We start from the raw sequence: 252,122 nt of genomic DNA, 5'->3' as shown, positions 1-252,122 counted from the left end.
TACTTTACTAGAAAGTGAACTCATTCCAGCAGGCTCTTCATGCGAAAAGCATCATGTAACCACAACTAAATTATTTCCGTGGTCGTCATTACGGCTTTATAGGAAATCATTCATTCCCCTTCTAGTTTTGCACGTTATTCCATCTAGTGCCCATGTGCGGATTCACACCATGAATATCCCACGTGTATTGTGTAATAGGTAGACGTGTATGCTAGGCGAACTGCTTCAGTTTTGTATTCCATAGGTATACCGTGTAAAAGGGGTTTTAAATACGAATGACATATGTGAAATCATGCAGCGTGCTCGGCTGGTATTGTCAATCTAACTGGACGGGTATGCTATTCCAGGAATAACTAACCAGAGAATAGAATTGTCCCTATTTATACAGTGGTTAGCCTATCCCTGGAATTATCACAAGATTGTATGACTGGCCCTAAAGAGGCTAAAATAAAACTTGCGTGTTTGATATTAATATCAAACACACATATATACAAAGTCACAAACATTGTCATGATTTTGTATGTAAGAACGTTACATCAGTGTTAAAATATATTTATTTATATTTTAGGCAGTAAAGAGCAAATGATGAGCGCACCAAGAAAGAAGCTTTCTGGGGCTCAAAACAGAAAAAGAGCTAAGGATAAAATTGAAGAAATAAATAAATCGGCTTCCAGGATGAGAAGATGGCTTCATGAAGCAGATGCATCATTAAGCTCCACTGATACTTCTGATACTCTGATTCAGGTATTTCGAACAATTCTTGTAATTTGAACACTCAAGATAATTCGATTGAACAGTTTCAGATGATTGTTAACAGCCTTCGTCAATGCTGTTACTTCAGCAGGAAGATGACGTTGAGACAGCAGTTACTGACTTATTGCAGACAGGTAGCAAACACAAAATTATAGATCTAATTGACCCAGGTCTATGACCAGACCACAAAAAAAAAATCACAGATCAACAAAGGTCTCAGCCTGCTAGGTCTGGGCATTCACAGAGGGTGGTAGTTGGGGGCTCCAACGTTAAGCGCATAATGGGCCCCTTAGGAACATGGTTGCCAAGGAGGGGAAGGAAGCCAAGTGTGCATACCGGGAGGAGTCATTCCGGCTGTGGAAAGGGTGCTTCTGGATGCCATGAAGAGTACAGGGTGCAGCCAACTGTTGGTGGTGGCCCATGTCTGTACCAATGACGTGTGTCGCTTTGGATTGGAGGAGATTCTGTCTGGTTTCGGGTGGCTAGCAGAAATGGTAATGACTGCCAGTCTCGTTTCCAAGATCAAGGCGGAGCTCACCATCTGCAGCACCATCGACAGAACCGACTATGATCCTTTGGTGCAGAGCCGAGTGGAGGGTCTAAATCTGAGGCTCAGGCAGTTCTGTGACCGTGTAGGCTGCAGATTCTTTGACTTGCGCCATCGGCTGGTGGGTTTCTGGGTTCCGCTTAATAGGTCAGGAGTCCACTACATACAGGAAGCGGCTACACGGGTAGTAGGGGCTGTGTGGAAGGGATTGGGCGGTTTTGTTTAGGTTAGAGTGTCTCAGGAAACTACAGAAAGGGCGTCCGTCTGAAAGGGGGTAGGTAAAACACAGTAAGGTAGCTGTAGAAACAATTGCTATTGTAATTGTAAATCGTTGTAGCTGTGTTGGGAATGAACCAGGTTATACTTGACAATCGGACTAAACTATTAATTGGATCGTTTTACCAACCCCCCGACTCAGAAGATATAATTGCTGAACAGTTCAAAGAAAATTTGAGTCTCATTTCAAATAGGTACCCCAGTCATACAATTATAGTCGGTGGCGACTTCAATCTACACTCGATAATCTGGAAAAATTGTACGTTTAAAGCCGGCGGCAGGCATAAAACGTCATCCGAAATTGTACTGAATGCTTTCTCAGAAAATTATTTAGAACAATTAGTTCATGAGCCTACTCGATGCGTAAATGGTTGCGAAAGCATACTTGACCTCTTAGCAACAAATAATCCTGGACAAATAGGGAGTATCGTGACGAATACAGGCATTAGCGACTACAAGGCAGTAGCAGCTAGGCTGAATACCGTAACTCCTACAACCATCAAAAAGAAACGCAAAGGATATATATTTAAAAAAAGCTGATAAAAATGCTCTTAACGACTTTTTAAGAGACAGTCTTCACTCCTTCCGATCTGGTCACGTAAGTGTAGGAAAGATATGGAATGACTTCAAAGAGATAGTATCGACGGCAATTGAGAGATATATACCACATAAATTAATAAGTGATGGTAGTGATCCCTCACAGTCCACAAAACGGGTCTGATCGCTGTTGCAGAAGCAACGAAAAAAAGCATGCAAAATTTAAAACAACGCATAATCCCGAAGATTGGCAAAGCTTTACAGAAGTTCGAAATATAGCGCGTGCTTCAATGCGAGATGTTTTTAATAATTTGCACAACGAAACTGTCTCGGAATCTTGCAGAAAACCCAAAGAGATTCTGGTCATATATAAAGCATACCGTCACTGCGCGATAACAACGGTGAAGTCACTGATGACAGTGCCACCAAAGCAGAGTTATTAAAACAGGCGTCTAAAGCTAGCGAAATGAGGGATGCTCAACTACCGGACCTACCGATAGATGGCTCTAGCGCGTGCCGGTCAAGAGATCATAAATCATATCATTGAGTGTCCGCCATATCTGAATTTGACAAAAAGCGAAGTGTCAAAACAGGGATGAAAATGTGAATGTATGCTTTCCCGGCGTATACAGCTGGCGAAGAGTTCTCGGGCTTCCAGCCGGGTGGCGGTGTCTTCAAACTGCGACGTTTCGACGAGTGACATACTCATCATCTTCTGGCGAAGTGCCGAGACTTTCTCGCACTCGCACCAAAAACTCTGGCTACCTATGCCAGGTGTAGCGGATGCCGGTCCCTTTATACCTGCGGTGTGCCCCCCACCACCTGGCCGCGGGAGGCTGGGTCCAGGGGAGCCGGCGGGCGAAGTGGAGGGGGAAGCGGGTGCGCCGTTCGTGTCTCCGTCAGAGCATTGTGATCGCGTCTCGTGAGCTGGACGGTTCTTGTTGCGTTCCTGGCGTATTGCGGCTAATGCTGGATTCCAGGCCGCGCTCAGTTGATAGCCTTCGTCCCTGTTCACAAGATTCTCGTGGACCCGTATTTCTATTGATTCTTTAATGACGCTATCCCAATAGCTCCCGGCTCGGCACAGCACCCTGGTGTTTTCGAAGTCAAAGGTGTGGTTTTCTTTGATGCTATGTTCCGCTATAGCAGATTTCTCTATCTGTCCAAGTCGAACATGCCTGATGTGTTCTTCGCACCTTTTAGAGATGCAGCGCTGCGTTTGACCAATGTACTGCACACCACATTCGCAGGCAATGTTGTATATACCAGGTGTGTTTAGTTTGAGTGGGTCTTTAGCTGAGCCCAGCAGTTCTTTCGTCTTCGGCGGTGGTCGGAAGACGGTATTTATGTTAGATTTTCTTAATAGCCTCCCGATTTTGGCTGATATGGGCCCCAAATATGGGAGAGAGGCGAGTCTCTTGTTCACTTCCTCTTCCTCAGATTTGTCAGCCTGTCTCCTCTTGAAGGCCCTGTCAATCTGTGTTTCACTGTACCCGTTTTACCGAAATACCTCTCTTAGGTGGTGTAATTCGTCTGAGAGGCTTTCTTTGTCACAAATGACGTGCGCCCTATGTACCAAGGTGGTCAGTACTGACTGGCGTTGCGCCGGATGGTGGCAGCTGGTTGCATGGAGGTACAGGTCTGTGTGCGTCTTTTTTCTATATACTGAATGGCCCAGCCTGCCATCCGCTTTCTTCCTGATCAGTATGTCCAGGAATGGAATACAGCCATTCTCTTCTACTTCCATCGTGAAGTTGATATTTTCATGTATGCCGTTTAGGTGGTCCATAAACTCCTCCAGTGCCTGCCTGCCATGCTGCCAGATCACGAAAGTGTCGTCCACATAGCGGAAGAAGTGCCTGGGTTTACGGTGAGCAGTTCGTAGTGCCACCTCCTCAAAGTGTTCCATATAAAGATTCGCGATCCCTGGAGCAAGGGGAGATCCCATGGCCACTCCATCCACTTGTTCATAATGTTCTCCATTGCACTTGAAGTAGGTGGTCGTCAGTGCATATTCAAAGAGCTTCACTGTTTCAGGCTCGAAGTGTTGATTAAGGAGCGCCAAGGCCTCTTGTAGCGGTACTCTTGTGAACAAGGAGGTGACGTCGAAGCTCACGAGTAGGTCATCACTCTGTATTCGGATGTCCTTCAGTATTCTAACGAAATCCGCGGAGTTTTTCACGTGATGACTGCAGTGTCCCACCAGTGGTTTCAATAGTGTCGCCAGGTATTTGGCCAGTCCATAACTGTGCGAGTTGATAGTGTCCAGAATCGGCCGTAGAGGCACCCCATCTTTGTGGATCTTGGGCAATCCATACAGGCGCGGTGTCGTTGGCGCTCTGGGATACAGCCGTTGGACTCGCTGAGTAGCAGTCGAGGGTTGAGCATCGCTCCTCTCACTGGCGTACTGTCAGCCATAGGCCCCCGCTTGCACGGGAGTAAAAACAGGAGTGATCACCGGCTCTGTTTTTATCAAAACATTGACGGGCACTTGCGCCTAGGTCTCAGCACGGACGGCACTTGGAGAAAATTTTGCATGGCGTCGCCTGGCAGAATTGTCGTGTCTTCTCGTCGTTGTGGAATGTCGAGCTTGGGCGACGCCTTGGGGTCGCGGCGGTCTCTTTCCGCCGACGACACGAGGCGCGCTTTCTTGTTGCCGCGGGCCGCGCGGCCGGCCGTCTCGAGCACCTCAGCTGCCGCAGAGTCAGTCTCTGCCCCCCCCAAGAATAGGGAAAAAGTAGGCCAGGACCTGGAAGCGGGCCGCGGAACCACAGAGAGGTTTTCCGCCGCCCCCGTCCAGAATTCCGCGTCTGCCATCGTGTTACTAGGGTCAGCACTGCAACCGGAAAACCCAACGGTGCCAACAAAAGTTGCAACTGACAATAACCTGGCAGCAAGCCCCCTTTCCGCGACCGACATGGCAAAACCACATAATACGCAAACAAACAAATACATCGTCAGTATTTGCGATCCCGCCCCTCCCTCCCCTCTCCTCAGCCCTCTCCTGCTTGCCAACAGCTGTGGCCTCCTTGCTGACCATATCTGCAACCTAAATGGCAAGCAGAAGCCCAGTCAACCGACAAAAATCCTTCCCAAACCCGCAACTGCCACCCAACCCCCTACCCGATCCCAGTTCCTTAAATCCCCCCCACTCAAGTCCACCACATCCAAGCAGCGGGGTGTGAGGAAGGACAAGAAGGAGAAGCACTCCAGGGGGAAAAAGCACTCCACCACCACCACCCCAGCCACTTCCACACCCTCTGAGGAGCCTGCGCCCCCGACAGCACCTGTCGTCGTCCTAGGAGGGGACCAGGAAACACTGGCACTGGAAGGGAACCGCGTAACCGGGCAGGATTCGGATGGTTTCGTGCTGGCGAGGAAAACCTTTCGCCAGCCGAGGCCCCCGCCAGCCCAGGGAGTGGAACCCACCCCGAACAGGTTCCAGGCGGTGGCCGATGAGCCAGAGACACCACATGACACAACAACACAAACACAAAATCAGGTCACCCACCACCTCCCTCCGATCGTCGCGGAGTTCACTCGGAACTACGAGGAACTCTTCGAAATGTTAAAAACAGCAATCGGGGGAGGCAATTTCAAAGCAAAACCTGCTGGTGGTGACAAAATAAAAATAACATTATTGACACTCGAGCACTACACCACAATAAAAACACTTCTCAACAGCAAAAACATACCACATTACACTTTCCCCACAACAAAAACAAGCAATAGAAACATTGTCATCAGAGACCTACCGAGACGAGTGGCTCCCCAGGCGATCAAAACAGACCTGACTGCCCAGGGGTACATCGTCAAGGCGGTCCAACAGATGGGAAACATAGGCAGCAAATGGCCCCTGTATCAGTTCACACTGCCAGACGTCCCACAGAACAAAAGGGACATTAAGACGATCCTGGCGGTCCCTGTGACCACTGAACCACTGCGCCGCAAAAACAAGACGGTGCAGTGCTTCAGATGTCAGGGCCTCAACCACATTGCGGCACACTGCTCAATGGCAGTGAGGTGCAGAAAATGCGCCGAGGCCCATGACACACGAACGTGCAACATAAAACACACGGACCCGCAAATAAGGTGCGCGCTGTGTGGCAAAAACCACACAGCGGGTTACCAAGGTTGCGAGGTCCATAAAAGACACACACTGCAGGCAAAGGGCGCAAAGGCCGCCCCCCACACACGAAAAGAAAACACCACAAACCCATCCAGACACACAAGAAACCAAAACATGACAACACACACAGACAAGGCCTGGGTAAAACCAAGGCCAGACACACCAAGGGCAACATATGCGGAAGTGGTTTCTCCCCCGAGGAACCACGAAAGCATTGCCCAACCACCACAACATCAGACACCAACACAAAAACAACACCGGGAAATACACAGCAACAACGACCAGGTCCACCTTGACGGAGAGGGCCCTAGGAAACCCCAGACGCACTTCCCCCCCATGGATCAGTTGTTAGGTGTAATGGTGCAGACCATGAACCTCGTCATGGAAATGATGAAGGAATTCAGGGAAGCCCAAAAGCAAAACACACAGATCCTCGCTGCCCTTCAGGCAACAGTCCAGCAGTCGCTCCCCTCTGCGACTTCCTCAGTAGTATCAAAACCCCATCATGGATAGACGACCAAACATCCAAGGCCTGACAATGTGCGTCTTTAACGCAGACGGCATTGTTAATCAAGAGGTCGAGTTCAGAGAACTCATGAAGGAGTTCTCCATCGACATATGCATGATGGGGGAAACCCACCTAAAACCGGGAATAAAAGCGACAGTCCCCAACTATGTTAGCTATCGCAAAGACAGGCCAACCCAAGGCGGAGGGGTGGCCATATACATAAAAAGAGGGATCCCCCACCACCAGGTATTCTTACCAGCTACCAACAAAATTGAAGCAGTGGCGGTGGAAGTAACCACTGCCACTGGACCCCTAACAATTGTTGCAGTCTACCGACCCCCACATGACCAGATAGATGAGGGAGACATAGCTGCTCTAGGGCAAATTGAAGGCAAACTCGTAATAGGGGGAGACTTCAATGCCAAACACCCTGACTGGAATTCTAGAGTAACATCCAGAGCAGGCGCCAAACTGCAACAACTAGCGCGCACCCACCACTTCGAAACATGGGGTCCAGTCAAGCCCACACATTTTCCGAAAAACGGAAGCAGGCCCGATGTGTTAGACATAGCTCTCACTAGGAGGATCGCAGGGTTTGTGACCGCAAGGACAATCAACAGAATCTCCTCCGACCACAACCCAGTGATTCTGGAGGTCGATGTGGGAGAATGGGTAGCACTCCCACGGTACCAGACGTCGTACAAACGTACAGACTGGGAGCGATACCAAGAAACTGTCGCCTCTGATATCGCTCGCGCTCCGCCACTTACTGCCGAAACAGTAGAACAAGCGCTACAAGACCTAACAGGCAGCATCTTACAGGCAGCGGAAGAAGCCACCCCTCCACAAAGGGATGGCCCACCACCGCAAATACAGCTCCCGGAACACTTGCTAGCTCAAATTCGACATAAGAACAGAGTAGCAAAAGAGTGGAAGATCACCAGAAATCAGGCCACCAGGAGGCTGCTCAATCGTCTACAGAGAGAACTGAAGGTAGCGCTCAATGAGCACAGAAACCAGCAATGGCAAAACTGCCTCACAACTCTCAAAGTAGACGACCACACACTATGGCAAGCGACAAAACAGTTTACAAAACGACGCGCTAGGATGCCGCCACTGCATGGCGAGCGGGGACTGGTCTACAGCCATGCTGGAAAGGCCAACGCCCTCGCCGACTCCTTCGAGAAGCAGTTCCAAGCGGCAGAACCCCAGGACGACGAGCATGAAAGAGTGGTCCGTCGTCAACTGGCTGTCTTCCTCAATGCCGAGGAGGACCCAGAGGACGAACCCATACTTTTTGCCCCCGAGGACGTGGCAAGAGTAATCAGGTCTCTCCCTACAAAAAAGGCGCCAGGGCACAACAGTGTCACAAATCAGTTAGTCAAAAAACTCCCACCCACAGCGATCACACACCTCGCGAACATCCTCAACGAGATTACTCGATCCCGTGTTTTCCCAGCTTGCTGGAAACATGCGGAGGTGGTCGCGATACACAAACCAGGGAAAGACCCTCTATTCCCACAGCACTACAGGCCGATTAGCCTCTTGCCAACTCTCAGCAAGATCTATGAGCGCCTCCTGCTAAGACCCATACAAGAACATATTACCAGAGAGCAAATTCTGCCGGATTTCCAATTTGGCTTCCGACAGAACCACTCTGCCCCACAACAGGTCATGAGAATGGTTGAAGCAGCAACAGAGGGCTTCAACCACAGAGGCTACTGCGGGATAGTGCTACTGGACGTAGCCAAAGCCTTTGATTCAGTGTGGCATAGAGGGCTACTCTACAAGTTGTACACACAAGGGTTTCCCGGGAGCATAGTTCAGCTGATCAAGAGCTACCTCACGAGTAGGACTTTCTCCGTCAAAGTGGAAACTGCCACCTCCACCAGAAGGCGTATTCGTGCTGGGGTGCCACAGGGATCGGTCCTGGGGCCCGTATTGTACAGTTTGTACACTGCGGACACACCAACGGCCCCCCTGGTGCACACCGCACAGTACGCTGACGATACAGCCTTCTACACGAGAAACGCGAACAAGGACCTGGTCATCCGTAGGTTACAAAGGGTTTTAGATAACACAGAAACTTGGGCCCGTCGCTGGCGCATCACCATTAACTCTGAGAAGACGCAGGCAATGCTGATTACCCGCAGGCTCGGAAGGCGCGATCCTCCTCAACGTCCCCCCCTACACCTTCACCTTAATGGAACCCAACTCCCCTGGCGCAGAACCGCCAAGTACCTTGGCGTAACCTTGGACTCTCGTCTTACGTGGAAACCCCACATAGACGAAGTCCATAGGAAGGTCTGCGCCAGAATGTCCATCCTATATCCTATCCTGAACTCAACAAGCTCCCTTCCCTGCCCACTAGCATTAAATGTGTATCAGGCCCTGATCCGGCCAGTGATGGAGTATGCGTGCCCTGTCTGGGGATACGCGGCGAAGCAGCACCTGGACAAACTCCAGAGGCTGCAGAACCGCGCCCTCAGAAGGGCACTGCGCTTACCTCTTGGATTCCCTACAGACGACTTGCACGCCGCAGCCGAAATCCCACTCCTGAGAGAGCGTTTCCAGGATCTGGCAAGGGCCTTCTATGAGGGTTCTTCCAGATCCAGAAACGCACTCATCCACTCCCTAGGTCGGTATGACATGTCCCGCGATAAGCACAAGCGCCCTATGACGATCTTCGACGACTAAGTCGAAGAGAAAATCCCTACACCAAATCCATCATCCTGTTCCTCCCCATATAACAACAAACTTCTCGCCCACCTCAGGCAAGTACCAGACACACTCACAACAATCATCACAAATCACAGACATCAAAAACTACAGAAAAATCACACACACACTTTCACAGGGGAGTAAAAGCCTAAAGGCTACAGACTCCCCCTCACACTTCCCCAAAGAGGGGAAAGCAAAAGATGAGAGAGAGAGAGAGAGAGAGGAAAGTCTCGGCACTTCGCCAGAAGATGATGAGTATGTCACTCGTCGAAACGTCGCAGTTTGAAGACACCGCCACCCGGCTGGAAGCCCGAGAACTCTTCGCCAGGGATGAAAATGTTTTTCGTTCTGCGCTCTCATAAGTATTTTATGTTGGATGTTCTAGATATCTACACATCAACATAATGAAGTGTTTCTAATCTAGCGAGAAAAAACAGTGACAGTTCTGCTATGAAATTCCTAAATTAGAGTTGTTTTGAAAGTTTGACAAGCTGACCTATAAATTGTTTACTATTAATTTTACGAGTGCTTTATTTATTTGCCCGTTTTAAAACACTATTTAAGATTCAATGGAGGTCAACAAATTACCTTACTTGCCAAAGCTTTTAACTACAGGTATAATTCAGAAAGTCAAATGTGGAAAATAGTGAAGACGTCTCTTGAAAAAAAGTTGACATCGTTTGCTTAGGGGTATCTTTACTGACAACAGAAATTACAACTGAACTATTAAAGTATTACTTACGTATAAACGGAAAAAAATCATATTTTTTTTCTTTAGCTGAAGTGATGCATTACCGATCTGCATATATGCTGACACTGTAATTGCAACACGCACTTACGAATTTGGCTCTCACTTTGATCAGAAATTTAAGTGCCATGATTTTATTAACGCCTGTACATGACACAGTGTATTTTAACTGAGTGATAAGGTAGAAGCACCAGTTTTTAACAGTGCTTCAGTCTTTGATACGAGACAAGAAATACATTTAAATGAGACAAACACATAGGCCAACGTTAAGGCTCCTCTTAAATGCATGACTTGTATCATTTGGAAGTTAAGTCTAGTAATAATATTATATTGGACTGATCCATGATGATGTAGGAAGTGAAGGAACTTGTTGAAAATAACCTCGATCACAGCTGTTAATTTTAAGGCTGGGGTGTCTTAAAATTGTAATTTTCCAGTCTGACACCCAAACAATGACTGGTACCATGGTTTTATTTTAAAATTGAATTCAAAACATGTCAGTGAGCAAAATTAATTACACTTTGAATTACAACCATGGAATTTTATTTCTGTGAATGTTGGTTCCAGTCTTTGACATGGTGTCAATCACTGGAATGACTGGTTGTCAGTATACGGCCCAAGCAAAAAACCAACCTGGAAGTGAAAGCTGCAGAAGCTGGCCAGACAGGCACCCCAATGGCTGCTACAATCTGTGTGAGACACGGGTGACATTATATTGCAAATTTAGTGTAAAAAGTTCCATATTGTCTGAATTTGTCCTATACAGACAGGACATTCTAGTCCAGTCGATTTTCTTATCTGCAAAAGTACACTAGCCAATACCAGTGGCACAAAGGTAGTGCCACATTACAAACTATCCGGTAACAACAGAATTATTGGTGAACAATGTACAGTAAATAATATGTAATAACCTGAGAAATTCAAAATTGGTTTGAAGAAATAGAACAGTATTTGGAAAGAGAGTAACATTTTGAAAATAACAAATGACACAAGTAGAGTTTTCAGTTTTTGTGAAAGCTCACTTAATTTTTTTTCTCCCCCTCTCTCTCCTCCATTATCAAGGGAAAAATGTGATAACATAAAAGTGCAAGAAAGTTGTGTACAATGTTGGAAATGATGAAAAAGAAAATCTCACTATGCTTCCTCCTCCATGTGAAGAGTATTCTTGTAATAATAGCTAATAGCATACCAAGAATGTGAGGGTGTCACAGTGGAGATTTGTTTTCTGGTACAGACATCTGATACAACTATTCCACAGCAAAATATACTTTCAATAGGTGTGGTACCAGTGCACTCCTGTAGGATAACAGCATATTATGTCCTCCAGGAATCACATTGGGTACACCACATACAGCATAAACTGTACAGCAACTACAATGCTTTGTGAGCAAGTAATAACAGTCAGTATCTTTAATTTTAACGTAACTCTTAACTCCCATAATTACCTGCTTATAGGTGTGCTTGTACTACAGGTTATTGGTAAAGCAAATACTAATTGAATAGGTCTTCACACTTTTAATACTTAGCAGAAATTCTGAAAAAAGTAAATTGTTTTATTACTTTATCACCTCTATGGCGAATGAAGAGGTACTGACTGGTTTCTTTGAACATTTAATAGAAGCCTTCTTTTTACCTGCAATTGATAAAGAGCCATTCCAAGTTCTGTACAGAACAATCTCTCACATTTTTCATGAGGTTTGTTATTCTGTACACTAATATTTCTTCTTCTAAATGGCAAATAATGCATTCAGACAGTGTTGGTATTAAAGGTAATTCATGAAATAAATTATATTTAAACCAGAAAATTAAAGGTTCCACATGGCACATGAAAAGTACCATGCTACACACATGTATGTACAGATTCCAAAATGTCTGTGAATTTGAGTTACAAACTTTTTTAAAATAGAAATATGAAGATCACAATACTTTGGGTCTGCAATAACACAAATGTAAAATACTTTAGTTCCCTATGGGAAGCTTTGTTCTTTACGTGACCCGTGGAACTGCTCTCACTCTTAATGGAAAACTAAATGGTTTATGTTAAAGTTAACTAGCAAAAAGTGTAACCATTTTTGCACAATTTCTGTGAAGTAAGATTCCTTAATGTTATTTCCTTCCGTTGTCATCATAACTTGATAATTTCAGTTCCGTATGGGACATATGAACTAATAAAATGAAATGCTTTTATTACTATGACCAAACAAAATCTTTTTAACATGTAGTACACAGTTCAAATCAGCAAAAAGTGTAACTGTATAATTAAGGTAAATGTTGTTGAAAATTAGGCATGTAACATGAATACTGAAATTTCCAAGTGTACCTGTAATCACTGTATTCTGTACTTTGTAGTGCTAGAAAGATATTTGCATTCTCCCCCCCCCCCCTTTCCTCAACACAGCAAAATATAATAGAAAGACATCCTAGCAGAATAAAGACAAAATTCAGAAAATTAGGTTCTAAAGTAATAAGAATGCTTACGATCAATTGGAACATTGTGTTCGTTCTAGGAAGTATTAAAACAAGAATTAACAGAGTAACAATTTTATTGCTCTTATGTTGCAGAGTATCCACAAACATTACTGTTTGAAACACTGGGCCACTGCATACTCCACTAGATTACACCCATCCTGTGATTAAACTGTTCTTAAAGTGAAAAATTCAAGTCGACATAGCTATTGAGGGAAACATTTTGTCACACTTAAAGCCATCTGTCAAATAAGTCTCAGAACATTTTTTTTCATTAATTTCACACAAATCACCTGTTTTTAATGCAAGTGCATATTTTGTAACACCAAACATCTTAATGTAAGCTTGTATAATAAACAATTATAATTTTGTTACAATATCTACACAGGACGTAAAGAGTTAATTTTACTTCAATGTGATTCATCTTTTGAAGTTCATCATTACACAACAACAAATCTATGGACAAAATAGTTCTAAAAAATCTGTCAAAATGTCACACCCATCTGCATGGAATGTTCCATTACATAATATTTTCCAATTTTAGCACTATACATGATTAAACAATATTCTGCCTTATACTTGATTTGTTGTTTAAAATTTTCTCAGCTGCTTTTTTTTCATATGTTTTTAAGCGTATGCGGGAGTATAGGGATGCAATCTTACAAACAAGTTGAGCCTGATGTAAGTCCTCAATCCTAATTTCATAATGGTAATCATGACGAAGAGCAGGAAATGGGTAATCTACAAATTTATTTTTAACACAATGCAAAATCTTGGCCTGTACATATTTCTGTCGCATATCCCCAGCAATCACTTGTTTTAACAAGTTTTCCCCAGTTAACAAAATTTACAAATGCATTTTTATTGGCCATATTGGGAAAAGCATAGAGAGAATCACATTCTAATGCAGATTTAACTACTGGTGGCTTCAGTATGTGAAGACAGTCTTTGCATGTGATCTCCCTTGAAAGGCGCAGTGACACATACCCTGCAATATAATACAGTATGTTTTGCTTGTAAAATGAGAACTTAATCATCAGCTTATCATCAAGAAGTGCACACCACTTCTCTACTTCATTTTCTGCAGCACTTTCATCACTTTCTACTACATGCTTTCTTGCATGAAAATCATAAACAGGTGGCAAACAACACACATTAAAATTTGAGCAATTCCCATTCATTGCAGTGACACTGTTACCCAAGAGCAACTTTCTCATGGCACATTTGAACTGGTATGCATTTGTATTGTTCCAAACACCTCTGGCAGGAAAAAAAAAGCTCTATGTGGTCTTGTGACAGTTTATATGTTAGAAAATACTTCAGAGGAGATTCAACACAAAGCATACTTGCCAGAGCTATGTGCCTGACTGATTGCATATTGAAAATTATCCCAAAAGCAAAAGTATTTCTTGCATGGGGCAGCAACGGAACACCAATGATTTTGATATAATTTTCAGTGTGTGTGAAAATAGCAAGCCAATAAGATTTGTTGTCATCCCTCAGGAGGCCCTTATACCCTTTACCTAATGGATTTCTGGATTTCAGAATATCAAAAATCCTATCAATATTATACAAGAATTCTACTGTTGCTTCACTTCCTTTAAAATTCGGATCACCAACCCTCCTCAAAAACTTTATACTATCTGCCACACTAGAACTCAAAGTCTGTGGAGCTAATGAAACAGTCATTTTTCTATTTACATAACTTATATGTTGTCCTGATAGTTTGTTGGCAAATGTCATACCTTCTTCTTGTTGTACCTTGTTCAATTGCTGAATGAAATGCCATCTAATAATGCCAGTTGGAGAGTCAATAGCAGATACTTCTGCTAGAACATTTCTGGCAAACTTAATCATATGACACATGTCCAAGATACAATACACATTGTATTTTTCCACAGGATGAGGAAAGTAGCTTTTAAAATCACCCTTGGAAAAATTTAAAGTACAGCCAAGTGAACGTAAAGTGCTTATATTTACCTTGCAGCCATCACATGTAACACACCAAACCCTAATGCCAGGACTATGCAGCTTCTCTAAAGCAGATTTTATCGATGTGGCCTGATTATTTGCCTGTACACCGTTGATAAAGAAATATGCAATAGGGCATTTAAATTTGCCTTTAATAGAGACAAGCATGAAAACCAGAGCCTAAGATGCCTCTATTACTTCTTTTGACTGAGGCACTTCCATACCAAAGTCTAAAAAACCTGTGTATTGCTTAGTTCCTTGGTCCCAAAGTACTTGCTTCCTAATTGCCATACTGTCTACAATTAGACATGAATCGCTGAACTGCTCCCTTACAATTGGGTTCAAATCAATGTACTTAAAAACATCTTTTAAGAAGCCAGGTTCACAGTCTACATTGCCACCCATTTGGAAATTAATGATTTATGGGGCAGAGGCATTAATTTTTGCAGGTATTCATATGGTTCTGGTGAATAAAAGGACACAGTCATCGCAAACCTTTTGACATTTGTTGTGTATCTATTACCCTTTGACGAGAGAGAGTTGTTCACTAAATTGCACACTAATTCCACTTGTGTTCCTTTCTGATGATTGAGGAAGTTATGTAACTTCTCAGGAAGATGCCCCTTCTCCTTCAATGAACTTATGATGTCATCCTTCTCTCTTCTTCGAAGTTTTTCACGGGCGCACTTCAGTTTACGTTTTAATTCGTGCACAATGTCTGAGAAAAAATTGCAAGTTTCGGTCGCCTTGTCTTCCATTTCTACTTTCGACTGTATACCACAATCAATTACTTAAGAACCAACTGCACTCTGAAATAAACAAATAATTTCGTTATATATGATTGAAATAACTCAAGGCTTGATGAAAAAATATTATAAGAAAACTTTGGGGATGTGAAAACATCCTTATACTAACGTTTTCGACACAATTCGCAGCTTCTGCATTGGATGTGTTTTCCAAAGAAACTGACCAGATTCAAGTCTACTGGATACATAAAGTCAAGTTCTTGGATGACTCTTGGAATTAAGAAATCATGTGAAAACATGAAAAAACTGAATTCAGAGTTGAGGGAGTGTACAAATATTGATTTTATAGAATATGTAAAGAGGTATAGGAAAATATACCGCAGAGTAATTGCAAATGCAAAGTTATTATGTAATAATATGGAAATAAAACAGTCCAGAAATAAAACTAAAATAGCATGGGAAATTGTGAGAAAAGAAACCGGGGTACCTACCAAAGACAAGGCAATTATTCTAAAAGATGAGGAGAATAAAATGGTATATAAATATGCCATGCCTAATTATATAAATAATTACTTTTTAAATGTACCCCAGACATTAAGCAGGAATCTTGGGGAGCAGATTAAGATGGAAGCACCCAAGGCAACCAGCAGTATGATGGCAGTTCCAACAAACGAAAAAGAAGTTTTAAAAGTGATTAAAAGTCTGAAGTCCAAGATGTCAGCTGGAGTAGATGAGGTGCCAATAATATTAGTAAAGAAAACAGCTAATCAGATAGCGAAACCATTGACACACATAGCAAACTTATCAATGGCTGAGGGCGTGTTTCCACAAAAACTGAAAATTTCTAAAGTCATTCCCCTGTTGAAAAAGGGTGATAAACTTAAAATAGAAAACTACAGACCTGTCTCACTCCTCCCAAATTTCTCTAAAGTTTTAGAGATACTAATGAAATATAGAGTCACACATTATCTTAATATGCACAATCTGACAAACAGCAATCAGCATGGATTTGAAGCTGGGTGAAGTACCGAAACAGCTGTACTAGAATACACAAAAGAAATAATCACTAAATTGGAAGAGGGAAATAGTGTAATTGGGATAAATCTAGATTTGTCAAAAGCCTTTGACACTGTTGACCACAGCATACTTTTGAAAAAGCTTGAAGCTATAGGTATCAGAGGACCGGTAAAAAAGTGGTTTGAGTCTTATCTGGAAAAGAGGATGCAGGTGGTTGAAATTACAGCACCAAATATTAATCAAAAAATTAAACTAAGATCAGATCCAAGGGAGGTCACAGTAGGAGTACCTCAAGGAAGTGTATTAGGCCCCTTGCTGTTCCTCATTTACATTAATAATATTCAGGTGTCAGAGAGAAAAGCTAGAATCATGTTATTTGCTGATGATACTAGTTTAATAGTTAGTGATATGAAGCAGTAATTGCACAGTACTGTGGACCATGTCCTACAAGATATACAAAAATGGTTTAGTGCTAACAAGCTAATACTCAATGCAAAAAAAACTAATTATGTGCAATATGGAAAAATAAGTGAACAGGACGACCTAAATCCCACCATGGAGGGCAAACAACTTGAAAGAGTACAGTGTGCAAAATTCCTGGGTATGCACATTGATGAGAAGATTAATTGGAAGGACCATGTGGTGAACTTAGCACTAAAACTAAATTCAGCATGTTTTGTGCTTACAATAATTTCAAGAGTTTGTAGTAATGACTGTACCAGATTAGTATATTTTGGCTATTTTCAGTCCATTGCATCCTATGGGATAGTATTCTGGGGAAAAAACAAATTGTCGTCTAAATGAGATTTTCAAATTGCAAAAACGTGCTATTCGGATAATGACCCACAGCCCACCTCAAACACATTGTAGGCCCCTTTTTAAAGCATTGAAAATTTTAACAATTCCATCATTATACATTCTGAAATGTCTGCTGGTGATCAAAAGAAATCAGGACAAAATGAAAACCAATACAGACTTCCATAATTACAATACACGGCAATGTAAAGATCTCCACATACAAGCTGTAACAAGGACCTGAAACCAGAAACATGTATGTAATCAAGGCATCACACTTTTTAATACACTACCAAAACATATCAAAGAGGAAAGGAAAATGAGGATAAATTTAAAACTGTTCTAAAGAACCACATGCTTGACAAATGCTATTACAGCATAAGTGAATACCTCTGCGCAACTGTATAAAATATATGTTTAAGTTAATGTGACAAATGAAATTACATCAGTGCATAATAAATTATGTTATAAAAACACTTATTAGTTGTATATTGTATTAAACATAAGATAGATTAGTATGAATTCAGGGAAATACGGAAGCGTCCGATCCAACCCGTCGGCTTTGACCCATGACGTCACAAATATAGCGGAAATGACAATTCCAATATGGCGGATATAAAAACGTTGCATACGTATCACAAAGACGAAAACACATAGAAAAACAACACACACAAAGGTTTCACAAGAACAATCTGCTAACATTGATAGCAAACAAAGATAATAATAAACAAGTGGTACTCAAGGCCAGGCAGGGGGGGGGGGGCTGCGCCCCCCCTGACGCCCCCCCCTCCCCCCGCCAAAAAAAAACTCCCAACCTAACCTCGTATTCAGGGCTACGCTACAGATCAATGTGTAGGTCAATCAAAAGATAAAAAAAAGAAACAAATAAAAAAAAAGAAAAAAACAATATTGATTCATTAGACATAACGAGTAGCGACAAAACATATAGACCATAAAGATTGAACAATCTAATGGCAAACTGATAAAAGCCTCATAGACGACGTTAAAACAAAAAGTACAGTAAAAAGGTAAACTATATATTACAGGCCCTAAAACTCCTACTAAGGTAACGTCAACGAGGCAACAACTACAAACATGCCACACTCACAAACCAAACTCCGCGCCGTAATGACGTCACACACCACTACACCCTTACGTCACGGGTCAAAGCCGACGCGTGAGATCGGATGTTTCTGTTGACCCGAATTCAGCACAGATACAAATTTTGTAAAGATATTATATAGTTGTTAAAATGTACCCTGACAAATCGTATATCACAAATGTGATCATTGGGATGATAATAAATAAATAAGTAAATAAATAGATAAATGGGACATGCTTTCCACAGAAGAATTCTCATTGACAACATTCTCCACGCAATCAGTAGCTTCTGCAGTGGGCAAATCGAGCACGGATTCCAGGACAGAACGCTAAAAACAAAAATATGGACCTGTATTACAACACTGCTTAGACCTATGTAGCCCATTTGTGTCCGTACTAAATAAATTCACAAAAGTCAAAAAGCACACACATAGCAAGGAAATTCATTAGCTACCTCAAATGGAGAAGCATCGTTGTCACTCAAAATCCTAACAACATGTCGTCGTGGCTGTTTATTTGGTGGCATCAAATGTGCCGGAAAGTCAAAAACTGATGGCACTGCTTCGGGTCTGAAACGTTTCTTCCATGTTCCAGGACTCACTACGTAATCATCTTGCCGGAAAAGGTTTCCGCAAAGAAAACTGCAAGACATAGGATTAAAATCTTTCCACTTCACTGAAGTAATCCACTTCTTTAGCGGCTCTGGGTGCTTCAGAGGAAACCTGTTCAAAAACATCGAATTAGCAAACGCACTAAGTCTGTATTATTATCGTATTGTATCGGTAGTCCTATTACCTGTGAAATGGTAAGTCACTTTCCTTATTCCATCGCTTCGTACAATTGAAAGCGGAACAAGAAATCACCATTTCGATAATCCTTAATTCCTTATACACCGTACAGACCGAGAGAAACTTCTTGGCAAATTCGAATATGGCGGGCAATACAGACGACAGTAATCAGCTGGTAGAGCCATCTATCGGTAGGTCCGGTAGTTGAGCATCCCTCATTTCGCTAGTTTTAGACGCCTGTGTTATTAAACTCCAAAGAAGATGAATTAAATATTTCCGAATTCCAATCAAGAACAACTGCGAAGATGATAAACATAGAAGTAAATATCCTTGGCGTAGCAAAGCAGCTTAAATCACTTAATAAAGACAAGGCTTCCAGTCCAGATGGTACACCAGTCAGGTTCCTTTCAGAGTATGCAGATGCAATAGCTCCATATTTAGCAATTATATACAACCGCTCGCTCACAGAAAGTTCCGTACCTAAAGACTGGAAATTTGCTCAAGTCACATCAATACCCAAAAAGGGAAATAGGAGTAATCCACTGAATTACAGGCCCATATCACTAATGTCGATTTGCAGTAGGGTTTCAGAACATATACTGTATTCCAAAATTATGAAGTACCTCGAAGAAACGATTTACTGACACATAGCACGGATTCAGAAAATATCGTTCTTGCGGAATACAACTAGCTCTTTATACTCATGAAGTAATGAGTGCTATCGACAGGGGATCACAGTTCCTCACAAGCGTCGTCTAACAAAACTGTGTGCCTATGGAATATTGCCTCAATTTATTTTTATTTATTTACATGTCAAGTTTCGTAGGACCAAATTGAGGAGCAAATCTCCAAGGCCATGGAACGTGTCAGTACATGAACTTACAACATAAAAGTAATAACAGATAAAAATAAATGTTCATGAACCAGAAAGAAAATCGGTCCATAAGTTTAAGCAAACGCTATCAGCAATACAATGAGAGTCAGCTTAATTTTTCAAGGAACTCCTCGACAGACTTGATTCGTGATTTCCTGTCAGAAAGGTCACAGTTCGTTGTAATAGAAAGTCATCGAGTAAAATGGAAGTAATATCTGGCGTTCCCCAAGGAAGTGTTATAGGCCCTCTGTTATTTCTGATATGTGTTAACGACGTAGGAGACAATCTGAGTAGCCCTCGTAGATTATTTGCAGACGATACTGTCATTTACCGTCTTGTAAAGTCATCAGATGACTAAAACGAATTGCAAAATGATGTAGATAATATATGTGTGGGGCAAAAACTGCTAATTCACCCTGAATAAAGAAAAGTGTGAATTCCGCTAAATTTCGATTACGCGATAAGTCATACAAATCTGAAGGCTGTAAATTCCGCTAAATACTTAGGGATTACAATTACAAATAACCTAAATTGGAACCATCACATAGTTAATGTTGTGGGTAGAGCAAACCAATGACTGCGATTAATTGGCAGAACACTTAGAAGGTGCAACAGATCTACTAAAGAGACTGCTTGCACTATACTTGTCCGCCCTATTCTGGAGTATTGCTTTGCCGTGTGGGATCCGTATCAGGTAGGACTGACGGATGATATTGAAAAAGTTCAAAGAAGGGCGGCTCGTTTTGTATTATTGCGAAATAGGGGAGATAGTGCCACAGACACGATACGTGAATTTGAGTGGCAATCATTAAAACAAAGGCGTTTTTCGTTGCGATGGGATCTTCTCATGAAATTTGAATCACCAGTTTTCTCCTCCGATTGCGAAAACATTCTGTTGGCACCCACCTACGTAGGGAGAAATGATCATCACGCTAAAATAAGAGAAATCAGGGCGTGCACAGAAGAATTTAAGTGATCGTTTTTCCCACGCGCCATTCGAGAGTGGAACGGTAGAGACACGCTTGAACATTGAGGTAAAAATAAGCGCTTGAAGGCGATTTATTGAACACTCTGCCAGGCACTTAATTGTGAATAGCAGAGTAATCACGTAGATGTAGATGTCAGTCTTCAGCAAACAAGCTATATTCCTGAATCATAAACATCGATATAATAATTCACTCTGAGAAAGAAAAACGGAGACATACTCTGCATGTAGTAATGGACGTTGTTGTTTATCTTACTACAAACTGCCTTGCTTGTAGAGGTTCTAAAGAAACACCGAGTAATGTTACTGAAAATTTCCCTCAATGTTTTCAAGAAAATTTTCTTAATTTGATAACTCTGCGTGGTAAATACAATCCTACTCTCGCTTCTGCATGTGAGGATGAGCATACACATCATATAATTAATAATATTTCAAAGTATTAAGACTAAACAATATTATTTCCTCATACATTGTCTGGTGTGCGGACAATAGAATTGGTGACTGAGGTTGTGCATTCGCTAAGTATTTTTGCATTACCGTGTGCCTTGCAAGTTACCAAAACAAAATATTTGACTTCTTGCAATAAAATTGCCATGAAGATTGACTTATGGTTTTTTATGTTAGGACTTTATAATATTCCATCAGAATGCACACAAACCTCTGCCAAGTCGCAGCCACTTAGGCTACATCAATTTTACAACTACTAAAATGAGAAAAAAGACATAGATTAATATATTCAAGAAATCACAAATGCACATAAATTATGAACACACACTTACATATAAATAATAATTATTGCTTGGCAGTATATTAATATAAATGAGTACATCGATGCGCCTCTTCAAATCTGTCTATGTCCAGTATGTAACAAAATGTATAGAGTTACAGAGCAATGACAAAATGTGTCCGTACAGAAGCAGATTATCTCACCATTCTGAGTAGCGCGAAAGGAGTCAGGGCTGAAATACAGTGTTACAACATTTGCAAGTACGTATTCTTTGTCGATAGCGCTTCATGTCATGTCTCTGACAGCGCGAAAAAATTATATTATCACTTTTGCGTGCAGATGAGTCCTTAAAAGTACCACGTAGATCACGTAAAAAGGGATATGTATCCTATTTGTCGAAGATAATACAGAATGAAAACATCGATGTAATGGCAAACAAAGTTCGAAATACCATTGTCAATGAGATCAAGGAGACCAACTATTTCGCAGTCATGTTTGACTGCACTCCAGATGTATCTCACACAGAACAAATGAGCAAGTGATTCGTCATAAAAATAACAGACAGTGGGTATGAAATAAAGGAAAGCTTTGCTTTTTATAGAAGTTGACGGAAAGACGAGAATATATCACACCCAGCTAGCACTCAAGCTTATTTCAAGGTGGATATTGAGTTTACGTTCAGTTGAAAATTCAAGATTGAAAAATCAACCTGTTAAACAGCTTGTTTCAACGTGGGTATTGAGTTTAGGTACAGTTGAAAATTCAAGATTGAAAAATCAACCTGTTACACAGTTTACATCAAGCTGTAAAAATTTAGCTTGAATTAAAATAATTTTCCCAAGCTTGAAATGAACTGTAATTTCCCTGGAAGGCTGTACAGCAGATGCGCGCGCAGCATAGCTTCCATAGACGTCCACGGGAAGCGCCACAAGCGTTTATAAGCCGTGACGTAAGGGTGTTGTGTCTGACGTCATGACGGCGCGGAGTTTGGTTTGAGTGTGGCTGTCTCCAGTTCTGTTTTATCTTATTTTATTTACTTTTCTGAGCCTTGCTATGTTTACGGCCATTTTACCTTTGTGACGCGCGTTAATGGTTGTGGTTTGTTGACAAGTTTGTTTTATACTAGAAAACAGTTCGGTACGTTAATGTTACAAATGTTAAATATTACGTAACGTAAAGTTACGTTTACGGCCATTTTACCTTTGTGATGCGCGTTAATGGTTGTGGTTCGTTGACAAGTTTGTTTTATACTAGAAAACAGTTCGGTACGTTAATGTTACAAATGTTAAATATTACGTAACGTAATTAATTAGGTTCAATAAATTCAGATTAATATTTATATAGCTTAAAACAAGCTGTAAATACCAGGCTGTATTCCACGTGTGTAGATACAGCTGGAGCCAAGCTTGATAAGTCAAGCTTGAAATATAGCTTGAACTCTGCCAACTTTGATGTTTATTTCAAGCTAGAATCCAGCTAACAGGCTTGAATATTCCAGCTTTGATCAAGCTTATATACTTGAACTTTACAGCTGGAAACAAGTTTGAAACCGGCTTACTGTGCTATCTGGGCAGAGCGAATACTAGAGAAACTGGTATGACAAGCAACTACTTCAGTTGTACATTGATTTTAAGCAAGCGTACGACAGCCTACACAGGAAGAAAATTATACAGATCATGAAAGAATTTAGAATTCTGGTCAATTTAACGGAAGTGACAATGAAAGCAACAGTGTGTAAAGTAAGAATAGAGCAAGAACTGTATGGAGAATTCCAAGTACAGAGGGGGCAACGACAGGGATATGTGATCTCTACAATGCTATTTAATTTAGTTTTAGGAAAGGTGATGCAGCAAATGCCGATTAACCCAGAAGGAACAATACTTAATCGACAAGTTCAAGTGGTAGCATATGCGGATGACGTAGCATTAATGGCAAGGAATGTAAGGGCACTAAAGGGGAACTACGACACATTAGAGGAAGCATCAAGAGAAGTAGGTTTAGAAGTACAGTAAACACAAGCAAAACAAATATATAGGTTCTGTAATACTGGAGGACAATATAGTGGCAGTAGAAATTAAAGAAAGGATAGTGAGTGGAAATTGTTGCTATTTTGCCTTGCAGAATGTATTTAATTCCAGGAATGTTAGTAGGAATACAAAAATCAAAATATACATGACCATATTAAGGCCTATAGTAATATATGGATCAGAAGGCTGGGTATTGACATTAAAGGAGGAGAACTGGTTATTGAGATGGGAAAGAAAGATATTGAGAAGGATTTTTGGAGCAGTGAGAGAGGAAGATGGCTGGAGAGTAAGGACAAATGTAGAACTACAAACACTTTTTGGACAGATGGATATTGTTGTTAAAATTAAGCAGGGAAGAATAAGATGGGCAGGACATGTACAGAGGAAGCCAGGTACTCGGAGTGTCAAGAAAGTTTTCATGGGAAAACCTGACAGGAGATGGAGAAGAGGAAGACCCAGGAAAAGGTGGCTGGGCGATATGGAAGAAGATCTAAAGATGATGAGAATAAGAAATTGGAGAAGGAAGGCAATGGACAGAGAAGAATGGAGGCAGGTGACACAGGAGGCCAAGGTTCTTCAAGGATTGTGGAGCCAACCAAGAAGAAGAAGAAGAAGAAAAACTAGAAGCTGATGGTTTAGATGTGCGGAAATGTCATAGACAATCTTACAATAACGAATCTAATATGGTGGATATATATAAAGGAGTCTAACCCAGAATTATGGAAATGAACAAGCTAGCAGAGTTTGTACTGTGTCTAGCACACTCCTTAAATCTTGTGGGCATGCATTCTGCGTCATCAAGCCCAGAAGCAGTTAGTCTATTTGGAGTTGTACAGAAACTTTATTGCTTTTTTGTTGGCTCCACCATGCAGTGGAAAATAATGCAACTCAAAAGTAAGCAGTCAAACAAGATGGTCGGCTAAACATCAAACTGTTACAACTCAATTAAATAATGTATTACTTTATTATTATTACTATATATTACTAAATCTTCGTTGTTTACCAGCCATAGCTGGACAGACTGCGTCACAAATACAATGTTTATCAACTAACATTTATACAACACCATATACAAAATTTATATTACAAATAAAAGAAAATATTTATGCAGTGCACAAAAACACATAGAACACAGAGAAAATGAAATATAACTAAACAGGAAAGTAGAATTCCAGAGCAGCAAATGAAAATACCATAATGCAAAATGTTTACAAAACCATGTAGATCACACACATAAAGTTTTGTTTTGGCAAAATATGTACTTTAAGTAAAGCACAAAATTAAATGTGCAGTTAACTGAGAACATAAAAAGAAGATTAAATTTAGGCAAAATTATATATAAAACATAACAATATTTATTATTTTGCCCGTTCACTAGAACCACTGTTGAAAAACTCTTCCAAGGAATATAGTGGATGTTGTTTCAAGTCCTGAGCAATTTTTTTCCGAAATAATTTAGGTGGCAGGGATTTCACTTCTGGAGGCAGTTGACTGTACATTTTTAGGGCGACTGTTGGAAAGCTGTCTTGTGTGCTTGATAGGTGACACCTTGGCACTTCAATGTTCCTCTTACAGCGAGTGTCATGATTATGTAGTTCTTGTCTTATGCTAAAATTCCTTTGATTTTCTTTTATATAAATGAGGCGGAAAAACACATACTGGCTAAAAACAGTCATTATGCGTAGCCTGGTGAAAATAGGCTTACAGTGGTCCAGTCTTTTGCTAGAGGATATGATCCTGATGGCTTTTTTTTTTGTAATAGGAACACATCTTTGCAGCCTGAGGAGTGTACCCACAACAACAGTCCATAGCTAATGTGGCTGTGGAAGAGTGCATGGTAGACTATTGTGAGAAACTGATCAGTTATTACCCTCTTCATCTTCCTCAGGAGGTATATCACAGGAGAAAGTTTGGTGAATACATAAGCAGTGTGATCATTCATGGAGAGTTTGCTGTCAATCTTGAAACCCAGTAGTCTGACAGTCTCCATGTTTTCTTGCTCTTCAATGTTGGTTAGATTGCATATCAAACTTTGGTTTTTTTCTTCATTGATCTTCATTTTATTTATGATGAACCATTCTTTTATTTCTTCAAACATCAAATTTGATGCACCAAGAGCTTCTGCGGCTGTATGTCGTTTGGCAATAAGGGTAGTGTAATCTGCAAACTGCAACATTTGTCTATTACAGCTCATATCATTGATATATATGAGGAATAGGAGAGGTCCTAAGACTGATTCTTGGGGCACTCCATGTTCCAGTTTTTGTTCAAGAGAAGTTGCTCCGTGCACTGATACTACTGCTTTCGGTTTTCCAAATAAGATTGGAGTGTTGATAGAACAACACCTCCAACACCATAGCATCTTAACTTGGCTATTAGTGTTGCGAGTGAGATGCAGTCAAAGACTTTGCTGAGGTCACAGACTGTCAGTGTCACAATCTCTCTCTCTTCAAAACTCTGTCGAATCGTTTTGAATAAGTCCAGTGTGGCTGCCACTGTTGGTCTCCCTTTGTGGAATCCGTGCTGTGTGTTTTGGAATAAGTTGTTTTCCTCAAAGTAATTCAGTACCTGGCAGTGCATCACAGACTCAGTAACTTTGGCTAGTACTGGTATCGGAAGTTGTCAAAGCTCAACTTAACATTTTGGGCTGGTATTCTTCGAGAGATCAATAGAGAGAATGTCAAAATACAGAAAGAAGACCCCATTTTGCGCTCTGTGGTGCTAACGCAAGGCCTTGTTAATATCTTGCAAGAAATGAGAGAGAAACCAATAGAGCAGTGGATCGAAGTCGCTAGATCTGCTTCAGTGGCCTTCCTCACTGGCCTGGAATTTTTAAATATGTTGACTGAGGATCTACAGAAAAATGGTGCCACTCTAGCACTAAAATATTCGAAAGACTTGAATGCAGATGATTTTTGCAAGGAACTCGCCATATTCAACAAGTTAGTAATCGAAATTAATGAAAAATCAAATGTGTTCATCCTCCTACAACATCTGTGCAAGCATGAATTGCAAGAAGCTTTCCTATTATTAGTACAACTTCAAGGATGTACTGCACATTACTGATGACATCTGCAAGCTATGAGCGAAGTTTCAGCAAACTGAAAATAATAAAAGTTATCTGCATTCAAGAATGAGTCAGGAATCTCTTCCCCCTTTGGGTCTGGGGATTAGAATAGGCCCGAGGTATTGCTGCCTGTTGTAAGAGGTGACGAAATGGAGTATCATGTGTTCCGGCCTTTATGTGATGGTTCCCTGTAGGGTTTGTCCATCAGTTTTCAAAATTTTCCCGAAAAGCAAGCCAACTCGGGAGGGGCACCTTACATGGTGCTTGTGTCCATCAAATGCTGAGACCTATCGCATCCTTTGCCGATATGGATCTACACTCCTGCTCATTCTCCAACTGTCGGGCGAGCTCACCCTCCTGACTGCATATTTTTCCACCAACTGTGCTGTATCGTTTTCTACACTGACGATGATAATGGACTTCTTCGCTTGGTTGCGCCTGATATCCAGCATGGTAGCCAGTCCGTTGTGGTGGGACTGCCATGTACCGTGTTGGTTGTAGCCCCCTGACCACACAGGGATTGCTCTGCTGATGCCTGCGCCATTAACTCCACACGTATCTCGAGGAGTAGGTGCCCATCACCCTGGGGCATCGGGACTCCCAGCAATGGCCATCCTGCCAGGTGGCCTTTGCTGCAGCTGGGTGGCGCCCATGGGGAGGGCCCCTGGTCGGAGTGGGTGGCACCATGCCGGATGAAATGCGATGAAGCGTTGTACATCATTTCTTGCTGGTGGTCAAGCAACAGCAGTCTCTAAGCATTCACGGGCTCAATTCAATGTGCAGAAGTATGACCCCACATCATTCTCCTCCCTGGCTACACTATGGGAGGAACTTCAGGCTAAGGATGGCAGTAGCTCTTATTCACCCCAGTGTCTTATATGTTCGAGAGCTGATGGGGAATCTTTCAAGATGATGAAGCCTCGGTTTTTTGTTGGGCATTTAGAGGACACGTTTGAGGAGGTGGAGGGATTGACCAAAATGATATCTGGGTCCGTCTTGATCAAAAAAGCATCCTCTGCCCAGTCACGGGAATTACTCACTTGTGACAAGCTGGGGAATGTTTCTGTAACCATTATGCCCCATGGTCCAGGGTATCATATTTCGCATGGACCTTCTTTTGCAGTCTGACAATGAGCTGCGAGCCAATTTAGAGCAGCGATGTGTGCATTTCATTTGGTGTGTCCACTGGAGTCCGAGGGATAATCAGGTTGCCACCAGTGCTTCCATCTTGGCCTTCGAAGGTGATACATTACCCAAGGAGGTCAAGGTGATAGTCTACCGATGTGATGTAAAGCCCTATATCCCTCCCCCAATGCGGTGCTTTAACTGCTGGAAGTTCAGCATGAGTTTTCCCACTGTACTTCCAGTGTCACCTGTCGAGATTGTGGATGTCCATTACATCCCAGTACTCCATGTGCCCCGCCTCACATCTGTGTCAACTGTGGAGATCACCGTTCCCCTTGCTTACCAGACTGCAGGATTCTCAGGATTCTCCAGAAGGAATGGAAAATCGTGGAATACAAGACTCTGGACCTACTGACCTACACTGAGGCTAAGAGGAAATCTGACTGCCTACATCCTGTACCTCTGACATCTTATGCCACTGCTATAAGAACAGTTCTAGCCCCATCTGTTCAGTCAATTCTAGTCGGCTGTCAGAGCCGTAAAACTACACCTGCCCCATCGATAGTGGGGGGGGGCCTTCTCTCCCTGTTTCTCCTGCACCACCTACCTTGAAAGCACTGGCCCCCAACCATCTGGGACATCAGTCCCCACTTCTCAGCTGGAGAAGCATAAGTCTTCTTCGGCTCCTCTCGCTAGGATGGGGTTCCTTGGGTCCCTCCCTTCCCAGGTTTCTACTAGTGGGTAAGATGACACCCACCAGTGGCTGAAGTGCCCAAAAGCAGCTGGTTGTAGGGCTTCACGATCCTCCTCAGTCCCGGAGACTGAATCAAAGAAGCCCTCCCAGCCAGAGAATCCTAAGAGCAGCAAGAGAAATTCAAAATGAAGACCCAGAAGAACAAGGAAATTGTGTTGGCACCCACACCACCGCTACCTACAAGCTCTACGTCTGAGGATGGGGTGGAGATTCTGGCGTCCACTGAGGACTTAGATCTTGCCAGACTCTGAGACATAATGTATATAGACTCTCAGGAACTAAGTCAGTGGCAGTAGGTGACCCTGAGGTGTAAACTGCCTCATTGAATGTTCCATGCCTTCCCAGTCTTACCATGACATCATTCTCCAGTGAAATTGTGGTGGTTTTTTCCACCGCCTGGCTGAGCTACGGTAACTATTAAGCTTTACACCTGCTTTCTGCATTGCCCTCCAGGTAACCTGATTCCCGGCAATGCGGACCCCTGCCCTCTGTGGCTATAAGGGATACTACAGAAATTGTAGTGCCTATAATCAAGTGTCAGGTGGAGTTTGCGTTTATGTTCTAAATTTATTCTGTAGTGAAACTGTGTCCCTTCAAACCCCTCTTGTAAATGTGGCTCTAAGAATAAGCACAATGCAGGAAATAACTGTCTGGAATGTATATCTTCCTCCAGATGGTGCAGTACACCTTAATGTATTAGTTGCACTTATTGATCAACTCCCTAAGCCTTACCTACTTTTGGGAGATTTTGACACCCATAACCCCTTGTGGGGTGGCACCATGCTTACTGGCCGAGGCAGAGATGTCAAAATTTTACCGTCTTAGTTTGACCTCTGCCTCTTAAATACTGGGGCTGACACACATTTCAGTGTGGCTCATGGTAGTTACATGGCCATTGATTAATCAATTTGCAGCCCAGGACTTCTCCCATCCATCCACTGGAGAGCACATGATGACCTGTGTGGCAGTGACCTCTTTCCCATCTTCCTGTCATTGCCCCAGCGTCAGGCCCACGGACGCCTGCCCAGATGGCAAGCAGACTGGAAAACTTTCACCTCTGCTGTCATCATTGAATCTCCCCCACATGGTGACATCGATGTGATAGTTGAGCAGCTGACGACAACAATCATTTCTGCAGCAGAAAACACGATCCCTTGCTCTTTAGGGTACCCCCGGCAAAAGGCAGTCCCTTTGTGATCGCCGGGAGTCGCTGAAGCAATTAAGGAGTGTCGCCAAGCTCTACAGCGGCATAAGTGGCACCCTTCCCTGGAGCACCCCGTAGCCTTTAAACGGCTCCATGCCCTCGTTCGCAAACTTATCAAACGATGGAAGCAGGAGTGTTGGCAGACATATGTCTCGAACATTGGGTGCCATACATCACCTTCCAAAGTCTGGGCAGGGATCAAACATGTTTTTGGGTACCAGACCCCAACAGGTGATCCCGGTGTTAACATAAATGGCGTGTTATCTACCAATGCAAACGCGACTGCTTTGCTGAGCACAATGCTTGAGGCTCTGTGTCAAAGAATTACCTTCCAGCCTCTCGCATTCTCAAACAGCGGCTGGAAGTGAAAGTACTTTCATTCACTACACGGCACAGTGAATCGTATAATGATCCATCTACAGAGTGGGAGCTCCTCAGTGCCCTTGCACATTGCCCCAACACTGCTCCTGGGCCAGATCGGATCCACAGTCAGATGGTTAAACATCTCTCATCTGACTACAAGTGACACCTCCTCGTCATCTTCAACCGGATATGGTGTGATGGCGTCTTTCCGTCACAATGGCGGGAGAGCACCATCATTCCGGTGTGCAAACCCAGTAAAATCCTGCTTGATGTGGATAGCTATCAGTCCATCAGCCTCACCAACGTTCTTTGTAAGCTCCTGGAAGGTATGGTGTGTCAGTGGTTGGGTTGGGTCCTGGAGTCACGTGGCCTACTGGCTACATGTCAGGGCGGCTTCCGCCAGGGTTACTCTACCACTGATAATCTTGTGTTCCTCCAGTCTGCCATCCGAACAGCCTTTTCCAGGTGCCAACGCGTGGTTGCCGTCTTTTTTATTTTACGAATAGCGTATAACACGACCTGGCGACATCATACCCTTGCCACATTATACGAGTGGGGTCTCCAAGCAAGGCCCACTCCCCCATTTTTATCCAAAATTTCCTGTCACTTAGTACTTTCCGTGTCCAAGTTGGTGCGTCCCATAGTTCTCCCCATATCCAGGAGAACAGGTTCCCACAGGGCTCTGTATTGAGTGTATCTCTATTTTTAGTGGCCATTAATGGTCTAGCAGCAGCTGTAGGGCCGCCTGTCTCACCTTCTCTGTATGCAGATGACTTCTGCATTTCGTACTGCTCTGCCAGTACTGGTGTTGTTGAGCAGCACCTACAGGGAGCCATCCACAAGGCTCTATCCCACAGTTTCCAGTTTTCAGCCACAAAGTCATGTGTTATGCACTTCTGTCAGCATCGTACCATTCATCCGGAACCAGAACTCTACCTTAATGACGATCCACTCATGACAATGGAGACATATCGATTCTTAGGACTGGTTTTTGACGTCCGATTGACGTGGCTTCCTCACCTTTTTCAGCTTAAGTGGAAGTGCTGGCAGCATCTCAATGCCCTCCGCTGCCTGAGGAACACCAGCTGGGGTGCAAATCGCTCTACGCTGCTGCAGCTCTACAGAGCCCTTGATCAATCCCGCCTTGACTATGATAGTCTGGTTTATGGTTCAGCAGCGCCCTCAGTGTTGCGTTTATTCGACCCAGTACACCACTGTGGCATTCACCTAGCAACGGGAGCTTTTAGGACGAGTCCGGTGACCAGCGTCTTGGTGGAGGTCGGAGTCACTCCATTGGAGGTTAGGTATGCACAAATGCTGGCCAGTTACGTTTTACACATCCTGTGCATCCAAATTACCATCTCCTTTTCCCACCCATAGTGGTTCATCTCCTGCATCAGCAGCCCAGATCAGGGCTTCCACTTGCAGTGTCCGGTCCCTTCTCCCCGAACTGGAGTCCTTGCCTTTACCACCTATACTTGAGGTCCATTCACATACACCTGCAGGGTCATAGTGTACACCTAGGCCACGGCTTCGCCTGGACCTTTCAAATGGCCCTAAGGGCTCAGTTAACCCTGCGGCTCTCCGCTGCCACTTCCTCTTGATTCTTGACATGTACTGAGGCCATGAAATGGTTTACAGCAATGGCTCAATGGCTGATGATGACGTCGGCTTCATGTATCTCCATGGATGACATATTGAACAGCATTCTTTGCCCGATGGCTGCAGTGTTTTCACTGCAGAGCTGGTGGCTATATCTCATGCTCTTGAGCACATCCATTCATGCCCTGGGGAATCGTTTCTTCTGTGTACTGACTCCTTGAGCAGCCTATATGCTACTGAGCAATGCTATCCTTGTCATCCTTTGGTAGCGACCATCCAGGAGTCCATCTATGCCCTGGAAGGATCTAGTCGTTCAGTGGTGTTTGCCTGGACCACAGGCAATGAACTTGCCGACAGGCTGGCCAAACAGGCTATGCAGAAACCGCTTATGGAGATAGACTTCTCTGCAACTAACCTGTGTTCAGTACCGAGCCGCAATGTTTTGCAGCTTTGGGAGACGGAATGGCATAGCCACAGTACGCACAACAAACTGCGTGCCACTAAGGAGGCTGAATGTGTGGAAGACCTCCACGCGATCCTCTCGCAGGGACTCTGTGGTTCTCTGTCAGCTCCGCATTGACCATGCTTGGGTGATGCACAGCTATCTCCTGCGCCATGATGACCCACCTCAGTGTCAGTGTGGTACCCGGCTGACAGTGGCCCATGTATTGGTGAGCTGTCCTTCTTTGCCTGTGATGGACTCTTCAGTTATCGGACTTGTTGCCATTAATTTTAGCTTTTTAGCTGACAACGCCTTATTGGCTAATTTAGTTTTATGTTTTCTATGTGTTGATGGGTTTTATCATTCCATATAAGTTTTAGCGCATGTCCTTTGTCCCTTTGTGTTCTCCACTCTAATGCTTTTAGGCTGGATGTTTTAATGTGTCACAGAGTGGCTGGCTTTTCCTATTTATTCTTGTGGTCAGCCAGCCATGGTCATCTGCTCTCTTGTTTTTATCCCTTCTACCTGTTTGTTGCTTCTCTCTGAGGTTTTCTTTTCCTGTTTTATCCATAGCAGTGTTAGTTGTCCTGTCGTTCTGGTTCTTCCTTTCTCCTGTTATTGTGCTGTACATCTCATTTCTTTTGTTCTTTCCTTTGTTTAATTATTTTACCAGGAACAAGGGACCGATGACCTCGCAGTTTGGTCCTTGTACCCCTCTTTTAAACCAACCAGCCAATCTCAGGGACATCTAATTATCTGGCTCCGCAATCCTAGCCACTGAAAATAAAATTGCCTATGAGACAAACTTCTTTCGCAGAAAAGAAAGCATGCTGTGTAAGGCTGTAGTAAGATTAGAGAGAAAACAATGCTGGAACCTAAGGATTGAAGAAATATGTATGGCTTGCTTGTCTCTTGTCTTTGATGGTTTTATGTTTCCTATATTTAATATTATGTCATGCAGAAGAGAAAGTTATTAGGTAACAGGCAATAAAGAACACAAATTTTCTGAAGAGTTCTCATTCTCCAGGTCACAAATAATCCCACCCAGTGTTAATTTGGTTTTTTTAGAGGTGGGTAGGATATCAAACTGGCTGACTGGGAGCAGGATAGGCACCTCAGGACATTTTAATTTCCACTGTTCTGAATATAGATTTGGTGGCTTCTGTTACAAAATATACATGTTTGGATTCCACAGAGCGGAATACAGTTATGTGCGATAGAAGAATGCTGTGTAAAGAAGCATGGCACTGCATTTCAGCACACTTAAGACCAAATAATATATCTTACATTTCCTTGAACATATTATATGTTTTATGTATCAAACTCTTCAAAAAGACGTGCGCTACAGAATGAACATATTTTATAAAAATAGATTTTTGTAAAAAAAGTTTGACAATCTGTCTCAAATGCTTGAGGGGAGGGGGGTGGGGGTGGCGCCACTATCAAGTTTTTGCCCTGGTTCAGGAATTTCGTAGATCCAGGACCAGGATATACAAAATTTCATGTCATGATTGCAGGGCCTCTTACATTGCCAAGTGTGATGTAGAATATATATGGGCAAATGAGATATTTCTAATGACAAATGGTACAAGGAATGATGATGAAAATTTTTTTTATTGACAATCAGTAATGAACATCGCATGAAAATTTACAGGGAAGTAAAGATGTAATATTGCTGAAGAGGTCAAGGGAACTGTAATGAAAATGAAGTTTCGATCTTCATTTATCTTCTGATAACAAAAGATGTTTACACATGAAATGCCATCACAAACACCAAGAAACGCTACTTCATCACAGCCAAACGACATGAATGAGATGATACAACTTTTTAAAAATATATTTACAAATATGTCGAATGTTTTGATCAGAAACTTGATCAAAAATTTACAAATGTGTTGAACTATTTAAATCAGAAATTTTCACAGTTACTCGAAGAACAAAAGCAAACTATGAGTAGGTTAGATGAGCTGACCAAAAAGGAAACCAATTTGCAAACTGCACATGAGAAGTTAGCTAAGATGGTACAATGATCACACTTTTTCAGAACTATACGCAATGTTTAGTGAACTCCCTGTCGAGGTGAAAAAACAGTCAGAAGAGATTGGGTTTTTGAAACTGGAACAAAACCATGATGAAACTGACTTAAAGAAAGCTGAACAACCACACGGACATGGGGCACTCAACAGTGAGGCCACTCTCGTGAAAAAAAAAAAAAATTGTGTTGCAGCACCTAACTTCTGTAGCCGAAGTAGAAAAATTGAAGTCCGAAAAGAAAAACAAAATTGTTACTAAAGTGGATGCGGACATAAAAACTGCTTTATGAAGAATTCGTTCTGAACTGGCGACTGGCAGAGTTAATTCAAACTAAATACAACTGTTAACACAGGAAACTTGCCAGAGAACTTAGCAAACAAAAGAGAAACTACCTTTTCTCCTCCACAGAGTTCCAATGCCACTGAAAGAGATTTCTTCAATTGCCAAAGGCAATAACGAATCAAATGAGTTACCCCCACCAATTGCCCTACATGTCAATACCAGAATCATTGGGAACAGGACACTGTATTTCATCAATATTGGTAGATCGCCTGTTTCAGGTGTTTTCTACAAAGTCAAAAAAGGTTCTCCCAGTAATTTTTATAAGAGATTTCTGTAACATAAAGGTGCAGTTTACAAAAAATACCCTATGTATAAGATTCACCCAAGAAGATGCATTGCGCCGGACAGCTGATGTGGTAGAACATTGTCAAACATATGATTAGTTCAAACAATCCTTTCTAGATACATTTTGGTCTACTGGTGTTCAGAAAAAATTACAATGAGAAATGTTTGACCTGCAACGGTAAACAAGGGGGCTTTGCGAAGATATTTTAAGCAATATATAAATAAAATGAGATACTGCAGCAAATCTCTGTCTCATATAGATGTGTTCAAAATTTTGAAAGATAGGTTGCCGCCGAACATTGGTGAAAAATTAGTAACAGTAACAAAAATAGATTCTGAATATTTCTTCTCTGTTGGACTCCATAGACCTAATTTATGAAGAAGGACAAGATCAAGAAGGCAACATGGACCACACAATCAGATTTCCAGGGCAATGGGACCATGCAAACCAGTAATGTCAACAACAACATCCATGGTTGGCACCCTTACACACCACCACAAGGCAATCTAGTAAATTACTATTATCAAAATAAAAGAGATCTTAGGTACAAACTCAGATACCAGAACCCACCGAATCATGGCAACAGGATAGTTACAACAACTGGGTAGGTGCTCTGTACAATAGGCAAGTAAACGAAGAGACATGTAATGGGTGTAGGACAATGAATGCTGGTCAAATTCAAAACAGAGGTGTCAGAAAAGGGGATCAAGATTTCCACAGTAATCAGGATACTAATTGGCGCAGTAGACAACATGTGGTGCACATAGTTGAAGGGGGGGACAGTAATGGTGCGACTTTACCACTGACGGGAAACACTGATGTTCACGCTAAACCTTCCGACAACAACAGATGGGAATAGTGAGGGCAAACAAAGTGAACATGTAGACAATGATAAAACTGTAAAAATGTAAATATTAATTTAAGTTTAGATTTAAGAAAATGAATTGAGAAGAGAAATGTGAACTATTAGGTACAAAAATCTGAACTGCACTATACTATGAACTAATTAAACCCATACTATTTACAAATATCTATACAGAGTAACTCCAATAACTCAAAACACTATAGCTAAATGCAAAGATTGGTGTGGGGTGGAATCAGTAACAATTTTGAGATATAACTGCACATGTCCTATTATGAAGTACTTACAGTATAATTCAGTGAGCAAAATTCTCGATAGGTAAGTTTTACTGGTGACAAATGCAATGAGTTGTGTAAGCTATCTTAACAACATGAGAGTTAATACTCAGTAGTATGATCTTCATCAGGGTAAGTTTAATTTTAGTACTTGTGATAATTTAAGTACTTGTGGACTGTGTAAGACAGAAGAATAACATTTCACCCAAGTGGGAAATAATGCATTCTAAACTACTCTACAAATATCATGCTTAGGCATGAATGGTATGCTGGCTAACATACAGGTAGTCAAACATTTAATTATTCTGTGTGGTGCTGAATTGCACACCCCAATTAGTAGAGGAGTATATGTATAAAGGGTTGTTGGGTTGTTTTTGGGGGAGGAGACCAGACAGCGAGGTCATTGATCTCATCGGATTAGGGAAGAACGGGAAAGGAAATCGGCCTTGCCCTTTCAAAGGAACCATCCCGGCATTTGCCTGGAGCGATTTAGGGAAATCACAGAAAACCTAAATCAGGATGGCCAAACGCAGGATTGAACCGTTGTTCTCCCGAATGCTGTATGTATAAAGGTATGTTCAAAGACAATGTTGGGAATTGTAAGGATCCCGCCAATATGAAGTGTAATTATGTTTGAGTGTGTGTGAAGACGAACATTATGTAGAATAGCAAGGCACGTATCAATACTCATTAATGTAAATGTAAAAGTGATGATAATTGTAACATAAGAGCTGAAAATGTATGCTGTGTGTTCTGATATGTACCATGTTTCACGACTAAAGAATGTCTGAAGAATCAAGCCTAACAGCCCCTCTCCCCCCGCCCCGTGCTCCTCTTGGGTGTAACGGTTTTCATTTTACATGAATTTAATACAGAACCAGCAATAGATGGTAAAATAGTCGTATAAAATAAATTTTTTTTCGGACTATTCATAACACCTATACAAAGTAGAATATTCCATGTTGTCTGTCAATAAAGACAATACATTTATTTCTATATACAAATGTGGAAGACATATAGGTTACTATGACTTGCCACACAGGAGAACCAGATTAATTATGTAAATCTGCAGGAAGTTTCATATCAGTGCACACTCTGCAGCAGAGTGAAAATCTCATTCTATAAGTTGATCATTACAAATCTCATTTTACCTTTTTCGTAGTGATTCATGTATGTATCTACCTTTGATCATTTTTCATGAGTAATTCTTATAACCTTCACAGAAGAGCTTCTGTGAGGTTTGAAAGATAGGAGACAAGGTACTGGCAGAATTAAAGCTGTAAGGGCAGGGTAAGAGTCATGCTTGGTTATCTCAGACGGTAATGCGCTTGCCTGCAAAAGGCAAAGGTCTCGTGTTCGAGTCTCAGTCCGGCACACAGTTTTAATCTGCCAGGAAGTTTCAGATCAACTTATATTTGCAGATGTATAAAAGGTATTGAATATGGAGAGGTACAAACAGAATCACCAATGTGAGTTTAAAATAATGTTTTGACACTACATAGTTTGGTTACAGTGCCATCTTGAGTCATGTATATGAACATGTACATATTACATGTAGTGAGGAAGTAAATATTAGGTTACACTACACTTCCCATTTCAGTGTCTTTCAATGACACATTTCAATTGTATTTGTAGAATCTACATATTATTTTGAGTCTTTTGATTTCTGCGACTGATTGACGGCTTCTATGTGATTACAGTTGTAAACTTTTCCTTAGATGCTGTTGCATCTAGTTACAGGTCTGTGAAATATAGATTTTTTGTTAAGATTTTCCAATAGCCGATGTGGAGTTGATAACACACACTGTATTCTTTTGTCTATAAAATGAGAAACCATGAATTAGCCTACTGTTCTTTGAGAAAATTACTTCATATGAGACACTATGATTTAATAGGTCACATAGAAAGCACCAAAACACGTCTGTTCAAAAAATTCCAGAACTTTGTCCACAAAATTTTTCTACACTTATCTTTTACTTATTGTGCATGGGCTCCTTTAAAATACTCTCCTACAGATACACTGCTCCCAACACAGTTTCCACTCCCAGAAGCAGTCTTGGTACACCTTTTTCTGGATTGTGCGAAGTGCTGTCTGTGAATTTTCCTTTATCTCCGAATTTTCCTTTATCTCACTTGTCGTTGCAAATATTCATCCTTTCAATGGTGTTCTCAACTTTGATAATAAGAAAAAAAGTGTGCGGGGGCCAAGTCTGGAGAGTACGGAGGATGAGGCAGGACACTGATTTCATTTTTTGTGCAATACCCACACACGGCTGTGTGGAATGGCCACGTGGGTAGAGGCGCCATGTCATAGATTGCACGTCCACTCGTGCCAGAGGTTCGAATCCTCTCTCGGGCATTGGTGTGTGTTTTGTTCTTAGCATAAGTTAGTTTAAGTAGTGTGTAAGTCTCAGGACTGATGACTTCAGCAGTTTGGTCCCTTAGGAATTCACACACATTTGAACATTTTTACTCAAACACCAACAAGGATGAACGTGCGGGTGCGTTATTGTACCTCATGAGCCATGAAGTGTCTCACCACATTTTAGGTCATTTAGTTCCCACATTTTCTTGTGGGAGTTGTAACACATCCCTATAGTACCACAAATGAACAATTTGTCCCTGTGCCATGAATTCATGTGGAACCAATTCTTCAAAGTCAAAGAAAACCATCAGCATGGCTTTCACATTTGACCTGGCCTGATGAGCTTTTTTTGTCTGGGAGAACCTTTCCCAACCAATTGTAAAGATTGAACCTTGGTCTCAGCATCATAACCGTAGACCCACATCTCGTCACCAGTTATGATTCTCTTAAGGAACATTTAATTCCCATTTGCGCAAACCAAAGCTCTTCACAAATTGTGAGGTGAAAGTCTTTCTGGTCTTGTCTTATGAGCCATGAGAAGAACTTGGCAGCAACACGATCCGTTCCAACACGCTGCATCAGGATTTCATGAAATGATCCATCTGAAATGTTACATTCTTCTGACTGTCCAAGAGGACAGTCAGTCTTTGATTGGCATGCACAATTTTGTTGATGTCCCTGACATAAGCATCATCGGTAGAGCCTGAAGGGCATCCTGAATTGGGTCATCTTTAACTTCCATCTGGCCATTTTTAAACCATGTGAACCATTCATAACCATGAGTATGGCTTAGGCACTCATCACCGTGGACTTCCTGCATCATTTGGTCTGTCTCTGTAAAGGTTTTCTTTAGTTTCATGTAAAATTTAACACAGACATGTTGCTCCTCTAACTCTGCCCTCTCAAAATTCGCAAACTGTGTGACACAATATTCTACTCAATACAGCACTGAACAATAACTAACAGACTTACAACAATGAAACTTCTGGCAATGACACAGTTGTGTGCAGGGATGTCAGCTGCATTTCGCTCCCACACATCATTGGTGTGAAATTACGAATGTTCCGGAATTTTTTAAACTGACCTCATAGAATACAAAAGAGAACTATATGATGTAATTTCTATGCAGCAAAATCTTCATTGTAACTCAAATGTAAGAAACTGAACTCTAATGTACCATAATATGTAAAGAGCAGTGTAGAAGTATATATGGGAGGCAAACTTAATGATGACCATTATCACAGTATTTAAGGAGAGATAAATGAGACTTACATAAAGTGAAGACTGTAAAAAGGAAAAAGTGGTATAATTATGAATATTTGTAAATTAATTTCAATTAAGGCAATACAGTGATTTGTGCAGTGAAATGCAGGCTTTGAAGCAGAATTTCAAATATGAGTGAAGCTAAGTGTGTGCCGTGCACTGAGGGAGCAGCAACTGGCACCAAAAGATGGACTATATCAAAGTAAATTACATTTACATGGCAAACTTACCAAACTGATGCCCTGGCTGTATATACCACATCTTCACACCATCTTTGGTTTCCACCAAGCTACACAAACTGAAGTACTGAGAACACTATGCATTCTAATGATCTGTCCAAAAGAATGCAGCTTGTAGGAGAATGGTATTAGAGACAATACACCTGCAGTGCTGAATGTACAATGTTGATTGACATGAATTAATGAAAATTTATGAAGTCGCTCCCTAAGAAATACCAAAAGCGATTTTTAAATAGGAAATTCTCTCCTATGAAGTGTAAAGAAAAAAACTATTCAAAAACAATAATCTTTGTGTAGTCTTAAGTATTTGATAGCTGTTGTTTGTAAATTTAATGTTTCTGTACAATTTGGGTTTCAGACAAGCGACAATAATAAAGAAAAGGTATGAAGCATTTCCTTTCACCCCCATACCTATCTTTGGTCCAGTAATAAAGCAGTTATATCCCCAGATCATGATCATGATACAGTGGTATTCAAGGACAAAAGAAGGTAAGAATTGTGCCTTACAAATGTAAAAACTTAGCTTGAAACCTCTGTCATTGTTTTATGGCTTTGTGATTGTTCATGCAAATATTTATAATTTCATGTGTTCAATGAGATATTCAACTGCTGTCAGCTGCCATCAACAAGTACTGAGGTTTTTGCTTCCAGCAGAGAGTGGGAGCATATTCGATGTAACATATGTAGGACTACAGGAAAATTAGATGATAATTTTTAATGACAAATACATATCTGCTGAATCTCTTGATTGAGGTGGGAGACTCCTGATTTTCCACTCCTTCTCCTGCTTCCTGATTTTTCCATTATGTCTCCCAATTTTTACTAATTATCATGTAAACTAAGATTTTGTTTGAAAATTGACCATTTTAGTCTTTTTTGCCAACCATCGCAATTTGTTTGTTCACTACACAATTTTAATCAATATACATTTCGAAGGTTATAGAAACCAGAAAGTCCCACACAACCTGTATGTTGATAAGTATTTGTTCTCTTTCAGTGTTTCCATTTGTGTTTTTATAGCAATTACATAGCTTTGTGACATCTAAGGGAAAGACTCAAATCAATTGTCTTGGGTTTATACAAAAGTGAGCCACAGATTTTTGATCATTCATATCTCCTGATTTTTAAAACTGAGTCTCTTGAGTTTTGGTTTTTTGAAGGTTGGCAGGTATGCAGATGGTACGAACTGATGAAAACAAATTTTCATTCAGACTCTGTAATTACACCACATAAAAGTGTGCAGGAAAGTTAAGATATAATATTGCTGAAGAGGTCAAGGAAATCTTAATTAAAATGAACATTTTTGATCATTTATTTTGTTATATCTGATTTGTGTTCTCACATAAACTGCATGTTAAGTAGTGCTTGTCTGAATAATTCATGACAAAACTGGTAAATTTTATTGAAATATACATCAAGAAAGTTTTGAAATATTGTATCTCTGAGTTATTTAAAAACCACTATGCAAATATTAATCAGTGATGGAAGAGAAGAAAGCACATATAAAAAGTCTGATTGCCTTCAATTAGAGTTGCACAGTGCAGAAAATTAGAAGAATAACAAAATCTGTTACCCTCAGGGAAAAGGAAAAAGTAGAAAAAGGTAATCTTTATTGGATGCTAGTTACAATTCCAACTGCACAACGGGAGAAAATGCAGAAAGGAGTGTCAAATCTAACTTAAAAGACCATTTTAAAAATAGTTTATTTTATTTTTGTATAATATTAATCTTCTCTGTGAGGAAAGCCATTTCTTTCTCTCTGCACATAACAGTATAAATATTTCAACAGACTGGATGAGAGTGGAGGGCCACTTTGGTGAGCATGTGGCCATTGACATGATATGATCCACCTTTGCCGCTCATCTCACTGAGAGTGGACTTCGTGTGCCAACCACTGATTCGCACATGAAGTTGCTGCACCATGTTCAGAAGGACAGGTTCTTATTCCTTCTTGAGGAGATGAAGATTTTTCTGACGTTCTAAAGAGTCCGGCATTCACCTGCTGAATGAGCACATGTCGGACAGGCATACCCATTTTTGGGAGTTGTTTGAAGTGGATTGTTTGAGGATGGGGATGTGTGTGGCAGTCCATAAGATGTAGATTCTGAATATCATATCCTGTTATTAATGTAATGTAACTGAATAGATAAAAAAAATCTATTCACAAAGTGGTGGCAGGAGAATGCACATATAAAGATATTGAAATCTACAAGCTTTTGGAGCTAGTGGCTCCTTCTTCTGGCAAAAAGGTTGAATGGGAAGAGAGAGGGATGAAGGAAAATGACTGGTGAGGTGTAGGAAAAGTTGCCCAGAACTGCGGATCAGGGGAGACTTAGTGAACAGATTGAGAAGGGAAAACTGCTTGTTGGGAATTGCACCAGGTGAGGTTTGTAAACCTGAGATGGAAGGTAAGGTAATACACAGGACATAGGTTACTGACAAAAGATCATGCATAAATTAATAAAAATGGAAGCTAAGAGTATTGCATGTGGTATAGGTGGAGGGGGGGGGGGGGGAGTAGACATATCAGAAAATGAAAGATATAGAAAAATAAAGGGAGTGAAGAAAGGAATAGTTACTGAGAAATATGGTGAGACCAAAGGAAATAACATAAATTAAGACTAGGCAAGTGGCAAGAACCAAGGACATGTTATAACACCAGTTCCCATCTGCAGAGTCCTGAGAAACTGATGTTTTGAGGAAGAATACAGATGGCATCTCAGAAATCTGCAGGTGGAAACTGCCGTTACAACACGTCCTTGGTTCTCACCTCCCACCTGGCCGTAATTTATGTTAATTTCTTCAGTGTCAGTGTTTCTTCTCAGTAACTACTCCATTCTTCATTCCTTTTTACTTTTCTATGTCTTTTATTTTCTGACCTATCTGTTTTTCTCTGCTCACCATGTACCACATACAATGCACTTGACTTACTACTCTTATTACCTTGTACAAAATGGTCGGACAGTAATCTCTGTCTTGCGCATTATCGTATCCTCCACCTATAAGCTCTCAGATCTTCAAATCATGTCTGGTGCAGTACCCAACGATCAGTCTTTCCTTCTCATCCCACTTGATAAGTTTCTCCTGACCTAGCATTTCGGGTGACTTTTCTGAACTCTTCTGTCTTCAAGCCACAGTTCTGTCAACCCCCATTATCCTGAAGAGGATGTGGCTCTGATGCAGTGACCTATCTTCAGACTTGTCATTTACTTCTATTTCATTTCACTGATGGCTTCACTGAAATAAGTTTCTGGACTGAGACTATGATATATTCCTTTGGGACTCTGATATAGGCACACAGGGTGCAGGACTTAGTGGTGAACTCTCTGATTTATTGTGACTTTGTCAGCCTTCTGCCACAGTAACTGTACAGTGTTTAGTTTCATGAAGATTTATTTTGGTTAAGGCCTGGTTACAAACCAACTATCAGAGAATAATGTGTTAACTTTGAACCAATAAACTGTGCATTCATTGTGTACCTTGGCCTTATTTTTTGGGTGGCTTTGGCAGACTCATTATTTGGTGACAAGGTGCCCTCCCTCCCCACCCCATTCTATGCTTCTTTCTCCTGGACAACACTGCCGAAAAAGCAGTGACCAACCTGCTGCTGAATGCCAGACTTGTCACATGACATACTGCTGAAGATCCAGTGCTCAGCAACATTCTCTATCTGGTGCAGTATGGGTTGCTGCATGACCATTGGCATTTATGACACTCATAGGTCCAATTGTACTGGCATTGCTGCCATGATCTCCTCCACATTCAATAGGGTGTTCTTGATTCAGGGGGAAGACAACTGCACCAAAGTCATCACTCAGCTGATGTACAGCAGCATACCTCATCTCTAGTGCACACTGGACACTGGGTTGTGGGACACACCATACACCTGGGGTGCCTGCATGTATCTTGGAGGGGTGTGAACATAGCAATCACCTGCATGATCAAGGCCTGCTGTAACTGGCAGGGCAAGCAGTTTTTTCCCATGTCTGGATGCTTTGGCCCCTTGGTCTTATCTCTATGTGCACATTCCAGGACCTTTCCTGGGGCACTTGTGGCTCATCCCCATTGGAATTTTTGCCATTGAGGGGCTCCCTGAAACTATTATTACTGGCAATGGCTCCCAATTTTCTTTGGTAGAGTTTACCACCTGCTGTGAAACCAGTGGCATCACACCTTGCCTCCAATGGCTTAGCAGACCATTTTGTTCATATGTTTGAAGCACAGCTCTGCATACTGCACTGGCATTAGCACTTAGACAAAGCCCTTACCCTCTCCCTCTATCATAGAGAGTCATCTGGGGTCAAGTCTGGCAGAGAAACTCCATGGCTAACAGCCCTCTATTCTTCACCCTAACAGGGCCCTTGTCCTATGGCCAGTTTGGTCCCTTGTTTCCAAAAAAGGCCAGCAACATTGGCTCCCAGCAGTCATTTCCCAACTTCTGGGGTGAGCCATGGGTGAGGTGAAGCTTTCTGATGGCATACCCTGCTGTAAACACATTAACCAAATGCAGCCTCACTGTGGTCCTCATTGAAGACCATAAATTTACCTCCCTCATTTGTTTCAGAGGTGGAGGTTGTCAACTCACTCCCTGTCTTGGATGCCACTGGTACTGACTAGTCCCAACTGGCAATAATTTATGCGAAGGGGTCTGCCAAGGAACCACCAGCTCTAACACCGTTGGAGGTGGGTTTCACCTGCCTGGCTGCCTCTGCCACCAATGAGCACCTGACAGCACCAGAGGGGGTGTCAAGCAAGACCACCATATGTTCTTCCAGGTAGGGGTGGGCAGAGGGGGGAAGGTGGTATGCTGTTACATGGGCCTGCACCTACTCTGCCAACACACATTACAGCCAGGCAACACAGGCGGCTATCTTCCTTAAAAGTCACACATACATTAGCCACATCCCTTGTGGCCACCAGATAGCAACCCAAGTGCTGTCAGATGTCATTGGCTTCACGGTCCTTTCCCATATGTGAGCCACATGGCCGCAAATAGGACCAACTGTATACAAGCACCTGGGTTGTATTTAGGCCAGCACGTGGGCCTTGGAAAGCCAGTTCACTTCAAGTGGGCTCCTGGACCAGGTACAGAACGCATTTGTATTTCACCAATCTCGAGCCCACTGGGTAAACATCTTCAGACTTGTAACTCCTTTCTATTTCATTTTGTTGACAGGTTCATTGAACATAGCTTAGAGACTGAGACAGTGATATGCCCCTTCAGGACTCTGATAGTGGCACAATGGGTGCCAAGACTCTTAGTAGTGAACTCTTCAGTTTATTGTGACTTTATCTACCTTCTACCACAACTGTACAGTGTTCATTCTCGATAAGATGTGTTTTGGTTACTGACTGGTCACGAACTGCCCTCAACAGCTCAGTATTTGTTTGCTGGATATGGGTTTGGTGGCTCTGGAGTTTCTGAGCTGAGGACGGGTAAGTACCACCAATCCTCTGTCGCTGTAAGCTCTGGGCATACTTCAGTGACCACCAAGCGGTGCAGCATGAGAACATAGTGTGTCACAGGGACCAGGGATCTTAGCTTAACTTCTTGGATCACAAGGATGGTAAAAACCTCTATAAAAAGCCCTCAATCTCAAGGTGTACTGTTGAGATGCATGGCTGTTGATGAGGAACGGTCACTAGTGGGCAGCCTGCTGCATCCGTGCAAACAGGGCTCTGTCTGGGTGGACTTCCTTCCCTAACTGCATGGGAATTCCATGATGCCTAGAACTAATGCTTCTACTCCAGTGCTTTAGGTGGTTCATTGGGCAGTATTAACACCTAAACTCCCAAGAGACCTCATGTGGCTACTCTACCTGGGTCGTCACTGAATATCAGGGACAGCATCAACAGTAACAGACCACATCCTTTTGTAGATAATGTCTTTGTTGTGATGAAATTTGTAAATGGTTCTTTTGAACAATTGTTGCCCTTCTATATCCATAAGGCTCTGGAGGGACTTGCTGAGCAATTCAATCCTATCAAGAGGCTGCAAAAAGCTACTCTCCTGCTCGACATCATGAAGGCTCGCAAGTAAACAAGCTGTTGAATGCCAAGCTATCTGGAGAATATCCTGTCAACTGTGAGCAACACACCTGGTTAAATGGCCTTAAAGGAGTGGTAACATGCTGGAAAATTATGGATAAGGCTACAACTGAACTGCAACAGGGATGGGAAAGTGCATAGGCGACTTAAGTCCAGAATGTTATGAAAGGGGTTGGTGGTCAGCTTCAGAAGTTAGTATCCTTTATCCTGACATCCAGTCTGCCAACATTGCCTGAGTATATTGCATCAAGCTTTCTCTGCCTTAGGGTTAGACCTTTTGTCCAAAATCCAGTGTGCTGCTTGTCAACATTTTGGTCACACCACTATGGGTTGTAACAGTCAAGATGCATGTGAAGGATGTGGTGCTGCAGCCCACAAATTGGATTTTCAATGTGCTGCCCTACCCATGTGTGTTAACTGTTCCCAGGCTCATCCACTTTGGTGCTGGAACTGTCCTGTCTTCACTGAACAAAAGAAGATTCAGGACATAAAAGTCATCCAACATGTCTCATACTCCAATGCGAAGCAGGAATTTAAGTAGAGCCATTCAGCCACCAGAGTTTTGTGAAGTGTTGGCATTGAAGCATCCCATCCAGGAGATCAGTGTTAGCACTCAGGCTATGATGGTTGAGCAGGACACATCTACCTGCACCTGTAAATCCAGCTGCCTGTCTGCACTGGTCCCGCAGCTCAACCTTCCTGTCACTGAAACATTAATAGTTTGTGAACATAATGTCAGCCAATATAGCAAACCCTCACAGCAGACATTGGAAGAGATCCAGCAGAATATTTCTATTACATTGACCTTTCCACAGCACCCAAAACCCAAGCTGTGGATGAAGACCTACAAGCCACAGTGATCCACTATGAAGCTACTGGACCATGTGACCCTGGTCCTGTCCAATGGATCTGACAGTGGCCATACCATTGTTGGTATAAACATTGACATTTGCTTGATGGAATCAGTGAGCCCTCAAGTGAACCTGCACCCTACCCCTCAACTGCAGACTCCCCACCATTGTGGAATAACAGGGGAAAACCTCACCATTTAGATGGCTTCCATACTTCAGTGGAGATTGCAGGGTTTAGGGTGCATGTGGAGTATGTACATCTGCTGACTCACTATGTAGATGTCTTTAGGGGACTCATTCTGACACCTCTTCGCCATGTGGCTATGTGCTCCACAAAAAGGAAACCTTGGTAGAGAAAGAGCTAAAGAAGGAATGGCTATTTTCGTCAACACCACCTACCACTACTTGCCTCTCTCCCTCACAACCAGTCTACAAGCAGTTGCAGTGTCTGTGCATGTGCTCTACCTGCCTCCACATGTTGTCCACAATGACGTGGCTCTCCTTGACCTTTAAACGTGGTTCCCCCACCCCTTCATCCACTGTGGTGATTTTAATGTTTAAAATATGCTTTGGGGCTGTGCAGCTACCTGCCTTAGAGTAGAGCAGTTGAGAGGCTTCTCTTGTCTTCATGTGGATAGCTGATAAATATGGGGCTGGGCATGTACTTCTGCATTGCAACAAGGTCATTCTGTGTGATCAATCTTTTGCTCTGCTCTGCAGCCCTTGCCCACACTGCTTGCTGAGAAAAGGTCAATGACTTGGACAGCAGTGATGGCTTCCTGATCTGGATTTACCTACCAGATGAAGTGGTGCCCAACAGACAACCATTGGGGTGGATACTCAATTGAGCGCAGTGGACACTTTACAGCCACCTTGCAGAATTTGAACACCATGACAGCATCCAGGAATGGATGGATCATACTACATAAATGACACACCTTGATGCTGAAGCATTCATTCTGCAGTTTTCAGGACAACTAAAAAAGCCACCTGTCCTTGGTGGAGGTAGGACTATTGTTCTGCAATCAGGAGCAAGTGGGCAGCTCTGCATAGGTTCAAGTGCTGGCCATCTGCTGAGAACCTTGATGCCTTTTAGGTGGCAAGGGCTAAAAGTCACCAGATTATTCAAGAGAGCAAGAAAAAATTGTGGCAATAGTTTCCAAACACAGTTAACCGTTCCATGAAGTGTGCCATTGTATGGATTTCTGGGAGAAGAGGGAGGTGTCAAGTGGCTGATGTAAAGGGAATGGCCCCCTCCAAGCCAGCCCTCTAGACATTGCTCACATTACAGTGGCATATTTTTCCACTATTACTGCCACTGCCAGTTAGGCTCCAGCTTTCTGGCATGACAAAGTGGCTGCTGAGAGAGGCAGTTGAGATTTCCAGTCCACCACTGATGAAAAGTACAACTGTCCGTTTTTGATGTGGAAGCTGGATTCTGTGTTGTCTGTGGCTTGTGTGTGACATGTCCCCTGGTTACAGTATGCTACAGCACATCACAGGGAAAAACAAATAAATGCTCCTCATCCTTTTTAATGTTGTTTGGATGTCAAATCAATTTCCTAACATGTGGTGAGAGGCAATTTTAATTCATATTTTAAAAGCCAGGAAAGATCACACATGCCTGAGTAGTTATCATAGTGTTGTCCTTACAACTGTGTGGGGAAGACCTTGCAGTGGGGAAGACCTTGAAGTGGATGGTCAACTGCTGCCTTGTCTGGACCTTAGAATCCAGACAGCTCCTTAGTTGCTTTCAGTGTGGGTTCAGGAGATATCATTCTGCCTTTGATAGCCTGGCCTTTCTGGAGATGGCTATACAACAAGCTTTACTGCAACAGCATCACCTTCTGGCTGTATTTTTTTTACACTGAGAAGACCCCCCAATACTATCTGAAGGCATCTTGTTCTCGGGCAGCTCCAAGAATGGGGATTTTGTGGATGTCTTCCCATTTCTATTCAGCTCTTCCTCTTGCCACACTATTTTCAGTACTGAATGAGTGATGCTCTCTCTGACTGCTTTGAGCAGGAGAATGATGTTCCTCAGGTAATGTTTTAACCCTTTGTTGCCTGACAGTACTTAAAAGTACCAGTAAATTTGACTCTCATTATTTTCTCATGGCACAGTTTTGTGATCTGAGAGCCTGTCGGTACGTAACAGTAACTCTGCTCTACTGTTTCATAGATGTTATTGTGCAATACATAGACCTCTCTGGCGGTCAGAGCTTGAAATTGTTTTTCGCGCGCTGCTGTGGAAACAGAAGATTGTATGTGCTTGTTTCCACGGTGTTGCCTGAATTTGTTTGCAATTTATTGAAACTTCTGTTGAGTTTTCCATTGTGCGTACTTACCTTCTTTGTTTTTTTATAATAGTTTGAAGCATTATGTTACAACTGAATGAGATAAAGTGGAAAATATAAGGCAGACTTATTAGTACCGTCAGGTTGTGCGAACACTTTATTGTAGCAACAATGCGTTACCTCTCACTAGTTGTTCTGTCCACTTTTTCTCACACAGAAATCTGTAAATACATTTGCCTGTGGAACAATTAGAACAAACAGGAAAGGTTTGTCAGGGAATTTACCTAAAGAAAAATGTCTAAACCATGGGGAATCAAATCACAGAGAGTCATCTTTAGACATAACAGTATTCCAATGGAGGGAAAATAAAGTAGTGTATTTTGTGTCAAACTTCCATGGCACTGAACAGAGCGTAGTGACAAGAAACCAGAAAGATGGAACTAGTATGACTATACAATAAACACATGGGTGGTGTGGATCATGCAGACAGATTACGTTCAGCTTATGGTCTTGAAAGGCGATCAAAGAAATGATGGCACCGTCTCTTCTGGGGAGCAATAGAAATTGCTTTTGTCAATGCTTACGTCATTTTCAGTGATCTACATGGGGCACTGCCACTGCTGGAATTCAGGAGTGCTGTGGCACTAGGGCTAATGAATGAACAGCAAGTGCCAAATCTCAAAAAGAGAAACTCTGGTAAAGATGAAATAACTCCCCCAAAGAGAAGGAAGGATAACTTTTCTGTTCCAAAGAATGTACATCTTGGCAACCGAGAAAACCATTTTGTAGTGTTCAGTTGTAAAAGAGGACGATGCGAAATGTGGGTGAAAAATAAAACTCAGTCGAGACCACATTCACAATGTAGTACATGTAAAGTGTATTTGTGCTACAATGAGAAAAAGAACTGTTTCCTACAATTTCATGAGGTATCACTAACACTAAATATGTGATATGTGTATACTGTCAAAAATGTATAGCTAAGTTACTATGTATTGTGAAGTTGTTCTAGAATAAATTTATGCGAAATTTGAAAAAAATTCAGAAATATCAAATTTCTGTTAATTAATTTTCTGATGTAAAAATATTTAATATTTATGTGGAATAAAGTACAAGTTATAAAAATTGGCGCATTTTTCTGTGCATATTGTGATTCTGTCCATGGAGTCTGACGGTACTTCTGAGTACCAGGAGAGAAAAAAGTTGTGAAAAATAAAATAAAATTTTACAATAAATCCTACTGTCATTTGAGGCCACAATAGCATAAATTCAGCAAAGAAAATGTTAAAAAGTAAATTTTTTCTTATGTCAGGAAACAAAGGGTTTGTGTGACTGTCTTTACCATAGCTATTAATAGTATTATGTCAGTAGTTAAATGTTCTGTCCATGGTTCCTTGTTTGTAGATGACTACTTTATCCTTTTTTTCTCTTCATACTTCGCAACAACAACAACAAGAAGTCAGGTGCAACAAACTCTTCTGTAATTAGATGACTGGGTGGAGAAGAAGAAGAGGTTTCAAGTTTTCTACTGATAAGTCTGTGTGCATTATTTTTGACCATTCCCATTATATTTTAAACTTTCCTGAGTTGAGGGTGAGGGACACTGTTCTTAATTTTAAAAAAGATAGTAAGATTTCTAGGTATCTCATTTGACTCAAAACTTACATGGTTGCACACCTTAAGGACCTGAAAAGATGGTTCCTCAAAGCACTGAGTATTTGAAAATGTCTTAGCCACAATCCATGATTCATGGGTGGGGGGGGGGGGGGGGGGGGGGGCGGGAGGAGACAGACAGGACTTGCTGCTCCACTTTTACACAGCCTTCATGCAATTTCATCTTGATTATGGGTGCACAGTGTATGAGTCTCCAAGATGCTCCTTCTGATTTAAAGATGTTGGTTATGGTGCACCACGAAGGGATTTGTTGGCCACTGAGGCATTCCAATCAAGCAACATACCACACCTCTGTGCTGAGGCACCTGAGCCATCACTTCAAATCAGATGACTGCTGCTCATGGTGTACCAAGTGAATAAACTGCAACCCATGCCCTACATGCCTGCATACCGTATCATTGCTTGGTCTCCAATGGAAAGGCTTTTTTGTACTTAGCAACTAGTGATAAGGCCTTATGAGATTCGCATGAAGGATTGCCTTTTAGAGATGGGTGTAGCTGGTTTTAACGCTTTACATTGGGGATGGAGCAGATTTCCACCTTGGCTCCTCCAGAGGATGAGACTTCTTTTATACCTGAGGAATTTTAAGAAAGATTGCACCCCATATCTTACATTTCAGTCTATGTTTTTTTTTTACCATTTTAAATTGACATTTCAGTTTTATTGTGGTGTCCACTGATGGCTCCAGACAAGCGGACTTTCTTGACTGTTTCATAGTGTTCCTCAACCATGTCTTCCCCATGGCTATACCATTATTTCAGCAAAGCTCCACTGATCTGAAAGGCCTGGAGCAGATGTGGTGTGTTCAGAGCATACAGTGTCTCATCTGCTCCAATTCCCTTACTGCACTACAGTTGTTGCAGAGCTTGTACCCAGCTGAGAAGTTAGTGCAGCTGATATATGACCAACTGTACTTCCTCCAATGTTGGGGAAAGCGGGTATCACTCCGCTGGGTGCCAGGGCATGTGGGGATCCAGGAAAATGAACAAGCCAATTGGGCTGCTAAGGAGGCTTTCAGTGGCCATGATGTGACACTTTGCACTATCCCCCTGCAGGCTGTCATTTCTGTGTTACATCAGAGGTCCACACAGTTGTGGAAGGAGTGGTTAGCAGTGATGAACAATACAGTCACCTGTAGTGTGTCTCCTGCCAGTCACTCACACTATGTTGTTTTAACTCCATTTATCACTCTCTCCTGTTTTAGGCTAAGATTTAATCTTGACATGAGACCTTCTTTTTGTGCTTCAATGTGGGTGTGCATAAGGTTTATTGGAATTTTGTTACTTTTCATTTCCTTTGCTGTTTAGTGTATTTTGCTGCCACTTCATCTCTTACTGTTTCTCACTTGGGTGCTCAAGACTTGTTATTATGTGCCCAAAACACCTTATCCATCCATCCATCATCATTCAAACTAACTACCTAGACTATTGTGTTGATTTTGAATCAATAAACTTTAAATTCATTGTGTACCTGGGCCTTATTCTTTTGGCTGCCTTCAGCAGACACATTAAAGACATTCAGAGGACTTAAAAGAAGAAAGTTGGGGGAGGGGGAACTGAAGTTCTGTGCCCATCTGGATGTCAGTTTCCTAAGGACACAATCCTCAAAAAAACTTCGTAAAGCAGATTTAAAGATTGGAGCATTTCCAAGCTCTGTAAGTACTAAACAGTTCAACTGGTTAACATAATTGGCAGTAATTGAGTGTGTAGTGTGGAACTTTTGTAACCATAAAGTTGCTGGTTGGAATCTCACAAGTAGTCTTACTTTTATAAAATTCCATTTATATTAATAAATGCAAATGTTAATTAACATATATTGAATTAAAGTTTTTCTTAAAAATACTTCTATTTATTTTTCATTTATTGTTGTATGAAAAAAATTCAAATTCAAGGCAGGTATAAGTATATATAACAAGGAACTGTAAATGAGAAAAAATAAACAGGTCCTTAGAAGTACTGGTCACCAGTAAACTAGTTCCCAAAGATGAACAAGTTTGCCCACCTCTAATGACCATGAACCAACTGTCAACCCCACTGACTGGACACAACCAAACTGTGGCCAAAAGAAACCTAGTAGTGGAATACACTGCTAGGCTTGATTTAAATGGTTGCTTCAAAACACACACACCATCTGGATCCTTCTCCCATCACCAGCTTTTCTGAATAATGTAGATGAGGATTCTCCTTGCAACACATCCTTAGACCCCACAATCCCTGTGGCCTCAATCTCCGCTAATACCTGCTAAATATCCACCTCTCCCTCTGCCCCATGACCTTACGTGCACTCCCCCCCCCCCCCCCCCCCCCCCCCCCAGCACTCTCAGCTTCCTCTCTGCAGTATCTTCTCTTCCTCTGTTCTATTCCTCCCCCCTTCCACTCTGTTTCTTATCATTGCGTGCTGCCTATAAGTGCGGGTATAATGAGCTTACCACCACCCCATTCCTATAGTGTGTGCCTGGCACCTCTCCCTCTCAGTTGTCAGCAATCTCCCCAACCACTCCCCACTCCTTTTTCCCATCATTCATGCCCCCTTTCTCCTCCCTTCTCTCTCTCTCTCTCTCTCTGTGTGTGTGTGTGTGTGTGTGTGTGTGTGTGTGTGTGTGTGTGTGTGCGTGGGAGGGGAGGGAAGGGGGGGGGGGGGGGGCAGACATGCCTGTGCATGCACAGGCGTACACTAAATGTATGGAGGAATAAAACTATAATTTTTATTTACAAACAATAAAGTTTATTTTATTTTTTACTTTGCGTATTTCAGAGCTACTTTCTGATACATATAGAATGAAATATGCTGTCAAATTCCATAAGAAATATTAATTCATCATTTGCAGTACATTGGTGCTGTTTGCAGCTGCATTCATGAGTTATGGCAAGCAGATCAATTACACCATAGGTAAGTATATTGTTTGAGTGATTAGTACAATATATTTCATAGTGTAGGTAGAGACCAGCACCAACAATGAAGGTGACATAATTATAGAAACACAATTTTACAGAAACATTGGTTTACAGCTTCTGCTTATGAATGAATTACCACAGCTGTAAAAACATCTACTGTGGTTCTTTTTCTTTTGGATTAAAGTGTTTTTTAAGTGTCTGCCAGCACTTATAATATGAAGCATCTAATTTTTGACATGTCTCTTCTCCCCATTTTGTTACTGCCAGACTAAGTGAGCTCTCAAACATGAAGGCCTGCAAAAGATTTGAAGAAATATTTATTAATAAGCATAAATGAAAGTTTTGCATCAAAGGACACATAAAACAGGAACAATCCCGGATGAACAAGGGCAGTGCTCATTCATTAAAGATAATGTATGATTTCATTCATTTCATTTGTGCACTTTTAAAAATGTTAAGTTATATTAGGACTGACTGCTATAGAAACAGTGGAAGAATCAAATGCAACTGATAGACAAAATATAAAAAATCCAAACAAGCACTTCTTACTGATTATGTGTGGGTTTTAAGTATGTTGTGGAACTGGGAACAGCATAGTGAATTCACAAAATTGTAACAAACTGTATCAATTAAGGAAATGAAAAGGTTGTATTGTATACTTGAAGATATTGGTCTGTCTTATTTTTGCCACAGATATGATGAAAATGTACACATTTAAATCCTCTGTGTCATTGGTTACCATTACATAAGCCAAGATCTTCATGTAATACACAAGGAAGAGTCAAGTGATAAGAGGTACACCAGTCTTACATGTTGCGATGGTGGTCTGCATCTCATAATAAAATTTGCAACATTTTCTTGACAAACATCATGCATATCAAGCTCCTGATTATTTGGCTTAATGTGGGTCTGATATTGTATGAACAACCAAAAAATATGGATAATCCAATATATGTATGTTTTTACCAGAAACTGCCATTTACAAAACAGGTTACTTGTCAAATTTGAAAGCCCAGTTCCTTATGATTTACTCATTGGAAATAATGGGTCGGAAATAATCAGCCTTTAGCATCTAGGGAGAGGGCTAAGCAAACATAAAAACAGGAAATTGGTTGCAGACATATTGCAAGAGTAGAGTCTTTGCATTTACTTGATGAAATGGGTAAAATGAAGAAGTAAAGTCTGACTGTGTATAATCTGAAGCAGTACCATACATCATCAGCTTAATTGTATTCAATCAGCACTATCTCATGATAGCAGACACTGCAGTCACTGAAGATGAAAACAGCAAAGACTTTATCATGTAACACATGCTGCACTTTTACCAAATGTTTCAGTGGCTGTACAATTGTTTATTATTCTCACCTATCACATGACAATTATAATGGAAGTATTTGTTTTTGCTGAATGCTGTGGGTCATATGTGATGATCTGGGTTGATTATAGTTTTTTTGTTTGCATTCTTGTACCATCAGGTGAGCCCCACCCAAAGTGTTTATTGCATGGTTTTGATCATGCCTTACAGATGAGACTTTATTGTCAAGCATAGCAAACTTAAACTGTCTGCATTACATTCTGCTAATGTCTCTTGACTACACTTTGCAAATCTATCATTGGAGGTCACATTCAACTTAATTGGTTAATCATTAAAATTGCTTATTTTACTATGCTTTAATACTATTTCCACTTAGGATATTCTTTGTCTTGTGTAATCAGTCTCTGAATTAACTGTCTGAGCAAATATTTATCTGAGTAAATTTTGAAAGTCTAGACTTAAAACTTTGATCACTGTTCTAAGAACTTATTCTATTTTAATTTGATGTGAATTATGTTTGCACACTCTCTTGTCAAATAAAGGCACTTTGATTCAGACTATTTTAAAAATCTACTGGATGTACCAAAGAGGTACATTACAAATTGTTTCATTCAGTGGGTGAGTACCATTTGAGCATATTTTTCTAATAAATGTGTGTTCAAAAATGCTTTGTTTGTGTGCTGGTATCTCTGAAATGTGGAGGATGTAGTCAGTTTGGACCACACAAGGTAGACAGGGAGTAAAGGAGACAACATACAGTACTTTTAACTAAATATCACTTTCATTCACTTACAGGAGATGCTCAAATGACCATCACCATCTCTGGTACTTTTATGTATTGGCTGGTGTGCTCTTGCTTAATCCTGGTAAAGATTCCCGTCATATCACAGATGACTCCAGCTGCTCCCTGTATTTATGCCTCAAGATCTCGTGATGACTCCAAGGGTGTCCCATACACCATGGTTTTCATGTGCCTCCAGAAATGAAAATCCAATGGTTTCAGGTCCAATGAGCAAGGGGCCAAGTATTCAGTAAGACATCATAAAGTGAGATACAAAAATGTATTAAAATTAGTGGTGGTCATGTTGAGCACCCTCTGTAAGTGAAGTAAACTGGTATTAATTGACAGTAATATACAATTTATCTTTTACTCCTTGCCCAGCTTGTGTGGTCCATACTGCCTACATCCTCCTCCACATTTCAAAGATGCTAGCACACAAACAAAGTATTTTCAAACATCAGTTTACTAGCACAATATGCTCGCATGGTACCTGTCTACCAACAACTGTGTCTTGTAACATAGGGTTTTATCCATCCTGTATAAGTTGTCATTGTGATTGTGTAGATTCACTTTCTCAATAAACAGATTATTTATGTTTTATTTGGACTTAGTCTTTGCATTAACAAAACAATTCTATTTTAAAGCAAGATAATTAATGCACATAAATTTCCCAAAGAAAATTTACAATTTAAGATGTGTTAAAATACATTAAAACATTTTGGAATACTGGAATAGGACATACATAGTATTCAGGAAATAGTCTGGCAGTAACAACGACTAACCACCAAGATTGAAATTCTAAAATATTACTAATAATGAGCTGTTGATGCATATTAATTAAAGTAGAGCAACTGAACTTCAGCTAAATAACAAAAGGCAAATTGAAGTGAAAGATCTACATCTACATCTACATATATACTCCACTAGCCACCAAGTGGTGAGTGGCGGAGGGCACTATTTGCGCCAAAGTCATATTATATAAGGGTAAGAAAGAGATTCAGGAACCAGGTTTTAAATTGTAAGACATTTACAGGGGCAAATGTGGATTCTGACCACAATTTATTGGTTGTGAACTGTAAATTAAAACTCAAGAAACTTCAGAAATGTAGGAATTTAAGGAGATGGAACCTGGATAAACTGAAAGAACCAGAGGTTGCTGGGAGTTTCAGAGAGAGCATTAGGGAATGATAGACAAGAAAGGGAAAGAAATACAGTAGAAGAAGAATGGGTAGCTTTGAGAGATGAAATAGTGGAGGCAGCTGAGGATCAAGAGGTAAAAAGACGAGGGCTAGTAGAAATCCTTGGGTAACACAAGCGATATTGAATTTAACTGATGAAAGAAGAAAATATAAAAATGCAATAAATGGAGCTGGTAGAAAGGAATACAAATGTCTCAAAAATGAGATTGACAGGAACTGCAAAATAGCTAAGCAGGGATGGCTAGAGGACAAATGTAAGGATGTATAGGCATATATTGTTAGGGAATAGATAGATATTGCCTACAGGAAAATTAAAGAGAACTGCCTGTATGAATATCAAGAGCTCAGATGGAAAACCAGCCTAAGCAAAGAAGGGAAAGCAGAAAGGTGGAAGGAGTATATAGAGGGTCTATACAAGGGCCATGTACTTGAGGGCAGTATTATGGTAATGGAAGAGGATGTAGATGAAGATGAAATGGGAGATACGATACTGTGAGAAGAATTTGACAGAGCTCTAAAAGGCATAAGTTGCAAAAAGGCCCTCGGAGTAGAGGGTATTCCATTAAAACTTGAAATAAAACAACCCCTTGTTTTACATTCCTTTTTTGATACCCTAATGAAATGCTCTTCGAAGAGGCAATTCATTGAAAGTTTTGTAATTCCAATTGTATCTAATAAGTGGTTTATATAATATGTTAAATTTCACAAAATTTACTATTTCATTTGTTTACTTGTGGGTCATGTTTGTCCAATATATGCCAGCATTATTTTTCATTCACTATTGAATTCATAATTAAGAAAAATTAGGTTAACATTGTTGTTTTTCGCTATCTTTGTATAATGTGATGTTTATCTTATGTAAAAATTTTTTATATTGTCTATGCCAGTTTGGGCATACAGTACGAATAATTTGCGTATAGTTAATCCCAACAACTTTGAACTTTTAATTGTTAATTTTATAGATTTGCGCTATAGTTTTGTTAACTTCATCATTAAGAACATATAAATAGGGGGAGCAGAAGGCTCAGAAAAGCTCAGTTGGAGACAGTTCACAGATGCGACCACTGTGTTGCATGTCAGGGTAATAATCTAAGTGTTGTAACACGGTTTCGTGACTATGTAGCCAGTTATATGGAGTTGGCTTCCACCAAGAAGAAGTTATGCAGCATGCCATTCATAAACCATTATAAAATGACTTGGTACCTGGATTATTTCATGGAATTCATGTAACTAGATCCAGTTTGCAGATGAAATGGACCAGGACAACGACTTCAGCAGCAGCGGCAGAAGCAGATTACTCAGAGTTACACCAAACTAAGATATGCATAAGCAATGAACTAAACTTTAAATATCACTGCAGCATTAATGACTGAAGTGTAATGTCTGAATATGTTTCGAGGGGTGGGTGGTTCTCCAATACACAGTCTATATGTCAGTAAACAAAAAATCAGCAATGATAATTTGAGGACTTTTGATTAACAAGTTACCATCCAATCATATGCTAGAAATGTTTAATGGGTGTTGTGAGAGGCAGATGTATAGGTCAGGGAAGTACACTGTGGATTAAGTTGTGAGGTCTGTTCTAGCTATGCAGACCAGGTTGCTGTCATGCCTTAGTCACACAGATGTGGTCCACCACAAGCTCATGACTTTGTATGACCCCCTTCTGTCTGCAGGTTCCATCCACTCATTTCTGTTGTAGCAACATGCCCTGTATAAGCCTGTTGCCCTGTTATGAGGCATCACACAACATATCAGTGCACACTTATTGTTTGGACACTGTTCTACATATTCCCAAATCTTTGATTCTTTCTAGATTCTGCAGTTTTCAAAAACATTGGTGTATCATTGCATAAAAGTGATCTATTTAAACAAAAGTACCTGTGTTCCGTCTGCCACTCTACAAGGGACAAGTTTTGCATTTGATGCTGCCTCAAAACACTGTGTATCAGGTCCATGGGGTGTCATCATTGAGTGAAGAGAAGCCCCACCAGGCAGGAAGCCTTCTTCCTTTGCTTCATAGTTGCCTATGATAAGGCCCATAAATTCACTCATACAGTTTCCTGTAGGGAGAGAAAGAAATGTATCAATGTATTCATTGGTGTTTGTGGACAATATTAGTGCATAAATTACTTTAAACATGATTTTAACCCAGTTAAAAATAGAAACAGAACAAATAAAGTAAGCAGATAATTTGCAACATCAAAGAGGAAATCATAATAAGTGCTGAAATAACTAACATCTTCATTATAACTGGAATGCATCTTTTAATATACTCCTTAAAATTTTTAAAAACATAGGTCAGTAATAAAGAGAAGGAATTATCTCATTTTCTCTTCTACTTCTTCTTCCTTGTTGGTAAGGCATTAGCTTTTGCTTTGACCTACACTTTTCTTCTTGGTTGAACATCTTTTAACATTGAGCGCAGTCCTATCATTCTTCATAAAGTCATCTGGTATTCTGTAAACAGCTCAGGACATTATTAAAAATGCACTGTTGTATCTCCCCTCAAGTGTATTTTTGGCTCAACAACCACAGCACACCTAATATCAGTACGACAAAGCTCTAGAATCAATACTAAATAGGCCTATTGATGTTATTTGTACTTGGATTCCCAGGTTTTAGTTCCTGGACAGTACAAATAGAACAAGTGTTTGCAATAGAATAATGGACTTATCAGTCCATAATTGGCAAAAGGATGTTAAAATGATTATCCATAGTTTCTATGTATGGAATAGGATAATAGTGACAGAAACTCCATGCCAATAACAATCTATTCTGTAACAACAAAATTTATATCATCTGATAATGAAACTCAGCTAGATCCAAAAACTTCAAGTATTTTATATTTATTATTTTGCAGTCCCAACTGATGCTGTGATTTTGATCCCATGTCATTAATTCATAGAGGCCTCTAGTGATAATACAAGATGAAGTGAACTTGTAAGTTATTTCAACTTTCTTCTTCTTAAGATAGTTCAATTTCTGCTATTCCAAACCAAACCTCTGGGCCAATCCCACTCTTAGGGTAAATATGGTCAAGTTATTATTGTGTTCAGACATACAAATATGAAGTGTTCAGTGTCACACAAAAAGCAGGTAATGGGTGGGTTTTACATCTCACATTATCTGAAGGTTATCATTGATTGGATCCACAAAATAAATGAATGAATGGATGAATATTGGAATAGTTATAGAAATGATTAGATTTTAGATTAGATTTACTTTCATTCCAATTGATCCGTAGTGAGGAGGTCCTCCAGGATGTGGAACATGTCAGAGATAATGAGATAATTCAAGTCTGATATATTGGAATAAAATGAGTAAGACAAATTTGGAGGGAGATTAATTTTCAAGACATAGGCACAATGACACAGACCTTATACAAGAACCGCTGCACACAGCTCGTCAAACATCAAATTATTTGCATGCCATATCACTCCTTCTTTAGTGTCAATGTACTTCAAGTTTTTATGCACTCATTTTAATACACACACGATGACTTGGTTGTGATCCGACTATTTTGATGGGTTATTAACCACAGCTACTGGTTGTACTGTTTCTCGCATGCCACATGCTGTGCTGAGCATCTTGAAGGTCAGAGGGCAAAGTACAAATAGAACAAATGTTTGCAATAGAATAATGGACTTATCAGTCCATAATTGGCAAAAGGATGTAAAAATGATTATCCATAGTTTCTATGTACAGAATAGGATAATAGTGACAGAAACTCCATGCCAATAACAATCTATTCTGTTTGGGTTTGCAATAAAACCCATACACTTTAACTGTAGTATTGAGTCATGCATGTCAACATTAAACATTTTTTTATGTTTGCAAATAGACTCACCAACTGCAAATCATAGGAAATGAATGGTCTGCAGGACAGCATTCCTTTTCTGAAACAACCAGTCATAACTGGTAATCTGTGTCCATATGTCCATCAGTGGTGAGGTTTGTAGTGTCAACAAAAAATTTGCTGGATAATCATAGTGCTTGTCCAAACACTACATCAGCTGTTACAGGATTATTATAATTATTGATAGATATTCAATCCAAAACTTGGTAGAACTTGTTTGAATACAGCTCATTCCCAACAATGTTGTTAATGTGTTTAAACGATGAGATTAAAACTGCCTATCTTGGTTGTTTCTAATGTGAAATGGTACAGTGATTAGTTCCATCCATCCCTGAAGGAATTTCTTGGCAACAGTGAAAAACTTCTGGCCAGTGAGAAAAGTGGTCTGCAGTAGCCACCAGAAAGATCGCGGGAGGCGCACATCGGCACGGCGCGTCACGGACGGTAGTTGCCGCAAATAGAGTCCCATCCACCAGAGGGCATGCGAGAATTCGGCCGCGACTTCTGCCAGTGGAACAACAACAACAACTCAGGCAGCACAGGCCGTGCCCAGTGAGTTCACATCGGGCATGCCTATGAGACAGTTCCTGGTCTACTCTGAAGTGCGACGGAAAACGTGAACTGCGTTACTACATGGTCAGTTGCAATTGGATTAACTATATGTACCAGGTAATGCTGTAATATGCTCTATGATTTCATTACATTGGGAAATGCTTCATTTGCCAGGCAGACATCTTACAATCCTTGCTGATAACTGGCCAGCCAAATGCTGCCTTTACTGAAAGTATTGTACTCTTCATTCTTGGATGTGAAAGATTGCAGAGTTGGCATCCTTCCAGCAAGTGCAGAAACTTTTTCACTGCAGTATGGTAAGCAGCATATAAGGGGCAGTCAAATGAAAACCAAACATCAACCACTACAAGATCACAGAATGGTTCTGTTCAGAAGTAATCACTGAGATATTTATTCTGTTGGGAGATGAGATGATCAGTTCCTGTTTTGAAGAACGCATTCAGATGCTGAAGGTTCCACAACCACACCCACACTTGCACTTCTTCATCTGACTGAACCAACATCCATGCATGTCTTTCTTCAGGTTGCCAAAGATGTGAAAATCATAGGGTTAAAGATCTGGGCTGTATGAAGATTGTTGCAGTGTTTTCCACAAAACTGCTGAAGTGTAGCATAGCTTTGTCCATAAAGGAGTGTGAGGGTGAGCATTATCATGCAACAGGATGATTTTGTCCACACTGTGATTTTGTCGAACTGCATTCCTGGGCATTTTGACTTTATGGTGCATCATAGTTTCTGCAAAGTGTCTTCATAGTTCTGTAAATTAATTGTCATTTCATACTCAAGGAACTTGATGAGCGAGTGCCACTGGAATCAAAGAAGGTTATCCAAGAAACTTGATGAGCAAGTGCCACTGCAGTCAAAGAAGGTCATCATGACCTTACTGGAACTTGTGTGAACAGCTTTGGATTTCTTTTCGGGAGAGATGTGGGATGTTTTCGCTGTTGACTTTGCTGTTTGTCCTTGGGCTGTCGGAATGCTGTTGGGCGGAATCATGCTGTTGGTGGATAACATCCGCCCTCCCTCCCCCCTTCCCCACACTGCCTCACTGCCTATTTCACAAAGGCTACATGCTACACGTCAGCAAGTTGGTTGGGAAACACTGCAACATCCTCCATACAACCCAGTGCTTTCATCTTGTAATTTTCACATCTTTGATGACCTGAAGAAAGATATGTGTGGATATGGGTTTCAGTTGGATGAGGAAGTGCAAGAGTGGGTGTGGTGGTGGATCTGACAGTGGCCAACCACATTCTACAAAACAGGAATTGATTTCCCACCTCCCAGTGGGATAAATGTCTTAAAGCATTTGGTGATTATTTTTGAATGGAACCATTGCATGCCATGGTCTTGATGTGGTGGGTATTCAGTTTTCATTAGACTGCCCCTCATACATCTTCTGGGTGTAAGTGGATCATTTAATTTTTCATTGTGACAACATTTGGCTAAAAATACTGAGAGTCGTAGTTACTGTTGCTTCTTTAGTCTGGACTGTTTTAGTAAATTACTTCCATGGTAATGTACTCTTTTAGTAACCATTGAAGAACTCAATTTCTGTTTACTTCTTTAGTTGCAACTGAAGTAGTAGCACCTTTTTACTATAGAAGTAAGCTGCTTCTGCATACTGCTGTCATTTGCATTTCATTTCCTCTCGAAAACTATTGATTGTCAGCAGACATTATTGCATCACATTTTGAAAATAATATCATGTTGGTGTAATTTATGCAAGAAAGAAGTATTAAAGTCAAAGAAGCTAAATCCTATTGTATTAATGATGAGATCAGTGTATTATGAAAGAGAAACAGGATATTAATGGATGAATCTATAATTCAATCCTTAACCACATCTTCTACAGCTACCAGCATCTGTTATTAATGGATGATGCATTTTAATTTACTTGCCACCATATACATTTCCATATACAATTTTTTTGCAGCTTAAGATTGAGTTAACAGCACTGTGGTGGCAGCCAAGGACAATGTAAGTGTTAAGAAATGTTCAAAAAACATACCAGAAAGTGAAAAAGACTGGTTTGCTGAAATAATGAAAAAGTACATTACTGCTGCTGAATCTAAAATGCACAATGCCAACATGCTAAAGATGAAAACAGATGCTTTGGAAAAAATAGGGGAAAGTGGGGCATGTTGAGACACGGGGCACCTTGAGACAACATCATTTTGAACAAAATTTAATGTTTTAGGTTGGCTATTCCTACAAAGCTGTATACCTTTGCCATGGAGAATGCGAAAGAACTTCATTTGCTTTGGCACAGTTATATAGCCTCTGAGAAATACTGGAAGGACTGAATTCTCACTAGTGACGTAAATTTTTCAACACTCGGGTAATTTGATATATTTAATTTGTTATGGAATTAGTTTTTGTGTAATTTACATAAGGTTATTGCATTTGCATTTGTGCTTAACTAAAATTGTTCAAATTAGTGAGAAATTGTTTATGGAGTTTAAGACTATGATTTTACTGTGGGAGGTTATGATGGGGCACGTTGAGACAAAGCACAGAGAGGTAGGTTGGGACATCATTTACTGAGTAAATACTCACTTTAAGTGGGAAAGAAATGGATATAGTTATTTAAATAAATGCTTTTTGCTTTCAGATTGTTTGTTGAAGGTTCAAAATGGTGCAAGAATGAAAAAAAAGCATAAGGTTAACGGTAGCTTTGATGCAGATACAATGTAGGAAGGTGCTAAACTTGTTCTACAGGCAGATTCTATCAGGAGTGCTGCTAAAAAGATGAACCTTAAGTTTCAGACTCTTGCTAGATACATACAAAAATTAAGAACTAATCCTGGCAATGCTATAGAAATGAAAGCTCGCTGTGATGTTCGCAGTGTTTTGTCAGATGACAACAAGAGGACTTTGTTAAATTTTTAATAGCTAATGCAAAAAGATGTTCTATGGTCTCACAACTTTAGAAACACTTAAGTTAGCATATGAGACAGCAAAAATCAATACAATAGAATGTCCTGAAACATGAAACAAACATTGTATTGCTGGCAAAGACTAGCTTTATGGTTTTCTCAAGCACCATCCTCAACTGTCCCTTCAAACTGGTGAAAGGTGCAGTCTAGCAAGAGCCAGTTCCTTCAGTCACTTCAATGTGGATATGTGTTTTGATAATTGAGAGACATTACTTAAGAAACATACAGAACTCTATGACCCATCTTGCATCTAAAACCTGAGTGAGACAAAAACCGAAACCACCCAGCAGCCTTCAAAGGTAATGGCACAGAAAGGAATCAAACAAGTGTCCAAAGTTATCAGCGGAGGAAAGGGAACTTTAGTAACAACACTGCTTGTGAGCAATGCTGTGGGCAACACCATGCCACTCGTAATGGTTTTCCCACAAGTTCATTTTAAAGAGTTCATGCTTTATGGTGTACCTACAGGAACACTTGGACTGGCTCATTCCTCAGGCTGGATGACTTTAGTTAACTTTGTACGCTTCATGCAGCATTTTATTAAATATTCTGGGAGTTCTATGACTCAACAAACACTGCTAATTTATGATAACCATGAAACTCACATGTCCATTGAAGCCATTAATATGGCAAAAGCTAACGGAGTGCACATCTTAACTGTTCCTCCACATTCAACCCATAGAATTCAGCCACTGAATGTTGGAATTATGAAGCCATTTCAGGCTCATTATAATGCTGCTGTAGGCACATGAATGAATGAACATCCAGGCAGTCATTCGTCTTCTATAATGTTGCAGCTTTTGTAGGTATAGCCCATGTACGTGCAATGACTCCAGAAAATATAACCAATTCATTCAAGAAAACTGGCATTTTTCCTGTTGATAGGCATGTTTACACAGATGATATGTTTCTGCCAAATATGGTCACTGACAAACACCATCCCACAGACGAACAGAGAGAAACAAAGCAGGATCCTACAACTGAAGGACAGAACAGTGAACAGACAGCACTTGAATGTGATCTACCACAACAAAGTGGTGATCCTACAAGAAAGGCTGATTTTTCACCACAACCGGAAAATTCACAAAGTTCAAATTACACAGACATCCATTCTCCTCCATTTTCAAGTTACATCAGCCCTGAACAGTTCTGTGGCTATCCAAAAGCTGAAAGAAACAATAGGACTAGGAAACCTAGAGAAAAGGGGAGAAGATATGCCAGAAAAGCTAATTCTGGAAGAAAAACAGAAAGTAAAATTCTTGAAGTCCACAAAAGTAGGCCTACTGGTTACAAGTGTAAAGACAAGTCTCTTCAAGAAACAGAAAGCTAGCTCTGAGAATGAAGACGAAATGCACCACATTGATGGAACATCAGACTGGAAGATGATATTGCTCAATTAAGTGAAGGTCAAGTTACAGTTCCACAGAACCATGTCATTGGACATTATGTTCTCATTAAGTTTATAAGCAAGAAAAGTGTAGAAGACTGAAAATAATTTCTTCTACCCTGTAGTTGAAGATATTGCTAATGTCCAGATGTGTACTATAGCTATGGTGTTACCTCAACCTCAAGAACGTGGAAGAAAAAAACCCCAGAAATTGCTGCATTCTTTCCCTGTTTTGTTTTTGCAGTATAACATTCATTAAAATAGGTTTTTTTTATAGAGGTAGTTCATAACATTTTCTTTCTAATTCTATTACTATTTTGTTTCATGTTTTATCTCCAGTAAAAAGTTTCATCATTGCAACTGTTTTCTGCCTTTTTCAACCAACAATGTGTTTTTTTCTTCAGAGATATTTTATCTTATGACTTAATTTAAAATACTATCCCCAAATAATTAAAAAAATAGGAACAAAATCAATGTTTCTAATCTAATTGTAAAGTGTCTTATTCTTTCCCATATTGTCTCAACATTCCACATACAGTATCTCAATGGACCCCACCAGGCAGGCAGCATGAGACATTGTAAATCTTTCATATTTTGAAAGAATTATCGAAAACAAGGCAAAATTTACATCTGTTTCCATAAATAATTGTATTTACAATAATTATACTCCAAAAAAAATAATGAAATCGAAACTGTACAGGGCTACTTACAAATGTATGGCCGTTTTAATTTTTTGTGTCTCAACATGCCCCACTTTACCCTACATGTTGAATACAATGCAGACTCTCTTACACAAAAATGACAAGAGCAGCTAAAGTAACATGGAAGGGCATGAAAGTGAAAGCAAAGAAGATGAAAGCTAAATGTAATTGAGAACAATTTTAAGGTGGTGATGGAATAGCTGATATGAAGATAGATGATATAAGCTAAATATTTCCTACTACAATCCCACAAGTTTTTGAGGGGCTAACTGTAGTTAATGACAATAATACAATGGAAGATAATGTGGCGCTTTCAGGTAACATCGATGACACTAACTATTTTGAAGACAGCAGTGAAAGTGCTGAAGATGAAACTTCATCCTGCAGTCATTATCCTTGGCTTGCATTGCCTGGTGGAAGCTTATCAGAAGATGTGCCCAAGGAAAAAGGCAGAGAACATGCAATTGTAGTGAAAAATAGGGAGTTGTTTGAAAAATCAGACAAGCTTCATTCATTAAAAATGTGTTTAATACAAGAGGAATATAATGAAAACAACTTTGTTAACTGAAAGACAAAGAGAGATCATAGAAGAAGAGCATAACCTTAAAAAATGGAAGTTATGAATAAGTTCAAGAATGAAATGAAGCAAACTTCAGGTTCCAGCTTTTCAGGCAATGTGCTCAAGAAATTTAGGTTTTTGTAAATGAATATGAATATGTTTTGTATGCATAAAACATATTTTTGTCTGATATTTGTTTCAATTGCTAACATGGTCTTATTTTTCACATGACATAATATGTTTGTTATTTCGGCATCAGTACATTTAATTTTTCTATTTACCACATTCTAGTATTTATTTGTATTACCAAAATTGTAAGAGAAAGCATATTTTTTTTAGAAATAATCAAAACATCTTTACTGAAAAAAATTTAGACCTTCTAACAGCTTGGCCCACAGCATCAAGGTGAAACAAATCTCCAGCTTCCCTTCCACATCTGTGCAGAACTGCAGCAGCCACAATACCATTCCTACACTTGTTTTGTTTATATCACATTGATTTAGTGAGAATTTGGGAACTTCTTTTCCAAACAGCAATTGTACACCCTACTACACATCTGGTAGCAATATGAGCTCTATTATAGTGTCCTTTGGCTCCTGTGTAGCCTCAAACCAGCAATTACACTGTTGTCCCAAATGTGTGGAACCCGACCAATTGCTTACCACATTCAAAATGTTCATATTGACATTACAGATGATTTGAATATTGATAGAAAAGGAATTCTTACAAATTCTGTATAGTTCTGTTTGTGCTCCAAAAGGGCAAAGTTTGGATACTTGTACACAATCTATGGCCCCCATGACCAGTTCTATAGAATTCCCTTTTGGTCCTCAATATCTTTTCTTGGTTGTGTGGCATGAACACTTACAGTTACTTTATGGCAATTAAACTGTGTATCACACTGTTAAGAGCTCTTCCAGCTGTAGTATGATAGATGTTAATGAGATCCCCTACTACAGTTTGGTAAGTACCGGTGCAAAAGATTCACAGTCCACAAAGAAGTTGGAGTCTAAATGACAAAGCTTGGATCCCAAAAGTATTATGCTTGTGGCATTAATGGAATAGGGGGTATCACAAAATGTAACTGTGTCATTCGAAATAGCATCTCCTCGAACATCGACTGAGCTAGAACTGACCATGTTCTATAACTCAGCCTGACAGTACCCCAGTCTGTCTCCCCTAAATTTACTGCACCCAGAAATTTTAAGTTAACTGAAACCAGGAATACTGTACTCTACTTTTCTTCAATTTGGTTGAACATTACATTCACACAGGAAAGTAATTACTCAAAACTATAACAATACAAATGATCACCCATTTGTCAAAATCAAACAGATTTTAATGGTAAACTATTCTCCTAAACAAAGCAAATGATGTGTCTCTACCTAAAAATGCAATGGTGGACAACACATAGTGTGCAAAACCTGTTGGCAGAGCACAACAATTTGAATGAAATCAAATGCAAAACAATAAAACATGCAGATGCAGATAAACAATTACAAAATATGTAAACAAAGAAGCATTGGCAATTAAATGAATCTGTTCAACTTCTACCTCTTTGGTACTAACTGCAATTGTTCGCAATAATATGTTGTAAGTCAATGCGTTTGCAAATTTTTTATAATTGTGGAAAAAATAAGTAAATGTATGAAACTAGATTTTAACTATTATTCTGAAGGTTATTATTGGAAAGAAATCCAAACAGCATTGCAATATGACAATTTCCGATTATGTAATATTAATCAACATGAAAAGTTACTCTTGCTTATCACTGATTAGAACAATATAATTCATCCTTGAATGTAATCCAATAGTTGGTATTGTCTTGCTAAGCTCCTTGATTGGGAGAGCCTGCTACAGATTTAACAAGAATTTTAGATGTTTGCAGAATTAATTCCAGTTTGCGTTTCTGCATGCAACAATGAACATAAGACATGCTTCTTTACATTAGCTTATGTCTTAACCTGATGCCATAATGTTTGTTACACACATCAGCCATAGTTTTCAGATTTATGGTTACAATCGTGGCATGGCACTTTTTACAGTATATCTGTCCACACTATGAAAGTAAATCAAGTCAATTGTACTGTAAATCTGTAAATCATTAGTCCATTGTTTAAACAGAACAGTAAGTACCATGCACAATTGTCTATGCAATCACTTCAATTATGTGGCAATCAGCACATAATACATTCTCAGTTAAAAGTTCTTTGTATCAGTACATGACACAAAAATGTGTAACCATATTTTATGTTTCTTTCCATAGTCCATGGTATGCTCTAAACAGTTTTTACTGTCTACAATTAAAAACAGTATTTTTACAGCATGGAAATAGCTTAACAGGGATATAGAGGGATGTTTGATATGGGTCATCGGCTTTGAGCAGTGACACAGGAAGCATGCGACAAATGCTATAAAAAAATATGGTGACTATAACGTGATGTTATTGGCAATTTTTTCAAATAACCACAACCTGTTTTTTTAGTGAACATTGTTTGGCCTTGCCAACTCACAACTAAACTGTCCTGTTTCAACCTAGCCTAGACCTCAGGCAAAGCTACAGATCTGTCTGTCACCATTACCGTTTCCTTTTTTCCCTTTCTTTCACTATCACATTTGTTGGCTTTGCCAGCTCACAACCAAACTGGTATCTTCCAACCTAACCTGTACCTCAGGCTAAGTTACACATGTGTGTGTCAGCACAAATAATTTAATTTTTTTGCTTTCATATTTGATGGCTTTGCCAACCAACAACAGAACTGTGAATATATGCATCCATTAATATTATGTCACTGGCCAAAACTGACGACTCAAATCAAACATTCCTCTTGACCCACTTAATGGTCTACACATCAAAGTTTTATGTTTAAAGAGTCAAAACACAGTTCAGGCAAATGGGCAACACAACACGTGAAGTCACTAAGTCTTTAATTGCGATAGACACCAAAATACACTCCTGGAAATGGAAAAAAGAACACATTGACACCGGTGTGTCAGACCCACCATACTTGCTCCGGACACTGCGAGAGGGCTGTACAAGCAATGATCACACGCACGGCACAGCGGACACACCAGGAACCGCGGTGTTGGCCGTCGAATGGCGCTAGCTGCGCAGCATTTGTGCATCGCCGCCGTCAGTGTCAGCCAGTTTGCCGTGGCATACGGAGCTCCATCGCAGTCTTTAACACTGGTAGCATGCCGCGACAGCGTGGACGTGAACTGTATGTGCAGTTGACGGACTTTGAGCGAGAGCGTATAGTGGGCATGCGGGAGGCCGGGTGGACGTACCGCCGAATTGCTCAACACGTGGGGCGTGAGGTCTCCACAGTACATCGATGTTGTCGCCAGTGGTCGGCGGAAGGTGCACGTGCCCGTCGACCTGGGACCGGACAGCAGCAACGCATGGATGCACATCAAGACCGTAGGATCCTACGCAGTGCCGTAGGGGACCGCACCGCCACTTCCCAGCAAATTAGGGACACTGTTGCTCCTGGGGTATCGGCGAGGACCATTCGCAACCGTCTCCATGAAGCTGGGCTACGGTCCCGCACACCGTTAGGCCGTCTTCCGCTCATGCCCCAACATCGTGCAGCCCGCCTCCAGTGGTGTCGCGACAGGCGTGAATGGAGGGACGAATGGAGACGTGTCGTCTTCAGCGATGAGAGTCACTTCTGCCTTGGTGCCAATGATGGTCGTATGCGTGTTTGGCGCCGTGCAGGCGAGCGCCACAATCAGGACTGCATATGACCGAGGCACACAGGGCAAACACCCGGCATCATGGTGTGGGGAGCGATCTCCTACACTGGCCGTACACCACTGGTGATCGTCGAGGGGACACTGAATAGTGCACGGTACATCCGAACCGTCATCGAACCCATCGTTCTACCATTCCTAGACCGGCAAGGGAACTTGCTGTTCCAACAGGACAACGCACGTCCGCATGTATCCCGTGCCACCCAACGTGCTCTAGAAGCTGTAAGTCAACTACCCTGGCCAGCAAGATCTCCGGATCTGTCCCCCATTGAGCATGTTTGGGACTGGATGAAGCGTCGTCTCACGCGGTCTGCACGCCAGCACGAGCGCTGGTCCAACTGAGGCGCCAGGTGGAAATGGCATGGCAAGCCGTTCCACAGGACTACATCCAGCATCTCTACGATCGTCTCCATGGGAGAATAGCAGCCTGCATTGCTGCGAAAGGTGGATATACACTGTACTAGAGCCGACATTGTGCATGCTCTGTTGCCTGTGTCTATGTGCCTGTGGTTCTGTCAGTGTGATCATGTGATGTATCTGACCCCAGGAATGTGTCAATAAAGTTTCCCCTTCCTGGGACAATGAATTCACGGTATTCTTATTTCAATTTCCAGGAGTGTAATAAAGCACTTTCCAAACACTGACATTTCAGCCACAAACACCATGTGTAGAGCAGTATATACATCTGGCATAACAATGACCTCCACTCTCTCTTTATCACTCCCGACTCTCTGTTGATGCCTTCTCCTTCAACCTAATGGTATAATTCTACATTGCTCATACACCTTGCTTCACATAATACTTTGAAGATTCTGATTACATTGGTTTACAGTTTTATAGACAGTCACAATTTCATGTTACTCTGTCCGTAACAAATGACTTCAAATGTAATTTTAACAAATAAGAAAGTATCCAACATCAGAATAATTTAAAATAGCAATCACATTTGTAACAACTAAGTTATGTAAACAGAAAAATTATTATACCAAGAATTAAATTTGCAAAACTCTTTCTAAAATAACCTTTTCAATGCATGATGAAAATAAAGCAGCAAAGTAGTAAAAGAAAATTTAGTGAAAGGGAAAAAAATGTATATCAGCCAGTAGTGTTATGTACACATGCTGCAGTAATGGCTCCAGAATACCAAGCAATGACTCAAGAGATTCTCTACAAAATGTAAACCACTCTTTGAAATCATTATCGACATGCATCACAAAAGGGTCTCGTCTCTCCATTAAAACCATTATTCTTGGGCTGTCTACCTCTTCTTCCATCCCCAGGTAATCCGTAGAATTCAATACTTAACACACAAAAACCAAAGAACACACCTCACCTCTAACTTTACTCTTATCAGTGCTCTGGAGTAAATTTTGGCCTTATTTCCTCCTTAAGTTACTAATGTAGCAGTGTACTCCATTGAGCAAATTTGCTTGGGGAGTACATGAAAAATTTACTCCTTTAGTTCAGTACTCTCACCTGGAAGTTGTCAATTTCCTTCTCTCTCAGTAACTTTCTACTTCAGTTTCACTTACTGTTGGTTGGTGCTCACCACTCTAAGGGTTGTCAGTGCTGACTGAGCCAGTGTTGTAGCATAGCTCCCATGGTGATAGCAGATGTTTCTACCATTAGTTTTATAGGTGCATACAGTAACAGATGTGACAGGGGCACAGTCTCTGTTATGGCTGATTCCACTTAAATAAATACAGTCTTTACCTATTCTTCCTGTTGCAGCTTGTCCTCTGATTGAGTGTGCCTTGAAGAAATGTGAGAAGTGGTGCCACCAAAAGTGCATTAGTGTGGATGAATTGGCGTTAAGAAGTTGTCAGGTTTCAAAATTCATCACAATTTTATGTATCATGTGAGGCTGTGGGAGATGGCTGTGTTATTCTGTGGTGGTCAAATCCCTTTTGGAATGATATCATATTCCAGGAACCTTTCTCCACCACTTCAAAAGGACACTTTGATGGTTTTACTAGCAAACCAAACTCTTACAATCTAGTAAATATTTGTTGTAAATGGGAGCAATATTCCACCTGAGTGGTTGCCTTCATGAGAATGTCATCAATGTAGATGTAGTAGTATTCCAAATCTCACATTATCTTACTGATAAAGCTTTGGAAAGCTTGCGCAGCATTGCACAAGCCAAAGAAACCACATGGGCTGTATTGCAGTTTTGTGGATGTCTTCCAGTGTGAGTGGAATTTGGTAATAAGTTCCATCTAGTTGAACCTCAGAAAAATGTTTGCCTTGCAGAATCATGGGGAAAACAGTCAATAAGGAATAGACACACTGATACAGACACCACTGCAGACTTGTCAAATGTCAATTTACTTGCATAATTGATTATCTTAATCTATGAGGCAGATAAATTGTCAAAAAATAGGAAACATACAGCAATCCACAAATTTATCCCCACAGATTCTTCAGTAGCTTTTGTGAAGGTACAAAATTGTTTGCCATTTATTGTTATGAAAAGTGTAACTTTGAAACAAATCTGTGTAAAGTGAAAACAAATCAAGAAACAGTATGGGAAGATAAAAAGAAAAAAAAATCAGATTTAATTAAAACATATTTATAAGTATCTCTAAATATGTGTAGCTAATTTTTTCCTCTGGATTATTAAATCTTATGTTTCTTTGCCAGTTGCCTCTTGCATGTGACACACTCATGTATGACAAATCATTTGAAAAGAATTGAATAAAAAATCTTAATTAGATATACATAAGATTTTCGTCTTATGTAGGATCTGTCACACTCCGTCTAGTCAAGCCCACAAAGCGTATGTGGTGTACTTCCTTTCAGCCCCATCGACGGGACGAGGTTCTCCTCACGCAGCTTCGAATAGGCCACAGCCCTATGATGCATGGCTTCCTGCTCCAGCGGGAGGACCCTCCAATGTGTGGTGCTTGTGGCGTTCAGGTCACTGTGCGCCACGTTTTATTGGATTGTGTTTTATTTTCTGACCAGCGCGCCGCGGCTGACTTGCCAGCGGACCTGCCATCTCTTTTAGGCAACACTCAGATGAATGTGGTTAAAGTTTTAAAGTTCTGTGCCATGTCAAATGTTTTTACAAAGATTTTAGGGAGAGGATTTTAATTTGCTCACTGTGTGACAAGCTCGCCCATATTTTATGTAAGTGGCCAGCCAATGACAATTTTGTGTGGCATTCTTGTTGCTATGTTTTCCCTTTCCTTCGGTTTTACTTTCTTATGTAGTATTTTCCTTCTTTTCCTGCTTTCTTTGAGTGTAATTTTCAGTTTTATTAGGTCTCTCCACATTCGTTCCTTTTAATGTGTGTCAGGGCGCTGATGACCTCGATGTTGAGCACCCATAAGCCCCAACACACACACACACACACACACACACACACACACACACACTCACACACAAATGTACAAAGTAAACTTGTGCATATAAAAATATCTGCTTAAAATACAAATAATATTACTTCTCAGGTTGTTAACATGGAGTGTAAATGAGTGGTCTTATCAAATTTCAAGTTATTTCATGTCAGCTAGAGACAATATTCATTAGGCAGAAAGTGCATTTACAGTGGCAGAGACTGGAGCAAAATAAGTCTAATCAACAAAAACATGAAACAATGGAAGATGAGCTGTGTTCTTAATGAATGAGAAGTTTCCCCTGTCTGCAAAAATACAAAAGATGCAAACTAAGTAACAGGTAAGTGTTCAGCAGGGCCATGATACAAGAGAAAAAATAATCAGTTGTAATATATTTAATCTACCATACTGTACTGTCTCAATCATCACTTTCTTTTATTTTGAGGCAAAAGACTATCTAGTTACTATGCACACAATGTAACTTGGCCTTTTTTCAAGGGATGCAGGGAACATACGCATGTGGGGAGGGGAGGTACAGCGGAAACAAGCCCCACCTCTTTCTCACAAGACAGGTAGGACACTAGAATCAACATTGCATTCACAGTGCCTGCTACAAAGCTAGTGTATGGTTTATTGTATAATAGCTTATGTTATAATGTTGGAAATGGGTGGAAACTGCATAGCTAAATGACAATAAAATTTCATTCATTCATTCATTCAATTTCATTCACTCATTCATTCGTTCATACCAGCCCGAAGTCATGCAGGTTCTTCTGATTCCTTTGCTCCCAGGAAAGGGCCAAGTTCTATTGAACACATAGTAACTGTTCCGTTGTTTTATCCATCACTGCTACAACTTGAACAACTGAGAAATGTTTTCCCAGTGTAGTATCAACTTGTAAACAAAAGAAAACCTTTGAAAAAAAAGGTGTGGGTGTTTTAAAATGTTATCATTGATGACATATGGATGTTTGTGTGTATTACTCCTTGCCTTAACACATAGTATGTGTGGAAGTGCTGAGGAGGAAACCAAATTTGAAATACTCCTTCAAAACATGATAGATTCCCAAAGAATAATGTACAGGCATTAATACAATTGATTAAAGAGTCATTTCAGACACACTTGATGAGCTTACTTCATTTTAAAACTACAATACAATTACAGCATCTAGCCTAAAGTAACTTAGCTGTTATTTCCAGTAACAACAGTAAGAGTAATTATGTGGTTGTTGGTAAAATGAGTTGCTGTGTACATGAAAGCAGAATATCATTGATACCAAACAGAAGCAGTTATAAGTATATTAATATGAGTACTCTTTCCAATTGTTGTGCTGATCTCATTGTCACATAAGTATGACAGAAAGTAAATAGGTATTTGAATATTATGGAATTCAGATTTTTGCAGCAGTGGTACAAAGAATAGTTTAATTGAGATAGCAATAATATTCTGAAGCTGATACTGTTTACATTAATATATTTGTTGTACAGTCACAAAATTTTGAAGATGTATTTTTATCATCAAATATTCATATATGCACAAAATATGATGGAATGCAATCCAATGTACCAAAATGGTTATTCAGCACCTAAATTGTGTTTTTTTTCCAACTGCTCAATTGATTATGGTTGTACTATTTCCTTGTCACCACGTGTGTCAGATACACATTCTTGTACTTTAAGAAGTTGATCAAGATGTAAGGTGATTCATGCAACTGCATATAATGAATTCGTCATTGATATAGGTGCTTTGACAGTTGATAATCTATGCCACACCAGGATTAGGACCTGGAGCAGCCTCCTTGTCATAAACAATTGCTTTAACCAACGAAGCCATAAAGTGCAGCTCCATTAACGACTAAAACTTTCAGTGTAACCTATGTTCCCCTTCTAGTACTTCTAAAATGTACAATCAAGGGCTCTACCATGAGGTACATGGGATTAGTACTACTAAAGGAACATATTTGGTGAAGAGATTCATCAAAGCAATGCACTCAAAAAACTCAATAAAATCAGTTCAATATAAAATCTTATTTAAGTGTGTGCGTGGGGGGGGGGGGGGGGGGGGGGGGGGAAGAAGCAGATAGAAGAAAGAAGTTTGGTTGAGAAACAGGATGAGAATATGGTCTTCACTCATTCTGTCAACAGCTATTCTTTACAAATAATCATGAGACCCAGTTATCAAGAGCCCACAACTGAAAAATGTGGTTATAACAATTACAGATAATTGCCCACCTTGTAGGAAAAGCACAAAACTAATCAAAAGAAACTGGACTGAGTTAATTATTTCACTTTTCTATAAACCAAAACAAATATGGAAAGGTATCCATTTATGTGGAGCTGCTTCATTTATGGCACATATTGCTAACTTTTGAGCTACCACTATTTTTGTAGTCTAAGTGAACACTTTCACACACAGAGACACTCACATGCACCCACCAACTGCAGAAAGGGTGGCCCTTTGTTAACCCTTCACTCATGAGGTGACTTTTCTGCAAAATATACTATGAGGTGGGATCTCTGAAACCCTTATGTTTAAGGCACAAATCATATAAAATTTACAATTTAATTTATGTAACATTAATTTTCAGAATTAGTGAAGTGTTGTTTAAACACTCCTTGTTTATTTTATTGCAATAAATAAAGCCTGCAATATTTTACTTTTTATCACACAAAATCTCGTATCTTTGAGGACTTTTTAAGCAGAAATGAATTTTATAGAAATGAATTTTAAGTTTGGCAAAATTATATTATCTCTGTAGCAAATAAATTATTAATAATTTAAAACAAAATTTATTTAATAATATTTGAATATGGTTCATACATACTGTGATAATAAGGAGGACGAAATGTATGCTCTTGCACCGACCATCTAGGTGGGAAGATGACAAAATCAGCAATAGCTGTTCCTGGTTTGTTTGAAGGGCAAGTAAGTACAGTGAAGATTGATGGATCCTGCAATTAGAAGAAACAGTGAAGTTTACTTAACAGAGTGAAATTATATTCATGTGTTTTTGTTGCATATGATGTTTGTTAGATGTTTTAATTTACATGAATGCCTGTAGTCAGAAATAACACTTTTCTGTTTCAGAAAGAACTCTACTTATAATAAACCTATTTAACAGCACTGTTGAAGACAAGTTAGTTTGTTATTTTATTTCAGCATTAATGCAAATACTAAGAATGTTTTAAGTAATTGTGTTAACCTCATTTCAAACGGTTAATGCACATGATAACAAATACAGACTAGCTTTTAGATACATTTATGTAGAAAACTTTCATGGAGGCTTAATATGAAGATTTTTATAAAGTGTTTATTCAAGATACTAGCATGTCACTGAATTATAGGAATTAAATGGCCTAATACAAACATGTAAGTACATTCTACAGGCTAAATATTGTATATAATAATTAAACTAACTGAAAAATCAAGTGAAAACCTATTGATCTAACCATTATAAACAGTCTGCAGGTAATGACATACAGAAAGCTGTAAATAACTTTAACAATTAGGAAATATGATCATTTTCTCCACAACAAGACTGCATGAAGCAGATTCCTTTTCATTAGTGAACAATTGCTTAACCATATGTAATGTATCATCAATATTATATAGGAGAGAGGGAAGATTCATTCAATAATTTAAAAAATTCAACAGTTAGTTTCAGACTTCTCTGCACAAACCATGGAACATGCTGCAGTGGCTTATGTGGAAGTGAGCAGTATAATAAGAAACTGCATACATTCTGTAAATATGGCTCAGTGTTTTCAGGTGTACATAAATATTTTCTTTACAAAATATCACTGTAATCTAGTAAATATCTAATCTACAGTCCCTGCCAACAGCCTATTCAGTAGTTGCAGGGGCAATAGTCAGGATGACTGATTGATCTGGCCTTGAAACATTAGCCACCATGGCCTTCTTGTGTTGGAATGATGAACAACTAAAAGAAAGGGGAAACTACCACTGTTATTATTTACCATGGATGTGTACTTCTTCTGCACAGTTTAGTGATGATAGCATCTGTTTGAAAAAATGGTACAGAGGTAAAGTAGTTTTGTCAGAGGCGTTCCCTATCCTACTGAAAGCAGTTCCTCCTGGGAAAGCAGCCACGTGGTCTATGAACCTAACTGCAACCACTGTTTGGCATTCTACTTGGGCATGACCACTAACAAACTAACTGTTTGCATGAATGGCCACTGCTAAAATATGTCCAGGAGACAGCTAGAGGAGAACACTCCCTGGACCTTATCCTTAATTCCTGTAGCCCCCTGGTCTCAACCTTGATTAGTGTTTGTCCTCCACCTGCCTTTATCCCCTTCCATGCTCCTATTCCAGTCCCACACATGCCTTCAGCACAATTGCTTTGTTTAGTATCCTTTGACTGCCATATTTATGACTCATTACTAAAATGAGTCGTATCTAACAAATATTTGGAAGTAACTTCTAGAAAAGTTCGGAGATGGTACAGAATTCTAGATCTGCTTAAACATATTCATTTTGACTGTGTCAACAGAGAAATTCACATGAAAAACTGTTTAATTACAAATTCCAAAGCTCACATTCCAGTGCTGCTGATAAGCACATCTAAAAGTAGAAAAACATTGAATTATTTTTTTTTTGTTTTTTTGTTAAGGAGGAAGGGGAGCATTGATGAGTGATGGCTGGAAAGGAGGGGAAAGTTACTAAGAATAGAGATTCAGAGGATCCCACCTGCTGTGAGGGCAAGGAGAGATATGAGCAAGGAGGAGCCAGATAGAGTGAGGTCAAACAAAGTACACTGGTAAGTACTGTCTCAGCTTCAGTCCAGATATGATAGGAGGAAGGAGAAGTAGTATGATGTAGAGAGATGAACTGAGTAGTGCAGTAAAAACTATGATGAAGGTGGAAAAGGTGATGGTACAAAACCAAAACCAGCATGACTCTGTCCTCTGCCAATCTTTTCATGGGCCACCAGGAAGATGCATTCTTCAATACCCAGAAACTGAATCCCCTGGCTTCATACAGATTTGCCGGCCGGTGTGGCCGTGCGGTTCTAGGCGCTTCAGTCTGGAACCGCGTGACCGCTACGGTCGCAGGTTCGAATCCTGCCTCGGGCATGGATGTGTGTGATGTACTTAGGTTAGTTAGGTTTAAGTAGTTCTAAGTTCTAGGGGACTGATGACCACAGCTGTTAAGTCCCATAGTGCTCAGAGCCATTTGAACCATTTTTTTTCATACAGATTTTACAATGAAGGCTTTCACAACCAGATGTCTGAACTGCTCATAAATCTTCTGGGTTGTATGGTCATGGTCTATGAAACCTTTTCATTCCTGATGTTTTACATATAGCTGTGCTGGACTTATTTATAGGTACTCCTGGTTCCATTGAATATTTCTGTGAGGTGGTAGCAAGAGTTGGAAGCATGTCCCATTGTGCCCACTGGAGAAACCTGGGGCACAGAGTACAGTAATGTCTCCCTCTCATTTTGGAACCTTCAGTCAGAGCAGTTGGCCCATGCCTCTGGCCCTGTTCTCTCCTGTTTCATATTCCTAGGCTGGCAGTCACTCTTTATCTCTGGCCCCAGGATGAGCCCTTTCATTATTCTGTAGTTTTAATAATTTATTGTTTCACTGCCTGCCTTCCAACATTTACCCATCATGCCCTCAATATCCTATACATCCCTATAACATAGGCAACTGTGGCAAATGTACCTGCTCCACCACGAAACTCATGAATGTTGACACCAAAAATCTTTCCTAGTCTTTATTCTTCCATAACTACCCCAAATTCTATGCAAAAACATCAGTTGGATAGTCTCCCTCTCTCACCCTTTGACTAATACAGCCCCCACTTCCAAAACCTCTTAAGCATCCCCCTTGTCACAAAGCACCAGTAGCGCCGTGGTCTCGTGGTTAGCGTGAGCAGCTTCGGAGCGAGAGGTCCTTAGTTCAAGACTTCCCTCGAGTGTCACAAAGCACCACCCAGGCTTTGACTACCTCAATACATTAGACTGTACCATCTTAAATCAAACCCTGAAATGAGATATTCACTCCCTGATGTCCTCCACACACCACCTACTGTCACCTTCCCTCACACTCTTAACCTTCATAACATCCCAGACATACCATATGTCATTCCCAAACCATTATCACCTACTCCAAGATTTCTACCCTGAACCTGTACCCATTCAATAGCAAGTAATTCAGCCCTACCACTGGTAAATCATACAGTATCAAAGGCAGAGCAATTTATGCAACCACATATGCTGTTTATCAACTAAGACAGCACTGCACAGCATTTTACACATGGAAATGAGCATCACAACACTAGCTGAAAGCATATGTGGCCACTATTGACCAACTTGCGTGCAATATCTTTGTTTGGCAAGTTCTTTGCGAGCAGTGCACTGAGAATCAAGAATGTATATAACTGTATATGTGTGCTTCTGAGTAATAAAATAGTGCTTATTACATATATTATAGTGTACATCATTGGATCTGGCAATCCTACAACACTAAACCCATACTGGTGACCCCAAATTTTGTTCGCGAGTGCTATGACGAACTCTTGTACCATGAACGGTACACAATGGATTGCTTGCCACCCGCTACACCGCACACGTGTCAACTAGGTTTTCCAACAGACACTTTGGCATTGTTTTCCAATCATCCACCTTGTGTTCGCAATAGTTCGATGCAGTTTGTGAACACACCGACTAGCTGTACTCAACAGGACAGTGCTTCTACATTCCCACAGCCATGTGTGCCAGCATCAGATATGAACAACAACTTTTCGTTACCATACATGAGTCAGCAGTCATGTAGCAGTGTTCTGTACCAACAGAATGTTTTTTGCACACAAAACTTTGAATGGGAACATTTTACATTGAATATGAACTTTCCACATGTTCTGAGTGCTCAACAACGGCTGACACAATGTGCTCAAACGCCATTGACTATGTTTATGGGTTTCCCAACGGCCAGTGTGAACTGTACAACCGAATCAGTGGTGGTACAAATTGAGCTGGATGCTCAAGACAGGAAATTTCATGTTTTTCCCAGAACTCCGGATTTTGCATCACTGCCACTGCTACTGACCTGTTGGCCTGAGACACACAAGTGTGAGCATTACAGGTTTGCCATACTGCATCGGTTGTGGGTCCATCATCCCCATCAGTGTTCATGATTAACAACGGTACTGTCCATAGAATCAATACCACAGAAGGTCCACTGGTACGTGCAAAGGCTAGGCATTTAAACCTGGAAAAACTTAAACACACCAAAGCTATTATTCAGGAACTTTTAGACAGTAAGACTGTTCTCCCTTCCTTTAGTAGTTGGTCGTCACCCATTCATTTGGTGCCCAAGACAGATGACACTTTCTGCCTCTTCGGTGACTATCAGGCGCTTAACACCAGAACAATTCTAGATAATTATCCCATCCCAAATATTCAAGACTTTGCTGCCCAACTGCATGGGGCACAAATTTTCAGTGTAATCAACTGTCACAAGACATACCACCAACTGCCAATGCCACCGAAGGACATTGAAAAAACCGCTATCATCACCACATTTGGGTTGTTTGAGTGTTTAAAAATGCTGAACAGACGTGGCAACAGTTCATCAACTCATTGGTTGGAAAACTGGACTTTGCATGTGTGTACCTGGATGACTTGTTAATTTTTTCTTCCTCCCTCTAGGAACATGAACTTCATTTAAATACAGTATTACAACTATTACAAGCAAACGGTGTCACAGTGAACAATGATAAGTAACAACTTTGCCGCACTAGTGTCACTTTTCTGAGCCATGGGATTTCTGTTGACAGCATCCACCCCCTACCAGAATGGGTCAAGGCCATTAGTATGGTGCCTTTGCCCGAAGATTTTCAGGGTCTCTGCCACTACCTAGGAACGGTAAATTACTACCGCAGACACATCCCCCACGCCACCAACATACAAGCCCCACTAACGGATGCTCTCACTTCAGGGTCTCAGGCGGTCACGTGGACTCCAGATATGTGTCACCCATTTGATAACCTAAAGTTGGCCCTACAGACAGCCATTACGCTCACTCACCCCATTGTTGATGCTCCCATCTCACTTACTACAGACGTGAGTGATACAACAGTGGGGGCGGTACTTCAGCAATCCGTGGGTTCTGTTGTACAGCCGCTCAAATTTTTCTCCCACAAACTGTCTGCTTCCCAACATAAATGGTCGACCTTTGACTGGGAACTATTTGCTATTTATGCCGCTACCATATATTTACAAGATGATATATAAAGTCGCCATCTCGTGGTATTCAATGACCACGAACCACTGGTTATACTTTCTGTAAGCGAGGGAAGGACTCATCTCCAAGACGTTTTCAGCATATGGACCTCATATGTCAGTTGATGGATGAAATGCGTTACGTCAGAGGGGCAGACAACGTCGCTGCCGATTTTCTATCTCATGTGTTGGTTTTATCTTCACAACTGGACCTCAGTGAACTCCATACATTGCAAACAGAGGATACTGAACTTGCCGCATTGCACTCCGATGTTAAAACAGGATTCAAACTAGAGTTATGGACACTTCCTGGGCTTTCATCACCCATCTGGTGCGACATTTCAACAGGACACATACATCTGGCAATTCCTTCACCTCTCCAACGGGACACTTTTAATAGTATCCATGATTTGGCACATCCTGTTATAGGCACCACCACACGTCTGGTATCTGAACGTTTCATTTGGCCTGGGGTAGTAAAACAATGTCGCATTTGGGCGTGAAGGTATGTGGCTTGTCAGCATGCAAAAGTAGCATGTCATGCACAGCCCCCCATGGGTACATTCAATGTGGAAAAAAGAAGATTCCAGCATATACACATCGATATCGTTGGGCCCTTACCCCCTCAGGCCCCTTCCATTACATACTGTCTACCACTGACAAGTTTACCTGCTGGGTAGAGGTAATTCCTCTCACTACTCAGTGGCCCGAGCCCTTTTATTAATGTAGATCTTGCACTTATGCTGCAGTTTCTATCACCACTGACCAGGGCCGCCAGTTCGAGTCTGCCCTCTTCCAACAGCTTTGTGAACTGTGTGGTGAAATAATTTAGGACTACAGCATACCATCCCCAGAGCAATGGGCTTATCGAATGCTGGCACTGAAAACTTAAAGCTTCCCTGATGTGCCACCGAGGTGAGTGGGCCGACGCCTTACCATGGGTAATGTTAGACATTCGGCCTGCGTACAAAGAGGACCTTGGCACATCCCTGGCAGAAGTACTGTACAGAGAACCCATCACACTCCCAGCAGAGCTGGTCGAGCCTTCACTTCCTCCAGATCAAATCTGCCACATTTGTTGGGCATGTTAAGGAGCTAATAACTAACATTCGTGTACCCCCTCCTCGACCGCACTCATTCCCTCCCATATTTCTGCATAAGGACTTGGCATTGTGCACTCACATCATGGTGCGTGGTGACACCGTCCAACTGGCACTCCGAATTCTATACTCGAGCCCACACAGAGTCATATCACAGCGTACCAACACTTGTGAAGTGTTCATTAATGGCACACCTCAAATGGTAACTGTCTGCCACCTCAAACTGGTGTGGGCTCTGGGAGAACTGCCTGATACTGCACCCGGTCAGCCCGCACATCCTGCTACACCTGCGTCGCATGAGGCATCTATGGATGGTCTGCGGGTAAGTGACGCCCATTCCTGCACATGTGACGTAACCCACTCCCAGTCATGTGACAGTGCTACAGGTGCTTGTGACATTCCACTAGAGAGTGACGAGTGTGATGACTCCCACTCCTGTAGGCAGCCCCCCACTTCTCCCTTGTTAGGATTTAGTGATGTATCAGGGGCCAGCATCGGAATGTGTGATGCCACCACCATCGACTCTTGTAGAGATTCTGTCAACCCGTATACGGAAGAGGTAGTGAATGTCAACACAGATTTTCTTTGCAGCTCTAAAGTGTTTTTTGTTATGCATCTGGATAACGTGTGTATCTTCTACAAATGAGCCAGCATCCCCAATGACAACTTAACCCACATTCTACTTCTCCAATCTGTCCCCTTGCCTGTTGGTATTGACCATCAATGGTAAAAGTCCCACGTACTGTAACAGCCATTCAGGTTCACTACCCTGGCTCGTCACAACCCACCATCCCGTCCTAGATCCCTCAACTGCTGTACGAGGATTTGCCCGGTCAGGCAGGATCATCCGCCCCCCTCACTGGCTCGAAGAATTCAGTTACTAATGTTATGTAAGGTATGGTTTCAGTTTAAACACGCTCTCCCTTCCCCATGGGTGTTTCCTTTACACATATGCCCCAATATTTATGTTTTGTGCTCCACACTCTAGGGGATCATTGGATCCAGCAATCCTGCAACACAAAACCCATACATAAATAGCCTTAAAAGAGCTGCCAGCCATGGGTCGCCCAGTTCTCAGTTCCTGAACAAGTTCTACAGCATGACTCAAAGAATCTGAGTGCCTGCTACACCACATGAGTTATTTAGTTATTTGGATCCCCTCAGCTAATGCTTTTATTTTTTCTTATTTGTTGCCCTCACTTCCTTCTTTCACTTAGTTATTTATCTCTTAATCATTTTTCCTCCTAGTTCTTAACTGTGCCATTCATTTCTATCCTCATTTTGTCTTTATCCCTCAATATGTCTTTATCATCTCTAAACTGAAACATTGATTACCAATGTACTATGTATGACTTCCTACTTTCTATTGCACCTCCTTCATCATGCTTGTCTACCCTTGCCCACACAACAGGTGATGCCCTCTCATCCTGGTGTGAGAGAGACCTGCACTTCCTTTTTAATCTTCCCCATTGTATCTGTCTCTTCTCCCTCAGGAAGGAACTAATTGTTCAGGAAGATACAATGGTGTCATTCACTGTTATATGTGTTTATTGGCAGTAGTTAATATTTTTCTTCCTTCAGATAAGTGTAATGAACAGCAATTATGTTTCATAATTTTATAGTTTTCATGTATGAATTTTCCTCTTGACAAAAAAACCTCATATTTTATGAGATTTCAAACAAACATGAGCACCAGAAGTAGACATTGATGATCTTACACTAAACGAGACACACTGAGTAAAATCACTGAGATCTAGTTGGATAACAAGTTAAAATAAACTCATCACAAAGATAAACTAATAAAGAAGCTCTGTTCACCACGTTTTAGCATAAGAAGCATTTCTCATTAGAGACCTGAGACAAGAGCATTGCCTTATTCAACACACTTTCATTCCCATGTTACTGTACAGAATTGTCTCCCAGGATAGTGACAAAAGAAAAAAAATTGTTTATTAAGTGGAAGTGAGTAGTATAATAAGAAATTGCACACATTCTGTAAATATGGCTGTGTTTTCAGGTGTGCATAAATATTTTCTTTACAAAATATCACTGTAATCCAGTAAATATAAGGCTACCAGTGCAGATAAGCAGCAGCTGTTTAGTATAACAGATGAGGCAGGAGCCTTTTTCCAAAGTAGCATAAATTAATTAAATTAAATTTGATATTATTAATTTATTCATTGATTAATTAAATCTGATTAAATTTAGATAATGCAAGTACGAATAGCATTATGGAGTATTGTGATAGACTTTTTTTTAATGCAGTACATGGATTAAGTTTCTATGATTTCCTAATCTTTTGTTAATGTGTGCATTGACTTGTTCCACATCCCTGAAGGTTCTCCTTTTAATGGGATTTACAGAACATGATGAATGTATGACTGAATTCTTGCAGTAACATATAATCTTCATTAGTCTGTCTTAGTATACTTTATACAAAAGCTCAGCCAGCACCATTTATTATCTCTGGTCATCTTGACACTGGTTTATTCTGGTTGTTTTCTTGCTTTTCTGGATAAGATACATTTTTCTTATGGTTAGTGTTAGTATTTTCTATTTTGTTTACATACATTTACACAAATAAGAAATAAGAGCCTCGAAAATTGTACACCAGTTTGTACAGTCTGAAAATCACATCTGTAAGCAATAATTTGGTTGTCAATGTTGGCTGAGGTAATTTCTGCTATATGTCTCCTGCTATGGAGATGAGACTGAAACCATTTTTTCACAACTCATTGTACTAGTAGCTCCATTTTAGTGTAGAGTATACACACATTCCATATAGGTTAGTCAAAAATAAAATTACAACTCACTCGAAATACATAGTGCATAATTGCGCTACGTATTTCCGAGACAAGCTAAACTCATCATGTAAATGTAAACATTGGCATAAATGTGCACTGTTATTATATATTGCTGATTTTAACAATTGACAAGCACCAAAGGAGTGATACATATGTAGACATGCCAAGCTCCACAAGGTATTTTTACTGGTGACAAACCTGTTTGTAATTTTATTTTTGACAAACCTTTGTGGAGTGTGTAATATACTTTCCACTAAAATGTTAACATGGCATGACTAATGAGCACACAGTGGAACATGACATATAACCGAAAAAGTTTTTGAAGATCTAAAAATGACAGTCTTATCTGTAGAAACTGGTCAATGAAAAACAATTTTGAACACAATCTTGGCTGTAAAACATTTCTTTAAAGTGCATACAGATTGCTCCTTCTCATTTCTCATTATCAGAAACTTCAATCACGTTTACAGTAGTATTTGCCTATGACAGGACACAAACTGCAGTAGCATCTGATTTCTCATTTAATTGCTGAGTAAAGTAATTACACATAAATATCTATAATATCAATGTAATTTTTTTTCCTTTGATTGATATGTTTACTGTAGTCCTGACAAGAATACAGAGATAGCAGAATTTCATGCTCTAGTTTACACTTTATGATAGAGAGTTACTTGCACTTTTGATAGTATTCCCTGGTTTCTTCTCCTGTATGTTAGCCTTTGGCCCATGTGATTGTACCAGCTAGTGGGAAGCAACATTAAGTTTCAGGTATATAATTATGAAAGGACAGACCACCACTACCCTTCTGTGGTGTCTTTCTATACTACATTAACTATACTCTCTTTAATGGTGACAGAGGATTATTATTGTGAAATATTTGTGAAGCACTTGTTTTTTACTTTAAAAAAATAAAGAAGTGGAATTAAAAAAATACTTACACAATGATCAAACTGCACTGCATTGATAACCATGAAGAGAGACAAGTCATATTTATATGGCACATAATTCCCATGCCATGCAACGACATCAAAAGGGCTGTGCCCTTGCTGAGCAACAAACAGATGTCCTTGGAATTTACTAATAACTCGGTACTGATTTTCTTCAACTGAACGGTCTTCAAACCATGCAACAGGTGTGAGAAAGTCCCGTGGATTGGCAAGACCATTTGCACCTTAAAATGAAAATGCTTTTAGTTCATCGATTAAGACATGGGATGAATGCTAATATCACATTACAGTACAACAATAAAACAACTGTCGGCCGGTGTGGATGAGCAGTTCTAGGCGCTTCAGTCTGGAACCGCGCGACCGCTGCGGTCGCAGGTTCGAATCCTACCTCGGGCATGGATGTGTGTGATGTCCTTAGGTTAGTTAGGTTCAAGTAGTTCTAAGTTCTAGGGGACTGACAACCTCAGATGCTAAGTCCCATAGTGCTCAGAGCCATTTCAACCATTTGAATAAAACAACTGGCAGATCAGATGTTTAACTAACTGTCCTCCTTACTCAATCTGAGCTCATTTATAACAGTTCACCAATACAAAGTGCAAGCAAATAAAGTGGGCTCTAATAACCCATCATTATTACAAGCAAGTAGATAAAGTGGACTCTGACAATCCATCATTATTACAAGCAACAAAATAGTGGAGTTTTGCATTGTATGACTAAGTTATCTTGACTACAAGCCTTAGCATATATATTTGCTTTGTAATGACCTGCATACTCTTGTTTCATAAGTAAGCCCATAAACTATGAATTGTGGGACAAGAAATAATCACAACATTATTTAACAATAAAGGAAACTCCTGGATGGAACAGTACATAATATACAGGAAAGGCAACTGCTCACCTATACTGGACTGTAGTGAGGCAAATAACAGAAAACAATTCACACATTAGCTTTCAAGCTATTGCTCTCTTTCTCCAAATAGTACATGCAGTCATGAACACAACTAAACAGGTGCCCAAAGTCACACTTCCACACTGCGACTGGTTATTGATTATTAAGGGCAGTGGCCTAGGTGGGTGGAGAAGAGAAGATGGTAAGGAAGGACACATGAGGCAAGGAGGGGGTAGCAGGATAGTGTGGGGCAGGTCTTTTGACAGATGACTCACTGACCGCACAACTAAAGGATTTCAGAGGGTAGGGTGTATAAGTGATAGAGGATGGAGAGGGTGGGAAAGGGAATGAGAGATAGATGGAAATGAAAAGGAAGACAGGAAGCACAAAGAGAAAAAAAGGGAAATAGGTGGGGAAGGGGGGGGGGGGATAGGAGAGAGCAGAAGAGAGAAGGAAAAAAGGTAAGATAGGGCAATGAATAACAGGTTAGTGGACGTTTAAGTCAAGATGACTGTGATAATGTAGGATATCCTGGCTAGACAATTGCCACCTGTGTAGTTGAGAGAAACTTGTGGAGAAAGTGTGTATCCCAAAGCCTCGTGAGGTGAAACAGCTGTGGAAGTCATTTGTGTTGTGATGTGCATCATTTTTGGCAACTGGGTGGTCAATTCTGCAGTTTACCACATTTTGTTGGTGGCCACTCATGTGAGTAGACAGTTGGTTACTTGTCATGCCCAATTGTAATGCTGTACAATAATTGCAGTATAGCTGATGTATAATGAGAACAACATTATGAACAGGATAAATTGCTACCCACCATAAATGTGACTCTCTGAGTTGAAGATAGGCATAACAAAAAGACTGTTACACACTGAGCTTTCAGTCAAAGCCTACTAGGTGCTGTCTGGCAGAGCACACAGGGACTAGAAGGCGGCAGGACAAGGCTGCCAGGCACAGCATCAGGTAGCCGTAGGGGAGAGGTTTGGAGGGAGCGGATATAGGGAGTGGAAAAAAGAGGTTCAGAGAAGGGGAAAAGACTGGGGTATGTTGGCAGAGTGTGGCACACCTCTACGACACCTTAAACACCCACTTTCTGCATGCTTCCCAAAATCCACAAAACCAATGGTCCTGGACACCCCATTGTAACTTGTTATTGTGCCCCACCAAAGTAATTTTGGCCCTCATTGATCAACACAACCAACCAATTGTCCAAAATCTAGCCTTCCACTTTGAAGATATCAACCAGTTCCTTTGCTGACTTTCCACATCCCCACCCCTTTACCTCCTGGATCCCTACTCATCACTGTTGATGCCACTTCCCCAAACATCAGCATCCTTCAGGCCCATGGTCTTGCCACTGTTGAACACTACCTCTCCCAGTGTCCTTCAGATTTCAGACCCACTGTCTCATTCCTTATACACTTTACTAACATTATCCTAACACACAACTACTTCTCCTTTGAAGGGAAGGTATACAAACAAAACCACAACACAGCCATGGGCACCCACATTGCACCCACCTATGTCAACCTGTTTATGGACCATTTAGAGAAAACCTTCCTAGCCTCCTAAAACCCCAAACCCCTGATCTGATTCAGATTCTTCTGGATATGTCAGACATATGGTCTGGACTTGGGGCCAAAACATCCTATTTTCATTCCTTCATAATCTCAACACCTTTTCTCCCATCTGTTTCACCTGGCTCTTCTCAACCCAGCGTGCCACTTTCCTGAACATTGACCTCCGCCTCTCAGATGGCTCCACTCATATGCCTTCCCGTCTGTTTCACCTGGCTCTCCTCAATCGAGGGTGAAAACATGCCACCCTTCTGGAAATTAACTTCCTCTTCTCAGATGGCTCCACCCGTGGCTCTGCTCACTTTAAACATATCAACCATACCTGTGTTTTGACAGCAGCCATCCCTTGCACACTAAAAGTCACTCCCATACAACATGGCCACTGGGCAGCATAATTGCAGTGGCAAGAACTCTCTTGCCCATTATGTTGACAGTCTCACAAAAACCTTCAAGACAGACAGTCTACAAACAGGTTTCCTGTACCATATCTGTATACAACCCCAATCCACCAACCACCCCAAGAACTGGTTACAAGGGAGTGTCCCCTTCATCACCCAATACCAACCCAGACTGGAACAACTGAACCACATCCTTTTCACTCTTTTAATTATCTATCATCATGCCATAAAATGAGGGACATCATACCCAAGATCCTTCCCAAGCCTCCTAAAGTGGTGTTCTATCACCCACCCAACCACCACAACATCCTAGTCAATTCACAGGGATCATATTCCTGTGGAAGATCCACGTGCAAGACCTGCCCAATCTACCCACCCAGTACTTCCTATTCCAGTCTCATTACAGGCTTGTCCTAGCCCATTAGAAGCCAGACCTCCTGTGAAAGCCACAGTGTCCTGCACTAGCTGTGCTGGATCACTGCACAGGTTTTTATATTGGTTTGACTACCAGCCAACTGTCTAGCAGAATGAATGACCACTGCCAGACTGTCACCAAGAGCAAAGTGGACTGCCCCTATGGCACAGCATGCAGCTGAATGTAATATGCTTGATTTTAATAGTTATTTCACTACCCGAGCTATCTCAACTCCACAAATGGGAGTTACCCTTACAACTCATTATCCACTCCCAAAATTATCCCAGCCTAAACCTATGATAACCTATTGGCCCCACACCCTACACCCAACAGTTTCTGCCCCCTCCATCCTATCACCTCCTCCAAGATCTTGTACTCTCACCCTAATTGTGCACTGGTCTTTGACAGTGCATCCTTTTCTGCTCCTCTCATTTTCCACTCCCCCTCAACTCCCCCACAGCCTCATGACACTGCATCTGGCAGTCTTGTCCTGTCACATTCTAGTCCCTGCATGCTCTGCCACACAGTGTTCTTCTCTCTCCCAACCTACCTGTACCCTGCTATTCCCTCCCCCTTCCCTGGCCCACTCTGGAATGCTGCTTGTGTTCCACAGACAGCTGCAGTCTGTCCAGAGCAGCTGGAGTTAGGGGTCAGGCATACATGAGATGTACCTGCTTGTGTGACTGTGTGTGTGCTTTGGGTGCTTTCTTTTCTTTCCTGAAGAAGGCCTTGCCCAATATCTCAGTGTGTAACAGCCTTTTCACTGTGCCTCTCTGCAACTCATTTTTATAGTGAGAAGCTATCTGTTGTTGTTGTGGTGGTCTTCAGTCCAGAGACTGGTTTCATGTAGCTCTCCATGCCATGCTACTCTATCCTGTGCAAGCTTCTTCAAGTAACTACTGCAACCTACATCCTTATGAATCTGCTTAGTGTATTCATCTCTTGGTCTCCCTCTACAATTTTTACCCTCCACACTGCCCTCCTATACTAAACTGGTGATCCCTTGATGCCTCAGGATATGTCATATCGGCCGGCCAGTGTGGCCGTGTGGTTCTAGGTGCTTCAGTCTGAAACCGTGTGACCGCTATGGTCGCAGGTTCGAATCCTGCCTCGGGCATGGATGTGTGTGATGTTCTTAGGTTAGTTAGGTTTAAGTAGTTCTAAGTTCTAGGGGACTGATGACCACAGATGTTAAGTCCCATAGTGCTCAGAGCCATTTGAACCATTTTTATGTCATATCCTACCACCCAATCCCTTCTTCCAGTCAAGTTGTGCCACAAATTTCTCTTCTCCCCAATTCTACTCAGTACCTCCTCATTAGTTATGTGACCTACCCATATAATCTTCAGCATTCTTTTGTAGCACCACATTTCGAAAGCTTCTCTTCTCTTCTTGTCCAAACTATTTATTGTCCACGTTTCACTTCCATACATGGCTACACTCCATACAAATACTTTCAGAAACGCCTTCCTGACACTTAAATCTAAACTCGATGTCAACAAATTTCTCTTCTTCAGAAACACTTTCCTTGCCATAGCCAGTCTACATTTTATACCCTCTCTACTTCAACCATCATCAGTTATTTTACTTCCCAAATAACAAAACTCATCTACTACTTTAAGTGTCTCATTTCCTAATGTAATTCCCTCAGCATCACCCGACTTAATTCGACTACATTCAATTATCCTCGTTTTGCTTTTGTTGATGTTCATCTTATATCCTCCTTTCAAGTCACTGTCCATTCTGTTCAACTGCTCTTCCAGGTCCTTTGCTGTCTCTGATAGAATTACAATGTCATCGATGAACCTCAAAATTTGTATTTCTTCTCCATGGATTTTAATTCCTACTCTGAATTATTCTTTTGTTTCCTTTACTGGTTGCTCAATATACAGATTGAAAAACATCAGGTATAGGCTACAACCCTGTCTCACTCCCTTCCCAACCACTGCTTCCCTTTGATGTCCTTCGACTCTTATAACTGCCATCTGGTTTCTGTACAGATTGTAAATAGCCTTTCGCTCCCTGTATTTTTACCCCTGCCACCTTCAGAATTTGAAAGAGAGTATTCCAGTCAACATTGTCAAAAGCTTTCTCTAAGTCTACAAATGCTAGAAATGTAGGTTTGCCTTTCCTTAATCTATCTTTTAAGATAAGTCATAGGGTCAGTATTACCTCACGTGTTCCAACATTTCTACGGAATACTAACTGAAGCAATCTACCCTCTTCATAATATTGTTGATATTCCATCCTATACTTTTCATTGTTTGATATATATCACATGGCTGCTTTCATATGTAGCCCTTCCTTTTTATTAGGTACGAAATGCCTGTGGCTGGACTGTGGTTGGAGGGTGTGTGTGGGACATGTCTTCCATCTATGCCACTACAAGGGAATGAACATGGGTGCAGGATTTGGAGCAGGATTGGAATAGGGATGGAATGGACAAGGACATACTGTAGTTTGGGTGAGTAGTGGAACATGACTTTGGGTGATGTGGGTAGAATTTTTGGTAGTATATCCCTCATCTCAGGTACGATGAGAGGTGAATAATGTGGCTGATTTTCTCAAGACCATGTATTTGTAGATTTGGGATTTGAAAGTAAAGTAATGAGTGCTCTACTACAACTTGCTCCTCTTGCAGTGACAGCCCTTTTCAAACATATTATTCCAGAGCTGTTTTTAGCATATTTGCCGCTGCCAACTTGTGAGGCACAATTTGACTGTTAGCTGATCACATATGTTTATTTGTAAATGCATTGTTTATTTACTGCTGCCCACGTCAATTCACCTTCCTCTCTTCAACCTTTCTTAACAATTCTTTTCAGTCATTGCTTTTGTCTTCCACCTGCCCAACCATGAATCCATGCTCATTCTACCTCTGCCAATTCTGAAAACTCTCTTTGCCCTAGAGAAACTTGAATCACACGTCCTCTTTCTGAAATTTTCTCTGGCACTTGGTATCTCTCCTAATGGGCTTACCATTAAAACTGGCATCTCAAGATGTCACCCATCCTACAGTAAGAACCTTCACCTTTTCCCATTCCATCAATTCTTCACCCTCACCAGTCTGGACCTTCATCATCATACAATCGAAGCTCAAACCACATTTGACAGTCTTTACTCCTTTCACAAAATCCTATTACTCTATGATAACAGCTTCCTATCACTGCCCATCAAGGAATGGAACAGCCTTCTCAGCAACATCAGAGGAAGCTGTTCCAGCCATTCCTGTCTTACATCCACAGGGATTACCTATAGGCAAGAAAGAGCCTATCACTCCAACCCCTCATGCCCTGCTGACATACTCTGCCTTCAAAACTCCAAAAATTTCCTCTGCCTCCATGAAACACACTGCCCCTGAACATCCATCCTGTAGCACTGTCATCAACATTTCACCAAAACTGCAAAAGTCTCAATACTCTCTAAGGGCCTCACCATTAGGCCGAACTCTTAAGTTCAATCATGCTGGAGTTGTGAAGGACCTTCTTTCCTTTACTCATTCTCTGCAGTGGAAACAATTTTTTGCCATGCACCCCAAAGACAACAGCCAACCAAAACCACACACAGCCTCCAACCTGTGATCCTCCTGTCCTTCCAGCCTGTCATCCTTGGTAATCTTCCAGGAATTCCTCACTTCTAAGCTGACCTCGCCTTTCTTTCCTAAATCGCTCTCTATTGAGTTGGAAGTCACTCATATAGAACACACAGCTATCCATAACCTGAAAACCAATCCAGACATTGTCATCCTTCCCACAGAAAAAAGCTTCATCACTTTCTGACACCTCTGCATATGAATCTTATGATCATGATCCCATTCCTGAAGTTTAACATGACCTCCAGCACCTCCTCAAGGCCTTAGGTATATCCCAAAACCAGACACCTGAAACCATTGCCCTCCTTCCTCACACAAGCAACCCCCCCCCCTCCCTTTTGGATTCTTACCTTTCACCTATCCCCCAAACCCAACATTACATATCTCCTTACCTTACCAGTTATCCCACTGCCACTGGTCACAATGCTCCCACAGAAGAAACCTCTGCCTTTGATGACAAATACTTCCAAACTATTGTCTCTAATCTCCTATCCTACATTCAAGACATTGACCACTTCCTTCAACACCTTTCCACAGTTCCTGTACCATAGCGACAAAACTCCTTGTTGGTCACCATGGATGTGATGTCCTCCTACACCAGCATCCCCTATTCCCATGGCTGCAACGCCATGGAGCACAGTCTTTCCAAACACCCTCCCAACACCAATCCTACCACCTCATTCCTAACCCTCTTAGCCAAGAACTTCCTGACCCACCATTATTTCACTTTTAAAGGCCAAATCTATAAACAAATCCATGGTACTGCCTTGAGTACATGCATGGCACCAGCCTATGCAAACTTGTTTATGGGCAATCTGGAAGAATCCTTTCTATCCAGTCAACATCTAAAGCCTCTTGTCTGGTACAGATTCATTGATGACATTTTCATGCTCTTGACTCATGGCAGGAACAACCTCTGCTTTTTCCTCCGTAACCTCAACACTTATTTCCAAATTCTTTTCAGTGGTCCTTCTCAACTCGATATGCCACCTTCCTAGATGTTGGACTCAATGTTCCATGTCAAAAAGTCCCTTCCTTATTGCCTTTCCAGATCTACAGTGGAAAGCAGCCATTGTCAGTACATACCAATAAGCCTTCCAGAGTGTTTATTGGCATTCAGAGTGAACTCAAAAATTGTGATGAGGGATCTTCATCAGCTATAGAATATTTCAGAACAAATGAAAATTTGTGCTGAACTGGGACTCAAACCTAGATTTCCGGCCTGTCGCGGGCTGTCGCCTTAACACTTTGACTATCCAAGTATGCTTCCAGGTATAGCCCAACTCTTCACTTATCCTGGTATCCAGTTTCCCACGTGCTTGTACTGCATTACTGTGATTCTCACCCAGGGAGAGTAGACACTAGGACAAATGGAGATCTGGGCCACTCCTGGAAGTGTGCTTGGTCAGCTGATGTGGTTAAGGCAACCCTTCACAACATGCAGGAAATTCGAGTTCAAGTCCCAGTCAAGCACAAATTTTCATTCATTCTGAAATATTCTACAGCTGATGCAGAACCGTAATTGCAATTTGTGAGTTCATTCTTAATTGAATCTGGTTGTTGAACATCACTGTATTGTCTCAGACTATGCATTACAACCTTCATTGACAGATGATATCTCATCCATCTCATCCATAAACAGACATCTCATGTCATCTCCTCTTTGGACAAAGTAAACCTGTTAACCAGCCACTGACTAGTACTCCTTTGAGCACTCAGTATCTCCCTGGGCCTGAAAAGGTCAGCCACATCCTTCACATCTTGTCACTTCCTGAGATGAGAGATATTCTACTGAAAATACCACCCACATCACCCAAAGTAGTGCTCCACTGCCCTTCCACCTTACAGAATATCCTTATCCATCCCTATTCTAACTGTGCACCCAATCCTGCATCCCATGAATCATTCCCTTGTGGTTGACCCAAGTGCCAAGACCTGTCCCATAAGCCCACACACGAGCTCCTACCACAGTCCTGTCACAGGTATTTCCTACCCAATAAAATGCATGACCACATTTGAAAGCAGCCATGTTATATATCACTTATGCTGCAATTACTGTACGGCATGTGTGCATGACAAATAACCAACTGTCTACTCACATGAATGAACACCAACAAAATGTGGAAAACTGGAGACTTAAGTTCAGAGGCATTCAGTTGATGAACATGCTGCATGCCACAACACAAATGACTGCAACAGCTGCTTCACTTCACGGGCCTTTTGGATACCCCCCCCCCCCCCCCCCCCCAGCACAAGTTTCTCTCAACTGCACACAGGTGGAAATTGTCTCTCCAGCATATCCTGCATTCCACTAACATCCTGGCCTAAAACCTCCAATATCATGTTTGCCATTGCCTCACCTTTATCTTATGATGGAAGGAAGAAATTTTATCACTTACTACATTCTTGATTTTCATGGAGTAAAACTGTTGCATCAGGCACATTTATTTAATTTATTACTTCCTTGCAATTAACTCCATTCACAACACATTTTTCAGACAGTATCCACACATACCACTGAACATTCCTGCAAAATTATATCATTTTATGACACACAGTTCAGCACATATGATGTCTTAAACACTGAGATGCATCATAAACTAGTTTTTGTTTATAACAAGGCAAAAATTACCCATATTAAAACTCATTCAGGTTTTGGTAAGGAGAGCACTTGCTTCCAACAAACCTTAAACATAATTTCAAACCTTTTTTACATTTTTCTCACTTACATGCTTGAAATCAAATATTTCACACATTAATTCATTTATAAAGTAATCTTCATTACAAGGCTATTTTATAGGTGAGTGTTCAGTTTTTTGAAGAATTAAGGATGTACAAGTACCTAAATAACTGCCACCAGTACAAGAAGGAAATAGTCTTGAAATTCTGGAAAGAGGGGAATGACTAAATGTAGAAATATGAAATAATGCATTCTGTTTGTGAGATGTTGATACGTCTGCAAGGCTGTTAATTAGATTATTTTCTTATGTGCTCCTCCATTCATTCACATATTGTGTTCTGTAAAACCTATTGTAGAGGAGAACAATCAAGGATGTGGATCAAGTTGAGTTATACTTTGACAACTGCTAATTTGCTCATACTGATAACTATGAAAACTTCTTTTTACGTGTTTATGTCTGATAGGTGAAGACAGCTGCTTGGGAAGAGATACTTCTACTGCTCACTTGCTATTTTTATCTAATACCTGAAACAAAGCATTTATGTAACTTTACACAAACAATTATCATCTGTGTATGTATTGATAATGCGAAAAACTGATTAATACAAACATTAGAAATATGTGAAATTTGCATCTCTGAGTCCAAATATGCTGGTAAATTGTAGAAATAGGTAATGAGGTACTCTTATTTTGTTTTTGAGTAGCTTCAGATGTGACTTATTTTGTATTATATGATTGCAGTTTGTATATCCTTGAGGTATGATAAAGTCATTGAACTCTCACTGAATCAGTTCGGATTTACAGAATTTGATGAAACATTGAAACAAAATTTCACTGTAGCATTTTTGTACAGACTGATTTCATCTTAGTGTCAGCTGAAGTAAATTAAAGATAACACACAAGAATTTTTCTATTAACTTTCAAACTGTGAAATCCTAAAAGACTTCTTTGGCTACTACATAAGACAACTATTTCAGAGATAAGACTGCATCTGAATCTTGACTGAGTAAATCTGTTCCACTTACCAATAGGTCCTAGGTATGGGAGCTGGAAATGATTATCAAAAACTTCCAGTATATAGCCTCGTGATGGTTTGGTAACATGCACATTAAACCTCATACCTTGCTGTAACACAAATAATCAATATACATAATCAGTTTTCAAATTACTTTAAAATTAATGATGCAGAATTATGAATGGTTTAGTTACCTGGATGACACAGATTTCATTTGGAGAAACAGTCATTTTCCCAAATTCTGTTGTAATATACAGTACACCTTGCTGTGGCACTGAAACAGTTATGGGCAGTCAGCTATTGCTTGTGTTATAAATGTCTTTCCTTTATGTATATAGAAGATCTTATAATTTGTGTTACTGCACAAAAAAAAATTTTCTATTGGAAAAACTAATTTTCAGTGAGATCTGTCCAAATTTTGTTTCAATAATATGGTATAATTTGAAAAATGTAGCATATGAGGTGAGACTGGAAAGTTTTAAGAGTGGATCCACTACTGCTTATTGGTTTGGCAGGCAGGTACACGGAGAGTGGGGAGTGAGTCATTGCTTTGTCCTTGAATGCCATCTGACAGCAAACTGCATTTCCTTTATTCAGTTCATTGTGGCAGCTGGTTGAGTGCAGGTCTGTTAGGGCTTGTTGCCAGATTCTGTCTGTGTGAAAATTGATGTAAAAACAGAGCAACGAATTTGTGTTAAATGTTGTTTTAAAACCAGGAAATCAGCTTCTGAGACTTACAAACTATTAAAAACAGCTTTTGGAGATAATTGTATGAGCCAGTCAAATGTTTCGTCTGTTTCAACAGATTTAAAAACAGCCACAAACCATTTGAAGATGTGCTGTTCTTCCACCTCAAAAACAAATGAAAATGTTGTGAAAGTTTGCGACTTAGCACACTCTGATCATAGACTTACAATTAGAGAGATTGCTGATGAACTTAATTTAAGTTTCTATGCAGTTCAGTCAATTTTAACTGAAGATCTGAACATGTGTCGAGTGTCCACAAAATTCATTCCAAAAGTGTTGTCAAGTGACTAGTGACAATACCGACTTGAAGTGTGCCAAGAACTGATTAACTGGACTAAAAATGACCCAGATTTGTTAAATAAGGTAATTACAGGTGACAAATTGTGGGTATATGGATATGATCCTGAAACCAAATTGCAGTCTGCACAGTGGAAGACTCCAGGTTCACCACGACCTTAAGCATGGCAAAGTCGGTAGAAGGTGAAGACAATGTTGCTGATTTTTTTCAATTATACCAGTATTGTGCATCATGAATTTACCCCTGGAGGACAGACAATTAACCAGGAATAGTACAAAGGTGTCCTTGAGTGTTTGCATGAAAAGGTGTGGAAGAAAAGGCCTGCATTGTGGAAAGACAGGAGTTGGGTGCTACACAATGACAATGCTCCAGCTCATTGTGCCTTCTCCATCGTTGAATTTTTGACCACATTCAAACTTCCTGTGCATCCACAACTACCATATTCCCCTGATTTGGCCCCTGCAGACTTCTACCTGTTTTCTAAACTGAAATTTTCTCTGAAATGGAAACGATTTGACTCAATTGAAGACATCCAGGCAAATACGGAGAGCATTCTTAACACACTTCCGGAAAAAAATTTCCAGGAATGTTTCCGAAAGTGGAAACACCATTGGAACCGGTGTGTTCAGTCAGAAGGGGACTAGTTTGAAGCAGATGCATCACAGTTGCATGTAAGTACCACCATTGTACAATTACAAGCCCATTCTTAAAACTATCCACTCACACCTCATATGTGTGGTAATGAGTGCACTGCTGTGGAAAATGTGAAGTTCAGAGATTACACATATGATGTAAACAAATACTTCACACATGTGAAAAGAAACAAGTTTAAAAACAATTATTCCAAGTGACCAGCTGGACATGAAATGCATAATAATTGAGATAAGACATTGTGGATAATGAAATGAGGGATGTTGTCGTCTATTTAGATAATAACAGAACTGTTGTGACTCACCGATTATTCAAAGTGCCACCGCGCAATTACGCACGTCCTCTACATGCGGCGCTGTCTGCCAGCCAGGCAGCAGCTGCGCCACCTAAGCGGCCAGCCGAGCAGCGGCCGCTAGACTGAGACTCAGTGTTTAATCGAATGCCGACTTGTACACAGGTCAACTTACTCAGTGACTTATATGTGTGTTGTGTTGTCCGAAAATTGTGTTAAATTTGAAGATACACTCCTGGAAATGGAAAAAAGAACACATTGACACCGGTGTGTCAGACCCACCATACTTGCTCCGGACACTGCGAGAGGGCTGTACAAGCAATGATCACACGCACGGCACAGCGGACACACCAGGAACCGCGGTGTTGGCCGTCGAATGGCGCTAGCTGCGCAGCATTTGTGCACTGCCGCCGTCAGTGTCAGCCAGTTTGCCGTGGCATACGGAGCTCCATCACAGTCTTTAACACTGGTAGCATACCGCGGCAGTGTGGACGTGAACCGTATGTGCAGTTGACAAACTTCGAGCGAGGGCGTATAGTGGGCATGCGGGAGGCCAGGTGGACGTACCGCCGAATTGCTCAACACGTGGGGCGTGAGGTCTCCACAGTACATCGATGTTGTCGCCAGTGGTCGGCGGAAGGTGCACGTGCCCATCGACCTGGGACCGGACCGCAGCGACGCACGGATGCACGCCAAGACCGTAGGATCCTACGCAGTGCCGTAGGGGACCACACCGCCGCTTCCCAGCAAATTAGGGACACTGTTGCTCCTGTGGTATCGGCGAGGACCATTCGCAACCGTCTCCATGAAGCTGGGCTACGGTCCCGCACACCGTTAGGCCGTCTTCTGCTCACGCCCCAACATCGTGCAGCCCGCCTCCAGTGGTGTCGCGACAGGCGTGAATGGAGGGACGAATGGAGACGTGTCATCTTCAGTGATGAGAGTCGCTTCTGCCTTGGTGCCAATGATGGTCGTATGCGTGTTTGGCGCTGTGCAGGTGAGCGCCACAATCAGGACTGCATACGACCGAGGCACACAGGGCCAACACCCGGCATCATGGTGTGGGGAGCGATCTCCTACACTGGCCATACACCACTGGTGATCGTCGAGGGGACACTGAATAGTGCACGGTACATCCAAACCGTCATCGAACCCATCGTTCTACCATTCCTAGACCCGCAAGGGAACTTGCTGTTCCAACAGGACAATGCACGTCCGCATGTATCCCGTGCCACCCAACGTGCTCTAGAAGGTGTAAGTCAACAACCCTGGCCAGCAAGATCTCCGGATCTGTCCCCCATTGAGCATGTTTGGGACTGGATGAAGCATCGTCTCACGCGGTCTGCACGTCCAGCACGAACGCTGGTCCAACTGAGGCGCCAGGTGGAAATGGCATGGCAAGCCGTTCCACAGGACTACATCCAGCATCTCTACGATCGTCTCCATGGGAGAATAGCAGCCTGCATTGCTGCGAAAGGTGGATATACACTGTACTAGTGGCGACATTGTGCATGCTCTGTTGCCTGTGTCTATGTGCCTGTGGTTCTGTCAGTGTGATCATGTGATGTATCTGAGCCCAGGAATGTGTCAATAAAGTTTCCCCTTCCTGGGACAATGAATTCACGGTGTTCTTATTTCAATTTCCAGGAGTGTATAAAAATTGGCGACGAGGATGGGATTTTTCCTTTTCACCATTGACTCACAGGGTTACAGGGTTCCATGGCTACTGTCGAGCAACTATTGCAAAATCTCCTTGAACAGCAAATGCTTCTAACAGCGGCGATTCGCGATTTCGTTGCGGCGTCAAATGCGGGGCGTTTCTCGTCGTTGGCTGTACCTCCTTTTCCACCTTACGACAAGACGGCGGAAGACTGGTCTGATTATGAAAAACGTCTTCGACAGCACTTCTTGGCATTTCATGTCTCTGTTCCTTTCCTGGATTTCACCTCAAATGTATCGGTTGTTGTCGCAATTGGCTCCTTTGAAGGATCCTGCGTCTTTGTCCTTTGCTGAAATGTGCTCCCTTCTGTCTGTCTATTTTCAAAAGCAAACGCATGTGGTAGCCTCTTGTGTTGCCTTTTATCGTTGTCAAAAACAACCAAATCAGTCCTATCGCGCTTGGGCTGCTGAACTTCACGGCCTCAGTCGAAAGTGTCAATTTGTTACTGACGTTCACAAAGAAACCTATGCCGATTCCATGGTACGGGATGCTATTATCCGGTCGGCGCCCGACAAAGAAGCTCGGCAACGTGCCCTTCAGTTGGCGAATCCGACTCTCGATGAAGTTCTCTCCATTGTGGAGTCTTTTGAAATTTCTCGCGCCGCTGGGGCGCAAATAGAGGCGTGGGGTGACGTCGGGGAAATACAACTTCTGTGCGCTGTTGACGACGCGTGCGGCGCGTCCCCGCCGGCCGACGTGGCCGTAGTACGCTCCCACGCGCAGCCGCGGCCTAGCCGTAAACAACCCACTAAGAAACTGCAGCAAAATCCCCGGCAACTTCCTTCATGTCCGCGGTGTTTTACGAAACATTCATGCGAGGATTGTCCCCAACGTTGGGCTGTGTGTCACAATTGCAAAAAGAAAGGTCATGTGTCTTCCGTTTGTAAATCCGACCGCATACATGATGTTCATGAACATGACGCTGATTCTGATTCTGTGTTGTCTGTCAATTGCAGTTCTTCCCTTTCAGGGAAGTTATTCCTCACTGTCCAAATCCTTGGTCGAGATGTTCGCATGCAAGTGGATACTGGTTCTGCTGCCACTACAATTAATTCTCAGACGTATCTTCAGCTGGGTTCTCCACTCCTGTCCCCTGTCACTCGGCAATTACGGACGTACAATAAACAGAAGATTTCTCTCTTGGGACAGTTTAATGCTGAGGTATCTTACAAATCCGTCGTTCGCACTGTTCGCATATTTGTGGTCGACCAGAGCACCACAGAAAATCTCTTTGGTTTCGATGCCTTTTGCGTTTTTGGGTTCTCCATAGATGACTCTGTCAATATTGTCTCTGATGCTATTCCTTATGCTCAGCTAGATTCCTTGTCGACAACATTTTCGTCCCTTTTTTATCCTGGGTTAGGCTGTGCAAACGACTTTGAAGCTCATATCACGCTCAAACCCACTGCTCGGCCTAAGTTTTTTCGGGCTCGGCCCATTCCTGTGGCCCTTCGTGATTGGGTAAAACGGGAGTTGGATCGTCTCACTGCTTCAGGGGTCTTGCTTCCTGTCACTTCAAGTGAGTGGTCCTCTCCTGTCGTTGTAGTTGCTAAGCCCAATGGTGATATTCGTCTCTGTGGCGATTTCAAAGCCACTGTAAATGCTCAATGCCTCATCGACACTTACCCTATGCCCCGTCCTGAAGAACTGTTCACTAAACTCGCTGGAGGACAGTACTTTTCTAAAATTGACCTGTCGGAAGCTTATCATCAACTTCCTCTCGACGCTACTTCCCGGCAGTTTCTGGTCCTTAACACGCCTTTCGGCCTCTATCAATACCAACGCTTGCCATTCGGGGTTGCTAGCGCCCCTGCTCTTTTTCAGCGATTCTTGGAACAATTATTGCTCCCTGTCCCGGGGTGTATCAATTACATGGACGACATTGTTGTCACTGGCTCCACCACTGAAGAACATCTCCAAAATCTCCGCACACTTTTTAATGTCTTACAGACTGCCGGTGTAATCTTCAGAAATCACAATTCTTCCAGGCATCTATCACATACTTGGGGTTTCAACTCTCTCGGGATGGTATTCGTCCACTTCAACACACTGTTGCTGCGATCGATGCCCTTCCTCGCCCTACATCTGTTAAGGAACTGCAGGCTTTCTTGGGGAAAATAGCATACTATCACAAGTTTTTACCGTCTGCGGCGTCGGTGGCTCAGCCGTTGCATCGCCTGTTGCATAAAAACGTGTCTTTTCACTGGTCCGCGTCATGTGACGCTGCTTTCCGGAAATTAAAGACTATGCTGAAACAGGCCCCGTGCCTGGCTACTTATCGACTTGGCCAACATCTTGTTCTTGCCACAGACGCCTCTCAATACGGGGTCGGTGCAGTCCTTGCGCACCGTTTTTCTGACGGTTCGGAACAACCCATCGCTTATGCCTCCAAAATGCTCACGGATGCCCAACAAAAGTATTCTCAAATTGAGAAAGAAGCTTTGGCCATCATTTATGCTCTTCATAAGTTTGGTGTTTTTCTCTATGGCTCAAAATTTCATCTTGTTACTGATCACAAACCGCTTGTTTCCTTGTTTCATCCATCAACATCACTTCCCGACAATGCTGTACACCGCCTCCAGCGTTGGGCTCTTTACTTGTCCCGTTTCAATTATGAGATTCACTTCCGGCCAACGGCTCAACATGCGAATGCTGATGCTTTGTCTCGCCTTCCCATGGGTCCTGATCAGGCATTCGATAGGGACGAACTTTTGTGTTTCCACCTGGATGTTGCCGAGCAGCGGGTTGTGGACGGGTTCCCCATCACTGGGGACAGGCTGGCGGCTGCTACAGGTTCTGACCCTACCCTCTCCCGGGTTTTACACTGTATTCAGAAGGGTTGGCCAGATCGCCCGTCCGCTAAGACTTCTGATCCATTGCGGAACTACTACACTTTGCGCTACCGCCTCACGGCTAGGGATGGTGTTATCCTCCTCTCCACTGACAATGCTTCACCGCGTGTTGTGGTACCTGCGTCTTTGCGTGCTTCGGTCTTGTGCCTCCTTCACCAGGGGCACTGGGGTGTGTCTTGTACAAAATCTATGGCACGCCGTCATGTGTACTGGCCTGGCATCGACTCTGACGTCGCACACATGGTCGCTGCCTGCGGCCCTTGTGCGTCACAGGCCGCTGCCCCGAAGTCATCTTTGTCACCGTGGCCTTCGCCTGAGAAGCCCTGGGAGCGCATTCATGCTGACTTTGCGGGACCCTTTATAGGTACTTATTGGCTCCTCGTAATTGACGCCTATTCTAACTTTCCTTTCATTGTCTGTTGCACGTCGCCTACCACCGCGGCAACCACCAGTGCTCTGGCTTGCATTTTTTCTTTGGAAGGCCTCCCCTCTACTCTTGTTACTGATAATGGTCCGCAATTTGCCTCTTCCGACTTTGTGGATTTTTGTGCTCGTCATGGCGTTATGCATGTCATGGCCCCGCCGTTCCATCCACAATCCAACGGTGAGGCTGAACGACTGGTCCGCACATTTAAGGCTCAGATGCGGAAACTTCTGACTTCTTCTGCTGCTGATGACGCGCTTCTCCAGTTCCTGGCGTCTTACCGTTTCACCCCCATGGGCGATCGCAGCCCGGCTGAGCTCTTACATGGCTGACAGCCCCGCACGCTACTTCATCTTCTGCGGCCTCCCACCTCACGGCCACGGGTGCCTTCACTTGGCCGGTTCACCGCCGATGACCTCGTCTGGGTACGGGGATATGGCAGGTGGCCAAAATGGAGCACGGGCCGCATCTTACGACAGCGTGGCAGACGCCTGTATGAAATCCAGATGGACACGGGTGTTGCAGTGCGTCATTCGGACCAGCTTCGGCCTTGGGTGCCAGCAACGCCTGTTCCGAATGCCGCCACACCACCTTTGGCTCTACCTGATGCTCGGGATCTTGGCATCTCTCAATACTCACAATGCAGCCCTCTCACCGTCATCGCGATGCCAGCACCAGAACAGACGCCACCAGGAGACGTGCCCATGCAGGAACCGGAGGACTGTCCTCTGTCAGAGTACATCTACTCGCCTCCTCCTCCAACAGACGCCGACACATCGCCCATGTCTCCTGTCATATCAACTGGACTTGCTGCAACGGGCAGATTGGTGCAGGGGGCCCCAGCAGATTCAACCCCTACGTCTCCTGTCATCTCGACCCGTTATCATCGGGGACATTTCCGTCCGTACGGGAAGCCTCCTCCTCGAGACTTTACGGCGAGTCAAACAATGCCTATGGACGTTAGCCATCTCCAGGACACCTCCATCAAGACCAGTGCAACAATTTCAAAGGGGGGAAAAGTGTTGTGACTCGCCGATTATTCAAAGTGCCGCCGCGCAATTACGCACGTCCTCTACGTGCGGCGCTGTCTGCCAGCCAGGCAGCAGCTGCGCCACCTAAGCGGCCAGCCGAGTAGCGGCCGCTAGACTGAGACTCAGTGTTTAATCGAATGCCGACTTGTACACAGGTCAACTTACTCAGTGACTTATATGTGTGTTGTGTTGTCCGAAAATTGTGTTAAATTTGAAGATATAAAAAGAACAGGCTTCAAAACACTATGACATCAGAATGGACTCAAAGCTATGGTTTCATCAAACCAGATGCCTGTATGAAAGGAATTTTAAAAGTCTGTAATTATCGTAATCTGGCATTGCAAAATCACTGCATAGTATTATTCAGTGGTGCAAATGATGTTTATAAAAATGAGCTTAGTGAAGCTACTTGAACACGGAAGATGATCACAAACAGAATAAAAGATCAAAAAGTTCTTGCAATAGGCTTACATTACAGGCATGTTCTAATGATATGGTCATATGTAAACAAGGAAATCCAGGAAGCCAACAAGATTTACCAAATAATTTACCAAAAAATTGCAGATCTAAGGATAATGTTTTCTTTCTTGATACAACTGATTTTTAAAGAATGTGCATCATGAAACGTGAAAACCACTTAAACAAGAAAGGCAAATCCTATTTTATGTTAAAAAACATGGCAAGATAATGAAAACTATTTACATAAATAATGAAATAAATGATCCAATTCTGTTGGAGACAATGGAACATCCAGACAGAAGAGGCTCCACTCAAAAATGCAACCAGCAACTGGCTACTGAAGGTAAGCCTGCCCTCCTACACAGATTCCACTGAAACAACAGCTGCAAAAGAAGCATATTTTGGAAGACATATGAATGAAAAATTCAACAAATTCATGAATATATTCAAACTAAAATGTGAGGAAGCATTTCCTAAAATAATACATCATGTTGGGGAATCTACTAAAAAGTACTGGGTTGCAAAAGGTATCAGGAAATACTCTGAAACTCTGAAATATATTATTTCAATCAAACATAATAAGAGTGATCCAGCCTTCTTACAGTCTTTCTCAGATAGAAAAGGATATACAGAGAACTGCTGCAGGATAAAATGATAAGACCACACAGAACTCAAACAATAAAAGCAAACTCATTTGGAATATATTAAAACAAGAAATTGGAAACACAAAGCCAAAACAGATGAACACAAAAATTAGAAATAAAGATAGTGTAGCAGATAACACTAAGAACGTGACCAACTTTGTAAACAACTACTTTAGTAATATGGCAACCAAACTGGAAGAAAAGATTCAAAAAGTACAACATTCAGCTGCAAATAACTATGTACCTTACACAATGCTGCTGCTACACTCAACTGGGGATGAAATCAGTATGATTGTACATAAATTTAAGAGTAAAATGTCCACAGCTCTAAATGAATTTTCAATGTGTCTACTAAAGGATTGCATTAGTAGCATCTAAGCACCCCTAACAGACATTATAAATGAGTCATTTTCATCAGGTTGCTTCCCTGATCATCTAAAGCATTCAGAATTCTTCCCATAGACAAAAAAGGTGATACAGGAAATATAGAGAATTACAGATCAGTTTCATTGTTGTCTTCTTTTTCAAAAATAATAAAAACTATTATCAAAAGCAGACTTATCAATTATGTAAATAAAAACCAACTTCTGTGCAAAGAGCAGTTTGGTTTCAGGTCTGGAAAGGGAAAAGAAGTTGCTGTAGCAAAATTTACAAAAATAGTTTTAGAAGGCCTAGGTAAATGAGGACAAATAACAGACATTTTCCTAGATCTTAGTAAAGCATCTGACACAGTGGATCAGGAAATACTTCTGGGTAAACTTGAAGTGGTAGGAATACGGTGGAGAATAGATGGTTTAGCTCTTACGTAGCATACAGAGTGCAGAGGGCAGAGATATCCCAAATTTCAAGTGACTCAAATTATTTGGTTAATCATCTTTCAGATGAAGAATACTAAACATCCTCAAGGGCCTGAGTTTGACTCATTACTGTTTTTCATTTGCATTAATGACTTCCTACTGTGGGTCACACATGGAAAAATGCTGTTATTTGTTGATGACAGCAGTACAGTAATTAAGACAGAACACAAGAGACATAAAAGTAAAGGCTGAACAGGCACCTATGGTGGCCCACTATGGCCAATTAACAATAAAGTAACTCTTAATGTAAAAATGACTAATAACATGAATTTCTATATAAATAAAAAACCTTATATAACAAAGCTTAAAGTACATAAAGGGTCGGGGGTATCTCCAGAAACTTATTTCGACTAGAATCTCACTGACTGTAGTAGAATTGTCTTCAGTGATGAGTTCTGCTTCGAACTGAGCCCCAATGATCAGCAATGATATGTCTGGAGATGTCCCAGATATTGATGGAATACCAATCTGACTGTCACCTGCCATGTGGCTAAACCACCATAAGTGATGGTCTGGGATGCCATTTCATTTTATGGTAGGACCCCTATGGTTGTCATTCCCATCACCCTTAGAGCACACCAGTATATCAATGATATTCTACACCCCATTTTGTTGCCCTTCATGGAGAATCATTGTAATGGGATTCTCTCCTCTAACATTATCTCTCTCTCTCTCTCCCTCCCTCTCTCTCTCTCTCTCTTTTTTTTTAAATTAGTCAATACCAAGTATCTAGTATAGGTGAACATTATCTCAGCCATTTCACTAAAAGAATTTTATTTGATTTTGTATATGATGTATTATATTTAAGGCTAAAAAGAATAAAAAGAAATTAACTGTACATGCAGTTAAAATTCTTCTTCTTTTAGAAATATTTGAAATTATGAAGTATCTGGCTTATTTAAAATTGCTCTTATTAATTACACAATCTGACAATAATTATAAATTTTATTTCTGGACTCATTTACAAAGTAATGATATACAGGATGATTCAAAAAGAATACCACAACTTTAGGAATTTAAAACTCTGCAACGACAAAAGGCAGAGCTAAGCACTATCTGTCGGCGAATTAAGGGAGCTATAAAGTTTCATTTAGTTGTACATTTGTTCGCTTGAGGCGCTGTTGACTAGGCGTCAGCATCAGTTGATGCTAAGATGGCGACCGCTCAACAGAAAGCTTTTTGTGTTATTGAGTATGGCAGAAGTGAATCGACGACAGTTGTTCAGCGTGCATTTCGAACGAAGTATGGGGGTATGTTAAGGATATGGTGTTTCGGCCACCTCTCCCAGCCACCATTGATGATTTGAAACGAGAAATAACAGCAGCTATCCAAACTGTTACGCCTGATATGCTACAGAGAGTGTGGAACGAGTTGGAGTATCGGGTTGATATTGCTCGAGTGTCTGGAGGGGGCCATATTGAACATCTCTGAACTTGTTTTTGAGTGAAAAAAAACCTTTTTAAATACTCTTTGTAATGATGTATAACAGAAGGTTATATTATGTTTCTTTCATTAAATACACATTTTTAAAGTTGTGGTATTCTTTTTGAATCACCCTGTATTTTAGTGATAAATCTTCTTTTGTCAAGAAAGTTTGTAAACTCTTTGTAATATTGTGAGTACTGCAGAATGTTGGGAGTAGTGGGCATGCCTCTGATGGAAATGCATGTGTTTTTAATTTTGTCTGCAACAATGTAATTGATGGTTTTATGAAAATGGAAATTGTAAAGTCAGTGTGATATACAAGGGTGAGTCAAATGAAAACCTTGAATTTGTAATAACAAATCGAAATATAGTGCCATTATCCTGTACATTGGTAATCGTACTACAAACAGCATGCAGAATGGCCTGTAGGTGGCAGCATAGTGCAGATGCACACATACCATTGCAGTATCAGTATAAAGAAAGCCACCCCACTTGCGACTTGCACCAGCGAAGAATAGCATTCTGTTATTCGGTTTTTGCTTAGTCAAGGTGTCGAACCTATTGAAATTCATCAACAAATGAAGGTTCAGTATGGTGATGCATGTTTGTCACAGCAGCAAGTCTATGAATAGAGTAGGAAGTTTGCAAATGGTGTGACTTCAGTGGAAGATGCTCTTTGTCCAGGTCAGGCACAACGAGTTGTGACTTCACAGAACATTGCAGCAGTTGAAGCCATAGTGAAGGAAAACCACCAAGTGACACTGAATGACATTGCAGCATGTTTACAGATTAGTCATAGGTCAGCAAACCATATTGTGCATGATGTGCTTCAGTTTCACAAAGTGTCTGCAAGATGGGTGCCACAGCAGCTGACTCCTGAAGTGAGAGAATGACGTGTTGATGCTTGTGAATAACTTCTTCAGCGCTTTGAATGAGAAGGTGATGGCTTCCTTGCAAGAATCATTATGGGGGATGAAACCTGGGTCACTTCCACCAACTGGAAATGAAGAGAGCAAACAAGGAATGGTGCCATTCCTCATCACCAAAACCAAAGAAGTTTCGAGCAGAACCATCAGCAAGGAAGGTTATGATGACTCTCTTTTGGGATGGAAAAGGTGTCATTTTTGAGCATTACATGACTAGAGGTACTACTGTCACCAGTGCATCATATACAGATCTCCTAAAAAATAATCTGCGGCCTGCAGTCAAATCAAAGCAACACGGATTGCTGTCAGCAGGTGTCCTTTTGCAACATGACAATGCAAGGCCCCACACTGCCCATACAACAGTTGCAACAATCACAGACCTGAACTTTGAGTGTCTTCCTCATCCACCATACTCACCAGACCTTGCCCCAAGTGATTTCCATATGTTTGGACAATGCAAAGACGCAATGGGAGGAAAGAAGTTCGATTCTGATGAAGAGGTATGCTACATGGTGCGTGAGTGGTTGTGCAGACTATGAAAAGAATTTTTTTCTAAAGGAATTTATGCACTTTGTAAATGCTGGAGAACTTGCATTGAGCATGGGGGAGACTATGTTGAAAAGTTATACAGCTTTGTACCACTTCTGCACAATAAATAATATTAAAAAAAAAAGATTTAAGGTTTTCATTTGACTCACCCTCATAGAAGAGTGGGATGAAATAAAGGAAAATCATAGCAACAGATAGTAAACCATCAATTATTTAGTCTTCTGGAACCCACAATGTTATAAAAAAATTTCAGGCTCAAGACCGTACCGCAAGATGCAAGAACTGCAGCCAACAAGAAGTCAAAATGAAGATAAGTAAAAAGTTTTTCTTTTGTACGAGGGCTATCCACAAAGTACATTACGTTTTTGTTAGTGTCCGTTAGGGGCAGGGCTAGCGCAGCCATCTTGGTGTCATGGCATTCCGCTGCTCAGTCGGCATCCTGCCGTGCTAGTGAGAGGTTCGTGCTGTACTCCGTTGAGTTACTGTGACAGTTTGAAATGTCAGTGTTAATTGAAAATGCCACGAAGTGTGAAGTACGTGCTGTAATAAGGTTTCTGACTGCAAAAAACTGTACACCGATAGAAATCTATCAGCAGCTTTGTGAAGTGTATGGGGATAACATAATCACTGAAGGTGGAGTGCATCAATGGGTCATAAAATTTAAAAATGACTGAACTAACGTTCACGACGAAGAGCGAATTGGAAGACCCAGCATAGTGATTGCCGAACTTGTTGAAAAAAGTCGATGCCGCGGTCCGTGAAAACCGTAATTTCACAATAACGGAACTCTCTATGAGTTTTCCATAAATTTCACGAAGTTTGTTGCACGAAATCATTACCGAAAAGCTTGGTTACCACAAGTTTTGTGCAGATGGATACCAAAAATCTTGACAGAGATTCACAAAAATCAGCAAATGGCTGCAGCGTTAACGTTTTTGGACGCTTACAAGAAAGATGGCGACTCATTACTTGATCGCATCGTAACTGGTGACGAAACATGGGTTAAGCATTTGAACTGTGAGATGAAATTGCAGTCAATGCAGTGGGGGCACACAAATTCCCCCCAAAAACCCAAGAAATGCATGCAGACAATGTTGGCAAGGAAGGTGAAGGCGACTGTCTTTTGGGACAGAAAAGGTGTGATTTTTGTGCATTTCCTGGAAAAAAGGCACTACAATAAACTCTCAAAGGTATTGCCAAACTCTGCACAACCTCAGAAGAGCAATACAAAACAAGCGCAGGGGAAAGTTGGGCTCAAAGATCTTGCTGATTCATGACAACGCCCGGGCCCACACGGCAAATGCCACTCGTGAAGTTCTCGAATCTTTTAAGTGGCACCGAGCGACTTCCACTTATTCCCAGCAATGAAGACGTAGTCGGCTATGCAGCGTTTTGATGACGATGCACAGCTTCAAGAAGAGGTAACCACGTGGTTGAAGGCGCAGGCGGCCGAATTTTATGACGAAGGAATTTCCAAGCTCGTCCATTGCTACGATAAGTGCCTTAATTTAAATGGCAACTATGTAGAAAAGTAGTATTTAAGTGTGGCTTTCATCTGTATATAATAAAAAAATTCCAATACTTTATTTATTTTTAATTCCAAAATGTAATGTACTTTGTGGATAGCCCTCGTATATCTTATGCCTCTTGAAGCTTTCAAAACTTTTAGAGACAGGATTTTAATGGTGATGTGTGGGAGGGTAAGATTACACCATCCTGGTTTTATATTTCATCATGATGAAGCCCACCTGCACATGAAGAGAGTTTCTCTTGCATGTCTTCATGTTTGCCAAACCCTGCCTTGGCCAGCAGAGTCACCAGGTCTCTCCCCAGATGAGAATGTTTGGAGCATTATGGGCAAGGCCCTCCAACCAGGCCAGGATTTTGGTAATCTAATGTTCCAATTGGACAGAATTTGGCTTGATATACCTCAGGAGAACCTCCAATTACTCTATCAGTCAATGCCAAGCTGAATACTACTTGCATAAAGGCCATAGGTCAACCAATATGTTGCTGGCTTGCTCAATTTGTGAAGCTCTTTCTCTTGAATAAATCATCCAGTTTTTCTGAAACTGTAATAATCTGTTTGTCTGTACATGTACATCACATCTACCTGTTTCTGTCCCATTCAGATACGAGGGTAATCCCAAAAGTAAGGTGTCCTATTTTTTATAAGTACATAGACCTGTTTATTTCTAAAATGGTTTACATCAGTTTACAGCTTGAACACTAAGCTATTTTTCGACATAATCACCATTTCTGTTGATGCATTTTTGTAGATGCTGTGGCAGTTTTTGTATGCCCATGTCATACCAGCATGCCTCCATGCTGTTTAGAAAGTTATGAACCTCTTCTTTCACCTCATCGTTGGAGCTGAATCACTGGGACCACAATTAATGCCGATAGGTACTGTGAGACTCTGAAAAAACTCAAACGGGCAATTCAGAACTGGAGAAGAGGAATGTTGAGCAAAGGCATACACAATCTCCATGACAACGCTCACCCATACATTTCTCGGCAAACCGTTTCTCTCCTGCAACAGTTTCAGGGGAACATAATCACCCACCCACCCTATAGTCCTGACTTGGCAACCAGTGACTATCACCTGTTCTCTAGGTTAAAAGAACATTTGGCTGGAAAGTGATTCAGCTCTGACAACGAAGTGAAAGAAGAGGTTCATAAATTTATAAACAGCATGGCGGCAAGCTGGTATGACATGGGCATACAAAAACGGCCACAGCATCTACAAAAATGCATCGACAGAAATGGTGATTATGTCAAAATATAGCGAAATGTTTAAGCTGTTTACTGATGTAACCCATTGTAGAAATAAACAAGTCTATGTACTTACAAAGAAACAGGAGACCTTACTTTTAGGATTACCCTCATAATTCCTTCATGTTGCAACTTTTGTTTGTGTGTGTGTGTGTGTGTGTGTGTGTGTGTGTGTGTGTGTGTGTGTGATAAACTTCTCATGTTTATTCCATTGTCTTATGTACTTCTATTATAAATAACACATATATGTACATGTAATGGTGACATCCATACAGGGCAATTTGTCTCCGGATAAATAAATAAAACCAGTAATATAGTGCAGATGATACAGCAGTGGACCACTGGACTGCTATTGGATATTAGCTAGCGATACCAAATAAAGTAGATACAGATGAGAACAGTTATTTTTGTCTTAGCTTTATCATCTTTATGAAATGGAAAACATTTGCCCCTTCCTCCTTTAGCAGTCATAAGTGGCCAATATTTTCAGTATAATGTACAGTAATATTATTTAGCTGTGTTAATCTTTAGTATTATTTTAGCAAAGAAATAAAAGGTTAATGTAAGACCTACAATTTATTGCTACATGATATATTTGCCTTAACTTGTATTTACCTCAGAAGATACCATCAAACTGGAATGTACTATTTGTTCCGCTTTTCTTAATTTCTTTACTCCCTAGTTCTGAATCAACAGAATTCAGAAGTGTTTTATGTGTAGTCACTGTTATTATTATTCAAATCTGGCCTGGTGAGTACCATGTGAAACAGCTGATTTATGAGATGTATTTCTTTCAATTTTTTGGCTTCCCAGTATTTCTTCTTCCTCATTCTCTATTATTCTCTTCTTTCTTCTGTCCATTTCCCCACTTCTTCTTTTGTATTTTCTTCTGGAAACCCTTAACTTTTCTATTCTTTCCCTGAATTCATACCTGTTTTCTATGTCATTTTTATTCCCAACTCATGCAAATCTTTCTTGCTTCTGTAAACAATGAAATTTGGGTTTTTGGATTTTTGTCACATAAACTGAATATATTTTTTATATCAGGGTCTTGTTATCCATTGATTTTAAGTGGCCATAAAATTTTATCATTGTATTTATTATAATATCATTGTTTTCATGGACCTCCTTGTTGCTTTTGTTTCCAAATCCACTGACTGTATTTTAGACCCAAAATACTACAAATTATTCTTTTTTCTTTCTCTCAAAATTATTTAACTGTTGGCTGTGCTTATGGAGAGGCATTCTAAGGTATAAAGACACCTAGTTTTAATCACCATATTGTAATGCCAAGCTTTTGTATTAATAGACTAGGATTTTTTTTAAATTGTATGTGTACTTTGTTGTGTGCAATGCTACTGCAATGTTTCTGGCTGTTCACATTAGCTGCTTTGTCCAAAGCATTGATTGGACTATTTTTCCCAAGGAGGCCTAGTTAGATGAACTTTATTTTTCCATATTTTGATTCTATGTATTTAATGTATACTTTTTTTCAAACTAAATTTATAATACAGTTTTTTTTCTACCTTGTGGAGAATGTTCACCTGTTTCATAGCATTTTGTAGGTTCACTGCTAAGATTGCTAACTCACTATCAAAAGCTAAGAAACCAATTTCAAGGTTCTCTCTCTTCCTTCCAAGTTTCATTTTATTTATCATCTCTTCTTCTGTTCCTTTTCTCCATTTTTATACTACTTTCTTTTAAATTCAGATGAATAATAATGGACCCAATGCCTGGTTTAATTTTGAAAGATTTTCTTGTTTCATCTAAAAATTTAACTTTCGAAACAGTGTTAGTCAAAGTTTGACTGCAGTGGCTGTTACACAGTAAATATCACTTTTTATTGTCAGTCTGTTTATTCAGTCATTTCAAAATTAATAATGAAGTAATTCCTGTTCCATTGTGGACAACCTAAGACTCGCTAGAGCAGAAGGGTTACAAAAGGTAGTGAAACATGTGTCAATATTAGTTTTACTGATGCTTTATATAAAGTGAAAAGTGAAGTTTCCGTATTGTATTTGCACATGGTTTGTTGTATATGCAATTGTCATTCTCCTGGGCAGCTGTGTTAATGATGCAATGCCATAAAATGAAATGCAATACAATTACACTGAAAATAATGTGATGTACTGAATAGCAGATGATGTTGGAATTGCTGCGAATCATTGTTTACTCCAATGAGACAGGTATCAGTCACCTTCAAGTGTGAAGTTGAAAGCAAATGTCAGCATTTCCAGAATGCAGTACTGCACCACAATCACAATTTCTGTATCATAACAAATATTACGCCACTAAAATATAGTTTCTATTGATTGAAACCTAATATTTAGGTAACTGATATATTCAATCAAGTAAAGTTAAAATAAAGGATTTGTTCTCATTATTTGTTGTTAGATATCTCTGACTGACAAATCATGAAGAAAAATTGTGGAATGAATACTTAAAATTAATTTCCATCCATAAAGTCAAGTATAAACATGCAAAAAATCAGTTAAAAAAAATGAATAAAATAAATCGTGTAATGATAATCAAATGTACCCACCCAGAAGAAAATCTCCATCTGAATTATAAAAGCATTTGTTTCCCATTGATTTGTTACATAGATATACATGTATAGCTATTCCATGTCTTGTTAGAGGATCACCAGCTCCACAGACTGTATGAAGACCTTCAACAAAATCAACTTGTTCATCATCACTTGGCAAATCAAATGGTAGCCATCTCATCTGAAAGTTTTATTTCAAAAGTAAGCAAAATTTTACACTCTCAAAAACCACTGAACATTGATATGTATACAGAATTTTGTTTCATGCCATACCTGGTTTGGGTTTGGTGGATTTTCATTCCAATTATTCCCAAAGTGTTTTTTTGCAAATGGTTGAAAGGGTTCATGTATGACTGATGGCCGGATACGATATAACCAAGATCTCTTATTTCCTTCTCTTGGAGCTGTTTTAACAATACGATAGTGGGTCAATAATTAGTGGGAAGAGATTACAAGATATCTGAGAATGTAAAATATTTTGAAATTCCTGCTGAGTATAGAGTGAACATAAACACTTAAAATACTGTTAGAATTTTATGGCAGTTTTATCTACATAAGATGGTTTTATCACAACTATTATTTATTAGGATTTTATTTTAACTGTTTGGGTATCAGAATTAAATATCAATAAAAACAAAAAAAGCTACAAACAACACTCTATCTGTCCCGTTCTTGTCAAATTAGATCTGGAAGTATGTAAATGGCTATATACAAGGTGAGTCACCTAACATTACTGCTGGATATATTTCGTAAACCACATCAAATACTGACGAATCGATTCCACAGACCGAATGTGAGGAGCGGGGCTAGTGTAATTGGTTAATACAAACCACAAAAAAGTGCACAGAAGTATGTTTTTCAACACAAACCTACGTTTTTTTAAATGGAACCCTGTTAATTTTATTAGCACATCTGAACATATAAACAAATACATAATCAGTGCTGTTTGTTGCATTGTAAAATGTTAATTACATCCGGAGGTATTGTAACCTAAAGTTGACGCTTAAGTACCACTCCTCCGCTGTTCGATCGTGTGTATCGGAGAGCACCAAATTACGTAGGGATCCAAAGGGAACGGTGATGGACCTTAGGTACAGAAGAGACTGGAACAGCACATTAGTCCACATGCTAACACCTTTTTATTGGTCTTTTTCACTGACGCACATGTACATTACCCTGAGGGGTGAGGTACATGTACATACGTGGTTTCCGTTTTCAATTACGGAGTGGAATAGAGTGTGTCCTGACATGTCAGGCCAATAGATGTTCAATGTGGTGGCCATCATTTGCTGCACACAATTGCAATCTCTGGCATATTGAATGTCGTACACGCCGCAGTACATCTGGTGTAATGTCGCCGCAGGCTGCCACAATACGTTGTTTCATATCCTCTGGGGTTGTAGGCACATCACGGTACACATTCTCCTTTAACGTACCCCACAGAAAGGAGTCCAGAGGTGTAAGATCAGGAGAATGGGCTGGCCAATTTATGCATCCTCCACGTCCTATGAAATGCCCATTGAACATCCTGTCAAGGGTCAACCTAGTGTTAATTGCGGAATGTGCAGGTGCACCATCATGCTGATCCCACATATGTCGACGCGTTTCCAGTGGGACATTTTCGAGCAATGTTGCAGATCGTTCTGTAGAAACGTGATGTATGTTGCAGCTGTTTGGGCCCCTGCAATGAAGTGAGGACCAATGAGGTGGTCGCCAATGATTCCGCACCATACATTTACAGTCCACGGTCGCTGTCGCTCTACCTGTCTGAGCCAGCAAGGATTGTCCACGGACCAGTAATGCATGTTCCGTAGATTCACTGCCCCGTGGTTTGTGAAATCCACTTCATCGGTAAACAGGTAGAACTGCAACGCATTCTCTGTTAATGCCCATTGACAGAATTGCACTCTATGATTAAAGTCATCACCATGTAATTGCTGATGTAGCGACACATGAAACGGGTGAAAGTGGTGACGATGCAGTATGCGCATGACACTACTTTGACTCGGTCCACCGGCTCTCGCAATGTCCCATGTACTCATGTGTGGGCTCGTGGCAACAGCAGCTAACACACCAACTGCACCCGCTTCTCCTGTGACGGGCCTGTTACAGACCCATTTGCGTGCTACGACCATATCTGTTGCATACAGTTGGCGGTAGATGTTTTGCAATGAGCAGCACGTTGGATCCTCTCTGTCTGGGTACCGTTCTGCATACACCCTGTAGGCTTCAGCTGCATTTCGTTGACACTCGCCATAGATGAGTATCATCTCCGCCTTTTCAGAGTTCGAATACACCGTGGTTACAGTTCCTACAACACTACACTATCACAGACGTCTGGTAACACGGTGTACTACAGTTGGTCTGCGTGTGGAGACGAATGCAGAATAACAATAGCAGCAAGCGCTACATGCGGACACTGCGACAGCTAGACCAAACCACAGCAGTGCACTACAGCCACACTCGTAAACACGGCCGTCATTGTAAACATGTCCCTGCAGATGCTGCTCGCCGACCATGGCCCGTGTTTGTTACAACACGCAACTGGACGTCGGAGGTTTCAAGCGTCAACTTTAGGTTACAATATCTCTGGATGTAATTAACATTTTACAATGCAACAAACGGCACTGATTATGTATTTGTTTATATGTTCAGATGTGCTAACAAAACTAACGGGGTTCCATTTAAAAAAAAATGTAGGTTTGTGTTAAAAAACATACTTCCGTGCATTTTTGTATGGTTTGTATTAAACAATTACACTAGCCCCTCTCCTCACGTTCTGTCTGTGGAATTGGTTCATCAGTATTTGATGTGGTTTACGAAATATATCCAGTGGTAACATTAGGTGACTCACCCTGTATATATGAATTATGTTTTTTGTTCTTAAACTCTAATACCATGACCAGTCCAATATATTTGTAAAAGCGACCCACAAATCAGTAAAACTACTACTACTGCTACTATAAAAGTGAGTCACAAATGAAAAAAACTGCTACTACTACTATCACCACTACTACTATGTCATTTGTATGTTAATAAGAAACTTTAGCCGAGATTATGAAGTTGATGTAAGTCAGTCTATAGGTTAATAATACAAACATAATAATGGCAGTACTTGTAATCTCTCAGGTCATATCTGAGCTGTCCACTACTCTCCATCTACGTATCTTATAAGTTCTCCCCCACAAAATGTTTGCATTCTATTAATATCTTTAGTGATTTTCCAGCTTTGGCATTTCATGTGTAAAGGTAACAACTAATCAAGTAGAAAAAGCACTGAATCTTTGAAATGTATATAAATAAGACTGAGAACTATGATAGCTTTCTGATGAATCCTTTTTTTATGATAAAGCACACATATGCACACATGTGCACATGCAGTCCCTCCCCTCTGCACCACCCTCCTCATGCACACAGGAGTGGGGAGTGGCACCACAAAATTTGACTGTCCCCATCCAATTTCTCATCATTATTAAAATACCATCCGTACATTTGTAGAACATCTTCTTAATTGTTGCAGGACTGTCACCTCTGGAAGAAAGAATGGTGTTGAAAGTATCACATTTAAGGTCCTCTCGAGCAGAATAAATGCTGATAGTAGCCAACCCAACATATTAAAACAGTGTTTTGGGTTGTCAGGCAAAATGAAGATGTAAGCTGGGCACTGGGATGTACCTTGATGAATTGTTAGCAGAATGCAACCTTCAAAAGGCGAAAACCTGGATAGCATAATGGGACATATTTTTAACCCATCCAGTTGTCTAAACTAACAAACAATTAACTATTGAGTAACACTCTCTGACTTGAAATTCTACTCAGTTCAAAATCAAAGTGATTGTTAATTCAATATTTTATGTTTAGAGGGGCAAGAAGCCTGAATCACATGAACAATGCTTTCAAAATCCCTACCATGATCAAATTTTTTATAATGTAACTTCATTACTACATAAATCTACTAAATATTTTAAGCAGAAGTGTATGAGATACCTGTAAATGCAGAGCCAGATAACTGTTCTGCATACAGTCCATAAGGACACTTCTGAGGACTGTTTTGCCCATGTGGCAGGGCTCCTGGACACCTTGGATCTTCAGAGGTGAATTCACTGCCAAAGCCAGTTAAGTACTGTAACAGTTGACAGTATTACATTAACGTTGGAAACAATATCATATGTTTTTGAGACCATAAAGCATACATCATAACATTGCATAAACATTAACACATTGACTGCCATGTCCAAAATAAGTAAACTGCTCCCAGACGCCATGTCAAGCAGGTCATACAGTCTGATTCATCATCTAATTTGTAGTCAGTTTTTTCTTGGTGGTAAAATGGAGCCTGCAAGTTATCTTAAAATTGGTGTACAGAGTAAAAAATGCAGCTAAGACACCAACAATGAGGGAACTCATCATCAACACTTAGTCAACAGCTTGTGCATTTCAAGCATGTTTGACAGTATGATCCGTGTAAGGACATGCTGCATCATTAGTTGTTCAGTCTTCATTGTGGATGGTTCACTGACATTTATTATTATCTGTGTTCAATTTTCCCCATTAAGTAGCTAGTAAGAAGAGGAAACTAAGTGATGCAGAACTTGAACAGCAAGCCGACATGAATGAATCGAATCAGACATGTTTATGGATAAATTCTCTGATGATGGAAGTCTCTACAAACCATCTTCAAGTGAGCATTCAAGTGAGGATTCAAATGCAGAAAACAGTGAATGCAATGAAGAAGATCAGTAAGTTGTTCCAATAGCAGGCACTATGAATAAAAGTGATGAGTGGAGTGACATATCAGGATCCACAAGTATTTGTGTTAAGTGAGGATGTATGATTGAAATTAGACTCACAAAATTTTGGCATCAATGCACTTTTTCATTTTTAAATTTTTTTTCTGAAGAGTTGCTAATGTTATTACATCAGCAAGCAAATCTAAATGTGAATGAGGAAGCAGGAAAATGTGGGAGGAGATGATTCAGCCAGGCTCCTGAGATGGAGGGGTACAAATGTTGTGAAAATGAAAGTATTTCTGGGAATGTTGTTGCAAATGGGACCTAGTTGTTTTCCATTGGCAGAACATAGCCGGAGTACAAGTCTTTTTTACAGTATCACATTCTGGATATCTTTTATGAGCAGAAACAGATACCAGCTGTTATTGAGACATCAATGCTTCTCAGACACCTCATTGCAATCCAATCACTGATTCTACAAAATTAGACCAGAGTTGGACCATTTCAGTAACATCATGAGCAATAATTATGATCCAGACAAGAATCTCTGCATTGACAGGTCAATGATTATGTGGCGCAGCCATCTGTTTCTCAGGCAGTATATCAAGAACAAGAAACACAAATATGATGTGAAACTTTATCAGTTCTGTGAATCTAATGGTGTGATTGTCAAAATAAAAATCTGCTGTGGCAAGTCACAGGATCGATGATGCATCTGAAGTTGTTTTACACCTGATGGAAGTTTTCTTGAACAAAGGATATGTGTTTCATATGGGCAATTTTTATAATTCTCTATCACTTACAAAACTGTTCTTCTCTTACAAAAGCTACATGTGTGGAACATTACATAATGATAGAAAGGAAGGCCCAAAATCGTTAGTTACTATGAAACAGAAGAATGGTCAGGTGTTGTTGTTGTTGTTGTGGTCTTCAGTCCTGAGACTGGTTTGATGCAGCTCTCCATGCTACTCTATCCTGTGCAAGCTTCTTCATCTCCCAGTACCTACTGCAACCTACATCCTTCAGAATCTGCTTAGTGTATTCATCTCTTGGTCTCCCCCTACGATTTTTACCCTCCATGCTGCCTTCCAATACTAAATTGGTGATCCCTTGATGCCTCAGAACATGTCCTACCAACCGATCCCTTCTTCTGGTCAAGTTGTGCCACAAACTTCTCTTCTCCCCAATCCTATTCAATACTTCCTCATTAGTTATGTGATCTACCCACCTTATCTTCAGCATTCTGCTGTAGCACCACATTTCGAAAGCTTCTATTCTCTTCTTGTCCAAACTATTTACCGTCCATGTTTCACTTCCATACATGGCTACACTCCATACAAATACTTTCAGAAATGACTTCCTGACACTTAAATCTATACTCGATGTTAACAAATTTCTCTTCTTCAGAAATGCTTTCCTTGCCATTGCCAGTCTACATTTTATATCCTCTCTACTTCGACCATCATCAGTTATTTTGCTCCCCAAATAGCAAAACTCCTTTACTACTTTAAGTGTCTCATTTCCTAACCTAATACCCTCAGCATCACCCGATTTAATTCGACTACATTCCATTATCCTCGTTTTGCTCTTGTTGATGTCCATCTTATATCCTCCCTTCAAGATACCATCCATTCCATTCAACTGCTCTTCCAAGTCCTTTGCTGTCTCTGACAGAATTACAATGTCATCGGCAAACCTCAAAGTTTTTATTTCTTCTCCATGGATTTTAATACCTACTCCGAAATTTTCTTTTGTTTCCTTTACTGCTTGCTCAATATACAGATTGAATAACATCGGGGAGAGGCTACAACCCTGTCTTACTCCCTTCCCCACCGCTGCTTCCCTTTCATGTCCCTCGACTCTTATAACAGCCATCTGGTTTCTGTACAAATTGTAAATAGCCTTTCGCTCCCTGTATTTTACCCCTGCCACCTTTAGAATTTGAAAGAGAGTATTCCAGTCAACATTGTCAAAAGCTTTCTCTAAGTCTACAAATGCTAGAAACGTAGGTTTGCCTTTCCTTAATCTTTCTTCTAAGATAAGTCGTAAGGTCAGTATTGCCTCACGTGTTCCAGTATTTCTACGGAATCCAAACTGATCTTCCCCGAGGTTGGCTTCTACTAGTTTTTCCATTCGTCTGTAAAGAATTCGTGTTAGTATTTTGCAGCTGTGGCTTATTAAACTGATTGTTCGGTAATTTTCACATCTGTCAACACCTGCTTTCTTTGGGATTGGAATTATTATATTCTTCTTGAAGTCTGAGGGTATTTCACCTGTCTCATACATCTTGCTGAACAGATGGTAGAGTTTTGTCAGGACTGGCTCTCCCAAGGCCGTCAGTAGTTCCAATGGAATGTTGTCTACTCCGGGGGCCTTGTTTCGACTCAGGTCTTTCAGTGCTCTGTCAAACTCATCACGCAGTATTGTATCTCCCATTTCATCTTCATCTACATCCTCTTCCATTTCCATAATATTGTCCTCAAGTACATCGCCCTTGTATAGACCCTCTATATACTCCTTCCACCTTTCTGCTTTCCCTTCTTTGCTTAGAACTGGGTTTCCATCTGAGCTCTTGATGTTCATACAAGTGGTTCTCTTATCTCCAAAGGTCTCTTTAATTTTCCTGTAGGCAGTATCTATCTTACCCCTAGTGAGGAAAGGTGGTCAGGTGGTATGGAAGAGAAATGATAAGGCTGTCGTTTGCAAATTGTAGGACAAAAAGGAAGTCCTCGCCATTTCTAATAGGCACTGTGCCAAAATGTTGGAAGTTCACAGTTGGAACGCCAAAGTTGCCTTGAAACCAAAGATAGTCAAAGATTACAACAATGGCATGGCAGGTGTTGATCAGTCAGATCAAATGCTGTAGTATTATTCAGTACTGTGAAAACTACTGGATGGCCAAAGTAGCTTCCTCTAAATGTAATGAAAATTTTTCTCCAGAGTGCCCACTGTTTTTATAATCAAACAACTGAATGTTGTATCAAGTCTCTAGCTTTTAGAGAAAAATTTATTTATGCATTGACAGGAGATAAGATGCCAGACATCCACAAGAAAATCAGAATGGATGACAGCTTGCATTATTTAGTGGAAATACTCACCACTGAGAAAAAAGTGTGGCCATCAAAGCCATGCAGAGTGTGCAGGCAACAAAAGAAATGCCATGAATCACAGTACTTTTGTCCCAGTTGTTAAGAAAAATTGGCGCTTTGCCTGAAAGAATGGTTCAAGATATATCATAAAAAACTTTATTTTCATTGCCATTAACAACATAAGGATTCATTTTGCAGCTACAGCTATTAAATTTTGTATGTGCTTTGCTGTTAGTTTATTCCAAGTGTTATAATAAAAATTCTGTTCCACAGTGCCCTGATGCTTTCCTACACCTGTCCCTGATGCTGAAGGCCTGTTAGATTGCACATATTTGCTACACATGTTTTTGTATCTGGCTTTATTCAGACACCAATTTCCTATGAGTTTAATGCATAGGGGATGCCAGTGGCCAGGTTGTCAGGCAAGTGATTACTCATAGTTGGGAGCCAGTGTGTTAAATTAATGAAATAATAATGCATGTAGTATACCTTGGACAATTAACTTGTATTTAAAGGAATTATGGTGGCACTTCAAAAAGTTGATTTGTATGCTAACGTCTTTTTAGGTCTCAGATTTGTAGTTTCTTATTTGTTTATTTGTATGGCCAGGCAACTATAAATCTGTATTTTCCTCCTGATTCCTTTTTCTTTATTTTGACTGTTCCTTTTTTTATATTTTATAGTTACAGGAGCCAAAGTTACACTTGTACCAAAATGTTTTCCCAAATGCCAGTTTATTCAACAATTTCTGTGGAAACTGCAACATTGAGAACAAACATGTTACTGAAATGAACTTTATACTACAGATTAAGTACAGCACAATACCAGTGTGATCAGGATTTCAGAAGTATACTTTAATTTTAGCCTCAAGTGTTATATATGATATGAAGCTCACATGCTGAAATGATTGCCTTGAAATATTGTCGTGGTTGTAACGGGACATCCTCCTCTAGCATTACCTTTCCTCAACAGTAGCTGTTGATACCAGTATTATTTTTTGAATTTTGGACAGGTCAGTATTATCTCAGCTGCTTTCCTGAAACCATTTGTATTATTTTGTACACAGTGTGTTATATTTGAAGCTAAAATTTATGGAAAGGAATTACTTTATAAAATATTTTAGTCTTGATGTTATACTTGATAAGTACTAGTACTGAATGTACAGTCTCGAGATTATTTTTTTAGAAACATTTGAAATTACAAATTATTGGCACACTTGAGATTTCTGTTCTTAATTGCACAATTCTGTGCTGTTTACTATTATTATTATTATTTTTGATTCTTCCCATTTAAAGAGGGCGTTTGTACTTGAATTCCTTTATGATGATTGTTTATGTTTTTTATTCATTGTACTGTTTACTATATTCATTTATGGATTCATTAATGGAATAATAGTCAAAATTAAAATGTAATGGAAACTAGTTCAAATTCATTTGTTAAGAAAAATTGTAAACCTTTGGCATATTGTCATTTCCACAGAGTATCCATAGTCGTAAGCGTGCCTTTGACATAATCGGACATAGTTTTGTATTTCTGTGCGAACAATGTAATTTCAGCTTTGTTAATGTGAAAAATCAAAATACTGTATGATATACTAAAATTTGAGATAATTAATTTATGTAAAAAAATTACTGCAACAACAATCTTCAGATTTATTTAGTTCAAACCAACCGTGAGGATGTGATGTGAGATTTTTAGCTTCAAGAATCAGGCCCCTAGACAAGAAGAACTGGAGCCATCTCAACATGAAAAGCTAAGTACAGGGCTATTACAAATGATTGAAGCGATTTCATAAATTCACTGTAGCTCCATTCATTGACCTATGGTCACAACACACTACAGATACGTAGAAAAACTCATAAAGTTTTGTTCGGCTGAAGCCGTACTTCAGGTTTCTGCCGTCAGAGCGCTCGAGAGCGCAGTGAGACAAAATGGCGACAGGAGCCAAGAAAGCGTATGTCGTGCTTGAAATGCAATCACATCAGTCAGTCACAACAGTGCAACGACACTTCAGGATGAAGTTCAACAAAGATCCACCAACTGCTAACTCCATTCAGCGATGGTATGCGCAGTTTAAAGCTTCTGGATGCGTCTGTAAGGGAAATCAACGGGTCGGCCTGCAGTGAGCGAAGAAACGGTTGAACGTGTGCGGGCAAGTTTCACGCGTAGCCCGCGGAAAATTGGCTCATGCCACAACTGGAGACCGACAGCACCGACTTCATCTTTCAACAGGATGGTGCTCCACCCCACTTCCATCATGATGTTCGGCATTTCTTAAACAGGAGATTGGAAAACCGATGGATCAGTCGTGGTGGAGATCACGATCAGCAATTCCTGTCATGGCCTCCACGCTCTCCCGACTTAACCCCATGCGATTTCTTTCTGTGGGGTTATGCGAAAGATTCAGTATTTAAACCTCCTCTACCAAGGAACGTGCCAGAACTGCGAGCTCACATCAACAATGTTTTCGAACTCATTGATGGGGGCATGCTGCGCCGAGTGTGGGAGGAACTAGATTATCGGCTTGATGTCTGCTAAATCACTAAAGGGGCACTTATCGAACATTTGTGAATGCCTAAAAAAACTTTTTGAGTTTTTGTATGTGTGTGCAAAGCATTGTGAAAATATCTGAAATAATAAAGTTATTGTAGAGTTATGAAATCGCTTCAATCATTTGTAATAACCCTGTAAATGTGAAAGTCTATGATTAATTGACTAATAATGAAATTTTGTATGTTGCAGAAATTATTATATTTCTTTGATTTTTGAAATATATGTATGAATAAATTTTCAATCACATGTAACAAAACTGAAGGCTACCCAGCAAAGGATCTTTTTACCAACAGTGATGATGTACTACCAATAATGATAGACCATATTGAATGAAAGTGAAGAGAACCTTACAACTACAACCAGGGGCATTGAAAAGGAAAGATAAGTACAAATTATTTGTGAAGTTGATTCATTTGTGGACTTGTGTGCTTGTCGACAAAATGAACAGGGATGAAAACAAAAGCGAGGTAGAAATGAAAGCTGCAAGATCCAGTCAGGACATGTCTGAGGCGAGTAAAATCTTAGTCAGTAAAGAAACAGTAAATACTGATGTTTTGCACTTAATTTTGGCAAAACTAGAGGAAATGAAGATGGATAACAATAACAAATTTAGTGCAGTCAATGATCAGTTAACTCAAATGAGAACAGACAATGATTGTAAATTTACTTCACTACAAAGACAATTAAGAAACATGAAACTGCAAAAAACAGTCAAATGCACAGGGTACGAGATCGGACACGTCAACATAGTAATCAAATTTCAGAGTTAAAAAATGGGTTGTCAGAGGAGTTAAAAAGTGTGAATGAAGAAATTGATATTTCAGAAAATAATTTACTTTTTTAGAAAATGAGCTTATAGTTGAGTCAGCAAAACATTCAAAGAATTTTGATGACATCAGAGTTGAACAGAAGGCTGTAGTGCAAAAACTGTGTGAATTGGGAGCTACCACCCAACAAAATGTCACCCACCCAACAAAATGTCACCAATTTAAACAAAAAAAAATTAAATATGTGAACTAATGTGACTGTTTTAGATCAAAGAATTTCAGCAGTTCAGAAAAGTTGTATTAACAAAAATACTCCTATCAAAAGTTTTCCATCAGATAATTTACTTCCAGTGGATTTTCTGCACCCCTATGGAGATCGGTTTGTGTCGGGCATCTAAGACAATCAAAAAATTAAATTTGTTAAAATATTTCTAGAAGGTGAAGCTCTGTCATTGGTATATTTAATTTTAAGTCAGTGAGAAAAATATCAAAGATTTGAGAAAAATTTTTTAAATAAATTTTGGTTGGAAGCAGAAGGGGGGAGAATCAAAAGTGAATTTTGAATGGTCCTAATTATAGGAATAGGCACAGCACTTTGAAAGAGTTTTGTGAGAACCAACTTAAAAAATTAGCACATCTTGACAAACCATTTTATGAAATGGCCTTGATTGATGCACTTAAAAGAACATTACCAGAAAGATTGCAGTGGGATTTGATACCCGGACCTGAAGATTGTCTTGAACAATTTTTACTATGTGTTGACAGGCTGGATAGGGCAATAGAAAGAAGCAAGTACCATAATAATGGTAATGATAGAAATCACAATGGGAGTAATCACAGAAACAGAGATAATGGTAACTTCCACCAGGATCAAAGTGTCAATAGAGCGAGAAATTCTGAACAGTGGCAGGATAGGAATGATGGGAATAACCAAGAGCTTTTTAATAGAAGAAATAGTCACAGAAATAACTACTCAGGAAACAGCAGTTTGCCTCAATGAAGCTCAACAGTTTTGGGGTGAGGAACATAACAAGCACAGGACCACTATACTTGCAATTGTACAGTGATAACATTGTTAATGATATGGCACAGGTACCCGAAAGAGAAAGAATATCAGATTTCTCATTTATGTTTTGATCAAAAGTTTTAGGATACCATGTTTGATTATGGTGATGTAAGTGTTAATCACAAACCAGAATGTGAGAGTAGTGAGAATGTTGATGTAATATGTACTAATGATTTCTTCTCTTGGGCACAAAACAGTGTTGTTGATGTATGTAAATCAAGTAATGAATGTATTGGATCTGAACTAGGTGGTACTTTTGCTGTAGATGTGAATGAGAGCTGTGAAGTAACTGAGGTTTGTAAGTCTGAGACTGGTGGCTTATTGCAAATGAGTGTAGGTGAGGTAAGTCACTTTGATGGAGATGAGACCTGTATTGTTCATTGATCTTGTGGATGAAGTAATTTTGGAGGAATTTGCTGATGATGAGTATCAGATATTTGTGGAGTTTAAGAATAATGAAGTTTCAAAGTTATATGTAAATCATGTTGATAATACAGGTAAGGTAAGTGATGTATGTGATGAAAGTGAGGGTCATGGAATACCAGTCCAGTTAAAACAGTTTTTCATTGAAGTCTTGCAGAGTAATGATCCAAACAATAAAAGTGAGGTATTTGTGAGCCTGGAGAATAATGATGAAAACTTTTTGAACTTTGTTTTGGACCCGATCGATGATAACTTAGATAAAGGTGTATTCTGGAATAAGTTAGCTGTGGTTAGTAGAATTTGTATCCAAATGGTTGAATGAAGCATAAGAGGATCTAATCAGGAAGTGTAATTTTGACAGTAACATGTTTTGTGAACCTTCTGAAACAAGTGATGTTAGTTGTGCCATGGAATCTATTAATTGTGTTCAATCTTTAACTGACAACATGGATAATCAAAGTAATGATATAATAGCTGTAAAGTTTATAAAACCATGGGAAGACTATGTAGATGGAGCATTTGATGAAATTTAAAGTGATATTTTGCATGAAGTGTCAGACAACAGAGAGAATGATACATATTTTGGATGTTCTTAAATTAAAATTAAGACTAATGAGTGGGATGGGAACTGTTTGATTGATACAGGTAGCCCAATTTGTGATATACAGGGTGATTCAAAAAGAATACCACAACTTTAAAAATGTGTATTTAATGAAAGAAACATAATATAACCTTCTGTTATACATCATTACAAAGAGTATTTAAAAAGGTTTTTTTTTTTCACTCAAAAACAAGTTCAGAGATGTTCAATATGGCCCCCTCCAGACACTCGAGCAATATCAACCCGATACTCCAACTCGTTCCACACTCTCTGTAGCATATCAGGCGTAACAGTTTGGATAGCTGCTGTTATTTCTCGTTTCAAATCATCAATGGTGGCTGGGAGAGGTGGCCAAAACACCATATCCTTAACATACCCCCATAAGAAAAAATCGCAGGGGGTAAGATCAGGGCTTCTTGGAGGCCAGTGATGAAGTGCTCTGTCACGGGCTGCCTGGCGGCCGATCCATCGCCTCGGGTAGTTGACGTTCAGGTTTCATAACTAACCTTTTTCGTAGGACTCTCCATACAGTTGATTGTGGAATTTGCAGCTCTCTGCTAGCTCTGCGAGTCGATTTTCCTGGGCTGCGAACAAATGCTTGCTGGATGCGTGCTACATTTTCATCACTCGTTCTTGGCCGTCCAGAACTTTACCCTTTGCACAAACACCCATTCTCTGTAAACTGTTTATACCAATGTTTAATACACCACCTATCAGGAGGTTTAACACCATACTTCGTTCGAAATGCACGCTGAACAACTGTCGTCGATTCACTTCTGCCGTAATCAATAACACAAAAAGCTTTCTGTTGAGCGGTCGCCATCTTAGCATCAACTGACGCTGACGCCTAGTCAACAGCGCCTCAAGCAAACAAATGTACAACTAAATGAAACTTTATAGCTCCCTTAATTCGCTGACAGATAGTGCTTAGCTCTGCCTTTTGTCGTTGCAGAGTTTTAAATTTCTAAAGTTGTGGTATTCTTTTTGAATCACCCTGTATATGAACATTTCAGAGACAAGCTCAAATATAATAAGAATTTTGTGGAAAGGCCCACTGTTGGTGTAAAAATAAGAGCAGCAGCAGGTGAACAAGGCAAATTTGTAAAATCTCAGGTACTTTTAACTTTTAGTATAGGAGACAAGACCTTTGAACATGGATGCTTAGTGATCCCTAGCCTGGAAGTAAATATAATTCTCAGTATGGATTGGATAGTGACAGTTGAGGCTTTCTTTGGATGGAGTGCTAAAGAATTGTTTAGTTTGGAACCTAAAAGTAGTATGTATGTGAAAACTAATTTCTTTATTTTAAACTGTGGGAAAAGTTGTAACTATTTGCAAAACATTGTGAACCAAGGTGAGTACCAGATGTTGTATGACAATATAAATTTTGATGAGACTGAGGATCAGAATTTTGGAAGTATGGTAGATTCTAAAATAAGGGAAGCTTAAAACTCTTAATGACCAGCAAAAGGAACTACTTAGGAATTTGTTATTGGAGTTTAGAAATGTGTTCACTGACAGACCAGGGAAAATGAAAGTCTATCAGTGCATGCTTTACCTTAGAGATTGTCAACCTTTTGGAGAAGGAAAGATGTAGAGAAAGAAATCCAGAAAATGGAAATGTGGGGAGTAATTGAGAGAAGTAGGACTGCTATAATAATCCTTTGGTTGTGGTAAGTAAGAGGAATGGTGGAGTGAGAATTGTTTTGGACTCTAGACATCTTAGTAAGTTTCTTATTAGAAAGAATGACCATCCTGAGAAAATGGATGAGCTGTTACACAAATTTGATTACATAAAATTAATGAGTAGTGGACTTGATCTCTAGATTTCATGATTCCACTTGAAATTAATTCTGTAAAGTACTGGTATACAGCATTTTTATATGGAGGAAAGTGTTTTCAACACTGTGTGGTGCCATTTGGGCTAAATGTATCTGTTTTTGAATTTGTAAGAGCTCTGGATTCTGTCTTGGGAAGTGAAGTGACTTCAAAATATTGTGTATGTTGATGACATTTTGGTCACTGAAAAGATTTTAGAACAACATTAGGATTTGTTAAGAGATTTGTTTTCAAAATTGGAATCAGGAGATATGACTTTGAAAATAGGTAAGTGTAAATTTGATGTGGAAGAAGTAAAATTTTTAGGACATGTTATATCTGAAAGAGAAATTGCAAATGATAAAGAGAAACTTGATTATATAAATAATTTTCCTGCTCCTTACAACAAAAAACAGCTTAAATCATTTTTGGGTTAACAGGGTTCTATAGGAAATTTTGTAGTAGCCAAGCTTTGAATGCTTTATGCCTGTGTGAACTTTTGAAGAAGAATTCTGTTTGGGATTGGAATTTGGAATGTCAGTATGCTTTCAAGGAGATCATAGGACAGTTGTGTCGAAGTCAGATATTGCTCAGACTGGATTTGTCTCTTCCTTTTTGTATTATGACAGACAGCAGTAATGTTGGTTTGGGTGCTCATTTATTTCAGGTGGTTGAAGTTGAAGGTGTTATTGAACATAGATGTCTTGCATTTTCTAGTAGAGTATTCCAGAAGCATCAAAAGACATACACTGTAACTGAGGAAGAACTTTTGGCTGTACATTGGGCATTCAATAAGTTTAAAAATTATTTACTAGCTCACAAAGGCATCATCTATACTGATCACAAAGCATTATACTATCTGCAGAAGAGTAAGCTGTACCATAACAGAATTACTCATTGGTTTTTGTTTTTATAGCAGTTCAGTTATTAAATCAGATACATTAGGGGCACAGACAATGTTGTTGCTAATGCTTTGTCTATGCTACCTTAAGGGGGTGACTCTTCAAATAACTATGGAGAAGGGAGAAAGAATTTAAAATTATGTACTTGAGAGGCGTAGACTGGCAATGGCAAGGAAAGCGTTTCTGAAGAAGAAAAATTGTTAACATTGAGTATAGATTTAAATGTCAGGAAGTCGTTTCTGAAAGTATTTGTATGGAGTGTAGCCATGTATGGAAGTGAAACATGGATGATAAATAGTTTGGACAAGAAGAGAATAGAAGCTTTCAAAATGTGGTGCTACAGAAAAATGCTGAAGATTAGATGGGTAGATCACATAACTAATGAGGAGGTATTGAATAGAATTGGGGAGAAGAGGAGCTTGTGGCACAACTTGACTAGAAGAAGGGATTGGTTGGTAGGACATGTTCTGAGACATCTGGCGATCACCAATTTAGTATTGGAGGGCAGCGTGGAGGGTAAAAATCGTAGAGGGAGACCAAGAGATGAATACACTAAGCAGATTCAGAAGGATGTAGGCTGCAGTAGGTACTGGGAGATGAAGAAGCTTGCACAGGATAGAGTAACATGGAGAGCTGCATCAAACCAGTCTCAGGACTGAAGACCACAACAACAACAACAACAACACTTGAGAGGCACGAAAGAGGAAAAAGAGATCTTGAAAATTTGCAAAGACATCCACAGGTATAAAAATCATGATCGAAATTGGAAATAGGTTAAGAGCATGTTGGGTAAGAAAGGAGGAGAAAAGACTTAACAATATTATAAGGTACATAAGGATATTTTATTCAGGAGATATAAGACTGACTCAGATGACTGGAAACTATATTGGTCGGAGCAATGTATTGATACTTTAATTCCTTATACACATGAGAGTTTTGGTCACTGTTGATCAACCAACTGTATACAAAAGATTCAGGAAAACATCTTTTATAACATAGGAAGGAGAGTCAAGAAGAAGAATGCTGGCTGTGACAGATGTCAAATAGTGAACAAAAGTAACCAAACAAGCAGAGGTCAAATGCAAAACATACTGCCTAATAGTAACCTAGACCTCATGTCTGTGGATCTCTATGGACTTTTTCCTAAGTCTAAGAATGGATTCTGTTATGTTTTTGTGGTGGTTGATGCATTTTTGTAGTTCATAAAGCTGTTTCCTCTTAAGAAACCTACCAGTAAGCAAATCTTTCAAAGTTTCTAAATACATATTTTCATCTGATGGGTACTCCTAAAACAATTTCATCTGACAATGGTTCTCAATTTACATCATAAGCTTGGAAAGACTTGGCTGATCATGCAAAAGTAAGGCATATTCTAACCCCTATGTACCATCTGTCGAGTAAGCCTGCAGAAAGATATATGAGAGAAATTGGAAGATTGTTGAGAACATCTTTTAATAATAATTATACCAGTTGGATGTATTACGTCACTGATTTTGAGGATTTTATGAAGAGCTTACAACATTCTTCAGCAGGTTTTTCATCATTTGAAGTCATGTTTAGTTGCAGACCAGCTAACTGTGTTTCTGAGAATGTCACCGCAATAGAGAGAGAAGAGTGTGTCAGGGAGATGATGGAAAAGCAGGGGGATAGGAGAAAGCAGAGACATGACGATGAAGGCAGATTTTCTAAGTTTGATGTAGGAGATCTTGTGTTGGTGAAAGCCACAGAGAAATCTAAAGTGTTGACATCTGAAATAAATAAATTCTTCGATATTTATATAGGACCAGTGGCAGATTTACATATAGGCCCACAAGGCATCGACCTAGGGGTGGCACCTTAAGGGGTGCAGTAGTTTTTGCTCTGTACTCATCTTAACCTTTTACATTTTAAAATAACTGCACTTACAAACGCCAAAAATTTTTAATATTGTCGCAGAAGGAGCTGAGTAGCACAGTCACTGTGGTGTAGTGGTTATGCTACTAGACTGTTGCATGGAGGGTCCTGAGTTCAAAACTCACCTGAACTGTAAAATTTTAATTTATATATGCAATTCGAGTACATTCTAGAAGTATCCACAAATGTCAAGATACATTGTACAGGAGTATTCTGTAACTGTATATATACTGTATGTGTTCTGGCTGGAGGCAGTTCTATCCACACTCTTGTGTGTGCAAGTGCTGAATAAACATTCCTTAAGTGAAGTTAGTGTTCGTCATTCATCTAATTACACATTCTTCTACATGACATTATTCTGGGGGAGGCCCTGGGTAGTGGGACTTGTGATAGTGGACATCATCAACGACACAGTGACTTCCATCAGGCCATGACAGAGCCTCCGTTTACGTGATGAGAAACCCAAGTTCGAGCCATATTCAACAGATCGCAATCTATTGGAGACAGAAGAAGAAGAGGACATTACGATGACAACAACTGTGTGCCACCACATTAGGCATCCTTCCGGGTTCTCTGGTGATGATGGCCAAGATCCAAACATGTGGCTGAAGGTATATGAGCTTATAGCCAAATTTAACAAATGGGATGACACCATGTGTTTGGCTAACGTATTCTTCTACTTGGAGGGCACTGCCACGCAATGGTATGAGAACAACGAGGAGGAGTTCACAAGCTGGGAAGTATTCCAGACAGAACTGTGCAAGTATTTCGGTGACACACAACGACAGAAGTGCAAGGCTGAAGATAAATTAAAGCGCAGGGCACAATGTCCAGGAGAAACTACAGCATGCTACATTCAAAAAGTCTTGGAGCTGCGTAAAATAATGGATCCTAGAATGAGGGAGGAAGATAAAGCTGGAAATCCTAACTGTCCCCTGTGAATACATTTTTCAAAGTGTTATGTATGTAAAAAAAAATATTGATTGCTATATGAAAAATTCTTTAGTACGCAGCTATGAAACTAGAAACCAATACAATCTGCATCTAGAGAGGAAAAATAAAGTTAAAACTCAGCAGAGCTTGTTGTACAATGCTGTTAAACTATATAATAAATTACCCCAAAAAATAAAAGATATTGACACAATCGGACAGTTCAAAACAAAACTAAATTTTTTTTTATTAAATGAAAGTTATTACACAGTAATGGACTATCTGAATTAAAACATGTAGTGTAATTAAAGTAACCTGCATTGTAATACATGAGGAAATAATTATAATATGAAATCAAAAATTGTACAGTACTATAAGAAAATTACAAGTTACACAAGGATATAAAACTAATTTAAGATACCTCAAAAATGTGTGTAAATACAAATTTTATGTGTATAATTGTAGGTATATTGTATTGTATATGATTTTGCTGACGAAATCCACACAATGTAAATTGTTACATGGATTAATAAGGAAATCAATCAATCAATCAATCAATCATCTCATGAAGGGTGTTGCTGAGGACATATATCAAGCCCTACACCTGAAGGAGGTTTCGACAGCAGACGACTTCATAAAATGGTGCCAGTATATCGAGACAATGCATCGAAAAAGATGTACACACAAGAAATTTGAACGGCTTCCAAAATGCCGTATCAATGTCTGTAATGGAGGAAGAAACTGCTTTCACAAGTGTTCTTCGTCAGATAGTGATACAGGAAGTTCAGAAGGCACTTAGATTGCATGGCGAGCAAAAAACAGAGATGCTTCAAAAGGTCATAAGGGAGGAAGTTTAACAGACATTGAACCCAGTCTCTCGTCCTTCATTTCCCTTTAACTCTTTATAAGATAGTGGTCGATATATTGCCCACCTACCATAAGTGGGAAACCGTGTACGTATTCAATAGAAAAATGACCCTTAAAGATGCATCAGGTGTTGCTAAATGGATGGTGTACTCTCAAGCAACCACTTTTAGTTTGCTGAGGTTGGTAGAACATTCTTATTGAAATGGTGGTTGGCTAGGCGACCACTGTCCACGTGAGGAATATCTTTGGTGGCATTTTGTGTGTGCAAGAGAAAATCGTCCCACTGAAGGCGCAATTAATCTGAGAATTTGTTAAAATACAAGGTATGTATGACATTTATTGAATTAATAGTTATGTGTTTTACATTGTATATACGTTTTATGTACCTAAATAGAGTCTACACTTAATAATAATGAGATAACTGAGAGTGTGGTAGCAAAACTTGAGTATTGTTTATTACATTTTCGTAAAAGTGCTCTTTTATCAAATATGTACAAGGAACTATGCAATATTTACGATATACCCCGATAATATGCAAGTAATTTACAATATATATAAGCCAGTTTTAGTGTCTGGCTAACAAATTATTAGCAAATGAACAATGACAAAATGTAAACTGACATGACCTCGCATTTCATTATTACAGATGCACAGAACTAAGAACACCTTTACATTTCGAGAATTGGAAGAGATGTCATCACAAGACTTCAAGAGTTTGGTAGGCAATGATCAGACTGTTGATTCCGAGTGTGGAGGTGATTCGGGTGCCACTGACGTATTGCCAAATACTCATCCCATTAATACAAGCAGGGGAGATAATTCATCTCATGACTCTTGTAGTGATTTCATTCCTCCATTACCTCAACAAACATGTGTAATCCCTGACAGTGATGAGGATGAAGACGAAAGTGAAGAAGAGGATGAATGTGATGATGCTCATGTTAGGTCTATCATGTAGTACAATTTTTCAAAAAACATTACTGATCCTGCCATATACAATTCAGTAACTTATTCACAGGGTTTTGGAACAAACATTGAAGCGAATTTAGAATCTCCTATAGCTATATTCTTGCAGTTTTTCCCTATCTTTATCTTGGAACATATTGTCAGAGAATCTAATCTTTATGCTAATCAGAAACGTACTGATCTAAATGTGACCACAGCTGAATTGAAAGCATTCCTTGGTGTACTTCTTATAATGGGTTTCCACAGACTTCCCATCATAAGACATTACTGGTCATCTGATCCCAATTTATTTGTAAACAGAGTAGCTTAAGTTATGTCTGTCAGAAGATTTTTGAAGATATTAAGGTTCTTGTATGTAAACGATTCACAAAAAATGCCAAAAAAGGGACAATGTGGGTATGACAAATTGTATAAGCTTTGTCCACTTCTTACCCATGCAAACCAATTTTTTTTGAAAACTTTTAGACCGAGCTGATTTATCAGTATTGATGAAAGCATGGTGGCTTTTAAAGGTAGGTCTTCCCTAAAGCAGTATATGCCAATGAAGCCTACAAAACGAGAATTTAAAATTTGGGTTGCAGCCTGCAGTGTTACGGGGTACATGTTATCTTTTCAAGTGTATGAAGGAAAATCTGAATTAAAAGAAGAAGGTTCTCTAGGTGAGAAGGTTGTTTTGTCACTTTCAAAACCATTCCAGTTTTTAGTGTACTGCCTCTTTTTGGACAGATTTTTTACTAATTTACCATTGCTTTCTAAATTATTGACTAGAGGAACATTTGGTTTGTGGAACAATGCTTCAAAATAGAAAATATTTTCCTAAAATGTTATTGAAAGCTGACAAGCAGATGAAATTAGGACAGCATGACTCTGTTAAGGAAGATGATATCTTTATAACAAAATGGAAAGACAGAGGTACAAAATCAATAGTAACTGGGAGCAATGTGCATAGCCCTAGTGAGATGTGTCAAGTATCTAGGAGAAACAAGAAGGGTGAAAAGGAAAGTATTGAGTGTCCCAAGGCTATTGCTGACTATAATAGCTACATGGGAGGGGTTGATAAATTTGATCAACTGATGTCTGCCTACAGTGTTTCATGGAAATCAAGAAAGCGGTGGATAAAATTGTTCTATTACTTTCTGGATGCTGCAGTTGTCAATTCCTTCATTCTTTATTATGACACTGGAAAAATGGCACAGTCTTATAAAGGAAGGCCACTGCCACATCTAAATTTCCGCAGTATCTTGGCCAGTGAGTTAAACTGGAACTTTTGCTAGCAGGAAGACATGTGGGCCACAAACTTCCCCAAAAGTTTTTATCACAAAAACAAAGGTTAGGGGCAAAAATGTTTCAAACATAGATCCACAGATATAATGAATGTAGGGGCACATTTGCCACAGAAGGGTACAAGCAGAAGGTGTGCACATTGTAGCAGAAAAAAGCAACCCAAAAGAAGTAGTATTGTATACAAGGAACGCAAAGTTGTGCTTTGCCTTCCTTGTTTTCACCCATTTCATTCTAAATAACATGTTTACCACTGGAATTTGTAGTATTTCATAGTGTTTGCTAATGTTTTATTGTTTGAATAGTGAAATGTGTTCAGCTTTTGTATTTCAGTACGTTAGTTAATAAACTGTATCTTACTTGCATTCAGAATGCCATGTTTTTATTTATCTGTACCAGATATAAGAAGGTGGTCTTTTAAATGACCACCATCCACAGTAGTCTAAGCCCCACCCAAAATGGATAGTGGTCTGTACATCAACCACCTATTTCTTCCTTTCAGTTCCAAGGCAAATGAACATAAAATAATTCTAAGTATTACATGCCTATATAAGCCAAATGGGATGCAATAAAAATATTACCTTTCAAATTTTCAGAAAATAAAGTTTTGTCCTATAAAGCATTAAAATGATGAAAAAGTCGACACCCAGGTGAAGTTACGTTCCTACAATGCTGCATGAGGAACCTGTTTGGGCAGCAAGGAAGGCTGACATCTGGAGGACCCAGGACAACCAACCAGCATGTTTCCAATGCGGACGACCAGGATACGTGGTGCGCTGTTGTCGAGAAAGGTGGCGGATATTTGATGATGCCCACGCCAGAAGACAGCAGACTGATCTGAGCCAACGCCAACTCCAGGATGACGAAGATGAACAAGAAGATGTGGGTGCAGAACGACGTAGGTCACCATCACTACAAGCTAGCCACTGGAGAGGACGCTCCCCTCCACACCGACCAAGGTCTCCATCACCATTTAGAAGCTCCAGCCAATCACCTAACCACCACAACCTGGAAAACTAAAGGGTACGATCTTCCTTGGAGGTGAGGCCGCCGAAGAGAAAAATCCTCTGCCATCACTCACTACAAAAATGATAGGAAACTACATTGATATCCTCATGGATGGCCGACCAGCCCAAGCTCTTGTGGACTCTGGAGCTTCATATTCAGTCATTTTGGAGAAGTACCGTCGCCAGTTGCAGAAAACCGTATTCGTCGACAGCAAAACATCTGTGCTGCAGGTGGCTAATGGGAAATATGTAAAACCTACAGGAAGATGTGTCATTCGTGTGGGTATAAGTGGCCATATACAGCTCTTAGAATTTATCATCTTACAAGAGTGTAGTCATGACGTCATTCTCGGATGGGACTTTTTGAAAGCTTCTCAGGCAATTATAGATTGTGGTCACTCGAAGATTATGCTAGACGAGATGAGATGCTGTGGACAGGAAGATGTGCATGCGAGTGTGTGGGGACTATGTATGCTGGATGAAGTCATCTCCTGCAGTCAGTGCTAGAAAGGTAACTGTCATGTGTCATGCCATGCATCAACCCATGAATCTTGTAGTGGAATGTAAGAGAAGCATAACACTGAAGAACGGCTTGGTCATCCCAGCCTCTGTCGTCTCGTTTAAGAATGGATTTGGTGAATTGTGGATAGTTGACTGTCGCCGAGAACCGCAATCCTTCCAAGATGCACGTGTGTAGCAAACGCTGAGCTGTTAATTGCAGAACAGCTGAGCGTCATAGAAACCTCCCATGCTGAGTCTGTGGGCGAAATTAGTGCTACCACTACGAGACAAGATCTTCTAGCTCGACTATCACCAGATCTCACTAAGGAACAACAGAAGAAGCTACTTGCCATTCTTCAAGAGTTCTCTGAATGCTTCAATCCACAAGTGAAGAGCAAATTAGACAAACTGACGGTGAAGTATCAGATTAGCACTGGAGACCATCAGCCAATAAGCCAGAGAGCGTACCGTGTGTCAGCAACAGAACATCGAATAATTCGTGACAACGCAGAGAAAATGATGAAGAATGACATTATTGAGCCTTCGCCGAGCCCATGGTCATCATCAGTGGTTCTCGTCAGGAAGAAGGATGGCAGTTGGCGCTTTTGTGTTGATTACAGGAAGCTTAAAAAGATAACTAAAAAGGACGTTTACCCTATTCCACAAACTGACAATACATTAGATTGTCTGACGGGAATTAAGTTTTTCTCAAGCTTGGACATGTACTCGGGATACTGGCAAATCGAAGTAGATGAGGCTGATCGTGAGAAAACTGCATTCATCACCCCTGAGGGCCTGTATGAGTTTAAGGTAATGCCATTTGGTTTGTGTAATGTACCAGCAACTTTTGACCGGATGATGGATAATCTTCTAAGTCACCTGAAGTGGACGGTGTGTCTTTATTATTTATATGACATTATAGTGTTCTCAGAGACATTTGATGAACACATAAAAAGACTGAGGGCCATTCTTAAGTGTCTCCAACAAGGAGGACTGAAACTTAATCCAAGAAAGTGTCTCTTTGGAGCAAAAGAAATCAAAATACTTAGACACCTTGTGTCAAACGAAGGTGTGTGGCCAGACCCATAAAAGGTGAGGTCTATAATGGAATTTCCTGTTCCTAAAAGTATTAGAGATGTCAGAAGCTTCCTCGGATTATTTCTTATTACCGTCGTTTTATCAAAGACTTTGTTTATCAAAGCCAGGCCTCTCCAAGAGTTGTTAAAAGCTTATGGTAAATTTATCTGTGGTGGAGCTCAACAAGATTCTTTCGATGTGCTGTGAAAAGCTCTGACGACTGACCCTGTACTTGATCTGTATGATGAGAGAGCATCTACAGAACTACACACAGAGGCTAGTGGGTATGTGATCAGTGCTGTTCCTGGTGCAAATTTCGGATGGAAAAGAGAAGGTTATAGCCTGTGCTTCTAGGACACTTAGAAAAAGCGAGAGAAACTACTCAACAACAAAAAGACAATGTCTTGCTGTGATCTGGGCCATGTGCAAATTTTGACAGTATCTCTATGGAAGGCAATTCACAGTTGTTACATACCATCATTCACTTTGTTGTTTGACAGATCATAAGGATCCATCAGGACGACTCGCCAGGTGGGCACTACGTCTTCAAGAGTATGACATTACCACAGTGTACAAAAGTGGAAGAAAACACCAAGATGCCAACTGTCTCTCAAGAAACCCTGTGCAAGACCATCAAGACTTTGATGAATATAGTGACTGTCTCACTGCACTCCAGGATCTCTTTGCTAAGCAGAAGAAGGATGCCAAGATATCTCAAATTATGCTTGCCTTAAATCGGTCAGAGGAGGTGAAAGGACAATTTAAGGTAGTTAATGGATTACTTTGCAAGAAAAACTTTGATCCGTTTGGAAAGAGGTGGCTTCCAGTGATTCCTAATCACATGCACTTAGATGTTCTACAGAAATTCCATGATACACCTGTGGCTGGACATTTAGGATAGAATCCGTAAGAGAATTTTCTGGCTAGGTTTATTGAGGAGTGTCCATCACTATGTGTGGCACTGTCGAGAGTGCCAGAGGAGAAAGGCAGTTCCTCAGAAACCACCTGGCCGACTCATACCAGTTCCACCAGCCAAAACACCTTTCCAGCATGTTGGGATTGACCTCATCAGACGATTTCCAATGTCTGCTAGTGGCAATAGATGGATTATTGTTTGCACTGATTATCTGATGCACTATACCATTACAAAATCTATGAAAACAGCCAAAGCATTCAAGGTATCCAAATTCATAGTGGAAGACATTGTATTAAAACACAGTGCCCCAAGGTCGTTAATTATGGATTGAGGGAAAGATTTCAATCGATTCTTGTGACAGAGATAAACCACCGGTGCAACACTACTCATCACATGACGACAGCCAACCATCTGCAAACTAATGGGTTTACTGAACGCCTTAATAAGACCTTGGCCAACATGCTATCAATGTTCATCAATGTTGAGTAGAGCAACTGGGATGAGGTGCTACCTTTCGTAACATTTGCCTACAAGACCACCAAACAAGACACCACAGGATTTATGCCATTTCTCCTGGTGCATGGGCGTGAGACAACTACGACGATGGACACTGTGTTTCTGTTACATCCTGATGACATGGACGACAGCTACATCGGCCAGGTGTTAACCAGAGCTGAGAAAGCTTGGCAGTTATTAGCTCGACTCCGCATGCAGCAGGCTCAAGAAAACGATCACTGAAGGTATGACGTGAACAGACCGCCCTTTTGTCTACCAGCCCAGTCACCTCGTCTGGATCTTCACTCCTGTTCGGAAGGTTGGTGTCTCTGAGAAGCTCCTCAGGCGCTATTTTGGACCTTATAAAGTTGTAAGAAAGTTGTCTAATGTTACTTATGAAGTTGAAGATTTCGACCCTGACACAAGACGACAAAAGATCAGAGATACGGTCCATGTCCTTTGAATGAAGCCCTATAAGGATATTGCAACCCAGGGTACATTTGCAGCTTCAATGACAGGCAACGAGTGGAAAGGTGACGAAGAGAGAAGCGGTAAAGGAAGTTCTAAGAAGATCACCGCCAGGGCGAACATCAGTCATCGGGAGTCAGAGTATGCAGGACCGATGACTCGTTCCCAGTCTAGGAGGACCTAACACCTAGATGCTGTTCTTTTAAGGAAACTGCTATGTTATAGAAGAAGTTGAGCAGCACTGTCACAGTGGTGTAGTGGTTATGATACTACACTGTTGCATGGAGAGTTGTGAGTTCAAAACTCACCTGAATTGTAAAATTTTAATTTATATATGTGGTTTGAGTACATTCTGGAAGTATCCACAAATGTCAAGAATCATTTTACTGGAATGTTCTGTAACTGTAAATATACCGTATGTGTTCTGGCTGGAGGGAGTTCGCTCCATGATCTTGTATGTGCAAGTGCCAAATAAACCTTCATTAAGTGAAGTTAGTGTTCGTCATTCATCTAATTACACCTTCTTCTACATGACAATATTGTTAAACAACTTGTTAGTTTAAATAAGCCTTAAGAACAAAATTTGACAATACAAGCTTCAAAATATACATAGCTCACTTGGTGACCGAAAGGAAATTTAACATTGGGTTTCTGTCTGGTATCATCTTCATGATTGTTGAAAATGTTTTGAAGGCAATCTACAATACAGTGTTTGAAACGTTATTATTTGGAGCATGTTGTTGGCTTCTACTTAACCCTACCATATTTTACCCATGAAAACATCGGGACCCCTGAAAAACTGTGATAAACTAACAGCAGTTTCCTAAATGCTGTAACCTGTGTGGGCCTCAGTATGCAAAACCCGGCTCTGCTTAAATTTCTTGTAGAAATTACAGGGAAGTATCAAGTCAGTCCTCCATTACTATAATTAATGTGAAAGCTCTGTGGTCTTCAATATCTGAGCTTTGATTTAATTACACCCATTTAGCAGAACATGTTGATTCTGGTAATGTTTCCCATTTTTAAACACATGTTTACATGAAAAGAACATAAGCAGAATATCTCATAATGTGTGATATACACTTCACAACAGTTTAAAAACTTTATTTATTTATTTACTTAGTTACTTTTTTTGGAAAAAAGAAGAAACCAACTTTCATTTGTCTCAGTTATTGTGCTGCAGCCTGCACGATGTCAAAGTTCCCATTCTTTGCAATCAAATAATATGTGGCATTGCAAATTTTATATTAAACTTCTTAACTACCATAAGCTGGGGTTACTTTGGCCCACTTGTCGAAGAAAGTTTAACATTTTTTTTCCTCGGAAGTAACATTGCTAACATGGAATTAAGAGGGCTGTATGCATTCACAATGTGAAACGAATGATCTAAAAGGTGTGAGTTTCACGAAGTGAAATTGTGTTGGTACCACTGAAATTTTTATCGACTGTAAAAATTTTAACGGCTTTTATATGTACAAAACTTCTGCCCGGAGAGATCATGTCAGTTAAGCTAAATATAAGGTAAGTGCAATTTAGCATTCTGCCTTTATTAGATAATATGGTGAGAAACTGTCATTTGTGTGAAATACAATTTAGATAATGTAATTAAATGTTATGTAAAATGGTGCACGTTTTTGTAGAATTTGGGGTTACTTTGGCCCAGGCCAAAATAACCCAAAAGATCCTGCATATATCTGTATCTCGTAGTTAATAATGTTGTATTTATCTTTTGTTTCAGATCTTATAGTCTGAAAATGCCTAGAGAATATACAAAAGAACTTGGATTACGAATCTATGTGAATTTTTGGAAGAGTGCCTTGAGCAGATAATGTCAGGTGAACTTTCACAATGAAGAGCTGCTGCTGCATTCTCAATTCCTCACAGTACAATAAAAAATAAACTAAAAGGATGACATCAGAAACACATAGGACATTCTACAGTATTTAATGATGCAGGGGAACAAAGTTTTGTCCATCACCTTATACAGCTGAGTGAGTGTGCTTACCCAATCACTGAATTTGACTTTCAAATGGCAGTGGAGAAGTACCTTTCAAGAAAAGGTGCTACTGTTGAACAATTTAAAAACAATGTGCAAGGTTATGAAGGGTGTAAATCATTTCTGAAAAGACATAGTGAATGTACTACCAGTTTGAGTAAAAATATTTAAAAAGTTAGAGCCATGTTAAATGAAAATGACCTGATCGAATATTTGACCCACCTAGAAACTACACTGAAAGATACTCCTCCTGGCAACATATGGAACTTTGATGAAGCTAATTTGACAGATGACCCAGGCGTTAATAAAGTTTTATGTAAAAGGGGCATGAAATATGCTGAAACTGTTTGCAACCACAGTAAATCTGTGATCTCTCTAATGTTTTGTGGCAGTGCAGGTGGAAAAATACTCCCTCCATATGTTGTCTACAAAGCTGAACATTCGTGGAGTACCTGGGTGGAGAATGGACCTCGGGGAGCATGGTATAATTGCACAAAATCTGGATGGTTTGATAGAGTAGTGTTTGAAGACTGGTTTAATTCTCTTGTGTTGGCTCGCTTATGTTGTTTACCAGGAACAAAAGTATTAATAGGACACAATCTTTCATCTCATATTAGCCCATCACTTATAAGTTTGTGTAAAGAACATGACATCAAATTTATTTGCCTTCCGCCAAATTCCACTCACTTGATGCAGCCACTTGATATTGCATTCTTTTCTCCCATGAAACAGGCATGGAGACATATTCTCAGATCGTGGAAAGACTCCTGCGACAGCGATTCCTACTCAGTTCTCCAAAAAGATATGTTTCCTGCTATGCTTTCAAAATTCCTAGGTGCACTTGAAGAAAATCAGGCTGAAAATTTGAAAGCTGGTTTTAAGAAGTGTAGCATTTATCCCATAGATAAATCTCAACTTTTGTCCCGACTACTAGAATTTCATATTGTTGACAGCTCTCTTGTGGGAGACGCATTTTTAAAGACATAGGATGACAAACGAAAAAGTGTATTAGGTGGAACATCAATAAGAAAATGCAAAAGGAAAATTGATGTTACTGCAGGGGAAAGTATAACACCAGAAGACATTGTACAGCGATGTCATAGCAGAGATATAGCTGATAGCATCAAAAGAAAAAGGGGAAGACTGTGCAGTACTCTTTTCGACTCAGATTCTTCAGAAAATGAGGATGCAATCATGTTAGAATCAGATGCTGATTCTGAAACTTTATCAGATTTGGAAGGTGATGTCCAGCAACAAACAATTTTAAATGGAAAATTATTAGTTGGGGAATATGTTATGGTTTTGCACAATCATGAAGAATATCCAGGAATTGTGCCAGAGGTGAGTGAGGAAGGAGCTAATGTAAATTGCATGGAAAAGACAAAATCATATTACAAGTGGCCAGAACGAAAAGATGGACTATTTTATCCATGGGAGGATTTGGTGAGAGTTATCAGTCCACCACAACCAATCAAACATGGTTACTTTCAGGTGCCAGAGCTTCAGTTATTTATTTAATGAGTCTCAACTGCATACTGTACGGTAGCTTTAACATATGATAATCTCTTTGTAAACACTGGAGATCATTTTATAACCTTGAAAGGGAATGTAAAATGCTAAAATATTGTATGCCATCATATTTACTGTAAATTTATTGTATTTCATTATGAATAAAGTTCAATATTTCCTGTTTTTCTATTCAAAATTAAGTGTTTTATTTGTCCATCATGCTCCTCTTTGTCTACTCTAGAGATATTTATTAAGGTTACTTTGATCCAGTAATGTTTTACCCTTTTTTTTTAAAGAAATGATTGAGTGGGTCAAAGTAACCCCCAGTGCGGGTAACATTGCCCCCCTTTTTTTATCATACCACAGCTATAGATGTGATGCATTTCATTTAATATTTGTATTAAATGATAGCTCAAGTCTTTGACTATGCTAGAAAAAAGTATTTGAAATTTTCTCAACGTTACAATCCTTTGCTTTCTTGCCACATATGAAAAGACAAGAAAAAATTGGCCAAAGTTACCCCAGTTTATAGTAACCTTTTTTTCTTCGAGGAAAGGTTATTTTTATTTTGTGTTGGAACAAAAGGTGCATCTGCGTGTAGACATAACAGCAGTGTTCACACAAATGACAACAAACCACATCAACTGCCAACAGTACTACTTAAACTTTGCAGTCTGTCTTCTCTGCCCACAGAAACCACTAAAATGTTATAAGAATAAGTGGGATAAGGGTGATTCCAGCACACCTCACTGCAAGAAATTGTAAAAATTACTTGAGCTTAAATTAACAAAGGCAGTGTCAAGAATATTCAGAACATATTTGCGTCCCAGCTAAAATTCCGGTGGCGTGGGAAACAGAAGCCAATTTTCTTTACAAGACGGGTTCCAGCTGGCAGGTGTACTACTAATGTTCACTGACAACAGAGAAACAGGTGACAATGAAATTAAATTATTCTGCATTGTCGTTCTTTCATAGCACAGTTACGTCGTTACGTCGAGTAATGCGAGTTGATCAGTTCATCGTTCCGCGTTTTAAGTAAAAATCTTTGTGGTCGTGTGCCATTTTTAAAGTAAAAAGCTTTGTGCTCATGTGTGGTGTAGTACGATTGGAACTGGATACGGTCTTCCTTTCCTTCCTTTTACAATTTTTTTCTTTTGTTTTGACTGTTGGTTGACAATTTTGTAAGCACGTTACCATGAACAACAGTGAAAAAAAGCAAAAGTGCAAAAATAAGTGGGGCGGCATTTCGAAAATTATAGGAGGCAAGGCAAGAGCGAGACGCCAATGTTCTAAAAACGCTTGGCAGAGTAGATAATTTTTTTCTAAAAAATGTTTCTGGTTTGACGTCGAGTTCAAGTAGTACGGGTGATATTTCTGGCACTGCAACTGTTGTAAAAGAAGTAAATACAGACGAAACAACAGTTAAAAATGAAGGAAAGCAAATTGTTCCTGATTTCGAGTTTCACGAAAAACTAAGTGTCGAGTCAGGCATACAAAAAGAAATAACCTCGTTAGTGATGATCCTGCAGAATGATGTGTCAACTAAACAACAATCGACATTCTCTTACAACGTGGCGTAAATCAAAATTCTAATGGTGACTTTTCTAATTCAAGAAGATCGATAGGCGATAAAACCAGATATTTGAACAGAAATGGATTTTACAGTAACCGTTTAAATGGTGAATCAACTTTGCGTGATTTTCTAGTATACTCCTGCATCAGTGCTGCTTTTTGTGGACCATGTAAATTGTTTGGAGGTAAGGCCGCGATTGCTGCTAATGGTGTTGCAGATTGGAAAAATATTTCTAACATTTTATCTCGTCATGAGAATTCACTTGAACATAAAAATTCTGAGTTATCACTCTTAACAAAAAAAAGGTCACTTGGAACAATAGATAACCATTTCAAGTCATATGTTGAGACAGAAAAGATGTACTGGTGCAGGGTGTTGAAAAAGGTGTTTGCAGGAGTGGAGAAGCTAAGAAGTGGTGGACTTTCCCTAGGTAGACAAGTTGAAAGATTCCATTTACCATACAATGGTCAATTTATGATGTCTTTTGAACTTATAGCCGAGTTTGATCCTTTTCTTGCAGAGCACATTGAACGATATGGAAAGCCAGGGCAGGGACGTACAGGTTATCTTTCTTCAACAATCTATGATGAAATAATAAAGTTTCTTTGCGAACGAATAAAAAGAATTACCATGAGTGAAATAAAACAGGCCAAATATTACTCTGCAATAGTAGATTCTCCTGCAGACATTGCACACATTGATCAATTATCTTTAATATTAAGGTATGTGAACGAGAATGGTGAACCTGTTGAACGTTTCCTTCTGTTTTTACCAAACCCAGGACACAAGTCCGAAAACTTAGGTGAGGCCGTACTAAAAGTCATGTCTACAAATTCCACTGATATTACTGACTGTAGAGGCCAGTCATATGACAACGAAAGCAGTCATGAACCTACATTGGTTTGCAGGCACGCATTAAGAAACGAAATCCGAAAGCGCATTATGTGCCTTGTGCAGCACATTCTTTGAATTTAGTCGTCACTAGTGCTGCAAGCTGTTGTCGAGAAGCATGTTCATTTTTCCATGTAGTGCAAAATCTTTATAATTTTTCCTCTGCTCCTAGACAGCGCTGGGATAGACGTCTTTCTTTCATGAAACCAGGAAGCAAAACGTTAAAAAACTTATAAAAAACACGTTGGTCAGGAAGAGAGGAAGCGGGTGTAAGTCTATATGAAAACTGGGAGGGCGTTATTAATGCCGTCACACATATTGCCAAAAAAATTTAAAAAACCACTTTTGCGAAATGAGGCTTCAGCTTTATTGAATCAACTCACCATCAATACTATTGATGGTGAAAGTTTGGAAGACATACTCCAGAGACTTAATAGTGTAAATCTGAAATTACAAAGTGAAAATATTAAGACTAAAATAGGGCATGAATTATATGAATCACTTGTAAGATTTGTTGCATCTATTCGTGGCATGTTCGATTATTAGGAAAATAAATTCATGGAGATAGTGACTGATAAGAGACTATGAGTGGACCAATAAAAGTTAACGAAAACACAAACTTCATGACGACGAAGAAGCAGACTCTGAAGAAGTTTTTCTGACGAAGGGAAAAATTTCGAGTCGAAACATTTCTCCCAGTACTCGACGACTTGTACGCCGAGGAGGAAGGAAGCTACAGAACACTGTTGGACTCCTTCACAGTTTTCAGTAACCTTAAGAACAATTCACATGACTATATTGCTGAATGTGCAGCAAAATTCCAAGCGTCATATTTTTACTGATTTAGAGCCTTCCTTCCCTAGTGAATGTGTACTTTTGAAATCATTTCAGCGACATACCAGTCGAAATGAGTAAATTTTTACGAAAAGAGAGGTTACAGTTCGTGTTTCCGAATATTGACATTGGTCTTAGAATATTTCTATGCATCGCACTTAACAAATTGTTCAACAGAACGCTCGTTTTCGGCTCTTAAAAGTCTGAAATCGTACCTACGTTCTACGTTGCCTGGGGAGAGATTGAATGCGTTGTCCATTCTTCACATTGAAGCCGACCTCCTAACTGATAACCGTCTGAACTATGAAGATATGAGCAGCGAGTTTTCTGCCATCAAAGCCAGACGCAAACTTTGCCGACTGGTGAGTTTGTTTATTTATTCACATTAGTTTTAAAAATTTAAGGTTATAATGTGATTTTTATTATAACTTAGGACACATTCATTGGATTTAAAGATTACGTATTACCTGTTTATTTTACGATTACAGATGGCAGAATGCAGAACTAAACTTCATTTACGTGTAGACATGACCGAAGGCTCCAGACCATACGAAACAATACCCGTGACCCAGGCCGCTCTGTGCTGAACAGTCAACTTATACTGTAGTATAACTGATGCGTATTCTTGGCGTCTGTTGGAATGTATAGTTACCGCGGAAATATTCGTTATCGAAGAGTAGTAAGCTCAGATGAAAAGGTGTTAATAAATAACGTAATTCAGTTCTGTCGATAAATAAGTAAAAGCTTTGCGAATACCGTTAGAAAGAACTATGGTGAGAGCAGAAGCTGCAGTACAAAACTGTTCAGCTCTTACATATTGTATTAAAGTTATTGTGTACACTTATTATGCAGCATCTAGCTACATGGACCCTAATGCTTTAGACATTAACTATTAGATTCTAAAACAAATTTGGTTTTTCCACTCTAGTCTGTAAAATTATGTAATCGCAAATCCAGTTCTGTATTTGTTTGTATTTAGTTATTAGTTCGTGCACCGAAATCTCTATTTCATTTTCATTCCTATAGATTCATGTATTAATACCGAACGTGTTTTTTTGTGTACTACACATTTAAGTTATTAGATCGTTAAATGACAGTTTGATTTTAATTTTGAACGCATCTCTGTAAAAGTACTTTTCTATTTTCATTTTCAACGGTATCACGTAAAAGAACATATTAAAAGGGAATGTACAACAAAAATCCGTTGTCTCCTACACGCTCTGCTGAATTTTTAGGCTACAAAAGAAAAGTTATTTTCCTTGTGTTCGTTTATGTTGCCTTTCGACAGAAGTATGTGTTAACACAATGCAGTTTTAAGTTTGTTATATCCACTGCCATACACCACGTACATTTCAGGAACCGTATTACATTTTGATTGAGCGGGACTACACCGCTGACACGTCCATCAGAACAATGAATAGCAGAGTACGGAAACAGCTAACAGATCTCCCACACAAAACGGAAACTGTGAAGTGATCGGGTAATAGTTATTATTTTAAAAAAGTTTTTTTTGGGGGAGGGGGTGGGATGGGGTGCATATAATATGGTCTGCCTAGGGGCGCAAAATTTTTATATCCACCACTGTATAGGACCATTCAAAATTCTTGAAAATCCGCATCCTAAAAGAAGTTGTTTGGATTACGCACTATCACTGAACTGAAAGCTTATAGACATGATCTATAAGTATCCATTTTTTTCTCCTTTGTCAAAAATGTAGAATGTAAGATTATGTGATTGCTAAACTTCTGTTTCGTTTATAGACTGAGTTTAAGTCCATGCCATACTATATTTGCAGGTTCATACCACTATATAATTCTGGTATGTAATAGATTTGTGCTCTAGATTTTGATACATATATGCCATGTGACTAAATGGGTAGATCTTTTACAATTTTGAAATGTGACAATGCCATTAAATATCTAGTGATAATTTCTTATTTTAAAATGCTATTAGTGTTGAATAGTATTATTATTCTTGTGTACTCTGCAGAAAGTGATTTAATTTGTCACCAACTCTTTTTGGTAAAGCCACGGGTGGTGTGATAAAATTGGGTGAAGACTCATTTTACTCATGTGTACTGTAAATATTATTAATAGTATCTTTAAATTTCATATGTGCAAACCAAACACATGTGTCTGTCAACACAGAATTCTTATATCAGCACATGCACTATGGTCCATAACTCATTTGGTAGGCATTTGTTAAATACTGCCTCAGTGCAGTCCAACTTGTCATGCTTGTGCATATAATTTCTTTTCATCTGCTTACCTAAGTAAGTGTTACTTTGAGATATATATGTGTATATTACCTTACTAGTTCGTTTTTTCATTGCATTAAACTCTGTTTATTAATGTTCCATATGTGTGAACACTTTTTAATCCATTCTAACATAAATCCGAATACTTATTTTATCGATATAGATAGGCAAAACATATGCCACGTGATTTGAGGGAGATATTGAGCAGCATGCTTTGTACATAAAACAATGTTTCAGGATTTGATGTGAAAGCTAGACAGGAAGTTACCTTTTCATTTGAGTGTGTGATGAGAAATCTAGGGAGAAAACTGTAAGATGTGGGTGGATCCATTCCCACACTCATGTATGGCAGCACCTTTATGGGTCCAGCTGTCTTTCAAGAGATCATAAGTGCTGGGTAATGTACTTAAGCATCTGTCAACTACATCAGTCTTGTGACTGAAATTTGTAAATTGTTAGACAAGAAATTATCCTATAAGCAAAATTCTTGTATTTATATACATTTTAAGAAACTATTTGTTTAGAAAAGAGGTCACTGCTATGGGCAGTGTTGTTCCACATAAATGTATGTTTTTTCAAGTAGAGGGTTAACATTAGTTGATGTCCCATGACACAAGGTGTTGTAGTTACTTCATCAACTGAAGTAGATTACATTTCCCTGGCAGAGCATACCAAATCAAGACCCTGCTCCAAGAGCTGTCCAGAAGAGAAGTGAAGACCATTCTTTATGTAGACAATCAAAGTATATTCTAATGATCAAATCAGAAAATTTAGTTTAACAAAGCAAAGATATAGATGTGAAATTCCACTATGGTAGTGAGAAATATGAAGAAGGTTCGTTTGAGATAAAGTACTGTAGTGAAAAAGAAAGATTGGCAGACATACTTACCCATTGTACTAAGTGTTACAATGATGTTTTCGTCATATACTTTCTCCCAGGGTTTCCAGTAATGCAAGGTGAAAGAGGTACAGGCAGAACTGAGGTTCTGAGGTGAGGCATGCTCCATCAAGTTATGTAGGATCGGGAGGGGGGAAAACCTGTGAAGGTAAGTTACCAACATGGTGGGTTTGGAAGCCGCCTCCTTCAAAGAATTTCAAATGGAATGGAGGTCATGTGAAATATCAGACTAATAGATAATTACACAGAAAAAACAGTGGTGTATTTATTTGAGCATAGCTTTATTCATTTTCGAATTATATGTTAACGCCAACTACTTTCACTCCACCTGTAAGAGAGAAACATCGGTCATAACACGAGAGTGATAAAGCTATGCTCAGATGAGAGGCGTCATTATTTTTCTCTGATAATTCTCTGTCCAAGATGGCGGATTTCAAAATGGCCAGAATGTTAGATTAGATTAGATTAGATTTACTTTCATTCCAATTGATCTGTAATTAGTAAACGAGACCCTCAGCTTTTTCTCCCTGTCCCATTTCATACTACTGCGCTTTCAATTTCTGTTTGTCCCCCTGTTTATGTTTTAAAAGTGTGTTTCAGAGCTCTGGACTATTCTGTATATTTCACTTCTCTTTCTGACGTGTCTATTTGACCCAACTAGCGGCAGGTGACTCATTAATAATGTACTCTGAGGAGACAAAAGTCAGGGGATACCTTTTAATACAGCATCGGACCTTCTTTTGTCCAGCCTAGTGCAGCAACTGAACGTGGCTTGGAGTCAACAAGTCGTTGGAAGTCCCCTGCAGAAATATTGAACCTTGCTGCCTCTACAGCCGTCCATAATTGTGAAAGTGTTGCCAATGAAGAAAGTTGTACAAGAACTGACTTCTCGATCATGTCCCATAAACGTTCAGTGGATTTATGCCAGGTGATCTGGATGGCCAAATCATTTGCTCGAATTGTTCATAATGTTCGTCAAACCAGTCGTGAACAATTGTGGCCCAGTGACATGACATCATTGTTTGGGAACATGAAGTCCATGTATGGCTGTAAAAGGATTCCAGGTAGCCGAATATAACCATTTCCAGTCAATTCTCGATTCAGCTGGACCAGAGGACCCAGTCCATTCCATATAAACAGTGCCCACACCATCACAGAGCCACCACCAGCTTTCACAGTACCTTGTCGACAACTAGAGTCCATGGCCTCGTGGGATCTACTACACATTCGAACGCTACCATCAATTCTTACCAACTGAGATCAGGACTCGTCTGACCAGACCACGGGTTTCCAGTTGTCTAGGGACAAATCGATATGGTCGTGAACCCAGAAATGGCGCTGCAGGCAATGCCATGCTGTTAGCAAAGGTCAGTCGTCAGCTGCCGTAGACCACCGACGCCAAATTTCGTCACTCTGCTCTAACGGATACGTTCGTCGCACGTCCCACATTCATTTCTGCGGTTATTTCACGCAGTGTTGCCTGCCTGTTAGCACTGACAACACTTTGCAAGCGCCACTGCTCGCGGTCGCTAAGTGATGTCTCAAGGGTCCGAACACGCTTCCCTTGGGCACACCTGAAGGTACTGTTGACTACAGTATTGTCCGTGGTGAGAGGTAATGCCGGGAATTTGTTATTCTTGGCACTCTTTTGACACTATGGATCTCTGGGATATTAAATTCCCTAACGATTTCCGAAATGGAATGTCCCATGCGTGTAGCTCCAATTACAAGTCTCTGTGCAAAGTTTGTTAATTCCCGTTGTGCGGCCACAATCACGTCGGAAACCTTTTCACATGAATCACCTGAGTGCAAATGGGAGCTCCGCCAAGGCAGTGTCCTTTTATACCTTGTGTAAACAATACTACCGCCATCTCTGTATGTGCGTATCGCTAACGGATGACTTTGTCACCTCATGTAGTTAAAGCTTACTACAGTGAACTGCACAGCTGTACATTTTCCTGCTCTCACAATCTGATGCTAGACCCTGCTGCATGAGTGGATATGTTTTAGAAAATATATTGCGTAAAATGATGATGAAGTTGACTATAACTTAAATTATATATGTAGAAAGAAGAGAAGCACCTAGCCTAAATGTAGTTGAGATGAAAGACGTTTTAAAATTCCAGTGTAAATATATGTTAATATCAGACCAGTGTACCAGTCAGCTGTAAAAATTACTAAATCATTCGTGAGCACTTGCTGATACGTTGCTTGTTAGCTTTCTTATACGGATCTTCGGTGGAAGATTCCAGGACGAAAACCAACATGCAATAAGTTTTAAGCAATAGCAGTATAGAAAACAGAAATCACACCAAAAACGTATTTTTCAATATGTGACAATGAGTTAGTCGTTGGTCTACACATCTTATTGATAATAACTGAATATTCCGCTGGAAATAGGAAAGATGTAATAGAATCATTTACAGACAAATCTTATTCCAAGATGAATTTTTCATAGTATTATTTTCGTATGATATTCAGAGAGTTCCAGGACGAATGGCCAATATTCAGAGATATAGCAGGAAGCAAAAAGTTTCGTGTAAACTTATCTCCTATTCCGAACGGTTTCTGAGATGGAATACGGCTAATATTTGTTGTTAATTTTTTTGTATTATTTAATATATTGTCAGGTTTACATATGTGCAATAGTTCGTAAACATTACAACATGTGTTTTACAAACTATCGATTGAAAAATACTAATTTTTAACAATTTCACCTCTAAGCATTATCGTACGTGTCACATTACAGCTGATGTACAGTTCTGGCAGTAAGACCACACTGCACCATTTCGGCAAGTGTTATTGTTCCTACACATGCTGTTGAACTACACGTTGAGAAGAAAAATGGGAACTTGGAAGAATACCTGTAAGTTGGGCTAGAATAAAACGTCAAAGAGATTGATTGGGTAAGACATGTAGGTGTACGCCACTAGCTCAGAAGCAAATAAATGTACATTAAATGTGTTCTATCTCAGAAACAATTCGGAATAGAATACATGTCCTTACGAAGTTTTGTTTCAAACGAGCAATCCTGTCATATCCATAGATATCGACCATTCCTCCTGGGTCACCCTGTGTGGGAAAAAAGGGATTAGAAACAAGGACTGATGTAGAAGGGTACTATTGGTTTTTTTAACGCATTTATGAGAGTGTCCCTGCTAAAGTGATAGGCTAAAATTTAAATATTGTGTTTTGGAAGAGGGGTCCTTCGAAGATGATTCACGCTCTTGCCGTCCTGCAACACTAGTATCGCAAGGAAACGAGGAGGAAAATATGTTATAGGTTATCATGTACAGGTCTGCTTGCAGGGTTAGAGAAGAAGCTAAATTCTGGATGTACTACTGAAAAAACATTTATGTGTAAACATAAAATGCTGGCTCACTACGTTGTTCACAAGACATCTCGCTATATGACTGCTTCTCGTTCTCCAACAACAAGTAAAAGCACGAAATGAGGGCGTTTGGACATGTGGAAGAGACCTGTGACATTTATACCAAATTAGATTATAAAAGTCAATGTTTTGACCACAGGATTCTTTATTAAATTGATTACCACTTTTGGCTTTCAATCAATCATCAGAATTATTTAACATGCGCCTACACGTCAATGCTGTAATCATTAGATCTGATGGTGGCTGCAAATCATGTATCAGTTTTAATAAAGTAGCCTGTGACCAAGACAATGACTTTTATAACACACTATGTGGTCAAAAGTAACCAGACACCTGGCTGAAAGTGACTTACAAGTTCGTGGCGCTCTCCATCGATAATGCTGGAATTAAATATGGTGTTGGCTCACCCTTAGCAACTTCCACTCTCTCAGGCATGCGTTCAGTCAGGTACTGCAAGGTTTCTTGGGGAATGGCAGCCCATTCTTCACGGAGTGCTACACTGAGGAGAGGTATTGATGTCGGTCGGTGAGGCCTGGCACGAAGTCGGCGTTCCAAAACATCCCAAAGGTGTTCTATAGGATTCAGGTCATGACTCTGTGCAGGTCAGTCCGCTACAGGGATGTTATTGTTGTGTAACCGCTCCGGCACAGGCCGTGCATTATAAACAGGTGCTCGATCGTGTTGAAAGATGCAATCGCCATCCCCTAATTGCTCTTTAACAATGGGAAGCAAGAAGGTGCTTAAAACATCAATGTAGGCCTGTGCTGTGATAGTGCCACGCAAAACAACAAGGGGTGCAAGCTCCCTCCATTAAAAGCACGACCACACCAAAACACCACCGCCTCCGAATTTTACTGTTGGTACTACACATGCTGACAGATGACGTTCACCGGGCATTCGCCATACCCGCTCCCTGCCATCGGATCGCCACATTGTGTACGTTGATTCGTCACTCCACACAACGTTTTTCCACTGTTCAATCGTCCAATGTTTACGCCCCTTGCACCAAGCGATGTGGTGGCGTGATGTGTGGTTTATGAGCAGCTGCTGGACCACGAAATCCTAGTTTCCTCACCTCCCGCCTAAACGTTATAGTATTTCCAGTGGATACTGACGCAGTTTGGAATTCCTGTGTGACGGTCTGGATAGATGTCTGGCGTTTGCCTATTACACATTACGACCCTCTTCAACTGTCGGCTGTCTCTGTCAGTCAACAGGCAAGGTCGGCCTGTACGTATTTGTGCTGTACGTGCCCCTTCACGTTTCCCCTTCAGTATCACATCGGAAGCAGTGGACCTAGGGATGTTTAGGAGTGTGGAAATCTCGCGTACAGACGTATGACACAAGTGACACGCAATTACCTGACCACGTTCGAAGTCCGTGAGTTCCGCGGAGCGCCCCATTCTGCTCTCTCACGATGTCTAATGACTACTGAGGTCGCTGATATGGAGTATCTGGCAGTAAATGGCAGCACAATACACCTAATCTGAAAAATGTATGTTTTTGGGAGTGTCCAGATACTTTTGACCACATAGTGTATAACAAGTAAAAGTTAACAGAGTAGAATTTTTTGTAGATGAATGGTCTTTTGTATTTTATTTTAGTTTGTTGAATGACGTCATGTGGCTATGCTAACACTAGTTGTTGCTGATTGGAAATAATCTGAAAGTTCATAACTGTTAAAGAGGAACCTTTTGGGAAAAGGAGTTCCTAGCGTTTGGTTGTTGAATTAATTAATTACATGGTAATTGAATAAGTAAAAATCTTTCGATATGCTATCGTATTTCATCTGCTCTTCCTTTCACATATAGCGTGGGTTACAAATACTAGGAAAACACTCCTTTACAAATACACTGAGGTGACAAACGTCATGTGATACCGTTTAATAACGTGTCGGAGATTCTTTTGCTCAGCGTAGTGCAGCATCTCGACCTGGCATGTACTCAACGAGTCGTTGGAAGCCCCTTGCAGAAATATTGAGCCTATGGTGCCTCTACAGGTGTCCATAATTGCGAGAGTGCTGCCAGTGCAGGATTTTGTGCACGAACTGACCTTTCGATTATGTACCATAAATGTCCTGTGGGATACATGGTGGGCGATCTGGATTGCAAATCGTTCGTTTCATTTGTCCATAATGCTCTTCAAACCAATCGCGAACAATTGTGGCTTGGTGACATGGCGCATTGCCGTCCATAAACATTTCATCATTGTTTGGGAACAGGATGTCCACGAATGGCTGCAAATGGTCTAGAAGTAACCGAATATAACCATTTCCAGTCAGTGATCAGTTCAATTGGACCAGAGGAACCAGTCCATTCCATATAAACACAACCCACATCATCATGGAGCACAGTGCCTTGTTGACAACTTCTGTCCATGACTTCATTGGGTCTACGCCGCACTCGAACCCCACCATGAGCTCTTACCATTTGAAAACAGGACTCATCTGGACAGGCCACGGTTTTCCAGTTGTCGAGGGTCCAACCGATATGGTCACGAGCCCAGGATAGGCACCAAGGCGATGTTGTGCTGTTAGCAAAGGCACTCGCGTCGGTCGTCTGCTGCGATAGTCCATTAACGCCAAATTTCGCTGCTCTGTCGTAACGGATACCTTCGTCGTTCGTTGCACATTGATTTCTGCAGTTATTTCAAGCAGGGTTGCTTGTCTGTTAGCACTGACAAATTTACGCAAACACCTCTGCTCTCGGTAATTAAGTGAAGCCCGTCGGCCACTGCGTTGTCCGTGCTGAGAGGTAATGCTGGAAATCTGGTATTCTCGGCACACTCTTGACACTGTGGATCTTGAGATACTGAATTCCCTAACGATTTCGGAAACGGAATGTCTCACGAGTCTAGCTCCTGCTACCATTCGGCGTTCAAAATCAGTTAAGTCCAGTCGTGCGGCCGTAATCACGTCGGAAACCTTTTCACATGAATCACCTGGTCCGCAGCTCGTGGCCGTGCGGTAGCGTTCTCGCTTCCCGCGCCCGGGTTCCAGGGTTCGATTCCCGGCGGGGTCAGGGATTTTCTCTGCCTCGTGATGACTGGGTGTTGTGTGATGTCCTTAGGTTAGTTAGGTTTAAGTAGTTCTAAGTTCTAGGGGACTGATGACCATAGATGTTAACGTCCCATAGCGCTCAGAGCCATTTGAACCATTTTTTTTGAATCACCTGAGTACAAATGACAGTTCCATCAATGCCCTTTTATACCTTGTATAGCTGTACCACCACCATCTGTATATGTACATATCACTATCGCATGACTTTTTGTCACCTTAGAGTATGTTCAAATGGTTCAAATGGCTCTGAGCACTATGGGACTTAACATCTATGGTCATCAGTCCCCTAGAACTTAGAACTACTTAAACCTAACTAACCTAAGGACATCACACAACACCCAGTCATCACGAGGCAGAGAAAATCCCTGACCCGCCGGGAATCGAACCCGGGAACCCGGGCGCGGGAACTTAGAGTATGTATGTATCTGTCTCTCTCTCTCTCTCTCTTTCTGCTCGCGCGCGTGTGTGTGAGCGCGCGCGCGCAGAGTTGGCAACGTTAAAGCTTTGTGAGTGTTATTTACATGAAGTTTGTCACTGACCTTGGCACGGAGCCTATCACACGGAGTCATGAGCGACAAGTGCTTTCCCGATAAGCCTCTGCGAGTCAAAAGAATACGAACACTATCAAGTACTCTAAGCACACATTATGCAATGCTTTTAAAAAAAGTTAGGAAGTCATATATGAGTAACTACTTACGGTACACTCTGTTTTTCCTAATACAGCAGACCATAAGTAAAAGATGAGGAGACTGCATATCAAATGCACAGAGACGTAACGCTAGGAGCCGCGTTAGCAGAACTACGCCTTTTTGATACCCATACGAAATGCAGCTAGTGATTACGCAAGAAGGGGCCAGCCATGGATCCATTTGATGCGACTTCACTGGAGTTAAATTACACGAGACTGAGGTTACATTTCGCAGAAGCTGCTCTTATATCGTACGTATAGACCGCTAGTTGGCGAAACAGAGTTGAACCAGTCATGTGGTTCTCTGTAATGGCTAATCTGCACGTAATTTCTGGGCAGTTTCCTGCATCCCGTCAGGAGAATATGAGGCTGATTCCCTGTCTCAGAGACACATTATACAAACAATTAAACGCGACGACCAAGTACGAGAATTTACGCAAATCACATAAAAACGGCATGCAAATCACAGAAACGCTGAAAAAAAAACAAATAAAAAATGAAGCTCGAGCCTCTTGTAGAAGAAACAGACAGAAATGTAATTGCTGGAGTACGTACTCAATGGTCGTGAAGAATATGAATATTTTAAAAGCTACATCATGCCTTAAACTGTAACAACTATTTATTGTTTCAAATACTCATGCGTTGTATGTTGACCTGATGGCTGATATGGAAGTTGTAATGACATGAAGTGAGTCAGAATCTGTATGCGGCAAACTCTTATCGATGATAGATACAGCAGAGAAGACAGTTTTTTTCTGCCAAGGAATCTTGTCTGCTCCGAAGCGTCCATTTTGCACTTGTGCTCCCGTGTCCAAGAAGTATCGAGTAGAACAGCGAAGGTTATATTTCGATTATCACGTGAACGGGTTCTGTTATGTTTCTGTGTGCAATATTGAATTAATAATCATATTTTTACCAAAACTCACGTATCACACGATAAGCTATACAGACACTAAGGAAAAGACGCAAAGAATTGAAATGGATGACGCATTCATTCTTTATGTTAAGCTCGTGATAATATCACTGACTGCGTTTAAAGTATCTAGCTTGAACCCGATTATATTTTGTCTACATCTGCATACATACTCCGCAAGCCACCATTCGGTGCTTGGCGGAGGGTGTTCCGTTCTAGCAGTCACTGCCGAGCTGTTCTGAACGTTTGAGGTCTGCGTTAGTTTCGTTCAGTAGTTGGGAAAATTCATACCATCAGTCCATTTTTGGTTCACGTGAGGTGACATAAGGTACGCTCTTCACATTTCCTCATAGAAATATGTATATCTGAGACATCAAGGCGGCAGCGCGAGGTAGCTGCGCGGTCTGGGGCGACTTCCACGGTTCGCCCCCCCCCCCTCCCCCCGCCTCGGAGGTTCGAGTCCCGGGCATGGGTGTTAGCGTAAGTCAGTTTAAGTTAGTTTAGGTAGTGTATAAGTCTAGGGACCGATGACCGTAGCAGTTTGGTCCCATAGCACCTTACCACAAATTTCCAAAAAACATTAAGGCGTGCAAAAGCACTTGCACCAGGTCGCACTTTCTCGGCTGTGTTTATACAGGGTACTTCAGATCTACCACACTGACCCTTTTCCCTGAAAAATCCTGTTTCTGGTAAAATGTGATTTAGGGAAACCTACTACGCAAATGAACCAAAACATTATGACCGCCCGCTTAATAGTGTGCTGGTCCCTCTTTGGAATACAATACTGCGGCGGTTCTGCGTGGGATGGGTTCGACAAGAACTTGGTAGGTTTTCGGAAGTATGTAGCACCGTATGTCCACGCACAGGTCACTCAATACGCGTAAATTAAGGGTAGGTTGTTTCTGGGCGAAAGCGTCCCAGATGTAACTCATTAGGTTGAGATCTGATGAATTTAGGGGTCAAGACATCATCGTGGGTCCGCTATCAAGCTCCTCAAACCACGATTCTGGCCTTGAACAGAGACAGTTTTCCTGCTAGAAGACACCGTCGACGTCGGGGAAGACATCAGGCACGAAGGCATGCAGCTGTTCCGCAATAATGTTCACATCTCATGTTGTCTTGGTGCTACGATTACTGTGAACGGTTCCATGGAAACCCATGTGACTGTCCTCTGTAGCATAATACAGGCCAATCGACTGCGTCTATGGCGTGGGGAGTGTTTCGAACAGCCGTTTGCTTGGATGACGGCGAACTGAACACGACCATCGACATGGTGTAACAAGAAACGTGATTTATTCGACAAGGCGACACGTTACCATTGATCCATGGCTTATTAATAAACCTCACATTTTGTGGAAGCTGGTCGGAAACGAGGAAAGGCAATCTCAACTTTAGAATTTCAAATAGGAGCATGGTACAAAATCAGTACCGTTAAATAGAACTCTGACAGCTGCACATTTTTCGTGATTTTATTTTTATTTTGTACCGACTCTATGACGCCACCGAAAAGTTGTCGCCAAGCAGCACACGGCGCCAGCTAAACTGTAGCAAGTGGAACTGTTGACACTAGAGTGCGAAATTTGCGTTTACTTGTAGCTTTTGTCGTTGTTTGTGTCTGCCAAGATGTGTTTTGGCACAGCACTGTCTAAATTATTTTATTAATGTCATATTCTAGCATAGAGGCATTTGATACCCTTAGAGCGCTTGGAGAATGTTGCCAAAATTATCGCAATATCAAGATTGCAGAATGGTGCAGAATTGTAGAAATTCTCAGGAAAACATGTGTAAAAGCTATAGGGAAAGACTGGTAACATACAATATGTAAAGAACCAAGAAGGAAAAATAATAATGGGAGATCGAGACCGAAGTATTCAGATCGGAAGTGTATAAGACAGGGATGTAGTCTTTTTGACTCAATTTTTCAATCTATACATCGAATAAGCAATGACAGAAATGAAAGAAAGGTTCAAGAGTGGGATTAAAATTCAGGGTGAAAGGTTGTCAACGATGAGATTCGCTGATAATATGTGAGATAAGGTGGGCAAGAATCGAAGGATATGTTGAATCGAATGAACAGTCCAGAACAGGAGTCCAAAATATGGGTCGAGAGTAAATCGAAGACAGACAAAAGTAATGAAACGAAGCAGAAACGAGATTTGCGATGAACTTGACATCAGAACTGGGGAACACGAAGTGAACGAAGCGAATGAATTGTGCTAGCTTGGAAGCAGATTAACATATGGCGGATGAAGCTAGGAGGGCCTAAAAAAAAGCTGACTAGTACTGTATGGTAGTGAAATATGGACTGTGTGAAAACAGAAAAGAAGAGACTTGAAGCACTTGAGGTGAGATGCTATAGAATTATGCTGAAAATTAGATGTACTGGTGAGGTAAGGAATGAGGAAGTTCTCCGCAGAATGGGCGAGGAAAGGAACATATGGAAAACACTGACGAGAAGAAGGGACAAGGCGATAGGAGATGGGACAATACATCAAGGAATAACTTCCATGGTACTAGAGGGGACCTGTAGAGGGTAAAAACTGTAGGGGATGGCAGAGATTGGAATACATACAGCAAACAATTGAGGATGTTTGCCAGTGCTGCTCTGAAATGGTTAGGTTGGCTCAGGAGAGAAATTCTTGGCCGGACACATCAAATCAGTCAGAGGACTGAAAAAAAAAAATGCTCGCGACATGTTTTTCAGCCATAGTGCCCATTTGAAAATGGAACAAAATCGTATCAAGCAAGTCAGTAGACGCATTAGAGCCAACGCGTAGATTCTGGGCGCAATAAATCTTGATTGACATCTTGTCGCACAGTCTTCTGGGGTGAACTGTATTACGTTATGCATATTTTTACATCATTGTGTTGTACGTCTTTATTACGTTTATGTTCATCAGTTATTATGCGCATCTGATTTACAGACTGGAATCGTCTGCCGCTACTGTTTACTAAATCAAAATCTGTACTTTCCAAATTCCATAACTTGGGCTGATGAGGAGACTTCAAACCTGGTTGAGGGAGTGAGATTGCGGACTGGAGCCGACAGCATAAATCTCTGTTCGGGAATCCGTGTTTAGATTTTTAGTGATTTCCTCAGATCTTCACACAAATCACGGGTTGGTTCTTATGAAAAAGAAAGCGAACAACTTCTTTCCTCAAGTTTTCCCAATCCAAGCTCGTGTTACGTCTCCAATATTGCACCTGAGATCGAATAGCGAAGTATCTATCTACAATGTTCACTAAAGGTCAGAAGAAAAAAACCATCGATGATTACGTCACAAAGAGTCCAGCATGTCTAGATTACAGATGTATGCTGCGGACTCAGTCGACAAATTATCATTTGCACAACAGCTAAAAGATGTTCTATTAGCAACATAGTTGTTAATGAGTTGCGGCTAGAGTACAGATGGCACATTATTAAGTGGCTAGGCGTGACTGTTTTGTAAATTGATAGAAAAATGCAAGTGACTTAGCTCCTTCGATTACTTCTTTCGGGACGCATCAAAGATATTGTCATACAATGAAAGATGAGACGAAAGATTACCGCAAATAGATGCAGAGGTACTTGTGGGTACTTACAGTGCACAAACAGGCTGTGCTTAGAAGAACGCGTAAAGTATTTCGAGCGTATCGCAAATCAAAATAGGAAAAAAGTTCCCTTTTAATAACTTTTTATAAGTGGGGAAATGGAAGATTAAAGTTTGTCCAGAGCAGAAAATCCCAGAAAACGTTTTCCTTCGTACTTGAAAGCACATCTCTTGTCCTAACTTCTTTTAAAATTCTTCCTTGAACTCTGCTCGAATCATCAGCTCCTGCAGTTTTTTTCAAGATATCGAATCAGTGCCAAATGGAAAAAAATTATCCAGCGGAAGATGGTCAATTTACAAAGCTCTCTACTCAAAGGTACTAAGTTTGTACTATGTTGCTATTCGAAATTCTGTAGTTAAGTTGGTGTAAGAAGCTTACAGGTAACGTATGGCTCATCGTTAAATTCGCTCTTATCGGTTTGCATAGGCCACATTTCATCCGAAAAAAATCGGACATACCATTTTTGAGAAAAACAGCCTTTACAACAAGTCTGAAGCACCCAGTATAAACAGCGCTAAGGAACATGGGTCGTCAGATTATCCATCATGAAAATCAAGCTGAGTTCGTTTAATTCATTTCGAAACAGCTTACAGGTAACCATTAAATTCGCCCCTATCGGTTTGCCGGAACCAGATCGGACACACATTTTCGAGAGAAACGGCTTGTACAGAATGTCCGAACCAGTGCTAAGGAAAACAGTCGTCACTTTATCCATAGTGAACATCAACAGAGTCTAGTTGTAATGGTGTGTTTTCAAACGACTGCAGCCATTGTCTACTCAGTAAGCATCAGACGAGCTTGTAACAAGCAAAAACTAGCCTATTGACAAGGGAGAGTGACAAAAAGTCACTGCTCTAAGATTGCCCCAGAAGCCTTCACTTTCTCTATACAACACACGCAATGCATGAGTGTGTTACACTAATATTGTAACACAGTAACTTTCTTATGTCATAAATAAAAGCAAGGCAGTGTGGTCATTGTGCAAAGAAATAGTACGAGAAGTCTACATAAATAATAATACTGTGCTCTCCGTTGCTGATATGACATTAAAAATGCAAAAAAAAAGGCATAAGAATACTGCTTCGATATGCGCCTACCTCACGGGATTTTCATGGTGCGGATAACGTGAACGCTAATGGTTCGCTTATGGCCAAAATCAGGTGTTTGGTTTAACGAGATATCTGAATGATTACACTCGTTGCATTAGACTGGAGCTATTACAATGAACGTGATTTTCCTATAGGCTTGAACCGAAGGAGCTGATGCCGCTGTCAAGGCACACCGAGTGGTTTAACGGTACACTGTGAGGTTGCTATCAACAACAGCAAATTTCAGATTCACTCGTAAGTCGTGCAGCGATAGACTAGGGTGGTATTAGAGGGAAAATAATCGACGACGGAAAGGGTAACTCTAGCAAAATTCGTTTCTGTTTTTCATTTAATGGAGCCATAATTATAAATCAGTGTGGCTGAGTGGTGTGGTGCAAGTCTTTCGATTGTCCGCCACTTCGGCGATTTCTGTGCCCCTAACCTACCTGAGCAATACTACAGGGGTAAAAGGGACTCAACAGTGTAACGTTGAATGCGAACCACCAGTCGTTTTCGGCGAAGGTTCACAGCGTCGAAAGGTGACGCTTATGTTAAAAGCAGAGTGAAAATTCTCGTGGGCCGACCGCGTTTCGTTACCACAACGTTTCAATTTCTAGGCACGCGCTTTGCCACTAGGCCACCAAGCTCAACCAATGAGACCACATACGTACGTGAATGCAACGTTCCTTTCATGATAACATTACGTGTACTTACTTGTGGGACAGTTCATTTAACGACGTTCCTTTAGTATTTTGATGCTCCACTAGGCTGCGAGTGATATTTCCTGCTGACGAGGGAACAATGCGGTAGGTAGAGACTAGCAGAAACGGAAAAGCAGTTTATCTTCGCCACAATGCCGCTTACACTATCAAAAGAGGAACGTAATGGCGACGTCTGTTACAAACAAGCTGCGTGTAGGATTTGCTCTAGCAAATATTAAACGAACATTTTGCTACAGTCTGTAGCTTTAAAGCAGACTGACATGTACTTAGAACGACAAATGTGTTGTATTCGTAGGTTCCTATTTCCTTAAATGTGATAACATATGTGTGCAGCAGGCGTGCCGTTCATTGCAGCTCCAGACTGCACGAGAAGATGCAAGCGAATATATGTCATTTAGATTTGTCAAAACAGATTCAGTCACTAAATGACTCCAGCAACTGGCGAGCAATGCTTTTGTGGACCTAATCAAATAGACAGTTTCGTCAGTGTTAGGTGGAGACTGCACATGAGACGAGAGCTGCAGGCTACAGTCTGGAGCCGCGCGACCGCTGCGGTCGCAGGTTCGAATCCTGCCTCGGGCATGGATGTGTGTGATGCCCTTAGGTTAGTTAGGTTTCAGCAGTTCTAAGTTCTAGGGGACTGATGACCTCAGAAGTTAAGTCCCATAGTGCTCAGAGCCACGAGAGCTGCAGACCTACCTTGAGGCCCTCGAAGTCCATGGCGCGTTCGTCTGCGGCAGCTGCCGGTTGTCAACAGCGCAGCAACGGAGCGGTTGCCAGGGACCCAAGGCCGGGCGGTGTATCCCCTCGAGTAAACAAGACCAGAACCTGTTCTACTGCTCCGGCGTGCTGTTGCGGCCTTATCATGTAGATTCCTACGCTGTCTTAGTATGAACATTCTACTGTAATTCTGGTTTACGTAGATGCTTCGGGAACTCAAATGTGAATCCCTGGTGGAAAGGCGACATTCTTTCCGATGAACAGTATTGAGAAAAATTACGGAACCGGCATTTGAAGCTTACTTCACAATGATTCCACTGCTACCAAGGTAAATTTCGCTTAAGGACTGCGAAGATAAGATACGAGAAATTAGGGCACTTATGGAGGTATTTAGGCAGTCATTTTTTCCTCGCTATATCTACAAGTGAAACAGGAAAGGAAGCGACTGGTTATGGTACAGTGTACCCTCCACAACGCACCATGCGGTGGCTTGCGGTGTATGTATGTAGATGTAGACGCAGATGGTCAACACAGCCGGAATCGCCAACGCGATAGTTTTCCGATACTTGTAACCAACAATGATCTATTCGATTTTAGGTGAGCTTGCCGGCCGCTGTGGCCGAGCGGTTCTAGGAGCTTCAGTCTGGAACCGCGCGGCCGCTACGGTCGCAGGTTCGAATACTGCCTCGGGCATGGATGTGTGTGATGTCCTTAGGTTAGTTAGGTTTAAGTAGTTCTGAGTTCTAGGGGACTGATGACCTCAGATGTTAAGTCCCATTGTGCTCGGAGCCGTTTGAACTATTTTTTTTTTAGGCGAGCTTCTTATCAACACGGTAATCAACAGCAATCTCGTAGTTATCACTGAAGTTGTCAATCGGAAATTATTCTTGCAAACTGACTGGAACGACACTCTGACACTCTTTGCGGCTGTCTTACAAGGGGAGGCCACGACGTTTGGAACGCGGATTTACTGCATACTTCGTACACTCGTAGTACTCCACGAGCACAACATAATGTGTAAGCAGTAGCTCGTACTTCTCAAGCGTTACTGAGAAAATCACAAGATAATTTCGGTCGTCAAATATATATGTGTGCGTGGCCATTTTAACCATGAAGCGGCAGCAGCCGAGTGGTGGCGTCACGGTAGTTCAGCATGTTCGGTTAGAGCGTTCGCTCTCCTTTCTAATAAAAGAACTGAGCGAACGGACCAGCGAACAAACCGAACGGGTATCATCGGACGTCCGCGCTGAAAAATTCAACGAAGAATATAGAACAGATATTAAAAAAAAAAAGAAAGTTATTGACGTTCAAGCCGCTGGATCGAGTTGCGTTCGTCAGTTTTTTTTTTTATTTTCAACACAGTCATTTTCTTGATTATTTATATTACAATTGATATAATGGGGAAAATACGTGTAATCGGATGAACTTTTATTAAATATAAAACGTTATTTGGCAGTCTACTAATTTTTATTATCACAAATAATGTAATTTTTTTTTTTGGGGGGGGGGGGGGGAGGAGACCAGACAGCGTGGTCATCGGTCTCGGGAAGGACTGGGAAGGAAGTCGGCCGTGCCCTTTCAGAGGAACCATCCCGGCATTTGCCTGGAGTGATTTTTAGGGAAATCACGGAAAACCTAAATCAGGATGGCCGGACGCGGGATTGAACCGTCGTCCTCCCGAATGTAATATTCATAAGTATCGACTAGTAAACGGCCAAACGCATAAAGTGATACTGAAAATGTATGCTTGTTCGTGATTTGAGAACTCCCTTATACCTGGAAGGAGCCCGAAACGACTTGTTACCTCCAAGTTTTGACCGGCACAGACGGCTTTCGAAAGATGTACTATTAATCGTCGCTTTCGACTTTACGGGTACATGATGGAGGATGGTATTTTTCGTAAAAACATGGAAAAAGTGAAGTTAAACGGCACCAGCTGCATTGAATAAATGCTATGTTTCCTCATACGCAAGGTAAACAAACCTCGTTAACATTTTCAAAAACCTCTCTTTCAGACGATAGTTTGGAAGCAAACCACGCATAACGCAGTATTTCCTTAAATATCGGCGCTGATAATAATCGGTTACGCAGTGTCGAGTGTATTTTAATAGCGTCTTCCAAGAAGCAATTTCTCGTTCTCTTTCGATTAAATACGAACAGTTTTGAAGACACGGACAAGCATACATTTTCAGTATCAGTTTATGCGTTTGGTCGTTTACTAGTCGGTAGTTATGAATATTATATTATTTGTGAAAATAAAAATTAGTAGACTGCCAAATAACATTGTAATTTAATAAAAGTCCATCCGATACACGTATTTTTCCCATTATATCAACTTAATATAAATAGTAAAGAAAATGACTGAGTTGAAAAAAAAAGACTGACGAACGGAACTCGATCCAGCGATCTAGAGGCTTCAACGCCAACCACTTACAAAAAAAAAAAAAAAAAAAAAAAAAAGTTCTATATTGTTCGCTGAATTTGTTCAGAGCGGACGTCCGATGACACCCGTTCAGTTTTGTTGTTCATCCGTTCGCTCAGTTTCTTATTAGAAAGAAAAGAAAAGTTAACGCTCTGACCGAACACGCTGAGCTACGTTGCCGGCATCACTCAGGTGCAGCCACCTTATGGTTAAAATGGCCACGCACATATATATATTTGACGACCGAAATTATCTTGCGATTTTCTCAGTAATGCTTGAGAAGTACGCGCTACTGCTTACAAATTTTGCTGTCCTCATTACTGCGAGTGTGCGAAGTTTACAGTAAATCCGCGTTCCAAACGTCGTCGCCTCCCCTTGTTAGTTGAAGACCAATGAGGCTTTTGAAATAAAATCGATGGAGTTGTTTAATTTTACTAATTTTTTTATTTGTACGAGTGGAAATCATAAAGTTTTAATTATTATCTCGAAAAAAAAATCAGGCTGCGATTATCACTCTTAGTGAAGGTGTTAGTTTTTCTCTAGACATGTAACCTTCAGTGTGAAATGTTTTTCTCTTCCAACAAAAAATGACTTGGCGGAAGCGTTGATTGTAGAAATCTACATGTTGGCTGTTCAGGAAACTTTCGACCACCAAAATTACTTCTTCGCCATTCCGGAAGTTTTTGCCACATAATGGTTTCTTCAACCGAGGAAAGCGGCAGGGCTGCCAGGTGCCCCGATCTGGATCGTATTGTCCCGAAAAGTCCCGAAAACCCGACTTCCGATTACACCTTGTCGGGAAACATAAAAATCCCGATTATATCGAAACGGATAATATTTCACGTAACTGAACTTACAAGTATAGCTCTTGTCCTGAAAGATCCTAAAAGACTTGCATTCAACAGCCGTTCAGAGTTTGAACCGTAAGTTGTCCGATCAGGACCCTAGACCTGAACCGCTGTATGACGATGACCAAATGCCAATTTAGGACCAAAAAAGCCCTCTATCGGTAGAACTCGATATTCTTCGCTCGACAGTTTTTACTGATCTTCATAGCTGACAGCCGTGCTGCCGAATAATTTTCGACCATGTCCTTCAACGACATGTGAAAAGTTCCTAGGTGCACCGAAAAAAATTCTAAACTGGCGAAAAAAAAAACTAATCACGTATTAGATAGTAACATTTTCCCTTTATTAACAGTTTCGTACATTGAAAAGTCACCTTTTTCACACAAAACATTTACAGTGTTTTTTGGAAAGCTTGCTGCTGTTAGTGTCTTGATGCAATTTTAAAATCGATGAAAATGTTATGTATGATCTTGTGAAGAACACTAGTTTACGTTGCACGAACCTCTCTGGAAATTGCAGTACATTTTTAAAGACTCTGTCTTTCAGATAACCCCATAAGAAATAATCACACTGGTTGAAATCAGGACTGTAAGGGGACCATTGTACAATATGTCCAATGAATTCTAAGGTGTCAAGGATAACGATCAGATCTCTGAACGAATCCGGAAATAAATGGAAGACAAGCGCAGTACGGTGTGGACGTGCTAACCGTGCATGAACTAGTAGTTTCGGAGTATTCGGCCGCGCCGTGCAGTCGGTACAAATTCACATTGTAGTACCTGTCTGTGTTTGTCTGCTGTGATAGGTTTCTCAATAAAAATGCCCCCAATATTGCACTGTGCGCTTGTTGCGCACTAAACAGTGAATCTTTGTTGACGATTCGGGGCAGCAGCTTCAACGCGCGGGGTCTCAGTAACCCAGTGGCACCAATTCTGTTCGTTGACATGCTATATCGATGCGTCAGAAACAGCGAGCTGTAATCGAGTTTCGAATTCAAAGAGTTCGTCCACTCAGATGCCAGATCACACACGAGTGCTTCTACGTCTGCAACAGTTCGACGCAGTGGGTTCACTGTCATCGACCGTCCTCTATACAGTCCCGACTCCATCTGGTTTTCATGTGGTTACAAAATTTAAAGAACACCTTCGATGACTTCACAATGATAGTGATGAAGCAGTGTAAGCAAAAGTGAAATCGCGGCTCTGTCAACAAAGTCAAACAATTGTTGACCAGATGGAATTAAATCTTCTTTGAGACATACGAGTCTCAAATTTATGCTTGATAGTGGTAGAGGCTGAAGAAATGAATTAAAGTTTGTGCCACGGCGAGGACTTGAACCAGACTCTGCTGCTTCGTAGGCAGGTGTGCTAACCATCACAACACCGCAGATTTGTAGCTCAAATGGTTCAAATGGCTCTGAGCACTATGGGACTTAACTTCTGAGGTCATCAGTCCCCTAGAACTTAGAACTACTTTAACTAACCTAAGGACAGCTCACACACCCATGCCCGAGGCAGGATTCGAATCTGCGACCGTAGTGGTCGCGCGGTTCCAGACTGTAGTGCCTAGAACAGCTCGGCCACCCCGGCCGGCAACTTTGCAGCTGCCGTAGCTATGTGGACTACCATAACCCGATGCAATCCTCACACAATTTCAATTCAAGCCTTCAGCCCATTTTCCCCTTTCCATATCCTCACTATTGCCGAGACTCATTTACTAGTGCTGTATGGACTATTTAAGTCGAATGTCCTCCACAACACAAACTTCACTTCAAACCTTCAGCCCATTTTCCCCATTTCGTACAAAGCTGGGGTGCTATTCCAATGTCGGAGAGGCCCAGCAATACTAACTATATGAGAAGGACAAAATGGGCTGAACGCTTGAAGTATGTGTTAAGGTCGGGACACACACGTCCGGGCCGTGTCAGGGCCGAGCGTCGGACGAGTGACGGCCGTGCTCCGGTCCGTTCCTGCAGGGGCCACACATGACCGGGGCACGGCCGTGTCTCTGTTGTTCCTTGTAGTGACTCGGACGCGGTGATCTGTGTTTCTGTTTGTGAAAGCTGTAAAACATGTTCACTAATTTTCGTAATAGTGAATTAGGACTTATAGCACTTGCTTTAGACGAAGAGGAAAAAGAACGAAGGCAAACAAGAAGAAGAAATTTATGGACCACAGTGCCTGGAAAACAAGACCAGTACAGGGAGAGTTTCGAACATTATTTTCTCATCTCATCTTTAGATGGAAAGCACGTAACAATACAGGCTCCATACAACTCAGGAAGTCTCTATTGGAATTACAAAAAAATATATTCCATTGTGCTTCTTCCTCTGGTTGACCCGTGTTATAATTTTATTGCAATAGACGTGGGAGCGTACGGAAAAAACTCTGATGGAGGCATTCTAGTAAATTCAAACCTTGGAAAGTCATTAGAAAACAATACGCTTAGCGTCCCAAAGAGTAAAACTTTTCCCGGAACTGATGTTGAATTTCCAATGGTAATTGTAGGCGATGAAGCTTTTCCTCTCAAAACATACTATATTTAATTATCGTTTGGGTCGGGCAAGAAGAATATCCTAAAATGCATTCGGTATATTGCAACAGAAATTTCGATTATTTAGAAAAATCCTTCAGGGAGACCCTAATAACCTTACAATGATTGTGACGGCTGCGTGTGTCCTGTACAACTTTATTCGAAAAATGGAAGGTTATAGGGTGCCCGAACAGAGGACGGATCAAAAGGAAACCGCTGAGGGATCCGGAAGATCATCAAATCTTCGAAACCTACCTCGAATTCGTGGGAGATCAATAGATGCTGCATTTGCTGTACAACTCAAAAAATCCCTGAATTCTCCACAAGGGACTGTGGAATGGCAAGAACATGTCGCCTTGGCAATGTAACGATGACATAAACCAAACATCAATTTGGAAAATAAAAAGTAAATAAATATCTTTCGGGTATTAAAACTTGTATAGTTTTTATCTTGCCTTTGGTTTGTAGATCTGTCGCAATTGTCTTCCAAACTCTGTCTTTGTACTCGATATTCCTGTAGTTTTCACTTCCCTGATCGTAAAGAAAAGGAAACTTATGAACTTCTTCTATTAGTCGTTCGACATCCGTGTTTTGTACACAGAACAGTCTTGCGCAGTTGCACAGTTCACAACACAATTCTACCGCCAGGCCGTGTCCGTCACGTGAAAAATTAAACACGGCGAATCCCGCCCGGCCCGGCCCCGGCCCGTTGACGTTCCCCGTGCACGGCCCGGTCAAGTGGGGCCCACTGCGCTACATTTGTTTTAATGGTGTATTTCGCAGTCCGGGTGACGGCCGATACTCGGACGTGTCTCGGCACGGACACGGTCCGCACATGTGTGTCCCGACCTTTAGGGAGAGTGCTAGACTTCCGTTGTCTGTGCAGCTGTGGTAGCACATCTGCATCGTAAGCAGGAGACTTTGGTTCAAATCCTGATGGTAGCACAAATTTTAACTTTATTTCTTCAGCCTCTATCATTATCATGTACAGTGAGAGTATAAAAATTAGTCTCTCGTTGGGAGAAATGTGTTCGTCGTCAGGAGTACTACATTGGGAAATAAAAAATGTAGCATGAAGAATAAAGACGTAGAATGTTATGAGCGTCTGTCTTATTTAAAAATATTTATCAGATTTCAGATAAAATATTGGTGACATTACGTTTCAGTACGGACTCGTATGATCTCCGTTATTTCTGGTTTCCCTCTGAAGAATGATATTTTAGTTTTTTCTCTGACTTTTGTATTCAGATCCTTGTTATCATTCTGTAGTGGAGTTTCTTATCATCTGTTCGTTTCTTCAGCTCTTACAAAGGGTCCGCAGGTCGTGGTTGTGCGGTAGCGTTCTCGCTTCCCACGCCCGTGTTCCCGGGTTCGATTCCCGGCGGGGTCAGGGATTTTCTCTGCCTCGTGATGACTGGGTGTTGTGTGATGTCCTTAGGTTAGTTAGGTTTAAGTAGTTCTAAGTTCTAGGGGACTGATGACCATAGATGTTAAGTCCCATAGTGCTCAGAGCCATTTGAACCATCTTACAAAGTACTGTTTGAAAATTTTGGCCACTGTTCTGACAGTACGCAGTTATGACCTCCGGAAAGTGCAGCTTTCAAACTTTCACGCTGTCCGGTTGTTTGTCTCTCTATCCGCCCTTACCATTTCAGCGTCTAATGCCCGAACGAGAAGTACTATGACATGGGATGTTGAAGGCGAGGGAAGAGCAATTGGGGGGGAGAGGAAACATTTGCACAATGAGTTTTGAAATGTTGTTCAAGGACACATGTTATTCTATGCGAAAAATAGTATGTAACGTGAGAACATAATATGTCAATCTAACGCACATATACGTTCAGTATTACTCCAATAACGTTCTCGACTTTTTTCTGCAGTTGTGCATATACCTCAAATCAAAATGAATAAACCTAATTACTGTTTTGAAATGTAGTTAATGGTTCCCGATTTACAATTTAGTCAAGTCAGTCACGCTGAAAAACGTTATGTTTCAAATATAGTTCACTTTAACAGTGCCAGCTTTAAAATCCAAAGAAAATAACGCACAACAGCTATGCTAATAATAATTAAATAGCGCTGCGTTACTTCCTTAACCCTAGGATGCATGTTATTGAAAACACACATGAATGCATATGCAGTGTCTGTGACACCCTGTCCTTATTTTAAATTATTCTCTTTTTATATACCCATTTTCTGCGATTGAATTTATCTGTTTCGAATTTATTGACATATTGAAATGTTACTAAATTATATTAAAAGAATCTGGAGGGCCTGAGTAATATTTTATTAATTTTTGTAAAGAACTCTGAAAGTATATTTTTATCAGTTACAATCACTTACATACAACGTCTGCAAATAATCATATTAATACGCTTAAAAGATGCAGTTATACCTTTTGTAGGAGTTATTGAGTTTAATTCTTTGAATTACAACATCCTTATTGTTCAAAATAATAGGAATTATAAGCTACGTTTAACAAATAATTATTGTACATTTTCACAAAATTTCTCATCTGAAAAACAAGAAACACAAATAATGCCACTATGTGCCTTACAGACGTACTTCGAACATATCATATTGCTTTTTCTGTGTTTGTTCATCATCATCACAAGTCGTTGTGCTCATTGCTGAGCATCGTGACGTCATGGACCAAACGTCTCCATCCTGGACGGTTACAAGCTTCCCTTAGAGCTTGCTGACGAGGTAGACCAGAGATCTTCTTGATTTGATCAGTCCACCTGTTCGATGCTCTTCCCCTCAGTCTCTTGCCCTCAGTCTTCCCTTCCATGATTATTTCTCTAGCTTTTCTCCATATCTTCTCACATTATGGCCAAAGAAATGGGGAAATTTGGTGGTTGACACGAGAAGGAAGGTGGGTGGAGATACTGAGGTGCTCAATAATGGACACATTTGTTATTCTTTCAGTCTATTTTATGCATAAAATCCTGTGTCATAACTAAAGCTCATATGCATCATGCGGTGTTTGTCTTTGGCCTTAAGTGTCCATGTCTTGCAACAATAATAGAACACGGAAAACACGAGCCGGCCAGGGTGGCCGAATGGTTCTAGGCGCTACAGTCTGGAACCGCGCCACCGCTACGGTCGCAGGTTCGAATCCTACATCGGGCATGGATGTGTGTGATGTCCTTAGGTTAGTTAGGTTTAAGTAGTTCTAAGTCCTAGGGGACTGATGACCTCAGATGTTAAGTCCCCAAGTGCTCAGAGCCATAGTCAAATGCTTTCCTATAGTCATAGAAGCAGATGAAGACAGGAACACAGAACTCGGCCGCTCTCTCGATTATTTGTTGTATGATGAGAATCTGTTCACGAGTTTCTCTTCCTTCAACAAAACCTGCTTAACCTGCTTGTTCTGTGGATACGTGAGATTGAATGTACGGCTTCAAACGCTGATCCATGATGTAGAGTGAAATTTTGCTTGCGTAAGATATGAGAGCACTGGTTCGACTATATGGGCAGTATATACACCTTTTTCTCTTTCCTGATACAGCTAATTTGTTTAGCGATGAGACATCTTTTTACACACCAGATCTGTGCATGACATCAGTTGTTTTCTTTGGGGGATTAGGGATCTGAATTCGAAGCTCCTGAAATCGAAGTTCCATTAATGGTCTTTCCATTTCCTTTACTAAATCTCTTGCCAACAAACGCCATCGATCGGTTCTTCCTGATCTTCGGATACTGGTGCGAAAATAAAATTTCACTGTTCATTACTGCAACGTCCATCATACTCATCCATAATGTAACCTGCTTGTCCCTTGCAAATGTAATATGAAACCTTCCAGGTCAAAAAAATGGTTCAAATGGCTCTGAGCACTATGGGATTTAACTTCTGAGGTCATCAGTCCCCTAGAACTTAGAACTACTTAAACCTAACTAACCTAAGGACATCACACACATCCATGCCCGAGGCAGGATTCGAACCTGCGACGTAGCGCTCGCGCGGTTCCAGACTGTAGCGCCTAGAAACGCTCGGCCAACCCCTTCCAGGTCATTTGATCTACTCCACCCTGTGTGGAGTTATAGGACTTTATTGTTCTAGCTTCTTTTTTGCACGTGATCTTTGTACTGATGCATTGTAGTAATGGGAACTACTGATTTGTTTGTGTATTTTCGGGAACATAGCTCAGTATTCTGATTTCACCTCTAAAGACAAATAACGAGGAATGTATTGCTCTTGAGGCGGACGGTTTCATCTCATTAGGGATTTCTGGTTTATTTTGTTTGACTGACCTACCACTATAATTTGTCTCTGCCAACTGAAAACTAGCGAAGAAGTTGCCAACAGTAACATTTCTAGATTGTCCTTCTTTTAGCAAGACATTTCGCCACATTCTATAAAAGATTTTACTGAATATGTTCATGCGGTTTCCTTCCCAAGTACACAATCCCGTCTAAACCTTACGCAGGTGTAGCATCCTTATGCCGTACTTGGCGGGTTTAGTGGGCATATACTGGATAAAGCTGCATCGTCAGCTGTGCGAATCATTAGGAATCGTTCCGTTTCTGCACTTGTCAAGAAAAAGCGAACAACTGAAAGTTTAGCATCTCCAGATCGATCTTCGTGGGTGCGTCTGTCAGCGACTCTTATTATTCTCCTTATATCCTCGAGTCTATTTACTAAAATTGTGGCCTTATATGTGGTATTTAACTTTTCTTCCAAGAATAATTCTCTTACAGTGACTTACCAACTCTTTTCGACACCAGCAAACGGTAAAAGACTAAGAAAACCCTGCATTTCATTAAGTGAAATGTTTTTCTATGTTTTACCATGTGAAACAGTCATTCTCCTGCCTTCTATATTTGTGCAGTTAATGACTTCATTTAGTATTTTCTTAGAGATGAAACAGTTCCAGGTATCCTTAGGTGTAGCCCACGAGCTGGACCAGGTGCCTTTTTAATCTAATTCTGAACAGGCACGCGAGAAGTTATAGGAGGAACTAAATTCCAATTGTTCCATTACGACTAATGTATATGCTGGTATCTCTGAATTGTAGATGTGGAACTTCATTTTCAGACTCTTATGAGGTAATACTATATGTAGTTGTAAAGTTCTTCCGGAACATTCGTATCAACAGGTTCAAAGTTTGATTCTTCACTAATTATATCTTCAAAAATACTTCCATCTTCGCATGAATCAGCTTCTTCAAACCTTTGATTGTGGCAACACTTTCAATATTATCTGCGCTTGCACGTACTGATTCTCTTGTTTAGCTTGATGAAGTCGTTAAAAAATACAAGTCACTCGAACAGCACCTGATGTGGAAAACTAAACAAGTCATGATGGCAACGATAGCGCCATTGAGGAAACAAGCTAAACTAAGCATTTCAGTGGCAATAACAGCACAGAACAACAATACTATGCGATAATAATGCATGTGATAGCAAGAAACTCAAAGGTATACCGATATCTCTAATAAGTAGAGAAAACTTCTATTATTTTTGCTCTAATAGTATTACTACATTTACTTCTACTAATGCCGCTGCTGCTGGTGTTAACAGCATTATTGCCTCTACAACAGTTATTGTCGAATTAATAACTGCTCCTAAACAAATGTAGAAGTCAATATGGAATAGAGGACATATATACTGTAAGGGGGCTTCTGAATCCCTGCATAGGCATTAATGGTGTTTCGGCAAATATTCTGAGCTATGCTAAAAAAGACCTAGAAAACAATTTAGCTCAGACATCACACGAGGGATGCGCGAAAATACTGGAAAGGAGTTTGGAATGAAATCAAGAATTACAGGAACATTTAAAAAGTAAGACCTTCAAGGGCCTCCGAGGCTCTGTATATGTATTCTAGGGTTAATGACACACTCATTCGTTTTATTCGTGTGCAACTGATATTGTGATTGGCAATAAAAAATGTTCAGAGATCTACCAGCTACCTGGTAGAAACGGTGCTCTGTCACGCAATGAAAAAAAACGTGTTACCAATGTCAAAATAGTATTTCACAAATTTCTTAGTCACTCCATTTAACTGTACTTCACGCTCGGGCTTTAAGCTGTTGCAGTGGGGGTGGAGAGACTGACTAACAGACGCACGAACATACACTCCTGGAAATTGAAATAAGAACACCGTGAATTCATTGTCCCAGGAAGGGGAAACTTTATTGACACATTCCTGGGGTCAGATACATCACATGATCACACTGACAGAACCACAGGCACATAGACACAGCCAACAGAGCATGCACAATGTCGGCACTAGTACAGTGTACATCCACCTTTCGCAGCAATGCAGGCTGCTATTCTCCCATGGAGACGATCGTAGAGATGCTGGATGTAGTCATGTGGAACGGCTTGCCATGCCATTTCCACCTGGCGCCTCAGTTGGACCAGCGTTCGTGCTGGACGTGCAGACCGCGTGAGACGACGCTTCATCCAGTCCCAAACATGCTCAATGGGGGACAGATCCGGAGATCTTGCTGGCCCGGGTAGTTGACTTACACCTTCTAGAGCACGTTGGGTGGCACGGGATACATGCGGACGTGCATTGTCCTGTTGGAACAGCAAGTTCCCTTGCCGGTCTAGGAATGGTAGAACGATGGGTTCGATGACGGTTTGGATGTACCGTGCACTATTCAGTGTCCCCTCGACGATCACCAGTGGTGTACGGCCAGTGTAGGAGATCGCTCCCCACACCATGATGCCGGGTGTTGGCCCTGTGTGCCTCGGTCGTATGCAGTCTTGATTGTGGCGCTCACCTGCAGGGCGCCAAACACGCATACGACCATCATTGGCACCAAGGCAGAAGCGACTCTCATCGCTGAAGACGACACGTCTCCATTCGTCCCTCCATTCACGCCTGTCGCGGCACCACTGGAGGCGGGCTGCACGATGTTGGGGCGTGAGCGGAAGACGGCCTAACGATGTGCGGGACCGTAGCCCAGCTTCATGGGGACGGTTGCGAATGGTCCTCGCCGATACCCCAGGAGCAACAGTGTCCCTAATTTGCTGGGAAGTGGCGGTGCGGTCCCCTACGGCACTGCATAGGATCCTACGGTCTTGGCGTGCATCCGTGCGTCGCTGCGGTCCGGTCCCAGGTCGACGGGCACGTGCACCTTCCGCCGACCACTGGCGACAACATCGATGTACTGTGGAGTCCTCACGCCCCACGTGTTGAGCAATTCGGCGGTACGTCCACCCGGCCTCCCGCATGCCCACTATACGCCCTCGCTCAAAGTCCGTCAACTGCACATACGGTTCACGTCCACGCTGTCGCGGCATGCTACCAGTGTTAAAGACTGCGATGGAGCTCCGTATGCCACGGCAAACTGGCTGACACTGACGGCGGCGGTGCACAAATGCTGCGCAGCTAGCGCCATTCGACGGCCAACACCGCGGTTCCTGGTGTGTCCGCTGTGCCGTGCGTGTGATCATTGCTTGTACAGCCCTCTCGCAGTGTCCGGAGCAAGTATGGTGGGTCTGACACACCGGTGTCAATGTGTTCTTTTTTCCATTTCCAGGAGTATATTAAGAGCTGTATGTACAGAAGGTCATAACAGTGTACTGTCAGAATTAGGGTCCAAATTTTGGCGCGGGGCTGTTTCTGAGTGCTTTCTTCTGCTTCAAGTGTGAAATCAAGTTGGTGATGATCCCTTATCAGTAGAGGTCTTCTATCTGCTAATCAAAATATGTGCACGTTGGTGCATAGCCTTCACTGATTTCTGTGAAATATCTTGTGTTTGTTTTGAAACAAGTCTTATGTCTTAGATTACTTCAACATTTGCATTTTTTTAGGAAGAAAAATATGGCCCGCAGTAGCTGTAATATTCTTTACTAACTGTGCATCCCTGTAAAGCCTACAACTGAATTTCTTCACCGCTATGTACCTTAATAGCACAACAAATTTTCTGAATTTTATACTGTTTGTGATTTTTTCTTCGTCGCAATTGCGATAGCTCTGCTAGTTTCCATTTGGTGTTATTTAACTCGTCTTCCGATTCCACTATTCTAACTTCGGATCCTAAAGTTGGACTGACATATGAGAACAGCAAGCTTCACATCCTTGTTTGCCCACATTGGTTCAAGATTTCCTAAGATTCTTCAGGCAAACGCCCCAATGACTTCTTCAAGTCTACCACGGAGAATTCTTTCTCCCTCACTGTCCAATCGGAGCTAGTGCTCGTCTATAATGATTTCAGTGTCGATAGCGTATTAAAATATAGCTTCATTCCTTCCCACAAGTATCAGGAAATTCCATTTATTTACTCATATTGCACACCACAGCATTTTCCCATGGACCTTTCAGCGTGTTGAGAACTTGACATCTATAGAAGCTGGACTTAGTCAAGCTAGTTGCCTCCTGAGCTCTATTAAGTACTTTTCTTCAAATTTTACCTTCTAAAACCAAAAAGCGCTGCATTAATACGAGCTTTCTTGCTTACATCTTCTAAAAGACTTATGCATTATGCGGCCCTGCCGAACATTATGTCATCACCGTTTTCGACTGAAATCCTGATCTTAATAAAAAGTATCCCGCGATATAGGCAATTGAAGAGAGGGTTAGGGAAATGAAAAGAGTGGTTACGGCTGAAGCAGGTACATCTTACAGGTCTGTCTTCGTCTTGGATGGTCGACTGTAACCGCCCAGAATATCATTAGGGTAGTTTTGAGTCTATTGGACACTCTGAGTCTGGCTGCACATTCACAATTCTGTAACTCTGTGTAACTATGTGGATGGTCATTCATCTTACTCTAAGAACTGCCGAATGCTTATGTATGCCTGAGACTAACAGATAAAAGCTACCGAAACGGAATCGAAATGCTCCTCCTCGTCAACCACATGATGTTTTCTCTGGAAACAGTGTCATATTGTTTATTCACCTAATTACATTTAGCTCGTCTTTAACGTAGATTTCACATTGACTTTCTAAATGAGTAGGTATGAATAGAAAGAAGTTTTCGATTTTGTATTGTCTATGTTTCATGGTTTTAACGAGTCCAGTGATCTCCTTCGAGATTAAAGTGTTTTCTAAACATTTGTGCAGTAGAAATTTTTTGTTGTTTGATAATATTAGACTAATGGTTCGCGAAGTACGATACAACAATTTTGATATAGTATCAGTTCAACCTATATAAGATTACGGCAGTATTGTATGACGTAAATAAGCGCTCATCATTACATAAAAGAGGATTTTAATATATTATTTGTATATTTTGGGATTTGGACCTACTTCTGAACATGTTGGAGTTCGTGTGACCACAGAAAAAGTCATTTTATCAGCGATCTGCTCGAGCTGTGCTTGCATCTGCCGCAGTGATCATTCAGTAGTCATTTTCGCCCTCTAATGAAAGTAACGATAAATGACAATGGAGGAACATTCTCATAATGCTCCGCAGGAAACTGGATACACAATTAATTGGACTTCATGTGTCAGGATATGTGTGTAAACTTTGCAGATTAGTATTTCTCCAGACTATTACCATTTCTTCTCAATTTGATATGCAGCTGAACCATAAAGTTGTTTACTAGAATGATTTATTTTCTTTCCGAGGAATGATTGATTGCTGTGTCAATATTTTTTTCTGTCATCGAATACGTACTGTTAGCGAGCTAAGAAAGGGAAGTAAACGACACAAGTTGATGTGCCAATTCATTAGTCTTAAGTAGCTGCTGTTGCACTCAAGTGAAACGTCATTTCATCTCTTTAAATCGTTGTTGCTATTCATTCGAAACGTAGTTACACATCTGTTACGAATCGCCGTTGCTTTTTTGTAGGTCTACACCAGAGTTCTGATTTTGTTTGAAGTGAAAATATTTGTTCTTTCCTTTGTTTAAGTTCAGTAGAAGCGTCTTTGGCGTTGTTTTGCTTTAGTAGTGCAATTTCTCTGATCAAACATTTCTATGCTCTGCATCTTTCACGATCAGATCGTTGACTGTATGTGATTATGCAGACTGACAACTTCACTAGGAAATAATATTTTTAGTTTCATGTGCTGCAGCAGAGCGAAAGCTACCAAGTTAGAAACATAATGTTGAAAGTTAACTTCCTTTTCTGAGAAATTTATTTGTTACATATTTAATCAAGAGGCGCAGTTCGCTTTATGCTGGCCATGTTCAATTCTGAATGAAAGGAAGCAACGAAACTGCAACTCAAGTAAGCAAATATTTCAGTCTCAAAATTGTGTTATAAATCGAAATATTTTTGCTATTCTGGGAATCTTGTAAAACTAAGAAAGAGAAACAAAAATATTTTGTGTGGAATACTGGTCAAAATAAGTTTAGAACGTCAAATCAAATTTGCTGTTAGATGACATTTCAGTTGCGTTCTTTTTTATATGAGGTTTATTTTTGTGAGTGAATGAGACCTCAGAATATACCCAGTTACGGTTTCCCGCGATTATTTGTCGCATGTTGCTACGATTTGTCTGTTTTTGGGTTGTTTGTACCTTCGAGGCAGGTTGTTTTATAGAACCTGCACACACACTTCCGCGATTTCTAATTTCAGATGTCATTAGTTAGTACATGAACGCGTATTTTTCTCGTTGCTGCTGATCTTTCGAAAACAAATACATAAAACTCATTTGACTAAAATTAGGAAACCTTTCACTTACGTACAAAACAGATTTCATGTAGGAATTGACGATTTATTTTAGAGTGTAGGGAACCAGTAGCAGTAACACAAAACTTTGCCTGCTGCTTTATTTCACACACAAGACAAAATCATAGTGCAAAGCATATGAACAGAATTTTGCGGTGAAACTCTATTTACGTCACTTTTTTTCTTTTTATTAACGTTGTTTACGTTCTCTTGAGACACTACATCCTTCAAAACTATTCATCATACCATTTTTTTTCAGGCGTCTTCAGGCAGAACACGGTCACAATCCTGCTGCTCTAAGAGCTTCAGTGTACTGAAGAGTTAGTGTGATTACTGATTTAACTTGTACGATAAGTACTGAGTTCTATCGATTATTTTCTGAAAGTTTCTCGCGTTTCAGAATTCACCTCGGGGCCAAGAAAATAGCCACCGTTCTTTCCTGACGCATAGGTACTTACCAATCGCGACAGGCACGTGCTCATCTTCAGACGCCCATGTTATCTTCTGCAGGTTGATTGGGGTAACTGCAACGAGGTATGAGAATTTCTCTACTGATGATATGACACTTACTGATCTTCCTCGACCTGTTTCCGCATTGTGGCATCTTCCCCTTTTAGAGAGCGATGAAGGAAGTCGACATGAGTGGTGAGCATTATCGATTCTACAGTTATCACTCTGAGACAGTATGTGACACTTGAACATAGTATAACTTCAAATGCGTGAACAACCTGCATAGGAGAACGCTTCTCCGTTTTCGTTCTTTTTTTTTTCACTTGCTGTGAAAACCCAACAACTATACCGCACAACTGATACGAGCAGCTTGACCTTATGGTTAAACTAATCTTCGATAATGGTTTAAATACAATACACTGACTCTGGATGTGGCATGTCAAGGGGAATCTTCCATTTCGAAAGTTAATTCGTTAATTGTTCTTGATTTATATTAACAACGTACTTTTTGAAGAGATACTGATGTGTGAGTGAGGTCTAAGAACCTTCTGACACACTCTTACCACTAGCAACGCACTTTCAATAATGTGTACTACCAAGCTGGGGGATGGGGGAGCCTTTAAGATCACGACAAAAAAAGTTTCAAAAATGCGAATTTCGTTAGTTGTTCTTGGCTTTTACTCACAATATACATTTAAACGGATATTGATAAAAGGTCCTGCACCTGAAAGTACTGAATATGACATTCATTGTGGAAAGTGACATCTACGACTGAGATTTAATTTTTTGGTTTAAGTTTAACAGAAAACTTTAAACAGTAAATATTTTTTCAGAATTTTAAAATACACAAATCAAAAAAGTTTCGTATCACTTCAGTTCCGAGAGCTCCGGAACCTGTACATAAAATTGGAGTGGAGATAAACATAAGCATCATTTCTGCCCTTTTTATTGCTCATGAAAACCACATATTGCACGTTGTACAGTGAGACCTTCAGAGTGGTGGTCCAGACTGCTGTACACACCGGTACATCTAATACCCAGTAGTACGTCCTCTTGCTTTGATGTATGCCTGTATTCCTCGTGGCATACTATCCAAAGTTCATCAAGGCCCTGTTGGTCCAGATTGTTCCACTCCTCAACGGCGATTCGGCGTAGATCCCTCAGAGTGGTTGGTGGGTCACGTCGTCCATAAACAGCCCTTTTCAGTCTATTCCAGGCATGTTCGATATAGGTTTCATATCTGGAGAACATACTGGCCACTCTAGTCGAGCGATGTCGGTATCTAGAAGGAAGTCATTCACTAGATGTGCACGAAGGGGGCGCCAATTGTCATCCATGAAGACAAATGCCTCGCCACTATGCTGCTGATGTGGATGCACTATCAGTCGTAGGATGGTATTCACGTTTCGTGCAGCCGTTACGGCGCCTTCCATGACTACCAGTGACTTGCGTCGGCCCCACACAACGCCACCTCAAAACAGCAGGGAACCCCCACCTTGCTGCACTCGCTGGATAATGTGTATAAGGCGTGCAGCCTGACCGGGTCGCCTCCAAACACGTCTCCGACGATTGTCTGGTTGAAGGCATAAGTGACGCTCATCGGTGAAGAGAACGTGATGCCCATCCCGAGCGGTCCTTTCGGCATGTTGCTGGGCCCTTTGTACCGCGCTGCGTGGTGTCTTGGTTGCAATGATGGACCTCGCCATGGACGTCGGGAATGAAGCTGCGCATCATGCAGCCTATTGCGCACAGTTTTGAGTCGTAACCTGTGGCTGCATGAAAAGCTTTATTCAACATGGTGGCTTGCTGTCAGGGTTCCTCCGAGCCATAATCCATAGGTAGCGGTCATCCACTGCAGTAGTAACCCTTGGGCGGTCTGAGCGAGGCATGTCATCTACAGTTCCTGTCTCTCTATATCTCCTCCGTGTAAGAACAACATCGCTTTGGTTCACTTCGAGACGCCTGGACACTTCCCTTGTTGAGAGCCCTTCCTGACACAAAGTAACAATGCTAACGCGATCGAACCGCGGTATTAACCGTCTAGGCATGGTTGAACTACAGACAACACAAGCCGTGTACCTCCTTCCTGGTGGAATGACTGGAACTGATCGGCTGCCGGACCCCCTCCGTCTAATAGGCGCTGCTCATGCATGGTTGTTTACATCTTGGGTGGGCTTTGTGACATCTCTGAACAGTCAAAGAGACTGTGTCTGTGATACAATATTCACAGTCAACATCTATCTTGAGGAGTTCTGGGAACCAGGGTGATGCAAAATTTTTTTGACGTGTGTATAAAATAACATATTACAATATTTTCAAAATGTGGGCGTAAAGTACCTCCCCCCCCCCCCTTCGGTATTGCGAGGGTTGTTCATCCGCATTGGGGATTACTAAACATGAAGAATAGTGTACGTTCAACGCATCTACCTTCCGGACGTTAATGCTGGATTACGAAAATGAACACGCTTTCCTTAAAGAAGCTGCTTAGCTCTCTTGAAGCCGAGTTGGCTAGTTTCCAAGTCAATAACCAAGGACATATTTGTACAGGCTATTCAGCCAGTCTCACATCCTGTCCAGTTAAATTTTTATTCTGAACACGGCAGTAGTGTGTTCCAGCCAAGCAAACGTTCACGTTTCAGGGTTGTTGTACAAGATGCAGCTCTTTACGAGCCCTAGGTAACCCGCGCGAAGGACGACCAATAAATTAAATTCTCTGTTTATGACGCAATGACGCTTGGATTTTGCCAGACGCCTAAGACCTTACAAACTATCTTGTATTGAAGTCCAAGAAGAATACATTTTCCAATGGTTTCGTTCCTGTTGGCGGCCGAGGCGTTTCATTTTCCAGCTTTATCGTTGTGAGGCACTTCCTTAAGACTCCCGCTGTTTCCAATTGTTCACTATGTAGAATCCACTAAGAAACGTAACGCGAGGCTCGTAGCTACTTTGCAAATCTTACTAACCTTTCCAAAACGTGTTCTCGGCGGTTCCGTGGACCATATGCTGTCATCCGTGCGCCGCTCACGTCAGCCACGACACATCGGATATTCTGCCTCGGACGTGAAACATGAAGATCTACTACATACACATATGAGTGTAGATGTAGACAAGCAGATCTTTGGAATCATCTTATACACTGACGGAACAGGATTTTTGACTGTGAACAGGGTATTTGACTTTTTCAGAAAATTATCTTAAATGTTTAATTATGTCATTTTATGCCCATAATATGATTTTTCCCCTCATAAATTTCTGTAATTTAAGAAAATAAAACAAAAATGAAATTCAAATAAGTTGATAATCCGCTAAAACGCTCCATTTGAGTCATGTGATGCCTGTGTCGCCACTGGCAATCACGCTGTACCTACTGTCGTAAAGCTCATTCACAGTTACATCTTGATTTGGATTTTACGTTTCGGAAAATAGGTTACAAATGGCGTGTACTACCACATTGTTAAAAACATCTACAAAAACACCTGAAATACTGTGTTTTGAGTGTTTGAGAGAGTGAGAAGATGCATAAAATGTGGTTGCAACTTGCTCATAGAAATAGAAATGAGATAGTGATCACTACATGTGTTTATTTCTGTGAGGATGATTTTGATGTAAGTAATCACTCCATCTGGACACGTTGCCGCTTGTGGGGTTACAGGTAGGGTGCCTAGCCCTCTAATGCAATGTTCAAAAGATGATGCTCATTTGGAGCTAGGTTTTCTTTTCCCTTCTTGTTCTTATCGATTAATATTACTGTCTTCTTAAATTTACTTTATTCGTAATACAGTGATGTAACAGCTTTATGTTTTATTTCATATTACATTTTAGTATATACTTTCAGTTATTAGATTCATTTAGCATCTGATCAGTTTGAGATGGATCACAAGGAGAAAGGTGTAAAAAACTGGACTTAATGCCTGATATAGCTCTTATTCTGAAGAATCTGAGAAACCGTCCAACAACGTCCAACCACATTGTTCTTCCCAAACAAGTCGTCGCAGACCGTAATTTGCCACTTTCAGCTGTCTCCATTGACTCTGTCCCAAAGCTGTATGATTTCAACAAAGAAAAAAATTCAATATCGCTTGGAACTTACGGGGATATGTAATAAAACCAAGAATTACGACAAAATGAATGTTGGTCCTGCTAAAGCACTTTTCAATCATAGTGTTTCAGCAGCAGTTAAGTATGTAGTATAAACAAAAGATACTTTAAGGTTCCGCTGCGCCAACTGCATATTTTATAGACATAATTTTCTGGTAGTTTAAGTTAATGACCTGGAGGGACAGAAAAATTGCATTGTTTAAAGCATGATGCTCTGCAGTTCCCCGCGAGTGTTATTACGCTGTCTGAAAATGTGAAAGTTGAGAAAGAAGGTACCTGGAAAACAGAAATAGCTGTGGCAACGACCACAACAATTAACAATCAGAATTATCTTCTGAATGAGTAAGTTACCACTGTATTTTATTGAACTTTTCACTGTGCTCTGAGCAAATCATCCAGTGCCAGATTCCCTCTGTTTTAAGACAATTCTGCGACTTATTGCTGCGTCATAATGTTTCCGTCCCAATCGCCATGCAATGCAGTTTTCATGTTTCTCGTTTCTGGAACATAAAACTCTTGGTTGTTTTTGAAGAACGAAGAGACCATAAACGCATCAATTTTCGGGAGTATCAGCCTTCACAAAATCTCCTTCCATTGTTATTAAAGTTGTAAATGCGTTTTTCGCAACTACATAACTAAACTGTCCGCATAAGAAGTACGAAAAAACACTAGTAACTTCATCTAACACACCAGTAACGGAAGTATACACCTTCGTCTTACTCGTTCAGTCAATAACAGAGAGTTTTCCATCACGTGAGTGTATCTTGGAATTTAACGAGATCAGTTTGGATTCCGTAGAAATGTTGGAACACGTGAGGCAATACTGACCTTAAGACTTATCTTGGAAGAAAGATTAAGAAAAGGCAAACCTACGTTTCTAGCATTTGTAGACTTAGAGAAAGCTTTTGACAATGTTGACTGGAATACTCTCTTTCAAATTCTGAAGGTGGCAGGGGTAAAATACAGGGAGCGAAAGGCTATTTACAATTTGTACAGAAACCAGATGGCAGTTATAAGAGTCGAGGGGCATGAAAGGCAAGCAGTGGTTGGGAAAGGAGTGAGACAGGGTTGTAGCCTCTCCCCGATGTTATTCAATCTGTATATTTAGCAAGCAGTAAAGGAAACAAAAGAAAAATTCGGAGTAGGTATTAAAATTCATGGAGAAGAAGTAAAAACTTTGAGGTTCGCCGATGACATTGTAATTCTGTCAGAGACAGCAAAGGACTTGGAAGAGCAGTTGAACGGAATGGACAGTGTCTTGAAAAGAGGATATAAGATGAACATCAACAAAAGCAAAACGAGGATAATGGAATGTAGTCAAATTAAACCGGGTGATGCTGAGGGAATTAGATTAGGAAATGAGACACTTAAAGTAGTAAAGGAGTTTTGCTATTTAGGGAGTAAAATAACCGATGATGGTCGAAGTAGAGAGGATATAAAATGTAGACTGGCAATGGCAAGGAAAGCGTTTCTCAAGAAGAGAAATTTGTTAACATCGAATATAGATTTAGGTGTCAGGAAGTAGTTTCTGAAAGTATTTGTATGGAGTGTAGCCATGTATGGAAGTGAGACATGGACGATAACTAGTTTGGACAAGAAGAGAATAGAAGCTTTCGAAATGTGGTGCTACAGAAGAATGCTGAAGATAAGGTGGGTAGATCACGTAACTAATGAGAATGTATTGAATAGGATTGGGGAGAAGAGAAGTTTGTGGCACAACTTGACTAGAAGAAGGGACCGGTTGGTAGGACATGTTCTGAGGCATCGAGGGATCACAAATTTAGCATTGGAGGGCAGCGTGGAGGGTAAAAATCGTAGAGGGAGACCAAGAGATCAATACACTAAGCAGATTCAGAAGGATGTAGGTTGCAGTAGGTACTGGGAGATGAAGAAGCTTGCACAGGATAGAGTAGCATGGAGAGCTGCATCAAACCAGTCTCAGGACTGAAGACCACAACAACAACAACAAGCTTGAGTTATCAGATATTTTGTGAGAATATTGACTGAGAATGCTATTCGAATGTTACTGTCATTCAGCATAACAACAATCTGAACCACGTTTTTAACGTAGGAAAATAGCCTATTGCAAACTGTCGCACTATGAAGCCGTAGTCTGGTATTTATAAATTTTGTGGAGACGTTCATCTGATTACGGGAATTGTTGAATTTTCATGCCATTCAACACCGATATCTACCATCAGTATCAATATGAGGTATGACCTTATGGATTCGAATGCACTATTATAATAGTTGTGCCATGGAAGAAGTCAAACTCCGAATATAATCTTGAAGAAGTTCTTGGCGTGTATGAAGCACATGCCGTGTCAGTAGATGAAGGTTGGAGGCTGGGGCAGGTGTGAAAGTATAAGTCTTCCCATTGCATCTCAGACATGCTCAGTGGCTGACAACTAAGGGATTGGGCAGACGAGCCATTCTTCAAGGCGTTTGTGGTGTGAACTGCAGCGTTGGAGTCCGGCATTATCCTACACGAATATCCCATTTGGTACCCTGGTGACGAAGGGTGTGACAACAGTCTTTACCATTCTTAACCACATATTAACGAACACTCATTATTCCCACCTACCACTACCAAAGCTGTCCTGTTGTCATCTGGAAAAGGTCGAGGACTTGGAGAGGTATGGGCCCTCAAAAATCGCTGCATCGTATGACTTTTCACCTGATAGTCTGTTGGTGCGTACCGACTGCGCGCGATAAAGTTAACTGCTTACCCACTCTTAGAGAGCAGCGTCAGGCTAACCCAGTAAACAGGTCCTCCGTGCGCGAGCATTTTATTTGCTATTTGGTTATGTGTGCACTGAACTGTAGGTAACATTGTTATCAATAGTCACTTTCTCCGAGTATGCCAGTTCCTACTAAGTTAGAAATGGATTGTAATATTCCAGTGGTGCTTATGACAAGTGAAAGAGCCCATAAGTTGATCGTTGTAGGCAGAAATAAATTTCGGGACAGAGTAACACAACGTGGAGTAGTGTGGAACAACACGAAGTCACGTACACTCCTGGAAAATGAAATAAGAACACCGTGAATTCATTGTCCCAGGAAGGGGAAACTTTATTGACACGTTCCTGGGGTCAGATACATCACATGATCACACTGACAGAACCACAGGCACATTGACACAGGCAACAGAGCATGCACAATGTCGGCACTAGTACAGTGTATATCCACCTTTCGCAGCAATGCAGGCTGCTATTCTCCCATGGAGACGATCGTAGAGATGCTGGATGTAGTCCTGTGGAACGGCTTGCCATGCCATTTCCACCTGGCGCCTCAGTTGGACCAGCGTTCGTGCTGGACGTGCAGACCGCGTGAGACGACGCTTCATCCAGTCCCAAACATGCTCAATGGGGGACAGATCCGGAGACCTTGCTGGCCAGGGTAGTTGACTTACACCTTCTAGAGCACGTTGGGTGGCACGGGATACATGCGGACGTGCATTGTCCTGTTGGAACAGCAAGTTCCCTTGCCGGTCTAGGAATGGTAGAACGATGGGTTCGATAACGGTTTGGATGTACCGTGCACTATTCAGTGTCCCCTCGACGATCACCAGTGGTGTACGGCCAGTGTAGGAGATCGCTCCCCACACCATGATGCTGGGTGTTGGCCCTGTGTGCCTCGGTCGTATGCAGTCCTGATTGTGCCGCTCACCTGCATGGCACCAAACACGCATACGACCATCATTGGCACCAAGGCAGAAGCGACTCTCATCGCTGAAGACGACACGTCTCCATTCGTCCCTCCATTCACGCCTGTCGCGACACCACTGGAGGCGGGCTGCACGATGTTGGGGCGTGAGCGGAAGACGGCCTAACGGTGTGCGGGACCGTAGCCCAGCTTCATGGAGACGGTTGCGAATGGTCCTCGCCGATACCCCAGGAGCAACAGTGTCCCTAATTTGCTGGGAAGTGGCGGTGCGGTCCCCTACGGCACTGCGTAGGATCCTACGGTCTTGGCGTGCATCCGTGCGTCGCTGCGGTCCGGTCCCAGGTCGACGGGCACGTGCACCTTCCGCCGACCACTGGCGACAACATCGATGTACTGTGGAGACCTCACGCCCCACGTGTTGAGCAATTCGGCGGTACGTCCACCCGGCCTCCCGCATGCCCACTACACACCCTCGCTCAAAGTCCGTCAACTGCACATACGGTTCACGTCCACGCTGTCGCGGCATGATACCAGTGTTAAAGACTGTGATGGAGCTCCGTATGCCACGGCAAACTGGCTGACACTGACGGCGGCGGTACACAAATGCTGCGCATTTCCTGGTGTGTCCGCTGTGCCGTGCGTGTGATCATTGCTTGTGTCCGCAGTGTCCGGAGCAAGTATGGTGGGTCTGACACACCGGTGTCAATGTGTTCTTTTTTCCATTTCCAGGAGTGTATTTACTTGAAATAAAAACATGAAGTCGAGTATGTAGTTAAACGATTCTTTTACTCACATTATATTTAGTAATGAAGTCAATCGTAACCCTGAAGGGGTTGATAAGTTGAAGAGACAAATAACATCCAGCAGGTAAGTTCCTAGTGCTTGTGAGGCATTTCAGCGGGCTTACAGCCTCAATTTTCAGAGTGCATAGCCACGTATGTATCATTTTTATGAAGCTATCGTTCAACCTCAGAGAGCCACATACTTTAATGTGAATGATACAGATAGGCCTCGCCGAAATAACAATGAACTTGAAAAGTATATGCAGTATACACAGGAATTGATTTTGAAGTTGTTGTTGTTGTTGTGGTGGTCTCCAGTCCTGAGACTGTTTTGATGCAGCTCTCCATGCTACTCTATCCTGTGCGAGCTTCTTCATCTCCCAGTACCTACTGCAACCTACATCCTTCTGAATCTGCTTAGTGTATTCATTTCTTGGTCTCCCTCTACGATTAACACCCTCCACGCTGCCCTCCAATGCTAAATTTGTGATGCCCTGATGCCTCAGAACATGTCCTACCAACCGGTTCCTTCTTCTTGTCAAGTTGTGCCACAAACTCCTCCTCTCCCCAATTCTATTCAATACCTCCCCATTAGTTATGCGATCTGCCCATCTAATCTTCAGCATTCTTCTGTAGCACCACATTTCGAAAGCTTCTATTCTCTTCTTGTCCAAACTATTATTTACTATTTATCGTCCATGTTTCACTTCCATACATGGCTACACTCCATACAAATACTTTCAGAAACGACTTCCTGACGCGTAAATCTATACTCGATGTTAACAAATTTCTCTTCTTCAGAAACGCTTTCCTTGCCATGGCCACTCTACATTTTATATCCTCTCTACTTCGACCATCATCAGTTATTTTGCTCCCCAAATAGTAAAACTCCTTTACTACTTTAAGTGTCTCATTTCATAATCTAATTCCCTTAGCATCACCAGACTTAATTCGACTACATTCCATTATCCTCGTTTTGCTTTTGTTGATATTCATCTTATATCCTCCTTTCAAGACACTGTCCATTGCGTTCAACTGCTCTTCCAAGTCCTTTGCTGTCTCTGACAGAATTACAATGTCATCGTCGAACCTCAAAGTTTTTATTTCTTCTCCATGGATTTTAATACCTACTCCGAACTTTTCTTTTGTTTCCTTTACTGCTTGCTAAATATACAGATTGAATAACATCGGGGAGAGGCTACAACCCTGTCTCACTCCCTTCCCAAACACTGCTTCCTTTTCGTGCCGCTTGACTCTTATAACTGCCATCTGGTTTCTGTACTAATTGTAAGTAGCCTTTCGCTCCTTGTATTTTACCCCTGCCACCTTCAAAATTTGAAAGAGAGTATTCCAGTCAACATTGTCAAAAGCTTTCTCTAAGTCTACAATTGCCAGAAACGTAGGTTTGCCTTTCCTTAACCTTTCTTCTAAGATAAGTGGTAAGGTCAGTATTGCCTCGCGTGTTCCAACATTTCTACGGAATCCAAACTGACCTTCCCCGAGGTCGGTTTCTATCAGTTTTTCCATTCGTCTGTAAAGAATTCGCGTGAGTATTTTGCAGGGGTGACTTATTAAACTGATAGTTCGGTAATTTTCACATCTGTCAACAGCTGCTTTCTTTGGGATTGGAATTATTATACTCTTCTTGAAGTCTGAGGGTATTTCGCCTGTCTCATACATCTTGCTCACCAGATGGTAGAGTTTTGTCGGGACTGGCTCTCCCAAGGCCGTCAGTAGTTCTAATGGAATGTTGTCTACGCTTGGGGCCTTGTTTCGATTCAGGTCTTTCAGTGCTCTGTCAAACTCTTCACGCAGTATCGTATCTCCCATTTCATCTTCATCTACATCCTCTTCCATTTCCATAATATTGTCCTCAAGTACATCGCCCTTGTATAGACCCTCTATATACTCCTTCCATCTTTCTGCTTTCCCTTCTTTGCTTAGAACTGGGTTTCTATCTGAGCTCATGATATTCATACAGGTGGCTCTCTTTTCTCCATAGGTCTCTTTAATTTTCCTGTAGGCAGTATCTATCTTACCCCTAGTGAGATAAGCCTCTACATCCTTACATTTGTCCTCTAGCCATCCCTGCTTAGCCATTTTGCACTTCCTGTCGATCTCATTTTTGAGACGTTTGTATTCCATTTTTCCTGCTTCACTTACTCCATTTTTACATTTTCTCCTTTCTTCAATTAAATTTAATATTTCTTCTGTTACCCAAGGATTTCTACTAGCCCTCGTCTTTTTACCTACTTGATCCTCTGCTGCCTTCACTACTTCATCCCTCAGAGCTACCCATTCTTCTTCTGCTGTATTTCTTTCCCCCATTCCTGTCAATTGTTCCCTTATGCTCTACCTGAAACTCTGTACAACCTCTGGTTTAGTCAGTTCATCCAGGTCCCATCTCCTTAAATTCCCACCTTTTTGCAGTTTCTTCAGTTTTAATCTATAGTTCATAACCAATAGATTGTGGTCAGAGTCCACATCTGCCCCTCGAAATGTCTTACAATTTAAAACCTGGTTCCTAAATCTCAGTTTTACCATTATATAATCTATCTGATACCTACTAGTATCTCCAGCATTCTTCCATGTATACAACCTTCTTTTATGATTCTTGAACCAAGAGTTAGCTATTATTAAGTTATGCTCTGTGCAAAATTCTACCAGACGGTTTCCTCTTTCATTTCTTAACCCCAATCCATATTCACCTACTACATTTCCTTCTCTCCCTTTTCCTACTCTCGAATTCCAGTCACCCATGACTATTAAATTTTCGCCTCCCTTCACTACCTGAATAATTTCTTTTATCTCATCATACATTTCATCAATTTCTTCATCATCTGCAGAGCTAGTTGGCATATAAACTTGTACTACTGTAGTAGGCATGGGCTTCGTGTCTCTCTTGGCCACAATAATGCTTTCACTATGCTGTTTGTAGTAGCTTACCCGCATTCCTATTTTTTATTCATTATTAAACCTACTCCTGCGTTACCTCTATTAGATTTTGTATTAATAACCCTGTATTCATCTGACCAAAAGTCTTGTTCCTCCTGCCACCGAACTTCACTAATTCCCACTATATCTAACTTTAACCTATCCATTTCCCTTTTTAAAGTTTCTAACCTACCTGCCCGATTAAGGGATCTGACATTCCACGCTCCGATCCGTAGAACGCCAGTTTTCTTTTTCCTGATAACGACGTCCTCCTGAGTAGTCCCCGCCCAGAGATCCGAATGGGGGACTATTTTACCTCCGGAATATTTTACCCAAGAGGACGCCATCATCATTTAACCGTACAGTAAAGCTGCATGCCCTTGGGAAAAATTACGGCTGTAGTTTCCCCTTGCTTTCAGCCGTTCGTAGTACCAGCACAGCAAGTCCGTTTTGGTTAGTGTTACAAGGCCAGATCAGTCAATCATCCAGACTGTTGCCCCTGCAACTACTGAAAAGGCTGCTGCCCCTCTTCAGGAACCACACGTTTGTCTGGCCTCTCAACAGATACCCCTCCGTTGTGGTGCACCTACGGTACGGCCATCTGTTTCACTGAGGCACACAAGCCTTCCCACCAACGGCAAGGTCCATGGTTCATGGGGGGTGGGGATTTTAAAGTACAGACATGGAATTATGACATGTTTAAATTTTTTAAAACCATTTCTTCTTATTATAATAACGAATGAAAATAACTGCCATGTCTTTTTAAACACCTCGACAATTTTCCCATTATGGGAATGCGTATTTTATCAAGCATTTTCTACCATACCTATGACTGAGACCTATTTCTCTGAAAATTGGAAGGAAAATGTTGTAATGCCAACTTAACTTAAGTCTTCCTCCATGTACAGATGACCTAACTTAAAAATTGACCACAATACGCAGCTGACCTATTTCGAAAAGTGACTGTACGCGCAAATGACCATTTCAGAAGCACGTAAAATTTTGGGTCTGCGTGGTGCGCGATCACCTCTCATCTGCGGCCACGTAAGCATCCATCTGACCGCCACAAACAAAACCGAGCCTCACGCTGAACACCACAGAATTCCCATCAGTCTCTCAGTTGACTCTGTCTCTACACCATGCAGGTCTGTTAATGGTACAGAGTCAAAGGTAAACAGTACTTGGCAACTCGAGATCTCAACCCAGCTTCCCCGTAATATGTCTCTGTCGTTTCATGGTGACACTCTTCCTATAACCTCTGTCCGGATTTACCTCTGCCCAGATTTGAGCTGTTGTCATCATACTAATCGCCAGAGCCAATCAAACAATCCTACGATCTTCTCGTGGTGATGTCTTTCTAGAAGGCCACGTACCTACTCTTGTCCTGTGTCCATCTCGTCACAACTCATTTTGCAGTCATTGCACTACAGCCAGCTGATTGCGCGAGCTGTCGAAATGGTGCTCCTATGCCCCTCATTTCAACGATTCGACCTCGAAGCCCTCAAGGTGACGACAAGGTGCACGTCTATGCCCCCTGTATGCTGTTTTGCGATCTCCACGTGAAAAGTTCCTGTAACATTAACACACCAAGTAGCTATCATGTCCTCACGCCATTATCCATCTGTAGGAGTGGCTTTTTCACGAAATAAGCTGGCATAATGATGAAATTTTAATCAACACACGATAAAGGCATAAATTCTGGGCTATCAGTTTGGTAGCGTTTGAACCAGGTGTTCGTGGTGTAACAGTTTTCAGTCTGCAGGGTGTAGCAAAAAGTAATGGCCAAACGTTCAGGAAACATTCCTCACACGTAGAGGAATCAAATGTATTGCATGGACATTGGTCTGGAAACGCTTATTTCCGTGTTAGAGCTCATTTTATACTTCCCTTCATAACCACATTAATCACGGAAAACGCACAGAAACTGAATGTACCAGCATTACATGAAACGTTTTTTTACATGAAATGTTCAGTATACTCGCTTAGCAGGTTATAATGTACAGTATGTTATTAATCGTGTGACTCGCTTCATTGCTTGTGTTGACATGCAGCTCATCTCATAGCCCTACTAGCATCAGTCACGAAACACCGACTGTTTATTGTTCATCACGGACTTCGTTTCCCGTACAGTGGAAAGGAAGTGTACTCAAATGCGGAATTGACAGATGCTTATTTGCTGTACGGCCTGGCGTTCGTGTCGGGAGAAATTTCAAGAACAACAGTGCACCAACACTATGACGTTTGAAGCAAATGATCTTCGTCTTAGGGATGACGGGATGTTTAAGCCTACTACTCTCGACTGGGGAAGCCCTAGAGTGATGAGTACAAGTCAGCTAGAGGAGGACGTTCTTCTTGCAGTTGACAACCTTAGTGACAGCGTAAGACAATTGGCTGCAACAAGTAACCTTGACCACGTGACTTACCGGAGAGTGCTACATAAGAACCTTCCGTGTTCGTACCATGTACAGCGTGTGCTGACACTGTTAGCAACTGATTTTCCTGCACGGGTAACCCTCTGCGAACGGTTCATTCAACAATTTGTCGGACTTCACTTTAGTGCAAATGGCTGTTCACGGATGACGCTTCGTTTCAACGTGATCAGATGGTAAATTTCCACAATGAACACCTTATTCTGTGGAGAATCTTCACGAAGTGCAATCACGTCATCAAGAAATATTTTCTGACAGTGTTTTGGCCAGTATTGATGCTGACTGTTAGGGCTTCATGTTCTTCCACCCAGGCGCAACGGAGAAACTTACCGTTCTTCCTTACAGAATACAGAGTGCATTCCATAAGTAAGGCGACCAATTTTTTTCTGACGTAACGGTACACCACAGCGTGTTGTAACCGGCTGGGCCAAGGGGAAGGGGGTGTTAGCTTCAAACGCTCTTTGTCCCATTCGGCTGCAAGCTGCCTGAGAGTCAGGACGTGCGTTTCCGTCAACCCAGTTTTGAGTTTATGTAACACGGCACAATGGATCATTCTGTAGAGCAACGGTAAGCTATCAAATTTTGCGTTTAACTTGGGAAGTCCGCCACCGAAACGTTTCCATTGCTTCAGCATGCCTTTGGGAATGATTGCTCGTCCAAATCACAAGTTTTCCTTTGGCACAAGTCGTTCATGGAGGGCCGAGAGTAGATCACCGACGAACCTCGCAGTGGACGGTCATCAACCGCACGAGTCGACGAAAATGTGACGCGTGTGCGCGATTGTTTGAACTCTGACAGACGGCTAAGCCTTCAATTGGTAGCAAAAACTCTAAACATGTCAAAAACAACCGTTTTCCTCATTGTGACCGAAGATTTGAACATGATAAATGTGTGTGCCAAACTCGTCCTAAAAGTATTGACCGACGAACATAAGCACATTCGAGTACTTCGGTGCCAAAAAATGTTGAAAATGTGTGAAAATGATCCTTATTTTTTAAACTCAGTTATCACTGGTGATGAGTCGTGAATTTTTGAGTACTACCCTGAGACAATGAGGCAGAGTTCGGAGTGGCACACCCCATCGTCACCCCGTTCCAAGAAGGCAAGCACGAGAAAATCCAGGATCAAAACCACGCTCGATGTCTTCTTTGACGTCAGAGGCATTGTCCACCACGAATTCGTATCTACTGGGACTACAGTGAACTCAGCTTTCTACTTGGAAGTGCTCAAAAGATTGAAAAGGAGGGTCTCGCGCTGTTGAAGCGACATCAAAGACACGTGAAAGTTCACCACGACAACGCACCTTCAGTGTCAACGACTTCCTGGCCAGGACCAAGAACCCATTGGTTCCCCAGCCTCCCTACAGTGCTGACCTGGCTCCTGATGACTTTATTTTGTTTCCTCGGTTAAAAGGAGTCATGAAAGGAAAATATTGGGACACGATTGAAAGCATCCAGGCGCATGTTACATCAGTTCTAAAGTACATTCCGAAAAAGGCATTCCCGGATAGCTCCCAGGCATGCAAACACCGCCTCCTGAAGTGTATTTTGAAAATTTTTGATTATTTGTACGAATATATTCAATAAATGTTTTTTTATGGATTTGGTCGCATTACTTACGGATCGCACTTTGTACTCTACCTGTCCTGTCAGAACATGTGTCTTTATGCCTTTAGCCTCTCCAGAACGGATCCTATTAGACTCTTTATTTGTGGGGCCATTTCAAAGCTCTAGTGTACCACACCTCAGTGCAGGATTTACGAGTCGTCATGCCCGTATTGTGGAAGGCTGTGAAACAATACGCAATTCTCCAGTGATACATCAGCATATCACTGATTCAGCGCGATGGCGTGTTGATCCTTGCTCACGGAAAGCATTTTGAATATTTCATCTGGGAAAGTTCTTTAGACTATGCTGATACTTTCTTTTCTTGTGTTGAGCAGTTGCAGAAAATGAGCTCTCACAAGGAAATAACGGCTTTCTGGGCCAGTATTCGTATAATATAATTTATTTCGCGATGTGTGAGGTATCTTTCCTGGATGTCTGGCCACATCTTTTTGTTACCTGCTATATATGAAAGTATTCTGTAAGTTTCTTCGTTGGAAGAACAGGAATGCCTAATAGATAGTCAGCAACAATGCCTGCCGAAACGTTATCACAACTGCGCTAGAGCGTATTCAGTAAGGATATTTGAGCACCGATAAGGTAAAAGTGTTCGAGGAAACGCTTTTATCTTCGTTATGCCACGAAGCTAACGACTATTCCTGCTGCAGGCTCACTCTGCCTGCCACCTGTCTGAACATGGAGGAGTGGAAGCAGGCGGCCATCTCTGCCCAGGAGGCGCTCCAGAAGACTCTGGCGAGCACCCACCGGAAGTCGAAGGAGGTGCAGGAGGAAATGAAGCGCGCAGTGGCCACGGCGCAGGTCAGCAATTCAAACACACCCACTCGCCAACAAATATTTCTCTCCACTGTTGAACGTACGCTGCGGTAGCCCTTCTCATTATTTTAAAGATGTGCGCCGAATCAGGACTCGCACACCGAAGCTTGCCCTTGCGGGCCTTGTTCTAAAACTTGAAGCGAGAACTTCATCACATGGACTGACTTAAGGTTGTCTCTACCTTTTTTTAACTTCGTGGAGACTCTACTGTCTACGTAGATGCAGTAGCAAACTCGATGGATATTACTTTCTTGAAAACAGCCCAGAAATGGCGTAAGGGTTATTTTCACAATGAAACGTTTTCTCTGCATTTAATTGGACACTGCAGTAAGTTTCTATGTATGTTGAAATTTAATACACCGGACCGAAAACTCCTTATATACCAGGGTAATCCCAAAAGTAAGGTTTCCTATTTTTTTATAAGTACATAGACCTGTTTATTTCTACAATGGTTTACATCAGTTTACAGCTTGAACATATATCTATTTTTCGACATCATCACCATTTCTGTCGATGCATTTTTGTAGACGCTGTGGCAGTTTTTGTATGCACAGTTCATAACAGCTCGCCGCCATGTTGTTCAGAAAGTTATGAACGTCTTCTTTCACCTCGTCTTTGGAGCTGAATCGATTTCCGGTCAAACGTTCTGTTGACCTAGGGAACAGATAGCCACTGAGCGCCAAGTCAGGACTATAGGGTGGATGGGTGATTATGTTCCACTGAAACTGTTGCAGGAGAGCAACGGTTTGCTGAGCGATGTGTGGGTGAGCGTTGTCATAGAGAATGTGTACGCCTTTGCTCAACATTCCTCTTCTCCAGTTCTGAATTGCCCGTTTGAGTTTTTTTCAGAATCTCACAGTACCTGTCAGCGTTAATTGGGTCCCAGCGATTCAGCTCCGACGACGAGGTGAAAGAAGAGGTTCATAACTTTCTGAACAGCATGGCGGCGAGCTGGTATGACATGGCCATACAAAAACTGCCACAGCGTCTACAAAAATGCATCGACAGAAATGGTGATCATGTCTAAAAATAGCTAAATGTTCAAACTGTAAACTGATGTAAACCATTGTAGATATAAACAGGTCTATGTTCTTATAAAAAAAAATAGGAGACCTTTCTTTTGGGATTACCCTCATGTTTACAAAAGAATAGTTGCCTTTTGAAGAAAGTAATTGTCGAGAAATTGTATCTACCTTGTGATGAAAGGAAAGATTTTCGCTACTATCCCTCCATACACAAGGCGAACCCTTACTACGACGACACTACTTCGGACGCTGATCAAGGATATTTTCCGGGTATTTTCGTGTAGTCGCCGATGGTTCGTCACAGAGTAATTTTCTTTCGTGTCACTTCTTGCCCCATTGATCTCTTTGTCCATATTGCACTGAAAATATATGCACAACTGTGCAAATCTCGACTGTATGCTCGGTGTGTTTAGAAACAAACTACATCCATTGTCTTACGGTACTGGCTGTTGACAACAATAATGTCCACTTCACGCCTTGTCCTGAAGTTTGAATTCCTTATTGCTCGATTCTGATTCGAATTTGTTTTTTCGTGTAGTGATAGTTGTACATCGGAATTGTCACACATCATTATGGATAGGGTTACTGATGAATATTTGGCTGATTTATATCGGTTTACAGAATGCAATGGAAGAGTGGACAACGAGTCTATTTTGAGCTGTTCCCGCAGCGATGGCAAACGTATTACAGTCCTATTGCGTCTGACTGTGAGTTGTCGCGTTACTCCGTGTATTGATTTCTGCATTTTGGTGATTGCATATCACAGACTGTTTCTCTGTTATGGAGGTATTTATACAATAAAAAGTTAACTGGTGTAACAAACTGTATAAATCATGATCACGTTATTACTGTGTAATGAGTCATCGAAGACGTGGGTCTTCTAAATAGTATATCAAGGTTTACTTTGATCCACTTATTGCGGTATAAACGTCACCAAGTGAGACCCTGAAGCCTCGCTTCTTCTTATCAGGGATGGCATCACTCTTATAAGCGACGTAGTCAGTCTTATCCATAACATCATCACCACATGACAAGTCACACCCCTATCCCCTTCCCCTCTCGTCCAATGAGAGCGTATTATTATACTCGCCATTAAAACGAAACAGCCAATCACAGTGTTGTACTAAAATGAGACCCTCCATCAGACTATTTCTGTGAAATTACACAAGCATTATTTCAACTGCTTAAAAACGGCGCCAGATTCAAAGATACACAGAAAAAAAAAGAAAAATTCGTAGCCTTCACAGGCGCCAAGATAAAAAATATTGACGTAAAATGGCAGCATTTTCAAAAATATTTGTCTCTGAATTACGTGTACACACACACACACACACACACACACACACACACACGTGTGCGCTCTCAAAAATATTCGAACGCACAGATTTTTTTCTACCATACCCAACAGTATTTATCAAAAAAATTACGTTTACAACGTAACCTTCAGCATGTTGTAGTACTTCACAAGGTGCCCAAAACTATCTGAACACACTGAAACTGATTTTGGTGGTTATTCAAACATATTTATCGAAAAAAATCATGTGTAAAGGGTTTAAATTGCAGTATTTCAAAATACTTTACATAATGCTCAAAAGTGTTCAAATGCTCTGACTTTTTGTGTCATATTCAACCAATGAATTATGTAAACAGTGTATCTTGTAGTATTTTTGGTTGTCCTTCAAAGTATCTAAAAGCTCTCAATCTTTTTTGCGTCATATTAAGCTACAAAATTACGGACGGTTTTAACTTGCAGTATTTCAATGTATTTTTCTGGGTACCCTACAGTATCTGAACACTTTGAAATTTTGTTTACACTGTATTTGGAAGTATTTATCCAAATATTATGTAAAGCAGCACTTGTGTACGTGCGAATTTCACAGCAGAGCATCAAATTAATTATTTGCTTCCTCTAAATTGTTCTATGATGCTTGTCAAGTGTCACAAGGCAGGGAGGCATTGCAACATGGAAATCGCTGACTGAGCGTTTTGCTTGCTCTGGCAAATCTTGGATTTCGAACTTACAATTGGCGTAATCTGACACATAAGCTGCATTGCAGTGTACACATGGGCAGTACTGCTGATCTAACTTACAGCTTATAGTGTACTTGTCCTCAAGAGTTACCAAAGTAAACAATGTTATTGACACATCAAAAACTTGTCTCTCACTACTCATACATTACGCGTAATATTACACTGATTTAGGACATTGAACTTACTATGGAAAACGACAGTCAAAAGTTGAATACAAAATTTTTACAGAAGAGAATTTATATTCCTGCGCCAGTGAATTAGTTTTTTTTAGTGCAACACAAAATAAGTGTGTCTTGACTGAAAACGTTTTATAAAAAGATCTCTTGCACTTACCTGATTTACTCGACTGTAAACGTTTTGGAAAAATGTCTCTTGTACTTACCTTGCAGACATTAAATGTATGATTTCAAACTCAGAACCGATTTTGAAGATGAGCTGTAGAAATACAGGTCTGACTATAACAAATTTGAAAAATTTCCCAGCACTTGATCCAGAAGCCATGTTATTAAATTGTGAACTAGAATTCGGCATGGGACACTTGGTGAAGTCGCAGAGTGTTCATATTTTGAGTTCCTTCCATCTGCCAGTCCAGAGAGAGTTATATCGATTTTTCAGAATTAACAGAGATCTCTTTTGTTGAAGCACAATTTTGTGCAAGCAGCGGTGACCATCATGCAAGGAATACTTTGATAGATATTTATTGCTTGAAAATATATATCTTCTATGATTGATATGAAATGTCATCAAAATCATGTAATACAATTTGTGATATTTGTATTTTTCTTACTTTTGAGGCAAGTTTGTACAGTTTGGCGAGCAAGGTGATACATATTTGTGGCAAGCTGATACACTTTTGGGGGAAGTTGATTCATTTTAGGGCAAGTGGATACATCTTTGGGAGCAAATTGATGCATTTTTGGGGGAAGCTGACACATCTTAGAGGCACATTGATGTATTTTATTTGGTGAAACTTGATACATTTTTATGGTAAGTTGATACAGGTTTGGTTTAAGCTGACACTTTTTTGGGCAAGTCGATACTTTTTGGGTAAGTCAATACTTATTTGGGGTATGGTGATACTTTTTGGGGGTAAGTTGACACATTTTGGGGATATGTTGAAATTGTTTCATGGTAAGTTGATACAGTTTTACAGAGAATTGATACCTGTTTGGCACAATGTAATACATTTTTTTGGTAATTTTATACATTTTGGGGCAAGTTGACACAATTTTGAGATCAGTTGACACATTTTCAGGTGGAAAATTGATGCATTTTGCAGGATGGTTGTGTTGATACTGTTTTAGGGCGAGGTGATACGATTTACATGTAAAGTGTGCACACATCATCAAAAAATTACGTAGTCCAATATGGATATTTACACACCTTCATCACTGCCATCATCATCATCACCATTATCATCATCATCATAATCAGCAAATTTCGTCTCTCAGATTTATACACATCTACACATCTACATCTATACTCCGCGAGCCACCTTACGGTGTGTGGCGGAGGGTACTTATTGTACCACTATCTGATCCCCCCTTCCCTGTTCCATTCACGAATTGTGCGTGGGAAGAACGACTGCTTGTAAGTCTCCGTATTTGCTCTAATTTCTCGGATCTTTTCGTTGTGATCATTACGCGAGATATATGTGGGCGGTAGTAATATGTTGCCCATCTCTTCCCGGAATGTGCTCTCTCGTAATTTCGATAATAAACCTCTCCGTATTGCGTAACGCCTTTCTTGAAGTGTCCGCCACTGGAGCTTGTTCAGCATCTCCGTAACGCTCTCGCGCTGACTAAATGTCCCCATGACGAATCGCGCTGCTTTTCGCTGGATCATGTCTATCTCTTCTATTAATCCAACCTGGTAAGGGTCCCATACTGATGAGCAATACTCAAGAATCGGACGAACAAGCGTTTTGTAAGCTACTTCTTTCGTCGATGAGTCACATTTTCTTAGAATTCTTCCTATGAATCTCAACCTGGCGCCTGCTTTTCCCACTATTTGTTTTATGTGATCATTCCACTTCAGATCGCTCCGGATAGTAACTCCTAAGTATTTTACGGTCGTTACCGCTTCCAATGATTTACCACCTATGGCATAATCGTACTGGAATGGATTTCTGCCCCTATGTATGCGCATTATATTACATTTATCTACGTTTAGGGAAAGCTGCCAGCTGTCGCACCATGCATTAATCCTCTGCAGGTCTTCCTGGAGTACGTACGAGTCTTCTGATGTTGCTACTTTCTTGTAGACAACCGTGTCATCTGCAAATAGCCTCACGGAGCTACCGATGTTGTCAACTAAGTCATTTATGTATATTGTAAACAATAAAGGTCCTATCACGCTTCCTTGCGGTACTCCCGGAATTACCTCTACATCTGCAGATTTTGAACCGTTAAGAATGACATGTTGTGTTCTTTCTTCTAGGAAATCCTGAATCCAATCACAAACCTGGTCCGATATTCCGTAAGCTCGTATTTTTTTCACTAAACGTAAGTGCGGAACCGTATCAAATGCCTTCCTGAAGTCCAGGAATACGGCATCAATCTGCTCGCCAGTGTCTACGGCACTGTGAATTTCTTGGGCAAATAGGGCGAGCTGAGTTTCATATGATCTCTGTTTGCGGAATCCATGTTGGTTATGATGAAGGAGATTTGTATTATCTAAGAACGTCATAATACGAGAACACAAAACATGTTCCATTATTCTACAACAGATTGACGTAAGCGAAATAGGCCTATAATTATTCGCATCTGATTTATGACCCTTCTTGAAAATGGGAACGACCTGCGCTTTCTTCCAGTCGCTAGGTACTTTACGTTCTTCCAGCGATCTACGATAAATTGCTGATAGAAAGGGGGCAAGTTCTTTAGCATAATCACTGTAGAATCTTAAGGGTATCTCGTCTGGTCCGGATGCTTTTCCGCTACTAAGTGATAGCAGTTGTTTTTCAATTCCGATATCGTTTATTTCAATATTTTCCATTTTGGCGTCCGTGCGACGGCTGAAGTCAGGGACCGTGTTACGATTTTCCGCAGTGAAACAGTTTCGGAACACTGAATTCAGTATTTCTGCCTTTCTTCGGTCGTCCTCTGTTTCGGTGCCATCGTGGTCAACGAGTGACTGAATAGGGGATTTAGATCCGCTTACCGATTTTACATATGACCAAAACTTTTTAGGGTTCTTGTTTAGATTGTTTGCCAATGTTTTATGTTCGAATTCGTTGAATGCTTCTCTCATTGCTCTCTTTACGCTCTTTTTCGCTTCGTTCAGCTTTTCCTTATCAGCTATGATTCGACTACTCTTAAACCTATGATGAAGCTTTCTTTGTTTCCGTAGTACCTTTCGTACATGATTGTTATACCACGGTGGATCTTTCCCCTCGCTTTGGACCTTAGTCGGTACGAACTTATCTAAGGCGTACTGGACGATGTTTCTGAATTTTTTCCATTTTTGTTCCACATCCTCTTCCTCAGAAATGAACGTTTGATGGTGGTCACTCAGATATTCTGCGATTTGTGCCCTATCACTCTTGTTAAGCAAATATATTTTCCTTCCTTTCTTGGCATTTCTTATTACACTTGTAGTCATTGATGCAACCACTGACTTATGATCACTGATACCCTCTTCTACATTCACGGAGTCGAAAAGTTCCGGTCTATTTGTTGCTATGAGGTCTAAAACGTTAGCTTCACGAGTTGGTTCTCTAACTATCTGCTCGAAGTAATTCTCGGACAAGGCAGTCAGGATAATGTCACAAGAGTCTCTGTCCCTGGCTCCAGTTCTGATTGTGTGACTATCCCATTCTATACCTGGTAGATTGAAGTCTCCCCCTATTACAATAGTATGATCACGAAACTTCTTCACGACGTTCTGCAGGTTCTCTCTGAGGCGCTCAACTACTACGGTTGCTGATGCAGGTGGTCTATAGAAGCATCCGACTATCATATCTGACCCACCTTTGATACTTAGCTTAACCCAGATTATTTCACATTCGCATTCGCTAATAACTTCACTGGATATTATTGAATTCTTTACTGCTATAAATACTCCTCCACCATTGGCGTTTATCCTATCCTTGCGGTATATATTCCATTCTGTGTCTAGGATTTCGTTACTGTTCACTTCCGGTTTTAACCAACTTTCCGTTCCTAATACTATATGCGCACTATTTCCTTCAATAAGAGATACTAATTCAGGAACCTTGCCCTGGATACTCCTGCAGTTTACCAATATCACGTTAACTTTTCCTGTTTTTGGTCTCTGAGGACGGACGTTCTTTATCAACGATGATAATGTCCTCTCTGGTAAGCCGTCAGGTATTTTATCGTTTCGCCCAAGGGGGGGGTCCCTCTAACCTAAAAAAACCCCGTGTGCACGCCACACGTACTCTGCTACCCTAGTAGCTGCTTCCGGTGTGTAGTGCACGCCTGACCTGTCTAGTGGGGCCCTACAGTTCTCCACCCAATAACGGAGGTCGATGAATTTGCAACCATTATAGTCGCAGAGTCGTCTGAGCCTCTGGTTTAGACCCTCCACACGGCTCCAAACCAGAGGACCGCGATCGACTCTGGGCACTATGCTGCAGATATTAAGCTCAGCTTGCACTCCGTGTGCGATGCTGGTTGTCTTCACCAAATCAGCCAGCCGCCGGAAGGAACCAAGGATGGCCTCAGAACCCAAGCGGCAGGCGTCATTCGTTCCGACATGTGCTACTATCTGCAGCCGGTCACACCCAGTGCGTTCAATAGCTGCCGGAAGGGCCTCCTCCACATTACGGACGAGACCCCCCGGCAAGCACACCGAGTGCACACTGGCATTCTTCCCCGACCTACCCGCTATTTTCCTGAGGGGCTCCATAACCCGCCTAACGTTGGAGCTCCCTATAACTAATAGGCCCGCCCTCTGTGACTGTCGGGACCTTGCCGGAGAATCGGCCACTGGCCCAACAGGCGAGGCATCCTGTGGTGGCTCGGAAACGATGTCATCACCACTAGGAAGCACCCCGTACCTGTTGGAAAGGGGTAAGGCAGCTGGCACGTGGCCAGATCCCACCTTCGCCTTTCGGCCAGGCACGCGCGAGCCCACCACTGTCCGCCATTCACCCTGGAGTGATGACTGAACGGTAAGATGCTCACTGCCGGAAGACGCAGCGACATCAGGGGTTCCATGTGATTCCAAGGCCACCGAAGTAGGCATAGGTCTCACCACAGTTGCCCCAACGCCACTACGAGCCGACGCCTGCGCCTCGAGCTCGATGAGCCTAACAGACAAAGCCTCCACCTGCCCCCGAAGAGTGGCCAATTCTCCTTGCGTCCGCTCACAACAACCACAGTCCCTACACATGACTATGTTTACCCTACCCTATACGGTGACAAATTCCCAAGATAATCTTCTGGTGAGCTACTCTGATAATCAAGAAACACTCACTGAAATACAAGACGCGAAAACTACGCTAGGTTTTCCCAGAAAAACTATTTAAAAGCTAAGCGCAGCAAATAAGTACAAAAACGCTTTATACAAACAGTACTCGCTGCTGCTGGTGCTCTCGCTCTGGCTGTCACAAGACAACTGCTGATTCAAGTGACTAGTGGCTAACGGCCGCGAAACAAACAAAGACGGTTTTAGGGCGCTTTCTGTTCTAAACGATCAAGAAAACACTAAGAAATCTAACACGAAAACTACGTAAAGTTTTATCAAGAACTGTTATTACTATGCGGAGCAGATAAACACAAATAGAATCCCTTCCTTAGTGGAAGGTCGTAAACAAAATGCAAAATAAACGCTTTATACAAACAGTACTCGCTGCTGCTGGTGCTCTCGCTCTGGCTGTCACAAGACACCAAAGCAAATCTCCTTTCTCTGTCCCTGTCTCTCTTTAATGGTTGTTTTAATGAGGCAACAACTTTACCATGTCTTGACTTCACAAGTCTCAACTTGCTGACAATTCGTTTTTGCTTGTTGGAACAAGTCACAACTTGCCAGAACAAGTTTCAACTTGCTTAGTCAACTTGCTTGCACCTGCATATGTGTGCTTTGACACAATCTCTAAGTATGTCATATTTCTCTGATTGTATAGAAATACTTAACTGTAATTGAATATAAGATCATCTTGTACAGGCAGTTGGTATCATTTTGTAGCGATCTGTTCTAGCATAACAACCTGATCATCTGTGTTAACACAATATAAGAAATTATAAAAGGAAGACAAACAGGATACAACACAAAAAGAATCATATAGCGAAGGCTCAAAAGAAGGGATAGTTGGGTCTTCATTGAGGAAAGCTGTTAATAAATATGGAATTCCTTTTAATAACACTACAATTATTCTGTTGAAAACTGCAAACTTATTCTGATGGTAAATACATATTGTATAAAGTCACTGAGTGAATATTTTAAGGTGAGAATTTATTGCTATCATCCAAAACAAACACAATGGATCAACAGTAAAAGAATGTAAAATATAATATTATACAGTCTCTTACTATCAGTGAATGAAGATATTATATTATTATCAATTTCACACCCTAATCAAGCTGTGCCTTGTAGTAGACACATAAAAAAATCGCACCAGGTTTTTTCTGAGAAGAAGATGCAAATCAAGAAACATGCACTTCAACTTTCTGTCAGACATGTTTTTAAATCGTTACAGAGATTGGAACGCTGTTCTGAAAGAAGAAGAATGAACATGTTGAAGCCAGAGAAAACAATGTGTTTATGAAAGCAGAAGGTGGAGATATTGGAGGAGAAGAAGATGATTATGATGATAATGATTAAGAAGAAGATGACAATAACAAGGAAATTGATGATGATAATAATAAAAATATTAATAATAACAATAATAAGAATGAAGATTATTACAATGAAGAAGAGGAAGAAGAAGATGATGATTATGGTGAAGAAGATTGTGTTCACTATGGGAATGCAGTCTCCAATGAATTGTCAGTAGATGTTGACTGGAATAATGTGAATTAATTTGGTAGAGTAATCAGTTTGTTTGCTATCTTCAAAAGTGGTCGATACTGATTTACATGACAATGAATATATATATATATATATAGAAAAGTAATTTTGAGATATATCAATTATTACTTGAATTTTGTAATGGCTGTTGAAAATAAAGTGAAAGACTGAATGGTAAGTTGGATATGGAAACAATAAGCATTAAAAGAAAAGTTGTACCTAGTTTTGCAAATGTTATGCGGCACCTCAAAGTCCAAAAGTGCTGATGATGACAAGCAAAGAGAGTATACAGTAACAATCGATTTTATTTCACATTTTGAAGTTTGACAGAATCCTTGGAAACAACTTATTTCTAATTTGTCAATTACATTGCATAAGCAAACAGACTTGGGCAATTCCAACAGGACAATGCGACACTCCACATGTACAGAATAGAGTATGTTAGTATATGCATAGTGCTTTTTTAGTAAAAATGTTTTCACTCTACCCCTCACCAAATTAGATGGTACCACCAACTTAGATATATCTCATTTATTTTATCTTTTGTTTTAAGGTGAAAACGATAAACAGTAAGTAAACAAGCTGCAATACCGGAAGGGAATAAAATCTATCATCTCTACAGCTCTAGCGCAATGCTAGAGACAGAAATGGTCCAAGAAAATCATATTAACATTTACAAGGCCTCAAAAGAGAATGGGGTGCCTTGTAGCTCTTTAAAAAGGTTCCTGATAGAAAAGCAAGATGCTTGTGGAGCTGTCGGTCTGAAGAAATTGGAGGGCAGTGTGGAGGGTAAATATCATAGAGGGAGACCAAGGGATGAATACACTAAGCCGATTCAGAAGGACGTAGGTTGCAGTAAGTACTGGGAGGTGAAGAAGCTTGCACAGGATAGAGTAGCATGGAGAGCTGCATCAAACCAGTCTCAGGACTGAAGACCACCACAACAACATTCGCCCTAGAGTAAGAATTAGAACAGAAATTACTAACATACGTAATTACAACGCAAGAGATGGGATTTCGACTTACTGCCAAACAAGTGAGCGTGGTTGCGTGTGAATTGGCAGTTGCTACTTATTGTATTAATTTTTATAACAGTGAAAAGAAAATTGCAAGCAAGAAATGATGACTCAGTTACAAACCTCGATGTGATCTACCTTTGAGAGTGCTGGAAAATTTGTCTACATACCAGGCTTCCAAGTCTAATCCTGTTATAATAAATGATTATTTTGACAAACTTTCAGATACCATTAAGAAACTGGGCTTGTCTCGTCTAAGCAACGTGGATGATCATTTGCGGAATGTTGATGAAACTAGGTTGATGTTTGTTGTCAAGCCAATTAATTTTGTAACTGATGTTGGAAAGAAGTTCATGTATAGATGTACCTACGCAGAACGGGGAGAATTCATGACTTTGGTAGACTGTTTTTGCTGACAGCAGCTGGATACTCCCATTTATAATTGTCAAAGATTCTCGATGTAATGAAGTTTACATGAGAGACTGTATACCGAACACGCAGGTTCGTCTATCTGAGAAGGGGTGGATTACTAAAGAACTGCTTTTAGAATGGTCTTAATTTTTTCTTGAATCTAACAGAACAAGAATTGTGTTATTGCTGATGGATTCGTATGGAGCAGAATGAAATCTCCACTCTGCAGCGGAGCATACGCTGATATGGAATTTCCTGGTAGATTAAAACTGAGTGCCGCACCGAGACTCGAACTCGGGACCTTTGACTTTCGCGGGCAAGTGCTCTACCATCTGAGCTGACCAAGCACGACTCACGACCCGTCATCACAGCTTCAATTCTGTCAGTACCTCTTTAATGGCTCTCACATGACGTTGCGGCGTCGTAGTTCTACGTGACCTACCAGCCTATTGCTGGAGGCCCTTGCACCACACCCTCTCTCAGCACCTATCCAACTTTCGGAACCCCCGCCGCCTTTCTTTTACTTCCGCCGCTTTTTCCTTGAAAGAGCTACGTCGGTACTGTAATACTGCCGGCACAATTGACATCCACGAAGGCGATTTATGGTTTCGTTCAGCAGCACGGGTCATCGAATGTGGTTAAGGGAGCTTCCCCACGTCGACTGGCGTGCCGTTTAGCGATCGGTGTGCGCTTTTTACCTTAACACGTCCAGTCTGCATGGTACCTTACTGTAAATGGGAAGCAAGTATCTACATCTACATGGATACTATGCAAATCACATTTAAGTGCCTGGCGGAGGGTTTATCGAACCACCTTCACAATTCTCTATTATTCCAATCTCGTATAGTGCGCGGAAAGAACGAACACCTATATCTTTCCGTACGAGCTCTGATTTCCCTTATTTTATCGTGGTGATCGTTTCTCCCTATGTACGTCGGTGTCAACAAAATATTTTCGCATTCTGAGCAGAAAGCTGGTGATTGGAATTTCGTGAGAAGATTCCGTCGCAACGAAAAACGTCTTTCTTTTGATGATGTCCAGCCCAAATCCTGTATCATTAGTGTGACACTCTCTCCCGTATTTCGCGATAATACAAAACATGTTGCTCTTCTTTGAACTTTTTCGATGTATTCCGTCAGTCCTATCTGGTAAGAACCCCACACCGCGCAGTAGTATTCTAAAAGAGGACGGTCAAGCGTAGTGGTCTCCTTAGTACGTCTGTTACATTTTCTAAGTGTTCTACCAATAAAACACAGTCTTTGGTTAGCTTTCCCCACAACATTTTCTATGCGTTCCTTCCAGTTTAAGTTGATCGTAATTGTAATATCTAGGTATTTAGTTGAATTTACGGCCTTTAGATTAGACTGGTTTATCGTATAGCCAAAGTTTAATGGATTCCTTTTAGCACTCATGTGGATGACCTAACACTTTTTGTTATTTAGGATCAACTGCCAATTTTCGCACCATTCAGATATCTTTTCTAAATCGTTTTGCAATTTCTTTTGATCTTCTGATGACTTTATTAGTCGATAAATGACAGCGTCATCTGCAAACAATCGAAGACGGCTGCTCAGATTGTCTTCAAAATCGTTTATATACATAAGGAACAGCAAATGGCCTATAACACTACCTTGGGGAACGCCAGAAATCACTTCTGTTTTACTCGATGACTTTCCGTCAAGTAATACGAACTGTGACCTCTCTGACAGGAAATCACAAATCCAGTCACATAACTGAGACGATATTTCATAAGCACGCAATTTCACTACAAGCCACTTGTGTGGTACAGTTTCAAAAGCCTTCCGGAATCCAGAAATACGGAACTGATCTGAAATCCATTATCAATAGCACTCAACACTTCATGTAAATAAAGATCTAGTTGTGTTTCACAAGAACGATGTTTTATAAACCCATGTTGACTGTGTGTCAATAGACAGTTTTCTTCGAGGTAATTCATTATGTTCGAACACAATATATGTCCCTAAATCCTGCTGCATGTCGACGTTAAGGATATGGGCCTGTAATTAAGTGGATTACTCCTTTCACCTTTCTTGAATATGCCGGCCACGCCTTCACATGATTCACCTCGCAGACACCCAGTTGTGTGTTATGGACACAGATGAGCACCGCATGGTTTGCAGATCGGCGAGACTCCTCATCAGATACCTGCTCAATCGCTCCTCTTTCCGGATGCAAGATACTTGCTGCAAGTGAAAACGAACTCTGTGAGATGGATTTGTGGACGCGCTGCACACTACTTGTTTGCTGATGGCGAGCAAAGTATACTTGACTTTTGGCAGTTCCGTAATGAACGCCATTGTGCACTTGTTCGCAATGCAAAATACAGACAATTTTACTCCAATTTCCTCTGCAGTGTCTTCCTTAACCCAACCCAGAGCTGGGGTGTTCCTGTCATTAAGTTTTGATCCCCGTCTCTTCCACATTTAGAACCGATATATTCACTAGTGATCGGAATGTTCATTTCGGAAAAAACTACGCTTGGTAGACTCAATTAGTCTGCCGTCTTGCTGCGCCCTCCTCCTCGCTTGGCGCCGGTTTCCTGATATTCTCGGTGGTATTAATGACAGAAATAAATGTACAAATAAAAATAAAAAAGAACGAAAAGCAAAATAAATAAACGATGTTCATTGTATCTCTACTCCACGTTCCTTACCGTTTAGATACTTTGAGCTCCCTGTAAAGTACTTTGAAATACTACAAGCTACACATTTTATGCAATTTTTCGGATACATACTTTTGAATACCTAATTTTTTGAATGAATGGTACCCAATATGGCGCAAAAGAAAATTTCAGAGCGTTCAGATACTTTTGAGCACCTTGCAAAATATACTGAAACGCTATAAGTTACGTCATTTACGCAATTTTTTGGATAAATGCATCTGAATATGGCAAAAAATATTCATTGCATTCGGATACTTTTAAGTGTGTGTGTGTGTGTGTGTGTGTGTGTGATGTTTCCATTTTACGTAAATTTCTTTGATCTTGATACCTGTGAAGGTTGTGTAATATTTTCCTGCGTATCTTTGCACTTGAAACTATTTTTACGCAATGGAAATGAAGCTTATGTAATTTCTTAGCTACATTCTGATTGATTGCTCATTTTAATACTACATTGTGATTTGCTGTTTCGTTTTAATGGTGACTATATTACTAACAAGGAGAGGTCCCCAGTGGTGGGATCGACTTTTTCAAAACATCTATATGTTTATGTAGGTTAAGAGCCCAGGTATAGATCCTGCAGCCATTCACCACAGATGGCCCTCGTTTGCGATTTGCCTAACTTTATCTGCTTCATCTCTACGGTATATAGTGTATGGGTTAAAGAATATTTATAGTTTCTGCCCTGAAAGACGCTTATTGAAATGTTCTATTTTGGTTCTCGACATATGTACGACGTGTTTATTCGAGTGTCTGCCAGTTAAGATTTTTCAAAATTTCTGTTAGTCTCTCTCTCTCTCTCTCTCTCTCTCTCTCTCTCTCTCTCTCTCTCTCTCTCTCCAGACCAATATGTCAACTCTTTTCGCGGAACACGTCATAACAAGAGCTGAATTTCACTCGCACGTGACAGAGCAATTCATTGTGATTTCGTCAATGATAGTGAGATAGAAGGCTTACAACAACTGTGTTTATGTAAGGAGACTGTTTATAGAAGAAAGAAATTCTGGAGACAATCATATCTACAACGTGACGACTGTAGGTTTTCGCCATCGTGGCTTCGTGAGTATTCAACGTTGCGTTTATGCAGCTTAGACATCACTTGCTATATCAGTATTAACTGTCGTCGTGATACCTGTTTCAAAGGACGCTCCTTTGAGTACATGTTTTGACTGGGAAGTTGCATGGTCATTGCTTATCCTGTCAGTGCTTAGGTTCTGGTGTTTGTTTTGCTGAGGTGACGCTCATATTTTACTTTACATCTCTGTTTGTTCTTCACCTGTGTGGCCTTCAACAGAAAGTGTTCGAGAGTGCACTTCCGCGTCTACCAGCTGTCGGTGGCTATAGAGCTTGGTACTGGACTCGGAGAATTCGTTGTTCGGATTTCTTGAGCCGCGGTGACGCTAATAATGTTATAATGAAAGCCATCTATGTTTTTTCGGGGATACGCTGGGAATGGTTGCAACAGGAGCAGGGGGTTCCCACCCCCATGGAAACGTTGGTGTTGTCAGACGTGTAGTGTGCTGTGTAATTGAATTTACACATACAAAGAGCACCTCAACAGCAGAAATCCATTGCCGACTTGTTGAATTCTAAATACAATACGATGTCATCTAAACAGATGGCAGTTTTACGAGATTAGATCATAAAGCCAGGCCTTCTGTTTCATAAAAAGTTAGTAATGAACATATAACAGAGGAATTAGTACAGATTATAGCCTCAACTGTCATCTAACAACACTGCCGTCCAACATAGTCACTCTGCATCATCCTTGGACCCAGGCATCAAACCCAGTTTGGAAAAATTCAGGGTTTGCTTCTTGACCTATGATGTTAAATCTGTTTTAGCGTCGTCCACGTCTCTGAATGTGTAACCACGTAGCTCATTTTTCTCAGGTCCAAACAGGTAAAGTCAGAGGGAACCAAATCAGGGCTGTAGGGTGCATCATGAGGCACCATTGGCCAACTCATTTTTGCAATCGCTTGGATGTGAAACACGACACGTGAGGAGATGTGTGTGTGTGTGCGTGTGTGTGTGTATGTGTGTGTGTGTGTGTGTGTGTGTGTGTGTGCATTATTGCCTCCTTAAGTTTCTTAAGCGTGGTTACATAGGTTTTGCTGTTGATTGTGAACACTGACACATATCTCTCTTCGAAACACTCCATCAGCACATCCTCTGTTGGCCTCTGTGATGGATGACTACTAGCTGCTATGCGGTTTATCTACACTGACCATTTCTCCATTAACAAACTTCTTCATCCAACATCACACGTTGCTGATGTCCGTTACAGTATCCCCAAATACTTCTTTCACAGATGAGGTTAAAACAGGTTTAAAATGATTGGTCAATAAGCAAAACCTTGATCTGTTCCAAACTGGTTTTGACGCTTGGGTTCATTTATGGCACAGAAGTCTACAAATACATTGCGACTATATTGAGCTGTAGTATTGTTCACGCTATGGTACTGTCATGACGCAATTAGTCGAAAACATTCACTGACGAATTGAAGAGTAGAATATCTTTGTTGTGACTCTCTCTGTCTTCCCGCCTTTTGCACCTGGTGTGTTGTGTATCAGCTGCATTTGTTCTCGTGTTTATGTATCTTCTATTGCGTTGTAATAAAGTGTGTGATCTCAGTGTCAACAGGTACCTACTTCACTTCTTGTGCGTCGACGTAACCACAAGCAGTGAACCTGCAGGAAGCCATGGATCACGAGAAGCAAGTCAAATGTGAAATAACGCCATCCCTTCGGAACAGTTATTGTGCAATTTGGAGGAAGTAGTGCTGCTCCTCTTTCTCAAGTGCTCCCAATGGGCAGATGTCTGCCAGACAATTCACATAATATGCAGCCCACAGACAATATACCAATTAGCTGCATCGCAACTACCATACTGTGAAGCAAAATCATCGCTCCACTGTGAACGCCACAGCAGCTGGATCTGTGATTAAAAGCTAGTGGAACTGTTTTCTGCCTGTTGTTTGTGTGATGACAATCTTCAATTTTTACATACCGTCAGCACTTTAGACACTGAAACTCTTTCATTGTTGTCACACATTATTCATAACGTTATAACTAGGTGCAAGTACGCACATATCAAAGATCAGGGGCTTTGTCATATTTGAAATATCAGGTGCCCTGTACATTCAGAAAGTGTCAAAAAGCGCGGTTAATGGTAACAGATCCCCATAATAGTTTTGGTGTCACCTGCGAACATTAGTAACAGAAACTAAAGTTTCAGCTACAACATGATTATGCACGTGGTTTAATCGGCTACCATTCGGAGGTGAAAGTGCAGTGTTTTCTGTTGACTGTAATGACTTGTCTTCACTGTTAAAAAATTGCGAACAGTGTTAACAGTATCTTACAAAATGGCAATTTTGATGTGGCTTCCGTAATTTGTAATGGAATTATAACGTTAGTTCCACTGAACTCTCTTGGAGACCACCAGCATCTGCTGTGTGGTGTGACATGTTTTTCACTCAGAAAAGCATGTTACACTTCTTCCTCTCAAGCCGATGGAGGATGTTCATGTAAAACCGTTGTTTATATGGTATTTAAGGAGAGAAATTCCCACTGTGGGCTCTGTAGTCTGATGTAGGTACAGATGTGATAAAAGAACTTTGGGGACAGACCATGGAGAAGATGCGAGGGCGATCGAGCTTCACCATCTACTGCGTCTGAGTCATTTATACTTCGGCGTCGCGGCTTGGCCGTGTCTTTGAAGGTACAGACAAATAGAGAGCTTGTAGAGAGAGAGAGAGAGAGAGAGAGAGAGAGAGGCCAACGCCGCTACGGCGGCCATGTTTCTGCCAAACTTCGGGCGGAACGTTCGAACGGACGATAGCAGAGTGCTAAGTCCCCGGAAATACCTCTGTCGCCGAGACAAAAACACGAGGTGAAATTGCGAGAAATACTCAAGCAAACTTTTTTCGAACGATTGAATACTTACTGGATCGGTAATATACACCCCCAGTAGTACAATTTCCTGCAGTGGATGTGAAAACCATTCGAGATCTAGATACTTCTGTTTTGATGTTCGTTTGGAAGACAGATCACCGCAATAACGAGAACGTAAACAACAAATATAGGCCCTGTGGGATTTGTTTTCCATCTCAAGCACAAAACGTTGAAAATATACCGCACATTACGTTTGATAAAATCATAAGCAGTGTACCACTTACGAAGCGCAAAAATGTTTGAAGACGTGACAAAAAGTATTCATAAGACGTTCTCAGATTGAATGCTTATCATGGGTAACTTCACCACTAAGAAACATTATTGATATAAGGCGATGTAAAATGCACTGCAGTAACGAACTAATATAACAAGAAAACTAATTGTAACAAATATTACTATCACAATTCAGACAATAAATCTGCAGACGTCGTACGCCACAGAACGGAAAAGTTTTCAGAGGCGAATTGTCCAGCAAAAAGTTTTCAAGTGAATAGTGCTGACGCATCCAACTTCAAATGCGAAGAAGCTGTGTTAATAATTTATCCATGTCGAAAATCAGGCGATGATAATAGTAAAATACAAAAGATGCCTTGTGTTCTGATTCACATCAGGTCTTAGGTCGCTTCCTCTTGACCTGACATTACAGAATGCAACAAGGACGAATAAATTGGAAACAAGAGCTCCATATGGACTAATTTCTGTTGGGTCTAGTACAATTCTAGTACATTCAGTGAAGAATTGCACCTCCCAACTGACCTATGCAGTGCATAGCTTTGAGGGGGTCTGGAATTACGATAAGTTGTTCTCATTTCTATCCTACAAAGTTTCCTATCCACATTATCAACAGTACTGGAGTAGATTAGATGCATTGGTCCACAGACCCCACAGTGAGGAAAAAATGCACATGAGGTTTTGTGACTGAGAAACCTTCATTTTGCTGAACTTATTTGGTTCTATTACATCTGTTGTTAGCTAGGAAGCAAGTTTCAAATCATTATCCTGATCAAAATGATGTAGTTTCTAAATATGATTACAATCAACAACTGTGGATAGTGAATAGTGAATAGTGTGAATAGTGAATAGTGTTTTATTCGTCTCATAACATATAATTTCTAATCATATGATTAGTGTACAGGAGACACGTCAAAAGATGGATAACACAACTTAGGCCTAATTGGTACAAAGAATTTTAACATTAGTATAAACTTTTATTTTTCTTTCCTCCCTTTTGTGAAGGACAGCTACATTTACACACAAGACTATATGTAAATTTATCCTGGTCAAACGTTCAGTTCATCCTTCATGAACTCCTCAACAGTGTAGTAGCAGCGTTTGACAAGTATATCATATAGCTTTGTTTTCAGTGTCTCTAGGTTCATACTCAGAACATTCTTTCCTTTTAGCTTGTTATGAATTTTCATTGCCATATACTGAGGAGACTGCACATATAGGTTTAACCGATGAGTGGGAAGCATAAAATTGTCTTTGTTTCTTGTGTTATATGAGTGATTGAAACAGTTTTTCTCGAATAACTCTAAATTTCTATGTAGAAAGATGATAATATCATAGATGTATAAGGAGGGAACTGTTAATAACTGTTGGTTTTCAAATAGTGGGCGCCATGATGTCCTTGGATGGGCGGTACACATGTTCCTTATTATTCTTTTCTGTAGCTTTAGTATGCGCAATATATTGCTTGAATTTCCCCAAAAAATAATACCATACCGTACAACTGATTGAAAGTAGCTGTGGTATGCAATTTTCCTTGTATTCATGTCTGTTGCACCAGCTAATATTTGCATAGCAAATGCAAAGCTGCATAATTTGTTTAACAGGTAGTCAACATGTTTATTCCAATTTAAATTTTTATCTAGGTTTAACCATAAAAACTTTACAGAATCTACTTCCTCTATATCCTGATTTTTATGAGTTATTTTAATTTCTTGGGGCTTTGACTGTTTTGTTCTGAACTGGACCATGTGTGTTTTGGAGATGTTCAATCTTAATCCATTCAGTTGGAACCATGTTTCTAGTTTGTTCATTGTTTTTATTATGTAGAGAGGGATGTTTTCTGGCTCCTGGTTTTCAATTAATACAGATGTGTCATCTGCAAATAAAATCGATGGAGCATTTATATTGTTCGGTAAATCATTAACATAGAACAAGAACAAAATAGGTCCTAGAATCGAGCCTTGAGGGACACCTTGGGCTACTGTTTTCCATTTTGAATAGTAATTTGCTGAATTTGATGAGACAATCACTCTTTGTTTCCTATTTGATAAGTATGAAGTAAGCCAATTTAGAACATTACCCTTGATCCCATACTTGTCAAGCTTATAGATAAGCAGTGCATGATTTACAGAGTCAAAGGCTTTTGTGAGATCACAAAATATTCCTGCAACTTTATTATGGTTGTCTAATGATGTGCTGATCTTGTTGATAAACTTGTTAATTGCATCAGTAGTACTTTTGCCATGCTGGAAACCAAATTGGTTTTCCGTAATAATATCATATTTCTCGATAAAATTTCGAATCTGCATAGCAGCAGCATTTTCAAAGATTTTTGAAAGGACTGGAAAGAGGGAGATGGGACGATAATTCCCCATATCCTCTCTTGACCCTTTTTTGAACAACGGTTTTACTTCCGCATACTTCAGCACCTCTGGGAAGCTTCCTTGTTCAAAGGATTGGTTTATTATTTTAGATAGTGGGTATCCTATTATTTTACACACAAATTTAAGGACTTTTGCTGGTATTCCATCCCAATCTGCAGAATTTTTGTTTTTTAGTTTTAATATAATTTTTTCTACATCTATTGTTGAAACTGTTTTGAATTTTGTGAGGCATTCAGAATTATGATTTAGTCCAAAGGGACAACATTGTTCCCATAATCTGCAACATTAACCTCTGGTTTCACTACATTAATGAAGAACTCATTGAAGCATTCTGAAATTTGAGCCGGATTTACAATGATCTCATCCTCAAGCTTAGTTGTACTAATTCATGTCTAGAGGCTTTGATATCTAATTCATGTTTTACAACTGACCACACTGCCTTTGATTTATTCTCATGTTTTAAGATTAATTTATTATTTGTCATTTGCTTCGCTGCTTTGACAACTTTCTTAAATGTACTTTTGTATCGTTTAACATATTCAATAAATTCAATTTTTTTATTATGTCTTAGTTCCTTATGTAGCTGCCTTTTCTTAGCACTGGAGATTTTTATACCTTTAGTGATCCATTTTAATTTTGTCATTTTATTAAAATTAGTTTTTTGTGGAAACATTTCATTGAAAACACTTAGAAAATCCCTTACAAATGCTTCAAAATTTGCCGTGCATGAAATATTTTTACCAAAGTGCCATTCTGTCTCCTTGAGCTTATCATGGAATAGAGTCAAAGTTTCTTGGTTGAAGATCCTTTTTACATAAGCTTTTTTACATGGGACTTCTCTAATAATGCTGAATGATCAGAAATTCCTAGATCTACACAAAATTTATATCCATCTTCAAATACGTAATTCGTTAAAATATTGTCAATGCATGTGGCTGACTGAGCATTTTCTCTTGCAGATTCAGAAAAATTTAATTTGAAGCCATATTTTTTTATTAAGTCTTTAAATTTTGATGCCTCACATGTTTCATTCAACACATTGATATTGAAATAAGCAGCAACCACAATGTTTTTCCTCTTTTCTTTACTGAGGTATTCTAACAAACTTTGAAATTTACATAGGAAATGCTCAGTTGTCACCTTCCCTGGGATTCTATAAATTGATATTATAACAAAATTTAAGTCATTTAACTCAACACAGCAACTTTCAAAAATACACTCTTCATTAATACAATTGAAGTCACATCTTACATGGTAATCTAAATCAGAATGAATGAGTATGCATGAACCTCCTCGTGACTTATTTATCCTACAAAAGCTGGTAGCTACCTTGAAGTTTTCGATTTTATTTAAGATTTTTATGGTATCACTACTAAGCCAGTGGCAGCTTATACTTGTCCCTTATCCTCTCAGGATTTTTTATAACAGTGTTGGACAGTAAACAATGTCTAATGTTTTTTAAAAGGTGAGACACATCTGCAATAAAGTATATTCTTCTATCTGGATCTTCAGGATTTAAAATGTAATTCTGAATTTATCCAGAAACAATTCCAAAATGTTTCAACATACTTTGATTTGCAGCATCCATAACTGATGTCACTGTACACGTAGTCCTATATGTTCACTGCATTTAACTACTTGTAAAACGATGTCACACAAAACTTTGCCATTTACATTACTTCCATCTGGAGGACACACTGCCCAAAAGAAAAACACAAGCATGTGTGGCAACACCTTCATGGCTTGGAAGGGTAACATGGCCGATAAACTCACCTATTCCCACATCAGATTCTGTGGTTGGAGTTATTGACATTTCATCAAGCAGTAGAAAACAGTCACATTCTTTTTTGCTCATACTTTCAGCGTTTTCTTTGAGAAGTGTGAAGACTTGGTCTAGAATACCAGAACTGAACTTCAAATCTTGAAGTCTCCTCCTTTGTGTACACTGTGATGGCAATAGGAAACCTGAAATAATTAAATAATCAAATCCTTTGCTACCACATGCAGATTTGGAGAGCTTTTTTCATACTACTTGCTGTCCATTTCACTTTTTTCTTATTTTAACTGTCCACCTGATTGTCATTAAACGATGTTTTTAGTTTATGTGGAACTGAATGACACATACTGTGGAGTTTCTTTTTTAGTTGTGTATTCCTCATTGTAAGACAACTAACCTCCTTCTAGAGAGCTGAAATCTGTCTCTGTTGATCATGAATGTATTCTAGTTTATGCAATTTTTCTGTGAGTTCACATTCTACTGGCTCACTTGTATCACTGTTGTGCACACTACATGTGGGAGGATCTTCATCACACTGCTGCTGGATTTCTGCAATAGTCTCTGCTGTGGGACTGCTGCTTTCATTTTCTTGAGTTGGATACTGATGGCGTAGTTTAATTTTCCTTCTTTTAACCTTTGGTGCTACGTGAGTAAAACTGTTGGTATGGCGTTAGATTTGAGCTTCATCTTGCCATCCAGCCTCACTTTCTCCCACTGGTCATCAGTGAAATGTTTCTATAATAAAGAAGGAAAAGAAAGGAGCTGTGCTAAATTGATATCTGAAAAACATGTTTACACAAATATACAAGAGAGAAAAAAGAGAGACAAACTCTGAAAAAAACCTGTGAAGCTTCCTGCCCAAACAGAAGCAATGATAAATTGATAAACAAATACACTCCTGGAAATGGAAAAAAGAACACATTGACACCGGTGTGTCAGACCCACCATACTTGCTCCGGACACTGCGAGAGGGCTGTACAAGCAATGATCACACGCACGGCACAGTGGACACACCAGGAACCGCGGTGTTGGCCGTCGAATAGCGCTAGCTGCGCAGCATTTGTGCACCGCCGCCGTCAGTGTCAGCCAGTTTGCCGTGGCATACGGAGCTCCATCGCAGACTTTAACACTGGTAGCATGCCGCGACAGCGTGGACGTGAACCGTATGTGCAGTTGACGGACTTTGAGCGAGGGCGTATAGTGGGCATGCGGGAGGCCGGGTGGACGTACCGCCGAATTGCTCAACACGTGGGGCGTGAGGTCTCCACAGTACATCGATGTTGTTGCCAGTGGTCGGCGGAAGGTGCACGTGCCCGTCGACCTGGGACCGGACCGCAGCGACGCACGGATGCACGCCAATACCGTAGGATCCTACGCAGTGCCGTAGGGGACCGCACCGCCACTTCCCAGCAAATTAGGGACACTGTTGCTCCTGGGGTATCGGCGAGGACCGTTCGCAACTGTCTCCATGAAGCTGGGCTACGGTCCCGCACACCGTTAGGCCGTCTTCCGCTCACGCCCCAACATCGTGCAGCCCGCCTCCAGTGGTGTCGCGACAGGCGTGAATGGAGGGACGAATGGAGACGTGTCGTCTTCAGCGATGAGAGTCGCTTCTGCCTTGGTGCCAATGATGGTCGTATGCGTGTTTGGCGCCGTGCAGGTGAGCGCCACAATCAGGACTGCATACGACAGAGGCACACAGGGCCAACACCCGGCATCATGGTGTGGGGAGCGATCTCCTACACTGGCCGTACATCACTGGTGATCGTCGAGGGGACACTGAATAGTGCACGGTACATCCAAACCATCATCGAACCCATCGTTCTACCATTCCAAGACCGGCAAGGGAACTTGCTGTTCCAATAGGACAATGTACGTCCGCATGTATCCCGTGCCACCCAACGTGCTCTAGAAGGTGTAAGTCAACTACCCTGGCCAGCAAGATCTCCGGATCTGTCCCCCATTGAGCATGTTTGGGACTGGATGAAGCATCGTCTCACGCGGTCTGCACGTCCAGCACGAATGCTGGTCCAACTGAGGCGCCAGGTGGAAATGGCATGGCAAGCCGTTCCACAGGACTACATCCAGCATCTCTACGATCGTCTCCATGGGAGAATAGCAGCCTGCATTGCTGCGAAAGGTGGATATACACTGTACTAGTGCCGACATTGTGCATGCTCTGTTGCCTGTGTCTATGTGCCTGTGGTTCTGTCAGTGTGATCATGTGATGTATCTGACCCCAGGAATGTGTCAATAAAGTTTCCCCTTCCTGGGACAATGAATTCACGGTGTTCTTATTTCAATTTCCAGGAGTGTAGTCAAGTCATCTGGAATTACAACAATGTGTCTGCACCTGCTACAGAACTACATTTTAATTCTGTGCTTATAAGATTTAGATGTGATATAAAAAATTGCACACAGTCAATACACAAGCCAAATGTCACATCTCACAATAACATCTAGCTTACAACTGATGTTGTATGCTGTTGGAAAGTTAAAACTACTTACTTTGCATAGATAAGAGTAGTTTGTCGGTTTCCACAAGGCTCCTGTGTGATTTACATCAGCCGTGTTAACTGCAACAGCCCACTGCTTTCTTCTTTCCACATTCCGCAGAATTACAAGCATTCGAAATCCACCTTCGCCTTTGTTGGTAAATCGGAAAGCAACACAATGTGGCATCGTTTCTGAATGTCTGCCTAATAAATTAAAGGTGGTCAACTACATATGCTACCACTGGTATCATGCTTCCTTCAAAACAGTACTGATTTCATAACAAAATACCTTCTTATTTGATCTCATATTTAAGCTCGCATGTGTAAATTTCGCACAGAAAGCTGTCTAAGTAAAGCGCAAGCACATACAGAATGCACAATAAACCTGTAAATAACTCAGATTACCTTCTAATTCTTTCCAAAAGTCTTCAAAACAGTAATCTAACTCCGAAAAGCACTGTGAACATAGTACTCAAGAGAGACCTGTGGCATAAACATGGCGTCCCAGCGGCTCAGCGAATCACATGCGATTTCATCTATTGCCACTCTCTCCCTGTGTATAGGCTCATATAGACAAAGAGGCCCTGCCGATAATGACAATGCCTCGAAATAGGTGAAGAAATGTTATTCTCCTCTGAGATTCGATTCTCTTCTGGACTAAGGCTCTCTTTGGTTCTTGTAACACTTTATAGATATTTCCTACAATGGTCTTATCCACAGTCTAACATAACAGTCGCGACACTCACTGCTGTAAAAGTTGTTACCGTTTGATGGCTAGAACGACACTAGCGTTCCAAGCGACGAGAAAGGAGAAATTCGGATGCGTCGTAAGCAACACGTTTGTTTTGCATCCCTTTGCTCCGTGATTTACGAAATATTTGGATATTTTTTTGCTTCCAAGTGTTTTTGTGTTATAAGAAGACATAGATATTTCTAAATATGATTCTAAAATAAGAGCAAGTAGGTCGAAAAATCATGAATCCAGTGGCAAGTTACAACAGATTCGTGAAGAAACACCTATGATGTTGGATAGAACTGCAGCTTACCGCGTTGTTATCAACGGAATATAAACACATAGATTCACTCATTAGAAGCACAGACATGTACCTCTACATGCAAAAGGAATCGACGCCCTATTTGTTCTGTAGGCATACTGTGTTTTAGTCATTGTCGCCTGTTGCCATAAGTGCGACCTTCATCATTATATTATTCTGAGTGGGACAAGCGATTGCCAAATAGTGGGAGAAATATACTGTGAGTGTAAACCCCAAGTCCTCAAAGCCAATAACACTGTCAGAAGTACTGTCATATGTTAAATTTTCCGTTAGAGACTTTTTGTCCAATGACATATGCACTCCTTTAATCAGTATTGGAGAAATGCTGTACCTTCTGCATTAAAAGGTGGAACATATTGTCACTTACCCCAAATTTGATTTGTATGCCTTCCTCATACCTCTGTAATGTAGGCACTGATGGAAACACAAAACAGCAAACAGCTAATTTTTGTCTTTCCATCTTGCAAATGGCTTGCTACTCTGGCTTAACAACAAGTCAAGGGCTTCTTTTTTTAAACATTGGTATCCTTTAGTCTTCAAAATTGGTTTTTCCTTTTTCACTTGATCCTTCTGATACAGATTCTGCTGCTGTCTGTACTTAAAATGACAGGCACTTTCCTTGTCCTGTAACAGTTTTGGATGAAGTCTTGGGATCTGCACATTCTGATACTCCGCACACTTTTTGTAGACACATATAACTGCACTTAATTTTACCACTTCGTCAAAGCAGGTATATGTTAGCAATACAGATGAATCTGGCACTGATATATGGAGAGTTATATTGTCGATCCTTTGTGGCAGTTTCCTCTTCATCGTTGGTTGAGGTGGCTTATTTGGAGTGTCAAACAATGTGGTTAACTGCATTCCACGTAAGTTTATTATTGTCTGCATTCATGAACTGGTTTTATTCAACATGTAGGGACAAAACTTAACAATATTATAAAGGTAGACAAGGTCTTTTTTCGTAAGATGTTCTTGTCTGCTATTCACTATCCATTTTCTATTAGTGGTATATGGGTACGTTGAGCGCAGTAGCAGTTGTTTACAAAACGATTGAAAAGGAAACAATGCAAAAGCGTTATTTATGTACAATTAATTACATATTTACAGGTTTTCAATTAATATCCATATGGAAGAGTATCATAATTTTCTAGAACTACTCCTTTCTCGTACTGAAACGAGAATTCTTTTTTAACGTTTTTGTTTATTAAATTTTTAGTATTTACATCTCTAGTTATCCGATTGTATTCTAATTGTACCTATTCTTTTACTTAATTTTCGATTAATCTTATCATAGTTTCACCATTCAACATTTGAAGATTCTTATACTTTAATGTAAATCCTTTTATTTTTGTTACAGAGATTTTATTATTTGTTTCATAATAATAACTTTTAGGACTAGTTGAAGCCCAGTTTGCTACCCATTTATTATTTCCTAACTCATCTGACCACTCTCCTAACATACAAACTGTCCCTATTGTATTTTTCCCATTGTCAATATACACTATAGAATCAGTATCAAAATAAACAACATCTTTTCCTAGTTTATCATTTTATATAATCCAAGTCTATCACTTGATGAAGTAAATGCCGCTATGAAAATATTTGTAGCTGTGTTACTTTCCACATAATAAGCCTTGAAATTGTAGTTAATCTGAATCATATTGACATTAATATAATTTATATCTATTTTATCTAATCGATTATCTAATAATATTTCATAGAATTTTTGTTAATCTGTAACATATTCAGTTTTACTCATATTTTGATGTCCAAAATTTCCCCATAATGAAACAAGACATATCTTAGAAACAACTCTTTTTCCTGGATTTGATTTTATGCTATTAAGATCTAATTCAATATCCATTTTTTCTTTCACATACTTTTTATACTTCTTATTGTCTTTGAAATTATGCGGACTGGTTTCTAATTTTATTTTCATAAAGTCTTTCATGTAATTTTTAAACAACATGTTGCTTTTATTTCTATAATTTTATATCCTTTTCCTAATACTTTATTTACTTCATCAGTTGTCCAAGTACCAATAACACTTCTTTCATCATTATTGTGATTACATTCATTTATTCTTTCTTCTACACATTTTATACACAATAGTATCAACAGTTTTTCATTTTCATCAATTTTTATACGCGCTGGTAGAACAGGATGGTACAATTTTCAAGGTGGTAATATTTTACCTTGTATTAATCCATACCATTTTTTACTATAGCATTGTGGTTTATGTATTTTTGTTGGATGTCCTACAGGATAATAGTCATAATATTGTACAGTTGGATAAAGACTACAAACATCAATGTATCTTATTTTAGTATTGATACCATCTGATTTAGCTCTCAGTTTTGTATTTGTATGACCACCATAAAAAGGATCTCTTGGATTCAAAGGCTCTATAATTTCAGGTAGATGTTACATTTTCTTAAGTTTTTATATTCATCTGATTTAACCCAATTGCATTCCCAAATCTCTAGCAGATTGTATCCAGAATTTCGAATTTCTGTGTTCCTTCTCAAAGTCTTTTGATATAAATCAGCCATTGATTCTTGATTTTTATTGTTTCACTTTTAAAACATTTTTACAAACATACCTAAAGCATCCATGATATTGATAAACAGTATTGGTTTCTTAATCAAAGCCAACTACTTTTGCTCCAGCTATATTTATTTCACCACCATTAAAAGCATGTTGAATATTATCATTATTTAAATTATTTAACCATGCTATAGATTCTTTACTATAATTCTCTTTTTGCTCATTATGCATTACTCCATTTTTTCTACTAGGTAAATATTTAGATCTATACATAGCCATACAAACTCCAGCAATTGTTAAATAACAGAATGGATCTATGTTAGCAATTTCTAGAAATTGTTTTCTTAATTTCTAAACAACCTCTTCTTAACATATCTACATCAGAATTACAGTATTCATTATATCTTTTCTCATATTGAAAACATAATTTTCTTTGACTTTTCACTGTACCATTTGAGAAACTCTTCTCTATCTTTTGGTTTCATTGTATCAACACAATAATATTTGATATCAGGAATTGGACCTATGTAATTTTCACTTTCTTGTGTATTGAATAAATGTGGAAAGTAGCCTTTCTTTAATTCTTTCAAATCAAATGTTTTTGGAAACTCACTAAGTTTTCCTTGTACAAAATTACTACTGTCTATGATTTTCAAATCTAATTGCTTTGTTTCTAACAACATTAATTTTGTACCTGTGCAGATGGTATATGGTTTTATGGTATTTACAACACAATATTTAAAAATAAACTGTGAATCATAACTTTTAGTATAATGAGCTATAAATGTATAATCTTATGTTTTCCACTTGCAGAATTCATCATTGGTCTTAATCTATAAACAGTATCACCATTAAAATTGTGTACTGTTATCAAATTTGTATTATGTGTTCCTGTTTCTTGATCAGCTTCATAATCAAACTACGTATATTCTTTGTATAAGAGCAATCAATTTTCATTGGCTTAGCATTTTCACAGCATTTGAATTTTTTGCCTGTAACTATATTATAACAATCTTCACATTGAAATACATAATAATTTTTACTTTTGCCATTAACATTACAACCATTTTTGCTACAATTGTGACATCCTTGGACTTTATATTTGTTACCTTCATTATCAATTATTTTTCTTACACATTAACCACCTTTTGGTTTTCTGTATTGCACGTAACATTGATGTGTTTTAATTTCAACCTCAAGATGGCAATTTCTACATATTTCAAAACCACATTTATGTTCTTCAGATCTCAAACAAATCCTTTTACACTCTTCACATTAATATACTGTATCACAAAAATTTTGATGATTGTTTAAACATTATTGATTATAACAATACCTACTACATTTCTCACAATATTCTTTATTTTCTATTGTATTGTGTTCCTTGCTATTGCATAATATACAGATTTTACCTTGCTTTTTTTATCTATATAGATTTTTGTTTTTATATGCTTCGTTGCATATACCGCAATAATAAGATGATCCTAAGAATACTGACATGCTATTACTTACATGAAAATTGTTATGATTTTTATACAAATATGTCTTTATTTTTTTATCAGCTCCACGATAGATAACTGAGTTGCAATTTTCAGCACATTCAATATTTATTTGAATATCTAGTAATTCTTCAACATGTCTAATATCCTCGGGTGTAAATCCTTCTTCATATATAATCTTCTAATTGGTTGCACAATATGGTAGTTAGATGTTTTTGTAATTTATATTTATCTTCTGCTCTAATTTTCTTAATCTCACCTGCAATTAATTCTCTATCTACAATACAATTTGTATGATATGTTAATGCAACTATTATTGCTCTAGGAGAACATAAATTATCATTATTATTAATTCTTATAGTAGATCTTTTAGTTCTTTTATCATCAGCTAAATTTACTATTTTATTACCTTTATTACCTCTAGGAATTGCTAACATTTTAATATTAAAAGAGGTATCTGCTATATCAATAGTCTTATCAGATGTTAATATATATCTAAGCCTATTACACAAAATTTGAACAGCTTGTTTAGTATTATTTGAGGCTTTATATCCTGCAGATATTGTATGATATATTTGGATTTTTTTACTGTTATGTGTAGTTTATCTCCACTTCTGAAATTTCTTTTTTAGCGACAAGAGTCATGGCATTAAATGCTTTTGTTATATAATCTGTTTTTTCATTAATTGTATTGAGTTTATTAATATGATCATTAAATAATAGGTATATTTTTAGAATATACAAATGAAGATATTTCTACTACTGTTATTTTCACAAATAGTAGTTGTAGATGATAGGAATACAGTAATAAAGTATTTAAATTATTTTGGTTATTTCAATATACCTGATAAAGAAACTACTCAACTGAGAGGAGATGATTTTTAGAGAAGCATTAACGTTGTTTCAGTTAACATACAATCTCGAAATAAGTGGTGAGATAAATGACAATTTATTGAATTTGATGAAAAAGCCAAAATGTGGAGTAAAAGATCAGTTTGGTAACTATAGTACTGCTTTATATAAATGGAATAAGAAATATATTAAATGGCATTATAAAGGTGCTACTAAAAAGGTATTACAATTAACAGACGCAGCATTTAATTTGTGTCAAAAATATGTTGATATTTAATTTGCTCATGACAGCAATAATCCTGACATTTTAATTACAAATAAAAGAAGAAAACATAAATATGAAATTCATAACCATATCCAATGTCCAAAAGAATTATATGGGAAAGGTAATGTATTAGGGCATGCTTCTTTCCCAAATATGAATAATAATCCAGTAGAAATACACATGGATGATGAAGAATTATGGTATTTAGAAATTGATACAAGTACGCCAAAACACCAAATAAATCTATTTGAAGTATTAGTACATGAGATTGGCCATGCTTTAGGTTTACAACATTCAGATGTTTATGGATCAACAATGTACTCATTCTATAATGTTTCACATTCAGAATTACCTCAAGATGATATTGACGCTATTCAAAGTTTATAAGGTAAAATATCATCACAGCCTCCTACACCAAAAATAAGTGTAAGCTTACCTACATCATCTACACCAAATGAACCAGTTGAATCATTATGTCAAAGTAAAAATATAGATCACTTATTATTTGCATATTGAAAATTATATATTTTTTATAAAAAGTGGATGTGGATAGTTGATAATGATACAGTACCAAATTCACAACTAATAACAAATCAGTTAACATTTTTACCTCAAAATTTACAACATATAAATGGTATATATCAAGACCTAGTGGTGAAATTGTAATAATTGTTGACAATATTATCTATATGATGCATTTGCACACATTACAACAAATTTCAGGATTTCCAAAAACAATATTGATTACTGGATTATGATAAAATTTTAAATTAAACAGTATAGTAAACACATAGTCAGGTAGGACGTTTTTATTCATTAATGAGTTTTTCTTTGCTGAGTTAGATGAGTGTAAATTTAAGTATAAAGTACGTGTTGTTATAAGTAGGCAATTTTCAGAATTACCAACATGTATAAATTCTGTATTTACATAGATTAATGGCATGCTGTATTTTTTCAAAGGTGATACATTTCATGAGTATAATGAATTCACAAAAAAGGTAATAAGAGCTGGTACAACTGATTTATCATTATTTGGAATAAATTGCTCATTAATACCACAGCTAATAAATACACTAAAAATACAATACAAAGCTAGAAAATATCTCATTATAAGTAGACAACATAAATGGACAACAAATACATAAGTTACTTTTATATAATAAATGGACAACAATATGGAAAAGAAATGTACAAAATGTAGTACCTTAAAGGATATCAATGAATTTGGAAAGAAATTAGGTAAACCAAGATCAATTTGTAAGAAATGAATAAATCAAAATCGGAAAAATAGCTACTCTCCTATAAAAAGAGATGCCATAGATAATGTGAAAAAATGTACCAAATGCAGTGTCGTAATGGATATAAATGAATTTGGAAAGACATTAGGTAAATCAAGATGGATTTGTAAAAAATGTATAAATTAAGATCGAAAAAATAGATATTCTCCTAAGAAACACAGTACCAAGAAAAATAAAATAGAAAAGAGTAAAACACAAAATGAAATAGAAAATATTAACCCATCTTTGCAACCAGTCCAAAGAGTTGAAATTATCGATATACCAGATCTACTTGATTATAATCAATCTGATGATGATAATGAATATACACAAGAAAAAATTAAACCATACAGCAATCACAAATATCGAGAAAAACATTTCATTAGGAAAGTCTATAGTATCATGAAGAATAACAGAATAACAGAATTATTTCTAGTGTTTAATCGATATTATAAAGGAAAGCTTAACCATGTAATTATTTCATTGTGAAAATACCTGATTTGTTAAATATCGATCATAGTATCGAAATTGAAGATATAGAAAGAAATGTTAAACTGTGGCAAGAATTTCTAGATATGAAACTATTAGAGAATATTCATGATAAGTTTTATTGGATTTTTTTTCATACATAAATGGAGAAAAATCAACTTGTAGCAAAGCTCAATAGTATCAATAAATGTATACCTTAAAGATTTTAAGAGAGCTTGATACAAATCAACCTTATGAAATTTCAAATGTAGAAAATGTGGATACAAAATATGGCTATAAAACCTTTTTCACAATAGATGATAAGATGAAAATTATCCTACCAAACAAGTATGCTAAAGCGGCCAGTTGGGAAGATAATAATACAGTTGTTGGAATAAAAATGATGTATGAAGGTATGACTAATGAAACTCACGATATAGATTTTTATGTATAACAAATGGATACAACCAAGAAATGTAGTCGATGCAAAAATAATAAAAATATTGATGAATTTCATTTTGATAAATTTCAAAAAATGGCCATCGCAATATGTGTAATCAATGTGCTTTTTTCTATGCTAAAAATATTATGAGAATAATAAGATAAATTATTTGACACAGTTGCATGTGAGTGTGGCAGATATGTAGCTAGGTGTTAACTTACTCAACATGAAAAGTCTTTAATTCATAATAAACTCATGAAGACAAAAAATTCTGAATAAGCAATGTACTTATAAACGGACAACAAATGTAGACAACAAAAAATAACATTTTTCCCCTTACAAATGGAGCTGTATGAGATGAAGATTAAGGAGCTCAAAGATTTAGCTAAGAGTTTAAATCTTAATGGATACTCCAGATTAAACAAAAACGAATTGATATCGTTTATTGAAAAAGGAAGATCAACTACAACTAGCAGTATGAGTTTAACTAAGATTTAGCTAAAACTCTTGGTATTAAATGCAACAGCAATTTAAAGAAGTCAGAGTTACTTAATTATGTTACATGAATTTCCTTTTCAAAATGAATTCAACCTATATCAAAATCAAAACGACTACCTAATATAAACTACTTTTTCAAATATGATGATGAAATCTTTCAAAAACCTAAACCACAAAGAAAAGAGAAAATAGTAAGTTTAGAACAAATATTTCCATTTGGTAATAAACTGTTTGAGCAAGAAATGATGATAAGAAAATAAAAAAGGATGTATTTGAAATTAAAGAAATGGCATGACGATTTATTCAAAAATTTAAAGCTTGGTCTATTGATTACAAAAATGATAAATATAATCAATATATTTTATGCTTTATTCATTATGAAATTTCAGAGGTCATCAACATGGCCCTTGATTAAAAACAAACAATAAAATTGACAAGGGGGTGTTTCAGTACCCTAGAAGAAACACTAGTTTTATATACACTTGAAAAATTCGATCTTTATATGCTCATTCTCTTATTATATGCTCAGTCAATAATATGATTATCAATTGTAGAATTAAACTCCCAGTCAGATGAGGTAATGGATTCTTTAAAACTCAGAAATATCTTTTCATCACAGTTATAAATAATTATTTTGTAAGATATATACAACCTTTTTTCATGTTTAATGCAACCAATTGGTAACCAAGAGGCCGCTGGCCTAGCAAAATCATTACAGAAGAGGAACAGGAACAGGCAGACAGAGTAAATGCTCCTGCATCTGCACCCCAGTTAATTGCCTCTGCCATCATACTGTATGCATCAGCAACAATTAAATTAAACTATGCAAGTTTTTAGTCATAGGTCCATTGTTTCAGTTTAGATTTGTGTTTACAGCTCTGTCAGGAGGGTCAATATGGAGCTAGATCAGCTGCTTAGGTTGGGTACTTTATCAGGTATAGGTTTGGTTCCTGTTGATGGTATTGGTAGGTGGGACTTCACAAGACATGGCCTGCATCTCAATAGGAAAGGGAAGGGTAAACTAGCTGGGATGATAGCAAAATCTTTAAGGCGGGCACTGAAACTCATAGGAGTACTTTCTTAGGCTAAGATCAGTGTCCAGCCATCATACATTGATTGAAATTAAGCTTAATGACAAGTTCAGACTGGCAGGTACTAGGGATGCTCATGGAGTACATTGCCTTGCTGAAGAAGTACGTTCCACATTTGTGAGTGCGAATAAATTGATTTCATCCACAAAGAAAGTGTTTCTAAAGGCTCCTGCTCGCATCAACACCTACAATGAAAACTACAAAATATGCCTTTACCTCCCGAACCAGTGGTAACTCGTTGGGCTACATAGATCGAATTGGTGTTGTTTTATAATGAACATTTTGAGGCCATTAGAGTGGTAGTAAATGACTTCGATAGTACAGAGGCTTTGGCAGTTTGTCAGTGCAAGGAAGCTTTTAATGATTCTGGTATTAAATAAGAGATTTTTGTGATTAGGTCTCATTTGTCCCATACACCTGCAAGTATTAAAGAGCTTGAAACTCAAGATTTGTCGTGGAATGAATCTATTCAGTTAATGAATAAAATTATTCTAGTGAACTCCTCATTGCTGTAGGTATTCCCAAGAAACCTTAAAGAAAAGTCTTACAACTTTTTAAACAATAACCCAGGCTTTGAACCCCTGTGCCAAATTGATAGTTTTGTTAATGGGACAGGTGAACTTTTACCAGAAACCTCAGTTGATGAGGAACGGCTCTTTTCTGCTTATAAAATTGTTTTGAAAGGTGGAAGACACAATATTACTACCGAATATTTGGTCATTTATGTTTGCAATAGTAGAAAAATGTAAATTTTTTTTTTTTTAATCTTATGGAGTTTTGAGCGTGGCCTCTGGGTGCGATATGTCTCAAAGCTGGTCCTGTACAACTCACTCGCACCGCATCTGCTTGTTACTGATAACAAAAGCAATAAAGGAACACTTCTTGAAACACGATATGCGTCCTCGTTTTACAAATTTTTAGAAAATTTTCCCAGAAAGGCCCACTTCCTATCCTCTACCAGAAAGTATTCAGAAATGATGGCAGCATTCTAAATGTACCGATTCTTCACATGGCGGGCACTCGTATTTGATAAGTACAGGTTCGATTGTGAGACAATAACTACCATGTCTTTTTATTACATGATCTTGCAAGTATTTTTTAGCATTTTTCGTGCACCATTTAAGGTTATGTGATTCACATAATCGGGTCACTAACAATAAGGGTATAAACACAAAAAGAAAGATCTATCATTCTTATTCATAATTATAACTGCTTGTACAAATCTTGGTATTGTGCCATAATTTCTTCATTGTGACAGTTAATGTTTTTAGTGTATCTAGATACTACTGACTGCAGTACATGCTAACTATATTGTTACATTAATAGATTAAAATTTGATTGAATCCTTGTACTCACAAAAATAAAATATTCATTGCAAATATCATTCTAATTTAAATTGGGAGCTCTAATTTGAGACCTTTCATCAGAAGGTACATGCTTTATTGATTATATCACATGAAATTTCGAAATACTTATTGAACTGATCTCTTAGTGCTCAAGACTTTACCATGACACTTAATGCTGTTGTAGGGCTTTCTGCCAATAATCAGCATCGTTGCCTTGATTATGATGAGCAAGAGCCCCATTAAAAGTTGTGAAATTTTAATATCACTATCTTATCAGATGTGTAAGAGTCTGAGCAACAAAAAATTGATAGTCCTTAAAGAATGTGGGAAAAGCAAATAATTTGTTGAAAGACTTCACATATTTAACTGTCATTTTATCTTTCATGTTCAACAGTTTCATTCCTCAACTTATTCATTCACAAACTGTGTTCCACAAATCTTATCATGAAGGAGAACTTTCAGGATTGTGGAACAAGCCAAATAATACACTAAGAGTAAGAAACAACCACTGCTGGCTGCTTCTCTACAGCATCTACAACCAAAAAATTATGATTGGTGTTAATCTGAGTTATTTGGAATTTACATCACCAAATCCAAATCATTCTTCCAATTTATCAGAATATTTGGACACAGCTAATATACTGTCATTATTCCATTCAAATAATTATTTTTTGTATTGCTCCACCAGTGCCAGGTATGTTGAACGGTAATGATTTTCTTCATTTTCATGAATAGAAAATTGAGCCTGCAGCTGCACCGTTGATGAATATAATATATTTTTTTCAATAGTCATTTAAATTACACCTTTGTAAGTGCACAGCTAGCTTCAAAACTACATGTCTTAGTTGCAACTTTCATACTGAGGGATCCGATAACCCTGAAAGAACTACCAGAGCTTCACCCATTTTTTTCCATACAACTATCTTCCCTGCAATTTATCTACTCAGTGCTGGAAAATTTTATAATTTTGTAAGTAAATTTTATGAAAATGAAACATTGTTGGAAGATATTATTGAAATTAACTACATTGATGAAAAAGATTGCACACAATAAATTAAACATATCTTCATAGTAAATAAATTACAAATTGTATAAAGTTATTGAAAAAATTGAAAGTGAAGTAAAATATAAATCTTATTATTTAGGGTAGCTAATGCACATTGATTATAGTATGATGTACAATGAAGAACAGATTTCATTTGCTTCTCATAATTCATTAACAGTACATGCATTATTAGTCAAAAATAAAGGGAAAAGGCCAATAACTAAGGGCAAAGAAAATATCCCTCTCCAGGAATAGGATTTTATCAGGTTTCTTAGAATTTCGTTTTGCATTTCCTTGCTGTGAGCAAAGCAAACTCACTCATTACGCAATAGAAGCAAACTTAGCAGCTTTGTCATAGTCTATCAACCAAAAAGCTAAATCTGAGAGACTGATTTCACCCACACTTGATGTTAAGTAGTTTTTTGGCACCTTCCAATTGCTCAAACTGTGTTCACAAGTTGCTGCAGTCACTGACATTGTCATAAAAATCCTGAGAGCTAATTTGATGTTTGGATAAATAACTCTTAATCCATAGTTTGAAAAATATTACAAATGTTCTTATTGGGAAGCAGTATCAGTGCCCCTTATTAGATATTTCGCCTGGAATTTGAAAGCACTCTTTTGTTAACTATCTTTGTTGTATCGTGTCTCAGCTACATTTGGCCCAAAATCAGCTGCCCATTTGTAAGATGAGATTTTGCATAAAGAGTTCATGATGAGGAATTAAAAGTCACAGGAAATAGTGTGAGTATGTGAAATATATGTCTCATTTAACTTATTGTTCTATTAGATAATATGTAGCACTGTAGCTCCAGCACTTTCTCAGCACAGGTGAAGTGAGCCTCACATTCAACCATTTCTTTAGCCATCCTCTCCACTTTTCTCAACATTTTAACAATCACAATTTTCTTTGGCTTTGGCTGTGTATTTCTGCACTCCATGTTCACAGAGCTGTTTAACATTTTTGCCAACCCACAGATCAAACTTGATGAACAGCGGTGATAGCATTTTTTCCTTGTAGCAGTTTGTTAATGCAGTCCAATCCTATTAGTGTACCTATGATCAGGCACTTTTGTAAACTCATATTTTCAGTAGTATTGCAAAAAAATTACAGCAAAAATTTCCAGATACGTATGATTTACCTACTCAGAACCAGCCAACAAACTCAATGGTGCTCTTGCCAACTACAGAAAATGGGAAGTGGCACTAGTAGTACACCAACTAAAAAATAAAACTTCAGTAGGACTTGATGAAATCCCAGTCTGCCTAATTAAAGATTGTATAGACTCCATAAAGGGCCCATTAACAGACATAATTAATGAATCTTTCGAATCTGGATGCTTTCTGGAGTACCTAAAACAAGCAAAAGTTATACCTATCCTTAAAAACGGAGATATGGAAAATGTAGAGAACTACAGGCCGATCTCTATACTGTCTATCATTTCTAAAATAATAGAAATACTAGTCAAAAAGAGACTGCTAAATTACCTGAATAAATATAATCTTCTTTCCAATGACCAATTTGGTTTTAGGCCTGGAAAAGGCACACAATCTGCTATAGCACAGTTCACTGAAGTAATTTTAGAAGCACTGGACAAAGGTGAAAATGTAAGTGGTATCTTTTTAGACTTGTCCAAGGCCTTTGATACAGTTGACCACAAAATCTTACTTCATAAATTAGGGCAAATAGGAATAAGAGGTGTGACAAAGAAGTGGTTCAAATCATACTTGGAAAACAGAGTTCAACGAGTTGAGATATCACAAGTTTCAAACAATTCCCTTATAAAACACCTGTCTGACCCAGAAAATGTGAATATAGGCGTCCCACAGGGAAGTGTATTAGGCCCAATATTGTTTCTTATATACATTAACGACTTCCCACAAAGTATCAGTCATGGAGAAAAAATACTTTTTGCTGATGACAGCAACATAGTAATAACAGGTGAAAATCCAACACAACTGTCAGAAAGAGCAAACGAGGCTCTCAATGATGTCCACAACTGGTCATTAAAAAATAAAGTAACCCTTAATGTAAAGAAAACTAACTATATTAACTTCCAATTGAACAAAAAACACAATGCCACTAGAATAAAAGTTAATAATAATGAATTAGAATGTGTAACAAGTACCAAATTCTTAGGGGTGAATGTAGACAGCCAACTGAAATGGACAAACCATGTCAACATTTTGGCAAAGAAATTATCCACATCATGCTATGCTCTTAGAATCCTTGCACCGGTATGCAATAATACCTGTCTTAAAATAACATATTATGGATATCTACACTCAGTCCTCAGCTATGGGATAATGTTTTGGGGAACAAGTGCCAGTAACATACAAACTGTGTTCAAAGTACAAAAAAGAGCCATACGGATAATAACAAACAGCAACAACAGGGCCCACTGTCTAGAATTATTTAGAAAGCTAGGCATTCTAACTGTTCCTTGTGAGTATATCTTTCAGAACATAATGTTCATTAAGAAAAATCTCAACATGTACAACACAAACAGCCTAATACATGACCATGAAACAAGAGCTTGTCACCACCTCCATCTAGATAGAAAGAACAAGGCAAAGACGCAAAAAAGTATATTTTATAATGGGATAAAACTGTGTAACAAATTACCACAAGAAATTAAAGAAATAAATAAGCCCCTCACTTTCAGACAAAAGCTTAAAACCTTTTTAGTAAGTAAAAGTTGTTATACTGTAAAAGAATATATTATGTAATTATAAATGTGTGTATGACTAGTTATAAAAACTACACAAAATATGAGAAACCTGTTTCATTGTAAATGTAAATGTGTGCTCATGTGTTGTAAACTGGTGACATCCATACAATATTTATTGTTCTATGGATGAATAAATAAATAAATAAACAGTAAATGAAACATGAAAATAAGTCTGTTTGTGCAGAGTTCATTGTAATGTGTAACAACTTACATCTGATGGCAGACAACGATACACATACAGATAAACAACAAAAGCCAAAGGATTTAAAGAATGGATGATAACACATATCAAAGAAAAACAGTGTTGCTTCTTTAAGATAACATTAACATTCCATCATTAACACCCTCCCTCAATGTTAATTACCAATGTTACAAAAGCAAATTACAAGCTCTAAGTAAGTCCTAGCAAGGCTCTTAATTTTTCAAATTTTATTTTACCTAGTAGCTTTGTTAGAGCATCATTTGTTGATCATTTGTGCTAATGTGCTTTAACATAACTTTCTTAGTATGAATTTTTTTGCTCACAAATAAAATTTTCACATTTATATGCTTCAGTTTATGATGGATCTTTGGGTTGCTGCATGTGCTTATTACTAGCATATCGTCTTCATAAGTACAACACCTCTTTGACTGTCAGAAAAACTGTGATACAAATAACTGAGCGAATGAGCGTCACCAGTTGCCATGTGTTAGGCTACAAATTCAGATTCTGTCAATGATGGAGACACTGTGGGTTGCTTCTTAGATGCCCATGAAACACTACAACCCAAAACTTTGAAAAAGTAGGCACTTGCAGACTTTCTGTCTACTATGTCACCACTTAGTCAGGGTCCACATAACCAGTTATAATATAAGCACACTTTTCACCCTAGCATATAACAGACTCAGTTTTAGGATTCCCATAATGTAAAATAAGATGTGTTTTAAATCATTCCATAAATCTAGATTTGCACATGATTGGTACCTGCTTAGAATACTTATAGCTATGCAAATATCTGATCTGCTACCTAACATAGCATACATCAGTGACCCTGTTAATTTTCTACACCTATCCTCAATGTCTTCATTTTCAGATTTTTCTCTTTTTAACATAGTGTGATCCAAATTTCAACACTTTTTCAAGATAGGTGTTTTGTAAATAGTCAATAGTACCCTTCCTTAATTTTTGAACAATATTCATTCCACATAGTTCCTAATCATACCCAAATGTTTCATTTTAAAGTTATCATGCAGTAACAGCTTCAAATTGTCTGTCAGTTTCACTCTGGGAAGTTGAAGCTATCAGCAGATCATCAGTTTAAACAAGTGCATATGCTTTATGCCTATTTTTTGTCTTTACATACAAGCAATTCTAAAAATCACTTTTTACATATCCTAAGCCAGTTATTAAAGTGTGAAATTTAACATTCCAATTTTTGGGTGAGTCCTGTAAACTATACAGAGACTTTCTAAGTCTGCAAATTTTATTATTCATTTTACTGCATCATCCAGTAGGCATTTAACATAAAAGTCTCCAAATATCTGTCCATCGGGAAATGCACTACAAAGATCCAGTTTATGGATGGGAAAGTTATTCTCATTTTAAAAAAAAAGGTCTCACTGCACTTAGTTGTGCTACTGGACTCTATATCTCTGATCAAGACAAGTTTTGTTGGAAACCTTTTGCTAGAAAACAAGCTACATAAGAAACAACATTACCTTCTTCATCTCTTTTTCACCTAAAAACCCACTTTATGCCAATAACATTACAGTCATTTGGCTTACATACATAATCCCATCTGTTGTTTTCTTCCAGGACTTGCAACTCTCTTGCTGTGGCATCCTCCCCATTTGTAGCTTCACTACAAGATGTTGCTTCAGTGTAGGTGCTGGGGGTCTTCATCATCTCTGCTGTCAACAGGCCCAACTGATAATCCTCCAAGGAATTCAGGTGTTGTATTTTTCTCCTGGATCTATGATTGTATGTCTTCGTGTCATCAAAAACTACATCTTCCTCAGCACCCTCAAAAGAAATGTCTGTGTTTTCACTGTCTTCACTGATTTCTTGTCTTTCTCTAGGTTGACTTTTATTTTCTTCCACAACCTGTGTCCTCATTTTTTCTTGCTGTTCCTCTGAATCTAAAGCTTTATCTATATTCTCTTCATCACAAAAAATAGTATCTGATTCTTTTACATGAACATCAGTTTTCTTCTCCCTTTCAGATACTCCTGGTGGCAAGAAAATTACATCTCGATGCACCTCAGTTGCCTTTGTGGAAAGTATAAATATTTTTTTACCCCTTCACATCATTATCATAACCCATAAATAAACCTATCTTGTTTTTGGGTCCTAGTTTGTCTCTTTTCTTTGGGTACAAGGACAGACACATGAGTTCCAAATATTTTCAAATCTGCTAAGGGTAATTCTCTGCGATAAAAAGCTTCAAAAGGGGTTTTTTACCTTCTACAGGACATGGAACAGGTAGTTTAGTACATAAGCTGCAATGTTAACTGATTCATCCCAGAAATGTTTGGGCGTTCCTGAAATCATTGAATGATTGGCTTCGACAAAGGTGTGCACTTCCCTTTCAGCTCTTTCATTTTGCTATGGTGTGTATACAATGCTTCTTTGATGGGTTATGCCATTTTCACTTGAAAGTGTACAAAAGTCAGTATTCACAATCTCCAGTCCATTATCACTCCTTAGAACTTAAATTTTCAGACCAGTTTCTCTTTCAGTTTTTGCAATAAAATTCCCAATCAAACCTTTGACTTCATTCTTTCATTTCATAAAGAATACTTCATAACCAGAGAAGCATCCTTCAAAAGCAAAAAATATCTTGCACCTCCAAGAAAATGTCTCTCCAAGGGTCCACAGACATCTGGGGCATTAGCTTTTGATGAACTCACAAGGAAAGGCAAGTGATGTTTGCCTGCCAAAAACTCTTCACAAGTGACAAAGTCATCAATGAAGCTCACTCCTTTATGTGACAAAAACCCTTTCCCATATATAACGCTCTGATGGCACAATTTGTTATGCCCATCACTCAAGTTTTCAACATGTTTAAACAAACTGACCAGGCCACTACCCATATTGACTGATGAAAGCTCACTGGTGTCATTACCATTAAACACAGTGTGTGTTTTATCCACACTTGTCAAAGTTACCATTGGCAGTTCTGATTGTGTTCCATTTAGTGAAAACAACATACAATACATTTTGTTGACATGTTTGAATAATGCACAAACTTCACCTTTACTGTTAAAACTGTTAATTCACATTGTTTCTTGTTTGACACTAAAAACATACCTTTGTGTAACACAGTTCCTACAGGAAATGGATTGAATCTCAGTTTAGGCATAAAAAACACTCCACTATGTATTGTTCTGATAAATTTAACTCAGTTTCATGGATACAGTTTCACAGTACCAAGCCCAGTCACATCAAGAAGTTTACTGTCACCCACAGCAATTTTCATTGAGCTTTGCACACTGTCCAGTTTCATTAACAGTTCTCCCTTATTGCACATATGCTCACTAGCACCTGTATCCATGGTCTACTAATCTTCTAGGTCAACTCCTTGGTTCATACACATAAAGGCATTTACATCATGAGCATTTTTGCATTCCTTCGATTTCAACAGTCTGCAATCTTACTTCAAATGACCTCTTTTCCTACAATAATTGCAACTTCTCATTTCTATCTTCACTTTACTTTTACAGTCCTTTGCATAATGGTCCTCCTTATCACACACACAACAGGTAATTTTTTGCTGCCTCCTTACAATGGCTAAAGCTACCTCCGGCTGATCAGACTGATTATTTCTCTTTTTTGCAATGAGAAATTGTGAAATTAACTCATTAAGTTTTTGCTTCTCAAAGAGGACAGACTCCAATGCTGAACAGAAATGTTTATATTGCTCTGGCAGTGACATTAACACATTTGTTATTATCATTTTCTCTGGAAGTAGTTCACCTGCTTGCTCTAATTTTGTGTTGATTTTGTTTATTTTCAGCATAACTGTAACCACTGAGTCATCACCAACCTGTAGCAAGAAAAACTTTTGGGGAGCATATAGAAGGTGGGTGTGTGAGTTGTCATAGGGATGAGGAGGGAAATGGGTTCAGGGGAGATATTCTGGGAAGATTCAGGGGAGATGTTCTGGGAAGGGTGTAAGTAGGGATTGAAGTTGGTGTTTGAGTTCTGGGATGGGATCACTCTGCCAAAGTTTATAGGTGGAGGAGTCAGACAATTGGCGGAAGCCTTCAGCCAGGTAGTCATTGTGGTTCATAACAACAGTGGTGGAACCTTTGTCTGCAGGTAGGATGATTAGGTCAGAATTTGTTTGAAGTTGTGGATAGCTTTTCTTTCTTCTACTGAAAGGTTGATGTTCTGAGGAAGGGACCTGGAGAAGGATGGTGAGGCTAAGTTGGAGCTAAGGAATTCCTGAAAGGTGACCAGCAGGTGTTTAGGTGGGAAGGTGAGAAGAGGATCACAGTTGTATGGTGATATGGACTGGAAGAGGCAGTTTTCAATGTTGGAGTTAGGGTGGTTTTGGTTGGAGGGTTTGGCAGCTAACAAGTGGTTCCATTGTAGGGATTGAGAGAAGAAGAGTAGGTCTTTGACGGGTCCAGCATGGTTAAATTTGGGTGTAGGGCTAAAGTTGAGTCTTTGGATAGGATTGAGATCTGAGGAGCTGAGGGTTTAGGTGGAAAGGTCAACAACAGTGTTATGGGAATGTTTTGGTTCTGGATTTGGTGGAGGGTTGGTGGGGAGTTTTGGTCATGTGACAAGCTAAATAGGTCAGCTAGGCAGGGTTTAGCTGCTATGAGGGATGGATGAGGAGGAACACTGTGGGTACAATAGGGGTTAGATAATGGTGCCCTGAGGCAGCAGTAGGATGTCAGCAGATTGGATTATTTCTGGAGGTGGTGTCTGGAAGGCTCCTCCAGGTGCTGGAGAGCAAGAAATGTGATATATGGTGCAGGGATTGCAGAGTAGTAGTATCCTGCAGAGGGAGCGGAGTTGGTTCTGGGATGCCCGTGCAATGGAGATGTGTTTTTACAGTACCAGGTTTGCGAGGGCCAGTGATGGACGGAATCTGAAAAAGTGTAGGTCATTGTGAAAGGAGGGGAGAAATTCAGAGAAAGGAATCTTTACCAACACTCCAGAAAGGAGTGTCCCATTCATCACCCAGTACCACCGTGGACTGGAACAACTGAACCACATCCTTTGCCAAGCTTCCCACCCCTTCTAAAGTAGTGTTCCATTGCTCACTTGGAGGGATTCCATGGTTTAGGCAGCACTTGAGGAACAGGATGTGGGACCAGGTTTAAGCCAGGGAAAGGAATACTTCATGGAACTGGTGCAGAAAGATTGAGCAATGGCCCATTGTGGCAGGAATAGTGCAAAGGACATGGGAATAACACAGAAATGGACAAAATAGGTATTGATGGTTATGAGAGGAGCTGGATAAGTGAAAACATGCGTAAAAATACGTGAAGACATGCAGACTATCAGACGAAAGAACCTGAGACATCAGATACTGCATCAACAATCCACCCTGTCATGGAGCCCACAAACCCATGGAACGCACAAACCCAAAATGCCTTGATACCCCATTGTGGCTGATCATTCTGCTCCCACTGTAGGAATTTCAGCACTCATTGACCAACATCTCCAACAAATTTCCTGTAATCTAGCCTCTGATGTCAAAGACACCAGCCACTTCCTTCACTGTCTCTCCACCGTCCCCACCCCTTTACCTCCTGTATCCCTACTCGACACTGTTGATGCCACCTCCCTATATTCAAACATCCATCATGCCCATAGTCTTACTGCTATTGAACACAACCTTTACCAATATCCTTCAAACTCCAAACCCACTACCTCATTCCTCATACACCTCACTAACTTTGTCCTAACCCGCAACTACTTCTCCTTTGAAGGGAAGGTATATAAACGAATCTGCGGTATGGGGTTGGCACCCTCTTATGCCAACCTTTCCATGGGCCATCTAGAGGAGACATTCCTAGCCTCCCAAAACACCAGACACCTAGACTGGTTCAGGTTCATTGATCACATCTTCATGATCTGGATCCAGGGCCAAGACATCCTATCTTCATTCCTTCATAGCCTCAATACCTTCTCTCCCAGCCACTTCACATTTGCTTCCTCAACTCATTGTACCACCTTCCTAGATGTTGCCCTCCTCCTCTCTGATGGGTCCATCAATACCTCTGTCTACATTAAGCCCCCCAGCCACCAACAGTACTTGCATTTTGACAACTGTCATCCCTTTCATACCAAAAAATTCTCTCCCACATAGCCTGCTACTCGGGGATAGCGCATCTGCAGTGATAAAAACTCCCTTACTCAGTATGCTGAGGGTCTCACCAAGGCCTTCACAGACAGACACTATCCTCCAGACCTAGCCCACAAACAGGTCTCCCATGCCATTGCACCTCACAACCCCAATCCTTCCCCCACCCCCAAAAACCAGCCAGAAAGGAGTGTCCCATTCATCACCCAGTACCACCGTGGACTGGAACAACTGAACCACATCCTTTGCCAAGCTTCCCACCCCTTCCAAAGTAGTGTTCCATTGCCCACCCAACCTCCACAGCCTCCTAGTCCATCCCTATGCCACTCCCAATCCCAACCCCTTTCTTCAAGGATCATATCCCTGTGGAACACCCAAGTGCAAAACCTGCCCAATCCACCCATCCAGCACTTCCTATTCCAGTCCTCTCATAGGTTTATCATACCCCATCAGAAGCCGGGCCACCTGTAAAAGCAGCCATGTCATTTACCAGCTCTGCTGTAACCTTTGCACACTTTTTATATGGTATGCTACCAACCAGCTCTCCACCAGGATGAACAGCCACCACCAAGCTGTGGGCAAGAGCAAAGTACACCACCCTGTGGAACCACAAGCAGCTGTACATAACACACTTGATTTCAGTGGTTGCTTCACTATCCAAGCCAACTAGATCCTTCCCTCCACCATCATCTTTTGTGAACTGTGCAGATGGGAGTTATCCTTACCACACATTCTCTGCTCCTGCAATTATTCTGGCCTCAACCTACAGTAACATACCGTCCCCACACCCTCCACCCAATAGTTTCCACCCCCTCTGTCCTATCATCTCCTCCCCATTCTCATCTCCTACCCTGTTTATTTGCAGCCCTCTGCCAAAGCATCCACCCCACCCTTCTTTCCCCGCTCCCCCTTTTTTTTTTTTGTTCCTTTTTTCCCCACCTTCCTGCCCCAAAATCTCGTAACGTTGCATGTGTTGCCAATCTAATCCCTGCACACTCCACCAGACAGCATTCGTCTCTCCCCACCTGTACACTACTATCCCTTCTCTCTCTCTCTCTCTCTCTCTCGTGTGTGTGTGTGTGTGTGTGTGTGTGTGTGTGTGTGTGTGTGTGTGTGTGTGTGTCTTTACTGACGAAGGCTGTGGCCAAAAGCTATATGTGAGTGTCTTTTAATTGTGCCTGTCTGCAACTGAGCGTGTCTTCTTACACTAAGTAGCAATCTATCTTTTCCTATGTTGTTGATATTCCTACCTGTAGTTCCCATTGTTTGATTTATTCTGGACGGCTTTCTTCCATCCTACAACCCTGTAAGGTATTGTTTTATTTTTATTTATTTTTGTTGTTTCCATATTTTTACTCACATTTTTACAAACTCACCGACCAACAACTTCTGTAATTATATTACTCAGCCACAGAAAGTTTAGTCCTGATTTTTTTGTTGTTTGCACAACATGTTCCAGCAGTTGAAATCTGGATGTGAATTACATATCCCTCCAACTTTTCTACTTGCCTTCTTCACCACAGGTCTCACTCCAGCCACCCATTAGCAGAGGCTGGCCAAAAACGGAAGCCAAGCTTTCAGTCAGACAACACATTTGATTCAGTACCTCTCACTGTCCTTTGAGATCTTACAACAGTCTATCAAAGAAATAATAATAACTTCACAGCTGAGGATGAGTGAACTGTGTAGGTGGTATCTACATGAATCAAGTGCACTGTTGTCACATAAACTAGATTAGCAGGGGTTATGTCATAGATAATATTTTATGATGCTCTTTGGACAAAATAGAATGCATTTATAATTGCAGGCTGAAGAAAGCCTTCTTCTTGTAAGCAGACATTAGGAAGAAGGTGGTAGAAAAACTCACATAACTCTTCTATTTAATTCAAAACCACTTTTCTTACTCTTTTTTTTGTCTGTTTCTGTGCTCTCAGTGGGGAATTACCTTGCCACCCCTGTGGAAACCATGAATCCATATCACTGTATGTTTCACATTCACAAGGCTGTAATGTAGGATTGTCGTAAATCAAATACAGCTGATAACATTGGAAAGTAGGTATCTTACATTGACCAATCACACTAGGAGGGTGACAGATTATTTTCTTGGTAAGTTTGGGGGGCAAAGTTAGTACTCCATCAAACTTCACCTCATTAACTTAACATGAAGAGTAATACAGCGATAAAGGACTTGTTTCCTTCTGTAACAGATGTGTGTAAACTGCCTGTTTTCTGGCTCTGTTATCTAAATTTACTGTGATGATCAACCTATAATTTGAGAATATGGTACGAATATGATGCATCTTTGAAAATGGTAGAGGTAGTCTGGAAATTGATTATGTGGTAAAATCTCATTTGATATAGAAGAATAAATGATATATTATACTCATCATGTTTGACTGTCCTCGTATCAAATGTTCTTCCAGTGTTGTCATCATATATTTTCCCCTAAAAATTTATTTTTGAATATAATAAACATGCTCTTTGTCATTACTTTGGGCATAAAATCTCTGTCTTCAGGAAAACCTGATACAATGTTTTAGTTTCAACAGCATCTAAAGCTATGCATAAATTACCTGAATAATAACATTTTACCAAACTGGCTGCAACTGCATGGATTAAAATATCCATGTATTTCATTTTAATTACTGTACAGTTTTGGCTGTGAAGATATACTTTGATGTCTTTAGTACATCCCATCAAATGGGCATACTTCGGTTAGACTCAAAGAACTCATCAAATCATAAAATTCTAACGACGTTGAGAATTTGCAGTACTTCACAATTAAAAACATGACATCACATTTATCAACAACTGTAGTACTGTTTTGTATTCCATAGAAGTGAAAGAACTGTTCGAATGTTTTACATTTATATTGATAGTATTGTCAGTGCCAAGAGGGCTCTCAGCAGTGAGTATTAGGTATGTATAACAGTTACTCAGCTCCATGACATGAAAGTGTTTATAGTGGTGGTGGTAAGTTACTGTGGGACCAAACTGCTAAGGTCATCAGTCCCTGTTTACAGTGTAAAGAGAGATGTACTTTGTATTTGACTTGTCATTAACAAATATTTTTAACATGGTAGCAGTTCATGTTGTTAAGTAAAAAGAAGATTGTTATTCAGAAAAGCAGAGATCAGTTGTGAACTGAAAAGAAGATTGAATTCAGCATGGCTGACCTTCAGATATCAGTGTTTGGTGGAGAAGAACAGTGACTGGAAATGTACCTGAAAATGAAGAAATGTTATATAGTGGGTTCAAGAGCAATAACAAGCATGGACAAGGCAGGTACTTGGGAAAAAGAGAATATGACCTCAGTGAACTATGTATATGGAGTATTTTTTAGTGATAAAGAAACTGCATTTGAGATAATGAGAAAGTTCAGTGAATTATACTGGTACTCCAAAGAATCAACAGTACTGCAAATTGTGTATAGAAACAAACTGGACAAACTGGGGTTAAAAGACTGTAGTGACACAGAAACATTCTTCAGTGTTTTTGGGGAAAAAAACAATGAATGAATTAAAATTAGCTATCATGAAAGTGAAAGTAAAGAAAAGCTAAACTAAATGTTGGATACCTTACTGGAAATTTTGAGTTCTGTTGACGATCTGATTGATGTTTTGAAAAAGAAGATCAGACAGTCGAATGTGTTAAAAGTAAAATTTAAATGATGGATTTAAAAGACAGGGACAGAAGCAAATGTGCAAAATCTGGTGCATTCCATGCTGAAAAGAATACCAGTATGAATTACAAGGAGCAGTTATGTTATGGTCATGGCAATTGGGGCATTTAAAGAGGGACTTTCACCAGTCAGACACAAGCAGAGATTCATGGACACATGGCAGACATCTTGAAGGAGGTGGTCACCATTGTTGGCAACAAGGGCAAAGCAAGCTGCATAGTGGGGGTAACAACAACTGGTTATGTGGTAGAGGTGAGCAGCGAGGTTCAAGAAGCAGTCATCATTGAGAACACTGAGTATATGAACAGAACAGAAATGGCATGAACAGCTTTGGCTGCACAGATCATGTTGTTAATAATGAAAACTATTTTTCTGACTGCATAACTTTCAAAGAGACTATGAATACAAAAATTGTACACATTAAAGTTTTGGAATCTATGCAGATAGGTGATATAATTAATTATTTTCCAGTTTGTGGTGACATGATTCCAATCAAAATAAATTATATTTTGTCCAAGACATGGGTAGAAATTTGGTTAGTTATGCTAAAGTACCAGAAAAAACATAAAATTGTGTCTGAGGCAATATATCAAAAGTTTTTGATGCAAACAATAACTTGCTTGTGACTGATTTGGAAGAAGTTAGGGGGTATAAAATGACAAGCAGAATTTATAATGAAGAAATGAATGTAAGTGGTGTAAGAAATGAAGATAGTAAGCCAGTAAAGGAGAAATAACATTGTGCACTTGGATATGTAAATTTTAATGATTAGAATGTATTGTGTTAACATCAGTTACTGGATGTATTGTCAACAAATTAACTATCAGAATTCATGAAGTGTAAAGTCGGTATTGAAAATAAAATGTGCAATTCACCTTTTGAAAACGCAAAGGCAAAACAAAAGAAACTCACAGTTTGCATGGGAAAAGATACTTTCTCACTTTTATTGACTATTATGTTAAAGCAGCTAGAATCTGAATTGTCAATTCTAAAAGTCCAGCTTATGCCTGTTTTGTGGAGTACATTAATAATATTGAAAATTTAACTGGTAAAACTATTGAGAAATTGAAATGTGGCAATGAGAAAGAATGTTTAAATTCAGATCATCAGTTTAAAGGACAGAAAGGAATCATTTTAAATATATGTCTTCCCTATGTACAAAAATTAAATGCTATAGCTGAAAGATACAACAGATCAAATGTACATATGTCATGATGCCTGTTAGCTGAAGAAGAGCAGATAGTAGATTTTGGCCTGAAATAGGTTGTGCAGCTATGTACCTTAAAAACAGAATTTTAGCTATTACTATTTCAAAGAAAACTCCTTGTGAGGTATTGTTTGGGAAAAAAACCTAATGTTAAACATTTAAAGTTTTGTGGATGTGGAATTTTTATATTTTTTGGGAAGGAACCTAATGTTAAACATTTTAAGTTTTGTGGATACAGAATTTGTGTGTGTCCCAGGACGAAAGTCAGAGTAGAATTGTAAAGCAGACTTAAGAATTTTAATAGGTGACAGTGAAGTTGGATACAGAGTATTGCTTAACAATGAACTTCTGCAGGATGAAGTTTCATTGTGGACTGGAGCATACACCGACTGAAACTTCCTGGCTGATTAGATCAGTTGATAGAGCACTTGTCCTTGAAGGCAGTGGTCCTGTATTTGAGCTCAGGTCCAGCACTCAGTTTTACTCTGCCAGGAAGTTTCAATAAAGTCCTTGTTATCAGATACGTCAATGTTGTGGAAGAGGATATCAGTTTTATTGACCTGAAGGACTCTGACTCAGGGGATGAATATTTTAGTGATTCTGAGTGCAAAATCATAGATGATAGATCTTTAAGTGAACAAATGGAAGAAACAAGTATCAAAGGGTGGACCTGCAGTCATAAAGAAAAACAAGAATGTGAGTTGAGAAGGTCAACTAGAAAATGTAGGGTGCCATTGAGGAGGCGATGAATAGTAACGACTGAAAAGTTTGTAAGCAAACAATAGACAAGGAAACTGAGTGCTTAAATAAAACTTGGGAACTAGCAATCAGACCAGCAAATGTAACTATACTTGATGTAAAATGGGTTTTCATGTGAGAATCAGGTAACACTTATAAAACAAGATTGGTTGTCAGGGGCCTTCAACAAAAACCATTTGTGGGTGATTTACCAGTTACTAAAATCCAAACACTGAAAATTTTTGGCAGACTGCTGTCAAAATAGTTTAATTGTGGAACAAATGGAATACAAACTGCATTTCTAAGTGGTAAACTTTTCTCACAAATTAATGTAAAGCAACTTTCAGGATATGAGGGTAAAACAGGTAGGGTTTGTAAGTTATTTAAGTCATTATATGGTTTGAGAGAACATCCTAGAGCATGGTAGGATTGTTTAAATGTGTTTTTAAATGTCTGGTTCTAAAGGATGT

General features: G+C 40.2%; 1 protein-coding gene across 1 annotated transcript; it reads right to left on the bottom strand.

Moving 5' to 3' along the window:
- Positions 1–53,525: 53,525 nt before the first annotated feature.
- Positions 53,526–166,541, bottom strand: LOC126162030 (homogentisate 1,2-dioxygenase). Its single transcript, XM_049918253.1, has 10 exons — positions 166,431–166,541; positions 119,960–120,095; positions 116,246–116,376; positions 115,970–116,153; positions 97,972–98,051; positions 97,788–97,887; positions 87,203–87,435; positions 76,933–77,059; positions 58,877–59,058; positions 53,526–53,994 (listed from the first exon to the last, which is right to left on the bottom strand). The coding sequence occupies exons 1-10, from the start codon at positions 166,449–166,451 to the stop codon at positions 53,854–53,856; spliced, it is 1,335 nt and encodes a 444-aa protein (XP_049774210.1). The 5' UTR covers positions 166,452–166,541; the 3' UTR covers positions 53,526–53,853.
- Positions 166,542–252,122: the final 85,581 nt, after the last annotated feature.

Source organism: Schistocerca cancellata, chromosome 2 (genome assembly GCF_023864275.1).
Source record: "Schistocerca cancellata isolate TAMUIC-IGC-003103 chromosome 2, iqSchCanc2.1, whole genome shotgun sequence".
NCBI classification, from domain to species: domain Eukaryota; kingdom Metazoa; phylum Arthropoda; class Insecta; order Orthoptera; family Acrididae; genus Schistocerca; species Schistocerca cancellata.
Note: the sequence above shows the minus strand (reverse complement) of the source record. Positions and strands in the feature narration are given on the sequence as shown.

Bases quoted from the DNA above. Each gene is read 5' to 3' on its own strand.
- LOC126162030 (XM_049918253.1), bottom strand. From the start codon at position 166,451: ATGGACTTCGAGGGCCTCAAG. The intron at 98,052-115,969 runs GTGGGTACATTT...TAACTGTTTCAG, and splicing joins AGATGGAGATTTTCTTCTGG to TGCCACAGCAAGGTGTACTG. The intron at 77,060-87,202 runs GTAAGTATTTTT...TTCTAATTGCAG, and splicing joins CAGTGCAGTTTGATCATTGT to GATCCATCAATCTTCACTGT.